Source organism: Episyrphus balteatus, chromosome 1 (assembly GCF_945859705.1).
Source record: "Episyrphus balteatus chromosome 1, idEpiBalt1.1, whole genome shotgun sequence".
Taxonomy (NCBI): Eukaryota; Metazoa; Arthropoda; class Insecta; order Diptera; family Syrphidae; genus Episyrphus; species Episyrphus balteatus.
In genome coordinates this window covers 147818972-148107329 of record NC_079134.1, presented here as the reverse complement: position 1 = coordinate 148107329, position 288358 = coordinate 147818972, and the positions used below count along the sequence as shown (strand labels likewise).

At 30.3% G+C, this 288358-nt stretch overlaps 5 protein-coding genes across 8 annotated transcripts; 3 read left to right on the top strand and 2 right to left on the bottom strand.

The window, feature by feature from the left end:
* Positions 1-53124: 53124 nt before the first annotated feature.
* Positions 53125-188335, top strand: LOC129906797 (uncharacterized). Its single transcript, XM_055982722.1, is given in 9 exon segments — positions 53125-53786; positions 87307-88142; positions 102926-103111; positions 106300-107426; positions 107637-107837; positions 107839-107977; positions 134645-134884; positions 179083-179207; positions 188200-188335. Coding segments are annotated over 8 exon segments (2910 nt in total). The 5' UTR covers positions 53125-53786; positions 87307-87385; the 3' UTR covers position 188335.
* Positions 188336-190752: 2417 nt separating this feature from the next.
* Positions 190753-211946, bottom strand: LOC129906774 (angiogenic factor with G patch and FHA domains 1). Of its 3 annotated transcripts, XM_055982685.1 has the most exons (11): positions 211664-211946; positions 211490-211598; positions 192690-192823; positions 192508-192624; positions 192388-192402; positions 192025-192262; positions 191750-191910; positions 191372-191693; positions 191197-191308; positions 191028-191130; positions 190755-190954 (listed from the first exon to the last, which is right to left on the bottom strand). In XM_055982685.1, the coding sequence occupies exons 1-11, from the start codon at positions 211868-211870 to the stop codon at positions 190772-190774; spliced, it is 1701 nt and encodes a 566-aa protein (XP_055838660.1). In that variant the 5' UTR covers positions 211871-211946; the 3' UTR covers positions 190755-190771. The 3 variants fall into 3 exon arrangements, with proteins under 3 accessions (XP_055838662.1, XP_055838660.1, XP_055838661.1); XM_055982687.1 differs by lacking the exon at positions 192025-192262 and having other exon boundaries at positions 190753-190954; positions 192321-192402; XM_055982686.1 differs by lacking the exon at positions 192388-192402.
* Positions 199146-200643, top strand: LOC129906780 (hexokinase type 2-like). The gene has a single exon (XM_055982698.1). It carries the CDS (start codon positions 199178-199180, stop codon positions 200516-200518), a length of 1341 nt encoding a protein of 446 aa, XP_055838673.1. The 5' UTR covers positions 199146-199177; the 3' UTR covers positions 200519-200643.
* On the bottom strand, positions 204393-206309 carry LOC129906779 (hexokinase type 2-like). The gene has a single exon (XM_055982697.1). It carries the CDS (start codon positions 206242-206244, stop codon positions 204895-204897), a length of 1350 nt encoding a protein of 449 aa, XP_055838672.1. The 5' UTR covers positions 206245-206309; the 3' UTR covers positions 204393-204894.
* Positions 211947-212956: 1010 nt separating the features above from the next.
* LOC129920063 (nuclear pore membrane glycoprotein 210) lies at positions 212957-274354 on the top strand. Of its 2 annotated transcripts, XM_056001225.1 has the most exons (24): positions 212957-213154; positions 213261-213753; positions 218130-218587; positions 220339-220495; positions 220564-221934; positions 221998-222240; positions 224164-224441; positions 224504-224600; positions 224660-224792; positions 224856-225173; positions 225424-225552; positions 225685-225887; positions 226118-226384; positions 230045-230170; positions 230673-230778; positions 237594-237709; positions 237803-237901; positions 238062-238301; positions 238371-238517; positions 246793-246945; positions 256674-256815; positions 261713-261778; positions 273648-273809; positions 274005-274354. In XM_056001225.1, the coding sequence occupies exons 1-24, from the start codon at positions 212994-212996 to the stop codon at positions 274112-274114; spliced, it is 5775 nt and encodes a 1924-aa protein (XP_055857200.1). In that variant the 5' UTR covers positions 212957-212993; the 3' UTR covers positions 274115-274354. The 2 variants fall into 2 exon arrangements, with proteins under 2 accessions (XP_055857200.1, XP_055857210.1); XM_056001235.1 differs by lacking the exon at positions 261713-261778.
* Positions 274355-288358: the final 14004 nt, after the last annotated feature.

Genomic DNA, 288358 nt, shown 5'->3' with positions numbered 1-288358 from the left:
AACTAACTAACTAACTAACTAACTAACTAACTAACTAACTAACTAACTAACTAACTAACTAACTAACTAACTAACTAACTAACTAACTAACTAACTAACTAACTAACTAACTAACTAACTAACTAACTAACTAACTAACTAACTAACTAACTAACTAACTAACTAACTAACTAACTAACTAACTAACTAACTAACTAACTAACTAACTAACTAACTAACTAACTAACTAACTAACTAACTAACTAACTAACTAACTAACTAACTAACTAACTAACTAACTAACTAACTAACTAACTAAATAACTAACTAAATAACTAACTAACTAACTAACCAATATTGTATTTGTTCAAAATTTAATTTTAGATCTATACTAAATCAATATAGATGGTTTTTGATAAAATTTAATTAGTCGTTTGAGAGAAATTTAGAATTGAAAATAATACCTAATGACTTTAAAAACAAATGTTTTTTATTAAAAGATACTCGTACATACCTTGTTCAAAAACTCACACTATAATTTTTAAAAAATTCATATCACTTTTTTGTCATTTTTCGATAAAGCCATAATTTTGATGATTATAGTCATTCTTTACGGTTTTTGTGATTTTTAAATCTACTCATGATAAGTACCTTTGAACCTTTGAAATTTCTAGCCTCATTGATATAGAAGTTAGAGGGAGGTCAAAAATGTCCTGAGTTAGATCCTGTAAATATGGGTGTAGTGTTGAAGTTGCTAGAAAGAAAAAGAAAAAAGAAAAACTAACTAACTAACTAACTAACTAACTAACTAACTAACTAACTAACTAACTAACTAACTAACTAACTAACTAACTAACTAACTAACTAACTAACTAACTAACTAACTAACTAACTAACTAACTAACTAACTAACTAACTAACTAACTAACTAACTAACTAACTAACTAACTAACTAACTAACTAACTAACTAACTAACTAACTAACTAACTAACTAACTAACTAACTAACTAACTAACTAACTAACTAACTAACTAACTAACTAACTAACTAACTAACTAACTAACTAACTAACTAACTAACTAACTAACTAACTAACTAACTAACTAACTAACTAACTAACTAACTAACTAACTAACTAACTAACTAACTAACTAACTAACTAACTAACTAACTAACTAACTAACTAACTAACTAACTAAGTAACTAACTAACTAACTAACTAACTAACTAACTTTTTAAGACCAAGATTAGTTAGGTTGGATAAGAGAATTTGTCTTTCAAAGATATAAATCTGCAAGACTTTTTTCATATTCATTTATTCAAGTTCAGATTTTTTTGTGGATTATTTTTGAAACGACCGACCACCGATGCAAACTTACCTAAATTTGACATTTAGGTGTTAAGACCCAGAGTAGTCGTTTGGTATGTCAAACTTGCCGCCCGCGGGCCGCATGCGGCCCACAACGCATAACTCTGCGGCCCAGTCCGAATTTTTAATAATTTTAAGTTTAAGTTAATAATTTAGATATATGCTCCCAGCTTTCGACAAACATGCACCTCCTTTTTTTCTAATCAACAAATAAAAAAGTATGGAACATGTACTTAAAAACAAAATTATAAATTTTATAAAATCTCGTGGCGTAAATCAGGGGAAGTTCTGTGATTTCTTAAAGTGAATTAGAAAGCGAATATTCTGATTTAACCTACCAAACTGCCAAAAAGCTTTTTTTAATTTTAAAATCTATACAAGGCTTCAACTAACCACAAACCCTGATCATTAATATTACTTTCTGTAGCAGTAAACTACATTTATGAATTTACAATTTCAAGATTTATGATGCTTTAAAATTTGATTAGTTTTACTAAGTGCAATAATTTTGTGGGATTTTAATTCTAAATGTAGGTAAGCCTTTTTCAATTTCAGTTGCATAGTGAAAAAATTACTAAAAACTAATAAAGAAATTAAAATTCTATCTGTGACTAAAACAATTATCTACAAAAAACCACAAACAAATAAAAGAGTTTCACCACAAGCCGTCACAAAAAATAAAAAATAAAAAATAAACAACATCTCACATCAAATCAATGAATGGCGTCTATGACCTTGATGCATTCAAGTTGACTGGCATTGTCATATATAATCATAATTAACTTTAATCTGCCTCTGCTGCTGCCTCTGTTTGCAAAAGGAAACAGATTGTTGATACTAAACTGACCTATCTTAATTCTTTAACACAACGCAGAAAACCCGGTTTCCATTTTGATGTCATATACTCTTACATATACAAGTCCAAAGATAATAATTATAAATTTTGTATTCATCCGCTACAAACAAAATAAAAAATAAAAAAAACCAAACAACTTCCAACTTCAACCCTTACATGGTTGAAAATTTACAGCACGTTAATAATAATAATTGAGCCTGATTGCAACTGAATGTGTAACCATTTGATCCCATTGATCATCATGATCATTTATGCCCAGAGGCAGAGTCCAAGCCTCAGAGAGACACAAGCAGAAGCTACCCGCAGGTTCATTGATTACATTTATGGTTTAATTAAATTGAATAATATGCGCCCGGTTTTTTATGAAACGTGCAACGAATTTATTATTATGAATTCATCCAATTTTGGTCAACCCACGAATTGACACGAGCAAATCGAGACGGGAAGACACCTGCGAGTCCGAAGACATGACAATTTTGACACTTTAAGAATGAATAATGTCAAACACAATACAAATCGTAATTAGTGCCAAGAAATACAAAAAATACCTAAAAAAAAAAAAAAACTTATTCATTATACAAAAGAGAAATTGGCAACAACTTCCAACACTTTTACTTTTTTCGAGACTTGCCACTTAGGTTTAGGTAGATTGGTTGTTGTAAAATGACTAATCTCGAGGAAGTACAGTGGGACAAGAATCCTTCAAGAATGGAAAAAAATAGATAAGACAAAAAAAATCCATTAAGATAGTCTAGAAGTCTAGATATTTGAAGACTTTGTTTCCAACTTTTTTTGTTTTTTTTTTTTACAAATTTTTTTTTGGAAACTTTTCTTTTGTTTTAATAGGTCACAGGTCTGGAATTGTCGAGCTTTACTTTTATGGCCTAAAGAAAGTCTCAAAACAATTTTATTATTTTTTTCTCTACATAAATATAATTTGTCCCACTGTTATACGACTTAAACTTTCAAATTTAATTCAATAAATCTTTTTGACTAGGTATACAAAAGGTGTGTTGTTTTTTTTTCAGTGAACGTATAAAAACAAGTTTAATTTAAATCCGACCCACATCAAAAAACAAAATTAGGTCACATCAAGCCCCTCCTCCGGTCTTAATTGCATGATGGTGAATTAAAAATTCGCAATTGTTTTTAAAATTTATTGTTATGTTCCAGAGAAAATTTTCTAAACATAAATGGCGTCATCCAATCAAAAATAAATTAAAATACGAAATTAAATGCGAATAGTATTTAAATGACTGAAGAATAATTAAACACTGATTAACATTTCACTAAAAAAAAGAAAACAAATATAAAAACATTATCAAAAATGATAATTGATAACCCACAGAAGATGACAAAGTCTAGAGAAAAAAAGTTGGTAGAAGTAAGAATTAAAATCTAGTAGATCATATTAATTTTGAGTTCCTTGAGAAATTAAACGAAAAATTTATTAATTGGAATGAGTTAAAAAAAAGTAATGCATAACAAAATGTGGTTAGTTAAAGTTTTTTTTTTATAAAAAAAATTATAAAATACAATTTTAATTAAAATTTCTTAAATATGTAAAATTAAAATTTAATTTTTAATACATATTACGAAAACATCTATTAGAATAGTTTTAATCTCGAAGCAAAGTATGCCATTCAATTTCTTTTACAAGAAAGATTTGTTGGAAAAAAATTTCAAAATTGTTGTATCCATTATTTAAAAAAATAATTTTTTTAAATATACCTACAATTTAAAAAAAACAAAACTTGACATGCCAATTTTTTATATTTAAATACAAAAATATTTTTTTTATAAAACTTCACTTATTTCAATTTTGTAAGTTGCTAAAACACTTTTTTATTAAAAATTTCATTCAAATTAGTTGAATCATTTACGATTACCAAAGTCAAAAATGTAGAAAATGGTTCTATGACAGGTACCGCTAGTAACGGTTCAAAAAATATTTTTATACCATCTTACTGAGATTTTATATGCATTATATTCAAAAATTTTAATCAAAATCTTTAGAGTCGTTTTTCGTTTTCGTTTTTTACTTGCGATATATGTAGGTACTATATATCAAGTTATTCACAAAAAAAAAGTTGAGATAGCATTTTTAAATGACATTACGATGATAGAGAATGCCAAAAAAGTGGGTCCCGGAAGTCCGTCTGTCTGTCAGTCTTTCTGTCTGTAAACGAAGCTACAGCCTAAACGGATGGACCGATTGATGTCAAACTTGGTATGTAGCATTATTTGGCGACTTTCCAGAGGGGTTTTTGGAATTATTTTTTTTGGACCAAAAATAACGGTACTTGTCACACACCGATTTTAGTAAAATTGAAATTGCTCAAAAACGGCTCCAACGATCTTGTTTAAAAAATTCAAATGTAAGTTTTAAGACAAGGTCTATCTTCTAATAAAATTTTTTTTTTAAATCATTATTAACGGTACCTGCCATAGAACCGTTTTTTTCAAATCCGATTATGTCCGAAAGTGATGGTTCGATTTTAACGAAACTTTTTTTTAAGAAACATTTGTATAATTTTAATATAAGCCAAAAACAAAATTTCAAAAAAAAAAAAATAATTTTTGGATTTTTAAAAAAATTTTGAAATTTTTTTTTGAAAAATCAAATTTTCGAAAAAGGGACATTGAATTTTTTTGAAATTTTGTTATTAGATGTTCATTAGTGATTTCTACAAAATGGCATACCAATTTTATTTAAAAGCTTTTTTTCCAAAAAATTATTTATAAAAAATTAGTTTTTTAAAAAACGGCTCTAACGATTTTGAAAGTTTTTTTCTAAAAATGCATGTTAATATATCAATCAAAACTGCATAGTTGTTTTGGAGGGCAATTTGATTTCAGATTTTATTTTTTTAAAAAACGAATTTTATTTTTTTTAATTTTTTTTTTTTTTTTTGTACCTATATAGTAGGTACACCTACATTTTCCAAATTTCTATATAAAAAGTCTTAAAAATTTAAGCAACTTGAACTGTAAGAGCAAGTTCGTGCGACCCAGTCGTGCATTTTATTTTTTTGTTGTATTTACTTAAAAAAAAAAAACTCCGACGAATAGAACTCAGGAATATACACTTTCAAAATTACGATTTTATAGTATTTTTGTGAGAGTTTTTCTTTTTTGTAAAGTTTTTTTTTTCTAATATTTGGAACTCGTTCTCAAAAGAAATTATTAAACCGATTTCAATGAAGTTTCAGTATAATAAAAATATTAATTTATGTTAATAGCTGTGTTTTATTTTCCTCGTGATCCAGATCAGATCATTGTTTTTATTAGTTTTACAACAAAAGTAGGATTACACGATTATAAAAACAATTGTTTAAGTAATTTGATCAGCGATATTTTTTTGTTGTTATTATTTTAACTTTTTAAGTAATCTAAAATAAAACAAAAATGTTACTTATACGTTACAGTGATCTGCAAATTTAACGATGTTACTTCAATGATCTGCCTGTGTAAATCTCCTTTTCTCAAATTAAAATATTTAAATGTTACCCTTAACAGTTTTTAATAAATAAAATATTTAAAAAAATAAAGGAGTTTAAAAGTTTATTTTTGGGAATAAGTTTTTTTTTATGGGACAGAGACCGTATTATGAAATATTTTTTTATTTAATTTGCAAAAAAAAAACGTCTCGTAAGCTACTATAACTATACACTATTAATCAGGTACATTATTTCTATTGAAAAAAAATAACATTTTCCTCATTTATTTTGTTTCCTTACAAAAAATTAATTTGGTACGAATACTTCTTCACAATTGCGACCGGAAAGTTAATCTTCCAACCATAATTTCATGTATCGTAGAATGCGGTTTGAAGATATGGTAATATCGTAATTCATGACATGTGGACATACGGTTCATGCATGAACTATGATTATTTTTTATGAAAATTCACCATTCGTTTTTGTGTAGAATTTTGGTTGAATTTTACTTTTATAATAAATGGTATATTTTTACCACAACAATGTAACGGAATAATTTGAAAAAAATTATAAAGGGCACGTAGATGTTGTTTTACATTAAAAAAGAGGTGGAATGCTTTGAATGCTTCAAATAAAAAAAAAAAAAGAGTGTGTGTACACATGTACACGCGACTGAAGTTATACTTCTCATTCAGTAAATGTAAATGAATTTCATTTGACATTTTTAATTTCTATGTATTATTAAATTAATTAATCCACACTTCGTTTTTTTACATTTTTATCAAGTGAACAATAAATTAATTCTTTCATCCTCCTTGCGTCCATGTAGTTTTCAATTTATTCTGTGAAATTTACTCATGTTGTGCGGTTCAGAACGTACGGTATATGCTTAACGAAAGTAAATGAATTGCGCATAAAATGTGCGATATGGTAATTTTATGAGAATTGTGTGTGCTTCAGCACTAGTAGTAGCAATATGGAACTTGCAGGGTTGCTACAAAGCTCAAAAGTGAGCTGAGCTCAGCTCACAGCTCAGCTCAAATTTTGAGCTATGTACCATAGCTCAGCTCATTTGAGCTGAGCTGAAAGTGAGCTGAGCTGAAGGTTGAGCTGAGCTGTTGGGTGAGCTGAGCTGTCGGTAAGGTGAGCTGAGCTGTTGGGTGAGCTAAGGTAAAGTGAGCTGAGCTGAGCTGTGATGAGTGAGAGGATACATTGATTTTTATTTGGAAAGTAGAATGAAATATGAAGATATTTTAAACTTTTATATAACACCATAGCTTAAGATGTTTGGTTCTAGTTATTAATGGAATTATTTTAACACATGGATATTTTTATAAATAAAACAGATAATTTTTCGTGATCTTTTCTCTTGGTTTTTTTAATAGTTAATATATTTCTATTTTTTTAGTAAAATATTTAATTTTTTATCATAAAAAAAAAATTCCGGTACAATCCGGTTTTTGACTTTTTTCAAAATTCCGAGAAAATCGCGTTTGCAAGTTGGGGCAAATTTTTTTTTTCGAAAAATCCCCCAATCTTTGAACGCTCCTGGAAGCTAAACCGCTTGAGAGCAATTTTTGGGAGTGATGCCAAATGATAGCTTGTGTCATGGGCCTACGCTTTGCACATTGTCAGATTTTTAAAAAATCGCCTTCCATGTTAAACCGCCACATCATGCTTATTTTTTCAGAATCGTGCCTACTTTTTTTGTACTTTTAAGTTCTCCCGGTTTGAGAACGCGTGGACCTACAGGGATGGGAGTTGTACCCAAATGTAGATTAGAGTCCCCGCTACCTTTTGGCATCAAAAGTTTTATTTTCATTTTCTTCAAAATTCCGCGATATAGGCGTTGGAAGTTGGGGGCGCGAAAAAACTTCTGGGAGCTGAACGCTTTGATCTAGAGACAGGGGAGTGGTGCCATATGAAAGCTTATATTCTCAGCTACCCGATAGTGGTATAATCCGGGTTTTCTATTTTTTCAAAATTCCGAGAAAATCGTGTTTGAAAGTTGGGGTAAAATTTTTTTTCGAAAAATCCCCGAATCTTTGAACGCTCCTGGAAGCTAAGCCGCTTAAGAGCAATTTTTGAGAGTGATGCCAAATGATAGCTTGTGTCATGGGCCTACGCTTTGCACATTGTCAGATTTTTGAAAAATCGCCTTCCATGTTAAACCGCCACATCATGCCTATTTTTTCAGAATCGTGCCTATTTTTTTTTTTACTTTTAAGTTCTCCCGGTTTGAGAACGCGTGGACCTTCAGGGATGGGAGTTGTACCCAAATGTAGGTTAGAGTCCCCGCTACCTTTTGGCATCAAAAATTTTATTTTCATTTTCTTCAAAATTGTGGTGCCATATGAAAGCTTATATTCTCAGCTACCCGATAGTGGTATAATCCGGTTTTTCGATTTTTTTCAAAATTCCGAGAAAATCGTGTTTGAAAGTTGGGGTAAATTTTTTTTTCGAAAAATCCCCGAATCCTTGAACGCTCCTGGAAGCTAAACCACTTGAGAGCAATTTTTGGGAGTGATGCCAAATGATAGCTTATGTCATGGGCCTACGCTTTGCACATTGTCAGATTTTTAAAAAATCGCCTTCCATGTTAAACCGCCACATCATGCCTATTTTTTCAGAATCGTGCCTATTTTTTTTTCACTTTTAAGTTCTCCCGGTTTGAGAACGCGTGGACCTACAGGCATGAGAGTTGTACTCAAATGTTGGTTAGAGTCCCCGCTACCTTTTGGCATCAAATTTTTTTTTTTCATTTTCTTCAAAATTCCGAGATATAGGCGTTGGAAGTTGGGGCGCTCACTTTCAGTTCAGCTCAAATGAGCTAAGCTATGGTACCTAGGGAGCTGAGCTAAAATGTGAGCTTTTTGCAACCCTGGCAACTTGCCACATGGAAATTACAACATGCAGCTTGCCACATGCAACTTGCCACACGCAACTTGCCACATACAACTTGCCACATGCAACTTGCCACATGCAACTTGAAACATACAACTTGCCACATGTAACTTGCCACATTACCCATGTAACTTGCAACGTGTTATGTATTTTATGTTTGCCGTACTGCGGCGTACTGCATTTTTAAATACTAAAGTACTGCCTACTATAAAGGTGAAACGACAGCCCTGCTACCCAGGGTGATCGCGTCATAATCCCTTTGACATTCTTGTCAAAAAGTAAATTTTCATACCCACCCTCGCATAAGAAGTATAACTTCAAAAATATATAAACATTTGGTAAATGTAGGTATATTGGAATAGAAATCTAAAGAAGAAATAAATTAGATTTTCAATAGAAAAACAACATCTTTAGTAAATTAAAGCTTTAAAAAGTATACAGTTTGATTTCTCTGATTAAGCCTAGTACACTCCTTTTTGATAAAAAAAATAAGTGGTGGAAACATTTTTTTTTTCTTGAAAAAAAAAAAAAATGTCTGTGGTATGACAATTGTTAGTGCATTGTTTTGCGAAAAAAAAAAATCGTCGTGAGTATAATTTTTTTTTTGATTTTGATTTTTAATATACATACATACAGGGTGTCCCAAAAGTAATGGATCAAACAAAATATGCTGATAGGCCTACTTAAGGGCTCTCAGAATTTGGTAACTTGTTCATCCCAAATCCTTACGGTTTTCGATTTAAAACAGGGTTTTTCAGAGCAAAAATACAAACAAAAATAGAGGCTTTTATTCAAAGAAAAATAAACAAATAACAGTTCGAGAAAATGTGTTTATTTTTGGTTGTTTTTTGCTCTGAAAAACCCTGTTTTGTTGAATTCAAATTCGCAAACTTTTATACTTTTTTAAAAACGACAATAACAGGGCAACTTTTTAAAATAATAAACCATCCACACACCGTACACATTTTTTTTGTGGTGCTGCTTTCAAATAAAAGTTAGAAATTGATTTTTTATAAAACTTGAAACTGTTAGTTAATTTGCACCGAAATGGCGTATGGAATAAAAAATATTTTGATTAATAAAATGTTCCTAATTATTTGGCAATTTTTTTGTAAAAGAATTTAAAAAACAAAAATCAATAGTGGGTGCAAGAAGCAAAATACTGTTGGAAAGTAGGGATTTTTCAAAATTTCACAAGAATTGCATTAAATCGAAAACCGTAATAATTTGGGATGAACAAGTTACCAAATTCTGAGAGCCCTTAAGTAGGCCTATCAGCATATTTTGTTTGATCCATTACTTTTGGGACACCCTGTATATTATTTAAAAAAATGCATTGTTGTTTTTTTTTCAGAAGAACTGTATACTTAGCTTTAAAATAGATACCTACATTTTTAGAAGAAAAATCTAATTCGCTATAGACTGTTTTTTTTTATAACTAATATTTTTTTTAAAAAAAGTGCTACATACCAAGCTTAAAGTAAATCAGTCCATCATTAATATCCTTACATTATACATAGAGACTGAGTGACAGACGGATTCTCGGGCCCACTTTTTTGCATTCTTTATCATCGTTAAATGTTGTTTGATGGTTGTTTCAACTTGATTTTTTTTACGTAGGTATATACATAACTTGATATACAGGGTGTTACAAAAGTAATGGTCGAAACGAAATTTGCTGAAAGACCAAGCAAAGACCAGAATTTATTGAATTCCTTATCGCACAAATCCATATACGATTTTCGATTGAATGAAGTTGTTGTTAGATTTATAAAAACTCCTACTTTAAACTATAGTCTATTTAATAGACCCGAGCTCCAGAGCAAAAATAGAACAAATTCGTTCAAGACTTTTTATTGGCGATTATGATTCCTTGGCATACAAGAATACTCCAGCCAAAAGTGCTACTAAATCCATTGGTGCATTTTTGAGAAAACGGCAACACTGGTCGGTTTTCAGTTTTTTTGATTTAACTCGAAAACCAAGCCTGACTTTGAAATGGTTCAAAGACACTTTTCATAGCAAATTAAATTTTCTGTCAAGTTAAGATGGTTAAAAAATTTTAAAAATTATTTTTGACTAAAATTCTAACCTAAAATCAAAGAAAAAAAAGTTAAAAAATTGACAATTTTATTTTTTTTTTACTAAATCAAGGGGCATTTTGTGTATGTAGCCGGGACGTCCAAACTTTGTACTAATGAAATAAAGTAGAGGTAAAATCCTTTGATAATATGCATTTTTTAATTTTTTTTTGTCAAGAAACAACTTAAATGTACCTATTCAAAAATTAGCACTTTTTCTAAATTTTTGACTTTTTTAGTTAAAAGCAAGTTTTTAAAACTCGATAAAATTGTATTAATTGGTAACTTTTAGACTTTTCAAGTAAACATACTTCGAGGGATTGATTTAATATAAACTAAATATGACAAACAAAAAAATTTATTTGCATCCTTATGGCCTTTTGTGCAATTTTGTGTATGTGCATTTTTATAAATTCGGGTCGAATAGATGGACGGAGAGCCATTAGCTTTGGTCTATTGCATAGAAGAACATTTAATACCAACTCTTTTACTGTTTTCAATGGCCTGAAAAACAATTCTTGTAAAATCCGCGACCAAAGAAAAGTTTCTCTTGAAAAACGAAAAAAATACTCTAATGAGTTTGAAACAAAATAGCTCAGGCAAATTAGTAAATCAAATTGCACTTTTCGCGGGACAAATTTTTTTCATGGAACGTGTTTAAGTGAATGTCCTTATCGTAAAAGTGAATTTTTTGGGATGATAAGATATCGGGAACAGCCGCCATCTTGGAAGAGAGGTCGGTGCCGTTTTTATTTTATAACTCCATTTTAACTCATTTAAACCAAAAATGTCCGAGGATAAACTTATTATCAATTAAATTATCTAAAAAATGATATACAAATGAATTCCGTGAGTTAGTTAAATTCAATTTTATAGTCGGTCAAAGTCAAGGTTCTTCTCGCAAGGTTAAGACAATATGACATTTTTTCAAATATCTGAAGAACTTTTGATTTGTTTGGGATTTTCTTTAAGAATGAATTATAGCACTTTTAATTATCTATGAAATGAGCCCTTTATCGTTACTGTAACCAACATAATGTATAAGCCATCTAACGTCGAAGTTCACATTCTACTATCCTAAAGTGAGAAAATAACAAGTTTTCTTCTATTAGACCGAGAAAATTTTTGAAGTGGAGGTATAACCAAAATAAAAGTAAACAGTTTTTTAACTATATTCGTCTAAATATTGAATTCAAAGTTTGAAATCTTTAATGTTAACCTTTATATGGTTTTCGAGGTTTTAAATGAAGTGAATTTTCCAATTAATGTGAATAAGCTAAAGTGACACTATTTAAAATTCTAAATATATGAACTGATGCCCTGTCATTTTTCCTAAACATGAACACCTCAATCTCAGCATTACGAAAAGTATAACTCAAGATATGAGGTGTGTAAGCCGTTATGTTTTCGAGACTATTGTGTTTAATTTTTGATTGTTTATTTGAACTATTGAAATCCCAAATATGTTCAGTTTAAAAATCGTATATCATGACTTCGACGTTTGGTTGCTTGTACAATGTGATGATTACAAAAGCAATAAAGGGTTCATTTCATAGATAATTAAAAGTGCATTAATTCATTCTTAAAGAAAATCCCAAACAAATCAAAAGTTCTTCAGATATTTGAAAAAATGTCATATTGTCTTAACCTTGCGAGAAGAACCTTGACTTTGACCGACTATAAAATTGAATTTAACTAACTCACGGAATTCATTTGTATATCATTTTTTAGATAATTTAATTGATAATAAGTTTATCCTCGGACATTTTTGGTTTAAATGAGTTAAAATGGAGTTATAAAATAAAAACGGCACCGACCTCTTTTCCAAGATGGCGGCTGTTCCCGATATCTTATCATCCCAAAAAATTCACTTTTACGATAAGGACATTCACTTAAACACGTTCCATGAAAAAAATTTGTCCCGCGAAAAGTGCAATTTGATTTACTAATTTGCCTGAGCTATTTTGTTTCAAACTCATTAGAGTATTTTTTTCGTTTTTCAAGAGAAACTTTTCTTTGGTCGCGGATTTTACAAGAATTGTTTTTCAGGCCATTGAAAACAGTAAAAGAGTTGGTATTAAATGTTCTTCTATGCAATAGACCAAAGCTAATGGCTCTCCGTCCATCTATTCGACCCGAATTTATAAAAATGCACATACACAAAATTGCACAAAAGGCCATAAGGATGCAAATAAATTTTTTTGTTTGTCATATTTAGTTTATATTAAATCAATCCCTCGAAGTATGTTTACTTGAAAAGTCTAAAAGTTACCAATTAATACGATTTTATCGAGTTTTAAAAACTTGCTTTTAACTAAAAAAGTCAAAAATTTAGAAAAAGTGCTAATTTTTGAATAGGTACATTTAAGTTGTTTCTTGACAAAAAAAATTAAAAAATGCATATTATCAAAGGATTTTACCTCTACTTTATTTCATTAGTACAAAGTTTGGACGTCCCGGCTACATACACAAAATGCCCCTTGATTTAGTAAAAAAAAAATAAAATTGTCAATTTTTTAACTTTTTTTTCTTTGATTCTAGGTTAGAATTTTAGTCAAAAATAATTTTTAAAATTTTTTAACCATCTTAACTTGACAGAAAATTTAATTTGCTATGAAAAGTGTCTTTGAACCATTTCAAAGTCAGGCTTGGTTTTCGAGTTAAATCAAAAAAACTGAAAACCGACCAGTGTTGCCGTTTTCTCAGAAATGCACCAATGGATTTAGTAGCACTTTTGGCTGGAGTATTCTTGTATGCCAAGGAATCATAATCGCCAATAAAAACTCTTGAACGAATTTGTTCCATCCAAAAGGGTCTATTCAATAGACTTAAAACAAGTTACTTAATTCTGAAAGCAGATAAGTTTGTCATTCCGTCTACCTATTTCGTTTGGCTAGTTGCTTTTGGGACACCCTGTATAGTCCCTATAACGCAAGTAAAAAGTCCGCAGAAAAGATCCTACTTTTGGAAAGAAAAAATTATTTTTTTTAGACCCTTTATTAACAGTATCTGCCATAGAACCGTTGTTGTCTTGATTGCGTAATTTTCAAAAGTTTTTAAGAACCGTACGAATACGGTAAAATTATGCAAAACTAAAAAAAAAAATATATTCTGGAAAAAATGGGAGCGGGTCATAATTCTGCTTGTCAAAATTCTGTACGACAAAATTCTGTGGGGTCAAAATACTGTAATACTATAATTCTGTACGTCATTATACTGTAAATACAAAATTCTGTACGTCAAAATACTGTATGAACAAAATACTGACATGCAAAATTCTGTTTTGTAAAATTCTGTACGGCAAAATACTGTATATCAAAATTCTGTAAAAATGCTGTAAAAAAATATCGTTTTGATAATGTAAAAAAGTGCGCGCGCACTTTTTTACATTATCAAAACGATATTTTTTTACAGCATTTTTACAGAATTTTGATTTACAGAATTTTGATGTACAGAATTTTGAAATACAGTATTTTGACCAACCAGAATTTTGCTATACAGAATTTTGACTTTCAGAATTTTGTTCCTACAGCATTTTGCACATACAGAATTTTGACATACAGTATTTTGGCATACAGTATTTTGAATACAGAATTTTACAACATACAGAATTTCGACCCCAACCCGGAAAAAATATGTTTATGATGATTTTTTTTTGTTTTGTTCTAATATATTTTATTTGTTTTCATATGTTAATTAATAAATTTCTTTAGAACGACCAAAAATGTATATTAAAATAACGATTTTAAAACTGTTTTTCTAAAAATTCTCTTATAAAAAAGAAATCAAATGACATAAGTTCTTTGTTTGGTTTAAGGAAATATATGTTTTCGAAATTAGAAAAAAAACAACTTGTTTTCATTTCTTATAATGAAATTAAATTAAAATTAGCCTTAACATTTCAAATAACTTTTATCATAAGAGCAAGTATGTGCGACTCCAACACCAAAAAGGCTTTATGGCAAGAAATTTAGCTTTTTTGTTTCATAAAAGTATAATTTTAATTCAATTTATTTTTAAAAGAAATGTATAAAAAGATACATAGTCCAGTCATTATATACATTTGGAAATGCAAAATGACCGAGAAAGATAAATTTTGGATATGTTGTAGGGGATGCTTAAAAAAGCTTAACTTGAAGTTTTCGACCAAGATTTCCTATGAGCTTTTTCCGCAATAACTTTTTTGACAATAACTCGGCTATCCTTCGAGATATGAAAATTTTACAAAGAGCTTTTTTGTAGCTTTTACCATGTTCTACAATTCATGTATACACATTTTTTGCGTAACATGAACCGTTTTCGAGATATCGATTCAAAAATTTACGATATGCGATTGGTTTTTCACATTATCTATTTTTTGGTGATAAATATCCAAAAAAATATTAAATCAAATACTCAAATATTTGTTTCCCTATCGTTCTAAGAAAATTAACAATTTTTACCATCTAAGTCTTTTCCGAGAACTTCGTAGTTTTCAAAGAAAATACCTATGTGAAGCCATGATTTTTTCTTTATGTTTTGCAGAAAATATTAATTTGTTAAGCAATATTTTTAGTCCAAGGATTTTGCCTTTCTTGTGATTTAGCTTCTCCCATAGGAAAATTAACGCCTTTTTGTTATCGTCTAAAGAACAAAAATAAAAAAGTTAAAACAAAGTTTTTGTAGAGGTAGGTCCGGAAACAGACAAGTTTTTTTTTTTATGTCCAATCCTTCGACCAGCCGACCAACACACAGACGGACTTAACAAACAATATGCCAAATACGGGGAGGAATAACCCTAAACAAATTGATTCCCACAAATCCAATTGATCCCTTAGTAGATTGTATAACTCCCTCTAGCTTTATGTCTGCGAGCGACCTTCCAGAGCCTTTTACTTTTGCTGGGATTTAGCCTTTGCCCGTTTGTTTTATTTTGTGTGTATTTTTTTTTCCTGTTCGTTCCTTTACTACCGTCATTGTCAGGAAAGTTTCAAATTTCGATGTCAACAGACGGGAAAGTGTCATTAGATAAGTTGACACGGGAAGACGGGTGCACACACAGGTTATAGTGTAATTGAGTTGAAGCAAGACTGGGGTGGGCCATACAAAAAAAAAAAAAAATATAGAGGAAAGGGTTTTCCCTTGAGGGATGCCGCCACAAAGTTGACAATCGCGTGGGTCGTTGACAACAAAAAAAACATTTATATTTGCAATGGGTTATTGTTTCTTTATGGGCTTTCAGCTTTTCTTTGACTTGATGTAAAACCTGTATGGCTGGATATTGGCTCTGGGCTCTGGGATATTAGACTATAGAGAAGACCCCTTTGAAGTCAAAAGAATTGGATTTGTTTGGTCATCTGTTTTATTTGATACCCGATCGAATTACACGTTAATCTCTTTGTTGATTCAGAATTAATACGCCCTTTTTCCATATACAGCTCCCTATGCTCTCTGTCCTGGTGTATTTGTATGCCTACCATCATGTGGGCACCTTTAGATGACATATCGGGTATAAAGTGGAAGTAAACGTCGTGTCAGTTGGTTGTAGAAAAGGGGGAGTACGGTTAAATGGTATTAAATAATGGAAAAAGCAAAGGCTATCTCGTAGGTATATTCGTAAACAAAGTAAGGGATTGTCTGCCGATATGATTAGGCAAAAGGTAAGTACTCTTCTATTGTGTAAATTAAGGATGTCTGGGGTTTTCAGACCATGAGATTAGGTGCATTGTATAAACATTTTTAAAAGCAGATACTTTACAAAGTTTTTCTTTGATCACCAGTTAGATGGGTCCGGATTGAACTCCTTCCCATCAACTGAAGCGCCACCTGGGTTAAGTTATATAGCCGACGAACGACGATTGGACGGTGAATGTTAAAAGAAATTGATTTTTATTGTGAAAAAAAAAAAAAATAAAATTAACCATTAAAATTCACTTTAGGTTTATTATTGACATAAAAATGTAAGGTTTATGGCAAAAAAATGAAACTAATTGATTTTAATGAGTACATAAAATTATATTTATAGTTTTTTTTTTTATTATTAATTTAAAATATTAAATTTTTTATTAATTTACACTTTGGTCTTTCGCGACTATAGTGAAAAATTTGCTTAATAACTTTTATTACAAATTATAACCAATTTAAAAAGAAACACATTTTGCTGAAATTTTGGAATAAATTTAATTGTTAGGTATGTGAAAGGTTTTCTTAACAAAAAAAAATTAAACAAAGCTACCAAGGGCAAGCAAAAATATCAACTTGAAAAAATTTCAGTATTTACATCTACTTACAGAAAAATGTACCTACCTATTTTTTTATAAAATGGCAAAAAAAATTCGAATAATTATACATTAAAAGTTTTAAAAAATAACATAAAGTTTGGTTTAATCATATTTTTGACTGAAATGTGTAGGTACTATTTTTTTGAAAAAAAAAAATTAAAATTTTTGGGCCGTTTCTATTTTTACTTGCGATATACAGGGTGTCCCAAAAGTAATGGATCAAACGAAATATGCTGATTGGGGAGCTTAAGGGCTCTCAGAATTTGGTAACTTGTTCATCCCAAATCCTTACAGTTTTCGATTTAATGCAATTCTTGTGCAATTTTGAAAAATTCATACTTGGCACCAGTATTTTGCTTCCTGCGCCCATTATTGATTTTTGTTTTTTTAAATTCTTTTACGAAAACATTGCCAAATAATTAGGAACCATTAATTTATCAAAAGCTCGCCGGAATCCAAGGTTCGTTCTGAGGAAAGCAATCTTAAAAACTCAGTTAGAGAGAAAACACCGAATTCTTTCCAATTAGTAATGTTCTTTATTCTTTTAATCAACTAACTACTTTCTTATTTACAATTATTTATTCTTTCTTTATTTTTCTTTATTTATTATATTTTTTTTTTATTTATTACATAATAATATATCCTAACATGCTCTGAATAGAAAAGCCCTGCCTTGAGTGGGAATTAGCCCAGGCCCAAGGTGATAGGGAATATTCCAAGCACACCTCCTAACGAGGGTGAATAGAGCGCTACCTATAACTCTCGGCGAAAGCCCAGGCTCAAAATGAGTGGGAAGTAATTAAGTCCCTAAAGCACAGCCTCCTAACGAGGGTGAAAGAGTTATTTATTAAAACTAAAAACTTTTATTGAAAATAGGAACAATTAATTAAAATTGAACCACGGTCACCATAACCAAGTTGCTATTCAACTCTAGTAGCGGCGGGAGAACTACTTCTGTTATTGAAGGTTGACGATTCTCGATCTTCTTCGGAAATTTCACCTCTACTTACATATATTTTTACTTAGACTGAATGTGAATTGTAAAAACTAAACATTAATTCTAGTACAAAATTACACATTATAATAATTCTTAAATATAAGATGTTGTTGTTGTTGCTATTGATAGTGTGGTGATGGTTGGTACGCTTATAGTCCGGGTGGTACGGTTGTTTGGATTTCATAGTCCGGGCGTACAGTTGCAGAATTCGATTTCGGTAATGAAGGTGATGGTAGTGGACTGAGTTTATAGTCCGAGCGGTAGGGTTGACTGGTGTGTATAGTCCGGGGGTGGGGGTTGTGGAGAGAATATGTAACGCTTCGTTACAGCATTAAATCGAAAACCGTAAGGATTTTCGATGAACAAGTTACCAAATTCTGAGAGCCCTTAAGTTCCCCAATCAGCATATTTCGTTTGATCCATTACTTTTGGGACACCCTGTAGGTAGGTACTATAGGGCAAGTTTAGGATTCGTAAAAAAAATCGAACTCGAGACAACAATTTTACATGACATTACGATGATGGAGAATGCCAAAAAAGTGGGTCCGGCAATTCTGTCTGTCTGTCTGTCTGTCTGTCTGTCCGTCTGTCTCTATCTGGAGCTGCAGCCTAAACAAGTGAAGTGATTTTCTTCAAACTTGGTAGTTAGCAGTTTTTGGTGATTCCCTAGAGGGGAAATTGAAATTTTTTTTTATGACCAAAACTAACGGTACCTGCCATATAACGGAAATAGAAAAGTTAATTTTTTTCAAAAACGGCTCTAACGATTTTGATTAAAATTTTTGTGTGTAGTACTGCACATAAGAGCCAACTTTTTAAATAAAAAAATATTTTTGTACCGTTATTAACGGTACCTGTCATAGAACGGTTTTTTTCGTTTCTGAATATCTCGTACAACATTAACCCGATTTAAATGAAAATTTTTATACAAACGTGTGTAAGTAAAGATAATATTAAAAATTTAGAAAATTTTCAAAAAACGCAATTTTGGATTTTTAAAAAATATTTCAAAATTTTTTTTTGAAAAATCAATTTTTTGAAAACGGATCAATGAAAAATTTTGAAATTTAGTTTTTATGTGTAAATTAATTATTTATTCAAAATGGCATACCAACTTTTTTTTTGAAAAATGTTAAAAAATTTTTATACATAAAAAATTATTTTTTTAAAAAACGGCTCCTACAATTTTCGAAAATTTTTTTCTAAAAATACCTTTTTATACAAGAAATAAAATGGCATATTTGTTTTTTTTTTTTAAGATAATTTAAAACGGAGTTTAATTAATTATAAAAACAGATTTAATTTTTTTATACTACTTATGAAATTTCTTCAAAATATCAAATTTTAAATTTCTTGAATAAAAAGCTTTAACATTATAGTTACTTTAAGCATAAGAGCAAGTACGTGCGACCCCAGTCGTGCAATTTATTTATATATAGTCGGCGGAAAGCAAAATAGTTCTAAATCCACTTTTTACCGAAAATGAGATAATAATGCAGTTTTACTATTTTGAGGGTGCTTTTTCTGAATTTGAAAAGCGTTTTTATCTAAAAAATTTCTTCAGCAAATAATATTATTTAATGGGACATCGAACCCGAGTATTCTTGATTGTTCTAACTCTCATCTTATTTTGTTCTAAGTCCACTTTTTATTTAAGGAAAGTTCGTACTTGTATAGGAATTGTTCTAAGTCCAATTTTGTATGGTTTATTCAAAAATATGTTTTTCGAAGAACTAATTGATTTTAAATTTTAAATTTATTAAAACGCTTTTTATAAAAGAATTCGTTGAAATCAAATGAATCGCTTACGAGTTAGTCAGAAATGAAGAAGAGGTCCGGTTTAAATTGTATTTTTTTTATTCAAAAATATCTTCGTACTTTTGAAGTAAGATATAAATATAATTGTCATGGATAGCTCAAAAATATAAAAAAAAAATAAATAAAAAGAGCTTTTTTTTGAGTAAGTACTTTTTTGGGTAAGTATTAAATTTTTTAACTAATTTTCATTTTAGGTTAGAATTTTAGTCCAAACGTATTTTTAAAAGTTAACTAAATAATTTTAATAGAAAATAATTATATTTTCTATGAAAAATGTACGTCTTTTACTTTCACGGAATAAATTTCGTCGGAAACAAAATTGATCTAATTAAATGCAAGTTTGTTGCGCAAACCAAAAATTTGTAGCTCGCATAATTTTTGAGTTAATGAATTTTGTGCCAAAAATTTTACAAACTTAGTTTTAATAGTCTCAACTGTTTTTTTTTTGTATTCCAAAATTACACCAAAATAAGACTGAAATTGAACGAAAATAGGAAAATGGTGATTTTTGTATGCCCATAATTGTAACGCTTCAGCACTAATAGTAGCAATATGGAACTTGCAGGGTTGAGCTGAGCTGATGGTTGAGCTGAGCTGTTGGGTGAGCTGAGCTGTGATGGGTGAGAGGATACATTGATTTTTATTTGGAAAGTATAATGAAATATGAAGATATTTTAAACTTTTATAAAACACCATAGCTTAAGATGTTTGGTTCTAGTTATTAATGGAATTATTTTAACACATGGATATTTTTATAAATAAAACAGAAATAATTTTTCGTGATCTTTTCTCTTGGTTTTTTTAATAGTAAATATATTTCTATTTTTTTAGTAAAATATTTCTTTTTTTATCATAAAAAAAAATTCCGGTACAATTCGGTTTTTCGACTTTTTTCAAAATTCCGGAATTTTTTTTTTCGAAAAATCCCGGACAAAAAAAACGCCTCGGGGCTTAACCTGAAATCTTGGCAGCACTGTATATTAAATGTTCCGAAAACCAGCAGACACAACAAAAATTTAGAGTTGTCATATTTTTCGCTTTCGTCCTTTTGTTGTATTTTTCATGTATGTTTTACAAAGAGATACAAAAATGTATGCTAGCAAAACTATTTTAATTCATTTTGTCCTTCCAAACTTCAGTTTTCTCGTTTTTAAACAAACTCTAAACAATTTATGTAAAAATTAGTTTGGTAGCACAGATTTAAAACTCTTCAAAAAGTTAAGCCCAGAGAAATCTCCGGGCTAAACAACTAAGCCCAAGGGGCTAAGATGTTGTTGTATTTAACATGTAAATTGCTTAGCCCAGACTGCGTTTTTTTTTGTCTAGTTAAGACCGGTTGTTATAAAAAACAAACCTATTATCAGATTTTTAAAAAATCGCCTTCCATGTTAAACCGCCACATCATGCCTTTTTTTCAGAATCGTGCCTATTTTTTTTTACTTTTAAGTTCTCCCGGTTTGAAAACGCGTGGACCTACGTGAATGGGAGTTGTACCTAAATGTAGGTTAGAGTCCCCGCTACCTTTTGGCATCAAAAATTTTATTTTCATTTTCTTCAAAATTTCGCGATATAGGCGTTTGAAGTTGGAGGCGCGAAAAAACTTCTGGGAGCTGAACGCTTTGATCTGGAGCCAGGGGAGTGGTGCCATATGGAAGCTTATATTCTCAGCTACCCGATAGTGGTATAATCCGGTTTTTCGATTTTTTTTTTTCAAAATTCCGAGAAAATCGCGTTTGAAAGTTGGGGTAAATTTTTTTTTTTCGAAAAATCCCCAAATCTTTGAACGCTCCTGGAAGCTAAACCGCTTGAGAGCAATTTTTGGGAGTGATGCCAAATGATAGCTTGTGTCATGGGCCTACGCTTTGCACATTATCAAATTAAAAAATCGCCTTCCATGTTAAACCGCCACATCATGCCTATTTTTTCAGAATCGTGCCTATTTTTTTTTACTTTTAAGTTCTCCCGGTTTGAGAACGCGTGGACCTACAGGGATGAGAGTTGTACCCAAATGTAGGTTAGAATCCCCGCTACCTTTTGGCATCAAAAATTTTATTTTCATTTTCTTTAAAATTCCGCGATATAGGCGTTGGAACGCTTTGATCTAGAGCCAGGGGAGTGGTGCCATATGAAAGCTTATATTCTCAGCAACCCGATAGTGGTATAATCCGGTTTTTCGATTTTTTTCAAAATTCCGAGAAAATCGCGTTTGAAAGTTGGGGTAACATTTTTTTTCCAAAAATCCCCGAATCTTTGAACGCTCCTGGAAGCTACACCGCTTGAGAGCAATTTTTGGGAGTGATGCCAAATGATAGCTTGTGTCATGGGCCTACGCTTTGCACATTGTCAGATTTTCAAAAAACCGCCTTCCATGTTAAACCGCCACATCATGCCTATTTTTTCAGAATCGTGCCTATTTTTTTTTACTTTTAAGTTCTCCCGGTTTGAGAACGCGTGGACCTACAGGGATGAGAGTTGTACCCAAATGTAGGTTAGAGTCCCCGCTACCTTTTGGCATCAAAATTTTTTTTTTTTTCATTTTCGTCAAAATTCCGAGATATAGGCGTTGGAAGTTGGGGGCGCTCACTTCCAGCTCAGCTCAAATGATCTGAGCTATGGTACCTGAAATGTGAGCTTTTTGCAACCCTGGCAACTTGCCACATGGAAATTACCACATGCAACTTGTCACATGCAACTTGCCACATGTAACTTGCTACATGCAACTTGCCACACGCAACTTGCCACACGCAACTTGCCACACGCAACTTGCCACATGCAGCTTGCCACATGCAACTTGCCAAACGCAACTTGCCACATACAACTTGCCACATACAACTTGCCACATGCAACTTGCCACATGCAACTTGCCACATACAACTTGCCACATGCAACTTGCCACATGAAACATGTAACTTGCAAAGTGTTGTGTGTTTTATGTTTGCCGTACTGCGGCGTACTGCATTTTTAAATACTAAAGTACTGCCTACTCTAAAGGTGAAACGACAGCCCTGCTACCCAGGGTGATCGCGTCATAATCCCTTTGACATTCTTGTCAAAAAGTAAATTTTCATACCCACCCTCCCCTCCCATAAGAAGTATAACTTCAAAAACTCAGATTTGGAGGTCAGCCTAACCTAGTCCTCTATCTTCAGACTTATTTTGGCGGAAAATTCAATAACTGAATACCAATGCGACCTGCAAATTTTTTGGTTTGCGCTACAATTACTGAGATTAATTTTGCTTTTATTCCACCACAAACTGTCCGACGAAGTAAGGGACGTGAAATAAGGTTTGATTTTCGTGTTAATTGAAAAAAAATAACAACTTTTGAACGAATTTGAAAAGAGTTTTGTTTTCAATATAGAAATTAAACAACTCGAGATTTCACAAAAATGGGCCTTATAACTGAGGGTTTGTAAAGTGTAGGAATTTTTACTTTTACCTACTATTCAAACCAATTTAATCACATTGCGAGTAATATTACTATAGATATGTACCTGATACCTTAGCCACATCTTATCAATCAAATCAATAAAAAAAATATAAAACAAACACAACGCAATTTTCATTTTCAATTTAATGTTGCCATTAGACCGAACAAGAGAGTGAAAACTTGTCTAATTAAATATCAAATAAATATATGTTTGGTGAGTCTGAATAGTGACGTGACGTTAACAATCATCAACTTCAGCACACGCAAAGGATAGTGTTTCATCCGAATACATTTCTAGATTAATTACTGCTCAACGACTAATAACCGCACATTGACTCGATTATACTCGAATGACACAAGTATTCTTGCACTCAGTTAGGCATCATCCATGCAAGCACTCACGGAGAGAGGAGAGCAGACAGAAGAGGTGGCTCCCTCTGTGGATGACTACCCTCTAATATCAGCTTACATTTCCTCTTAACCCCAATAATTCATGTTCCCATGTATCACTTACATGAAAACAAATTTACCTACGACTCGTTGAAATGATGGCTCGCCTCTCTTGCGCCTCCACCATTCGAATGAGTGTGGTTCTCCTATTTCTCGATTCTCGCAAATACAAAATCGAAAACATCTCCACTTAATTTCGGTTCGATTGGATTTTCTATTTTTGCATTCAAAGTGCATTCGGAAAGTGATTTAATGAATGCACTGCACCATAATCCATCACGGCATGGCAGCCAGCAGCGGTAACAGCGCACTCATCCACTCCCACATCATCATTTTTCAGTCAGCCATTCGGCCATATCATCTAAACCAAAACCAAAGCAAAAGCCATCAGCAGCCATTGCGTCACTGAGTTTTTGCTTCGTCACTTGAAATCGGAAACGGAATAATTAAATCATCTCTATTCTAATTTCCGGTGATTGTTGGAATATTTCCCACCGTTTCGTTATGCAGCCGGAAGGTGGAGGAGATTTTCTCTTGGCCAGTCATATCCATGTTCGAACTAAAAAAAAAAATATTTACCATAAGCTTCTGTATAGCTTCTACTTTATTCTGGGAATTTGGTTGATGAATCAAAAAAGTAAAAGAGCTCTCTATCTGTACTTGCAGTGATTTTTTGGTTAGAATTTTCTAAAATTCAGGTCCAAACGACACAGGCTGAATTTTTTGCTAATCAATCAGTCAGTGGGATAGGTAAGGAGAGAGAGAGAGATTGGAATAAATCCATAAAATTGTTTAACCCAGTTACAACGACGATATTAAAATTCGATTTAGAAAACTCAACTATTTTACATAGGGTGTACTGATTCGTTTATGCCAAAATGTCCCTCATTTAATGACAAAGTCATAAAGCTTAAAATTATCACAATCAGAATCTAATCAACAATCAGTCGTCATGTTTATTTTTTCCACAAGCAGTATTTTATGAGTTGTTTTAATTAACTTGTTCCAAGTGCTGTCTTAAAATATTATCATTATTTGGTCCAACACTAAAATTTTTTGTAAAAACATTGTAACCAAATTCTTCATTTTTCTATCCAAGAATTTTTTCGGCAAAAATGCAAATTTCTGTTCCTCGGTTTTATTTCTGTTAACGTTCTTATGGGAAAATTATAAGATAATTATAATTAAAAGTTCCAGAATTTGTTAGAAAAAAGTAATGTTAGAACACAAAAAAGTTCATGAAAAGGTCATTATTTTGTTCCAATAAGTGGAATTCAAAATTATTATTATTTACAGATTTTTAAAATTAATCACATCCAGTGAAAATGAAATGCACAATAGACCGTTTTCGTTGCTACATTTAACTGTTTTGCAAAATAACTTAGTTACCTATTATTTAAAGTATTGTATGATTGTAGCAGTATAATACTCAATTTCTAAACCAATAACAAGATGAGGTATAGTCTCCACTCTCCGTTCTCCATTAAATTGTCAAAACGCCAAATATTGAGATGTTTACACAACGCTTGACAAAGAATTGCTTCAGTGCTAATTTGCCGAGGATAGCGTTACATTTTTTTGTCGTTAGCCCACACTTAGTTTTAAAATTATAACGGAATTATAATTTTTTCTCATCGAAAATCACAAAAATTATTTTTTTTTATTCCCTGTAAAAATTGTTGGTTTTTCCCTGTGGTTCGTTTGCCGTTTTAAAAATAATTTTTTTTTTTAGTGTAAAAATTATCCTTCCTTCACGTTTTCTGAATTAACCATTGTTATTCCAACAAATTTCTTCACTGTTTTGGTTTTTCCTTTATGTGTTTGTTTTAGGTACATTTTATTTCAATTAGTCAAGGTAAAGCTTCGTAAAGCCAAAACTGCGACCTCAAAATTTTTGAATCAACTAGTTTTATTCGTTTGTCCACCTTTTGTTCATGTTTGTTCACCCTTCAAAAAAAAAATAATTAAAAAAAAATCATTTTTTTATATGTAGAAAGTCTGAAAAATGAAAAATCAGCTAAAACGGTTAAATTAGGTAATATGAGACAGACGTATACCTAAAACCAATTGCATTCGTTTGCCCAGCTCGATACATTCCTAAAATCATCGTTCAAAATACAAAATTTGCACTGAACTATATTCAAAAGTCCTCAAATTTCCCAAAAAAGTTACGCATACACCTCAGTGTACATATGTAAAAAAAATTTCAAAGTCTATTGAAATAAAAAAAAACTACTATACAAACTTCTGTCGTTTGTTCACCTCTATATCTACATAGTTACGGTGATCATCCCTCCCGGTTTACCCGGGACTGTCCCGTATTTCCAAATTCTTTGATTTTTTTATTCAAAATTTTAATTACTTTGTAAGGAAAACAAGAAAAGAGTGGTTGGAAAATAAAAGTTTTTCTAATTTTCCGAATAAGATTTAAGATTTTTCCTCAATTATTTAGTTCCAGCTGGAAAAGCTACCCCAGGAAAGTTTTTTTTTCGAATAATGAACAACATATAGAAGAGTTAAGAACCTAGCAAAATTTTAAAACTTTTAAGGGCATGTTAAAAGTTGAATTAAAGATTGCACAACTTCAAAATCGGTTTAAATTGAAATTAAAATGTTTGAAACCAGCTCCCACGATTTTTATTAAAAAAATATTTTTTAGAAGTGATTAACAGTATCTATTATAAAACCGTTTTCTTCATTTCTGACTTCCTTGTAAACGATTTAAATGATTTCAACGAAAATGTTCCATTAAAGAATTTGAAAAGTCATTTTAAAAATCAAGTTTTTTTTTTTTTTGAAAAATCGATATTTTCAAAACTATCCATTGAATTTTTATCTGTCCCGGGTTTTGCTCCTAGAAATATGGTCACCGTATAATATAGTACTAAAAATCGTCGTTGTCCACCCTACGGAGATATTCAAAATAAAAAAAATGCACTGAAAAATTCAAAATTTCCAAAAAAAAAAAATTCCAAACGTTTGACCACTTATATGCAAATTTAAGCAATACCTATGTTGTAAAAAACTCTAAATTTCGTATAACTTTCAGCCGATTTACTGCAAAAAAAGATCAGATGGTTTTACTATTCAGTTAGTGATTAAATTAGAGGAACTTTTGTGTATGTATTAATTTTAACGCAGATATTTTTATTTAATAATATTTATATGATGAAATTTTAATTGAGAAAAAGTGTACGAAGGGCAATTTTGAATTTAAAAAAAAAAAAAAATTTTTTGTCATAATTTTTGAACTTAAGGTGGGATTGATTTGTAATCTTCGTTGAATTTTTCATTTACTCGATGACATAACCTATAACATCAAAAAAACGCAACCCGAAGTAGCTACTTTGCCGTCAATAGGTCCAGGAAAAGTTTGTCCGACCACCGGTTTTGTAAACTTCTGATAATTTGCAACATTTTCCGGCTTCCAGACTATTTGGCCATTTTAAAATATGTATTGGTGAATGATTCTTTTCAGATCCTTTTAGCTGAGTTTGTAGTTCGTTACGTAACGTTTGCCGTCCGATACGGTCTCTTCGATTTTCTTCTTCATCTTTTCTCTTTCACCGAAACACCCTGTAGATTGTATTTCGTTTAATTCTTATCGGCAAAGCCAATATAAAGCATTAGAAGTTTTTTTTTTTTTATTTTTGTTGTTATTTGGTTGGCCGCGTGTTTTATTTTCTAACACATCAACCGCAACAAAACACGAATCAGCCGTCAACTCCAATCACTATAACATCAACGTGATGTATACAGACGAGACGGCAAGGAGTGGTTGGGAGCGGACGTAAGTAAGCCAGAGTATTTTTGCCCGGATACAACTGGATCTCTAATGGTTGGTCGAAACCAGAGTCGTAGCTATTTGAGGGTTAATTCACAGTAATTTTATATAAGACTTTCAAAAACGAAAGAAGCAGTAGCCTCAAATGTTAGCAACATAAAAGGGGTTTTAAACCCCCCCTCGCTACGCCTTTGAATGGTAATTTCGGTTACCTTCTGATGGCCGTATCTATGGCGTGCATTGCTTCTGCTGGTCGCCGCAATCATCGAAATATAAATCCAATTTCAGATTGGTAATTAGTGAACGTGGAATGGCGGCGTGGCATGGTCTCTCTACGATGTTGTTGGTTGTTACTGTTATTGGAATACTAGAGGTCCTATAAGTACTCTCAGGCTCTGGCTCTGATTCTCTGAGCCTGATTCATTTTTAATCAAACTGTAATAATCATTTTCAGTGCAACGTGCAATTACATCTGCGCTCTCTGCTATATAATCGCGTATAAGTTGGTTTTGGTTTCGCCATGACTTGCATTGCAGACAGCCTGACTGCAACAGCCAGAGCAGCGCAGCGTACCAGATGGAAGGGAGCACGGCCCACTTTTTGGCTTTTCGGTTAAGCGGCTTTGATAGATTGAAATTTTCTGTTTTGACGTGGGCTTACTAAAGTCTGGGTATACTTACTTACTTTTACAATATGAAATGAATAGCAAATTAAAATTTGTTATATAGGTTCCAGGTCCATTTTTGTTTGATAGCGGATTATACTATAGTTAATGGAATGGAATTTAGTTTTGTTGCCAGTATCTAATGAGAAGAAAGTTGAGAAATTATTTCATTTCAAATATAGAAGAGATTATATGTCAAATATTATTAAGCAAAAAGGGATATTGATGAGATGGAATAGGCATGAATATTGAAATATTTGCAAATCTTGGGAGAATAATGTTTAAAAAAATTAGATTGAGGTATATTAGTTGTTTAATGTGGTCACTAGAGTTTGACTGCATTAACAACTTTTCACTTAAATTTTAGCAACATTATCATCTAAGTTATAAAAGAAAACTGTTGCAACAACAAGTCATTTCATACAAATTTGATAAAATCGGGAAAAAAAATAAAAAATAAAAAAAAACTGAATATTGGGACAAAGGATCTTTAAAAGAGTTTTTGTGTACTAAATAACTAAATAATATCTACACCGTGCAAAGTTATTTCTGAGTTGGGAAACGTCACTGACAAAAATTCACAGTTGATGAAAAATATACATTTAAGAAAAAATCATGTTTTCATGTGATTGAAAATAGCAAAAAATTTCTGACACCTTCGATTTTGAAAAGATCAAGGCCAAAAGCAAGACTGTGTATATTGAAAAGCTACAAAGCCGGTTTTCAAAGGTAAAATAAAAATTTTGTAACATTTTTCAAAAAAAAAAAAAAAATGATGGTATGATATTTTGAAGCAATAAATTAATCAACAATTAGAATTTTTAAAATATTTCACTAACCTGTTTTCAATAAAAATTGATTTTTCAAATAAATTTCAAATATTTTTAAAAAATCAAAAAATATTTATTTATTTTTAATTTTCTAAAACTTTAATATTAAGATTAATTAAAGGCTTTTGGTTACCAATTTTCGTTGAAATCGGGTAAGTCGTGTACGAATATTCACGGTTTTATGACACGTAGCTACCGTACCCTTCCTATACGCAAAATTTTTAGTGGATGATTACCAACATTTATATATTTTACAGTGAAAACTCACTGTAAACTATATTATTTTAGGGGAATTTGATTAAATTCGTGCACCTAAAAAGAATATTGCCCGTGGTCTGGCTAATATTAAGAAGAAGAGGAAAACGTAAACAAGAATTTGTTTTTGTTTTATGGACTTTATGAAATGAATTCAATTTGATGTTTTGTTTTTGACCTTTAGTCCAAAATAATGCGTTTCGCCCAGGCACTGTAAAATATATAAACGTTGGTAATCATCAACTTAAAATTTTGCGTACCTATAAGAAGGGTACAACAGCATCTTACTGATGAGCCCAACTGTTGTGCCTGGGAGAAACGCATTATTTTGGACTAAAGGTCAAAAACAAAACATCAAATTTAATTTATTTCATAAAGTCCATTAAACAAAAACAAATTCTTGTTTACGTTTTCTTCTTCTTCTTACACGTAACATTACCTAATAACGGTTCCAAAAATATTTTAATATTAACTTCAAAAGTTTAATCTTATTTGTAACATTACACACAAAATTTTTATGACTTTTTTATTTCCGTTATTTATATGACAGTTAGAGTTAATTTTGGTCCTAAAAAATTTTTTTATTTCAAACTTGGTAGTTACAAATTTAAGGTGATTCCCTATCACCTAAAATTTGTAACTACCAAGTTAAAAAAAATCCAACAGCGAAAATTTTACCAAAACCCATGTGAAAAACATGATACACTGATGAAATACGGAACAAGGGTTTTAAATGAAACAGACACTAAGAATTTATGAAGTCCTTAAAAATATTTTTGATTAATCAGTGTTTTTTAGGAGTTGATTTCTATTATATATTTATTTTTCAAACTTTGGTGGAATAGACCAGGGTCGATAATTTTTGAAACCAAAAACAATCACAGTAGAATGAAACCCATTGGAAAAGGAGGTGAATATGATGAAAATTCCGAGTTCGGGAAGTGGGTGGGTTGAGTTTTTAATGGTAAAAAATGGTATATCTCGATTTCCGGCAAAACTACAAATCCTATAGAAAAAAGTTGTATGGCAAAGTTGTAGGTAATAAAAAGATCTACAACTTTTGTTTCAACAATTTTTTCACATAACCTCAAAATGTATGTGAAAAATTCCAAAAACACAGTTTTTAGTTTTTTATTTTTATCTTTTTGAAAAACAAAAATTTTTCTACGAAATCTGGTGAAAACATACCTTATTATGTCCCAAATACACTGTAATTTATTTGATTTAAAATATTAATTTGTTTACCTTATTTTGACTTAACACCAAAAAAACACCCTAATTTTCAATCGAAAATTCACGTGTCAAAATATCAGCTTTTTTCAAAAAGTCGGTGGGAATTTTGTTCGTTAAAATGTCTATTTTCTGATGGTGTAAAAAAATTTACATTAGTACCTATACTATAGAACATGTTCTCGTAAAATTCAAAAAATGAAAAAAGCTTGAATTCGAAAAAAAAATTTTATCATTGTTTACAATTTTGGCCTATTTATTCAAATTTACACTTTAATTACTCAAAAAACGTAAGATTTCATGTAACATTGATAAATCTAACGTTTTTTGAGTAATTAAAGCGTAAATTTGAAAATTGAAAAGATGCTTTATTTCATGTCATAAGATTGACAGAAACTAAGGCGTTGCTCTTTAAGGAATGTGTTAACCGATGGATTTTTCTTAAGCTTTAATGGCTTCAAGTGTTTAGCCATCGAAATCAGTCGTTTTACTATTGGAAAACTTGCTTTTACACCACTTTTATCGATTTTTTGGCGGCCGAGTCATGTAAATTTGACGCGAGTCGTAGAATCGGTCTTCTGTAAAGCTGCAGTAACGCCACTCACTGTTCACCCTTTCATATTTTTTTGACATTTGGACTTGTTCCGTAAAAATATTGAAATAATTTTTCGGGTTTGTTGCGTTTTTGTACCCTTTTTGCTGAAAAGACGGATGCACTCTTGATTTTCACTTTTTCTTCCTCTGCCAATAATTTCCCGTGATCCATTAAAGCTGAAATTAGCTAAAGATTCCTAAAAGACATCGGAGAACATTTTTGCATTTCCACCTTCTTTGATTTGCACACGAAAACCAATAAAAAAGGGGGTGTCCTCATCAAGTGACGCAAAATAGGAGCACTTTTTTCACAGTTATTCCGCAAAAAATTGCAAAATTTAATTTATTGAAAATGAATGATCTTGCTCACAGAGAGAGTGCATAAGGGGACATTCAAAATACTAAAATATTGAACTGTTACCTATTAAGAGACTGGAATTATATCCAATTATATTAAAAAAAAAGGGTGTCCTATTCTAAGTGGCGAGGAGTGTATATTATTTTTTTTATTTATCTATTTTAGTAAGAATAAAGAGATTTCATAAAATAAATTTGGATACAAAGGTGTTTTTTTTTTTTTACCGACTTCCAAAAAGGAGGAGGTATTCAATTCGTCTGTATTTTTTTTTTTTTTTTTTTTTTATGTTTGTTACCGCATAACTTTGGACTGAGTGAACCAATTTTGATAATTCTTTTTGTATTGGTGGCTGTGTGGTTCCATTTCAATTTCGTTCACTTTTTGCCATAGGAACTATTTTAAAAACCATAAAACCCAGTTTTGATCCATGGAAGTCGGTTTTGTTTTTTTGCTAAAAATGATTATTATAGAAGAGAGACTAAATTCTGAAATAAGTCCGGAAAAAAACACTTTCAGTATTAGCAGGTTTCCTTGAGCCAAATTCATATTAAAAGAGGTATGCATCTAGCTTATGTAGTCTTGGACAATTTCTAGTACTAAAATTGTACTGCTTTATGGCAATCCAGTTTAAAACTTATCATTGGAAGTTGTTGTCTATGTCAATTTAGGTATTCTGCAATATTGGCAAATTACTTTTTTCAACCTTTCTTTGTGGATGTCTACATCCAGATCCTATTTAAAGTTGTTTGTTACAACTCTAGTCTGAGTCGAAAGGAATTATATAATAATTTCTGATTACTGAAAAACATGAAGAAATTTGCATATTGCGAGAATGAAGTCTAAGGGTGGTTATATGTATCTGGAAAAAGTTAATTTGTTTTCTAATGGAAAGTCATCAAAAACAAATTCTTTCGTTTTGATGCTGAAAACCAAGTTTTTGTCACCTGTGTTTATAAATTAATTTCTTGATTGACATAAACATGTACCTACTAATTAAAAAAGTACATTATCTTACCCCACGTAAACGCAGTTTAAAAACTCGACGAAAGCTCAAGCAATCGCTCAAACATATTTTTTAATTGACATTCTTATGTCACAAGAAAACAGTTTAACATTCCATTTCAAGTCATATTAAAGCCCCACCTTTATTTATAAAACTTGTCGCCTGCAATTCTGCTATAATAGTAGATATTATAAACACCACCCTAATATTTGCATTTTTATAATACTCATTCTTATTCGATATGCAAATGATGTATTTAATTATTTTATCATCGCATCCATCCAAAGTATTAAGTGATTCTGATTGATTGTTTCTGGTGCGGCGGCGATAACTCTTATTAATTGGTTTCGCACAATCACACACGAACCACAGCAAGTTCACACAACCCATCAGTGGCGGCGGCGGTATGTTTGGTGGCTATAAGGCTACATCATTCGAGAGTGAACTCAACCCGATCGACCGGACGTCATTTTTGTGCTGTTGCGCTGATGTGCGAGCTAGCAAATTAATTCGAATGGTCAAAGCGTACAACTTAATAACAATTAGCAATGCCGTATCTCATATAGAGTTGCGATGATGGCGACGAGACGCGACGGCCAACGAATAGTAGCGGGCAGCAAACATGCATTATAAGCTGACCAGCAAGTTCCATCAACAGCACCCTGATGACTAGGTATAGATTGGTGTGTTTTTTTTTTTTTTTTTTTTGCAGCAAGTTTGACTGCAATGATTTATGTGTGCCCCAGCTCATAAGCACAGTGAAGAAGTCTGCCTCCAGTTTGCCATATGCGACCGCGACGTCTGAGAGGAGACTAGACTATGAATTTATAATAAACTAGCCATAATAGCAATCGCGCCAGTTGAGCCGCCAAACACCCTAGCCTGCGCTTTAGGTTAAAACTGAGATTGTTGGTATAATAGCGGCGCGGTGGCGGTAGTGGCGGTGTTTATATACCGCATGTATGTTGGTAGACCAGAATGCGCTTTTGGTATTTCTCTCATGATATATAGGCGAATTATTTATTAATTTGTCTGACTAAGTGAGACATTATACGAGTGTATTATGAAACAGTAGACTTAACGTCGTCATTAATTATTATCATGCAACAAAGTATGGTTAGAATTAATGCCTGTTTGAGGCTAACGATTCTAGAACACGCTCAAGCTAGATTTACAAAAATTTTTTTGTATTGGAGACTCAGAAAAACCTTTAAAACAATTTTTTTTTTTTATTTTTTTTAAATTAATTTATGAATAAACTTTGTTTTTAATAATTAGGAAGGTCGAAAACTGTTTGGTTTGAAGTTTTAAGTTGTTACTAATAAGGTTTATTAAGGTTAAGGTTTTCGTGATATCTGACTTTTTTCTAAAGTAGGTACTTAGCCGATTTCAATGAAAATTTGTATGCAAAAACGTTTTCATCATCAAATGTCAAAAACGTAATATTAAAATTTCTAAAAACTAACCATTTTTTGAAAAATCAGTTTTTGAAAATACAATGGTCGGAAAAAGTATTTTGACAAAATGAACATTTTTCTAACTGATGAGAATAATCTGTAACGGTTAAACATAGAATAAGGAAGTTCACGGTTATTTATTAAGTATATTATGGTGAATCTCATGATGGTCAATGTCAGTCATATAGTTGATATTATGCTTCGAGGCTGCATTTTTTGTATAAAAAGTACTAATTTTTGAGGGAAAAAAGTATTTTGACAAACGTTCTTTTTCAACGTTGGTAAGGTAAGGCAATGCATTTACGTGTTTCAAGCACGTATACAACTGACAGACTTGTTGAGGCTCCGGTTTGTAAAAAATTGGGCAAAACGGCGGAACTTAACATTGAAATTGGTGCATCTTCTGTTGCAAGTCATAATTTCTGTGTGTCTGTTAAAAAATCTGTAGAGAATTGAATTTATCGCGGGAAACTAAAAATTACCAAATATACAAACACAAAAATATAATTATACTATTAAAAATTTACCACAAATGGACAAAAAACGAAAAAAATGCACTTACAAAAATTGAAGCATTTTGAAGAATTCACTTTATCGCGAATTGACTCCAAAAAGTCTGAATTTGGAAATGCCATTCTTTCATCAAAAACTTTGTTAGCAAAAGTACCCTTTGCATTGAGCTCGAAGAAGACAATTTTACCATGTTTATGGGAAGATAATACAGCATTTATCTCATAAAACAAAAATTGAAAAAAACTGAATTCTCAAAGGAACATATTGGTATGCTTCTTTCATTCAAAAACAAAGTTTTATGGACCAAATTCTCACAAATTTCTATCTCAATGATCCGAGAAACGTAAAGGAACTGTTGAAGCTCCGTAAAATTTTGGTCAAGTTTGTTCCAGAAGCGAAAAGCACAACAACATATCCCTTTGAGAATTAAATTTTTTTCAATTTTTGTTTTATGAGATAAATGCTGTATTATCTTCCCATTAACATGGTAAAATTGTCTTCTTTGATCTCAATGCAAAGGGTACTTTTGCTAACAAAGTTTTTGATGAAAGAATGGCATTTCCAAATTCAGACTTTTTGGAGTCAATCCACGATAAAGTGAATTCTTCAAAATGCTTCAATTTTGCTTAGTGCATTTTTTTCATTTTTTGTCCATTTGTGGTAAATTTTTAATAGTATAATTATATTTTTGTGTTTGTATATTTGGTAATTTTTAATTTCCCGCGATAAATTCAGTTCTCCACAGATTTTCTAACAGACACACAGAAGTTATGACTTGCAACAGAAGATGCACTAATTTCAATGATAAGTTCCGCCGTTTTGCCCAATTTTTTACAAATCGGAGCCTTAACAAGTCTGTCAGTTGTATACGTGCTTGAAACACGTAAATGCATTGCCTTACCTTACCAACGTTGAAAAAGAACGTTTGTCAAAATACTTTTTTCCCTCAAAAATTAGTACTTTTTATACAAAAAATGCAGCCTCGAAGCATAATATCAACTATATGACTGACATTGACCATCATGAGATTCACCATAATATACTTAATAAATAACCGTGAACTTCCTTATTCTATGTTTAACCGTTACAGATTATTCTCATCAGTTAGAAAAATGTTCATTTTGTCAAAATACTTTTTCCGACCATTGTATATAGTTTTTTTTTCTAAATTTTGTTTTAATGTTTCGTCAATTTTCAAATTTGCAAGAAAAACCTAAACTTTTTTTGTGTGCTGTAAAATTCCGTAATTGTAAGGACAAGTTTTATTGTTTTCTTCCATTTCTTTTCAAATTTAATGAAAATTATTATATTATGAACTGTAATATTTTATATACTCGTACAAAGCTTTAGTCCTTTAATTTTAAGAGAAAGAAAGTTTTATCCAGTCGTGCATTTTATTTTTAAAAGGTATCTGGTGATCTGACCTTTTGTTTTTATTTCAAAAATCATTTGAATCATGTTTGTTTAGGAGATCCCACCTTTTTTTCGTTTCGTTTTTTTTTCCAATTACAAAATCCAAAAAATAAATTTTTCATTTGTTCAGTGTAAAAATAAGAGTTGTGGATATATTTTTTTTTGGCTTTAAAACTGCAAAGTAAAAGATTTTTTTTAGTGTGAAAATCATTGATTTTTAAAGTGTTTTATAAACTTAGAAAAGCTTTCTTTCTTTTTATGTATTAATCCATCCTGTATGTATTTATTGTTTAAAGACAAAAATCAGCCGTTTTGAACTCAGTTTTTGGGATGAATAAAAATTATTCCGTTATAATTTTTGAATTAAAGTTGGGCGTACAAAAAAATGTAGGCTATTCTAGGTTGGCCCTTTGCAAACGAACACATACTACCTTTGCAAAAAAATCGTATATGGAGGTCAACTTCACATATATGTTCATAGCTACGGTGACAATATTTCCAAAAACAAAACCCGGGACTAGAGATCAGAAATAAATCTCAACCTTTTGAAAGGTTCCTTAATAACTCTTATTTGTCGCCATTTTCAATAAAGGTCATAAAATAACCTTTATTTTTAAAAAAGAAAAATTTCGGTCAAGGTCTGAGAGAAACCTTTATTTTGTATTTTTTTATGTTTCGGTCAACCAGTGAGATTAATCGCTGAGAGAAAAAAAAAAGAGTGTGTGTACACATGTACACGCGACTGAAGTTATACTTCTCATTCAGTATTATGTAAATTAATTTTATTTGATATTTTAAATTTCTGTTATGAAGTAAATAATCCACACTTAGTTTTTTTTACATTTTTATCAAGTGAACAATAAATTAATTCTTTCATCCTCCTTGCGCCCATGTAGTTTTCAATTTATTCTGTGAAATTTACTCATGTTGTGCGGTTCAGAACGTACGGTTGATGGTTAACGAAAGTAAATGAATTGCGCATAAAATGTGCGATATGGTAATTTTATGAGAATTGTGTGTGCTTCAGTACAAGTAGTAGCAATATGGAACTTGCAGGGTTGCTACAAAGGTCAAAAGTTAGCTGAGCTCAGCTCACAGCTCAGCTCAAATTTTGAGCTAGCACACTTTTGAGCTATGTACCATAGCTCAGCTCATTTGAATTCCGGTATAATCCGGTTTTTCGACTTTTTTCAAAATTCCGAGAAAATCGCGTTTGAAAGTTGGGGTAATTTTTTTTTTTCGAAAAATCCCCGAATCTTTGAACGCTCCTGGAAGTTAAACCGCTTGAGAGCAATTTTTGGGAGTGATGCCAAATGATAGCTTGTGTCATGGGCCTACGCTTTGCACATTATCAGATTTTTAAAAAATCGCCTTCCATGTTAAACCACCACATCATGCCTTTTTTTCAGAATCGTGCCTATTTCTTTTTAATTTTAAGTTCTCCCGGTTTGGGAACGCTTGGACCTACAGGGATGGGAGCTGTACCCAAATGTAGGTTAGAGCCCCTGCTACCTTTTGGCATCAAAAATTTTATTTTCATTTTCTTCAAAATTCCGCGATATAGGCGTTGGAAGTTGAGGCGCGAAAAAACTTCTGGGAGCTGAACGCTTTGATCTAGAGACAGGGGAGTGGTGCCATATGAAAGCTTATATTCTCAGATACCCGATAGTGGTATAATCCGGTTTTTGTTTTTTTTTTCAAAATTCCGAGAAAATCGCGTTTGAAAGTTGGGGTAAATTTTTTTTCGAAAAATCCCCGAATCTTTGAACGCTCCTAGAAGCTAAACCGCTTGAGAGCAATTTTTTGGAGTGATGCCAAATGATAGCTTGTGTCATGAGCCTACGCTTTGCACATTATCAGATTTAAAAAAAATCGCCTTCCATGTTTAACAGCCACATCATGCCTATTTTATCAGAATCGTGCCTAATTTTTTTTTTACTTTTAAGTTCTCCCGGTTTGAGAACGCGTGGACCTACAGGGATGGGAGTTGTACCCAAATGTAGGTTAGAGTCCCCGCTAAATTTTGGCATCAAAAAATTTTTTTTCATTTTCTTCAAAATTCCGTGATATAGGCGTTCGAACGCTTTGATCTAGAGACAGGGGAGTGGTGCCATATGAAAGCTTATATTCTCAGCTACCCGATTGTGGTATAATCCGGTTTTTCGATTTTTTTTCAAAATTCCGAGAAAATCGCCTTTGAAAGTTGGGGTAAAATTTTGTTTCGAAAAATCCCCGAATCTTTGAACGCTCCTGGAAGCTAAACCGTTTAAGAGCAATTTTTGGGAGTGATGCCAAATGATAGCTTGTGTCATGGGCCTACGCTTTGCACATTATCAGATTTTTAAAAAATTGCCTTCCATGTTAAACCGCCACATCATGCCTATTTTATCAGAATCGTGCCTAATTTTTTTTTTACTTTTAAGTTCTCCAGGTTTGAGAACGAGTGGACCTACAGGGATGGGAGTTGTACCCAAAGGTAGGTTAGAGTCCCCGCTAAATTTTGGCATCAAAAATTTTTTTTTTCATTTTCTTCATAATTCCGCGATATAGGCGTTCGAACGCTTTGATCTAGAGACAGTGGAGTGGTGCCATATGAAAGCTTTTATTCTCAGCTACCCGATTGTGGTATAATCCGGTTTTTCGATTTTTTTCAAAATTCCGAGAAAATCGCCTTTGAAAGTTGGGGTAAAATTTTGTTTCGAAAAATCCCCGAATCTTTGAACGCTCCTGGAAGCTAAACCGTTTGAGAGCAATTTTTAGGAGTGATGCCAAATGATAGCTTGTGTCATGGGCCTACGCTTTGCACATTGTCAGACTTTTAAAAAATCGCCTTCCATGTTAAACCGCCACATCATGCCTATTTTTTCAGAATCGTGCGTATTTTTTTTTTTTACTTTTAAGTTCTCTCGGGTTGAGAACGCGTGGACCTACAGGGATGAGAGTTGTACCCAAATGTATGTTAGAGTCCCCGCTACCTTTTGGCATCAAAACATTTTTTCCATTTTCTTCAAAATTCCGAGATATAGGCGTTGGAAGTTGGGGCGCTCACTTTCAGCTCAGCTCAAATGAGCTGAGCTATGGTACCTAGCTCAAAAGTGACAGCTTGCCACATGCAACTTGCCACACGCAACTTGCCACATACAACTTGCCACATGCAACTTGCCACATACAACTTGCCACATGCAACTTGCCACATACAACTTGCCACATGCAACTTGCCACATGAAACATGTAACTTGCAACGTGTTGTGTGTTTTATGTTTGCCGTACTGCGGCGTACTGCATTTTTAAATACTAAAGTACTGCCTACTCTAAAGGTGAAACGACAGCCCTGCTACTCAGGGTGATCGCGTCATAATCCCTTTGACATTCTTGTCAAAAAGTAAATTTTCATACTCACCCTCCCATAAGAAGTATAACTTCAAAAATAAATCTCATCTGCAAATGTATCAATTCCTAGAGACATGGAACTGGTGCCATATGAACGCTTATATTCTCAGCTACCCGATAGTGGTATAATCCGGTTTCTAGATTTTTTTCAAAATTCCGAGAAAATCGCGTTTGAAAGTTGGGGTAAAATTTTTGTTCGTAAAATCCCCGAATCTTTGAACGCTCCTAGAAGCTAAACCGCTTGAGATCAATTTTTGGGAGTGATGCCAAATGATAGCTTGTGTAATGGGCCTACACACTTTGCACATTGTCAGATTTTTAAAAAATCATCTTCCATTTTAAACCGTCACATCATGCCTATTTTTTCAGAATCGGGCTTAACTTTTTTTTGACCTTAAAGTTCTCCCGGTTTGAGAATGCGTGCACCTACAGGGATGGTAGTTGTACCCAAATGTAGGTTAGAGTCCCCGCTACCTTTTGGCATCAAAAATTTTTCATTTTTTTTTTTCAAAATTCCAAGATATAGCCGTTTGAAGTTGGGCGGGTGAAAACGAAAAGAGATATAATCTTGGGTCTAAAGAACTTTGAGAGTCTATTTAGTTCATACATTATTTAATACATAAGCTTAGAAAAAACATCCTTTTCATATTTATTTTTGCAATATAAAGACGTTCTTGACATATTCGCCATTTTCCTTTGAATTGACCATTTTTTATTTATTTTCAGCGAAAACGGTTAAAGGTTGACCTTTTCCATTTATTTTTTTTGTAAAAATCTCAACCATTGAGAGATATTTAAAAAAATAAAAAATCAATCTCAACCGATAACGTTTATTTTTGATTTTTAAAAATAAATCTCAAACCTTAACCGAAACTATTTAAAGTAATGTGGTAACTCTCAGAGAGAAAACGATTTAAAATAAAGGTTGACTGTTATTCCTGGTCTCTGCCGGTACTCTAATAAGTTAGAGCTACTTTTTAACATTTTAGTTTTATTTTAAATGATTTTGAAATTGTATAATCTTTAATTAAACTTCTAACATGTCCTTAAAATTTTTAAAATTTAGCTGGGTTCTTTAATCTTCTATAGGTTGATTTTTTTTTGTCGAAAAAACTTTCCCTGATGTAGCTTTTAAACCTGACAAATACAAACTTGAAAAAAAAACTTTTAAAAAAACTAAAGCCAAGTCTAGAGGCGAAACGAAAATTATAAAACCAGCACAATGCTTTTGCTTTTCATTGCACATTATACGCAGCTTAACCAACGAAATCTTACTTGTGCTAGAATAATATTATTCTAGCACAAGTAAGATTGAAAAAGAGTTTTCAATCGTTTGTCACTCATATTTAACTGTCCAGGTAATTTTTCTTGCTCCAACAGAGTTTTTTTTATTTGTTAAACTAAGAAAATATTTTGTTTCGCTTCATCAGTGTTTTAGGCCTTGAGCTTTTATTCGAAAAAATTAGAAAAAACTTTTAATTTGCAACAACTGTTTTTCATGTTTTATTTCGTACAAAGTTTTTAAAATTTTGAAAAAAAAAAAAAATCAGAGAATATGCAAATACGGGACAATCACGGGTTTCTTAAATAAAAAAGCGGGACAAGCTGTAGAAATACGGGACAGTCCCGGGTAAACCGGCCAAAATTTGAGATAAATATATGGAAATCTGGAATCTTCCTCTATTTTCTCCTCTCTCTAAAAGAAAGAAAAAGATTTACAGTAGAGAGTTTTGCTTCGCAAAAACAGAAGAGACTTCTGAAAAGCGTTTTTGGTATAGTGAAGCCTCAATTGAACAGCAGATCGTACATTGAATTCAGTGATTCCGATTTTTGGCACAGTATTTAATACTTTATCGAACACTTTGTGCTAATTTGTTGGGCAAAAAAAGTTATATTGCTAAAAAAATTAATTTTTGCACAACAAATTTTGATTTGGAGGCTACAATTTTTAAAAAAGAAAAAAAAATTAGAATTCAACTTTTTTGAATACCATAAAATATAAGGTTTCGCGGAAAAACTAACTACAAAATCAAGGTTTTAGCTGTTTATCCGAGTCTAGGTTAGGAACCTACATACTTACTTCCAATTTTTGCAAAAACAAATTTGGAATTTTGAAAGCTTAATTTTCAGTTATGTAACTTTAATTAATAAAACCTTGAATATTTGGTCTTTAGGACATCAAAAACTAATAATAATTCGCCATCTACTACTAACTTAGCGGAATTTTGAAAAAAAAAACAAATACTTTTGAAGCAATAAAAATGAACTTTATAAAGTATAAAAGCATTTAAAAAGTTGCAAATTTAGAAGCCAGCTTAACCTATTGTTTTTAATAATTTCACATTTTGTCCACTTATTTGACTTATTTTAGGAAAAAATTTAATAACTCGAAAATCATGTGAGCTACAAATTTTTGCACGTTCCTAAAAATCTTTGTTTTCGGTGAGTCTCTTCTAATTTTGACTTTCACACAAAATAAACAATTTTCTTAACCAACAGACTTTGTTTTAAGAAATATGTTACACATACGCCATAGTGACCGTTTAGGTCTAATTCGAAGTGTTAGAGCTATAAATGTCAGTGATCACATAAGAAGCTCTAAGTTTTTTTGTATAGAATTTACCGTTAAACTCTTTCGGACACAGGAAGTGCAAAGAATTTAAAAAACTTTTATCAGGTCGATTTGACTAATTGGATGGAAAATATTATTTTTTTTTCAAAAATACTTGTAGAAACATTATCTTTAAGATCATTGGCATTTAAACTCTGTTAAGTTAAACAAAAAAAATATAAAAATTCCTAAACTTCAATGTCAAAATCCCACGGTCTCATTTTATTTACCTATAACAAGAGTTTTCTATAAGATCTCCTGTGTGTTAAAGAATCTCTCCATATTTGGTCAATACGCTGCGCACACATTCAATATCCAATACTTTATGACATTTGTGTGCCATGCAACATTAAACTATTTTATGATGATCAGCACAGCGTGCAACAAAGTATATTGCCACATAAATTGAATTCAATTACCTTTTGTTCTTCAGCGCTATTCCATAATTTTGCTTTTTTTTTTTTGTTTTATCTGACAAAAGTCTCCCTCTGTCTAACTGCAAAAGTTAGCAAGGCTAACTACTGTTGTTTGGTATAGCCAAAGACCCAACTAAGTTCTTAAGTATTTATTCTTCTAGCTCACGAATGAAGTAAAGAAGCCAGTCACACAAATCGTTCTGCTTGTCGAAACGTTTTGAAGAAGTTTAGAAGCAACTTGACCGAAACCGAAACGAACTAGAACCACAGCTGACATCATGCCATAGTTACTTAGTTTTATATTGATGCCCTGATGTATACTCACTTTTCAAGTGTGTGCGCGCTTCTTAGACCTAACTGACTCATAATTCAGATCTAATTATCCGATACAAAAAGGTATAGGCATGGTATTATAATATATCTTGGCATCCGTTGGAACGCACCGCTTCTCGTCTCCTCGACTGAATGCAACTTTGTATAGGTTGGTACCACCGCATGCAGCACCACAGCACCACAACGCGATGCAATAATTTCCAAAACTCTAAGAGTTTTATTGACCGTTTGCGTGCTGGTTGCTTGTTATACCTTCTCGGAGACTTCAAGAAAAGTCCGTCGTCGTCGTCAGTCGTCCTCCACTTCATCTAATGAGATTTTCAAATTTTCCAAAGAAAACCATTTATCTCGAAGTTGGAACTCTCGGCGGCGGCGGTGAAAATATCGCATGCCGCATGTTGGAAAAACGACAGAGTACTGCCCCATTCGTTTGCCATTGAATGATGTCATCCGGAATCATTGCCGCCTCAGCCGTTTGAAATCGCTGGACTCTCTTTTCTTGATCCAATCCTATATGAACTTATACAGCGTATAGTCATCGTCGTCATCGTTGGTCGTTCCAGCCGAAGTGTATTAAATTCACTTTTAATGAGAGCTCTTCCGACACAAGCCATATGTCAGCCCCGTGTTCTTCATCGTCGTCGTCGCTGGTTGTGGTATCGGTATTGGCCTTTGCTATATTAATGTCAGAAAAGTGCACCTTTGATCTTAAAACCTGCACCATCTCTGGCCCATCTCTGGCCCAAGGTATATTGTGTGTATATTGTATATGCCTCTAATCGACTTAGTGCACCTATCGTGCAATGCATAATGGCAATCGTCTTGAAACTCAGATGGTCACAATCCACACAATCGTTCGTCTTCGTCTTCATCGTAGTCGTCGTCGACCATTTGAGCAAAATTTTTTTGTTTTGTTTTTTATATTTTTTTGCATGAAATGTTGATGGCAATCTGGCTGGCTATTTCACCAGGTTGATATTTAATATTTCGATTTATAGTAATTATTGAGTAAATATTATATAATTTAAATAGTATTGGAAAAAAACGAATATAATACGGCACTTGAATTAGTAGTTAAAAAAAAAAAATGTTACGTATACGTCCCAGTGATCGCGCGATTTAATCGTATGATTCACTACTTGAACATATTTGTTTTAGACATAATAATTTTCTTTTTTGTTTTTGAATTGAAATGATAGCCTTATCTATTAATAAATAAGCTTTTTCCGTCTTTAGTTTGATCTTCGTACAAAAATTTCATCCATAGTAACTATTTTTATGAAAAACGACAGACACTTCCACTTGTTAGTATTCTTGATAAAGGAGAATGGGCATTTTGGACGTTGAGCGGCCATTAATAAAATTGGTATCAAATGAAGTGACTATAACTTAGGAAAAACTTTTACTATGGACGTTTCGCAGTATTGCGTTAAGAATGTAAGAAAATGCAGTATTAGTATCGTAAATGCATTATTCAATGTATGAACGACAAATTGGTTTATATTTTTATTTGGGGAATTTCGTAAGACTCCTCTAAAATGGGGGAATTGCGAATCTGTATTTTTGGACATTTTGACTTTAATGTGTCATTTTACTTGTTATCGGGCCCTCTATTCACTGCATCAATCCCAATCCTCCATCTGTTGCCTAGAAGCCTAAAATATCATTTTTTGTTGCACGAGTTTCCATAAGATTATATGTGTTTCCAAAACTTTGAAGCCATTTTTCTCAAAACTACAATTTTGCAGATTCGTGGTTTTTGGCTTTGTGCCCAAGATATGTCTGTCTCTGTCTTGTGCTGCAACATAAGCAACTGAAGGGAATTACTTCAAAACTTCTGTGTTTAGATGTTTGGTGATGACCTTGAGGAGAAATTAAAAACTTTTTGTGGGACCAAAATTAACGGTAGGTGTCATATGACCAAAATGGAAAAGGTTGTTTTTCTTAAAAACGGCTCTTATGATTTTGATTGAAAAAATACATACATACAAGACAAATAAGATCCAACTTTTGATATAAAAAAAAAAAAATAGATTTTGGACACTTTCTTTCAATTGAACAGTTTTTTTGATGCCTGATTTTTCCGTAATCTGAAATTTGGTTCAAAAAAGTTTAAGTAACTTAGTAATGTTAAGTTTATGAAAAAATAGTTAGTTTTTTTTTTTTTTTTTTTGAAAATCAAGTTTTTGAAAACGGGCTACTGAAATTTACCGAAACTTTGTTAATATTTCCTTTTAATTGGTATTTGAAAAAATAAAAAATTACTACACTAGCCCAAAAAATTAAGGGAACAAAAAAAAAATCGTGATTTTTTTAGTGATTTTTGATATGAAAGCTCTATTCTTCTAGTTTTAGGATTAAATGTTAGAATATTTTTTTCTAACCAAACAAAAACCAAAATTTTCCAATTTTTTTTTTTGTTTTTACTTTTCTCTTAAGAAAGTGGGAGCATTTTTTCTGATAAAATGATTATTATTTTTAGAAATCCTATTTATTTGGATTTAAGATTCATTTTGTTTCTAACTTCTACGATTTTTTTTAGACAATATCAGTCATCAAACCAAAAACCATACTTTTGACTTTGACTATCAATATCTCAACAAAGGATCACTGTACAGAATATTCAAGGACACATTGAGAAACTTCATTCAATTCTCTACAAAGAAATTAAGTTTGCTTTGTTAAACAAAATGTTTTCTTATTTTTGAGATTAATTTAGAAAAGCTATCAAAATAGGCATTTTTACGGTTTTTTAGAAAATGTACGACTTTTTTATTTCTATATGGGTGATAAGATTAAACTGAGGCTTAATTATTGAAGTATAAAATACTTGAAATTATTTTGCAAAGTTACAGATTTATTCATCGAACAGGTTTTCTGTTGTGAGCGTTTGAACTTTTCAGATGAAATAAAACATCATATTTCTGCAGGACTAAATGACTTACTTCATTGAACTTTTTTATGAGCAAAATCAAATTCTTTTGAGTTTATTTGAACATTTTATTGATAAATATCGTTTAAATTTAAGATAAACCAAGGAAAAATTAAAAGTTTTCAAAAAAAGTTAAATTCTGGAAAAAACTTTTTTTACCATTTTTGAATGTTTTTCCTAATTTTGAAAATTTTTTGTGTATTTTGATTCGTACAAGTTTATATAAAAATTTTAAAAATCTTATTTTGACCCCAATTTCAGTTCAATGTTCATACTTTAACTTTTTTTAAAGTTTTCTCAACAATTTTTACAATAGTTTTTACACTATTACGTGGTTGAACAAAAGACATTTTGTTGGTTCTTTTCTTTTGTTCTGTTGATTTAGAAATAATTTTTTTTCTGAATAAACTATCAAGCAAAATTAACAAAAATTTAATCTTGCTTTTATCACTTCTCGCTGAGAAATCAGAACCGCCTGTACCTACCAGTTTTCTTAATAAAAAAAAGGACGATTGAATTGTACGAACCTACTTGCTCTTATTGTTCAAAGTACATTAATATTAGCTCAGCGTTTCAAAGTTTATCGATTTGGTTAGATATCAGAAAAAAAAAGAAAAAAAAAAAAAAACATTTTCAAAAAAAAAAAAAATATTTGTTTTTTATTTTACTTTTTTTTTCTTGAAAATTGGAATACACCAAACCATTTAGAATGATAAGAAATAAAATTGTTCAAGCCATCAACGAAATATACGTAAATATACGTAAATATACCAAAATTTTAGTTTTCAAAAAAAAAACGGCAACGCCAAGTTTTCAGTATCCGATTTTTTTTTTGATAAAAACTAAAAATGCAGTTTTGTTCAAATAGCTTAGATCATTACACACACCAAAATGCAATCCAAATCAGTAGAGCCATTATTGAGAAAAATGTAATAACCCGAAATTTTTATGAGATGTATAAATTAATTTAATTATTTTTCGAAAAAGTACAGGTAAAATAGTACCTACATAAAATCAACAAATAAAAAAAAATTGTTACACTCATGAAACTTGGCAAAAAGTTTGCTTTTGGAATAAGAACCAAGGATAAAAAAAGTATAAAAAAAAAGGGTTAAAGGGTGTTTTTTTGCGGACAAAGGATTCATAAAATTTCTAAAAATATTTTTGGTGAGAGGGTGTTTTTTTTGATGGGTTGAGTTATGTGTGAGAAAGGTATCGTAACAGCTGACATAAATTTTATGAATTTTTTAAACTTTGTGAAAAAGTTTTGTTTCTTATAAGAGTTAAGAATCTAAAAAGTCTACAAAATTATCTTGAGTAAAAGGGTGTTTTTTTACTAAGAAATTACGAAACTCGCAATCAGTACCACAAAAACTGGAACAAAAATATTACTCTAATGAGAATTGTTGCAAATGTTTCATTTGTAACAGAAACCAAGAATCTTAGCAGTCTATAAAAAAATTTTAAGCGAAGTGAAAGGGTGTTTTTTTGTGAAATAAATGAAATCCGCTTATAAAATCAATGGTGTAAAGAGTACTCTTACGAAATTTATTAAAAATGTTGTCTTTGCCATGGGACTTACGAATAAAAAAACTCTTTAAATTTTTTTCATGTCAAAGGGTGTTTCTTTTTTGTGTAGAGAAAATGTGGGTACATTAGAAAAACTAAATACCTAAAAATATTGAGTTTTCTTGAGTGAAATCAATGTATTTTTGATAGAAAGCAAGAACAAAGAGTTTTCATAAAAAAAATTTGTATGAAAGGGTGTTTTTTTCGATGAGACAGTAAAATTTGTAATTGGTTCCAAAAAGTGAATGATTCGTGCATAACGTCTAAGAACTAAAATATAAACGAATAAAATAAATGAGTATTCCAAATGATGTTGTTTTTGTGTTGTAGTGTCTTTTAAGTTTCAAATTTTCTTAGAAAATCTGTTCACTATGTAGAAATTCACCTTTAATATAACTTGCAATCGCAGACACAATGGCTAAGCGGTTACAACAGGGAAGTGCATCCATCCATCGTGTGTGAATGTTTGTTTTATTTTTTTTTTTGTTGATGTTGCTCGCTTTGGAATTTCTATGAATGAATGCATTTCAAGGAAATACGGCTTCTTGTTCATATCGCGGCTTGCCCATAGTCCAACCCAACCCTCACACCGCCCAGCAGCGTGTAGTATTGTTTTCGCGCTTATTCTTTTTACAACAAGATTTGTTTTGTACACCAGACGCGCGTAAGTTTTAGCCATGATGACACTTTAACCTACAACGAGGTTTGTCACCCTGATTTTGTTGAGTTAATTTTTGGACTCGCCACCATCCACCAATACCCATCATAGTATTGTTTTGACGCTGGCGATATGTTATAGAAGATGTTAATGGCCATAATAATGTCTTTGGCAATCAACAAAGATTTAGTTCAAACAAGGCTTTGCCAAGCTAATCTGTCTGTGCGTTTCTACGTACCTACCTATATAAAAAAAAGCTTATAAGTCCCGCATAACACACAGCTTCATGGTGTTTTTTTTTTTGTCTTTGTCTCAAATAATATGAATAGCTGTGACTGGTAGTTCTTTGTGGCTTTATTGGTTGCATGTAATTGTACTTGGCTCGTAAGATAATTGGATTTGAATAGGCTTCGGCCGAATGCGAGTTTGTATTGATGGGTGTTTGCGGACTATTGACGGTTCCAATGGACATTTTTAGTTTTTTTGTGTGTAAGCTGGATTCAGTCTGTGTAAGATATTGTGTTTTACGTGTGTGATCTTATGTGCCATTTTAATTTAAAATGCATTTGGTTGAGTTGTGCTGGCTATGTTGTCTATTTAGGTAAGAACTTGAAGCTTATTTTATATATAAAAATACTGCACAGGCAGCTTAGAAATACAGCAGTCATGTATATTGACGAATAATTAAATTTTGTGTTGATGTTAACACTTAAGAAGGACAGCTTAAAAAAAACGGTCGATGAAGCGGTCATTGAGAAAAAATAAGGTACCTCTATTGCTAGTTTGAACATAGCCTTCAAAATTAATTCTTCGTTAGTAGAGTCCTAAGAGAAAAAATAAGGTGGCTTGGGGTTAAACAAAAAAAAAAAAAAAAATACCCTATATTAACAGTAATATCATTTGTTCTTTAAAATTGACAGTTAAAGAACTGATTTAATTGAAATATCGTTGAAAGATCTTCCTTTTAATTCTACATAACAAAAAACATAAAATTAAATTTTCTGCATCAATACTTGGAAGTGTAGGGGTCTTCACCTGCTTTTTATGCATACTACTACTATTTTTATCCAACCACAAGTTTAGTCTTCAAGAGTTAATTAATTATTATAGTTAATTAAAACATCGCGAAATACAAAGAATAAAAGTTTCTACATGAAAGGTTGTTCTTTTAAATGTAGGGCCCATTTAGCCGCTTAGACAGGTGACCGTGACATGAGGTCCTTTTCACTTGTGCACCACCTAAGACGTAGTTTTCCTCCATTGGACCGTCCCTCTGGGTTGGAGTCGAAAATATTCCGAGCCGGAGCACAGTTTGATGTAACAAAAACTCACGAAGAACAATCCAAGGTAAACAAAAATTTGTTTTAATGCATTTGTTGTCCATTATAAATGAAAAAAAAAAAAATATGTATTGAAAATAAAAAATTTTTGCATACAAAAATATTTATTGCAAAAAAATTGCGTTAAAAAATTTTTTATTGTAACTGAAAATATTTGCATAAAAAAAATATTTATTGCAAGTAAAAAAAATTTCCATTAAAAAAATGTTACCTATTGTAACTGATAAATATTTGCATTGAAAATAAAATTTTTATTGCAAATAAAAATATTTTGCATATAAAAAAATGTATTGCAAATAAAGAAGTTTCTGCATTGAACAAAAAAAAATTCAATGCAAAACGTGTGCATTAAATACATATGTTTTTGAAATATTCGTCGACTCTCCAAAATTGTAAGAAATTCGTAGAGTATTTAAAAAAAAAAAAATATTTAGTGCACACATTTTGCATTGCATTTTTTTTTTTTCAATGCAGAAACTTTTTTATTTGCAATACATTTTTTTTATATGCAAAATATTTTTATTTAGAATAAAAATTTTATTTTCAGTTGCAATAACATTTTTTTTAATACAAATTTTTTTTACTTCGTAAATCGTCATCAGTAAATCCGTCCGTATCCGAGGCCTTTCAGCGTCCCATCACATCCTCCTACTCTGGGCTAAGATTCAACTAGAAGTGTCTAAGTGGAAACACTTCTCCACCCTCTCTGGATTGCTGCCCCCGAAAATTTCTTAATATGGGGTTTTACCCAAACTTAGGTTGAGGTATCATTCACCCGATGTTTACCACAGGGAGGTGAGTGTAGAAGTTAGGTAGCTTGTGTCCACTTAAATGCACAAAATCTTTTCCTTGTGAACAAAGGTTGAATTATATTACTAAAATCGAAAAACATTTTTCTGCTTTTTTTTCAAAATCATAAATGGAAAAACAAACCTACTTTTTTTCTGACATTTTTTCCAATTTTTTTTCAGGCTTATTATTTGCAAAAAAAGAAATTTTTTGCAAAAAAAATCCAATTTTTTGAAAGATTTTCAGGAAAATTGCACTTTTTTCTTAAAAAAAAAGCCAGAATTTTGGATGATGTATTTTCGTTTTTTTTTTTTTTTTTTAAATTTAGCATAGTTTCCGACAGCTTTCCAATTAAATGTAAAAAGGGTGTTTTAAATTAAATATTTTGAAATGTTTTTTTTTTTTCTATAGAACTAATTTTATTTTTTTCTATACTTTTCTGTTTCGGCCAAGGTATTTTATTTGTGTAGAGAGGTGTTAAGACTTTACACAAAAGGATCATATATTTGAAAAAAAAAAAAAATCATGTGTGCAATTCACACGTGATAGAAGTGCAACCTTAAAAAATCATTTTTCTTGCAAAAAAAAATCGAATAAATCTACCTTTTTTTAATTCTAATATCATTTTTTATTGCAAACCTATAATCAATTTTATATCATCTGAAAGCTTATTGTTTCAGTTCAAAATGTTTATATCGACCATGTCTATAGAACATCTACAAAAAGAGCTAGAATTTTTTAAACTCATTCATCAAAAAAGCCAAAAAAAAATCAATCTTTTTTCTCTTCTAACACCATTAAATATATTTTTTTAAATGACAACCTGTGATACATTTTATATCATCTGAAAGCTTATTTCACCTTTTATGTGAAATCATATTTCTACCATGCCCAAAAAAAAATTTAAGAATTTTCTAAAGTCAACTATGTCAAAATTTCAAACTGAGATTGGTCATCGGCAACAGATCTCCACAGGTGTTTTTAGGTATTTTTCAAGTTTTTCAGTTTAAGATTGTGTAACTTTTAGAGCACTTACCGTTATGTGTGATATATCAATATGAAAGGTAATATTATTAGCATGCGTATTAAAGCCAAGTAATATGTTTAAGTGCTCTTGATCAAAATATATATAACGTGTTTAGAAAAAAAACATCTTTTTACCTTTATCTCAGGATACTGAATATGAAATTAATTGAAATTTTGCACAATTATAGTTTATTTAAATATCTATCTACAGTATTAATTTCATTCATATATCTATTTAAACAAAAAAGTTATTATCAATTGATTTTTTGTGTCGTGATACTAAAGAAGTCTTCACTTCAAAAATGAAAAAAATATTTGTCAAAAATCATCCAAGAACTTAAAACGCAAGTGCAATTCTGAGCAACATTAGAACATTTTTCTATCCATGCATAAATCCTCTCATTTCCGTTTTCATAAAAATAATAATATTTTTATAAGAAAATCTTAAAAATAGAGTTAAAAACAAAAATTAAAAGCACAATTCCAGCCCACATTATGTTCTTTTTTTACTTTTCTTCCTTAATCAATTATGAAAAACATTCAAACTTAATTTCATTCAAGCATGCAAATTTTATTCAAATATACATAAGTGTAATTGCACAAAAATAAAATAAAAAAATAAAAAACAAAAAAAAAGTCCATCACGGTTATAAAATCGTGTGTTATTTTCTTCCACAATTTTGCTGCCCACGACCATCCAACACAACGATAGAAACGGATATCCTGTGCACTCTAGCACACTTAATTTTTACTCGTACCTACTATTTTTTTTTTTTTCAAAATTATTATTCATTCATCGGATCTACATTTTTACCTTAGTTTCATGTCCCATTACTACAAGTGCTCTAGCTGACCTCATTTCCGTTGATCTAAATGTCATTCAAAAACAAATATAAAAAAAAAAACATCCTGAAAGAATACCATTCCAATTAAAAATAAATATTCCTCCAACCCAAACCAACGACAACCGACAACGACGACAACATTTCATCTAAAAACTACTTCTGCACTTAACATCTGACATTTCTTCTTCTTCTTCTTCTTCTTTTCGCGCCCAACCTAAACTAAACAACCCCACCAACTATAACTCCCCTAAGAATATATACTTCGTCCACCTTCCCTTTCCAAAAACAAAATAAAACACCCACTCAGACCTTCCCCAAGATGATGTATATTTACTTTAACCCGTCGTAGTAACGTGCAGTGTGCAAGCAACACACACACACATTCTCTAGCCACACTGTCGTGCTGCACTCGCCACTGCACACACAAATTAACCTCGTAAACATGTTGCCAATTGCATATCCACAACCCCATCAATATCATAAAACTGGGGGTGGATAATATTTGTTTCTGAAACATTTAACATTTACTGCTCAATGTTTATACACATTTTCAAAAATGTTGCAGATACACAAAAGAACAAAACAAAAAGACACTTTGTTGATGAAAATGCACTTTCTTACTCTGCATGTTGCTTATATTAATATAATTCTCCTCAGTGTGTAAAAATGTATCTGGGGCTCATGGATGGAGCAGTCGCCAGCAATAATGCCAGAGTGGTGTGCCTGTGCTGCTGAAAAAGTATCGTGCCGCCGCCGCCGAATGAAATTTATTCGTCTGTCCGTCGTCGAGTTTGGATTCAGTTCGTTTTCGATCATCAAATGTAGTGAACGCAATTGGCTCCTCTTAAAATAATATTTATTTTTTTTTTATTTTTCAAAAAAATAAAAAAATAAAAGAATATAAAACGATTTTTTAAGTGTGGCGCAAAAATATAATAAATATTTTAAACACTAAAAATAAATAAACTAATTTATTATTATTATTTTGTATCTATTGCATTTAAACAAAACAAAAAAACTAAAAAAAGATACTTCTTTGATGTTTTTGTATTTGTTTTTTTTTTTTGTAAATTTGTGTATTTTCTCAATTATTTGTCGTTCGTTTTGAAGTTTTTTTTTTTTTGAGAATATGACAGAGGAAATTCAAGTGTCTGCATAAATTTTCGGACGACGAATTTTTTTTTGCAAGTGCGGTTTTTTTTTTGGTAGTCGTGCGCTCGGTGCACTTCCATTGCACCTGCATTTTTACGGTACAAGAACGCGTGAAATTTCGTTTTTTTTTTGTTTTTATTTTTTTTTTTTTTTTTTCTTCGAAACGTGAATCAGAAAATTTAATGCATTTTTGCTAAAAAAAAAAAACAATAAAAAAAAGATATACTCGAACGATCTTTGAGATACTTTTGACGATCTTTCTCTCTCTGAAGTAAAAATTTGAAGTTTTTTCTTACTCATTTGGTGCATCTAAATTATTGCACCGATCAAAAAAAAAAACAGATAAAAAAAAATTTTTTTTTTGTTCGATATTTTAGATACCTACTCAGATACATTTTTATCGATAAAATTCTGCCGAGAGAGTATCTTGTGTCCGTCGTTATAACGTCCATTCATCATTTTTTCATCGTTTTCGTTTGTCGTTGTTGTATCGTTTGCTTGGTCGAGTGATGATGTGTAGTATGCGTGTGGAGAAACGCACTTCATAATAAAGTTGAACTTGCCGGTGTGGTGTTTTCAGACAGCATAGTGACGATTACGTGCAGTTTTTTTTTTTTTTGTTTAAAGAAGAAAAAAAAGGCACGCACTTTCTTGTGACGTTTTGGCGGCAATAATACAAGTGAACTCAAGAAGTTGAGGGGAAAAAGTATCTATAGAAAAAAATTGATGATGTTTTTATTCAAATTTTGAGTAAAAAAAATAAATAAAAAGTAACAATTTTAAGTCAAATTGTACAAATTTTTTTTGTCTGCAAACAAAAAAAGTATACAAAAAGTGAAACAAACAGAGTCGGGATCGTGGTTTGATTTTTTTTTTGTCGTCTTTAGTTCGGGATCGGGATTCAAAAAAAAAAAAAAAAAAAAAATATTTCACGTTGATTGATTTGTAAATCGTGCTGCACATTTTTAAATGGTTACGAGTTTTTGGAAATTTATTTGCATGGCTTATGTTATTTTGCTGCAATTCGACAGCTTAAAAGGTAAATAATACAAAAAAAAATTATTTTATATAGGTATTTTATTATTATGTTGCCGATTCTCTTTAAGACTGAATTTTTTTTATTTATTATTAAGTTAAGTTGCCAAAAAGAAAAAAAAAAAAGAATGAAAAATCGTGATTTAGATGAATAATTATTATTAAAGTTGATGTTCGCATGTCGTCTGCCTGGAAGACACGATGTAGATCAAAAACCAATTTTATAGAAGAAGAGTGATCTTCTTTTTTTTTAATTTTATGTTTTTGAAATGAAGAGTGGATAGGATAGTAATTTATTTGAAATGGTTTATGGGAAAATAATCCAAGACTAGCAGTGATATATTGCTGGTTTGTTTGGTTTCGAAATAAGATAGATTGAGTTGACATTTTATCTCAAGGACGTTAAGTTTTTCAGTGAATTTTGAAGAAAAAATAAATATTTTTGGTTTTTTTTAGTGAGTTGAGGTGTTTTTTTGATTTAGATAGTTCGATTCAAAAGTTGAAAGGCTCGTGGGTTTTCGGGTCTGGGAACTAAATTGAACTTGTCAAAATTTCACACACATTTTTTTTTTCTTGAGAAATCTTAAAACTTTGTAGGTACCTATATTTAGAAGGACTGTGATACATAACTGACTCAGTGGGTTATGTTCTGAGTTTTTTTTTTTTTATAATTTAAGTTTTGATTATTTCAAATTTAATGTTTTTTTATGATGAGAATTTAATTTTTTTTAAACGTGTTTTTAAGCCATTTTAATGACTTGTTTTGATTTAAACATAATGTAAATGACAAAAAAGCGATGATTTATCAGAATTATGTTATGTTTTCATATTTCGCGAATCATAGTGGGTTTCAATTAACTGAAGTTTATATAAAATTTTGAAAAAAAAACATAGTTTAAACTTATTTTAACAAGTTATTAGAAAGCTTCTAGCGCTGATTACATACCTATTTGAATCTTCTCATAAGAAAGCACTGATTTAATATCGAACTTTTATTTTCAGCTCAGTTTTGTGAAAATTCCTTACTATACGAGTACTTATTTTTGCTAATTTAAAATCTATCCTCTTTAAAATTTCAAAGCTCGAATTTTCAAAAAATCTAAATCTAAAATCTATTTTTTTTTTTTCGAACAACATTACATTGATTTTAATTTAATTGACTTATCACTATTTTTTGAATCCAGAACCAAAACTATTACCTTGAAGATTGTGTTTTCAAAAATATTTTAAAATTTATACTTTAATCTGAATATAGTAAAAAACTTCTGTTTTTTTATAGTTGTTTCAACTCGTTTTTACTAAAAAAAAAAGTTAGATTTCTACTGACAGGGCTTTGCAGTCTCCGTACGGAAAGACGGCTGAAATTTCAAAAATTTTGGCTGCTGCTTTAACAATTTTAAGAGAGTAAAAAATAATTTAAGAAAATAGTTAATCGAAAACTAGAGGCATTTTTCAAAACACTTACATTACATTTGAACTCCAGCAACACAAATGTAAAAAAAAATAAACACCCCAGACCAAGCTAGATCCCATAAAAGATTCTCTCAAAAATTTGACAGAGCTTAAATTTATTTAAGAATCTCAGCCGAGTTAGGCGCAGATTTAGCTAGAAAATAAGACATTTGTTACCAACTACCTTTACATTTTTTATCATTCACAATTTTGAAGACTACAAAAAATTAAAAAAAAAAACTGGGAAAAAAAATCAGATAAAGTTTAGCGCGATTCCAAATCTCACAAAATAAAACAAATATTTAATTACAATGCACTTGCCGTTAAATGCCGTTTTAAATGATCTTTTACAAAAAACTAAGTATGCCATTTTATTTCTAGTATAAAAAGGAATTTTTAGAAAAAAATTTTCGAAAATCGTTAGAGCGGTTTTTAAAAAAAAATAATTTTTCCTATATAAAAATTTTCTAATATTTTTCAAAAAAAAAGTTGAAATGCAATTTTGAATAAATAATTAATTTATACATAAAAACAAAATAACAAAATTTTTCACCAACTCATTTCTAAAAAATTGATTTAAAAAAAAAATTTTTGAAATATTTTTTAAAAATCCAAAAATGTGTTTTTTGAAAAATTAAATTTTATTTAAATAATGATTGTTTAAACGTTTCTGTATTAAAAATTTGGTCGAAATCTGTTTTGTCGTTTTTGAGAAATTCATAAATCCAAAAAACCGTTCTATGGCAGGTACCGTTAATAACGGTACAAAAAATATTTTTTTATTATCAAAGGAGGCTCTTAACTGTAACAGTAAGCAGAAAAATTTTAATCAAAATCGTTAGAGCCGTTTTTGAAATAAATCAACTTTTCTGTTTCCGTTATATGACAGGTACCGTTAGTTTTGGTCCTAAGAAAAAAACTTCAATTTTTCCTTTAGGGAATCACCCAAAACTGTTAACTACCAAGTTTGAAGAAAATCGCTTCAGTAGTTTAGGCTGTAGCTCGAGGTTCTTACAGACAGACAGACAGACAGAATTGCACTTTTTTGGCATTCTCCATCATTGTAATGTCATGTAAAATTGTTATCTCGTGTTCGATTTTTTGTACGAATCCTAAACTTGCCCTATAATACCTATATCGCAAGTAAAAATCATTTACAGAATCACGCAACAAAAATATGAATTGCAAAATTAATTTAATTCGAAGATTTTATACTAGAGTTTCTTTGTCGAGGATGCTTATCTTGCAATATAGATAGACTTTTTGTTCTTCTTAAATTGTATCATTTTTAGAAAGTTTATCTATGACGATGTCTCATCTGACAAACTTCAATGTAAATCTAAATTAAATATTTTCTACCAGATAAAATTTCAAAAAGATTAAAGATATCTGCCATACACACATACATATGGCATCGAATTGCATGTTTCAAACTTATTGTTAACACTTTTGTTTAAAAAGATTCTAACTGAATAGTTGTAATAGTTTCAATATTGAAAATTAAAGCAATTTTTCAATATTAGGTATTCAAAGATATAATAATGTTATTTTTTCAATTTTATAAATGAAAATAATAATACTCATAAACACGATGGTATATTTCTTTAAAAATGCTTACAAAAATTTAAGCACTGCACTAGATATTTAAAATTCATATAAATAAAAAATCTTTGATTTGGAAAAAAAATCCACTACCTATATAATGTAAAAATTAGGTGTGTTTTTTTGTTTATCTATATAGATTTAGTGCAAAAAAAAACGACATTGGGATTTTTGAAATCCCTCCAAATGTTTGGCACCACTGTACAAACAATTTGGAAGCTGTCTGTCAAAAATGTGACGTGCTCATGTCTTTTTTTTTAACTCCGTAGTGGTATGGTCATTATATCCATGTTGGTTTCAAAAAAAAATTTTTAACAAAAAACCAAAAACCATTTGTATATTCTTAGCTACATTTTAAGACCATGATTATTAACATAAGTTGCGTCGTTCTTGTGCTATTAGCGTTTGAAGGTAGCCATATTGAATTTTTTTCGATTTTTTAAAAATCAAACGTGATACATTTTTTATTTCTATTTCTAATTTTTCGAAAAAACTTTGGTAATTTTATATATATCGCACCCTCAGTGCAAAAGATCGAGAACTCAAAAAGGTTTATTTCGAGAAAACGCTTCTGCAAAATACATACTGACTCTAAACTTTCCCCTATAACTTTCCATGGGACAGCAATTTCCATAATGTCAAAGCTCTATTACAAGAACCATTATGTTTATTTTGTACTTTTAATAAATTTATTTTTTAAAATTGTTTAAATTAGGAAAGAGTTTGACTTTTAATATAGTAGGAATTGGACAGAAACAGTCATAATCTTTCGAATTTTTCGTTTACGTTAACAACAAGCCCTTCAAAAGAAATGTAATTTAAAAAGCAACATTTCCTCATCAACATTTCCTCAAAATCTTTACGGATAAAGTTTTTGTTTTTTTTTTAACACTTAAATTGTTTTGATTTCAAATATCTCGATGTCGTTTTTTTGCACAAAATCTATATACAGGGTGTCCCAAAAGTAATGGATCAAACGAAATATGCTGATAGGCCAACTTTAGGGCTCTCAGAATTTAGTAACTTGTTCATCCCAAATCCTTACGGTTTTCAATTTAATGCAGTTTTTGTGAATTATCGAAAAATCTCGACTTTGCAACAGTATTTTGCTTCCTCCGGTCATAATTGATTTTTGTTTTTTACAATTCTTTCACTAAAACATTGGCTAATAAGAATAAATAATTATTTAATCAAAATATTTTTTATAAAAACTCAATTACTTAATTTTTTTCAGAGCAACACACTGCAAAAAATTTGTATGGTGTGACACAGGTTAATTATTTTAAAAACTTGCCGTGTTATTGCACTTTTCAAAAATGTATAAAAGTTTCCAAACTTGAAGTTAGAACAAAAGATATTACAATTTTAATGCAACAAAACAGGCCTTTTCAGAGAAAAATAACAAAGAAAAATAAACACATTTCCTCGACTGTTGTTTGTTTATTTCTTTTTGAATAAAAGCCTCGATTTTTGTTTGTTATTTTGCTCTGAAAACCCCTGTTTTTTTGCATTAAAATTGTAATATCTTTCGTTCTAATTTGAACTTTGGAAATTTTTATACATTTTTGAAAAGTGCAATAACACGGCAAGTTTTTAAAATAATAAACCAGTATCACACCATACAATTTTTTTTCGGGATGTTCCTCTCAAATAAAAGTAAGAAATTGAGTTTTTATAAAACATGGAACTGTTACATAATTTGCAGCAAAATGGCGTATGAAATAAAAAATATTTTGATTAAATAATTATTTCTTATTAGTAGGCAATGTTATAGTGAAAGAATTGTAAAAAACAAAAATCAATTATGACCGGAGGAAGCAAAATACTGTTGCAAAGTCGAGATTTTTCGATAATTCACAAAAACTGCATTAAATTGAAAACCGTAAGGATTTGGGATGAACAAGTTACCAAATTCTGAGAGCCCTAAAGTTGGCCTATCTGCATATTTCGTTTGATCCATTACTTTTGGGACACCCTGTAGATAAACTAAAAAACACACCTATTGTAGCACGAGAAAATATAATTCGTAAAAACTTGTTGACGAATATGAAACAAGAGTGTTAAGATGAACAGTAATAATAACAATTTTTTAACATATTTGAACTCAAAAAAAAAAAGTATTGATTCGATTTTTTTATTTAGAGATGAACTTAACAAAATAAAAACACCAATAAGTTGATAGTTTACTTGTTCTTAAAATTCAATCTCTTCTAAGTTTTTCATTAATCAAAACAACAGTTTAAAATAAAATTCTATGTAAAAGAATTGATTTTTATTGATTTTTAAAAACAAAAATTCTATTTTTTTATTTTTTTTTTTTCAAATTTAATTTTTAATTTATGTTTAAGATATGTACCTTCCTAATAGCTTTAGAAAGGTTGTTGATATCGGTTAATTCATTTTATAGAACGTAAGAATTAGAAAGGAATACCTTCTTATTAAGTTATGTTGTAATAGTTTTGGGAAAAACGATTTTTAGAATAAGATAGACCTGGTGTGAACAAAATTCAGGAACATAATTTTCGTTTCAAATTTTAGGTTGTTAGGTTTTTGGGTAATTTTGTTTTTTTTTTTTTGGAAATTATGACAGGTCTCCTTATATTTGGTCTTAGTTAAAACAAAACCACAAAAAAACAACACATCATACCACGAACATGTGTGTGAATACCAAACACAGAAGTTAACAGAGTTCAATAGAAAAAGGCGACATTATATTGCTAATTTAATTGTCATCATTCATCCATTTTTACCGACTTCCAAAAAGGAGGAGCTATGCAATTCGTCTGTATTTTTTTTATGTTATAATTTTTTTTTGTATGTTACCACATAGGTAACTTTGGATTGAGTGAACCAATTTTGATAATTCTTTTTGTATTGGGAAGCTGGCTATTGCTATAGAAACTATGAGAAAAACCATAAAACCCAGTTTTGATCCATGGAAAACGGTTTTGTTTTTTTGATAAAAATGATTTATTGTATGTAAAAAGTTAGTTTCTAAAAAAAAACTAGTGCTCTTTATGCCTCAGTTTTTAAAGCTAAAAAATGAAGATTACTTTATTCCAATAACTTTTGCACTAATAACTCAAAATTAGTAATTTTTGAGTTATGACAATTTTCAAGTAAATGAGCAATGTGTATTTTGATACAATTTTTCACAATTAAACGAATCTTACAGATTTGCATAGTATTTTTTATTTTCTGAAAAATAAACCGGAAATTCCTCGGACAAACTTAAATAAGCTTAGAACGAACTCAAAGTCATCTTCGAAAAATGTCACTTGCAATAAATAAAATATCAAATCAGACAATTATTATATCCTCTTGATTCACCGAGGAATAACTTGAATCACATCCTAAAAGACTTAAAATTTAAAAATACTTCTGCGAATCAGGTAGTTTGCGGTAAAAATTTAATAAAATAATAAAAAAAAATATACCCAAAAATGTGAATAGGTCAAAAGGAGACTCATTCTCATTTCTAAAATTCCAAAAAAGTCAAAATTTCCAAAAATTCTCTTTGGCGCCGCATCCACCTTCAAAAGTCGTAAATCGTCTTGTCTCGTCGGTAGTTTAATAAAGACCCCAATTCAAAAATTCTCCATTCACAAAAACACAATATCAATGATTCACTTTTGAAGAATTCACACAACTTCCTAGGTGAGAGCCCAAACTTTTTTATATTGAAATTGAATACCGCCTCCAAAACAATGGAGGAGAGCTCAGCAACAACTTCTTCTCTTCTTACGGAATTTCGGTAGCAAAAACAAACACTTTTTTTTTTGTTCAAAAAAAAAAAAAAAAGGTTAGATGATCCGGAATCGGTCTCTTCGCAAAAACGATTACTAAGCCACAACAAAACAAAAAAATAACAACAACAAAAATTGAAAACTATTTTGATTCATCCCAAAGCAGGAAGTGAACACCAAAGTGTATAGAGCGAATCTTCATCTCCCCAGATGCTCTGTTTTTGTTGTTGACTGGTTAGTCTCTCTTGGTGTTACCTAACCGCACTCCTAAACAAGCCAGCCAGCATCACAACAGACAATCTTTGTAGGAAAAAGAATCAAGACAAACACACACAAAAAAAAAAAGAACACGACTTCTTCTATACTAAACAACTGACTATGAGATGGTGACTGCGAAGAGCTACGACGACGACGGAACGGAACGGAACGGGACGGACGCAGCAGCGTGCCAAGCCACCACCGACAACATCGAAGAGGAGGACTTGATTATGTCATTCTAAGCCGATGCCGATTCCTCCAGACTCGAGACTCCCGTGGTCTTTGTCGAGCGGTTTTGTTTTGTATTTTGTGTTTTGTTGTTTTTTTGGATACCTTATTATTATTTTATTATTCCTCGTCCATTAATGCGAAGCGAAGGTTGTCTATGTCTGGCGTCAAGGCAGCAAAGAAACATAAGAACACACTAAATAAAAAAAAAAGTAACGATACTATAAACCTGGTCCAGATGGAAGATACTCTATAGTCTCGCCCGTTTTAACGTTCCCCGAGCTTCCTTTACCTTAAAGTTGGTCGTGTGCATCCGCGATGATGAGACTTCCTTCCACCAACTGGCTGCAACCAGCTATTATCACTACAAATGGAATAAGAGAAGACCAAACAACAACAAAAAAACTGAAAAACATAACCGCGATATAAGGAACACAAGAAAGACCTTGATGGTCTGAGGAGAGACCTAGCCATTTAATAGTAAGTAAAGGCTAAAAAGGGATGTGGTTGTTGTTAAGAGTTAGTCGACGTCTTTGGAAAGCCCCTTCATCCCAAACCCAACCCAATCCGTTGCAATGTCGTTGTTGTATGATGGCCAGGCTATTAAAGAAGGAAACACTTTGTGGCAAAAGGCATAAGATGACTCACAACAAAAACGCAAAAAAAAAAGTGTCTTCTTTTTTTTCTTATAGTCAAGTTTGAGAGTTTGTAAAGATTTGCCATCAAGATTGGGATCGAAACAACAACAAAAAATAAGAAAAAATACGAAAGATTGTATTTGGCTACTTCTTCTACTCCAGCCGAATAGATTACTTCCTGGCGAATTGTAATAGCGATGGAGCATCTACTACATATTCTTGCCACTGTTAACTTATTTTTTTGTTTTTGTTTTTATTTTTTTATCACAATGTTGTTTTTTAAAAAAGAGAGACCCTATAAATATACACGACTTGGTATTAGTACCATGAAAATGTGAATGAAAGCTGAAGTTACTACTTCCTTTTGGACATGATAGACATGATAGGTACCTATCAATTGATAGGTTGACTGGCGCATAGAATGAACTAGTTAAATTAAGAGAATTAATTTCTAGAAATCTTTATTTTTAATATGGTGAGGTTTTGAGTTCTGTGTTGTGATGGGGAAAATGTATTAAATTATTTAGAGCTTAAGTCTGTTATTTTTACAAATGGTTAGTAAATTAATGCAAGGGTGAGAATTTCAAAGCGGTAAAATTTACATTTTATCAAAAAGTGAAGGTTTCGCGAGGACTTTGAAATTAATATAATCATTACCTATCTGAAACGCCATGTTCAATTTATCGAACAAAGTGAACATCTAATCTATTGTAAAACTGATCACTGAACCGACCCAATATTAGGATGAACCACAGTACAGTTTGTAATGCAATGGACAACCAGATATGAAATTTGTATTTCCTTTTGTACTCCCTTTTCACAAAAACTAAGGCTGTTTACTTTCCACCATACCAAAAAAATAAGTCCTGATTCCCGATCATACATTCGAATACTCGATAGTCGATACTGATTGATACCTGTAATTGAACCGTTTTCTAACTTTCTCGTAAGCAACTAAATCAACTTAACGTTTAAATATAAGTTTCAGCAACGTTAATGTTTAAACAAATACAAATAAAAAACAATATTTGTTTATTTTTTAAAAATAATAATTCTTTTTTAAACGGATCAATTTTATATTAATTGTACCCAACTACATAGGTTTTAAGGTCAATATGAAAAAAAAAACTTGAAACCGTAGGTACAAAATAACAATGTTCAAACAACATTTAATTTCTTGTTGAATCAAACAATATTTTTATAAAAGATTTTGATATTATATCGGAACCAAAGGCAAAAAAAATCTATGAGTCACGTTTTTGAGAAAAAAAAAAAAAAATCCAATCTGAAGTTAAAAGTTAAATAACAAATTAGACGAACGAAACATTTTTCTGACTTTAGATTCTGTTTCAGCATATCAAATCCTTTAGAAGTATATTTTGGGTAAACGAAAAATTTTACATTCAAAGTTTGTGAATATTTTAATTTTGAGTTTGTTTTTTAATATTTGTAGTTGGAAATAATACAATGTCGAAAGAGGCCAAACTTGTTATAAAAATTGATAGCAAATTTATCGGAATTTTGTTTTCCACAATTTCAAAATATTTCTTTGTCGAAAGTTTTTTTTTTGGATCCTATCAACTATTGGTTAGGTCACTCTAGGTGCTTGAAAAAAGTGCGATTTTTTAGGTTTTTTTTTGCCGACTTCCAAAAAGGAGGAGGTATTCAATTCGCCTGTATATTTTTTTTTATGTTACCTCATAACTTTGGACTGAGTGCAGCAATTTTGATAATTCTTTTTGTATTGAAAAGCTGGTGGTTGCAATGTAGTCCCATTTCAATTTCGTTCAGTTATAGCCATAGGAACTATTAGAAAAACTATAAAACCCAGTTTTGATCCATGGAAGTCGGTTTTGTTTTTTTTTTTGATAAAAAAGCTTATTTTTATTTGAAAAGAATAGTAAAAAAAAGTATTTTCGAAATTCATGAGTTTTTTAGGTTTAAGAATTTTTAAGATTGCTTAAGCTAAAAAAAAAAACGAAAGAAAGCTAGACTTCCAAAATTTGACATTAAATCTCCTAAAATCTTGAAATATTTTATATTTGTTCACAATAAATATTTTTATTCTAAGGAATTTGGAGGAGGTGAAGATAAAATATTTATTTATAAAGTGTTTCGCCCGTGTTTCATCAGTTAGATCTGTCGTACCCTTACTAAGACGCCTTATTTTGGTCGATGTTTACCGACACTTGAATTATATTCAATCACTCCACATAAAATATTTTTATTTTATCACAGCTAAGTTTTTCTAAATCATCTTTAAGTAAAGTTTGAACCAAAAATATTGCAAAATTTTCAAAACTCAAAAACATTTCATCAATTTTTTTCAATTGAAAATTATGTAATTTTTTTACACACAAAATTATTTTTTAATCATAAAATTAATATTCTGCTTTGAATAAAGTTTAAGCTTACTTAAAACATAAAAACTTCGAAATTGTGTCAAATTTCAACTTATTTTTTTTAAAGATAAAAGTTAAAAACACAAAAAATATTTTTATACATTTTATGATTTGATTTAAAGCTGCAGATCATAACTAATTTTCTGCATATAATTTTTTTAAAAATTTTATTATTTGGTCTGGTCTACAAGCTCAAACAAATTCTTATTAACAACTATAATAATAATATTGCAATATTGGTACGATATAAAAATATGGAAATTTCTATTGCTTAAATTTTTTAACATATAAAATGTGCAGATTTTGCTCTTTTTATTGATTATAGGCCAACACCCGAGATTTTCGCTTCTGCTGAAACCGTCAGTAAGCGTTCTGTGAAGTCGGTGGGGTTAGCAATCATTGTATGCTTTAACAAAAATATCCTCTTCCCATAACTTCATTACAGGTACTTCCTTATATGTACTAGAGAAGTTAAAGATCGATAAAATTAAGGCTTTTTATATTACCCATCCAATATGGTATGCATTTCAAACAAATAGACATGTTCGAAACACCGGAAGCACCAGCACAAAAAAGCAAAATGTTAAAGATGACAACTTATTCTACGTAGGACTTCTTGCCTCTTGGTCTTGAGTGTTCAAAGTTATCTTTTAACAAAAAACAGAACAAAATAGATTTTTTGAAAATTTAAGAAAATTTTCTTTTCTTTTTTTTTGGAAGCTGAACATCCTTTTTGAGTTATTCGCGTTTTCACTGCAAAACTTTTTGATTCATTTAAATATCACTTCTTTTGCTATTTTTCTAATATTATTGAGTAAAGATATTCTTGATATACAACAGTCGGAAAAAGTATTTTGACAAGATGAATATTTTTCTAACTGATGAGAATAATCTGTAACGGTTAAACATAAAATAAGGAAGTTGACGGTTATTTATTAAGTAGTATATTATGGTGAATCTCATGATGGTCAATGTCAGTCATATAGTTGGTATTATGCTTCGAGGCTGCATTTTTTGTATAAAAAGTACTAATTTTTGAGGGAAAAAAATATTTTGACAAACGTTTTCTTTTTCAACGTTGGTAAGGTAAGGTAATGCATTTTACGTGTTTCAAGTACGTATAAAACTTACAGACTTGTTAAGGCCTTGTCAAAATACTTTTTCCGACCATTGTAAGTTGCATATAAATTGTTGAGCTTTTTGTTTAATATGATTACTGACATGATTTGATCATAGCATAGCTATTTGTTGAAAATTGTTTGTTTTAGAACTCTTGCTGCTTTTATCGCTGTTTTATCTTCAAAAAATACATTACAGAATTTTAAGCAATACATCAGATAATAACAGATTTTATGTACTCTTTGTCAAATATTCGGCCAAGACAATATTTTCGTTCTTTCTAGAGATTGAGAACAATTGCTTATTTCGTCCTTGGTGCAGAGCTTTAATAATAATTTATTCACTAGTATTAAAAACATTACTTATCTCCTACCAATCAATTAATGCCATACAAATAATTACTTTAAAATACCTACCCAGTTTTCTAACAAGTTCAACTGAATAGTAAATCTCCTCTCTCCACAAAAACAACAAAATCAAAAAAAAACTGTTTGATTTTAAAATTGTATTTTATTTTTATCATCAAACACCCATACTATACTCGTAAGTCGTAACTATACTCGTATAGTCGTCAAAAGAATGCGGAGGCGAATCACCGTCTGTGAGGTTAACTTAAGCTGAGTGTGAACATTTTCCAAAAGGTCGTAATACCCCAGAGAAGTCACAGACGTTCATCACATCTATACACCAAAACACTATAACGAAAAATAACAAAATAAAAAACCCAAAACGTTGCACATATAATATTGTGCAACGTGTATACACAAACATACAACTCGCTACACTTGTTGAGCCAGAACTTGCAGCAGTAAGAACCTAGTTGTAGTAGAGTTATAGTAGATTATATAGAGGATGCATGGTTCTACTCTCTTGCAACAACAGGAAAACCTACATAAATACTAGGTTTCCTTCGGCGCGTTGCGACCGACTGGAGAGACTGGTGGAGAAAGAACTTTGACAACAAAAATAAATAATTCCAAAAAACGAAAACAAAAATAACTAAAAATAAATTAAAGGAAAAACTCGCTTATATCCCGACGACAAAAAAAAAAAAAAAGAAAATAAAAAATAACAAAAAAAAAAAAAATAGAAGTGAAAAAAGATTCTCAAAAATTCAGCAATGTCTAAGTCTTTCGAGACGTCTTCCCTTGCAGCGCCCATATATGCGCTTGTGTGTAGACACCAAACCCTCAAAACTTGCCCCACACACGGTCTCCTCTCTTTCGTTTAAAGACCAAAGCCAGATATGGCAATGGCACAAGACAAACTTCCGCCAAGAACTTACTTAGAAATTAATGGGTCTCTCCAAGCATTTATGAGAAGGGAGAATTTCACCGGGATTGTAGTTACATACAAAACTAAAAAAAAATGTTTATTTCAAGCGGTCTAACAAAAAAAAAAACGAGTAAAACTTATAAAATACGAGACTCGTAGGTCAATATTGTTCATAGAAAATACAAAAATATTTAAAAATACCTCATACATTTTTATGTTGATTTTAGGTTATGTATTTAAAATTATCTTTATCTGTTCAGTTATATTGCATGTTGCCCAGTAAATACCTTTTCCATTCTTATAATTTTGTTTGTTTAATAGAAACAAGCTTTTTCAAATAATGTGAAATATAATTAATAACAAAATTGTTGTTTTTTTGCATTTTCAAGCAATTTTTGAAATCATTTATGTGTTGAGTTGGCAGGTGACAATCATTAGCTTTTATCACTATTATCAGTAGCTAATTTCATAACTTTAAACTTTCTTCCTGAAACGGTAAGCTAATCAGCATTCCAAAAATTTCGTAACAATTCTCAGAGTAAAAATATTTTGTTGGTCACTGTGGCGTATGTGTAACATTCTTTTCCATTGAAAAACTTAAATGGTTTATCAAAAAAGCTATTGTTGACCAATAATAAAAATTAAAAAAATATATTTCATAAGCTTAATCTGAAATAAATAAAGTAGAAAAAATAATTACTATTATGTGTTTAAGTGGAATGTGAAAGTAGACGAGAAAAATACACTAGCCCAAAAAATTAAGGGAACAAAAAAAAATCGTGATTTTTTTAGTGTTTTTTGATAGGCTGTATCTCAGTGAAAAATGATCCCATCATGACAAAATAAAAAGCAGTTGAAAGCTCTATTCTTCTAGGAAAAATTAAAAGTTTTCAAAAAAGTTAAATTTTGAAAAAAAGCTTTTTACCATTTTTGGATATTTTTCCTAATTTTGATTTTTTTTTTGTTTTTTCTTGGTTTATCTAAAACTTAAACGATATTTATCAATAAAATGTTCAAATAAACTCAAAATAATTTGATTTTGCTCATAAAAAAGTTCAAAGAAGTAAGTCATTTAGACATGCAGAAATATGGTGTTTTATTTCATCTCAAAAATTCAAACCCTCACAACAGAAAAACTGATTGATGAATTAGTTTGAAAATTTGCATATTAATTTCAGGTATATTAAGCTTCAATAATTAAGCCTCAGTTTAATCTTATCACTCATGGAAATTAAATAGCGGTAAATTTTCTAAAAAACCGTAAAAAGGCCTATTTTGATAGCTTTTCTAAATTAATCTAAAAAATAAGAAAACAATTTGTTTAACAAAGCAAACTTAATTTCTTTGTAGAGAATTGAATGAAGTTTTTCAATGTGTCCTTGAATATTCTGTACACTGATCCGTTGTTGAGATATTGATAGTCAAAGTCAAAAGTATGGTTTTTGGTTTGATGACTGATATTGCAGTTAAAAAAAAAAATCGTAGATGTTTGAAACAAAATGATGCTTAAAGCCTAATAAATAGCTTTTCTAAAAATAATAATCATTTTATCAGAAAAAATTTTCCCACTTTCTTAAGAGAAAAGTAAAAACAAACAAAAATTGGAAAATTTTTGCTTTTTAACATTTCCAACGATTTAGCTATTTTACCGTTAAAAAGAAAATATTTTAACATTTAATCCTAAGACTAGAAGAATAGAGCTTTCAACTGCTTTTTATTTTGTCATGATGGGATCAATTTTTACTGAGATACAGCTTATCAAAAATCACTAAAAAAATCACGATTTTTTTTTGTTCCCTTAATTTTTTGGGCTAGTTCATATTTTTTGTATGATATTTTTTTATTACAAATTATAACAAAAAGACAAGCTTGATCAATTACACATAATCATTTTACTGAAAACTTAAATTTTAAAATTAATAATGTCAATGGACTTGTCTTTAACTATATAAAAACACGTATTTTTTTTTTAAATTCAATATCTTGATTTTTTACTTAGTTATTTTAAAATCTTTTATCTAGCTATTCGCTTTTGCGGGCATAGTTAGTAAAAAAAGGCGTACTTTTACGTACTATCAATCATGTTGAAGTTAATAACTTTGTTAATAATAACGGTAAAATTAAATAATGGCTCTATTTTTAGAAAAAATATGACACTTTTTAACTACGTTTCAATAAAATAGATATCATTCTTAAATCTTCAGATATTCAATTCTAAGTCCGTTCGTTAGTTCCGTATGTTAGTTTTCTGATCGATTGTGTGGTTCTTAGATGTCATTGTTGAGTCGTTAAAAAGTTAGTTTTGTAATAGCCTGGTTGTCTCACGGGTGCTGATTGGAAATCTTAAATATTGGCTTACTACATTTACAAATCTCGCAATTTTGTATATTTTATCTTGTGTATTCCTCATCCTGTTCTCAAAGTTTTTCAGTTAGGTTATAATTCAAAAATTTCTTACGTTGCTTGTATGAAAAGCACTGACTTTTTTTAACAACAAAAATATATTTTTTAAAGAAACAATTATCATTTTTGGTGTTGTAACAGAATCTCCTAAAAATTTAAGTGTTTCCAAAGATCGCACATAGGGGTATTTGGCAATTTTACGCGGACAAAATTATGTTTCCGGTTTATCTTCATCAACAAGGTAAAAGCTTGTATTTAGTACTGGAATAAAGTGTTTTAAGTGTTGATTTCAATGAAAAATTTTTCTTTCTAAACCACTTTTTGATCAACAAAAAAGTTTCAAGAATGGACCCCAATGGTTTGTTAAAACGCTTATAAATGGAGTTCTATTAATGGTATCGCCAACGTTAAGATCTTAAAATTTAGGAAAAATCATAAGGATTCAGGTTCTGTAATTCAAGAAGTTGAATCTTTAAAAAAACTTAAAATATGGATGCTGAATACAAGGTAACCATTTTTCAAAACCTAAAACCTTTAAGTAGGGCAAATGTGTCGAAGTTGCACTTAGTTGCACTTTTTTTTTACAGATTCAATTAGATAAGAATTTAACCTTTAGAAAACATTTAATTTAATCACACAATAATGTGAAATTGTATAACTTATCTCCTTACCAACACAGAAATTAACTTTTTTTACGATTAATTTGTATTAAGATTCAACATAACACTTTTTTATTTATAAAGTATTACAACATTTAGATACAACATCTAGTAGACAGTTTCGTATCTCCTTATCAATATTCCATAAAAACTTTTTTCTACATCCACTTAAAAAAAAAGCACAGTCGCTAAATTACAAAAAAAAAATTAATTTTATCTTTGGGCTGAAAACTTTGAACTTTAGACCGCTGCTGTTGGTCACCTGAAGTGATAATCAATTTTTAAACTATAAGAAAATGCTAAGACAGTTATCTACTTTTAGTAGGATGTTGATTTTTTACGTTTGGATCAGTTTAAAATTTCGTGTTTTGTCCGCCTAAATTGACTAAATACCCCTATTCTATTCTAATTTAATTTTTGCAACTGAGAGACTATTTTTTTTAAACTTACAAATAAATGATCGTTCTTGTTGATTCTCATGAATTAGTAAGACCGAATAAAATTTTGAAATAACATGAATGGATAATTAATTTGTAAAATAATAAAGAATATTTTTTTATAATGTGAGACTAAGACCGCTATCATTTGTACACTGAGGAAAAAAAAAAAGAAAACACAACTTAAAATCGATGAAAAACACTTTGATTTAACAATTTTTCGAAACAATTTTGCGTAGAGGATAATAGTTTTAAAATCAAAGTGAAACGACCTTAGTTTTAAATGGTTTTTAATAAAAAACAAAAATATGTGTGCAATTCACACGTGGTAGAAGCTAGAAGTGAAACCTTAAAAAATCATTGTTCTTGAAAAACAAAAATTACACCATAAAAAAGCTTACAAATTTTCCTAAGAAAAAGACATGCATGCCTATACCAAATCAAAAAAATAACTAGATTTTTTGAACCCAATCAGTTTTCAAAAAAAAAAAAAAGCAAAAATCTTTTTTCTCTTCTTACACCATTAAAACCATTTTTTAAATGACAACCTATAACAAATTTTAAAGCATCTGAAAGCTTATGATTTCACCTTTTATATGACGCTTCAATCAGATTTCTACAATGCCTACAAAAAAAGTAAGAATTTTTTTATACCAACCATGTAGAAATTATTCCTATCTTCGTGACCTTTTTTAAAGAATTTAAATTCAATCCTAAGTGGGCTTGAGGTCTTGTTTAATTTTTGACTATTTCTTACTCCGACGTTTCGACTGTGTTTACAGTCTTCTTCAGGGCTAATTATTTAGAAAATTAAAAAATCGTGATGAATGCTAAAAATCTAATTTTCTATACTTACAGAATATTTTGTCTTTTAATCTTAAGAATTCAATCTTAAGAACTTCTAACTTTGGTTGGTTTTTCTTTGCTTTTATTGATTATAGTTTTAAATATTTCAAAAATTCAAAAAATTCGAAGTCTTGAAAAAGACGTTTCAAATTATCAAAATTTCAAAATATAAAAATTTTCAATTGTTTGATAACAAATTCAAAATTTCTTATCAAATCTAGCCTACAGAATCAAGTTAAACATGAATTCAACCTAAAATATTTCTTTGAAGAAACTGACTATAAATGTTACTGAGCCCTTCACAATCTGTTCTTCTATTAACAGTATTGTCTGTGTCTAATATATGTAACATTTCTATTAACATTCTTTTGCTGTAATGTTTTTCTATCTGTAAAATATCTACGTCAATAAAATCTGGTCTATGGCCCTCATCAATACAATGCAAAGCTAAAGCCGTCTTTTGCGAGTGTCCGCCATTTATATCGGATCTATGGCCAGCTATACGATTCTTTAGTTTTTGCATCGATGTTCCTACATAAACTGAAGGACAATGGTTTGTCCCATCTCCTAAACATTTTATTTTATAGACTATGTTTGACTTCTCAATTTTAGAAAGTTTACCCTTCAAATTTGAAAACAATGTAGTTCTTAATATATTTGCCGACTGGAAAGCAATACGAACATTTTCTTTATTTCTAATAGGTGCATTTAAAATTCTATTTGCAAGATGGGGAACATATATAATGCTTCTATACGAAAATGGTGTAACATTTGTTACTAAATTTGTCTGAATCAATGGATTTAAATATTGATTCAATAATGTTCTTATTATATTCAAAGGAAAGGAATTTGAAAGTAACGTGTCCGTAATAATTTTAATATTTTTTTGACGAAAGACAATGTCACTTATATTCAATACTCTATTAATAAAATTTTTTGCTGTATTGGTTATAACATGCTTAGGCTGTTTGGAATTGTAATTAATGAGACGACCAGAAGATGTAGGTTTTTTATACCAATCAAAAATTAATCGATTATTTTTTCTTATTACCAGCACATCTAAGTATGGAAGTTGACCATTATTTTCAAACTCTACTGTAAATTGAATTTTCGGATGAAAAGAATTTAAAGCATTTAGAGTTGAATCAACATGACTAGATTTGAGAATCATAAAAATATCATCAACATACTTTGTAACTATTTTTGGTTTATTTGGACTTTTATCGAAAACATTATCCAATAAAGCTTCCATTACAATGTCTGCTAATAATGGAGAAGCAGGACTTCCCATAGGAACTCCTTGTTTTTGTTGATAAAATATTTTATCATATTCCAAATAATTATTATCTATTACACAAAAACGTAATATTTCTAGGAATTTCAACTTTGGAATTCTTGTATGGTTTTGAATGATATTCCAACTTTTTTCAACCAATTCTAATACTAATGGAATAGGAATATTAGTAAATAAAGATACAACATCAAACGATACAAGAATACTATCTTGTTCTAAAATAACTGGTGAAACAGTTGAAATAAACGATGAAGCGTTTTTTACGTTGTATTTTGAGTTAACAGTTAAATTATTTAAAATTTTAACCATGTATTTTGATAACTCATAACATGGCACATTCATTGAAGAACAAATTGGTCTCAGTGGAATATTTGGTTTATGTATTTTTGGTAGTCCATAAATTTTAGGACTATTAGAAGTATAAGTTGTCATGCACTTCTTTTCAGATTCATTTATAAGATTGTTACTGAACAAGTATTTAACAAGATTGTTATTTTTACATTGTACTTTATTTGTCGGGTCACTTCTCAGAATGGTATACGTATTCCTATCAGCCATCATAACTTCCATTTTTTCAATATAATTTATTTTTTCTATTGCTACCGTAACATTGCCTTTATCTGCATTAACAATATAAATTTCGGGGTGTCGTTTTAAAAATTTACTTGTATCATTAAATATTTTATTTAAATATTTATCAATATATGGAATTGATCCAAATCTCATAAAATTCTGTAAAATGTTAGTGAAACAGGACCGTGCAGGTTCTTGTTCATTCTGTTCTTTACTTTTTATCAAGACTTCGAATTTTTTGAATTTTTGAAATATTTAAAACTATAATCAATAAAAGCAAAGAAAAACCAACCAAAGTTAGAAGTTCTTAAGATTGAATTCTTAAGATTAAAAGACAAAATATTCTGTAAGTATAGAAAATTAGATTTTTAGCATTCATCACGATTTTTTAATTTTCTAAATAATTAGCCCTGAAGAAGACTGTAAACACAGTCGAAACGTCGGAGTAAGAAATAGTCAAAAATTAAACAAGACCTCAAGCCCACTTAGGATTGAATTTAAAAACCATGTAGAAATTTCAAACTTCCTACACTGGTGGCTGGTCATCGGCAACAGACCTCCACAGGTGTTTTGAGGTATTTTTCAAGTTTTTCAATTGTGTAACTTTTAGAGCACGTACCGTTATGTGTAATATGTATATCAAATAAAAGGTTATATTATCAGCATGCGTATTAAAGTTAAATCAAATTTTATGTGCTCTAGATCAAAAGAAATAACGAACATTTTTTCACCGTTATCTCAGAATTTTGAATATGAAACTAATTTAAATTTTGTATAACTATAGTTTATTCTATTATCTATCTACAGTATAAATTTCATTCATCTATCTACTAAAACAAAAAAGTTCGAATTAATTATTTTTCCTGTCGCTTTTTCCTTTCATCGTGTTTCAAATCACTACTATACTAAAGAAGTTTTCACTTAAAAACAAAAAAAAAACATCGTTAAATCAAAGTTGTTTCAACTTTACATAAAAGCATCAATTTAAATAACTTTAAGATGTTTCATGTGATTTTTTCAACATTAAAGCAACGTTGACCGTATTTTATTTTACGTTGCGTTTTTTTTTCTCATTGTAAAAATTTAAATCAGAGTTAATTTCAAATCTAAGAATTTCACTTGGGGTTTTGAAATTTTAAATGCGTTTTAAGTTTGGGCAAGTCATAGAAAATAAAGTTTTTTTGTATCTCTTCTTATTAAGTTAATTTTTTCAGACTTCCCCGCAGAACTAGGCCCTTCAACTCCCTAAAAACTAACTCAAACGAAAGAAAATTTCAAAAATTCACAAAGTTAAAGTTTTTTTTATGCAACCATACCTTGATTTTATGCGAGTATTTATCTGTTCATTGAAGAATTGAGCTATAAATAAAGGAACATAATAAGAAAAAAACTTCGTTCTTGTTGATTCTCATGATATCGAATGACCTTTCTCCATAAAAATGATCCTCATACAAAGTTGTTGATTAGATTATTCGATCAAACTAGCAAATTTTCAGCTATGGTCTTATGTTTCTTTTACAATTACTTGATTGGCGAAATCATTTTTTTACTTTGTGCGATGGGGATGACAAAGGGGATACGCTACGCAGTCGGTCACATGGTCTGCGCGTTTTGGCTCTTTTCGTGTTCCATTCGTTGCACGTTGCATTTTTCATGCGCTATTGCTGTTATTTTTGCAGAGGGCACAGAGGACAGGAGGAGGACTGTGTTTGTGGCAAGCTGGAATGCATCGCGTCAGAAGATGCAATTCAACCGTCCTCAGCCTTGCCACCACAACCACTATACCGTGGAGGACATATTGCGCAGTCAGTAAATAAAAATAAAAAAAACGAAAACAACAACAACATGTTGTTTTTTTTTTTACGTTTTGCTTTCAATTCGTTTCTCTTTGGGCGGTTTTTTGTTGTTTTTGTTTTGGTTTCGATGAATTTTTTTTTTATTTGTTTTTGTTTTGTTGGTCACATTTAGATGTTCTTTTTTGTGTGTTTTTTTGTTTTTGTTTTGTATTTTTGAAAAAAAAAGTTCAAAATACCTGTTTAGCATGTGCAACAAGTGCAACATGGAATTGGCATGGAATGGAATATATGGAAGGAAATGCAGTTGTGCCAGTTGTGGTTTTAGTTCAGATTCAGAATCAGAAACTTTGTTGGTCTGAGCAACTCTCGAGGTCTCGGGTCTTCGTCTCACCGAGTTGATGATTCTGATGATGATGATGACGACGACGCGACACGATGACCACGACGGACGATGCAAGTCTCTCAAGAGACATGGCAAAAATGTGCAAGTCGAGCCGGCTGCCCGCTTTGAGTGTGGCAGTGCGATAAAAATAGCCACGCGATCACCAGATTGACCAGAAAATAAATCGAACAGACTTTTTGCTTGGCCACATTGACGACGCACGGGGCAGGAAAGCTTCATCGTGCGTCGCGTCGACGTAGTCGTCGTTGTCTTCGTTTCTTGTCTTCATCCTCCAGCACTCCAGCCTCATCCACATCGTCTACGTCGTTGTCTTCTTTCGAGATCGTCATCGTCATATCGCTCGTTCGCCGCTGCATACATTAACAACAATTTTCGGTATTTTCCAGTATAGGTACCAACCATAGATCGTTAATTGTTTACGAGGAAATGTTTTAAGAAATTGTTGACGTGCGTCGTTTTTGGTCGATGTCGTCTTCTTCGTCGTTGGAGCTCTTCGTAGTCATCGTCGTTTTTGATTCTGTACAGCTCAGACTCCCTCTGGAAAGAAGTTTCTCTTGTTGTTTTTTTTTTTATTTTTTCGAGAGGAGAATGTCATTTATGAGGAATACCTACTTCGACAAGAGTAGGAGTGGGAATAGTTGGCTACCAAAAGGCTATTTGGATGAAGTTTACATTATTTTTTTTTTTTTTCATTTTGATTCAAAACTTGAGCAATGAAATTCACATTTCCTGAATTTACTGGCCTACAGGGCATTGACTGATTAATTTATAGCAATTTCAGATAGAAATTGAATAAGAACAAGAAAATTATATAAGTATTGGAATAATAGATGTTTTTGAAACCTTAAGGGTAAATTAGCATATTTTCAGTGTTAAAGGTAGTTATAAAATGATTAACTATAGAGTTTCCTTTAACAAGAATAGAATTTAAAAAGAAGGTAAAATAAAGCCTAGAGTTCTTATGATATGATTTAGATTTATAATTAAGAAAAAGCCTAAGCCAAAGGCTATCAATTTTCTAATCAAAGTTTGTTGAACATAAAATTACTCACAAAGGTAAATGATATTCCGTGACCGAGAGTAATCATATCAAAATAATATTTATTTTCTAATTACAAAATAATAAAAGTCTGATAAAATATAATTTTATTACAGTAGTAAGCAATTCTTTGTAAAAGAAATCTCGAAAGGAGTAAGAAAAAAACTTGATTTTTTACTCCTCAACAATAGTCAGTTACAAGTTGTTAGAATAAGGAAACATTTTTGTATTTAAATATTTCTTTTCGCTTTAAGGAAAAGCACTAAAAACGGCTGACATTTAATGTTTGTTTTCGGATATTGTTACGGGGAACGGGAAATTTTTGATAGAAGAAAACACCGTAATAAAGTTAGTATACGTATAAAAAGATTTTGTTCAAAGATTCAAATATCTACGTTGTATCATTTTAACATCGGTTTCTGTTAACTTTACAAAAAAAAGCAAAATCTTAAAGTGTGAGAAGGGATACTAGTAGGAATTTAAATTTAATAATCATTAAAGGTCAGAACAAAGCATACTCTTACAACCTTATTGTTCTAAATTATACTATCGTTTCCCTGAGCAACAGAGTCCTAGGTCAAATTTTAGGGGAAAAATGTTTGTTTTACTAGTGGTTTCTCAAAACACACTTCGGTTAAGAAAACTTCGAAATGAATGCTAAATGTTTTTGAGGTGAAAAGTGTTTTTTTTTTTAATTTTAGAAGTATATAATACTGCTCATTAGGGTGGGTCAAAAAAATCGAAATTCGTTTTTTTTTATTTTGTACTCCGAAAAATCGATTGCTAGACAAATCTAGGATATGCACACCAAATATGAGCTCTTTATATAATTGGGAAGGTCCTCCGCTTCGCAATTTTCCATTTCAAAATCAAGCTTCTACGAAAAAATTATCATTTTTTTATTAATTGACTTTTTAGCAAACATATTCTTGTAGAAAGTTGAACGCCCTACAAAAAAAGCTTTATACACCTTTTTAAATTATCAAACCGTTAAGTAGATATTTGAGGTCCAAAAATTGAGAAAATCTTTAAAAATTCGTTTTTTGTTCTTAATTTTGTAACAAATTGAAAAATTATGATAATAATTAAACGCGCATGACATATTCTTGTAGGAAACAGATTGCTCCACAAAAAAGGTCTCATTAACTTTTTTCATTAATCTAACCATTCTAAAAATATTCGAGGTCAAAGTTAAAAAAAATTATAAAAACAATTTTTACTTTTCAAAATTTTCAAGAATTAGCAAGATAAATTCTTGTAGGGGTTAAAACGCAGCAATTTTTTAAAATCTTGAATTATTTAAACAGCGTGTTTTTGTACTGTTGCACAAGATTTTTCTCCCAAAAAAATAACCCAAATTCACCTAAAATATTTCGATGCACTTTTTTGGTTTGCTCATTGCAAATGAAACGTTCACGCCAGATTTTGTCACTTTGGTCCCTAGATGAATTTGGTTAATTTACTATTATTTGTTTCAGACAATATGGTGTGAGGTTCCTGCAGGCAATATAGCCTAAGTTCTGTATTTCTCAGAGTCAGAGGTATCTCAACAATTAAAACCCGAAATGCAAGGCAACAAGCTGAAGTATGTGCTTTAATTCAAGATACTTGTATACCCCAGTACATATATTCCATATATTCTCCATATTTTTTGTATGGAGATATAGATGCTGCCACCAATATTTAAAAAGTGTAATTTCCATTCAGATTGGGCACTGGAAAATAAAAAACGTATGAGAATAATGATGATATGTGATATGCGTACTTAGCTTCTAAAAACCAGAACTTTTAATATCTTAAGTTTTTCGCTATTATTTAAGTTTTTATAAGTTAAAGTTATTATAAGTCCATGCAAAACAAAAAAAATATTAATCTATTAAAACCAAATAACTATAATTTAACGGTATCACATTATTCATGAAAACACTGAAATTAGCATGTGTGTTGATGTTTCCTCTCTTTTTTTTTTGTTGACCAAGAAATCTGTTAAATTTGTTGTTTAGAATTTGTTAAATTGATTTTCTCAAAAATAAAATCAAATATTAGTAGAGTAACTAAAGCAAATTATGAGGGAACCCGGCCGAACAGCTCAGATTTTGACGATTTTTATTTTCAAACGTAGGTAATTAAAAATACTTTAAAGTCTATAGATTAAAAATTGCCGATGTTGCCGTATTGTTTTTTAAAATTAAAATTAAAATTTTTTTTAACAAAACCATTTTTTTTGCTTAAATTTCATAAAATAAACTATACCAAAAGATTCTCTAGGTAATTTAAGGAAAAAATATATATTCCAATCTTCCTTCAAACACAAATAAAATATTTTGAACACAACGGCAACACCTACAATATTATAAAATACATTTTTAAAAAGCCAGAAGCTCATTTTTATCTCTTACACTTAAATCCACTAAATTTAATTATTAAAAAAAATTTAAAATGACTTTTTTCCAAACATTTTCTAATAAAATATGAATTTATTTTAAAACAAATTTTAACCATAAATATTATCAGTTGAATTCCGAAGCAGAAAAGGTAGTATATATCAGGCTTTTGAAAAAAAAATTAAAAATTTCAATGGATTTTTTTGATAAAAACTAAATTTTTGCATTGAAATAATTCATTTTCTCAAAGACTTTGGTAAATAAGAACTTTTAATTTTTGCTATTTAACTTTCAACAGTTAGGGTTATTAAATAAATAAAAAATAGATTTATATTTAGATGTTGAACTTAAAAAAAAAAAATAAGTACAATTTTTTTTCAAACCTTCTACTAAAAAAAGTTCTTCGAAATGAAATACTTTTTATTTTTTTTCATAAACCGGAATACATATTGACATTTCCTTTTATAATTTCAAATTATAATATATGTGTTCAAAAAATTTTGAAAATAAATGCATTTTATATTACGAAAAGGTTTTAAAAACGACATGTTCAAATTTTTTCATTATTTTTTTTTTTTTTTTTTCAAAATCTGAGTTTAATAACCATTCTTTCAAAAGCCCTTTATTCAATTAACTTAATTTTAATTTTACATATATGACTAAGCTTCTAGCTTTTTAAAAATGTATATTTAAATATTGTAGGTGTTGCCGTTGTGTTCAAATATTTTTTTTTCTGTGTTTGAAGTCAATTAATAAGAAAATTGCATCTATCGCTTGAACGATGGAAGATTGTCCCTCACTCCCATATATTTTTTTTCCTTGAATTTCCTAGACAATCTTTTGGCATCAATTTATTTATGAAATTTAAGAAAAATTTTTGTAAAAAAAAAATTTTTGTTCACAAAAATCTTCAATTAAATTTAAAAAATCAAAACGGCAACACCGACAATTTTTAATCGATAGACTTTAAAGTATTTTTAATTACCGACGTTTGAAAAAAGATCATCAAAATCTAAGCTGTTCAGCTTAGGGCCACACTAAATTTGAGAAAATTTGTAAGTCTTCATCAGAAAAAAAAAATAGAAAAATGCCAAATTTTGATTCGAACATACGGGTTTATCGGAAGTTTCTTTAATTCAAATTGAATCTGAGTTTAACCAATTTTAACCAATCTAAATTCTATTCAAAAAAGATAACATGAACAACATGTATACATTGAACAGAGGTACTGTCTCTTGTAAGAAAGATATATGAACATTGAACATACATCACACATTTCATGTGTCTAATTATCACAAAATTTTAAATGATTTATGTTCATATCTAGTGAATATCTATTTATTTTTTTTTATTTAGCTTTTTCTCTTTATTTGAACTAATAAATTATATAACTTAAAAAATAATTAATCACTTTTTAAAAAATATGTGTATGAAATTGGGTGGAAAACATTAAAAGATTTTTTTGAAATATTATGTCTAACTACAAAGGAGACAGTAATTTATTAAAAGTTCCTTTTAGTTTATCAATTTCCTGTCTTGATCTAGAAATCTAAAATATAAATTTAAAAAACAAACAACATCACAACATGCATCTGCTAAGATTTCTGTTGCCATCCTTTGAACAAACTATAAATTACTTTTTCTAAATATAAAATCTTTAAAATGTTTCATTCATAAAAGTGGTGATTTCCAAATAAAAATGTATGCCAAAAAAAATACAAACAAAATTGTAAGTAGGTAGTTCCGCTTTGTATTTAATTTTAGACAAAAAATGAAAATTACATAAAACAAATGTCTGTCACGTTTTATAATTTTTACTTAAATTTTAGGTAAATGAATTTCATTTAAAATTTATTTTTCTCTTTCACTTAAAATAAAGTAAAACCAAAAAAAAAAAACAAATTACCACTTCTAATATTTGTTTTTGTTTATGTGTTTCCAAAAAAAAAAAAAGAAATGATTGTTTTGCAAATATTTGGTTTCACACATGTGCATTTAACTTGAAAATATATTTTTTTGTTGATGTTTTTTGTGATTTGTTTATTTTAATGGAGGACAAGAATTTTGTGTTCTTGCGTGTGAAACTATTAAATTTGATTTTGTTTATATAACAGTTGATTGTTTTTGAAATTCTTTCAATTATTTAACATTTGCAATACAAAAATATTAAAATCGAAAAAACAAAAATAAATTCGCAGAAAGAAAACACAAAGAAGATACAAGAACTTCCTAAGCATACTCTATGTAACTTTTAATACTTTTTACTTAAAACTCATTTGATTGCATTGAAGTTTGGCATTAAGTTTTCGTTTTTTATGAAGATCAGGAATCAAAAGAGTCCATTTAAAATTTGATCATGTTAGCTTAAAATGTTTTTTTTTTTTTTTTAATAAAAAAGTGTTTTCGAAAAATTCAAAATGGGGGATATTGTTATAGTTTTTATTTTTTTTTTTTTAAACGAATCAATATGAATTTATTTAAAAACAAAAAATCTCTCTTGTTTTTTATTTGCCAATTATTTTCATTCAAAAATATTTTTAATTGAAAACAAATCAAAAAAAATTTGCCAAACGTGATCTCAAACAACCTTTCCCTTCAATCGAGGAAAAAAATGTTACATAGAATTTATTTGAAAAATCCAAGGTTTCCGACAATAAATAAATTTTAAAGCCTCTTTAAGCTCAATTAAATGCATTTTGGTACAAAAATTAAAACTTTTTACTTGCGATATAGGTACTATATATCAAGTTATGCATTCGTACAAAAAAAAAAAGTTGAGATAACATTTTTCCATGACATTACGATGGTAGACAATGCCAAAAAAGTGGGTCCCGGAAGTCCGTCTGTCTGTCTGTCTGTCTGTCTGTCAGTCTGTCTGTCTGTCTGTCAGTCTGTCTGTCTGTCTGTATAAGGAGCTACAGCCTAAACGGATGGACCGATTAATGTCAAACTTGGTATGTAGCGTTATTCTGCGACTCTCCAGAGGGGTTTTTGGAATTAATTTTTTTGGACCAAAAATAACGGTACTTGTCATATACCGATTTAAGTAAAATTGAAATATCTCGAAAACGGCTCTAACGATTTTGTTTAAAAAATTTAAATGTTAGTTTTAAGCTAAGGTCTATCTTTCAATGAAAAAATTTTTTTTTGAAAATCATTATTAACGGTACCTGCCATAGAACCGTTTTTTTCAAATCCGATTATCTCCGAAACTGCTTATTCGATTTCAACGAAACTTTTTGTGGAGAAGCATTTATATAATTTAAATATAAGCCAAAAATAAAATTTTGAAAAAAATAATTTTTGGATTTTTAAAAAAGTTTTGAAAATTTTTTTTTGAAAAATCAAATTTTCGAAAACGGGACATTGAACTTTTTTGAAATTTTGTTTTTAGATGTTGATTAGTGATTTCTACCAAATGGCATACCAATTTTATTTTAAAACTTTTTTTCCAAAAAAATATTTATAAAAAATTAGTCTTTTAAAAAACGGCTCTAACGATTTTGAAAATTTTTTTTCTAAAAATGCATGTTAATATATCAATCAAAACTGCATACTTGTTTTGGAGGGCAATTTAATTTCAGATTTTATTTTATTTTTTAAAAAAACGAATTTTGTTTTTTTTTTCCAAATTTCTATATAAAAAGTCTTAAAAATTTAAGCAACTTTAACTCTAAGAGCAAGTTCGTGCGACCCAGTCGTGCATTTTATTTTTCTTAGAACAATGTTTGGAAGCAGATATCTTTGGACCAAAGTCCACCAAATACATCGAGTGAGACATCAAAAGAAAGGACTCTTTGAGCCCTATTAAATGCATTTGTATTTATGTACAAAAATAACAAATCTATTCTTTTTAGAAAAGCTGATATTTTTTTGTTTTAGAAGACGATATCTTTGAAACAAAGTATTCGAAATAAATCGAGTGAGACATTAAAAGAAAGGACTCTTAAGGCTGTATTAAATGCATTTTGGTACAAAAATAACAAATTTATTTTTTATAGATTTGAAGTGAAAATCCAAAATGAACCCCTTATAGCCGAAAAAAATGCATTTTTGAAATTCCCTCCAATTCCATTAAGTGAGAAATCAAAAAAACAAAACTCTTTAAGCTCGATTAAATTCATTTTGGTACAAAAATTACAATTTTTTTCTTAGAATAATGTTTGGAAGCGGATATCTTTGGACCAAAGTCCTCTAAATACATTGAGTGAGACATCAAAAGAAAAGACTCTTTAAGCTCTATTAAACGCATTTTCGTACAAAAATTACAATTTTACTCTTTAAGATTTACGACAAAAATCCAACGATAACCTTTTTTGTTGACAAAAAAAAGCATTTAAAAAAAAAACATCCTTCAAGTCCAATTGCTTTATACAACTTCAATACCTACTCATTTAACAATCTTCTCTAGTAATAAAGGTTCTTCTTTACTATACTCGTGATGTTTTCCAAAATTGCAATTCTTAAGATTAAGCACGTTTTTAGTAGTAACTTGTTGTTAAAATAATTGATATTAGCTTCTTCAAGATGTCTTAAGTCCCCTTTACAAACTAACAACAGACAAATGAATTACAAAACAACTTGCATAAAGTAAATAACCTTTATGTATAATTCCGACCATGTTACTGACCTTTCCCATTAAAAATGATGTACCTAATATTCAAGAAATCCATTCCTCAAAATAATTTTACAACACTCAAAATCTCAATATGCCACCCATACCACACAGCTTCCATCACATTACCACCGCAACAGAAAGCGAGCGCCAACAAACATTGTAAAGGTCTGTGCAATATGTTTAATCCAAAAGGGATATAACAAGAATATGGAACTCTTGAGTCTTTATTGGTAATCAACTTCATTTGAGCAGACATAAGTTGCTGAAAGTATCTCTGAACACAGCCAGATAATGTACTTCAGATGCAAGCAGAACACATTTCACTTAAAAACCTACCCCATCGCATCATCATCAACAACTCCATCATGATGATGGTGGATGGAGTACCTACCTGTTGCATTGAAAAGTGTCTTCTTGAGAGTGATGTGCTTGCTGGTACTGATGAATTCTGGAATTCTGGATTCTGGGCCACTTCTCGATGTGATGGCTCTGGGCTGTGGCTCCATTTCAATAAAATGATTGTTTGTTATCTCTTGATGCTCTTCTTATAATACAAAAATACAACAACAACAAAGTAAGATCCACAACAACAAGAATATTAACCATCAGACATGAAGAAGGGTCGAGTCTGATGTAAAATGCTTTCGCCCCATTTGTACGTGACTCAAGATTCACCAGAAGAAGATTTTTCGTTATTCGCCCATTTTTGTTTCCTTCCCTCTCTGCAAGCAAGCAAGCAAGTATCTAAAATCCGTTTGCTTCACTTAACGACGGACGAATTCGACGTTCGTCGTCAGTCGCGCCGCATTCACGTTCTTCAATTTTTATAATTACCACTCTGATAGCATTTCATTTATTATTTTTTAATTTTTGTTTTTGTTTTTGTATTCCGTAAAATTAGTTCATCTGCTTTAAAAATTTATTGCAAGCTGCATGATGAAAAATACATTCCATAAATGTTTTGACTAAATTTAGACGAGACGACTGAGACCAGAGGCATGCGTTTTTATTTTTGAATTGTTTTTCAAATAAATTCTAACATTTTTTTTCGCCCGATTGAAGGGGAAGGCCGTTTGAGATTACGTTTATCAAATTTTTAATTATTTTTGTTTGTTTTTAGTTAAAAAATATTTTTGAATTTCATTCATTGGCAAGTTAAATACGAGATATTTTTAGTCCAAAGATATCGGTTTTCCAAATAATTTTTTTTTTTTGGCTTCTCTAAGAAAAAATAGATTTGTAAATTGTGAACCAAATTGCATTCAATAGATCTTAAAGAGTCCTTTCTTTTGATACCCCACTCGATGGATTTAGAGAGCCTTGTTTCAAAGATATTTGCTTCCAAACATTGTTCTAAAAAGGAAAGGAATGTACGAAAGTGCATTTAATATAGCTGAGATAATTCTTTCTTTTGATGTCTCACTCGATGCATTTGGGTGAAATTTTTAAAATTAATTTTGTCAGCAAAAGGGGTTAACCTTGAATTTGTGCCGAAATTTATAAAACAAAAACAAACAAAATTCTAAAAAAAAAGAGGTTGTCTGTGGTTTGGTTGGTTTACGGACGATGATTTTACGTGATACCGTCGTAAGAAAACAGGTTGTGTGCTTTTAAAATGAGCCATTTGAAGGGTTTATTTATTTCAAACAATCATAATTTACAAGAAAAAGCTAAAAAAAATACCTTTTTTCTTTTCTCATTATATTAATTTTTTTTTTATTTTAAAAGCTCACAAAAAAAATTATACCATTAAAAAGCCAAATATTTCTTCTTAATAATAAAACCATTTTTAAATTTTTACAATGAGCAAAAAGTATTAAAATAATTTATTTAAAACAATCATTTTCATAAAAAAAAAGAAAAGAAAACATGTAAATTTATCTTCTCACGCTATTAAATCCATTTTTTTTAACAATCTATAAAAATTTGTACACCATGTTTCACCTTTCAAAAGACGTAACAATCTCATTTCAAAGATGCCTACAAGAAAAGTTAGAATTTTTTAAAGTCAACCATTCCGAATTTCCAGACTGAGATTAAGGAACTTCCTACACTGGTGACTGTTCATGGGGCAACAGATCTCCACTGGTGTTTTGAGGTTTTTCGCAAGTTTCTTGATTTAACATTGTGTAGCTTGTAGTTAGTCTACCGTTATGTGTGATATACCAAATGAACAGGATGCTCATAAATGCTCAGGATGTTTAATAAAATTTCTATCTGCTCTTGGTCAAAAGTTATAACCTGTTGAATTCTAAAATTTTATTTTACCGTTATCTCAAAATTGTGTTTACAAAAATGATTGAAATTTCGGACACATATAGTCGTAGTCAGGGTCTATCATTACTCCATATATAATATTCCTCTATCTATTAAAGAAAAAAAGGTAAAAATAAAAAACCATGAAAATCGGTTAAAAACGGCCAAAAAACCTGTTTTTTAAAAACTTATTTTTCTCCGTATTCAGTCAAAACTCTTTTAACGATTAAAATTTTTTGCACATGTATGCGCATTTATCAACCCTACATGTCCCATATAAGATTTTTTGAACGCTCCAAAAAAAAGCTAATAATCAAAAACTAAAAAAAAGTAGGTATTTTTCAAAACTTCATATTTCGAAACCCAGAGTGTTGGAAAAAAATCCGTATCAGACGCCAAATTTTTTTTTTCTTCATCTTTCACCTGGTACCTTTAGAATTGTCAAAAAAAAAAAATTTCCCCTACCCATAATCAACATATTGTCATACCCACAACACCTGATCAACGTTCAAACAAAACGTTATAGCGGAGTTCCAGAATTTTTTAGAATTTTTCCTTAAATCAGTCTCCTCTATCTATAACAAAAAGAATGAACTCTCTACGACCACGCGTTTAGATTTCAGCCCAAATTTCATCTTTCCGTTTTAACCCTGTTTACCCTAATAAATGACGGAATTTTTAAAAATCCTTCATTTGGATTAGGCTTTAGATTATTACCTTTCAAATAAGCTTTAGGATATTTTTGTATCTCTAATAGTTTATTTTTAATTTTTAATTTAAATTTTTTGCCGCACTGCGAAAGTGCGAGAGTGTAACGTTAGAAAATGGCGTCACTTTTTTGTGGTGGCTGCCATGGTTCATCGATTTATAAGACGTTATCACGTCAAAAACCAAACCTGTAATTTTTTTTTACCAGCATTTAAAAGAGCTTACAGAGATCTTTCTTTTGATACCTTACTCGATGTATTTGGAAGACTTCGGTTCAAAGATATCTGCTTGTAAACATTGTTCAAAAAAGCAATTTTTGTTCCAAAATGCATTTAATAGAGCTTGAAGAGTCCTTGCTTTTGATTTCTCACTCGATGGATTTTGAGGAAATGTTTAAAATGCATTTTTTTTTCGACAAAAAGGGTTAACTTTGGATTTTCGTTGAAAATCGAAATAAAAATAGATTTGCATTTCTTGTACTAAAATGCATTTAGTAGAGCTTAAAAAGTCCTTTCTTTTGATACCCCACTCAATGGATTTGAAGAACATTGATCCAAAGATATTTCGTTCCAAACATAGTTCACATATAACTTTTTCTACCAAACTGATTAATTCATCTGTCAAAAAACTGTTCAATTCCTTCTTTCTCTTTCCTCCAGTTTGCAGTTGTTATATTACTGTCATAACAAATCACACTCTCATACATAAAAGTAGAACAGCAATCATTACCATAAATTATAAAATTAAAAAACGCATTGCGAATCCAAAATAGAAAATCCCACTTCTGAATAAAAAAACAAAAAAAAAAAAAATATTTATTCATTAATACATCGACGAGAATTTATTGTCAATTAAAATTCCCCAAAATTCCAGATCGCTTATCGAGCTTCACGTGTGCATCGTCTTCGTCGTCTGTGAGGCGAAAAAGCGGTTGCTGGCAGCCATTTGTATATACGCAAAAAATGACGATGAATCCCTCAACCCGGATGGAAGGCAAATTATGCGTTCGCCATTTGGCGCCTTCATTTCACTTTGCTATTTCACCCCGCTTCAGCCCGCTCTTGCACACGCTCTGCCTACCTCCAGGTTTTTAGATGCACTCTCCATAAACAAGTGCGGGTGCTTCATATTTTTGTTTTGATTTACTTCTTTTGATGACAGCTCTGGCGACGATTTGTGTTGCTTCTGGTAGCGGCGGCAGTGATCGGTGCAGTCTGGCTAACTGACGCCATTTTTTTTTTTTTTTTCTATTAATTTCGTGGTATTAAAAAGGAAATTTCTCCAGGTCGTTTAAGCGGTACTTATTTTAAGAAATCTCTACAAAAAATTTGATTGGCATTTTCACCTGGCGATAAAAATAAAAATTCCTTTACTCTTTTTCATTTCAGAATCTAGACGTTACAACTTTATGTCCATGATATAATATGCACCAACATATTTCACCGAAGAATTTCTCTAATCATAGACATGGACCTGCTACAGCTGATGTCCACCGATGATGTTAATAGTGACTGTGAATCGGAACAGCACGAACAACAACCGTTTGACACTACTACGTTACTTCTCGGTGACGATAGTAATGGTGACGATGGAATTAATACATCAAATCGGGTTGACATTCATGACAATCGAAACCGGAAGAACATGGTTCCGTTTCTTAAGTCAAATTACAAGTACAAAAGAAGAGTGCCGCGTGAGGTGTGTTGCGCTACGCGGACGACAGAACGCGCAATCGCACAAGTAATAACTCCGATGACAGCGCCACCACGTCATGAGACGGAGTATATCTCAGAGCAAGTGGAAGTGGAACGTTTTGGGCATCTAATGCCGCCGCCAAGTGATAGTTATTTTAAAGTTGTCGCAGTCGGGCTTATTGTGATGAGCGCCGTCGTTATTGTTTTTCGTGATATTTTGTTGAGTCTGTGTAGACGTGTTGTACGTGAGTGGCGGCGGGTACGGGTGTGGTGTAAAAATAGCAATAAATTGTTTTGTCGGCTAAGTGAGATGTTGTTTGTTGAGGTGAAAAGATTCACATCAACGGACTTGGTTGGTTGGAGCAGGAGAGGAGGTAACAGTGATGGCAGCAGATGGCGATATGGTGGTGGTATGACAGAGGTAGTGAGCTGGAGCAAGTCATTTGGCTTGGAATATGTCAGTGCGAGTTTGAAGTTAATTTACTTGACACTTTTTATTGCACTCTGGATGACAGCTTACGAAGTAGAAGGTAAGTAAGAGTGAGTGTGTTTTTGTTGATGTGATGAGTAATTTATTGATTTAATTGGCTTAATGCACTTTAAGTGATGAGAGGCGGTTGTGAAATTTGTTTTAAACAATTGTATGGGAGTTGAAATTAAAATTTTGTATTCCGGATTTTATGTGAATGTGTTTATTTATTTTCACATGAAATTTACATTTGTTTTTGGGATTTATTAAAGTTATTTTACTGTTGTTAAATTTTTTTTTCAAAACTTTTCAACTCTTTATGAAAAATTGATTGCAATAATCACAAATTTAATCATAACAAATCTTCTACAAATACAAATTTTTTGTTTGAAAAAATACAGCATTAAGAGCAGTAATATTATCGCCTCCTATTGTATCAATGTTTCATCTCATGTATTTTATTTTGATAAGTAACTTGTACAAAAGTAAAATCATCAAACAAATTATACCATTTGCATTAAGCTATTTTGTATTTCATAACATTTTACTTATCTTAGCTGAAAAAAAGTTACGTATACGTCACAGTGACCCAATGTCAAACTTTCTCCGTAAGAGAGATCTTTTGATTTATAAATATAAACGATGTTAGCAAATTCAATTACTATTACTGAGCCATTCACATGCGGTATGGTCGACAATAGGAAGTTCAAAATTTCTAGTTTTCTTTTACGCAAATATATGACCATCATTAGAAATTAAGAAATAAACTGATCTGTAATATTTTTTATCGTAATGAAAAATTATTTTTGAATATATATTAACCATATTTTCGTGAGAGTTATGTAAAGTGAAGCAATTATGTTTCACGAAAACGCATCAAAGTTCAAAGTCAATCTGATCTTAAAGTTCTTTTTGTATCGATGTTGTTAGTTTTAAACTGTTCCAAAAAAATTATCCTAGTGCATGTTTTTTAAATTAAAGGAAAATGCCCAAAGACCCAAGATAATTAATATACATAATATACATTTTTCAAAAAACCATTGTCGGGATTGTAATGTGTTTTTCAAATTCGTCATTTTTCTTAGAGCCCCCGCACACTACAAACTTTATATCGGCCGGCAGTTTAGTCGGTCTCTTAATCAGAATGACAATGTATGAGAGTGCGCACACTACAAAGATTAAGTATCGGCCGATCAAAAAGTTTGTTTGATCGAAAAAAAAGTTTGTTTTGCTACACAATTGCCTTCAAACTAAAATATTTCATACCCAGCCGACTATTTAGTCGCCTGCCTGTGCGCACACTAGGAGCGTAACCCGACTAAACTATCTGCCGATAGAAAGTCTGTAGTGTGCGGGGGCTCTTAGTTTTACTTCCATAAAGTCCAGTTTGGAAAAATACATACAAAAAATAAGGTTATTTTCCATGCGATACTGTTAACTTGTTTTCAGGGTATGTGATTTTGCATTCTTTCGAAAATGCAAAGTCATTTGTAGTTAAAATTCTATTCAAGGAAAATTTGACTCCTTAAAATTTCACGTCGCACAGTGTGGCCAATGGTATCAAAAGCTGGCAAAAATAGCTATTTTCAAATTGTGCCGAACTGCCAAACACAAATTTACTTTAATAAAGGGATTAATAAGCTACACAAAACCGGTTTTTATTCCACGGTTTAAGTGTAACGCGGTGAGTAACTACACTTTAAAATGTCGCCATTGACGAAATTATTCGTTATTTACCTTTTTCTAGCTCCCGTCTGTGTTTCAAGTTTTAAGTGCTATTTCGTTAAATCAAAAGATAAAAATTTGAAATAAATATGGAATTACAAGCAAAAGGGAAGCTTTCGATTCTCATTCCTCTTTTGAATTATGAGTGTCTAGTTTGTTTGAAAAAATTATTCGAATTCGGTGTCTTTAAAATCATTCGTTTTTTGTGTGCGTCATACAAACTCGTTAAGAAAAAGTTCACAAAGGTGTGAAGTGGCGCTTTGTTTTTGATGTCCTTTTATTGTTGAATGTGTCGTCTTTCGTGTCAATTAAAAAAGTGGTGCCCATGTTTGCCCCTTTTTGAGTAAACACTATGTGAAGTTATCTAAAAATAACGATTTTTTTGTATATATTTCTCAGATTCCGGAAGTACTGACAATACAGTTCAACAGAATTTTACTTTTCTGAAGGTGTTAGAAATTCTGAACTCGTATCCATTGTCAGAATTATTCTATTAGCCAAAACTGAAAGTGTGTACGGTTAGTATTGTGGCTAAAAATTGAAGGAAATAGTGTTGATCTACACAATGGAGACGCAGGCGCAGCTTGAGATATCTCATACATGAAAAAAGATCGGAAAATTTGAAACGGTTCTCTGAAGAAGATGTCCGCGTTAAACTATGCTTAAAGAAATTACAACACTTTTTTACCATAACCTCATAAACATTCAAAATAACGTGTTTTTTTGCATTTTATAACGGTAATATTTCAAAAAACGGAAGCTAATAGAATATTTCTTTCGTGGATTCGAGTTCAGCATCCCTAAATCTTTCAGAAAAGTATGTTTTGGTTCTTCGGACAAAAAAAGTTGAATTTTGTTGACCAGTGTATTTTTTCGCATGAAAATCGAATATTTATAGAAAATATTCCCTATGTTTCGCTACAAGTAGCAAAAGCAATTACCTACTTATAATTTTTTCAGTTTCCAAAAAATGATAAAAAAACGGTAAAAATTGTTTGAATAAATATAAAGGCCCATATGCATTAAACTAGGTTTGATATCGTCGGAACAAAGCCAAAACCACGAATCTGCAAAACTTTAGTTTTGAGAAAAACGGCTTCAAAGTTTTTGGAAACTCATGCATTCTTATGGAAACTCTTGCAACGGAAATTGATATTAAGGCTCTTATGCTCAGATGAAGGATTGGGAACGAGGCAGTGAATAGAGGGACCGATAACAAGTAAAGTGACGCATTAAAGTGAAAATGTCCAAAAATGCAGATTCGCGGTTTTGGCGTTGTGCCGACGATGTGGATAAAAAAGATTATACTTTACAAGTAAAAGCGTTTACTATTTTTTATGCATATCGCCCAAAGGCTTGCTTTTTTGTAGATTCCTATACATTTAACATAGGAATTTTAGTTTTTTATTTAAACTGAAATTACACCAATTTATTTTAATTTCTTAAAAATAACCATAACATAATATAAAATTTTAAAAATTTCTGCCCAAATCTAGATCACACTCTTAATAATCTTGATAAAATTTTATTCATAGTCCTATATTGTAAACTATTGATATTGGGCGAAATTGTGTTAAAAAGTTTGAATTTAAATTCACCTTATCTAAACTTAAAAAAAAAAAACACGTATACGCCCCAGTGACCCAAAATAATAATTGCACTATACTAGTTCAAAAAATCGACAGACTCATATCTATTCTAACTAAAAAAATACATTTCAGAATTTTAACCCTCTGTAGGCACACCTCTTTTTTGCGAATTTTGTTTATACTTTTTCATGTCGCTAGAACTTTTTTCGGTTTCAATATATTAAAGAGATTAATATGTATACGAAATTGATGTAGAATATTCCGAGGAATTCGAATATTGTATTCAAAATTCCAAAAAAAATTATTTTCTACCTCATAAAGACACTTTTTTGTGACCACTTTTTTTCGGCCAAATTCGCAGCCGTGTGCCGACAGATGGTTAATTTACAACCCAAATAGCTTGCCTTTTTTCATGTCTATATACATTCAGAGTATAGAATCGAAACGTTTTTTAAGAGATTTTACAATTTTAATAAAGGCTAGGGATAATACACATGCGATTTTTCAGTTTAAAAATGGATCACAAGGATTTCAATTCTTGTAAACACACATGCTTCTCGCGATTAAAAATTTGAAAACTGTCCCCTTAGTTATTGAAATAGTTATGATCTATTTTGCGATTGAATAGTCGCATAACCAAAATCGCAAGTGTGTCCCTAGCTTAAGACCGATTATACATTTTCATTTCATTCATTTTCAACATTTTTTTTCGTGCATAATAAAAATGTTGTCACAAAAAACGACCTTCGTTTTTTTTTTCAAAAACAATGTTGCTGCAACATTGTATCTTGTTGATTTATTAATTACTTTTCCTTTTTTTTCAAAAAGATTATTCAATAATATTCATTGTCTCTATTATTTTATCTGTTCATTACATAACTTTAACAATATCCCACATGTTGTGTATATCTCAAAGCTGATCGATGGGGTTAGCGGTTAGGTCACTTCACTTTCAAGATACATTCTTAAATTCGATGAGTAAACCTCATCTAAAAAAAAAATAATACGAAAAATAAATTAAAAACAAAACAAAAAAAAGAAAATACCCAAAAACCCAGACGGAATTTTAAAAATAACATTTTTATTTTTTGTTTCACAGAGATAAACAAAAAACTCCTAATGAGCACTAAACTGTCCTAACGTCTGAAAGTTAAGCGCACTTCATTAATCACGTCTAACCGTCTGTCTTGTTGCTTTGCTGTGTTGCTGCTGCACAGTGTATTTTATATGCGATGACAATTGGAATTCAATTTTTCTACCCAAAAAATTAGTCAGCCATGCCCAGACGATTGGGTCTTAAACATGTTGTTAGCCTGTTATTTCAATTGAATTACGCCCCGCATTGATCTATACCAAGCTAAATAAAATGTATGATGATTGTGTGTTGGATCAAAACAAATTAAAAATACAACAAAAAACAAAATGAACATAAAACGTTAAACAAGCGAGACGAATTCTCATTAAATGTCGATAAATTTATTAAATTACTGTGAAGATCGACTTTGTGGGGGCGGAAATGGTGCGATTCTAATCGAAAATGAGTGAAAAAAAAAAAAAAATAAAATACAACACCTCCACCCCCGCTAAACTGACTGACTGCAAGCACTTAATACTTGAATACGAGGGAATTTATGATCGGTTTTCATATAAGGTGAATTTCACTAATATTAAAGATTTTGTTATTGCAAAAAAAAAAGAAATTGGTCTTCAGTTGATAGAAATTGAATTTAACGACCCGAGTAAAAACAGAAATTGAATTAAAAAAAAATTCTTGGTGACTCACCCTTTCATTAAGATAAATAATTTTGAATTGAAAAATAAATAAAATGCACGACTGAGTCGCATGAACTTGCTCTTAAGGTTCAAGTTGCTAAAATTAAAAAAAAAAAAACACTTAAAATTCGTTTTTCAAAGGAAAAAAACAACATCTTAGATCAAATTGAGCCCCTAAACAAGTTTGTGATTTCATTCCTTTTACTAAGAAGCATTTCAAAAACAAAATTTTTCAAAATCGTTAGAGCCGTTTTTTTTTTTAACCAATTTTTTTTAAATCATTTTTTGAAAAAATAAATTTTAATAAAATTGGGATGTCATTTTGAAGAAATAACCAATCAACATTTAAAACCAAAATTTCAAAAAAAAAATTCAATATCCGGTTTTCGAAAATTTGATTTCCAAAAAACAATTTTCAAATTTTTTTAAAAATCCAAAAATTAATTTTTTCAAAATTTTATTTTTAGTTTAGATTGAAATTATATAAATGCTTTTTTACAAAAACAAAATTTGTTGAAATCGAATTAGTAGTTTTGGAGATAGTCGGTGTTGAAGAAAAACGTACCGTTAATAATGATTTTCAAAACAAAATTTCATTCGAAGACAAACCTTGTCTTAAAACTTACATTTGAATTCTGTAAACAAAATCGTTAAAGCAGAAACACAATCACGCTTTGCCGTCGATTTTGACAACTGCCAAAAGTTCAACCATACGAAATCTGTGTAACCTCACACAATGACGCTTTTTCTACGTACGCTTTTTTTGACAAACGTAAGGAAACGTAAGGAAGCGAGCAAAAGTTCAACCAGACTGAACTTTTGCTCGCTTTCTAACATTTATCAGACATATGTAGTTACAGTCACGAACATAATTATTGGGCCAAATGTGAATAAAAAAAATAAATTATTAGAAAACTAGGTGTGTTTTTTTTTGTTTCTCTATAAAGATTTTGCACAAAAAAACGACATCGAGATATTTTAAATAAAAACAATTTACGTTTAAAAACAACAATAATTTAATGATGTTGTAGACTGAGTTTTATTGTTTGTTCTGTTTAAAAAAACAATTTATTTTGATTGGTTTTGTTTTTACAACTATAGGATTAAAGAATAAATAAATTTTCTATGTATTTTTTAAACACATTAATATCCTTCTTCATTTTTCCACATTTAATAAGATAAACTCTTGGCCCAATAACTAACTAACTAACCAACTTTACTAAAATCGGTATATGACAAGTACCGTTATTTTTGGTCCAAAAAAATTGTTGCGCAAAAATTAATTTTGTAGAAAATGACTAAGAGGAGCTACAAAATTAATTTTTGCGCAACAAATTTGGTTTTGCAAAGCTACAATTTCTAGAAAAGAAAAAACTTTTTTGAAAATTTTGACCGTTATATATGAAATTTAGTCTTATTTTAGTGAAATATTGAATAAAAAAAAACTAATCGAGCTACAAAATCGAGATTTTTGGATTTCGTCTTAGTCTAGGTTACTTAAAATTCCTGCAGAACAAAAAATAAAATTTTGAATTTCGCTTTTTTTTTTGGATTTTGAAAGGTCACTTTTGAGCTATCTTTTTAAATAAAATCTTAAATATTTTAAAAATTAATGCAATTAATGTCAAAAGAAAAAGCTTAAAAAAGTGATTTTTTTTAAAAGGTCTCCTCTAGGCTGGTAAAAGGGAAGTGCAGTTCTGAAACTTTAAGTTGAAATAAAAAATGACTGGGTTGAGCTACAAAATAAATTTTTGCGCAACAAAAAATATTAATTTTCCTACTTTCGTCCGCTAACTTCAGTCTTATTTTAGCGGAATTTTGAATATCAAAAAAACTGTTGAGGCTACAAAAACCAAGTTTATGGAATTGAAAAGCATTAAAAAAAGCTACAAATTTGGAGGTCAACTTAACTCATTAATTTTAATCGTGTCAGATTTTGTCCGCTAACTTCAGACTGAGGGAAAAGTCACCATAAAACAACGTGAAATCAATGAAAACCACATTGATTTAACTATTTTTCGGAATGATTTTGCGTTGAAGATGAACATTTTAAAATCAACGTGGAAAATAGATTAATTTTTGATGGTTTCGTATCTTAAAGTCACATAAATCAAAGCAGTTCAACTTTGAATCAACGACGTTTCAACTTCAATTTATTTTTTCCCTCAGTGTATGCGAGCTAAGAATTTTCGGTTTTGCGCAACAAATAAGCATTAAATTAGCTTCAATTAATGAGATTAATTTTTTTTTGATTCAGCCTCAGTAAGGGAGGCCTTTTTTTAGGTCAGTAAGTGCTAGTGCTGGTGAAATTCACCTTCTTGCATTCATACTGGATGACGATCATTTTAGCTCTTTTTCTCAAAATAGCCCCAAAGCAAGTGGAAAAATAGTGCAGCGATCGATCTCGATATCGTGCCAGTATAAGTGCATTGGGCGCCAGTTAGCTATATTGCACTAGGGCTGGCTGGCTATATCCCAAGTCCGATATGAAACGTTGTTGTTGTTGTTGCAATTTGGAATCTTAAACGATCAACGACCCGTCAATATAAGTTTCTAGCGTTCACGCTAGTGAACGGATAATTTTGAGAGCCATATGCTAGTTGAGATCATAATCATCCAACCTATAAGACTCTTTTAGACATCCTACATGCATCCAAGATCGGAGGCAACATTGCACACAGTCAGTGTACTGACTGTACACAAGGGAAACTCAGCACAAGTGCAAGGCAAGAGTTCCTCTCTTGTAATTTAATGGACGATTATTTTTAAGCGGCACCTTGGCATTGATTGCCAACAGGTTCAATATTGATGCAGTCATCCTCTTGCGGTTATCTCTCAGTTTTTCAAGCAGGGGTGTGCGATGCAATGCGATTCCTTTTGGCAGTCTTCTTCAAGGTTCACTTAGATATTTCTATCTGCTTTTGCATCGTCATGTTGTCGGTCGACCATCGCACGCGTCGTTTTGACTTAAAATTTTTAAAGAAATTATAAAATTTTCGAACTCAACTTAATCCAAGGGAAATTGTTGCTGCAGACCCCTGTCAGCCATCATACAAAAAACACACACAAACAACAAATATGTGTGGCAGCCACTTGTATAAGCCATATCACATATGGAATAAGGCCAAGAAATATTTTTCATTTATGTCATCGTGCCTTGCCGCTGATGTTGTTTCTAATGGTTTATGAGGTAGCTCGTTGATTTATTGTTCATCATATACAAACTACTGGGTGGATTGGGATAGAGTGGATGGATGATCGCTGTGTGACACACGAAAGACGCTCCGCTCTTTGATGTAGCTTACTTTTTTCTTTTGCTTACTCACTCATGTGTCTGTTTTTTTAATTTAATTTATTTATTTGGCTGTGGCAGCCAAAATGTCTGAATTGGTTGACAAGTTGCCATTAGTTAGGTGGTTGGTTGCATTTTGGGTGGCGGACGGAGATAACTCAACAAATTTGATTACAATTTTCATTAAGCGTCAAAAAAGTTGTGTTTTCAAGGTTGTACATTTCTTTATGAGATATTAAGAGCAGTTTTTGTATGCCCCCCATCTCCCCTACAGGCAGTTTGTCCCTTCACTCTGTTTATTGTTTATACTTTGATCAGTTATTTCAAAACAAAATTCCATACAAAAATAAATACTTGATACCTTCTAATATTTATTTAACAGTTTAAGTCTCAGAGTCAGTCGCTATACGCTACTTTAGCGGTTAACTGAATTTCATTATGTGACTGCAAATGCATTTCAAATTTTCGCACGTCATTGCGCAGTCAAGCAAAGGCAAAATATAATTGTTTAGCAAATATTTTTTCTATCACATTTGCGACTATGGACTGTTGAGCGAGGAATTTGCTGCTTGAACACTTTTTACCTTTTTATTTCTGAGAAATTTTATTTATTTGTTTTACTTTTTGTTTCTGTTTTAAGAGTTCAGAAGTTTTACTTCTAAAAAAAAATCGAATCCTAAATAAAAAAAAAAAACAGAAAAGTACTAAACTTAAGGAAAAAGGTAGTAAGAAATAGAGAAGTAATTTCTAGCTAAACGTTGAAATTTTGTGGGTGATAAGTAAGCTTTAATAGCTACTTAAGGAAAAAAAACACTTTCAATATTTTCAAAATCAATATTATATTCACTACAAATCTAAGTGCCAAATGATTTTTTTTAAATATTTTTTTTGCGGGGTAAAGTCTCCATTAACAGTTTTCTCTTCTTACTACGTCTCGTTATCAAGCAAGGTACTACGATCCTTAAGTCTATCAAATAATATAATTTGTTATGTTTCTGTGGCTTCATAAATAGTTTTTTATAGATACATAAATAATTTTGACAAAAAAAAAAACAAAAAAATTAGGTAGACAAATCTTCGACAGTGTAGAACAGCTCCTTGACAATGAGGCTAAATATTGAAATGGGGCTTTTAATATTTCGAATTAAACAATTCTTATTCTGAGAACAATTACGCTTTATTTTTGTGAAATCATATGTTTGCCAGACTGCAAACAAAATTATTTGCTGTGAGAGGGGTTAAAATGTTTGATGTATTTTGTTCAGTTTCATCAATTTTTTCTATACCTATATAAAAAAAAAAGATTTTCCATTTGAAGGTTTAAAAAGTAATACAATGCCACCTGTTCAAACACCGAAATTTGGCCTAATGTCAGTTGGTCTCATGCAGAGGGTCTGATTTACACTGTTTGTACCTAAATACACTGAGGGAAAGAAAAAATTGAAGTTTAAACGTCTTTGTTTCAAAGATGAACTACTTTGAAATGTATGTTAATTTGAAATAGAAAACCACCAAAAATTAACCTTATTTCCACGTTGATTTTAAAATGTTCATCTTCAACGCAAAACCATGTCGAATAATAGAGTTAAATCAATGTGGTTTTCATTGATTTTATGTTGTTTTATGGTGGCTTTTTCCTCAGTGTAAGAAAAACATATTTTCATTTATTCGGATATACAATTTAATTAAATCCTTGAGCTGGATAAGATAAACACAACTACTCTGGACTCAGTTCAAGATTTAGAACCAATCATAGCCGTGACGTTTCAATTTGACATTCACTAGTTCTTTTTCTAAAAAAAATATAATTTTGTTCTCTTTTTTTGATTTGATCAAAAAGTTAAAGACCTTTTTAGGGATTCTCAAATGTTTCTTAAAAATCACAGAATACCTGTACAGAAAATCTGTACATTGAGCTGTACTGTTACGGTAGTGAGAATTGTATACAGAATAATTTTAATAAATTAAAATGTAATAATTAAAAATTAAGAAAAATCATAAATTTCTAAAACAATACGGTAACAGCGGTAATTTAAAATCCAAAGATTTAAGAATATTTTTAACTACAGAAGTTTGAAAAAAAAAAAAATCAAAATGGGATCTGGTATATTATAGATATTAGAAATTTAAGAAAACCTTAAAAAAAATTATTTTAAGAACCTGAAAACAAATCATGCCATTTTATAATTTTTACAAAAAAGAGTAAAAATTAAAAATATAAAGAAAACATTGATCGATAAGTGTAAAAACAATGTTTCAAAAAATTTCACTGTCCCGAAAAAAAAAAAATCAATGAGCACGGTTGTACACAGCCAAGTTCTCTAGCAACTTTGGCACTACACCCTTATTTACAGGAAATAACTCATGCCATTTTCGATCCCGCTTTAATTTCTATGCCAAATATTTGATCTACTTTGGATAAGCAGTTTCTGAAATATAGGACATCAAAAATCACAAAAACCGTAACTTACTGACTCACCACTCACTCACCAACTGTCCGATGATCAAAGTAGTAAAATAACAAAAATATATAAATGCAAAAAAAAGAGCCAAGTTTTCCTATTTTGATAATATGCTGGCACAAAAAGCACTAAGATATAAAAGTTCCAAGTTCTTAGGTTTATTTTAAATTTTTTATAAATTAAATTTTGATGATTTTCTTGGCAACTTTTCTTCTAACTACCAATTTTTAAAGTTGTTTGAAAACTTGCAAAGTAAACAATCAAAACTTAAATCATACAAATTTAAAACCAAATACTTAAATACTTTTTTTGTTTTTAATATCTAATTTAAAAATTCGAAATTTTAAAAAGGATTTTACAAACAACCCGATTTTTAGATAATAAATTTTGAAAAAAAAATATATGACTCGGTTTATCCGTAAGCATAGAAACTGTTAAAATGATGAACCTAAGTAACTTACACATTATATAGTTTAGACTGGGCCAAAAAAATAAAATATTTTTTTTTTTGAAAGTTACTTCGAAAATCTTGTTCAGGATGATGAAAAAAAAATTTGGTGAAAATTTGAGCCGTTAAAAAAAATTTTAAGAGGTCTATCATCGGTGTTTTTTATTTTTATACATGATATGATGTTTTACAACAGAACTGCTAGACGATCAAAGTAAAAAAAATGTCTGTTCATTTTTTCTTATATAAAATTAAATTTCCTACAAAAAAGATCTAAATGAAAATTTTCGTCAGACGAGCCGTATTCGAGTAATTAAGCTTTTTAAATCGAAGTGTTTTTTTCAATTTGCCTGTTTCACTTTGGAATTTTGTGATGAGCAAATAAGTGAATAGAAAAATAAAACAGATTCTTATAGGAAATTTAATTCTCTACAAAAAAGGTCTCCTAGTAATTTTCCCTAAATTGAGTTTTGAAGAAGTTATTCACGATTTAAATCGAGAAAAAAAATTAAAAAATCAATTTTCAATTTCAAAATTTTCTAATTCACTGAAAATTCAATATTTTCAAATTAGCAAGATGTTTTCTTGTAGGGAATTAAACGTTCTATAAAAAGTTCCTTGGCAGCAAATTAATTGCTTTAACCGTAGGTTTGCATTTCAAGTGGACGATGTTAATCACTTTAAAATGTCAATCAAATTACGTAGATCAGTATTTAAGAAAAGATAGCTTTCCTTATTTGTCAAATGGCAAGTAGGTACACGATAATTTTTTAATGGGTAAGAGGTAGTCAGGGATACAAAAAAAAAAGTATTTTATCAAGTGTTTTTTCTTTCATGAAAATTAATTTATTTGACCCAAGTTTCAAAAAAAAAAAAAAATAATAAATTATGTAAATTATCGTTATCGTCATATTTAAGTCGGTAACCACTAATAGTGAAAACCGCTTGATTTGAATGAATTTTTGTCGAATTTGTCCAAAAAAATAAAAAAAAACTCACCCCTGATTGAGCAGATTTTAGAATTAAGCCTTAACTATATTGAACACAATTCTAAAACTTTTCGGTTTTCAGGAAGTTGTTATCACAACAAAAACATTACTGTTAAAAAAAGAGCCAAGTTCTTCTATGTTGAAATTATGCTGGCACAAAAAGTATTGAGATGTAAAAGTGTACCAAGTTCTAAAGTTCGGGTTCAAATTCGTATCAATAAAATTTTGATTGTTCTCTTGACAATTTTTCTTTTAATTACCGATTTTTAAAGTTATTTTAAAAATTGCCAAGTAAACAATCAAAATTTTATTGATACGAATTTGAACCCGAACTTTAGAACTTGGTACACTTTTACATCTCAATACTTTTTGTGCCAGCATAATTTCAACATAGGAGAACTTGGCTCTTTTTTTAACAGTAATGTTTTTGTTGTGATTTCACTACTTTTTGCAAGGTATGGCTGTAGAATTGAAAATCTCTATACTTGATGAAAATTCAGTGAAAATGGGCGGTTGCCAAGCCCCCTGGCTGAAATTTTCAAACTTTAAATTTTTTCCTTTGTATAAACCAGCATCTCTAACATTCTACCAAATTTCAAGATTCTGCGATAATCAGAAGTGCTCTATAATATTTTATGAAAATTCAGTGGAAATGGACGGTTGCCACGCCCCCTGGCTGAAATTGTCAAATTTTAAATTTGTTCCTTTGTATAAACTACCAGCTCTACCGTTCTACCAAATTTCAAGATTCTACGATAATCAGAAGTGCTCAATAATATTTGATGAAAATTCAGCAAAAAAGGGCGGATGCCACGCCCCCTGAATTGAAAATCTCAAATTTTCCGTGTAAATCACCGTGTAAAATTTCAAGTTTCTACGATACCGGGAAGTTCTATATAATTTTGATGATCTGTCAGTGAGTCAGTGAATCAGTGAGTCAGTTACGGTTTTTGCGATTTTTGAAGCCCTATATCTCAGAAACTACTCATCGTAGGAGGCTGAAATTTTGTGAGGTGTTTGGTTTTGACCAGCAAGTTTGAAAATTCTAGCATCTTTGGTGTGTAAGTTAGAGGGGGGTCGAAAATGGCCTGAGTTGTTTCCTGTAAATAAGGGTGTAGTGCTAGAGTTGCTAGAGAACTTGGCTGGGCACTATCGTGCCCCTTGATTGGTTTTTTTTTTTTTTTTTTTTTTTTTTTTGAAAATCATATCAATCACAAATCGACATATCTTGCTTACCCGATTTTCACCATCAAAATTGAATTCTAAAGATTGTTATTTTATTGTACACTTTTTATTTTTTTTTTGCTTACAATCAAACTTTAATTTATTTATTATTGTATGTTTGAATAGTTAATATTTCGAAAACTGTGTTTTATTATTTCAACACTTTTTCTTGACGCTCAACAATTTATCACTCCAAGTACTTACGTTCAAGATATCAAAAGGTTATTTTTATTTAAAACATAGTTAAGAAGTTCTACCAACATTAGAATTGTTTTATAACTCAAGACTCTATTACCTTAGCCTGACCTTTCCCAAGAAACCATGCTCATGACTCATCGAACTTCCATATAGCTTTTGCGCAATTCCAAAGACAGATACTAACGGTAGCAAAAAGACATTAATTGCAAAACCGTCATTGTAGTGTAAAATGAAAATCATTCAAAAGATCACCTATCTATAAACTACGACTTGTATACTGCAGCATGTTGGACCTAGATTTTTTTTTTAATCACTCGAGTCTCAAAAACCAACCGACACAAAGCTGACAGACAGACAGAGAAACGATAATCGAAAAATAAATGAACAGTCCCTCAAGTCACAACACAGTAGCCGAGCCGAGATAAATTTATTGCATTGTCCGGACGACGTTTTTTATTCATGTTTGGTGTAATTATGGCCAAGCTCAGGCGCAGGCGCAGGCTCAGTAGACTCAGTAGAGACCTGCAACAAGACGCAAAAGGCGAAGGCGCGACCTTGTCTTCGATTCCGAACGCGTTCACGGGAGCGTAAAACCCATAAATTGCGCGGCATATTGTGTTTTTTCCTGTGTCGGTGTTGGTCGGGTAAGGTAGTTTTTTGTTGCAGTTGGCTTATAGATAGTTTGAGTTTCCGACGCAACACGTCGTTCACATTTGCTACCATAAAACAATTTGTCTTAAGAATGCCTCAGCTATCTGCCAGCAGAAGCCGGAGTACCTTTTTGTCTATAAAATGTACTTAACGTTGGTTGTTTCTTGTCGTTGTTGTTGTAGACATGGAGTTCCATGGCACTTGTGAATAAGACCAAGTGCAGCAACGACGATAAAAGATACAGCAAGCAAGGCCTTTCACTTTAAGTCGCGTGCGACTTGCTACTGCAATTATGTCACTCTTGAGCGTTTTTTTTTTCTCCTCTGTTCTTTTTGTTGTTACTTTTATTGTTGTTATTTTTATTCTCTTGTTGTGTTGTATAGTACCTTAAACCTACTTCAACTAATTGATTACTTTAATTATGCTGACCTGGATTTTAATCGAAGTATGTTTTTTTTTTTTATTTATTTTTTATCATTTGTCAATTCCACAGCCGGAACATGCTGGATGGAGCGCATGGATAATGGAAAGTGTGAAACCGTGTACTCGAAGAACATGACGAAGGCTCAGTGCTGTGGCAAGAATCAAATGTTCTCATACACCGAGAAGAATCTATCGAATGTGGAGTACTTTTTCGCATTGGCACTAGGTGGCGGTACAGAGTGTGTACCATGTTTGGGTAAGATTATGTTTTTTTTTTTTGTTTAATTAATACAAATATAACTGTTTTTCCTTTTTTAAATTAATGAGCACATTGCAAAAATAATTAATTTTTTTTTGTATAGGTAGTCAAGATTTAATTTTTTGTAGAGAGAGTTTAACTTGAGTGCATTTTGATTACTTTGAGGTTGAGTTAAGTGAAATCAATATTCATTGGAAGAGCCAATTTTCATACCAATTTTATAGGCATAAAAGTCTACAAATAAATGCATAAACTTAATTAAAATAGCAAAGGAACATTATTACAGAAATTTCATCTCTGTTTGTTAATTCCATAAATTCAATTACGGTAATAAACGGTGCCCATTTGACTGGAAACAACTGACTGCATGCAAACTTCATAACAATAACCAAAATCAGTTGCTTCATCGTTTTTTGTATAACTTTATCTTAAAAAAAAAACACTAAATTTAACGAGGAGATGGATGAATTTAATTTGTACACATGTATGAATGTTCTGACAAAAAAAAACCTGTTGCCTTTTCTATATTATCTACTGTTAAGCATTTTCGAAATCTTTTTTCCAACTCAAGTATTTAGAACTTTGTGGGGTTCTCAAAAAATTAGTTCCTAACAGAGTATTTCTATAATTCTGTAAAAAACTAGAAAACTGGAAGTCGGTTTTAATTTATAAATAAACAAATTTAATTTGTATTAAGGCCTAAAAGCTGTAGTGGACCAAATCAACAAAAATTTGTTTTCATTCCGAACTCTGAGCGAAAAAAGAGTTTAGTTTCAAAGATAAATAACTATAGTAATTAAAGGCATCGTTTTAAATTTAACTTTTTATTTTTGCCAGATCACTTTTTGTTACATGCTTCAGTATTGTACAGCTGTGGGCCCTCTAAATATTCTTCTAAATTTATTTCATCTGCTTAAAAGAAGTCCCCAAAATTTTTAAAGAAAAGTTAGTTTTTAAGAGAAACAGAAGGGTTTGAACTTTGAAACTAGTACGGAAAAACTCTGCGCATAAAATTCTTACTCTCTTTGATTAAAGTGTGGAATTTAGTGATATGAGAATTAAAAAAATTCTAAACGGGTGGACGCATTTTTGTTTTGTACAGATGATGTTCGTGGAAGGCTGGAAATTGTTTGTTTTCTTTAACATATATCTCGCTAAGATTGGATTTCTCCGATACAACAATTTCAAGATATTGCAATGTTCTCGAAAACCGTGATCTTATAAAAATAAAATGCACGAACTTGCTCTTAGAGTTAAAGTTGCTTAAATTTTTAAGACTTTTTATATGTATAGAAATTTGGAGAAAAAATAAAATTCGTTTTTTAAAAAACATAAAATAAAATCAGATTGCCCTTCAAAACAAGTATGCAGTTTTGATTGATATATTAAGATGCATTTTTCAAAAAAAAATTTTCAAATTTTTTTTTAAAATCCTAAAATTATTTTTTTCGATATTTTATTTTTGGCTTATACTTGAATCATATAAATGCTTCTTTACAAAAAGTTTCGTTGAAATCAAATAAGCACTTTCGAAGATAATCGGATTTGAAAAAAAAAAAAAACGGTTGTATTGTATTAATAATGATTTTCAAAAAAAAAAATTTTTATTTAAAGATAGACCTTGTCTTTAAACTTAAATTTGAATTTTTTAAACAAAATCGTTGAAGCCGTTTTTGAGAAATTTCAATTTTACTAAAATCGGTATATGACAAGTACCGTTATTTTTGGTCAAAAAAAAATAATTCCAAAAACTCCTCTGTAGAGTCGCCAAATAATGCTACATAGACATACCAAGTTTGACATCAATCGGTCCATCCGTTTAGGCTGTAGCTTCGTTTACAGACATACAGACTGACAGACGGACAGACAGACGGACTTCCGGGACCCACTTTTTTATTCGTTTTCTTTTTTGTTTATGTACAAACGATTTTATATAAAATGTCCCAAAATTTTCAATTGATTAAAAAAAAAAATTCAAATTTACTTTTTAGGTTTTTTCAGTTTTTTGAGTTTTTGAAATATTACTGTCATAAAAAAATTAAATTATATAAGAGTGATATTTCAAAAAATGGAGGATAAAAGAATATTTATGACTTCGGATAGGAGTTCACCATTCCTTAAACCTTAGAAAAAGTATACTTGAGTTCTTGCGTTAAAAATCTTGTTGACCAGTGTAATTATCACAAAATATCATAACATAATAACAACTCTAAATACAAAACTAAAAGAGTTCCAGGTATATTTTCAAAACGTTTTTGAACACAAATAAATGAGTTTTTTTTTTTTGAAAGATACTCAAACGATAGTGATACTGACTGGTAACCAACAATTATTGAATTTTTCCATTGTTTTTAATTTTTTTTTTTTTAATGAGGAGAGAATAAACAAGATACAATGTTTCCATCGAAACAATTATTAAGAAATCGCAAAGAACATGTCGTCGGCGGAAAGTCACAAAAAGCTAATTTTACATGGGACGATTTTTAAGTTTCAAATTGGTTGAAAGCGATATTTTTTTGCTCGTCGGTGATTCAAATTATGTTTTTTTATAAAGTTTGTTCTTTCCTTTTGAAGAAACCATACAAACTTACTTTATTAGTAAATACATACTACATATTTTTACATATTTTTAAAAACTAAAAACCCAGGAAACAATTCCTATACAAGTACGCCCTTTCCTTAAATAAAAAGAGAACAAGATATGATGGGTCTCATTTAAAGAAGGCTATTCCCTGTTTTTATTGTTCTATGTCCCATTAAATTATATTATCTGCTGAAGAAATATTTTACACAAAAAGGCTTTTCAAATTCGGAAAGATCACCCTCAAATTAGTTAAACTGCATCATTATCTCATTTTTGGTAAAAAATGGATTTAGAACAATTTTTTCCTATAACGAATGCATTTCATTTTCTCCTGGAGTCCATATGAAATTAAAGAAAGCGATTGGTCAGGAGCCGTGAAATGCATCTAATGAAAAAAAAAAAGAATATTTAATTCTGAAACCATTGATGACTGAATTAATTTTCTGTGTTGTAAAATAGATAGGTTTTTTTTGGTTTCTATTATAGACCCAATAACTTTTATCTTTTGTAAAATTTTTCTTAATTATTAATTTTGTTGAATTTAATTACAAAAAATCTTTTTCCCTTCCTATTTTTTTTTTTTTTTTTTTTTTTTTTTCAGAAAGTTGCAAAGACGTCAACTGTGGTCCAAATAAACGTTGCGTCAAACGCAAAGGCCGACCCAAATGTGTCTGTTCACCGCAATGTGGTTCCGGTAAAAAGCAGCACAAAAAATCCCATCACAAGCGCAAACAACAGCAATTAAACCAACAGAATGGCTCCTTAAAGCCACCGCATGTTATCGATGTGAGTCGCAGCAAGGAGCAGCACGTTTCATTAGTTAATTTTCATAGTCCAATAACCATAAGAGATATACGTAGTTTAAGTAGTGAAATTAATAATAGCAATCCGTCCTTATCCTCTTTATCATCATCCTTCCCATCCATGGAATTAACAAGTCCAGGAGATCACATCTCACAATTGAATAGCCGAAGAAAAAACCAAAGAATACCAATCCTATCGACAAATCCAATCACAACAACAACCAAAAAACATCATCATCGACTTCATCATCATCATCATAATAAACATCATAAAGAGCAGCAAGAAGATGATGATGATCAAGAGAACGAACATCACACAGCAAAGCTGCCCCAACGCCGTCATGCCAAAACCGATCGCACCAAAGGCGATCAACTGATTATAACAGCCGACGATTTGGTCCGTCCCAGTACCGAGCGCGATAATGATTTGGCCGCCGAAAGCAATTCATTAAGAATTCGAACTAGTTCTAGCGTTGGTGTGGCTTCGGTGGACACCCATCATCAGGATGGCAACAGGCATCATTTCAAAAAACACGCCAAACCAAAACGCAAAATCAGCGATAAAAATGGATCAACGCATAACTCCTTCCACAATGGAACAGCCATTAGGGCGACCACAATGATGACAACAGCCTCCACAACAGGAAGGTACCGTAACGAAATGAAAATAGCTGATCGGCTCCGGCATCGTCCACCGCCGCCGCCACCGCTGCCATCATCTTACGCTTCATCAGCGCTCGATCAGGGATTTAAGCACAGGAAGGCCGTACCTCAGCCATCGAATAACTACAACAACAACAAAAACACAGATCTACATCACCTTGGGCATCAGGATAACGCTGCTGCTGATGATCTGACATTCGATGATAAAATCCACAATGGATTCTTTAGCAATGGCTTCCCGTATCCGCATCAGGAGCTGTCGGTAAGTTCTAGATTAGAAGAAGTTTTTTTTATAGTTGGCACGTTAGTTGGGGCAATGCATGCGCTCTGACTGTGACTCGAACGAGACTCGAACTCGTTATTTATGTCCGTCAAAATGCTCGTGGTCACAAAAGCGCATCCAATGCCTATAACTAGCTCATTTATCCATTTGATTAGAGAGACCGTGCGCGCATGCGCATCTAACTTGCAGGCTTTCCCTCTTTATCTAATTTGCATGTGCTGTGTGCATCCTGCTGAACGAAACTACACCCGCCCTTTTGGATTTGCCAAACCAATCTTTGACTTTTTCTTCGACAAAAACGATCCATCTCTTCCATCTTCGAAATTGGAATTTATGGTCATTGCAATGTGCGTTTTTGTTGTCATGGTGGCGGGGGGGGAGATTTGTATAATAGACAGACGAAGGTCGTTATACTCATCCGGTATGTGGCAGCGATGGACGAACTTACAACACCGAGTGTCAGTTGAAGAAACGTGCCTGCCGGACAGATAATTCAGCTCTAGTCGTTGCCTATCGTGGACATTGCCAAAGTAAGTACCTTTTCATACCATTTTGTATTTTGAAAGAATACAAAAATTTGCATTTTTTGCTGGATGACCTGTTCAAAAGTCTAAGAATATACCTACTCAATACTTTGATTGGTAGAAAGAAGTCTTTATGGGTTGTGACACTCGAAATGTCATTGCTTCGTTAGAGAAAGATGCCTTCGTTAGATAAATATTTGTTTAAGAATGTGCTTCCGCTTCATGGTTTGGATAAATTGAAGAATCTATGACTAGTGTTTGGATTTGGTATTTTTTGTTCTTTGTTGGGTTATGGAAATTATTGGATTTTGTGTGTTAGACCAGTTTATACCAATCAGGAAATAATGGCAAAAGAATATGCTTGGAATAATTATCGGTAAATTTTGTAGCCCAAAAGAAAAGAGCGGTTTTTTTATACCTACTAAAAAAGTCATTAATTCACAATTTGACCACCGTTATAGGGCAATTCAACGTTACCAATACGCAACATAGTCAATTATTTAATTTGTGTGTTTTAATAAAACGTAAATTGAAAAATATTTTCTATATATTGTAATGGGTTAAGAAAGCGAAAAAAAAACGAAAATTTTAACAAAATAATGAAATCATTTTGGGTGTAAATGTGTTTTTTCGACAAAATATAAATTCTGCAATTTGTGCAAAGAAGTCAATGATTCATTTTATTTTTTGTTTTTTTTTTTGACAACTTAAACTTTTATACTTAAGCTCTTAGACTTAATACACGAATTATTGGCTTTTTGGGCCGAAATACAGAATTTACTGTTTTTTTTTTTTTTTTTTTAAAAATGTCCTTTCACCCAAGCCAAAAACTCTTTGTTCTTGCTTTCTATCCCAAATGAAACGTTTTTACCAAATCAATTTTTATAGAAATTTTAGATTCTTGCTTCCAATCTCAAAAGTAACATAATTGCTGAATTATAATAGTTACCATTATAATTACTTAGTTTTTTTTCAATAGACCCACATTTTCAATACTCTTAAAAAAAAAAAAAATCATGTGTGCAATTCACACGTGGTTGAAGTGAAACCTTAAAAAATCATTTTTCTTGCAAAAAAAAATAAAATAGAAAAAATCTACCTATTTTTATTCTATCACCTTCAAATCCATGTTTTTTATATGAGAACCTATATAAATTTTATATCATCTGAAAGCTTGTTGTCTTAGCTCAAAATATACAGGGTGTCCCACAGTCACCGCCCCAAATGAAAACCATGGATTCCTGGGGTCATTTTAAGTCGAAAAACTTAAGTGGTAATTTTCTCGTTTTCGTCCCGTTTTCGAGTTACCACGGATTTTATGATTTTTGCTCTCTTGTCCTTTAACTGGCCTTTTGAATTAAAAAAAAAAATAATTTTTAAATACAAAATTAATTTAAATGAATTTAAACTCTTTCTAAGCTTTATCTATTTGTTCTTTTCTTAACCACAACAGCTCAGAAAAAGTTTTTAATTCATTTAAATTAATTTTTTATTTAAAAATTATTTTTTTTTTTAATTCACTCAGTTTGTTTATTTTTTTTAATTACTTTCAGTAGCCTTTTTTATGAAATGAAACTTATTTTTTTTATGAAAATTAACTGGGCTTTAATAGAAAGCACAAAAAAACAATACTCATTAACGTGTTTTTTTGACTTAAATGATATGAAAGTGTAAAAAACAACTTAAAAAACGAAGAAAATTGTGTTCGATGCGAAATTGTGGAGAAACGGTTGTCCGCAGAAAAAAAAGTTTTGAGACAAACTTAAACTGTAATAAATTCTTGATTGGTTGTAAAAAAAATCTTTCAAATCAAACGTAGTTTGGCAAAGATAAGGCCAGTTAAAGGACAAGAGAGCAAAAATCATAAAAACCGTGGTAACTCGAAAACGGGACGAAAACGAGAAAATTACCACTTAAGTTTTTCGACTTAAAATGACCCCAGGAATCCATGGTTTTCATTTGGGGCGGTGACTGTGGGACACCCTGTATATATCGATCAGGTCTATGAGACATCTACAAAAAGAGCTTAATACAGTCAAATAAGGAGAAAAAAGGGGTAAATCTCGGAATGAATGTTAGTAGAAATTTTTTTTGCTCAATATTTTCCTTTTGCCATTCTATAACATATCTCAAAAGTCTAGAAAAATCTCATGTCCGCTTGTCGCGATTTCAAGGTCAAATCCGGAAATGGAGATTTTCAAAATTAGTAAAAATAGGCTATGGTATTATATACACATATGATACATTATTTCAAGGTATTTTTTAATGCTGATTCCAAAAAATCTAAAATCAAGACAATCTGACGTCTCTGAAAAAAGTTATACCTGTTTTTCATCTGTCAACTCATATTATTATAACAGTTGCAAACTTACTGCCGAAAAACCCTTAAAAGTTATGGTAGATGAACCAAATTTTGCATGAAGATTTTAGAATCCATAATTATTAAAAATCAAAACTATCCATTACAAAAAATATATATACCTACGAAATAATGGTATTTTTTTATGAAGGGGCAAATTTTAGGATATGCACTAAAGAAGATTCTTGTTCATCTTAGGAATAAGTGCTAATAGGCTAATTTTTTCATTTTAATCTTTGTTTGGATATTCTTTAACTACCCTCAAAAATCTAAAAAAAATCTCATGTCCGCAAGTCCTAATTTTCTTGGTTTAAAGATAAGGTGCAGATTTTAAAAAATTGAAAAACTGCACTTCAGATATTTGTGTCAGATCAACATGAATAAGGTGCATTACTTTTCAGGGATGGTCAGACTGACTTGTTTGTGAGTTTTGTTGGAATAAGTGTTAAAAAATACCTTTAAATCATGTCGCTTATGTTGGTATACATATAAAAATTTAAACTTTTCTTATTAAATTTTTAAAATCTGCATCTTATTTTCAACCAAGATTAGGACTTGCGGACATGAGATTTTTTTTAGATTTTTGAGGGTAGTTAAAGAATATCCAAACAAAGATTAAAATGAAAAAATTAGCCTATTAGCACTTATTCCTAAGATGAACAAGAATCTTCTTTAGTGCATATCCTAAAATTTGCCCCTTCATAAAAAAATACCATTATTTCGTAGGTATATATATTTTTTGTAATGGATAGTTTTGATTTTTAATAATTATGGATTCTAAAATCTTCATGCAAAATTTGGTTCATCTACCATAACTTTTAAGGGTTTTTCGGCAGTAAGTTTGCAACTGTTATAATAATATGAGTTGACAGATGAAAAACAGGTATAACTTTTTTCAGAGACGTCAGATTGTCTTGATTTTAGATTTTTTGGAATCAGCATTAAAAAATACCTTGAAATAATGTATCATATGTGTATATAATACCATAGCCTATTTTTGCTAATTTTGAAAATCTCCATTTCGCGATTTGGCCTTGAAATCGCGACAAGCGGACATGAGATTTTTCTAGACTTTTGAGATATGTTATAGAATGACAAAAGGAAGATATTGAGCAAAAAAAATTTCTACTAACATTCATTCCGAGGTTAAACCCTTATTTGACTGGATTAGCTAGAATTTTTTGAACTCGATCAATTTCCATAAAAAAAAAGCGAAAAAACACGTATTTTTATCTTCTCACGCTATTGAATGCATTTTTTACCTAACAACCTATAAAAAATTTTACACCATCTGAAAGCTTATTGTCTTAGCTCAAAATATATATATCAATCAAGTCTATGAGACATCTAAAAAAAGAGCTAGAATTTTTTAAACTCGATGAAATTTCATCCAAAAAGCAAAAAAAAACATTTATTTTTATGTTCTCATGCTATTAAATCAATTTTTTTGTTTGACAACCTATACGAAATTTTATACCATGTGAAAGCTTATTGTTTCACCTTGTATAATGATGCATAAATCTTATTTCAAAGATGTCTACAAGAGAAGTTAGAATTTTTTAAAGTCAACCATGTCGAATTTCCAGACTGAGATTACGGTATTTCCTAAACTGGTAGCTGGTCATCGCCAACAATTCTCCACAGGTGTTTTGAGGTATTTTTAAATTTTTTTTCAATTTAAGATTGGGCACGTTCAAACACCTATCGGATAGGCTATCTGGGATACCCGTATCTGGAATATCTTTTTGAACAAAGAGGTATCCAGATAGCTTGCCCAAGCAGCTACTAAAAAAATATGTAAATATTGAGAAGAGGAAACTTTTTCTTTTGAGCAAATTACATTTTTTTTATTGTTGAATAGTACTTGCACAATCGCTTTGACTTTATTTCTTGCAATTTTTTTTATTTTGAAGCTGAATAATCGCCCGAAAAGTAATCAAAATAAAAAAAAAGCCAAATGTATATCAGCTGATCACTCGGATACCTGAGGTATACCATAAATTCTGGGATACCTTCAGATTATTTTTTGACAGAAAATGGTTCGTTTCCTTGCTAATTTTTAACATTGTTTACAACAACAAAAAGCTATCCGATAGCTTTATGTTAGCTCTTTGAACGTACCCATTGTGTAACTTGTTGAGCACGTAACGTTAATTATCAGCATGCGTATTAAAGTTAAATCAAATTTGTGTGTGCACTAGATCAAAAGATATAACGTGTGTTGGAAAAGAACATCTTTTTACCGTTATCTCCGAATTTTGAATATGAAATTAATTGAAATTTTGTACAATTATAATTTATTTAATTACCTATCTACAGTACAAATTTCATTCATCTATCTATTAAAACAAAAAAGTTATAACAAGTTGAAGTCGTATCGCGTTTTCGTTTCATCTTGTTTCAAATCACTACGATACTAAAGAAGTTTTCACTTCAAAAACACCCTTTCTCATGAAAATAATGTCAATTTTATAGACTCCTTAGACTCTTGGTGCCTGTAGTAAATGAAACATTTCTACCAATTTTCACTGGGATAACATTTTTGTCCCAGTTTTTAAGGAATTAGTTCTGAATTTCACCATTTCTTAAAAAAACACCCTTTCACTGAGGATAATTTTGTAAATTAACAAAAGTTATGTTACATTAGTACATAAAAAAAAAACTATGACAAAAATGGTATACATTTGGTAAAAATGTTTCATTTACTACAGGCACCAAGAATCTAAAGAGCCTATAAAATTGATTTAGGTATAAAGATGTTTTTTTTTTTGTTAGAAATTTAAATTATCCGCGATTATTAAAATGTTGTCCTTGTAATGGGAATTTTTTCATGTAAAAGGCCGGTTTTTCCTTTTCATTTTCTTAATAAAAAAATTTGTTTTTTTGTCAATGCACAAAATAAATGAAGCAAAATTTTTTCCGTTGATGTTATTTACCTTGAACTAATTTTAAGGCAACATCACCGTTTAGAACCGGCAAAAAATCTCACCAATTATATTGAATAGCTACAAAAAGATTTGTTTATATGGAAATATGTACATTTCCTGTTTGCTCAGTCCAGTGTAGACATTTTGAAAGAATAACTCCTTTAATTTTTTTCGTTTTCCAGTATATAGAGCTTTTGAAGGTCCGTCAAGATAGCACCCACACCCCCAAATTTCCTAAATCTGAGTATGCAATAATTTGTTGCTAATTTGTTGCTAATTAGTTGCTCTAATCTCGAATTTGTTGCTCCACCCCTTCCCCCTCAAAATTGATGGAAAGGGTGTGGGTGCTATCTGGACGTCAAGATAGCACCCACACCCTTTTTTATAGTTTTTATAGGCGAGAGTTGACTAGTTTTTGGACTCTAAAGCTGGAATGGAAAGCGATGGAAAATTTGTATGTTACTTTTTGCAGAGCATGAAATCATGTTTTTAATTTGGCATTTTTAGTTTTTTGAAAAAAATCATAGATAAAAAGTCTCCAAAAAAAATGCATCTGTTGCAGCCGATTTTATGGTCAAATCAAGGAGCAACAAATTCAAGATTAGAGCAACTAATTAGCAACAAATTAGCAACAAATTACACTGTGCAAGTTTTAAAAAAAAAATTTTGAGACAGGTGCGCGAGTAACTTTTTCGCCCTATTTCGGACCCTAGAAATCGATTGGCGTCATTAGTTTTTCGATTTATCGGTACGACTTCGAACAAAATTTTTTTCAATTATTTTGAGAATTTTCCACTGTTTTTACTCATTTTTCAACCAAAAAAAAATGTATATTGCTAATAATTCTGCTCAGACGTTATTTGCTACCAGTAGAAAGACATTACAAACAATTTTGAACAATTTATTTGAAAGTTTAGTGATTTTTTTTGAAAATTTTTTAAAAAAATCAAATATTTTTACATTTTTATCGTTTTTTTTTCGCTGTTTTTGTTCTCTTTTGAACAAATATATTGCATGTTTTCCATTAAAAATTAATTTAACTGATAATTTAGTGTTGGTTAAACTTAGACAGTCTGTCGATAGCATCGGTAACAAAAAAATATCGAGTATATCGATACTTCACAAAACTATCAATAGTTTCAATACTTCCAAGTTATTTTACCACAAGGCTACCGATATTATCGATAGTTTTTTCTTTAAACTATCGATACAATCGATAATGGAAACTATCGATATCTACCAAACACTATGTTAATTCGTTGTTTACATCCAATGTCTCGACGTCTAAACACGGGAATCTTATGTAGCTCAAAAAATCGAATATAGCACACATTTTTGGTACTTTTATCTTTTTATATTATATAACCTGTTTGTGCGAAAAAAACTCACTTTTCAAATGATAACTAACAATAATTAGAAAATAAAATGCATTGCTCTTGAAGTTCAAAACAATTAAGTTTACTTGTAGATTTTAAGAGCTGTTTTTATATGTTTTAATAAAAAAAAATGTTGATGTTGGGGAAGAGCCGACTTTTAGGGCAAAATGTTGGTAAATAAAAAAATTTGTTTGGTATTTGACTTTTTTGAGAAAAACTAAAAATGGAGTTTCATTGCAATAATTGCTTTCTGCGAATCAAACTGGTAAATTAAAATCGTTAGAGCCATTTTTGAGGAATTTGCTATAAGGTTTTTTTTAAGCGAGATAAAAAAAAAAACAACTTTCAGAATTCTATAAAAATCATCTGTACTAAATTTGAAAAAAATCCGTCCACAAGTTTACGCTGTGGAAATTTTTTCAGATGGACGCAAAAATGCACGGACGGAATTGCAAGACCCACTTTTTCAGAATTCCCCATCATCGTAATGTTGGTTTTTAAAACCTCAAATTTTATTTTCGCAAGTAAAAAACTCTTTCACTAAGAATAGTTAAGTGTCGTATAGTATTAATAGCACATGCTACAATATTAACACTTATTTGTGAAATTGGATTGCTAAGATTTACTTTAAATAAAAAAAAGGTCACTGTGGTGTATACGTAATTTTTTTTTATATTTTATTTAAAATTTTATTTTAATGCATTTTAAATATGAAATATTACTAATATGAATGTGTACTGTTAGACAGAGGATTTAATAGGTTTTTTCCGTTAAAAAAACACTTAAATAACAGATGAGAGTAATGTTTTCTTCAAAATATCAACTTTTTAGACTCTACTAATTTTATCAAACAAACACATTTTCAGAAATCCAGTCTTTACTTTTCACTTTGGTTTAAAATTGACCAAAAACACCTCCTTCATATATTTCTTCCAAATTATTAATAGAATATATTAAAATGCATTTATCACAGACATACCAAAACCCACCCACCCATCAAAAACAACAGCCCAAACTATTTTCTGATCTTCAATTGAAATATAGTGCGATTTTGCATTCAAAAAAAAAAAAAGATTTGCCAATTCACTTGCTGCATTCGCATTCGCATCTCGCTGAGGCATCATTCAGCTCCATATTAATACAAGTTACGAGTGCATATAAGTGAAAAAAGATCTTTTAGTGGCTGTGTTCAACATCGGTCGGATCTTGTTGTGATCTTGTTCTCGGCTAATTAATTGCCAGGATGAAAATGTTCACGCTGCTCCTCATTTAAATGAGATGTGATTTGCATGATAAATACCACAACATGTGAGCCAACATGCTCCCGACTGATATTTTTTTTTTTTGATATAGAACTTTGCAAACTGATGTTGAATGCAGATGTGTGTGGGGGGAATATAAAAAAAAACGGTATCTTCATTATAAACCATTACGACTTACGAGCACACAGAAATGCCGGAGTAGGTTATGTTAGGTACAACACTATTATAGTGTCAAGATAGACTCTGGGATATTTTGGCACTTATGTCATTGTTGCGTGGGAACATAAAAATGCACTTTTGTGTGCTGCCGTCAAGTGACATCTAACGAGAGTGTTAGAAGAGAACTTTTCTGCTAAACGGTTAAACGAGCAAAAATTCCCATCATCCAGATAGAAGACAGAAGATATAACAAAGTCATTCCCTAGGATGAAGTCTAACATGCACCGGGCTACACAGCAGCTATAAAAATGGAGTCTTGATATTTGCATTGCAAAGCTGACAAAATCATTTTTGATTTCCCCGGAGTGGCGCCGCCGCCGCCAAAGTCCGCAGCCAGCCAGCGCCACTCTCTGGAATCTGAAATCAGGTTTTCTATTTTCAGCGTTTCTGGTTAGGAGATAGAGGGAGTGTCTCATCGGGGGAGCATATTTCAATGATCCGGGAACGAGATAACTGTCAGTTGTTCCGTAGCTTCTTGTATTCGTTCGCAAAAAGTTATAAACAAGTTTTTTGTGTTGGTTTGTCTTGAACTCGAAACCAAGTCTATTTCGTCTCGTCTATTCGATGATATAGCTTCAAGACTTAAATCCTAGGTCAAGACTTGTCGAGCCCGCAGTCAACCAACGAAAAAAAAAAATGAATCGAATGTGTTAGTGATTTTGACAGAAACCCACGCTGCTGCCGCAATGTGTTCGATGTGTGTTCAAGGTGTAAATTAATAAAAAATGTTATATTATTGCGGCACAGCAGCCGAATCGAGTCGTTTAATGCCGCGAATGCGCCATGTGTCCCCGTCGTCCATTAGCCATCGCCATGCCATGCCCCACGACTATGCGGCCAATACCTACTTAATAAAGCTGATGAAAATATTTTGACAGAACATACCTGCGAATGGTTGCGGTGTTAATTTGTGTAATGGCAGCGCCAAAGATATTGACACTTAGGCGCCATAGTAAATTAATTTCCAGTAATATGCGTAAATTTAACATTTTCAAATCGATAAAATGATGATGAAGTTTATTTTTCAAATTTCTTGTTTGTCTTTTTTTTTTTAATTTTTTTTTTTTTATTTTTGCATCATAACCATGACATGCAGTTAGAGAAGAGGAAAAAAAAAAGGTGGAGTTGTAATAAAGATTCATTAAAGCAGGATTGGAAATTGAAATGAAGGTGGGACATTTTTATTCAAGATGTCAAATTGTGATTCTAATGCATTATATGCGAACAAGCTCAAGCTGCGCACATTGGAATGAATATACCTGTTTGGTTGGTTAGTAATTTTGCACTTGAGTGCATTTGAAATGACAGGAAGTGAAGGCCAGTTAGAAAGATTATACATATCCGTTATTTTTAGTTTTGAAATAATAATATTACAGGTACAATAATATGAGGTTGCTTTTAGGTATAGCTATCAAAAAAGATTCAGGAAAACTTTAACTGATAATTTTAGTTTAATCAGTAAGATATTTAATGACGATTTGACGTAAAAATAACAAAATTAAGTAAATTTTTTTCAAAACTCCTGATTTTCCTTTACATCTATCTTTTTATGCATACGTTTAGTTTTAAGTTTTCAAATGAAAAAAATAATGTTTGTCTTTCAAAGTGATGCTTTTAATGAAGTTTGATAATGGCTTTCTTGTCTTGATGCCAATCTAAGAATAATCACTACTTTTGGAGTGGAACCATATTAAATTAATTGTAATGTTGCATAAATTGCACAAAGGACATACTAACAAGAAAGTTTACTTACTTGTCAAATTTTAAACTTATTTGCTATAAGGTTATGTGTCAATAGAGTTAAAATAGGTATGAGTTTAAATTTTTAAATTGGTTAACATTTTTCACCTGCTGTACCTATAGCAAAATATTTTAGGTAAATCTATTTTATTCTATACGCATTAGGGTGTGTCACTTTTTTATGGCCGAAAAAAAGTACCTACTCTAATTTTGCAATGTAATAGTGGTCAAAAGTTTTATTACTGTCTAAGGTTTCATAATACCTATGTAAAAAAAAAATTATAATATCGCTCGTCTTTGGCTCGCTCAAATCGGTTGGAGTTGTTAAGAAAAAAAAAACGATTTTATATGAAAAAATTATTTTTTTCCTTCGCTTATTTTTCGCAGCTTCTTAACTAAGTGTTCAATTGCAACAAATATAAGCTTAAAAGTTTTTTCTTGGAGTAATCTTTCACGTGAAAGCCTAAAAATATTTAATATATTTGTTTTTGTATCCAAACATATATTTTAAAAATCTCTAAAAATCCCTCAAATTTCCTCGATTTTATTAACTAAAATGAAAATTGTTAACGCAGGATTTAATTTTGATAAGCAATGCAACTTTTAAAAGCTATTACATTTGAAAATTCCATACTTTAGCATTTTGACATACCCTATTACGCATATTAGGTACAAAATTTAAACAAGATGAAAATTTAAACCCAAAATTTTATCGCGTTTTTATTATGGCCTAAATATTAAAAAATTATTAGGTACAAAAAAAATAACGTTCTCGAAAGGAAAAAAATACAATTTAGAGTTAACAAATACGCCTTTGATTTCATCTTTCAAGACATTTCAATTAAAAAAACTTATTACGCTTTATTAAAGTAATTATTTATTATAATGAAAAAAAATCATTGATATATTATATATTGACAGTCGTATTTATTAGATTTTTGTCTACTTATACACTACATAACTTTTTTCAAATTGTTGGAAATATGCTTTATTTAATAAAATTAATAATCACATTATTAGCGTTTAAGACAATCTTCTTCTTCTTCCTTTTTCTCGGCGCTGTTATGATCTCGATGTCGAGGGGATCATAACTATCCCACGTAACTGCTTCACACTAGTGATCTGCCTGTGGGGTTCGCCGGGTTGACCTCAGAAATCGGCGGCAAGCCTCCCGGTTTTGTATTGTTCCATTTCTAAGGCCAACTGAATGCTGGTGGTTTTGCATTTGCTTGTACCAGGAGTTTTTAGGCCTACCTTTCTTTACGTCCCTTATCTTGGCGGACACTTTGTGGCGGAATAAAACCAAATTAGTCTCATTAATTGTAGCTAATTAAATGCTAATTTGTTGCGCAAACCAAAAATTTGTAGCTCGTTTAGTTTTTGAGTTATTGAATTTTCCGCTAAAATAAGACTGAAGTTAGCGGACGAAAGTAGGAAATTAAATATTTTTTTGATGCCCAAAATTGTAGCTAATTAAATGCTAATTTGTTGCGCAAAAATTAATTTTGTAGCTCCACCCAGTCATTTTTTATTTAAACTTAAAGATTCAGAAGTGCACTTCCGGTTTGACGAGGCCAGTGGAGACTTTTTGAAAAAATCACTTTTTTAAATTTTTTCTTTTGCCATTAATTGTAGCTTTTGAATACATTATTTTTGATACAAACCCCAATTTTGTAGCTCAAACCGTTTTTGAAATATTCAGGATTTTGTTTTAAAAATACACCTCAAAAGTACCCTTTCAAAATCCAAAAAAATGCCAAATTCCAAAATTTTTTCTTCCAGAAATTTGAAGTAACCTAGACTAAGACGAAATCCAAAAACCTCGATTTTGTAGCTAGATTAGTTTTTTTGTTATTCAATATTCCGCTAAAATAAGACTCAATTTCATATGTAACGGTCAAAATTTTCAAAAAAGTTGAATTTTCAAATTTTTTTCTTTTCTAGAAATTGTAGCTTTGCAAAACAAAATTTGTTGCGCAAAAATTAATTTTGTAGCTCCACCCAGTCATTTTCAATTCAAATTTGAAGTTTAAAAAGTGCTCCTCTCAATCATTTTTTTTTTTTGTTTTTTTTTTTGAAAAAAAGAAGTTTAACTAACTATTAAATAAATATTTAAAATAAAAATTGTCATTCCAAACATCAGTTTTGAACATTGGTGAACAAATTAATTTTGTAGCACTGTTTTCAGAAAGTTAAACAACTTACCCGGAAGCGCTAAGGCGTTGTTGCATTCCACATCGCAACTAACAATTTTTCTTCTATAATGATCTTGGGGAACACCTGAAAAACTCATATAAGACTCGTAAGAATCAAAAAGGCGACCTTTTTTCACTTTTACTAAGCCTTAAAGGAGTACACATTAAGAATCCTGTCAACATTCTCATCAACAGCCGAAAGTGATATGTATTCGATCCTATAAGTATGCAAAGAAGGTCTTGGTAAATATGTATGGTATGAATATATGAACTATTATCATTATTGTGGGATACTGTTTCACGTAACGGTAACGGTAATGGTAGTTGTATGAAAAAATTCCACATCTGACTTTTATATGTCAGATTGGAATTGTTTTCATACAAGTACCGTTACCGCTATCCGTACCGCGTACCTTCCGGTGTGGGCCAGCCTTTAAGGCATGGCCACACCGGAGGGTACATGCGGTAGCGGTACGGGTAATTGTATGAAAAAAATTCCACATCTGAACGTTGATGTGTCAGTTTACTCCTTTAAGGCTTAGTAAAAGTGAAAAAAGGTCGCCTTTTTGATTCTTACGAGTCTTATATGAGTTTTTCAGGTGTTCCCCAAGATCATTATAGAAGAAAAATTGTTAGTTGCGATGTGGAATGCAACAACGCCTTAGCGCTTCCGGGTAAGTTGTTTAACTTTCTGAAAACAGTGCTACAAAATTAATTTGTTCGCCAATGTTCAAAACTGATGTTTGGAATGACAATTTTTATTTTAAATATTTATTTAATAGTTAGTTAAACTTCTTTTTTTCAAAAAAAAAAAACAAAAAAAAAATGATTGAGAGGAGCACTTTTTAAACTTCAAATTTGAATTGAAAATGACTGGGTGGAGCTACAAAATTAATTTTTGCGCAACAAATTTTGTTTTGCAAAGCTACAATTTCTAGAAAAGAAAAAAATTTGAAAATTCAACTTTTTTGAAAATTTTGACCGTTACATATGAAATTGAGTCTTATTTTAGCGGAATATTGAATAACAAAAAAACTAATCGAGCTACAAAATCGAGGTTTTTGGATTTCGTCTTAGTCTAGGTTACTTCAAATTTCTGAAAAAAAAAATTTTGGAATTTGGCATTTTTTTGGATTTTGAAAGGGTACTTTTGAGGTGTATTTTTAAAACAAAATCCTGAATATTTCAAAAACGGTTTGAGCTACAAAATTGGGTTTTGTATCAAAAATAATGTATTCAAAAGCTACAATTAATGGCAAAAGAAAAAATTTAAAAAAGTGATTTTTTCAAAAAGTCTCCACTGGCCTCGTCAAACCGGAAGTGCACTTCTGAATCTTTAAGTTTAAATAAAAAATGACTGGGTGGAGCTACAAAATTAATTTTTGCGCAACAAATTAGCATTTAATTAGCTACAATTTTGGGCATCAAAAAAATATTAAATTTCCTACTTTCGTCCGCTAACTTCAGTCTTATTTTAGCGGAAAATTCAATAACTCAAAAACTAAACGAGCTACAAATTTTTGGTTTGCGCAACAAATTAGCATTTAATTAGCTACAATTAATGAGACTAATTTGGTTTTATTCCGCCACAAAGTGTCCGCCAAGATAAGGGACGTCCTTTCTTTCTATTTCGTGTTGGAACGTTGTATGATATTGCTTTTTTGACGGGGTTCTCAGGATCTCTCCTTTGAACATGGCAATACCAACTGAGTCGGTCGTGTTCAATTTTTTGGGAGATGGTGTTTTTAACATGAAGGCTTCCTCGGATCTTCGTACTTCTAATTCTATCAAGCTTTGTTACTCCTGCTGTCATACGAAGCATCTTCATCTCAGCTGCCGTTAACTTACTCTCATACTTTTTGTACATTGTCCAACATTGTGAACCGTATGTGAGTGCTGGACGCACAACTGCGGTGTAGAGTCTTCCTTTCAGCTTAGGGGGCATTTTTCGATCACAAAAGATGGCAGAATTTTCCCGCCACTTCATCCACCCTACGCTTACGCGATGATTGATATCGTCATCACAAGTACCTTCGTTATTTATCATAGACCCCAGATATTTAAACTTTTCACACTTGGGAAGCACTACACCATTCAAATAAATGTCAGGAATAGGCCTGTGTGGATCAGAAAATGGGCAGCATAGGTATTCTGTCTTTTTCGCGCTTATGCGGTACCCACTACCTTCTAGAACATCCACCCATACATCAAGTGCTCGTTGCAGGGATATCGGGTCTTCACTTATGATGGCTCCATCGTCAGCAAAGAATAACTGATGCACTTTTGGGTCCGTCACTTTGCCTTCAAGCAGGTAATCAAGAACGGTAATAAAGAGCAGAGGACTCAAGACGCTTCCCTGGTGTACACCTACTGTGATTTCGAATTCTTCGGTGACTCCAGCTGCACATCTTACTTTAGTTACTGCTCCATCATACATGTCCATAATTATCCGCACATAGGTTTCCGGAACTCCTCGTTGTCTGAGGGCCACCCATATCAGATCTCGTGGTTGTCGATCGAATGCTTTTTCAAAATCAACCAATACCACATGCAAATCCTCCAAGGAATCTCGATGTTTTTCCATAATGATTCTTATACTCTGGATTGCATCTGTGGTTGATTTACCCGCAACAAACCCGCACTGGTCATCAGATAGCCTTATTATTTTTCGCAGTCGGCTACCCAAGACTCGCTCAACGATCTTCATGGTGTGTGACATCAGCTTAATCGAACGGTAATTATCACAGCTTCGAGTATCACCCTTTCCTTTGTATATTGGAAGAAGGTAACTTTCCCTCCATTGATTAGGCATTCGATCACCTCGTATAAGCTTGGAAACAAGAACCATGAGCCATCTAGACCCGATGTCTCCCATCTTTTTCCAAAACTCTGAGGGTATTTCGTCTGGCCCAACAGCTTTTCCCTTTTTGGAGTATTTTACAGCCTCACTAACTTCTTCGACTGTGACATCGGATACTTCGCTTAAGTTAGGTGAAGCTATTGGAAAGTGTAGCCTTGGAAATTGTTCATTTAGAAGTTCGTCACAGTACTGTCGCCACCTGTGGAGGATTTCGTCGTTTTCCACAAGTAGTTAGCCTTGAGCATTGTTAATAAACTTCGGCGAACAGATCTCCTGAGCATTTCTTCTTCTTTGAGCGGCTATTTTGAAAATGCTTGCGCCCTTATTCACGTTTTGTCGTAGCTCTTGAATAGCACCAGCAGTCGGGGTAGAAATTTCATCTAGCTCCCGATATAGGTCTTCCGTATTCTTGGCTTGAATTTGGGCACATATCTTCTTCGCTTCTTTCTTGCAGTTTCTGTATTCCACTTCGAGGCGTGACTTTTGCTCTGTATTATTAGAGGGGCACTTCGACCAAGCTTTGAAAGCCATTTTCTTTTTACTTACAACTGCTTTAGCTTCATCATTCCACCACCATGTTTCTTTGCCTTGTTGGTTGTGTCCTTTTGAAACCCCTAACAGTGTTTTGGCTTTTTCTATGCAAGTTCGCTGTAGGAGGTCCCACATACTTTGTGCTGTACTCTCTTCATTTCGAAAAATGTTGGTGTTGTTATACAGATAGTTTTGCATATTCGAAATAAAAGCTTCGCCTTTTTCCTTATCCAGATTATACCATTTAATCTTCCCAAAAGTCTTTGTCTGTTTGTTGTCGTTCACTGTCTCCATAAAAAATTCTGTCAGTAGGAGACGGTGTTGGTGGGCGATCGCTTCTCCCAGTATCACTTTACAATCCTTGACCCGAGGTTTCATGAAACTAGATACCAAATGGTAATCAATCTGGGTCTCATTTCCACCACTGCTGTAAGTGACCAGGTGTCGGCTTTGTTTGATGAACATGGTATTTAGTACGATAAGACCATATGTTTTGCACGAGCTCAGGATGTCTTCACCAGGAGAGTTCCTAGTGCCGTATCCGAGGCCTCCATGGCAATCTTCATAGTCTTCGTTTGTTTTCCCGACATGTCCATTTAAATCTCCGCCCACGAACAAAAACTCTTCCTTTGGGATGTCCTTAAGTAGGTTGTGAAAATCAAGCCAAAATGCATCTTTTTCCACCTGCTCACATCCAATTTGGGGAGCATATGCAGTGACAATATTCCACAACTTTCCTTTAATCACCAATTTAAGGGACATCAAACGGTCACTGGATTTCGAAATGGATAATATGCTGCCTAAGAGGTCTTTTGTAAGGATGATTCCGATTCCGTTCTTACCCTTTTCCGTTCCATAGCGTTTAAGACAATCTACTCTTTTGTATAAGTTTGACAGCTATAAGACAACAATAAACAAGGTTTTTGATCACATTTTCCAAATTTAAACAGTTGTATAAAGTTATACAAAGTTTATATATAAGGGGGTTAATATAAAACGTTTTTTTGTTTTTGATTTATATAAGGGTTACTTACAAACTTTTTTTAAGAAAAAAAAAAATGTGTTGTTATCGGTTTAGTTTTTTGGAGGAAAAGCAGAAACTTAAAACAAATTGTTTTATGGAAAGCAGATATGTATGGTCAATAATGATTTTTGAAAAAAAAAAAAAAAAAAATGGTAAATTAATATTAAAGTTTTGTAAAATGTAAAAATGTAAAATATTAAAGTTTTGTTAATGCATTATGTAAATTTTATAAAAAAAAAAATGTAGAAAAACTTTAAATTTGATTTTAAAATTACTGAAAAATTCTTTGAAATCGTTTTTAGCTGCATTTCTAAAGTAAGGAAGAATTTTTAAAATATTTTTTTTTAAGAAAAAATGATCTTTCATGCATAAAAATGTTTGAGCATTTTTCATAAATTACTTCTGAAAGCGAAATTTTAAAAATATCAACTCTTTAAAAAATTGATTTTGGAAATAAAAATGTTGGCTAATTCTTTTTTAATTTGTATTGAATTTTAAAATTTCATATACATGCCTACTGCATCCGCACAAAAAAAAAAAAACGTTGAAATTCGTCGATTCTTAAAGGACACCTAAGGTCCAAAATCCATCAATTTTTGTCTTAAAAATAAAATTTTAAATTGCCCTCTAAGGAATCCCTAAAAACTCATTGCTTCAAATTTGAAGAAAATCATCTCAGTAGTTTAGGCTGAAGACCACCATACAACCAGGCAGACAGAATAGCGGTTTGATTGTATTGTAACGATCTTTTGTATCTCAAGATAGATCTTTTTAACAAATAAATAGGTATCTACAAGTTAAGAAAAGTCTTATTGACAAAAGAGGAAACAGATACAGAGAGCATTCTTTTAATTAATTAATTAACCTATTGCTTTCCCTCCAAATTCTTACCATAGTTATAGACACTTACATTGGCTTTTTTGTATCCCTTATTGTAACCCATATTGTATCACCAATTCCGGCTGAGAATTTTTTCACAGTGTTACTAATTAGAACACTGGTCTGCACTGAAAATAACTAAATTAAAATAAAAAATAGTTTAATAAGTATTTTTGTGTGTTCATTGCGAAGTAATTGCATGGGCACGTAACTTTTTGAAATATTTTAATATGAACCAGGCCAAAATCGCAGTAATTGGGTATTTTGACATCCAATTACATGACTGTTATAATTTTTTTTGCAAGACTTCTTATGTAAGGTCTAAAAGCCATGGTTTATCTTCTAAATTACATATCTTTCTTTTAAAAATAAGTTTTGTTATCTCGTTCTCGTAGTATTCTTATTCTTTCATTGAGCTCATCCTTGTACCTTAGTACCTACTATAAAAGCCAGAACACATTTTATATTGTGATTTTTTCTTTAATTTTTAAAGTTTTTGCAAGTCAAACCATCAAACAGAGTTTTAAAAATATAGTTTTAAAAATGTAAATCAATTAGATTGTCTGATGCACTGAAAAAATTATTATTCTTAAAAACTATGAATCTCGTTCATAAACTCAAATTTATAAATTTTTAAGAAATATTCATTAAAGTTAAGCACGAATTCTCAAAAAAAAAAATTTATTTTAAGAAAAACTCATAAAATTTAAGAATAAGTTTTCATAAAAAATGTCCCATGGAAAATATTCACTATTATTTTCCATTCAGTTGTATTTTGAGTTAAAATAATTTTTAAAATTGACTTTTTTCCCTTCTAAAATTGAAAAAAAATCTATTTTTAAAATTGTAAAATGAATGTAAGGTATCCTGTATTCGGTATTAAGAACTTATTCTTAAAATTTAAGAATCTGTTCATACTTTTTAAGTTCGAAATTCATATTTTTCCAAAATTTAAGAATTAATTCATTAACTTTTTTCTATCTTCCCAGATGATGCATCCATTAAAAAAGTTAAATTAAATTAAAAATTAAATTTATAATGAATTTTATAACGTTTAAACTTAATAATTTTTTTTATTTTTAAAAACAATTTTCATTTTTTTGTTTTAGATTTTGGGTTGTTTTCTTTAGCTGTTTGTTTGTTTGGAATACAATTTTTTTTAGAAACAAATTAAAGGAATGGTAGTGTATTATATGCATTTATATAAATAAATGCTCAAATTTTAATGAAAAGTGTATTACATTTTAAGAAAACAATCATACAACTTTAAGAAAAAATTCATAGTTTTTATGATTTTTTTCACAAAATTTAAGCAACATTTCATTTAAATTTTTACGAAATTTATGAAAAAAATCATAAAATTTAAGAAATAATCTTAAAAGGTAAGAAACTTTTCTTAAACTTTATTCTTAAATTATAGAAAAAAAAAAAAAAATATATTTAAGAAATAATTCTTAAATTGTATGAATTTTTCCATAAATCTAAGAAACTTTTCTTAAACATGTTCAAAAATTTTCGAATTCGAATTATGAACAGAATAGAATTCTTAAAATTTAAGAACTTATTCTTAAATTTTAAGAAAGATTCATTCCCTTATGAATTTGTTCATAAAAAGATTCTTAAATTTAATGAATTTGTACATTGGCTCATTTCCCATGAATTTTTACATTAATTTAATGTACAAATTCATTAATTTTATGTAACTTTTTGGTTTTTTTCTTGAGGCGCGGGATTTGGTAGATAGTGCGAAATGCCTAACCTTATTTACAATATCCAGGAACCCGTCTTTTTTTAAATTCATTCAATTCTAGTATTATTTTTGTATTCACTTAGAAATTGCGTATATTTAGTTTTTTTTTTTTATATTAATTTTAACCTCTGATATTTTGTCTAAAACGCGAAGAAAATTTTGCAAAATAAATCAATCATCAAAATCAAAGTCATCATCATCAGTCATCACCTTCCTCAACATCAGCATCACTATCAACGTCATTAAGCAGCGCCAGGGTGCTGCATATAACATCATCGCTCACACTAATCCCATTTGAATTCTATCAAATTTATCATATAAAAACTTAAATGCCAAAACACTAATCGGCAATTTGCCAAATGCAACAATTTTCACAGGAAATGCCTTCTTACACAGTGCAAATGGATTAGACAAGGATATTTTTCTATTTTTCACTTTATTCTTTGTATATTAAAACGATTAAATAAAAATCTTATTCAATATAATTTATGAGCAACGAAAATGAGTGTCTTTGAAAAGTTTAATAGTTTTTTTTTTTTTTTTTAATTTTTTTGAAAGCCATTAATTTTACCTTCAAGAGCTTACATTGTAAAGATAAAGTGGCAGATATTTCAGAGTATCCAATATGCATTTGTAAATGGTGATTCTTAAAGCTCAAGAACTATCTAAGCTAAGGGTATAAAGTTTATTAAATTAGAAAGGTTAAATTCCAACTTAAAACATAAGGTCATTAATTTTACCCACAAAGAAATTGCTTGCTCTCAAAATATTTACAGTACACTCTTAAGTCTACCCTTGAAGCTAATGAGCTAGCTACAAGCTTTAACCATCCCTCTAACAAGCTGCGTATAAGTTCAGACAAAATAATTGGATTATATTTTTCCTTGCAATTACTTACAATATTGGAACAAGTCAAAAGTACAAGTCACAATAGTGTGGCAACAAATCGCTTACAATTTTTTAACAAACTTATCATAGAAGCTAGTTAGAGTGCGGTATACACGCCTTTTATATGTCTATCGACCGGTCAAGCCGACAAGAGAGAGAAGCAAACTAAACAACACAACTATAAACTCAACACTAAAATATGCGAAATCAGTGAAGCGTCAACTTTTGTATGTTGATTGGATTTTACCGGCGGCCGCGGCAGTGACTATAGCAAACCTTACATTTATAATATTCAAACTTACAACAAATTTTAACTGCGGGGCTTACACGTGGTTCTATATAATAGAAAAAGCAAAAAAAAAAAAAACAGACTGTCTGCTACCAATGATAGCATTTTTATTCGTATACATAATTAAGTGTGTACCTAATGTCTGTCAAGCAGTCTGGCAGTTGTTTTGCTTGAAACAACAACAACAACAAGAAAAAAAGTTTGTAGCCTTTTTTGCATAATTTTATGGTCAGAATGTTACCAAATATAGAAAAAACATTGTAACAGAATCAGATTTATCGATTAACGATAATAATCAAAAAGCTTGTTGCTTTTAGACTTTTTTTTTGTATTTTTTTGTGTAACCCTGTTAAGCCTAGAGGGATTGAATCTAGTAAATTGTCTATTTCGAATCGAAGGTGTGGCGATAGAGTTTTCAATTAAAATTTGCAATTAGCCAAGAAAAATGTCAACAAGTTATTTTGATTACCTACAATTTTTTTTGTCTTGTCCGCGACTATCTGTTGCAGAACATTCACTTTGGACTGGAATTCAAGTATTATACACATTTTGGATCATGGGGACTTTCATTTGATCACTTCATTTGGACATAATAAACATTCTTCCTTTTTTGTTAAGAAAAGAATTTTGTGTTAGCCAGGCTAAAATAGAAGTCTTCCCAACATAGGTTTGAGAATAGGTTGAGTTAAACAAATAAAAGATTCTAAAATCAATACTGGCTATTATTATAGGGTCAAAATAAAATTCCTAACTTAAAGCTTTTGTTCAAATAGCAATTAGAGCTTAAAGTTTGAAACTTAAAGTTGTAAGCGATCTTAAAGAATACCATTGATTTTGATTTTTTTTTTTTGCTAACTCACTGCACAAAGAATTTCACATAAATCTTTACGATGGTTTATTGTTTTTGATTCAAAATATACATTTAAGACTCTAAGACCCGTTTGCTGAATCGAAACTTAAGCATTTAAGTTCTACATAAATCCTTATGTGACAGTTTACGCAGAGGAAAAAGTAGGGAATAAGAGTTTATGTTCAACATAAATTATTTAAGTTTCTATTCAGCAAATGGCCCTAAAAGATTTACCTTTTTTTCGTAAAATGAGCTTGTACAATGGTTTGATCAAAACATTTTTGTGCATTGAAAAAAAAAGTGTATCAATATCGACGATTTTTAAAAAGCAATATCTTGTAAACCATATAAGAACTACCGAAAATTGTACACTCAATACCACTATTTTTTTTAAACTTTTCTTTTGACTCGGAAATCACCTATAAGGTTAACAGCCTTAACGATTAAAAAATATGTGCGCTTTCATAAATTTGGTCATGCTTTTGCAATAATTAAAATGCAGTACTGGGTTGCACGTATATCCTCTTCTGGCAAAATTGCTTAGTATCGTAAAGCTTTTCATGTAGAAAAATGACAAAATATTAATTTTAATTCAATGTTATAAAAAACTAGCTGACCCGGCGGACTTCGTTCCGCATTTTTCTTGTATTTATTTTCAATTTTTGGCTTTGTAATGTGTTAACCTTTTCAAATACAAAAAAATCGGGCCACAACTTAATATATGGAACACAAACATAAAATTGTATAAAGTATTAAAAAAAGCAAACCATTTGTCTGATAGCTATCGCTACTAAAATTTGATAATCCAGTCAAATAAGGGTTTCACCTCGGAATGAATGCTAATAGAATTTTTTTTTACTCAATACCTTCGTTTTGGCATTCTATAACATACCTCAAAAGTCTAGAAAGTCGCGATTTTCAAGCTAAAATCGCGAAATGGAGATTTTCAAAATTTCAAGAATTACATAACTTCGAGGCATTTTTTAATGCTGATTACAAACATTTTTTTTTTTTTTGATTTTTGACATAAGTTATAGAATATCCGAACAAAGATACAAATAAAAAAATTAGCCTATCAGCACTAATTATAAGATTGTACCAGGATGTTTTTTAGTGCATATCCCAAAATTGTCCCTTTTCTCAAAAAATACCAATTTTTCATAGGTATGAATGTTTTTTTCATTGTATTGTTTTGATTCTTAATGATAATGAATATGAAAACCTTCATGAAAAATTTTGTCCCTCTACCATAACTTTTAAGGGTTTTTCGGTAGTAAGTTTGCAACTGTTATAATAATATGGGTTGACAATTAAAAAACAGGTATAACTTTTTTTAGAGACGTCAGATTGTCTTGATCTTGTCTAGATTTTTTGGCATCAGCATTAAAAAATACCTCGAAGTATTGTATCATATGTGAATATAATACCATTGTCTTTTATTGCTTATTTTGAAAATCTCCATTTCAAGCTTTGACCTTGAAAATCGCGACTTGCGGACATGGGATTTTTCTATACTTTTGAAGTATGTTATATAATGCCAAACCGAAGGTATTGAACAAAAAAAAATTTCTATTAGCATTCATTCCGAGGTTTACTCCTTTTTTTCACCTTATTTGACTATGTATCATGATATTTTTTGGCTATTTAAGAAATTCAAAAAGTAGCAATCTTTTTTTGGAAATTGTAAAGAAACCGACTTAAAATGAAAAGATTCCGTCTTAATTCTATAAATACGTCTAAATATTAAAATATTTTCTTAAGAAGATTAAATCATTTTAAATTAATGCGGAAATTGTATTAATAAATTGGTAGCTGAAACAACTTAAACAAATTTTAAGTTTCAGTTTATCATACCAATTTTCAACTGTGAGATATAGCTTAGTGGTAAACAATTTTAATTGAGGAAATAACATTTTAAAGAGTTAAATCGTGTTTGTTTTTATTAGCCTTGAATATGAGCTCTTTGAACCCCATCAAATATTGCATTTGGTCATATCTTGACAGCAGCGCCACGTACCAGATCTAACAGGGGCGTACACACCATTGGGGCAAGTGGGGTGGTGCCCCGGGGCCCCCAACACGCCAGGGCCCCGTAAGGAGACAATTTAGAGAAGGCAACTGGTTATAAAAGTATCGAAGCAAAAAGATAAGATACTTGACATGAATCACTTCGGACACAAGAGAGACACATTATATTTTTCAGTGAATTGGTAGCCAGTCACATAATATTTCATCTAAAAAAAAAGTATTACCTTAGGGGTCCCAAAAAAAATTGCTTTTTTGAAAGAAAAATTAAATATTATCTTGGGGCCCCAAAAAATATTACTTACATAATTTTAGCGCCCAACAAATGATAGGTACATCAGGGGCCCCAAAAAAAATAAGTGGGCGTATACGTCCTTTTTTATTTGTTCTTATTTTCTATATCAAAGGGGCCCCAAAAATGTAGTCTTGCCCCGGGGCCCCGACAACTCAACGTACGCCCCTCGGTCCAACTATAAAACAAAGCCTGTCTCGAATCAACCTTATCAAACGCAAAAAAATTCATAAAAGTCTATACAGCCGTTCGGACTCCAAATATAGAATTTAACTATAACTTGACAACAGCGTCAAGTCTTTCTATATATAATTTGACAACAGCACCACCTACCGAATACAGTTATAATTTACAAAACATGGATGGAACTTATCACACAAACGAACTTTCACAAAAATCTGTCAAGTCTTTCGGACTCCAAATATGAAATTTGTCTATAACTACTTCGGCACAAGCGCCACCTACCGGGTCCAATTTATGAAACAAAACATGTTTCGATTAAATTATATCAGAAACAAAAAGTTTCACAAAAATCAAAATATGCAATTTTCCTAAAACTTGACAACAGTGCCAACTACTGGGTCCAATCATGAAACAAAACTTGTCTCGAATGAACCTTGTCATAACACAAAATTTCACAAAAATCTGTCCAGTCATTCGACCCCACCTATAGAATTTGCCTATAACTTGAAAACAGCGCCACCTATTGGATCAAATTATAAAACAAAACCTGTAACGGATAGACCTTATCAAATAAACAAAATTTCACAAAAATCTGTTCAGTTATTCGACCCCAAATATGGAATTTGCCTATAACTTGACAGCAGCGTTTCGGATGGACCTTTTCACATATATTTCACACAAAATTTCAGAAAAATCTGTCTAGTCGTTTAGGAGTAGGGTCACAAACAAACGCACAGGAGAAATATTATAATAGTTATGTAGATACAAACCATAACTCTGATTGATGTGCCAATGCTTTACTTATTTGTCCTCAATGAAAATCAGAGATATACATTTTATTTGTGCAGTCCATATGTGGATTTAATATCACAAGACGAATAGTTATTTGTTTCACTCAAAATCAGACTTTTTTAATTATTTTGAAAGCTTTACAAATTTAGCTTAGTTAAAATTTTTAAAAAGCGAGAGTGGTTTTTTACTCGTACATATTGACAGCTATGTAAAGATGCGAGAAAAGGTATTATTTTTTTTGATACAAACCATCTACATATTAATACCTTTCAAACAAAAAAAAAATTACCAAAATCGGACCAGCCAAACGCGAGTTTATCGGCCACACACACTAAACGAACTCATTTTTATATATAAGATGTTAAAAAAAAATAAAAAAAGTTTCTCAAAATAAAAACAAGGTCTATTTAATTTAAATGACATTGCATTTATTTATTATGCAAAAAATGATTTTTAGAAAAAAAAATTTTAAATTAGTAGAGAATTTTATATCTAATATGTTTATGTATGCTTAAAATTTTCAATATTTTTCAAAAACAAAAACAAATTAGTGTGCTATTCAAATACAATAATTTATTGACAGTTAAAAATAAAGTTTCAAAAAGATTCATAGCCCCGTTTTCAAAAAAACAGATTAAAAAAAAAAAAAATAATTTTTCTAAAAAAAAATCCAAATTTTTGTTTTTAATTCTTTAGTTACTAAAACGCTTTCTTGTAAAAAAAATCGTTTAAATAGGTTATATAGCTTACGAGTAGGTCAGAAACGAAGAAAATGGTTCTATGACAGGTTAAAAATTAACAAAATCGTGTGGCCCATTTTTGAGGAAAATAAGTTTTTTTTGGCACAGAAACGTTTAAGTGTTCTTAACATTTATATTATGTAACTATTAAAAAAAAGTTATCTGATGAGCCCAAGTGAGCTCCATCAGCTCGAGAGGTTTAAAAAAAATTTTACTTTTTCGATTTAAAAAATTTATTTTTCCACATATTTGAAATTTTTGTAAAAACCTACATTTTTTTTTTAATTCGAATTCAAGTGACAAAACGCCAAATTTTTTTTGTGTTGTCTGAAGGCTGTTAAAACCTATACTAAACCAATAATTTATCCAATAACCAATCTGATTTATTTCAGCAGTCATAGAATTTAAATGTACTTATATAAAAACAATTTTCATTAAATTTATGTTCTTTTAAATGGCATACAAATTTTTTTTTCCAACATAAAAAAAAAAAAACTTTTAAAAAAATACTTCTTTTGAAAAACAGCTGTTAAGATTTAATTTTTGCCTATAAAAATTCTAAACTAAATTTTACACTAATTTTTAAGTTTTTATTTAATTCCTTATAAAATCATTAGTTTTAAGTTAATCAAAAAAATAATTAAATCAAAACAGCAAAATGATATAACACTAATGTTAAGAATGCTATTTTTGTTTTTTTTTTTTCTTTTCTTCAATTTATCCAAGTCATTAATTTCAGTAGACCTAGGCCCAATTTATTCAGACTCTATTAAATTCAAAATCTTTATTAAAAATGAGAAATTTTAAAATTATTTTTAATTTTTAATTAAGACTTTAAATATAATGGACAGTGAATAAACTGGGGTTTTATCAAATTAAAAATCAGTGTAACAATATTGTGGTATACATATTTTGTTTTAAATCAAACATCCAACTTTTATGGTGCTAAAAAATTATGTTACTATCATAGAGACTGAGAAAAATTTAAAAAAATAAAACGACATAACCTAAAAATTGTTATCCTCGCTGAAAAACAGTGAATGCACAAGAAAAGATATTTAGGTATATTACCTGAAACTTTGATTAAGAAATTTTTTCGGTCAGGCCAATACTTTAGTAGATATAGACCAATACGCGTTTTTCAAAATGGGGGATTTCGCCACAAGGTTGGCATCCCAAAAACCAGATTTCAGATTTGAAAAAATCAGCGTTCCTATATTTCGTTTTTTCCTAACTTTCCTGTACTAATTTAATCTAACTTAATAATTTGAATATATTCTAGACTTTATCAAATTAAAAAAAACACCGTAACAGAGAAATTGTTAAAGATCAATAACATAACTTATTAAATACCGAATGTCTTAAAGAATCGCTATGAATGACTGAAACTGTATTCACTTTATTACTACAAATTGCTACTCATCTACACTCTACAATGTAATTCTACAAGTCATATATTAATACTTATCGTATATTTGTATTTTATTTTTAGCGTCCTGTAAAAAGGTCAACTGCATGAATGGATTGCAATGCGTCGAAGATCATTACGCAATACCGCACTGCATTGTTTGTGCAATCCAATGTCCAGCTGACGACAATACCAAGAAGATTGACCCGACACGAGCCGTCTGCGGCGTCGATGGCAATACATACAAAAGCACATGCGATATAAATCGCATGGTCTGCAAGATCGGACGTTCGATTGCCGTTGCATACCCGGGGCCATGCCGCGGTAAGTTATACTTTTTACATTCTTTCAGCATCAAATTGGCTATGAATATTATATTATTATGATTGTTATTGTGATTGTTATTGCTTTCTGGCATTAAGTGGAGTTCATTGGGCAGTAAAGTGATCTGCTGCTGTTGCTGCTGTGTGGTGTGGAATAGTGGCAGAGGCATCAATTCGTGTATAATATCCACACAACAACACGCAGCATAACCGCAGCGGTATTTCCATTGTAATCATGTCGTCTTGATTAGCTGCCCGGGTTGCGTACAAATCAATCTTGTTAATTGAAACAAACTTACATGTATCATGTATGTTGTATGCACAATGCACATGCATGCAACAGACAAATAGACAGACTGAGATACAGAGAGTATAGATTCTGGATGGCGCAGGCCATCAGAGCGATGTGCGCATTGATTGCAACTCATGCACGTAAGGAGATGAAACCGCAATTACACTGATTGATCTGCAAATTAGATCGAATTACCGCATGCACTCTCTCAGAAAAGCAAAGGGAACGGATAGTTGATCGGTAGATTGTGTAGATCGTCATCGTCATCGTAGATAGAATATTTATTTTATTACAATGCAATTGACTTATAAAACTGTGCTTGGCAACAAAGTCTCTTTTAGCCACAGCCCTCCAGCGCTAGCAGCTTAAAAGGGGACTTAATACTCTAACCAAAGTTACAAGCTTCGAGAATACATTGTATCGAACAACAAACTGTGGGGGTTTGTCTTTGTGGTTTGGTTCAATCAAACGTGAGGAATTGAGACGAGCAATCCTCAGTTTAATATAAATATTTATTTATATATCATTTATTAATGGAACTTGGATAGTATTCAATTCCACCGGTAAAAGAATTCAGTTGCTGCAGTGTCTTTTGGTTTCTTTCGTCTGGGTTTGGAAGTTGTTAATTATGTCTTTGAATAATAATTTCCTTATTACTGGTTTGAAATTAAAGAAATCAAGCTAAGTTACAATGTAACATTGAGTTAATTAAACGAAGAAGAAGAAGGAGCTTCTTAGTGATGAAAGGTTTTGTAATAGAAATTCATACTTATACTAACAGATGTTGAAATTAAATTTTTTAAAAATCTAGATACCTATTTTTAAATTCAATTTTTAAAATATAATTAATATATTCTTACTAAAGGAAGCTTCAAGAAAATTTTAAAATATCTTAAAAACAAAACAAAAAAAAAAATAAAACACAGAATAGGTAAACTACACTACTATACTACGACTATACTAATTCATCCACTAAAATATATCAATGAAACCAAGCTGATTTCGTATTTTGATTTTGAATAAGATAGGCATTTGTCATTCTTGTGACAAATAGAACGATTAACTGGTCACTGTGGCGTATACGTAATATTTTCTTTTTATGAAAACTTAAATATAAATAGTTATTATTAAGTTTCTATCGCTGACCAAATAATCTAAACATTTCATTTTTTGAGTGATAATTTTTCATATCTCTTGCTTTATTACTTACACTTGTGACTCAAATAACCTTTTTATTAGCTACGCATTAAAAAAAAAACCCTTCTGGCTTGAAGATATCAAAAAAATGAGAAAAAAATTAATTTTGTTTGTTAACAAATAAAAGCTTTTCTTAAAATTTTTTTTTTTTTCAAAATTGTTGGAGCAGTTTTAAAAAAAACCTAATTTTGTATAAATAATTCATAATACAAACCAAAATTGAAAAACAAAAATCAATGTCCGGTTTTTGAAAATTTGTTTTTCAAAAAAAAAATTTCATAAATTTTATTTTTGGCTTATATATTAAATTTATATAACTGCTTTTTCACAAAAAGTTTAGTTTAAATGGAATTAGCAGTTTCGGAGAAAAAAAAAAACGGTTCTATGTACCGTTAACAATAATTTTCAAAAAAAGTTTTTTTTTATTAAAAGATAAATCTTGTCTTAAAACTTACATTTAAATATTTAACACATTCGTTTTTAAGAAATTTCAACTTTACATAGCACATTTTAGACGAATCTTTGTCGTAAAGGTTAATAAAAAAAACTGATGTATCAGGGATTTGCCTAGACAAAGTGTTTTCGATGTATTGAATTTTTTTTTCAAAAACAACTCTAACGATTTTGTTTTTAAATTTTTATTACACATAAGAGCTTTAAAATGAAAAAAAAAAAAAAACAGTTTTTTACCTCCATTAACATGCCATAGAACAGTTTTTTTGATCAATGAATTTTTCGTAAACAAAATTGCCGATTTCTAGAACCTAGAATTAAAAAAAAAAAAAAATTCAAAAGACACATTTTTAGATTTTTAATTAATATTTCAAAAATCAATTTATTGAAAAAGGGTTGGCGAAGACGAGTTTTATGTGTTAAGTAATATTTTCTTCAAAATGATTTTAAAGTAATTACATTATGGAATTTCTTAAAAAAAAAAAAAAAACTATGAATGATTCGTAATTTTGTACAATAAAAACCCTTAACATTAGAGTTACTTTTACTATAGCAACCCATTAGTGCATTTTTTTACTGTAGGCAGATCCAAAATTAAAAAAAAAATCGCAGTAATTACAAATACCTAATTTTTATTTAACCCCTTGTAACCCAACATCGTAAATTTTAAAATTAATAATGTCAATCGAAAGGGCTTTAGCTATAATAAAACACGTATTTTTTAAAAATTCAATAAATTCATTATTTGCTTAGTTATTTCGAAATTTACGCAGTAAAAAAAAAGTTTAAATAGTTTATTTTTGTATATAAATGCAAAAATTCAAACAAGAAGCTATCTAATATTTATTTTTAGGCGCATTCCTAAAATCCAAAAATAAAACCCCGTTAGTTTATTTACGAAAAATATTTTTTCTGAATTTCGTAGTTTTTACATAAATTTGCTTGTTTTTCAAAAAAGCCAAACTTTCAACATTAACTGCGAATTAAAAACTATTGGTGCTATTTATTAGAAATATGGCGCACTATTTCGATAAAGCAATTCTTAAAGATTATGTAAGAAGCTTTAAAAGAATAAAAATATGTTTTTCACAGCTTTTGGGCGATCTTTTTCGGTTTGTTACAGAAATGTCACATGGGGCTACAAGGGGTTAACCTAAAACATGGTAAGCAAAAATGTGAAGACATGCTATTTTTTTTTATCAAATTTTTGGTCAATTTCAAAAATGTAGTAGTAGCTTCGAAACTTTATTTGGTTTTGCTTTAATTAAAAAAATGGAGCTCCATAGAGTTTGAAATAATATCCTCAATTAAAAGATCCAGATCTAAAATTATTGTATCAAATGCAAAACTCGCCTCTAGAGAACAGAAGTTTCGTTACTTAATTGATCTGTTTCAATGTTCATGATTTTCTTATTTCACTTCTCTTAATAAATCGTGTTTTTTTTTTTTTTTTTTTTTGGAGTTGTGACACTATCCGTCTCAGCTTGCAATATCCTTAATTAGCATTATTTTGATTTTTAAAACAAATAAAGAATAACTTGGTTTAATTTTGGTTCAAAAAAAAAAAAAAAAAATGCCAACAAATATTGTTAGTTTTAATCTAAAAATTATTTTCAGTCTACATGTGTGTTGCTTGTGATTCAACCGATTTGTTAAGAGATATTCAATAAACGAAAAAAAAATTCAATTCAACTAACTTTTTATTCTGTTTTATTATTTTCGCATAGAAATATAATAATTGACAATTCTTGGTTGTTTGTCTATGTAATTTACAAAAAAAAGTACGTATACACCCCAGTGTACTATTTCAAGAATCCAGTTTGTTTTTGAATTTTTCGAAATTGTACTTTGATTGAATGTAAATAAGAATGAATTTAATACTATGCTAGCAGAAAAAGGTCAATAAAATGTCATAATAAATATTTTTTAATAAAATCATAACTTAAATATGCGACAAAGCTACCTGCACTTCTCTTATAGTTATGATTAATCTTCCAATTTCCACTTGACCTTTTCATAGGTATTATAACTACTCATATTTCACCCTATCAAACACTTTGTTCGTGAGTGTCCTACTTAATAATAAGATGCTAAAGATCACACCTCTTTTCTATTCCCACGTCGGCATCGTCGTCATTCCACCACATTCCAAGGTAAGTCTAGTCTCTGGTGTGAAGTCTGTATCATAAGTCGCATCGTTATTTTGCCATAACAAAAGTGTATGACATTTCCGCCATAATAACACTATCACGACTACTATTTTCCCTGCCGATTTCATATGACACCATATTGCGTCCTAAATTCCAAAGTTATATATAGTCTCTCGAGTCATAGGTCAAGAATGGATATGTTTTTGAATGATACAAAAGTCATTTAACTTTTGCATTCGACGAAAAAAAGTGATTTGATATCAAGACATTGACGCCACCACAAACACTTTGACAAGACATCACTTGCTGTTATGATGGCTGTATAATGGAGCCCATAACAGACGACCGATAACATAACCATAACATCCAGACAGCTCTAAAAAGAAACCCTATACACAGAGGAGGTTATATTGGTTAGTCTAGAAGTTAGCCAGATCACAATAGTACAGGAAAGATAGACTTTTTTGTGGAACGAAATACAGGACGGCTGAATTTTTCAAATCTGAAAAAAGGGTATTAGAAAAGCTTAAGTCCTGGTTTTCGGGACGCCACCCCCCTGGCGAAATCCGCCATTTTGGAAAACGCGAATCACTCTATATCTCCAAAACTATGGATCCTATAGAAATGGTTGTCAGACCAAAGTTCTTGGAAATTTAATTATCTTTTTCTTTGTAGTACATTATTTTTCTCAGCGGGCAATAGTTTTGAGGTTATGTTGTTTTAATTTATTTTTTTTCGGTTTTCTTAAGATTATAACAATCCCAGTACTAGTTACATAATTTTTTAAACAGTAAAAGTTATAGACCATCAAATTTCCAATAATTTGGTATATTTTCAAAAGTCATGCGATGTATGAGTCGAAAGTTATTGAATTGAAAACTATAGTCTAAGTACAGGGAAATTAGTAAAGAAATCAGGCATTTTGTGGAACGAATTAAAGGGAGGCTGATTTTTTCAAACCTGAAAGAAGGGTATTAGAAAAGCTTAAGTCCTGGTTTTCGGGACACCAACCCCCTGGCAAAATCCGCCATTTTTTAAAACGTGAATTGGTCTATATCTCCCAAACTATTGGCTTGATCGAATAAGTTACTGAACCAAAATTGTAGGTAATATAAATATCTTTTCTTGTGCATGCACTGTTTTTCAGCGAGGACAACACTTTTTAGGTTATGTTGTTTTATTTTTTATTTTTTCTGTTTTTTTAATTTTTCTCAGTCTCTATATTAGAAACATAATTTTGTAGCATCATTAAAGTTGTAGAATATCAAATTTACATTAATTTGGGATACTTTTGAAGATTATATGACTTTTCAAACCAAAGATACGGAACTTAAAGAGCAATCCCTCTCAATATTTTCAAAAAATATACTAATATGTTTTTGCATAAGGTATGAAAAAAAGGCTAAATCGGGTACCTAATGTAAAACAAGAAAAATATGATATGAGGGGGAGTTATTAAGGTGGGTAATGGTAAAACTTACAATATTGAGGTACACAAATTTTGTTTTAAGTCAAACATCATACTTTTATGATGCTAAAAAATTATGTTTCTATCTTCTACTGAGAAAAATTAAAGAAAAAAAAAACAGAAAAAAATAAAAAATTAAACAACATAACCTAAAAAGTGATATCCTCGCTGAAAAACAGTGCATGCACAAGAAAAGATATTTATATTACGAATAATATTACCTACAATTTTGGTTCAGTAACTTATTCGATCAAGCCAATAGTTTGGGAGATATAGACCAATTCGCGTTTTAAAAAATGGCGGATTTTGCCAGGGGGTTGGTGTCCCGAAAACCAGGACTTAAGCTTTTCTAATACCCTTCTTTCAGGTTTGAAAAAATCAGCCTCCCTTTAATTCGTTCCACAAAATGCCTGATTTCTTTACTAATTTCCCTGTACTTAGACTATAGTTTTCAATTCAATAACTTTCGACTCATACATCGCATGACTTTTGAAAATATACCAAATTATTGGAAATTTGATGGTCTATAACTTTTACTGTTTAAAAAATTATGTAACTAGTACTGGGATTGTTATAATCTTAAGAAAACCGAAAAAAAATAAATCAAAACAACATAACCTCAAAACTATTGCCCGCTGAGAAAAATAATGTACTACAAAGAAAAAGATAATTGAATTTCCAAGAACTTTGGTCTGACAACCATTTCTATAGGATCCATAGTTTTGGAGATATAGAGTGATTCGCGTTTTCCAAAATGGCGGATTTCGCCAGGGGGGTGGCGTCCCGAAAACCAGGCCTTAAGCTTTTCTAATACCCCTTTTTCAGATTTGAAAAATTCAGCCGTCCTGTATTTCGTTCCACAAAATGCCTGTTTTTTTACTAACTTTCCTGTACTACAAGACAGAAAAAAAAACAGAACTCGTGTCAGAATGAACTTGCACACATTCATGTTAATTACTTTGTTAGCCAAAGTTGCGTAATCGAGATGAAATCTGGCTAAAAATTGGCAGACCTTAACGAATGCAACCGCAATGTACGAGTAGAAGTTGCATTGAGACTAGTGTCAAGATGCATTTGTTGAGCATAAGTGAATTAGTGGAATTACTACCAACTCGCACCATAGACAGACACCATCATCAGCCAGCCAAGCTAGCAGCGGCTAGATTTTTTACATCTAAATGTGGCTTTGTCAAGGAAATCTATTTTTTTTTGCAGAACTTAAGAATAATCAGACATTGTTTTTTATCTTATCTCTCTTTTTGTAACTTGATTTTAAACCACAGAGTATACTGGATTAAGAGAGACTGATTGATATAAAATTACTTGTTACTCGTCAATCGTCATGTTAGTGTGGTATTGTTTTTTTTTATATGTGTTATTGTTTTAATGATAAAAGATTAAATTACATTTTGTTGTTTAAATCTGTTAACATTATTTTTATTGATGATTTAGTCTATATTTAATAAGTTAGCAATACAATGTTCTAGTGTGGTAAACAATATGCATGTCAGGGCATTTGATTTGTAATTGAACATGTGAAATAATATTGACAGTTATATTTTATTCTAATTTTTCACACAATAATTACGATATTGTTCAAGGGAAACCAATAATTATTGAGATGTTTAATGAATAGATTCTTGTGATAAAATGTATTTTCAAGGTAAAAGGAGCAGGTTAGAAAGCACATTATAAGAATATTCATTAATTTCTAATAAACTTGTAAAATACTAAAATGCTACACAGAGAAAAATAGACCACATAAAATAGAACAAAAACAATAAGATTTCTCTATGGTTTTCATCCAAGAAGGAAACCTTATTAAAACAATCGGGTTTTCCTTATTGTTTTAAAATCTGCAAAAAAATAAAAAAAAACGATGACCAGGCTGGGAATCGAACTGGAGACTTCAAATCATTAGTCGCCCACCTTACCACCTGAACCAACCTGCCATGAAAATAATGATCGCGATTTTTGTTCTAGTGCTAAGTTGCAAAAAAAATCAACTTTTCAGTCAAATTTTAATAAGATTTTCTCTATTAAAAATAATAAGAAATCTCCTTAAAAAAACCTTATTAATCGTTGATTTTAATAAGATTTCCTTATGACATTTCATACATGGACATGGACGGTAAAACAATATGGCAATCTGTTAGTTTTTAGGGGGTCATATTTTTCTCTGTGTAACAACATTAACAAAATATCTTAAGGACTTATGTTTCCCATCCTGCCTTGACTAGTCTTGTACAGATTCGATTTATTAGAATTTTGTTAACCTCTGAGGCTAAAAGATTCTCACTACAAGATGATCTGTTAATAAAAACACACTATGTTATGGTAAAATGTAGGTACAATATTCATTCTATAAGTGGAGGGAATCAAGGCTACTCAAATGGTGAGAAAAATGTGAAATCAATGCCCACACAAATTTGAGCTTATCCCATTTTATTCTTATACAGAGAGAAAATAACTTTACTTCTGGTATATTTAACTTTATTTCTGGCATAACTAATTACCTATAGTGTTATAAAATATCAGGCTTGTAAAAGAATGCAATCTTTTGTGAATGCAGTCATTGCCATTCAGCTACACAATTTCAACAAAAGATTGCATTCATTGACTTACACTTGAGACTTAGACTTCAAATTTTGCAATCACCAATCATTTTCCATGAAATGATTGCAATCTTTTTTTTTCCCCAATCAATTGGCTGCATTCAAATGATTGCAGTCTTTTGGGACTGCATGCAGTCTTTGCATTCTTTTTGCAATCTTTCCATTCCTTGGCAGTCTTTGCATTCCTTGGCAGTCTTTTGCATTCATTTGCATTCCTTGGCAGTCTTTTGCATTCATTTGCAGTCTTTTGCATTCATTTGCATTCTTTTGAATTCTTTTGAATTCTTTTGCATTCTTTTGCATTCTTTTTGCATTCTTTTGAATTCGTTTGCATTCTTTTGCATTCTTTTGAATTCTTTTGCATTCTTTTGCATTCTTTTGCATTCTTTTGAATTCTTTTGCATTCTTTTGCATTCTTTTTGCATTCTTTTTGCATTCTTTTGCCACACCCACACCAAACGTATGGATTTCACAAAAATTTTAACATTTTTTTAGTTGAAGGATGAATTTGGTAGTTTTAAGAATCAAGTTCAACTATAGTATCATTGTCTGTGCAGGAGTAATAGTACAGTCAAATACAGTGAAAAAGGGGTATGCCTCGGAATAAATTCTAATAATAATATTTTTTTTGCTTAATATCTTCGTTTTGGCATTCTATAACTTACCTCAAAAATCTCATGTTCGGAGGTCGTGATTTTTAAGGCCAAACCACAATGGTATTATATAAACTAAACATATGATACATGATTTCAGAGATATGTTTTTGTTATGATTGTTAATGATTAATGGATATAAAAGCCTTCATGAAAAATTTGGTTACTCTACCATAATTTTTAAAGGTTTTTTGGTAGTAAGTTTGCAAGTGTTTTGATAATATAGGTTGAAAGATGAAAAAGAGTTAAAACTTTTTTTTAGAGACGTCAGATTTCCTGGATTTTAGTTTTTTTTTCATCATTTAATAATAATACCTTTGTCTATTATTGCTTATTTCCAAAATCTTAATTTTGTGGTTTGGCCTTAAAAATCACGACCTCCGAACATGAGATTTTTGAGGTAAGTTATAGAATGCCAAAACGAAGATATTAACCCTCTACTGCATACGAAGCCAAATATGGTTTTGTCTGTTTGTATGCACTTTTCTCTTCTCTGTCACAAAAAAATGTTAAAGATTCAATACAATCCCCTTCTTTGTGTTTCTGAGCACCCATAGAGATAGTTTTTTCGTGTGTCTTGCCCAAAATAAAGGTGTATTTTATGATCACAGGTGAGTCGATCAGTCGTGTGCATTGAAATCGAAAGTGTAGAATATATTCATACTTTAAGTGTTAATTACTGCGTTTGTTTGGTAAGTAAAGTGGAATTAAAAATTTATTTTTGATGGATTGTCTAATTGTGTATGATATGAACCAATTTTGAATGAAAAAAAATTATTGGCCTGGTCTTGGGAGGGCAAAAAGTACGGAAGCCATATTTGGCTTCGTATGCATTAAGGGGTTGTAAATCTACACAATTTGTTAAATTTTTTTTTGGAAAATTTTGTTCCTTTACATTATTATTTTGCTTGGATGCTATGTTTTACTTCAGAAATGGAACCCCTTCGCTTTTAGAGACATTTTTCTCATGTTAACCCCATTTTCAGCGGCGTAACCACAAAAATTTTAGGGGGAGGGGTGCTCACCTATAATATTTTTCAATCATTGTATTACCTTTTAGCTTTTGTAAGATCTGGGAGTGGGTGAAAATGTTTGAGCAAGACTTACTTCGACAGTGAAAAGAATGTGAACCAGAAAAAATGTATATAACGGCAAAAACAAATAGCTTTTCTCGGTTCTATGGCTTAAAATGAGCCAAATTTGAATTAATTCTTAACCTTTTGTAATGCAATGTATTTATTTTACTTTATTTTGTTTTTAAATGATAAATATTTATCTTTTGATAATTTAAATTGTATTCTTTACATAATCTGAACAAATAAAATTAGTAACTTTTCTTACCCCTTAATGCACACGAAGCCAAATTTGGCTTATAAACAAATTTTTTAAACAAATTAATTTAAACAAATTTTTTTAATGAAAACCGTTTTGAAACAACCCAAAGAACCCATGTAAAGCATTTTTTAATTTTTTCGTCCGCTAATATTAATTCATGCAGTAGAGGGTTAAGCAAAAAAAATATTATTATTAGAATTCATTCCGAGGCATACCCCTTTTTCACTGTATTTGACTGTACTATTACTCCTGCACAGACAATGATACTATAGTTGAACTTGATTCTTAAAACTACCAAATTCATCCTTCAACTAAAAAAATGTTAAAATTTTTGTGAAATCCATACGTTTGGTGTGGGTGTGGCAAAAGAATGCAAAAAGAATGCAAAAAGAATGCAAAAGAATGCAAAAGAATTCAAAAGAATTCAAAAGAATGCAAATGAATGCAAAAGACTGCAAATGAATGCAAAAGACTGCCAAGGAATGCAAAGACTGCCAAGGAATGGAAAGATTGCAAAAAGAATGCAAAGACTGCATGCAGTCCCAAAAGACTGCAATCATTTGAATGCAGCCAATTGATTGGGGAAAAAAAAAGATTGCAATCATTTCATGGAAAATGATTGGTGATTGCAAAATTTGAAGTCTAAGTCTCAAATGTAAGTCAATGAATGCAATCTTTTGATTGAAGTCATTAAAGATTGCATTCAAAAAAGATTGCAATCTTTTACAACTCTGTAAAATATACTAGAAGAAAAGTTATCCCTTTGGTTAATTTCTCTCTGTATAGCAGATATACATAATTTTTGTTATTAAAACTTTTTTTTTTTTAATGAAAATAATATTCACTCTCATTTTAACACAGTTTAACGGACTCCAAAATCTGCAAAATTTATATTTTTTTTCTCCCTCAAATAATTTTTTAAAATTATGAAAGATTTGACTTTCGTGAATCTAAATCTGATTTCAGAAAAAATTCTAGCACGTAACAATTTTTTTAAACGATTTTTTAAAAATATGAGTAGTTTGTAGAAAATAACCCTTTTAGATTCGGTTGACCTTGTACAAAAATACAAATATTGTAAAGCTTCAGATTTGTTTCTCCTAGGATCAAAAGTATACTTTTCTAATAGTTTTTGATTTGCAGAGTTAGAATCTGAAGTCAAAAAAATTCTATCACGCCAGGATTTTGAGATAAACGCATTAAAAGATCACAAAAACAAGTTTTTTTTAGCAAAATCTCAACAAAAAAAAAAAAAACAAATATATCTAAAAAATCAGAGCTGACCGAAATTTGCCAAACCTACTAAACTTACTTAACCCTTTCGAACCCAAGCTATGAAAATCAATATTAAAAAATGTTTTTTCGGTATTATCGGGTCAAAAACATCACAACTAAGAAATATGAATAGCAAAAAGTTATTTTCCAAAATAATAAATAGCAAAACTAATGTGTTTTTCTCATGTTACATGTAAGTAACATGCACTGCCTATGACCACCAAAAAAAGTCGGAGAAGTGAGAAAATAACTTTTTATGAAACTATAATGTATGCTTCTTCTTCTAAGCAAAAAAACAAAACACTTTCTGCATTAACATTTTTTATATCTTTTTTTCAAAATTATGACCATATATAAAAAATTTTTTTTTTGCAAAAAAAAAAAAATATGAATTTCAGTCCCTTTCTCGATAAAAAAGAATTAAAGGTATGATATGTGACTAACTTTTTGTAGTAATCCAGTAACTAGGCATTATTATCTTTCAATTAAGCCATCGTAACCTAAAAAATTGTTTAATTTAATATTTTTTACGAATTTTTAAAAAAATGTTACATGAGAGTAATCTTGGTTTCGAAAGGGTTAAATTACGATATCTCGGAGAAGAAAAGAGATATTGAGATATTGATATTGAGATACTGATTTTAAAATTTGAAAGATAAAAATAAGTTCTTTCATAAACCGTTACGAATTTAGTTGAAAAAGATAACATTATGCCAAAATATTGCTACGAAAACAGAGATTTTCTAACGAGAATATCTAACAAATGTTACGTGCTAGGCCAATTCTGTTTTCGGATTCAGAATCAGCGCACAAAAATAATTTAGAAAAGTATAGTTTTATTAAAAGGAGGATTTCCTTGCAGACCAGTGTTATATTAAGAAGTTAAACACTGCTTTATGCAGGGAAGAATACAATTTTTGGATCAAGAACAATAGTACCTGTTTCTGAAAGACGGCTCCTGCGATATTGATTTAAAAGAGTTTTTGAATGCCAAAGCACTTATATTTTCTAAGCTCAAGATTTCAAAACCTTCGTAATTTGACCCCTGATCTTTGAAAACATTTATTGAAATTTCGACTTTTGATGTTAATGTTTTTCAAAGTTTTTTATGATATTATCATTTATTTTCCAAATTTGTATACCTACAAAAAGTTTTGAAAATTTAAGCAACTTGAGCTCTATAAGAGTAAGTTTGTGCAACCCAGTCGCGCATTTTATTTAACTTTGAAATCATTTTATTAAAAAAAAAAGCGTTATTGAGTACAATTTTTTTTTTCTTCTAAATTTGAAAGATCTATCAGAATATTGGCTCATCCAAGCTTTACACAGCTTGGGCTGCAATGTTATTCAAAATTTCTTAATTACTAATACGAGTATAGTGTATAGCTATAAATGTCAAGAGTTTTTCCGGGTGAATTTTGAGATTGAGTGACAAAAGTCAATTCAATTTTTTTTTTTAATTCTGACTAAAATATTTAAACCACTCTTCAAAAAACCGTAGACTCGTATTTTTAGATTAGGGGCCTGTTTCAGAGCTAACTATATTTTTTTACTAAGCTCTGGAGTCGAATTACAGCATACGATTACCATCATTCCACATTATTGGAAAATCCGATAAAATTGAAAAGTTACATTTCGGACATTAGTTTCGAATCATGAAGAATCAAGAATGAGACACATATTGATCAATTTTAATAGCTTGCCAAAATAAAGCAATTTGGTTGAGTAACATAGATTGATACCGAAAGTTTTTAAATACGAGAATAATTGTTATGGAAATCGCTATGGAATCATAGAAAAAAGATAATTTTCACAAATCTCAACATAAGAATAGAGTTATTATATTTAATAGGTTGCCAATCTTCAACAACCAGTTCACAACCCTTAAATTAAGTTATATCGTACATCTTATGTTACATAGTTATTAGATAATTTTTTTTCCATTTCATAGTCATGTTCCCTCACATTAATCACACTTTTACATCGACAATTAATTAGTAATTATAGATTGAAACATGAGAACCAGTTCTAAGTTAATTTTAAAAGACAAGTTAAAATGAAAAATTAAAAATTAAAAAAAAAAAAAAAGAAATCCAGGTGGGAGACAAATAGGGCAATTATTCCAGACAACACGCGAAATGCAAAAATATAATAACAACTGACACAACACGCGCCAGTTCGTTGTTATTATTGCGCTGTTACTCAGAGTCAGGTGTGGAGAAATCTTGTTGCAACAACGATTTTTTTTAGATTTTACATAGTTTTTAACTTTTAAGTGCAATGATGGAGCGGCGGTAAATGAAGACAGAGAGAGACACGGAGACGTATTATAGACGTTAGATGATTTGATGTTTGTTGGCAATGTCAGCTGATTGCTAACTATCGGTGCATAGCATTTTTGCATTCGAGTTGTAGGGTATTTTGAAGAGCAGATGTCCATGTCCAATGTCCGTATATAGACAGTTCTTCAGAGACTGCGTGTGTGCATAATTAAAGATGACATTTTTGCATTTGAGGTATGTTTCTTGCAAATTAGAGAGAAAAAACACTACTAAGCCAGGTGATATAAATCGGTCAATGAGAGTTAAAAGTGATTGAAAAGGCATTTGCACTAATTGGAAATAACTTTTTTTCTACATACATAAATAAGCTTGTAATAGGATTAAAAAAAAAGGTACTAATAATTGAATCAATTATTTTCAAAACATGAAAAGTTCATTTAGAAATTTTCATACACACGTGACAAGTTTTGAAAATAATCGATTTAACATACACACTTGTTCAACTGTCAACTCTGACAGCTCTTTTAATAAATAAAAGTATTTCTTAGAGAGATTATAACTTTTTTTTTAATTTGTAACTACGCTTTTATTTGACATGGTTGCGTTGAAATTCTTGCTATTTACAAACTACTCTATACTTTTGAAGCTAATAGTTTGTTAATTTTGCCATTGAATAAGAAGACATTTGCCATAATCTGTTTTATAGAATAAAAAAGTGAGAAAAAATAGTGATAACGATTCGTCGTTAAATTGAAAACAAGCTTGAAAATGTTAAATAAATTAAACGATTCTAATACATATTATAAAGATTTATGTACGTTCAAGACTTAAAAACCTTTTAATACGTATACCTTTCAAAAGTTTACTGGTAAAAAACTTAAAAAAAACAGAAGTTGAAGAAGTGAAATTTACAAAAATTTAGAAAACAAGTTGTAATTATTCGAAGCTAATCGTATTTCAATTTAAGATTGTGTAACTTGCAGAGCATTTACCGCAAATGAATGGTAATATTATCAGCATGCGCATAAAAGAGAAATAAAATGTTTATGTGCTCTACATCAAAAGATATAACGTGTTTAGAAAAAGACTATCTTTTTACCTTTATCTCAGGATATTGAATATGAAATTAATTAAAATTTTGAAAAATTATAGTTTATTTAATTAACTATCTACAATATAAATTTCATTCATCTATCTATTAAAACAAAAAAGTTTTAACCAATTGATTTTTCGTGTCGCTTTTTCGTTTCATCTTGTTTCAAATCACTACGATACTAAAGAAGTTTTCACTTCAAAAACATAACAACATTACCCTTTTTTTTCATTATATCAATTTTTGATATGAAATGCTTATAAAACAAATCTATATTTAAGTCTTTACGTTGCTTAAAAGTATAAAAATGATTTATTGAAAACAATAATTTTTCTTAAAAAAAGAGCGAAAAAATTGTTTCTTCCACCATTTTTTAATCCATTATTTTATAAAACAGTTTAAAGTACAATTTATATCATAGATTTATGAAAGCTTATTATATTAGCTTAAAATATTCACCTCAATCATCTACAAAAAGAGTTGAAATTTTTTTGAACGCAATCAATTTTCATTGAAAAAAGGAAACAAATCAAACTGTTTTTTCTTCCATCACCTTAAAGTCCATTTTTATATGACAACCTTCAATGAATTTTATATCATTGAAAAGCTTATGATTTCAGCTTAAATAATTTTTCTCAATTATATCCGTACGACGCCGTTAAAAGTTACAATTTTTTAAAACCCATGTCGACATTTCAAACTGAGATTACGATACTTTCTACACTGGTGGTTGGTCAACGGCAACAGAACTGTTTTATGGTAATTTTGAAGTTTTTCAATTTTTGTATAGCTGGTTTTGATTTTTTTTAAATTTTTTTCAGGACCCTTTTCACTATAACAACAAAATTATCTACAGTTTAGAAAATAGCCATTTTTACTTGCGATATAGGTACTATATATCAAGTTATGCATTCGTACAATAAAAAAAAGTTGAGATAACATTTTTCCATGACATTACGATGATAGACAATGCGAAAAAAGTGGGTCCCGGAAGTCCGTCTGTCAGTCTGTCAGTCTGTATGTCTGTCTGTCTGTATAAGGAGCTACAGCCTAAACGGATGGACCGAATAATGTCAAACTTGGTATGTAGCGCTATTTGGTGACTCTCCAGAGGGGTTTTTGGAATTATTTTTTTTTAACCAAAAATAACGGTACTTTTCATATACCGATTTTAGTTAAGTTAAAATTGCTCAAAAACGGCTTTAACGATTTTGTTTAAAAAATTCAAATGTTAGTTTTAAGATAAGATCTATCTTCTAATGAAATTTTTTTTTTTGAAAATCATTATTAACGGTATAGTGGAGTAACTAAAGCTCAAAAATTGGCTATATTAGGGAACCCGGCCGAACAGCTTAGATTTTGATGATCTTTTTTTCAAACGTCGGTAATTAAAAATACTTTAAGGTCTATAGATTAAAAATTGCCGGTGTTGCCGTTTTGATTTTTTAAATTTAATTGAAGATTTTTGTGAATAAAAACAAATTTTTTTCAAAAATTTTTCTTAAATTTCATAAATTAATTGTCTAGGAAATTCAAGGAAAAAAAATATGTGGGAGTGAGGGACCATCTTCCATAGTTCAAGCGCTACACAGAGAAAAATATGACCCCCTAAAAACTAACAGATTGCCATATTGTTTTACCGTCCATACATTTCATAAGGAAATCTTATTAAAATCAACGATTAATAAGGTTTTTTTAAGGAGATTTCTTATTATTTTTAATAGAGAAAATCTTGGCCTGGTCATCGTTTTTTTTTATTTTTTTGCAGATTTTAAAACAATAATTAAAACCCGATTGTTTTAATAAGGTTTCCTTCTTGGATGAAAACCATAGAGAAATCTTATTGTTTTTGTTCTATTTTATGTGGTCTATTTTTCTCTGTGTAGATGCAATTTTCTTATTAATTGATTTCAAACACAAAAAAAAATATTTGAACACAACGGCAACACCTACAATATTCAAATATACATTTTTTAAAAGCTAGAAGCATAGTCATATATGTAAAATTTAAATTAAGTTAATTGAATGAACGGCTTTTGAAAGAATGGTAATTGAACTCAGATTTTTGAAAAAAAAAAAATTATTGAAAAAATTTTAACATGTCGTTTTTCAAACTTGGTAGTAATATAAAATGCATTTATTTTCAAATTTTTCTGGCCGCATTTATTATGATTTCAAATTATTAAAGGAAACGTCAATATGTATTACGTTTTATGAAAAAAATTAAAAAGTATTTCATTTTCGAAGAACTTTTTTTAATAAAAGTTTTGAAAAAAAATGTAACTTATTTTTTTTTTAAAGTTCAACATCTGAACATAAAATTATTTTTTATTCATTTAATAACCCTTACTGTTGAAAGTTAAATAGCAAAAATTTAAAGTTCCTATTTACCACAGTCTTTGAGAAAATTAATTATTTCAATGCAAAAATTCAGTTTTAATAAAAAAAAACCATTGAAATTGAAGTAATATTTCATTTTTTTTTCAAAAGTGTGATATATTTTACCTTTTTTGCTTTGAAATTCAACTGATAATATTTATGGCCAAAAATTTTTTTTAAATAAATTCATATTTTATAAGAAAAAGTTTGAAAAAAGTCATTTTAAATTTTTCTAATAACATTTTTTTTTTGAATTCTGAGTTTGAGGACCATTTTTTCAAAAAGTCTTTCAAAATTTAGTGGATTTCAATTTAAGAGATAAGATAAGCTTCTGGCTTTTTAAAAATGTATTTTAAAATATTGTAGGTGTTGCCGTTGTTTTCAAAATATTTTTTTTGTGTTTGAGGTCAGAATGTTAGAAATTGCATTTATCGCTTAAACGATGGAAGATTGTCCCTTACTGCCTTATATATATTTTTCTTAAATTACCTAGAGAATCTTTTGCTATCATTTGTTTTATGAAATTTAAGCAAAAAAAATGGTTTTGTTAAAAAAAAATTAATTTTAATTTTAAAAAACAATACGGCAACACCGGCAATTTTTAATCTATAGACTTTAAAGTATTTTTAATTACCTACGTTTGAAAAAAAAAATCGTCAAAATCAGAGCTGTTCGGCCGGGTTCCCTAATAATTTGCTTTAGTTACTCTACTAGTACTTTTTGTGAAGAAGCATGTATTTAATTTAAATAAAAGCCAAAAATATAATTTTGAAAAAAATAATTTTTGGATTTTCAAAAAAATTTTGAAAATTTTTTTTTGAAAAATCAAATTTTCGAAAACGGGACATTTAATTTTTTTGAAATTTTGTGTGTAGATGTTGATTAGTGACTTCTACAAAATGGCATACCAATTTTGTTTTAAAACTTTTTTTTTCAAAAAATTATTTATAAAAAATTAGTTTTTTAAAAAACGGTTGCAACGATTTTGAAAATTTTTTTCTAAAAATGCATCTTAATATATCAATCAAAACTGCATACTCGTTTTGGGGGGCAATTTGATTTCGGATTTAATATTATTTTTTTTTTTTTAAACTAATTTTATTTTTTTAAATTTTTTTTTCTGTACCCATATAGTAGGTACCTACATTTTCGAAATTTCTATATAAAAGGTCTTAAAAATTTAAGCAACTTGAACTCTAAGAGCAAGTTCGTGCGACCCAGTCGTGCATTTTATTTACTATGACGTTTTACCCCTATTTACCCTATTAACTTTTTGAATTTCGAAAAAATCCCTTCTTAGAGCTCCTTTCAAGTTTATACCTATCAAATAAGATATCAACGATTTTTATATCTGCTTTTTGATTAAAAATTATCAATTATAGTGTCGCTTTTTCGTTTCATCGAGCTGCAAATCACAACGATACTAAAGAAGTGTTCACTTAAAAAATAAAACTTTACTAACGATTTAAAAAAGCAACGCGAAATTTTTCTGTTTTTTTTTTTTTTTTTCTTTAATTAACGAATTGATCTTCAACATCTTGTAATTGGTTCATTATTCTCACTGATACACAATATAATTCCATATCATTACAATCAATAGCTTCCTGCCAGTGAAATATCTGCTCCTAAATTTCAAATCCATCGGATATTGTAATGATCGGTTTTCGTATTGCCACTGCAATGCCGTAGCCAGCCTCTATAGATTAATTGCCCCAAAATTACCATTTTCATATATCATTCAATCCATTTGTATAATGATAAACTACAAATCTATATATAGCTCAAGAGTCCAGTGTGGTATTTGCCCCCGAAGAACTCATTTGCGAGAAGATCAACGATGATGATCCGAGAAAAACTCCAGGCTCTGGCGATAGTCTTGAATATATGCGATCTATCCTCGTCCTCATCCCCATCTACAACATCCGAGTGTCTATTTAAAATTTATCGATTTGCAACACAGAATATCTGCATTTGTAAAAATCGTAATAAGTATGTAGGTTTGTTTGGATCTTGTATTTGCATTTGCCAGCGTTAACTTTATGGGTAGTAGAAGTTGGCTTGGTGGTACAACTGCGGCAGCTCCTGCTGCAAGCGTGTTTTATGTATATTTGCTGCGCGCGCGATTATTAATGCTAAATTAATGCGTGATGGCAGTAATAGGATATCAGTTTATGACCAGCAATAAACTAAAGTGCTTCCACAGATCGTGTATATGTATGCCCTGCACTATGATTAATTACAAACGGTCCGGTTTGGTACGATTCGAGAGTGGTATTAATTGCAGGGGGAGATATAGATGAATCCTGGATAGAGATGAATATTGGTTGCAATCTGTATATCTTGATAATAATATATTACTTCGGATGCATCTTTCAAAAGCGGAAATATAATTTTTATATAGGTTCTGATTTATGGAATTGAGAAAAATTGTTGGACTGATGTATTAACAGTTGTATTGCTAATTTTACGTTATGTTTTCAAATTAGTAGCTAAAAGATATTGCTAAAAAACAATTTATATTAAAAAAAAACAAAGAATTTTGTAGGCGAATATTTATAAATCCCAAAGTAATATTTCATGTGCTCAATACCATATGAGTTAATAATAGCTTTTAAGTTATCACTTTTCTTGAAATTATTTTAAAAGAAACTTTAAGCTAAAACTTCTCTTAAAATTTATTTATTTAAAACTCCATTTTGTGTATAAAGATTTACCGTACAAACATTATTTTTTGGGTGTTTATTCATTCATACCTCCAATATCTTCTATTTATTAACTTTACGGTTTAAGTATGGAGGGTTGCTCACGAATTAAGAATTTTATATAAAGCAGTACCTAGTTAAAGTTTTTCTTCATAAAAAAATATTACTCATACGCCACAGTGAACCACAATTCTTTACGCTTATTATTTAAATGATTTGTTATCATTAAAATATCACCCATGCAGGAAATTTAAATTAATTTCAACATACGTTTTTGTATTGGTGTGTCAGTGCTCAGATTTTGTTATCCGACGAAAATCTATTTCGGACAAAAAACTGAGGTTCTATATAGGTATTAGAAGGATTACTTAAAGTTTTTTTTTATGAAATAGATGTCACGTATACACCACAGTGATCGCATATCGTTCAAAATCTCATGACCTGAATAGCCTGCTTTGAAACATTTTCTACGATAAATTTAAATTCATTTTTAGTCTAGAAAATAGCGGATAGAAAAAAAACACACCCATGATATTTTGAAAAACTCTTTTGACTCTTGATTTTGATATTCAAATAAATGTACCTACACACACAAAATTCGATATAACTGCTACACTTAAAATAAACGTTCTTCCTCTTATGATAGCATTTGCCGAAGGGCTTTGAGGTAAAAACCCATTAAATAAGAATTGCATTTAAACAAATGTAAACAAGTTTAAAACTTGTTTAAAAAATTGCAAGAGCATCTTTGTAAATATTTTCGACCTCTAAATGAAGTATGCCATTCAATTTCTTTTACATTAAGTATATAATAAAAGTACAAAAAAAAAGTTTGTATTATTATTCGTTTATGTGTTTTTTTTTTTTTTTGAAAATTGAAAAAATTTGCGAACAAATTAGACATCTACCCTCTAGCGTTGCTACAAAGTTCCCGGTTGGGCTTTTTGGACCCCAATTTTATGTTTTGGCACGGGTTTTTCATAGATTCTGCTTCTTTAAAGCTTTGCAGAAGCAACTGTACCATCTGTAAGGTTTTATATGAGTGATAGTGAAAATGGTGCAGAATCCACTATATCGATTTCGCTCATGGTACAGCTTCTCGATTGTCTTCGCAATATTTTTCTCTGTTCTAAAAATTATGTAACATTTAAAATTTGGCAGAAAAAATTTAAGCACTTGTTTTTTAGAAATCGCACATGAATGCAAAAATACATAATTTTTTCTCATAAAAGATGGATAGGCAGATTTTCCTTCGAGATTCGGATTTTGCAAATACTAATACCGTCAACACCATCAAAGACGAATTTTCATAGTACATGAAAATTGGTTCGAGTTAGAGGAAAATTCGAGTTAGAGGGATTATAATTTTATCGATTTTCTTCAAATTTTCCATTAAAATGGTGAAAAAGTTGGAATTAGAGGAAAATTCGACTTAGAGGGAGCTCAACTTAGAAGGAGTTGACTGTACTCAATTAAAAAAAGAAACAAACGATGGACAAATTTTTGTATGCAAAATATTTGTGTGGTTTGTGTTTTGTCAAATCACCCCAAAAATATTCGAAAAGCCTTCCTTTTTTTTTTAAATTTTAAAAGAAGGTACGACCTTATTTGCAACACTAAATACAAAAAACAATTGTCAAAACTTTTGGAAAACAATAGGATTTTCCAATTCAAAAAATCACTTTTATCAAATCTTTTTTAGTACACATGTGAGCATGAGCATGTCTTTTAAAACTTAGTCGGTTCACACCACAACAAATACAATTGTTTTACAATTATGAGAATTAGATGATGCTAAGATCTATTATTGTTAATCTTTTTGAGATCATTTATCAAAAAGTAAATTTTTTCTTCTCCAGGAAGAAGAATTAGGCTCATTTGAAAAGTCCCATTTTCTATGATAAATATTCTTCTGTTAGACTGTCTTTGAAATATACATGTCGAAGCACTTAATGTGTATTTTGTTTTGACTTGCTGATGAAATAAGACGTCATCCATTACCCCGGAAATGAACCCATTTGGCCACTATTGGTTCCAATCAATTTGCACCCATCATGGAACAATAAAAGGGTTTCTTGTTTCTTCGTTATTCTAATATGAATTCATTTTTCTGCTCTTTGACGCCATTTCAATCCCAAGCAACTTCTGCAATCAATTAATTTGCAAATGATGGTATAAAACTTTAGCAATAATAATTGCTGTGGGATGGATGACAAAAAAGTAATAACAACAACATTATGATGACGACGACGACAAGCCCATCAAGTGCGCGTGAGCTCCATTGCAGACCCTTGGGTTCGCCTGCCATCTTCGATCTTTTGTTATCATAATAAATTGTTGTCCCCGGCAATTTGTGCGGCCGTAAGATTGCCGCTCACTAGACGATAACATGTTTGTTGTCAGTTCGCGCGTCCTGAGTTGCAGGAATTCAACATAAATTCTGGTGGCGATAATGATTTGCAACTTATCATCGGGATCGTCATCAACCCAACGTTCGTCGTTATGCCATCTGTTGCTTCAGCAGCACAGAAGCCATTCTTCCAGAGTGACACAGAAGCCAGCTAGGATATCAAAGTGTCTGCCCATAAGATTGACTATAGCAGACAAAGACTTAAACAAAAAAGAAGAAAACAAACTTTGTTTATGTTGCAAAGTGATTTGCGTGGCGGACGATTTATTCATTCAGAATTATTGCGCTCCCACTTTTTTTGTTGTTTTTCTTATTTTCTGGCTGTGGACTGCTGCGGTGAAGACCTTCCTTGACTCTCCTCCTCGTCAACATCACTCGTGTCATCGTCTTCGTCTTGATCGTCGAAGGGATCTTATTCTGTCTGAATCTCTCTGGGGACTCTCGTCTCGCGTCCTGGGGGAATGCCATGCCGCGTGAGTAGTAAGAATGGTATTTTGTTGTTTTTGTTTTTATACTCTCTGCCACCAGAGACGGAAGAATAACAATGTATCGCCATCAGTCGGATTCGAAGCTACTGTTCAGTGGCTTGAATCTGTTCAGTGGCTTGAATCTCTCTGTGATATTGCGGATGGATACCATGGATAGAATCTATGTGCGTATCTGATCTTTGGGCTAAGTTTTTTTTTTGCCTTTGGTATGAGTAAGTGCCCCTCTTAACGAAGGGAGAAGACGAACAAAAAGTGGAAATACATTATTGTTGTGTTTGGAAGAGATGGCTGCAATGCGCATGTGCAGCATGACAATATTTTTTTAGTTGGCATGTCTGCGGATGTAAATTAACCATATAGAAGGCAGGTCATAAAAAATCAGCTATGGCTGCAACAATGTTGCAGATTTCGATTAAAAGATTTGAATAATTTAAATTTTTTGGGAATTGAGAAAGTTGAACTTGTCGCGAGTTGTTGTTTTTTATTTTTTTTTATTGTGAAAAATTGAAATACGTACCGTTTGATGAGAAATCAATGATCATATTTTTGATTTTGGGAACATCATGTTAACCACATAAATATTCACTTAATTTAAATCAAACATTGTTTGTAAACATTGATCATTACCATATATTAATAATTCTACTAACTGAAAATTATGGTTCTAACTTAAGATTGTCTAAGGGTAAACACAAAATTCATTATAATATAATGAATTTTGTGTTTATATATGTAGGGTAGAGTTGCCTAATTCCGGCCCTCTCCAGTAGCCGGCCACCTTTCAGAAAAATTGTTATAACCAGTGATTTCGTAGGATTTATTCCAAATTTTTGCTCTTATGTTGTTCTTTTAAATGTCTCTCCTAAAATTAAAATATTCTCATCATTCTTGTTATTTAGTTTTCTTAGAAAAAATAACTTTTTGTGAAGTGATCCAATCGGGTATGGTTTTTTTTGTAATTTTACTGCCAAACCTACTATCGTAATTAGTGTTTTGTGGAAACAATTTCACAGCTAATGCTTTGAAATGTTGTTTTTCTTATTAAATATATATTATTCTTCAAATAAAATAGGTTTTAAATAGGAAAAAGATGTGAATTTTGGTAATTTTAAAGGGGGTCCGGAAATAGAACACAAAAAAAGCTTTGAAATTAAAGAGTTTCCTGTATTAGGCCCCCTTTTATTGATAAAAGTTTAAAAAATTGGGAAAAATAAATAAATTTTTAAATCTTTTGATGTTATAACTTATTAACAATCAAAATTGTTTCTAAATTCTTAAAACACAAAAATTTAAATAAAAAACATTCAATTTATTTAAGCTTGACCTAATAAAGTCAGTGGCCGGAAATGGGACACTAGATGGCTGAAAATAGGAAACAAAGGCCGGATTTGGGAGAATCGGACTTTTTTATACAAAAACATAAATAAAATATTTTTGGGAACTATTATTAACTTTTTTTTAACCATATCGAAAAATTAATAAATAAAGTACTATTTATTTCAAGAATTATTCGAAAATGTTGATATTTGACGTTTCTGTGCTTTATTTTATGAGACAGAATCCTTACTACTAGCTACTAGCAACTAGCAACTCTACCTTATATGTATAATATACATTGTATATACACTTCTGCTCAAATTTAACGCACATCCTATTTATTTTAAAGTAAAGTCCTGCAATTATTTTATGCTACAGTATCATGGTTATTTTCTCAAATAAGACAATAGTGATCTTAAATTCAAGGTATAAAATAAAATGTTTGTCGGGAAGATTTGGGGAGAGATTTTCTGAACTCTGTCTGTTAACCCGCGAACCTTTTAGAGAAGAGTCATAAAATTTCATGGAGTTAAATCTGCTTTACAACACCTACGGAGTTAGCGAGCCTTTCTAGACCTAAGTTAAGTACCCAAAAATACTTGCATCCGGATCCAATCACCCCTAGATTTGGTCAACAGTTTAGTCTGATGCACGATAATGAATGCTAGAGTAGTTTGAGAATATCTTCAAGATTTTAATATTCCAGCTTCGGATTAACCACACAGAAATCTGGATTTGAATTCAATAGAACATATGTAGGAAATATTGAAAAGATGCATTCGCGACCGAAATCCACCTCCAAGCAGTCTTGATCAACTGAAAACTTCAGTGAAAGAAGTGTTACAACAAAACCTTCAAAAGTTAATTAGTGGAATGAACAAACGACTCCAGGTTGCCATATGCTCTAGAGGAGACTATACCAAGTATTGCATACAATTATGGGAAAGAACCGTCACCCACTTCCATTTTTTCTTAAATTTTTCTTCTTAAAAACAAAAATTATTTTATAATCAGTTTTCAGACCTTGAATTGTTAAATTTGGTTTATCTTTTTTTTTTGGTTGATAATACTGTTGCAGTTTAGCATTTTTTCGACTTCCTAAACAATAAGAAAACACAAAAAAATGCACCAAAAAAATTTTAAAGCCTTTTAAAATAAGATGCAGGGGTATAACTTCAGAAAAAAAAATGTGTGCGTTAATTTTGAGCAGGAGTTTATTATATAAAAACAAAGGAAACAAAATAATGAAAATTATTTTTATTTTTAAGCGCAGTGATTGAATATAATTCAATTAGTTTGAGTGACCTCAACTCCATATGCGTTTCGCCCAGGTATGACAGTGGGCTCATCAGTTAGATACATTTTTTTATTAAAACAAGCATATGAATAGCATGAAAAATAAAATAGGACCCAAAAATTTACATGCATGTTTTGACTAAACCCCTTGCCCTAGGTTTATACCTTTTTGAAAAAGGTGTTTAATATTGTTATGAAAGTCATCAAAAATTTGTACACTAAGGCCTTATCTAAAAAAATTGGCCTTATAAGTCAACATATACCTTTTTAAAATGAGAAAAAACTTTAACCTTCTTGGGGCGCCATCTAGCGTCAAAATAAAAATCTGAAAAAATTAGGGGATTTTTTTTTTATTATTTAGAAACAATTTTTCCACTTAGGAACGTGATTCCCAAAAAAAACCTAAATAACGAACGCCCTACTGTATATACATATGTATTAGATGTATATTATACAGTGAACTAATATAATTCAATTCCGGTGAAAGACGTTGTTTAACGTTTTTCAGTGCGTTATCATTGATGACAGTTATTTCGACCGAAAATTGGATTAAACGTTTCAAAGTTGCCACCGACCGACTCGAAATTACAGCACACACATGGGAAGTAGCAGAAATCTTTTAGTTATGTTCTCCTTTTTTAGTCCAAACAAATTAATGGATCTGTTACAGAAAAAGTTAGAACTTCTAAAAGTTCTATTATTTTTAGTTCAATTTTTATGGTATATCTGTTATATATATGTCTGTTATATTTGTACATGACCTATTTCCTTCCCGAAATAAATCTTAGGTTAGGTAAATTGAGTACAGATTCCAGCTCAGGGTTTTTATCTTGTTTAAAGCTGTTTATATAGCAGTTGTGCAAGGGGAACTTGCCTTAAACCTTGCCTCAAACGCGTAGGCCATAACATTAAAATCTCCTAACTCTAGGTTAGGTCTAATAGCAGCTACATTCTTTGATATTTTAAGAATGAAGAGTGATAGACTTTTAGGTCTTAAATTTTGTGGAATATTACATAGGAGAATTTTTCAGCTTTTGGTACATATAAAAAGAAACCTTTAGCTTCAGTCCAGTTCTTTGGAATATCGGAGAAGATGCTTTTACAGCTAATCATAATTATTTCCAGCTTTCGCAAGATCATTTATGGGACATGTTGGAGTTTGGCAGGTATTACAATCTTCCCTAGATGATTGTATTGCCCTTATAGTCTATTTAATAGACCCGAGCTCCAGAGCAAAAATAGAACAAATTCGTTCAAGACTTTTTATTGGCGATTATGATTCCTTGGCATACAAGAATACTCCAGCCAAAAATGCTACTAAATCCATTGGTGCATTTCTGAGAAAACGGCAACACTGGTCGGTTTTCAGTTTTTTTGATTTAACTCGAAAACCAAGCCTGACTTTGAGATGATTCAAAGACACTTTTCATAGCAAATTAAATTTGCTGTCAAGTTAAGATGGTTAAAAAATTTTAAAAATTATTTTTGACTAAAATTCTAACCTAAAATCAAAGAAAAAAAAGTTAAAAAATTGACAATTTTATTTTTTTTACTAAATCAAGGGGCACTTTGTGTTTGTAGCCGGGACGTCCAAACTTTGTACTAATGAAATAAAGTAGAGGTAAAAACCTTTGATAATATGTAATTTTCAATTTTTTTTGTCAAGAAACAACTTAAATGTACCTATTCAAAAATTAGCACTTTTTCTAAATTTTTGACTTTGTTAGTTAAAAGCAAGTTTTTAAAACTCGATAAAATCGTATTAATTGGTAACTTTTAGACTTTTAAAGTAAACATACTTCGAGGGATTGATTTAATATAAACTAAATATGACAAACAAAAAAATTTATTTCCATCCTTATGGCCTTTTGTGCAATTTTGTGTATGTGCATTTTTATAAATACGGGTCGAATGGATGGACGGAGAGCCATTAGCTTTGGTCTATTGCATAGAAGAACATTTAATACCAACTCTTTTACTGTTTTCAATGGCCTGAAAAACAATTCTTGTAAAATCCGCGACCAACGAAAAGTTTCTCTTGAAAAACGAAAAAAATACTCTAATGAGTTTGAAACAAAATAGCTCAGGCAAATAAGTAAATCAAATTGCATTTTTCGCGGGACAAATTTTTTCCATGGAACGTGTTAAGGTGAATGTCCTTATCGTAAAAGTGAATTTTTTGGGATGATAAGATATCGAGAACAGCCGCCATCTTGGAAAAGAGGTCGGTGCCGTTTTTATTTTATAACTCCATTTTTACTCATTTAAACCAAAAATGTCCGAGGATAGACTTATTATCAATTAAATTATCTAAAAAATGATATACAAATGAATTCCGTGAGTTAGTTAAATTCAATTTTATAGTCGGTCAAAGTCCGGGTTCTTCTCGCAAGGTTAAGACAATATGACATTTTTTCAAATATCTGAAGAACTTTTTATTTGTTTGAGATTTTCTTAAAGAATGAATTATAGCACTTTTAATTATATATGAAATGAACCCTTTATTGTTTTTGTAACCATCACATTGTAGAAGCAACCAACCGTCGAAGTCATGATATACGATTTTTTAACTGAACATATTTGGGATTTCAATAGTTCAAATAAACAATCAAAAATTAAACACAATAGTCTCGAAAACATAACGGCTTACACACCTCATATCTTGAGTTATACTTATCGTAATGCTGAGATTGAGGTGTTCATGTTTAGGAAAAATGACAGGGTATCAGTTCTTATATCTAGAATTTTAAATAGTGTCACTTTAGCTTATTCACATTAATTGGAAAATTCACTTCATTTAAAACCTCGAAAACCATATAAAGGTTAACATTAAAGATTTCAAACTTTGAATTCAATATTTAAACGAATATAGTTAAAAAACTGTTTACTTATATTTTGGTTATACCTCCACTTCAAAAATTTGCTCGGTCTAATAGAAGAAAACTTGTTATTTTCTCACTTTTGACTAGTAGAATGTGAACTTCGACGTTAGATGGCTTATACATTATGTTGGTTACAGTTACGATAAAGGGCTCTTTTTATAGATAATTAAAAGTGCTATAATTCATTTTTTAAGACAATCCCAAACAAATAAAAAGTTCTTATCATCCCAAAAAAATTCACTTTTACGATAAGGACATCCACCTAAACACGTTCCATGGAAAAAATTTGTCCCGCGAAAAATGCAATTTGATTTACTAATTTGCCTGAGCTATTTTGTTTCAAACTCATTAGAGTATTTTTTTCGTTTTTCAAGAGAAACTTTTCGTTGGTCGCGGATTTTACAAGAATTGTTTTTCAGGCCATTGAAAACAGTAAAAGAGTTGGTATTAAATGTTCTTCTATGCAATAGACCAAAGCTAATGGCTCTCCGTCCATCCATTCGACCCGTATTTATAAAAATGCACATACACAAAATTGCACAAAAGGCCATAAGGATGGAAATAAATTTTTTTGTTTGTCATATTTAGTTTATATTAAATCAATCCCTCGAAGTATGTTTACTTTAAAAGTCTAAAAGTTACCAATTAATACGATTTTATCGAGTTTTAAAAACTTGCTTTTAACTAACAAAGTCAAAAATTTAGAAAAAGTGCTAATTTTTGAATAGGTACATTTAAGTTGTTTCTTGACAAAAAAAATTGAAAATTACATATTATCAAAGGTTTTTACCTCTACTTTATTTCATTAGTACAAAGTTTGGACGTCCCGGCTACAAACACAAAGTGCCCCTTGATTTAGTAAAAAAAATAAAATTGTCAATTTTTTAACTTTTTTTTCTTTGATTTTAGGTTAGAATTTTAGTCAAAAATAATTTTTAAAATTTTTTAACCATCTTAACTTGACAGCAAATTTAATTTGCTATGAAAAGTGTCTTTGAATCATCTCAAAGTCAGGCTTGGTTTTCGAGTTAAATCAAAAAAACTGAAAACCGACCAGTGTTGCCGTTTGCTCAGAAATGCACCAACGGATTTAGTAGCACTTTTGGCTGGAGTATTCTTGTATGCCAAGGAATCATAATCAGCAATAAAAACTCTTGAACGAATTTGTTCCATCCAAAAGGGTCTATTCAATAGACTATTAGTAGCCATACTACAAACTCATGTTTCAAACCATACAAAACTTGTTTCGAGACTTGTTTGTTTTTTTTTTTCGAGGATTAACAAAAAAAGATTTATAATTTTCGTATTTTCTAGAGTATGCATGCATGGTGCTAATCCTGAATTAATTACAAATGATTGCATCAGTGAGGTTAGTGTTCCATTGCTTTGGAAACTAATGCAAGCATTAATTGGAAGTGATGCAAAAGCTCATCACACAGTTTGGTGAGAGTTGAGAGAATATTCAATTTTTGGATTTTATTCTTATCTCTTTATATGGAATACCAGCTGACCCGGCGGACTTCGTTACGCCTCTTCGGCTATTTACTTCCAATTTTGGAGTGTGTCAATCTTTTCAAAAAAAAAAAAATCGGGTCACAACATCAAATATAGTATAAAGGGGTCGAACTACGGCATACGTTCGTTAACGTATTGACGCCTTCTGTCTCTATCATTTTCTTCTGATTAATTAGAGAGAGAGCAATAGTCAAAACGTTAACGAACGTTTGCCGTAGTTCGACCCCAGGTCTTTATAAATAAAAGAATGTGTTTTTTTGAGTTCTATTGATCGCATTATCAAGATTGATGTTTGTAGGCTTAAAGTTCCTATATTTAGAACATAAAATATTACCAATTTAATCTATTCATATGATTTGGATACTAACTTTTTTGAACCCCTTGAAAACAACATAAAGCCAGAATTTGAAAAAATCGTTCAAAAAAAAATTTGAAGTGGACCACACTAACCATTTATGGTATGGAAATAGATTTTGACCGATTCTTAGACTTACCCGATGCACCCACAAAATTTCATAAAAATCGTTCCAAAAATATATAAAAAAAAATTTTTGATAGGACCACCCTAAATATTTAGTGGTATAAAAATAGATGTTGGCCGATTTTAGACTTACCCGATGTACCTACAAAATTTCATAAAAATCATTTCAATAAAATAGGTATAGAAATTTTTTTATTGGACCACCCTAACGATTTAATGATATGAAATTTCATGTTGGTCGAATGGCCGATTCTCAGACTTCCCGACATACACAAAAAATTTCGAAAAAATCGTTCCAAGAAGATATAAAAAAAAACTTGGCTGGACTACCCTAACAATTTAGATGCATGGCAACGAATTATGTATACGAATCAGGAGATTTCCTTTAAAATGGCATTCAATCGTTAGTGCATATTTTGCATTTATTTCCATTTTTTTTTTGTATATTTTGGCATATTTTGGAAATAAATGCATGTTATTCGTGCATATTTTCGCAAAAATTGGCTAAAATAACGATATTACAAAAAATATTTGTAATATCGTTATTTCGATATTTTTTTTAATCGAAAGAGGTATGAAAAGAAAAGTCTTTTTACACTATTTACCCACGAAACCCAAACATATCTTGATATTCGACTGTAGAGTAATTTAAATCCAACCATTTTTTCTTATTAGCATGGAATAGAATTTTAATTTCTTTTAAACAATGTAAGTAGGTATCCCTCTATTCTCCAAGAAAAATATTAATATGTAAAATAATGATATTTCATTTTCTACTTTAAACATCCTGTGGCCCTCCAACATACCCTTTCCCAGCTTGAAATCCATGTTCCTCATAAAAAGAAAAAAAATACACGTAAAAAAAAAAAACTATATCCCAGACAACAAACGGTGTCCAAACGAAGATCCAGAATAAATGATCCATTCAATTGGCAAACAAAAATCCATTTCTCTTCGAGTGGAAAACAAATTATCATCGTTCCTATCACGAAACGCAATCGCACTACCTGAAGTGCTCTGCACTAGCTCCTTGCCAGTCCTCACCAGACCAGAGCGATCCAGACCCCAGACGATCATTTTCCCCTCCAACATCACAGATCACAGAGTTAACTGTGAAATATACTTTAACCAATGCAACCAAGCAAAAAAACAGCACAACAAAAAAAAAAGGAGCCCTGCCAAGCCCCAAATAAATTCAATTTAATTCAAGAATCGTGTTTTGCATTCCGGTAAAATCCCAAGAAAAACTACTTTGCCCAGCATCACGAAAGGGAACCATGCACTTCTGCAACACATCATCATGCAATGCTGCACCAAAAGAGTCAACTCCTAAACAACATTTGAAGCTTCATAATGAAAGGGGCTTGAGAGAGGAAAAGAGTCCAAAATTTGTTTCCATGTTTACGTAATATTGCGCCTGCTGACGTACAAAGTAACAAAGTCATAGAGATGCCAGGTGCATTTTTTAGTTGAAAAAAGTTCTTTCTAGCAAAATGGCAACAATGGCAGGTGAGACAGACGTTAAAATCCAGCCTGCAAGTGGATAACCGGACTTCAATGTCTGATCGAACCGGACGCCAGCCGCGTCGCGTACGGAAAGAAAATAAACGGGTTGTGCCACAAAATATATGCGCCCTACAATTCACTGTTTGGAAGACGATAAAACAAGTTCAATCCTCGTGCGGATGGAGTGGAGTGGACTCTGGCGACTGCTGGGGTGTCTTTTTGCCTTCGACTTCACCTTCGCCTTGGCCATGGTAATGTTCCTTTTTGGAATTTTATTGCACATATTAATCCAATTGAACAGGAGACGACACCTCATTGTGGAGTATAATTGTGATTGCAACATCGACCCCGTTGTCGTGTACAAGAAGAAGGGCATCGTATGTTACACACAAGACCAGCAACAGACCTTAAGCACGCTGGCTACTGGCTACTGGCTCCTCTGGCTGACCAAAAGACAGGAGGCCCTCTATTGCGCGATGGCTTTCACGCGTCTGTCGGGTCTTAAAACCTTGTCTCTTGTCGTTGTCGTTACAGGAGGCCATTCCAACTAAGCTAAAAGATGCTTTGGCATTTTATTTTTATTATTTTTATCGTCTGCTCTAAAGTCGACGTCACCTCTTAACACCAGTAGCTGATGGCTGGCTACCACAGTAAAAAAAGGAATTTCGTTTTAGTCTACCTTTTTCGTTTTGTGAAAAAGGTGCTTCGGTTTGCTACCACTCTAGAGACTTCTTCGTCTTCAGGTAAAGATATATCGAGGAAGTTGCAAATAAAAACTGCAAATGAAATAAAATGTAGGTATAATCTCTTAGCCCCTCTTAGCAAGAAGGAAGATTTGAAAAACTGAAAATTAACTGCAAACAAAAAACAAAAAATTGAAGAAGAAGTTTGTCGAAATACTGCTTCCGCAGACATCTGGTGGAACAGTTTTATTTTTTTTTTTTATTTTTTTTTTTAATGAGCCAAAGAACATTTATTACTTTTGGAAATGTAGTGGCAGAGTTAAATTGAAGAGGATGATGTTCAATTTTTGACTTAAAAAAAAAAAAGTTAATGGGAAAAACATGATTGTTTTGGAGAAATGATTGCTTTGTCAGTGGTTGAGATGCTCTGCCTTGATTGATTTTACAAATGTAGGAAGGTTGATATATTACACAATATGTACATAGTTGATTTCGGGCAAAAACTTAATTGTAGTAAAAAAGTTATAAAAACACATATACCTATTATTTTTGACTTCTAAAAGAGGAATTGAAGTAGTTAGATGACCTAATAGTTCATCTTCTAAACAAGAGTGGTTTCTGTTCATGAAAAGGAATATCTACCTTATCTTATTTCGTTTTCGATTGGTTTCACTCATTCTGAAATCCAATAAAACAGTTTGAATCGCTGTCACTCAATTCTGAAATTTTATATCTGTATTTGTTACACTGAAAATAATAAATTTCGTAAAATTACGAAAATCGTTTCATACACTACATTTTCGTTGGCCCAACGAAACTTTCGTTGGCTCAACGAAAATATGTAATTTTTCGTAATACGAAAACTTTCATCAATTAATGAAAACGTTTCATACACTTTTTCTCCCTTTTTGGTGCCAAAAAATCCAATTCAATGAAAAGATTCATCAATTAACAAAAAAATTCATACTCATTTTACAGAATAAAAATAAGAATTTTTTCCTTACTTTATCAAAGTTTTAATTAAGTAACTAAAAAATTCATTAACTTATGAAATTCAACATTAACTAACGAAAATCTTCATAAGCTTATGAAAATTCTTCATATACTAATGAAATATTACATCGGCTTATGAAAAAATACATCAGTTAACGAAAAAAAATCGTTGCCTTACAAAAAACAACGTAGACTTGGGTGCATTTCTGTTTTAAGCATTAAAAATTTAATCTTGCTGGATATAGTTCACATTAGGTTTTTGTTTAAAAATCTATGTAAGTTGAGCTGAATATAAAAAATATTTGCGTATTGACAAGGTGTCTCACGATAAGTCAGTCAACTGATGAGTCCAAGTGAGTTCCACCGGGACAAACGCCAATTTTTTGTTTGGACTAAAGGCCATAAAAAGCTATATTAAATCAATGATTTAACAAGTATAATTAAATATAAAAAGAAAAATGAATGAAAAAATTCGTAGGTTAACGAAAAAATTCGTAATTCTAAGAAAAGAATGTAAGAATAATCTACTAAAAAAATAATTAATACAACGAAAAGTTTCGTTAGCTAACGAATATTTTTTCGTAATTTAATTAAAATATTCATAAAATTTACGAAAAACTTCGTTAACTTACGAAAGCTTTAATTAAATTTTACGTTAATTGATGAAAAAAATTCGTAAAGTGATGTACAAATTCATTAATTCTCGATCAAAATTTTTATGAAAAATTTCATTAAAATACGAAAGTTTTCGTAAATTGATGAAGTTCTTAATTAACGTATGAAAGCCATTTCGTTGAGCCAATTAAATTTTTCATCGGCTGAAAATTAATTAATTTTTCGTTGGCTCAACGAATTTTTTCGTTGTATTTACGTAAGGATTTGGTTCAGTGTAATAAGCAAATAAAATTGTGAACTTTCAAACGTCAAACATTAAATAATTTTTTTTTCCTTCAAACGAAATAATATAAATTAATATTCAAAAACGGTAATATTCAACAAATTAATAGGATAGGGTCAATGTGGGTAAATGTAAACAGGGGTAAATGAGAACATGGCTCATAACAAGCTTCAGTTAAATCTCTTTGACGCATACATAAGTACAAATCGCGGACGCATGTATCTTTTAACTTATACGTCAAACTCATTGCTGTCAAGAGAGAATTCATTCGACGAGCGTATTTTCCGTGAAAGATAATTTTTTAAAGTGTCAAACAAGTCTTTCAGAAATATTAAAAATTTTTGCAGATTCAATTAAGTCAGTACAATTTGCAAATACTTTTTACTTTCGAATTTTGATGTAGATTCTATGTGAAACAAACAAATTTTAAAATACAGGACATTTATGTCGATTTGCATGTGTTTACATTTACCCCAGAATATTTTTCATGATGGGAAAATGTAAACAACGTATTCTGGGGGTAAATGTGAACATATATTTTTGCTGAAATTATTGGTTTTAATAAAAATAAAGTAGTTTTAGTCAATTACTATTGCTAAAGTGCCACGGAGTCACACTTTAAAGTAGCCAACACATCGTTTTCAATGAATGATGTTGCAAAATCGGTCATTGACGTAAAAAAAAAAATAAAAATATGACGTTCAGAGCTGCTCAGGCTGCATATTGGGTGCCTATATAAAGAATCAAAGGAAGAAAACAAAAACTTTTATTGGAATTTGAAAAAGTTTTTTTTCAAATACCTTCTTGAACGTTTTTCAAGTCGTTATCCATATGATAAAGAGGAAATTCTAAATTTTAAACCACTGTTTACATTTACCCCGAATTTGTAAAAAAACACAAACATGGTGGGGTATTTGTAAACATGCCATATTTGACAGCAATTTAAACAATTTGGTTAATATTTGTTTATATTTATAAAAAAGAATTGCCATCATTTCATATTTACATTTGAAGATACCTGTCAAGTTGTTCCGTAAAATCATATTAAAATCTAAAGTCAAAAGAAAAAAAAGACATGAAATTTTTTACATTTAACCACATTGACCCTAGATGGGTGGTAAAATATTTTAAATAAATATAATAATGCTTTTATTTGTTTGAAAGTAAATTAAAAAAAATAATTTCAGAAAACAAAACAAAATAAACTGATTGAGTGATTATTTTGACTTTTTAATATTGATGTATTAGTGCTTCTTGACTGGATTCTGATTTTGAATCGAGAAGAGAATTTCTCTTCTGAGAAGAGTTTTTTTCTGTCATTTTCGTGCGAATAAAACAGTTTCAGAAGGCTTCTGAATGATTCCGGACGCTTCCGGAGAGCCAATCGAAAACGACATTACTAAGCTTTGATGTTATGTTTTTATACGTGTTTTTTATCTCTTTTATTGCCCGAGATATTTTTACTTGGCACAAAAACAGCACTGGTCAACCTACAAAAACTTATTTCAGGCAGGCCTCCTCAAACATCAGCTTGACTTAAAAAAAACTAAACTCGAATTTCGAGACACTCCTTCACCAAATTTATAATTTTAAAATAATACAGTAAAATAAGGAGAAAAAAGGGGTAAATCTCGGAATGAATGTTAGTAGAAATTTTTTTTGCTCAATATCTTCCTTTTACCATTCTATAACATATCTCAAAAGTCTAGAAAAATCTCATGGCCGCTTGTCGCGATTTCAAGGTCAAATCGCGAAATGGAGATTTTCAAAATTAGCGAAAATAGGCTATGGTATTATATACACATATGATACATGATTTCAAGGTATTTTTTAATACTGATTCCAAAAAATCTAAAATCAAGACAATCTGACGTCTCTGGAAAAAGTTATACCTGTTTTTCATCTGTCAACTCATATTATTATAACAATTGCAAACTTACTGCCGAAAAACCCTTAAATGTTATGGTAGATGAACCAAATTTTGCATAAAGATTTAAGAATCCATCATTATTAAAAATCAAAACAATCCATTACAAAAAATATATATACCTACGAAATAATGGTATTTTTTAATGGAGGGGCAAATTTTAGGATATGCACTAAAGAAGATTCTTGTTCATCTTAGGAATAAGTGCTAATAGGCTAATTTTTTCATTTTAATCTTTGTTTGGATATTCTTTAACTACCCTCAAAAATCTTAAAAAAATCTCATGTCCGCAAGTCCTAATTTTCTTGGTTTGAAGATAAGGTGCAGATTTGAAAAAATTGAAAAACTACTCTTCAGATATTTGTGTCAGATCAACATGAATAAGGTACATTACTTTTCAGGGATGGTCATATTGATTTGTTTGTGGGTTTTGTTGGAATCAGCGTTAAAAAATACCTTGAAATGATATGGGTAATGTTGGTATACATATAAGAATCTAAAATTTTCTTATTATTTTTTTTTAAATCTGCACCTAACTTAGTTTAACCTGGAAAGTAAGAACTTGCGGTCATGAGATTTTTTTAGATTTTTGACATAAGTTATAGAATATCCAAACAAAGATAGAAACAAAAAAATTAGCCTATTAGCACTAATTCCAAGATTGTACCAGGATGTTTTTTAGTGCATATCCCAAAATTTCCCCTTTTCTCAAAAAATACCAATTTTTCATAGATATAAATGTTTTTTTGCATTGCATTGTTTTGATTCTTAATTATAATGGATATGAAAACCCTCATGCAAAATATGATTCCGCTACCATTACTTTTAAGGGTTTTTCGGTAGTAAGTTAGCAACTGTTATAATAATATGGATTGAAAGATGAAAAACTGGTATAACTTTTTTCAGAGACGTCAGATTGCCTTGATTTTAGATTTTTTGGAATCAGCATTAAAAAATACCTTGAAATAATGTATCATATGTGTATATAATACCATAGCCTATTTTTGCTAATTTTGAAAATCTCCATTTCGCGATTTGACCTTGAAATCGCGACAAGCGGACATGAGATTTTTCTAGACTTTTGAGTTATGTTATAGAATGGCAAAAGGAAGATATTGAGCAAAAAAAAATTTCTACTAACATTCATTCCGAGGTTAAATCCTTATTTGACTGGATTAAAATCCTGAAGAGTTCACACAGAGTTCCAAACTGGTTAAAAACGTTTTTTTCTTGCCGGAATTTTATTTTTTTTCGTCCCTAAGACGATAAATGCTGTTAAAAAATGTTGTATGGAAAGTTTAAATAAATATTATGTACATTTTACGTTTAGTTTTTCCCTCATGTAATTTTAAAATGTCGATAATAACGGTTTGTTGCATATTACTCTTAAAGTAGTGCTATAATCTGATAAAAAAAAATTATTTTTGTGGTTCTCTACAAAATAGCATTTTTCTTATAGCTTTTCTTGCACAACCAAGTTTTATTTTCAAATAAATATTTAAAAATAGTAAAATTTTACAATTTTTATCATTTTTCTCTTAAAAATAAAGATTTTGCAAATTGTTTTGAAAAAAATAAACTCTAAAATAATAATTATTTCCAAACAAACGAGGTACCTATTTACTGCAGTTCACTTGAATAAAGGCACTTATATTACAAAAGATAAAAGCAATTGGTGCTGTGGTTTGGTAACTTAACAGATTTTCGGTTTTGGGTTTTCAAAGAGTAACTTATTACAAACAATATTGTAAAAACAAAAAACCAAAAACAGAAACCGTTTGGCTACTAGTTGCATTTTTTCGCATTTCCTGACAAAACACTGTGTTTTGTTTGGTTCACTAGAATAAAGTCAGGCTGTTAAATCTTGTAAAAACGATGAAAAAGCGTGGATAAAATTAGTTTTAGTATAGAAAAGTGCAACTTTTTAATAATTTGTGTATTTTATCAAAATTTGGGCTAAAAACTACCATTAGGGTACCACAGGAAATGCAAAAATAAAAGCTAACATTAAAAATGCACTTCTATTATGCACAGTCGTGAATGCTGTTGGTAAATATGCTAAATTTGTATGAGAATATTTTGAAATTAACGTTAACTAGTGATTTAATGTAAAAGTAAATCATGAGGCATCTAGACAAAGAGCCAAGAGAAAAATAATTCAAAAACTAGCTGCACGTTCCGTAAACGTTGGCTCTAAAATCAAACGAAAAGTGGTGTTTATTTGATGTTAGTGTGATGGTTTGTACCTTCACTGAAGTTAAAAATGTGTACAATATTTAAAAAGCCTCAAAATGGAGAATAAGGCCACTATGAATGTCAAATAAGGCAAAATAAAAAGTTCATTATTTACGGTTGCTTTTGAAGAAAACAAAAATGGGGTGGTGAGTGGTTTTTGGATGGAAAAGAAAGCATCTAAAATGTTCCAGAACGATATTAGTCCTATTTCTAAGATTTAGAAAGGAGGTACATTTTTTGCATCACCAACAAAGGTCGCTCAAAAGTGTAATAGGAAACAATACTTTTTTATAATATGCAACAATTGACTTTTAGTTACATGGTTCGAAAATAATTGCAAATTTTGACAAACAAATAACAGTGGAAGCTTTCGTTGTGGTTAACACTATCGGTAAACAAACGTCATGAGCATTCCATTAGGTAAATGCCCGAAATCACATCGCAATAGAAATAAAATTGATGCATATTCGATCAAGATGAAGGTTCCCTGGACTAGCCTTCATATTAATCGAATGTAAATGTTATGGTTTATGGAAAACTATAATTTCTTACTTTTTAAGATGTTACCAAGCATTTTATGTAATTTTTCCACTTTAGTTCGTGATTGTGCACTGTGAAAATGCATTTCCAGTGCAAACTTTGATTTTCTTCTTTTTCGTGGTTAATAATAAAAGCTCTTGGTCCATATTTGGTTAAAATGCACAAATAATATCAACGCTTCACTTTTCTATACTAAAACCAGTTTGATCCAATGTTTTTCATCATCTTTACTCGATTTGATAGCCTGCCTTTATTCTAGTGAACCACTGTGTTTTGTGAAAAGTTGCGAAAAAACGCAACTTGAAGCCATAGGGTTTCTATTTTGGCTTTTTGTTTTTGCAATATTGTTTGTTATAAATTTTTAGTTTCCCACAATAATATTAGTCGAGTCAAATTAGACATAAAATTTGTCAAATCTCGGAATCCAGGGAAAGTCGATGCATCTGAAAAATGAGTATAGGACTGCATTATAAAAGGGTCAAATAAGAAAGTTAAAAAAAAAAAATTTCACCGCTCTCGATTACAACAGTTTTTATGGACCGTTTACTGTCATTCCGTATGCAAGCGTCAATCGGAATTGCTGTCTCATTTTAGATTTTGCTCAAACTTTGTAGGGATGTTCTCTAGGACTGTAAGGAAGCAAATCCATGATGATTTAATTTTAAGTTGCGTGGTTTCCCCGCTACCCGCATTCGAACTTTTTGAGAAGGTCATTTTTATGTTATTATAACTTTGCGTCTACTAAAGATATCTTTTTGTTTGAAACGCCATTTTAAAGCTTAAGAATAGTAATTTTTGAATATATATTAAAAAATTACGTAATAATTATCCCTGAATTAAAAATAATTTTTGAAAAACTGGTAATTTTGCTGATTTCTCATGGTTTTTGACTGGCTCCAGAACCTTGGCTATTATATGTAGGAAGCTTATACTTACCAAATATTAAATAAAGATATTTTTCAACAAATTACATCTAAAATGAATGATGATGGCTGTACTCCTTATGCAAAAATTTTAAGTTCAAAGTTTTGAGTTTTTTGAAAAAATATTTTTTTATAGTATGATTTTTTACGATTTGACTAAAGATAGAAACATGAAACTTACAGTGTGTTAAGTTGAAACTTTTAACTTTAAGTCCTCTAAATAAAATTGTGTTATTTTCATATCTTCTTAGTGTACCGCTTGTTTGAAAATTCGCAAAAATGCTAAAAAGCCAAAATAACCCCTACTTAAGGCTATGATTGCACTATGTTTGACATAAGATAGAAGCATGAAATTAATAGTATATTTAGTTCGTACTCTTAACTTAACACACTGTAAGTTTCACATTTCTTCGTTTAGTCAAATCGTGGAAAATGACAGTATAAAAATTAGCTTTTTTAAAATACTCAATACTTTGAACTTAAAATTTTTGCATAAGGAGTACAGCCATCGAGTTCATTTTAGATTTATTTTGTTGAAAAATATCTATATTTAATATTTGGTAAGTATAAGCTTCCTACATATAATAGCGAAGGTTCTGGAGCCAGTCAAAAACCATGAGAAATCAGCAAAATTACCAGTTTTTCAAAAATTATTTTTAATTCAGGGATAATTATTACGTAATTTTTTAATATATATTCAAAAATTACTATTCTTAAGCTTTAAAATGGCGTTTCAAACAAAAAGATATCTTTAGTAGACGCAAAGTTATAATAACATAAAAATGACCTTCTCAAAAAGTTCGAATGCGGGTAGCGGGGAAACCACGCAACTTAAAATTAAATCATCATGGATTTGCTTCCTTACAGTCCTAGAGAACATCCCTACAAAGTTTGAGCAAAATCTAAAATGAGACAGCAATTCCGATTGACGCTTGCATACGGAATGACAGTAAACGGTCCATAAAAACTGTTGTAATCGAGAGCGGTGAAATTTTTTTTTTTTAACTTTCTTATTTGACCCTTTTATACTCCTATACTCATTTTTCAGATGCATCGACTTTCCCTGGATTCCGAGGTATAAAGCTAATTTGACTCCACTATATCGTATCATTATAAAAAAAAAAGATATTTTGCAAAGCTTAAAAAAACTAACTTTTTTCTTATGAATTGCACTACAATTTTCTTTCCGATGATCAATATGAATCAAATATAAGAAAAAAATTTTTCCTCTACATACCCATGAAGTTAATAAAAATATTCAATTGTTTATTGTAAAATCAATTTTGTATAAATAATTCGTTGTTTTTTTTTTGAAAATTTTGTTAGTAAATTGTTGTGTGTATATCTGGTAAATGAGTACGAAATTTTATTAATTTTAATTTTTCCATTTCGGAGATATAAGTCATTTTAACAAAAAAAATATAGTTGCTAAGCAATACCTACCATTAGACCTGTTAAGATGATTATAAACACAAAATGTGCTTTTAAATCTTGATTAAGGCTGTGATAGATTATTTCTCTGAAAAATAAATCTTTAAATTTTTAAAATAATTTTTAATAATGTCACGTCTGACGTTATTATAAATAACTGTCCCAAAAACTCAAACGTACGGATTTCTGTTACAGAATTAGGTAACAAGGTTATTAAGCTTAAAAACGTGTAGTTCTCCAAAATAAATAAATTTTCTAGGGAATCATCTATAAACCTTAACTAAAATCGTTGAGAAATTTTTTTATACAAATTCTTAAAACATGTTTCAAAAGAAAATTGGTATGCCAGGAAAAATGAAATTGGTACTAGCAGAAACTCAGAATTTTTTTAAAAATAAAAATCATTGCTCCATTTCAAAAAATTTGATTTTCAAAAAAAAAAATTTAACTTTTTTTAAGAATCAAAAATTAATTTATTTGTAACTTTTTTCAAACTAAGAAGTTTGAGGTTTTGAGCCTCACCTTTTTCGTAATCGTCATATCATGTCTTGATTGTTCACGAGTTGATTTTTTTTTCCGAATCTTATACTTGCTTTTGAGTTATGTACTTGTTAATTTGATGAAACTATTTTTCCTTATAAAAATCACCAAAGATTTAATTTTTTGTCAGTGTATTTTTTTTCTTCGAAAAACTTTTCCCATGGTCTGATTTCAAGTGCAATGAAATTATTAAATCATCATTCTTCATGCTGTGTGCAATGTGCATGTTTCTGTGTTGTATACAATACAAACATAAGATCATATCAATTTTATTCTCTAACCAAAAAAGAAGAAGAATTAAATTACCAAATCTTGTTGCATTTTTATTATTTTGTTATAGTCTTCCATTTTTTTTTTCTCAAACCACGATCTAAAAAGGTATATAATAAAACTTTAAAACGAAAAAATTCAAGGCCAAAGTGATCAAACCAAAATTTATGCCTGAATGTTTTTTGCTTGCATGTTGGTTTCACTTTTATATACGAGTAGGTATTTTTAACCTTTCACCTGCTCACAAATTGTAACATTTTATTTGAACGAAAAACATCCTGCTGCACCTGCTAAAATTCTCACGCAAATCTTATAACAAAAAAAAAGAAAACATCATCCTCTTTGCCACAACTGCGCCACCATCACCAGCCTCTCTCCTCCAGGACGTGGTTAGGGTTTTTAACATTTTTTCAAGACATGCCATCATCAAACTAACACTAATACCCCCAAAAAAATGCAGGTGCATCAATGGACTTATTCCCTAAAAATATATAAAAAAAAAAAATTAAGATGCAGTGATGCAATATAAACCTATACTAACGTTGCCTAAAAGACGTAATATTTTACAGTATTTTAATTTATCTCATAAGGGCAACAATTTTGCATCAAATGATACACGTATGCGCCTGTGCAACAATAAAATAACAATCGAGATTCGGGAGGATACTTATTATTTGGGTTTCAACATTTTTATTTGATTTAAAGACAGCACTGCCAGGTAAAAAATTTTGATATACAAAACCTGAAACATTTTGTATATAAACATTAATCTCTTGTGTCGATTTAGGCAATTTTACACGAATTTATTAAAATTAATTGGCGCCCGGGTAAAGACCATTTAATAGAAATCGGCATAGTTCGTAAACCTTTTAGAATTTTTTCAATTTTCAAAATGAATCAAATTCTTAGAACATATGGTAACACTCTCAAAAACCAGAGAAGCTCATTAAAAATGCATTTGATTTCCTTTAGCCTCATGAAATGGCCAAACCATTAAATTAGGTTGGTAGGTATACAAGAGCAACATATATTTTTTTTATACCTCCGAAAAAAAGGCATCCAAAACGTGTGCAACGTGTGTTCAAATTTCACAGATCAAGGCTCAAATATGCATCCAAAGAGCGAGGCAAAGCCAACCAAAGTTGCATTGCAATATAAACGAACACATTGACGAAAGGACGAAATAAATAACTCTGGGGAAGACGAAATCATACCTCGTTTCAAGCCCCCCTCTTTCTATCCAGACAGAGCAACCAGCATCCTGTCTGTGTTTGTATGTATATAGTCTGTCGTGTGTCGTCCGTCTGATGGTGCTCCTACTGCATGTACACGTCTTCGTTCTCCTATTAACGAAAGTAATCGAAAACAATAAAATTAGAGAGAGAGGAAGACTGAATGAAGCTGAAGGAATGGCAACTTTATCCCTGTCCTGTGATGCCTTGTTGTCGTCCTCCATGAGTTCATCTTCCTTGGACGGAGGAGTGCTGCACAGGTTTTATGAGATGCATTTTTTCTTATCTGTGTGTCTGCGGTTAGTTTTTTGGTAGAGATGACGCGCGAGTGAGTGCATATAACAAACAACATAGGTATCCCAATTTTAAAAAACCTGAGGTCTTAAAGTTCTCAAAATAAGTTTCCTGTGTTTGTCTTTTTTTTTTTTTTGGTTGTTGTTGAATTTTTTTTTCTTTTTCTTTTTGTTGTTCTTGTTTTAACTTTTTTTGGGTTTTGATGCATATTTTTTGCAGCCCGCTGCGCAATTTTGCATCCATCCATCCTCTGTTATAAGGTTGTTTTTTTTGGTGAGAAACTGAGAATGCATTTTTCTTTAGTATTAAATTCTTGTTTCTGGTGCATTCTTATTTTGAATGCAATTTTTTGACAAAACTACACTTTTCAACTTTACTTTCTGTATTTTATTTTTTTAAATCAAATTAGTAATTGATTTATTTATTTTTTTTTTTTAATTGCAGAAGAACGATCGAGTTGTAGTGATATAAGCTGTGGACCCAAAATGACATGCTTGGCGGATTTGCTAACTCATCGGCCGAGATGTGTTTCGTGTAAATTCAAGTGTTCACGGAAACGTCGACCAGCGGTAAGTTGAACATATTTTTAGTATTTTAAAAAAGAATGTTGTCTTAATGATGATCAAACGAAAAAAAAAGAGTTTTTTTTCTGCATTTGTAAAGGAACGATCAATGGGATTGATAACCAAGAGTATTAATAATTTTCATAGCAGTTTACCGAAAACATTGGGTGTTGAAACATTAAGCATTCACAACTGTTATTCGACACATAAAAATTGGATCAATCATTTTTGTCCAAATCTTTTTTGCCTTCAAATCAGTTGTTTGAATAGTCAGAGAAAACAGATCTCTCTTCGGGATTTCAGGTCACATTTCAATTTATTGTTATTGCACAAAAGTAATATTTTAAAAAGTATTTGTAAGCAAAAAAAAAACAATAAAACTAAAATAAAGTATTGAACTGTCTTGGGATTCGAACCCTAGACTTAGGGTGCAAAACAAAAAAAATCATGTGTGAAATTCACACGTGGTAGAAGTGAAACCTCAAAAAATCATTTTTCTTGAAACAATCATCATTTTTCTTAAAACAATCATTTTTCATGAAAAAAGAAAAAAAATTTTTGTTTTCTTCTAGCACCGTTTAATCCATTTTTTTATGACAACTTTCTTGTTATCGACCATGTCTATAAAACATCTACAAAAAGAGCTAGAATTTTTTGAACCCAATCAGTTTTCATCAAAAAAAGCAGAAAAAAAATCAATAATTTTTTCTTCTTACACCATTAAATCTGTGGCGATTCATGAAATTCATAAAATCCACTTAGTTTTAAAATCATTTTCAAATATTAATTTACTTTAAGAACAAATTTTATATTAATCACCTATTCTGTGCAAAGTTTGTTTATCGAATGTAAACAAACTTTTTGATATAAATAGTGCTTAAAAAATAAAATTAAATCAGTTCTATTAAAGAATTCAAAGAAGTAGTTTCTATTCATCCGAAGCTACTACATTGGTGACCCCGAGTAAACACTCTAATAGGTAAAGACTCCAGACCCTTCTCAGTGGCATTACTCTCGATGGAAGACGACCAACTCAGCTGCTTTCTAAGATGAGAGAGCTTGCGTCATCTACTATTTCTGAAGACATCCTCAGAACCTTATGGATGAAGCAGCTGCCGAACACCACCCAGTCCATCCTGTCGTGTAGTGCCAACCAAGAACTCAAGACTTTGGCAGAAATGGCAGATAAAATTTCTGACGTTTATTCCAATTCAGATGTTGCTTCTGTCTCAAAGCCCTCCAATGTTTCTGAAATTTCTGAGTTAAAAAATCAGATTGCTTCTCTTCAAAAGGATATTGAGCAACTTAAAGTGTCCAGAAGCCGAAGCAATTCACGTTCCAAAAATTTTATCCGGAATAAATCAAAGTCAAGAAATCAAAAAATGTGCTACTACCACCGTCGATTTGGCAAACAAGCAAGAAAGTGCCAAGAACCTTGCCAGTTTCAGACGGGAAACTAATTTGCGGACAGCAATCAGCGACTAGCCAGCCCGCAGACACCATAAGTCGCCTTTATGTCATGTTTGATGTCCCTCAACCTTGGTCTTCGAAGAAACTTCACCTGGCCTTTCATCATTGCCCAAGTCACCGAGCCAATCATTGGTTCCGATTTCCTGTCCTTTTTCGATCTTTTAGTGGATGTTAAAAACAAGAAACTAATTGATCGAAAAACAAGTCTTCAAACACATGGCTTTGGCGCAACAACATCTTCAAGTGCCTTAAACATCCAAACAATAAATCCTTCGTCATTCATTTACGATTTATTGAATGAATTTCAAGACATCACCAAGACGAATCTGTTGGCTAAAACCAAGCACAATGTGACACCCCACATCCAAACAAAAGGACCTCCTGTGTTTTCAAAAGCAAGGCGTCTATCTCCGGAACAGCTAAAGACAGCCAAACAAGAATTTGAGTTCATGATCAACCAAGGGATTTGTCGACCATCAAAGAGCAGCTGGGCGAGTCCTCTTCACATGGTCAAGAAAAAAAATGGTGACTGGCGTCCATGTGGCGACTATAGAAGACTCAATGCGATAACCATCTCAGATCGCTATCCCATGCCTCCCATTGGAGATTTTGCTCATCATCTGAAGAGTAAGAAAGTCTTCAGCGTCATAGATCTGACTCGTGCCTACCATCAGATCCCTGTGGAACCAGAAGATATCCCAAAAACAGCTATCATCACTCCTTTTGGACTGTTCGAGTTCATGGTGATGACTTTTGGTCTGTGCAACGCTGCACAAACTTTTAAACGATTCGTTCATGAAGTGACCAGGGGCCTTGATTTCTGTTTTCCTTACATTGATGACTTCCTAATCGCATCAAACTCATCTGAAGAGCACCAAAATCATCTCAAACAGCTTTTCCAACGTTTTCGAGAATTTGGTCTTACCATCAATCCTTCCAAATGCACTTTCCAGTCATCATCCGTAAGCTTCTTGGGTTATCTTGTCACTGAAGAAGGACTCAAACCATTGCCATCCAAAGTTAAAACAATCATTTCATACAAGAAACCATCAACAGTCCAAGAGCTCCGAAGATTTTTGGGCATGCTTAACTTCTACAGACGTTTTATTCCAAATGCTGCTCAAATCCAAGCTCCACTTCATGCATATCCATGTGGCAACAAGAAAAATGATAACACACCTATCAATTGGACGGCCGAACTAGAAAATGCTTTTCAAGCCTGTAAAGAAGCTCTAGCTAACTCAACTCTCCTAGCACATCCAGATACTGACGCTCCATTGTCAATCATGACAGATGCATCCGATACTGCTGCAGGTGCAGTTGTTCAACAGCTTGTCTCTAACCATTGGCAACCTCTTGGCTTCTTCTCAAAAAAGTTTTCACCTACACAAAGGAAATATAGTGCCTATGACCGAGAGCTGCTAAGTGCTTACATGGCAATCAAGCATTTCCAGCATATGGTGGAAGGAAGAAAGTTCGTTCTCTACACTGACCACAAACCTCTTACTTTCGCTTTTCAACAAAAGCCAGAGAAATCAAGCCCTCGTCAACTCAGACATTTGGACTTCATCGGACAGTTTACAACTGATATAGTTCACATCAGCGGCAAAGACAACGTAGTCGCTGATGCTTTATCCAGACTTAACGCCATTTCTTCACCATCCTCAATCGATTACAATGATGTGTCTCATAAGCAACAAACCGATGAAGAACTCAAGAACCTCCTCAACTCTACTTCTTCGTCTCTTCAGTTGAAGCAAATCACTCTACCAGATACAAATCACCAAATCTTTTGTGATATTTCAACAGGCAAAGCACGACCATACATTCCATCAGATCTACGACGTCAAGTTTTCAATACAATCCACAACATGTCACATCCCAGTGTTAAGAAAACTACCCAGATGATTAAAGAACGATACATATGGCCTGACTTGAAGAAGGATTGTCGCAAATGGTCTCAAACGTGCCTAAGCTGCCAAAAAAGCAAGATTCAACATCATATCCGATCTCCAATTGCAATTTTTTCACCTCCCGAAGAAAGATTTCATCATGTTCATCTTGATCTTATTGGACCCTTACCATACTCAGCCGGATACTCGTATGCCCTAACCTGTATTGATCGTTTCACAAGATGGCCAGAAGTTATTCCAATACCAGACATCACCGCCGAAACAGTGGCAACAGCTTTTCTTTCTGGATGGATTTCCAGGTTTGGAATCCCTAAAGAAATCGTGACGGACCAAGGAAGACAGTTTGAATCCTCTCTTTTCAATGAGCTGTCAAAACTTCTGGGCATCAAGAGACACCGTTCATCGCCTTATCATCCCCAGGCAAATGGAATGATAGAACGATTCCACCGGACTCTGAAGGCAGCAATCAAATGCCATGAAACAGAAGATTGGGTTGCCAAACTCCCAATTGTTCTGCTCGGCCTAAGATCATCCCTACAAGAAGACTTTAAAGCAACTTTAGCTGAACTTGTCTATGGAACAACATTGAGACTCCCAGGCGATATGTTTATTGCACCTAACTCTTCATCAAGCCATGATTTTCTCAACAAATTTCGAGATATTATGCAAAAGATTAAGCCTATTCAACCGGAACGTCATGGTTCAACCAAAATTTTCATCGATAAGAACCTTCAACATTCAACTCATGTTTTTGTTCGTAACGATGCAGTCAAAAAACCACTACAACAACCTTATGATGGCCCATATCTAGTGAAATCAAAAACAAACAAATACTTCACACTAGAAATCAAAGGACATCAGAAAAACATCTCCATTGATCGCCTTAAACCAGCATTTCTTTTAAATGATCAACACCAAATCGAAGAAAGAAATCTAACACCTACTCCACTTTAGATACCAACCACTCAGACTACAAGAAGCGGTAGACGTGTCCATATTCCAGACAGATATCGTTGTCACTAGAGGGCGAGTACTGTGGCGATTCATGAAATTCATAAAATTCACTTAGTTTTAAAATCATTTTCAAATATTAATTTACTTTAAGAACAAATTTTATATTAATCACCTATTCTGTGCAAAGTTTGTTTATCGAATGTAAACAAACTTTTTGATATAAATAGTGCTTAAAAAATAAAATTAAATCAGTTCTATTAAAGAATTCAAAGAAGTAGTTTCTATTCATCCGAAGCTACTACAAATCCATTTTTTTAAATGACAACCTATAATAAATTTTATATTATGTGAAAGCTTATTATTTCACCTTTAATAAGAGGCTTCAATTATATTTCTACGATGCCTACAAAAAAATGAAGAATTTCTTAAAGCCAACCATGTCAAAATTTTAAACTGAGATTAAGGTACATCCTACACTTGTGGGCAAGTCAACTGTAACAGATCTCCACAGGTGTTTTGAGATATTTTTCAAGATTTTCATTAAATTTCCTGCGAGCCTTTAATTTTTGTATTTAATATTGAAAATGCATGTATTAAAAAAATCAAAAAGCATAAAATGCATTAAATTAAATTCTGCAACATTTATTTGAAAAAAGACTGTGCAAAAATTATGCAACTTTTTTGTATTCTTAATTTTAGTGGATATTAAAAGGGGAATATGAAATGGTATGTGGGAAAAAGATGGAATTTGGACACTGATTAAAAGAATTTCTTTCAAAAATGCCCTCCATTAGAGTTATTTAAAAAAAAATTTATAGCAAAAACAAATTTTTAGCATTTAACTATGTATATATTTTTTATTTCAATAATTGAAAATGAATTGTAATTTAAAGCGTTGAGTTTTTTTTATTGTTTTACTTATAAAAAAGGATTGGTTTTTTCTACTTTTATAAAAAGCTATAAATAAAAAAAGCTAAAAGTCTGCAAGCAAATCCATCAAATAGTAACTTCTTGGAGGGTTAAGTATGTCAAGTTTTCGGTTTAACTTTTTACAAGACAAGGCAACACTCAACAAATTCCAAATCGTAAAATTTTTTGTAACAGCGGTGATAAATTGTGTGATAACATTGAAAGTTAGCTGGTCACTGTGGCGTATGCGTACTATTTTTTTTAAATAATTTTTTTTTGTCAAACAACATTTTTCTTTAGCTAAATAAATCCTGAACATAACGAAATGCTAGCTTTTGAACCAGAATATGCTCCCCCAAAAAAATGTATTACGTTACAAGCTTTCGTTAGCTGAGAAAATATTTTAAAAAATACATTTCTTTTATTATTTTGTTTAGCTTCCTAGGGAATACCATTTGAACTTTTGCAAAACGTCATTTTCATGTTAATATAGTTTTGCGTCTATTGAAGATATCTTTTTGTTTGAAACGGCATTTTAAAGCGTAAGAATAGTAATTTTTGAATAAATATTGAAAAATTACTTTTTAATTATCCTTGAATTAAAAACAATTTTTGAAAAACTGGTAATTTTGCTGATTTTTCATGGTTTTTGACTGGCTCCAGAACATTGGCTATTATATGTGGGAGGCTTATACTTACCAAATATTAAATATAGATATTTTTCAACAAAATAAATCTTAAATCAACTCGATATCTTCAATTGACGCAAAACTATAGTAACATGAAAATGCGTGTAACGGGGAAACCACGCAAATTAAAATTAAATCATACAGGATTTGCTTCCTTACATTCCTAGAGAACATTCCTACAAAGTTTGAGCAAAATCTAAAATGAGACAGCAATTCCGATTGAACGCTTTCATACGGAATGACAGTAAACGGTCCTAAAAAAACTGTTGTAACCGAGAGGGGTACATTTTTTTTTTTTAACTTTTTTATTTGACCTTTTAATAATGCAGCCATATCAGTGGCGGATCTAGGGGGGGGGTCGTGGGGGTCATGACCCCCCCCCAAAACTCCAAGCATACATTCTCAAAAAATAAAATAAAACTAAATTAAATATAAAAAAGATACAAATATGTATTCTTAATAATTTTGCTAATTTTTGTTCAGTTGTAAAGGTTGGTTTCATAAATTCAATATAAAGCATGACCCCCCCCCCCCCCCCCCCAAAAACTCCAAGCAAACATTCTCAAAAAATAAAATAAAACTAAATTAAATAGGTACATATAAAAAAATAAAAAAGATACAAATATGTATTCTTAATAATTTTGCTAATTTTTTTTCAGTTGTAAAGGTTGGTTTCATAAAGTCAATATAAAGCATGACCCCCCTCCCCCCCCAAAAACTCCAAGCATACATTCTCAAAAAATAAAATAAAACTAAATAAAATATAAAAAAGATACAAATATGTATTCTTAATAATTTTGCTAATTTTTGTTCAGTTGTAAAGGTTGGTTTCATAAAGTCAATATAAAGCATGACCCCCCCCCCCCCCCAAAACTCCAAGCATACATTCTCAAAATATAAAATAAAACTAAATTAAATACATATAAAAAAGATACAAATATGTATTCTTAATAATTTTGCTAATTTATAATTTAATAGTTTTCTTAAGTTTTTTAGAATTACTCCAGTCAAAGCGTCATTTGACCTTGCGCTGAGAGGCACTGTCTGTTTTTATTTCATGGATCGATAGGGGTATATTTAAAAGGCGTAAACCCAATTTCTCACTACCTGATCATTCTTTTTAGCGGAGTTATTCACAAAAATGCATTTTTTGGGATATTTTACTTCTAAGCTAATATCTTTGCTCCAGATTGTCGTAGACCAAAAAATAAACATACATTCTCTTCCTTATAATATTTTCTATCGTTGTATGTAATTTCATTGTATTTGAGTGAGTAAATATAAAATGGCAGCCATTTAAAGTCAAATTCTTGTTGTTAAAAAACACATTTTTGTCATTATTTCGAAAAAAGCTTATATCATGATTGACATTTTTCTGGCCTATTTTGTAGCCCTGTTCATGTCCTACATTTTAAAGAAAAAATGAAAGGAATGAATTGTTCGTTACAACATTTTCTATCAATTTAGTGCACAATCTTTTTTTTGAAACAAATAAAAAATAAGTAATATTAAATCAAAGTCGTTTTTTTGTTTAGCAAACTCTTGCATTATTATTTTGCAAACGCTGCAAGTATTGGCTATTAAAATAAAATATTATTGTAGTCCTTTAAATTATCTACAATTAAAAAAAAAAATTAGCTCTCTACGACCCACACGAGCCGAGAAAATTTATTATTTTTAAATTAGCAAGTTGTATTTTTGTAGGAGCTTAACGTTCTACAAGAAATTCCTTAGCATCAAATTGATTGCTTTAACCGTTTAGAAGATATTCGTATCCAAATCATCCAAATATCTTCTAAACGGTTAAAACAATCAATTTGATGTTAAGGAATTTTTTGTAGAACGTTGAATCGTCTACAAGAATACATCTTGGTAATTTGAAAATAATAAATTTTTAGTGAACTGGAAAATTTTTAAAAGTAAAAAATGTTTTTATAATTTATTTTAACTTTGACCTCGAACATCTTTAGAATGGTTAGATAAATGAAAAAAGTTACCAAGACCTTTTTTGTGGAGCAATCTGTTTCTTACAAGAATATGTCTTCAATTTGTTAAAAAATTAAGCACAAAATACGAATTTTTAAAGATTTTCTCGATATTTGGACCTCAAATATATATTAAACGGTTAGATAAACAAAAAATTGTTCAAGGCGCCTTTTTTAGAGCGTTCAATTTCCTTCAAGAATTTGTAAAGAAATTTGCTAAAAAGTCATTAATGATAATGATAAAAATGATTTTTTTTAGTAAAAGCTTGATGTAAAAATGGAAAATTGCGAAGCAGAGGACCTTCCCATTAATATAAAGAGTTCATATTTGGTGTGCATATTCTAGAGGTGTCTAGCAATCGATTTTTTGGAGTACAAAATAAAAAAAAAATAATTTCGATTTATTTGAATGCATATGCATATGCAGATAAAAATCATAACTTTCCTAACATCAATCATATTGTCACTTTTTTGCCTTAGCCACGTAACAAACACATCACATTTGTTTAGTTTATCTCTCTTTAATTTATTTATTTTTTTTTAAGAAAATTTAAAGCTATGTTATGTCTTCTAATTACCTTTACCTATCATATTTTAAAATAAATATAGAATACCTACATTTTTTTTAAAATACCAAAAAATATCTTTCGAAGCCAAAAGTGAAGGTTTATTCAAATGTAAAAACAATACCAACTCTAGTGACCTTTTAATGGTAAACAATTCCAGCCCAATACACAATCTCAACTAAGTTTTTTGTTTTTTTTTGTTAAGTTTTCATAATTTATATGTACATAAATAATTTATATGTAAATGATTTATATGTAAATGATTTTGTTCAAATTAAAAACATATTTATAAAAATTTGAATTTGGTTGTCTTTTTTTTTCATCTCGGTCAGTGAGATTAAAGAGTGTTATGACCCCCCCCAAACAAAATTTCTGGATCCGCGCCTGAGCCATATACTCGTTTTACAGATTCATCGACTTTCCCTGGATTTCGAGATTTTACCAATTTTAATGCTTAATTTTACTCGACTATTAACTTCATGTAGTTGAATAAATGTTTTCTTTATTTTCAGAATATTCGCTATGAAGAAGGAAAACTTTGCGGAAATAATAATCGTACTTATAACTCATGGTGTGAAATGAAAAAGGATTCATGTCAAACTGGTCTCTTTATTGATATAAAATCAATTGGTGAATGTAAACCATAAATTAACAAAAAAAAAATGATAACTTAAATTTATTGAATCCATTTAAAAACAATCGCACTCTCTATGCCAAGTGAAGTCTCTATAATTCTACATTATATAATAATTATTATTAAAAAAATATATTATTTTATTATAATTTATTTTCATTAAATTAACGTTCCTCTTAACTAATCAGTAAACAAAGTTAAAAAAAAAAAACAACCAACCCGAATTAATAATTTGTAAAATATAAACAAAATAATTATTTATTTAAATTTAGGAATCTTTTATAAGTTGTGTAGTAAAAATAAAATATTTATTTGACTAGAGGCTTATCCTTATCCTTAAAACAAACCCCTCCATTGGATATAAATGTACTTAAAAATGCTTAAGATACTTAATTTTATTTTATTTGCTTTTATTTTATTTTTAATTTCTCAAATTTTATCTTCATATTTATTTTTTTCGGTGATAGCTTGGTAAAATAATAATAAATGGCACCAAATTAACTTAAAAATGTCCAAGTATAAAACAATTTCAAAAGTATTAAAAAAATACAATTCTTTTCAAATAATAAGAAAATCACATAATCATTAAATGTAATTTAGTGAGTAGTTCAATAAAAAAAATAATATATCATGTCCGATTCTTGCTTAAATAAATAATAATTAAATTAATAAAAAAAAAAAAGAAATATGAATTTATTTAAATAGTTTTTAATAATAAACAATTTTTGATGTTTCATTGTCTTTGTATTTATCTAACTTATATAAAATCAGACAGAATATTGGTGATAACATAAAATCTCTATTATTATTATATTATATTATTATTATTATTATTATTTTTTGAATCTAATTATAATTGTTATAAAAAAATGTAATTAATTTATGTATACATCTTAATATTAATAGTGTTTTATTGACTGATAGATTAACAACTTAGTAAACTCTGTTATTCGTATTTAAATAGAATTGAATTTGATTGAAAATTTTAAAATTAAATAAAAACAAAAAAAAAAAAAAACAAATGAATTATTAATATAAATTGTGTAGTGATATACAAATTAATTATGCAAATAAAACTTGAAAAAGAAGAGAATTTGGTTTTTATTTCACAGGAAAAAAAAATTCCAGGTACAAAGAAATGCAAAATGGAAGGAGACAAAACTAAACAATAATGCTTTTGGAAAGCATTTTATTCAAAAGAGAGGTTTAAGGCTGAAATTAAAGGAAATTTTATATCGCAACCAATATACCTGTGATATATCGAATCTGTTAAAACAAACACAAACCCAAAATCACGAAAATGCATTTTTGGACATTTTCATTTTAATTTTTTAATTATCCTTTTTTCACTTCAACGACCCCAATCTTCCATACATATGTTGCCTAGGAGATTAAATTATCAATATCCGTTGCACGAGTTTGCAAAACATGGAAGAAGTTTTCCTCAAAACTACAATTTTGCAGATTCGTGGTTTTGGCTTTGTGTCCACGATATTATTATCGAACTTCTAATCAACTTTTTTTTTCAGGTGGCCAAAAGTCAAAAATTGCTGATTTTCGGGTCAAACTCTTACAAAATAAGATTATTTTTTTGTCAACTAAATTGAATTAAAAAATATTCAATTTATACACTAAAAAATTGGTCAAATTTTACAAATAAAATTGAAAACATTTTTTAAAAAACACCAAACCTAAAATTGCTGTACCACTTTTCGAAATTACATGTCATTTCTGAGTAATATTTGAAAAACCGTTATTTTCTTCTACTACTGAAGTGGTGTATACGAAAACACCATATTTTCGACAGATAAATTTAAATTTAGACGTCCATGGGCAAATATGGTTTTACTTAGGGCTGATGATGTGAATTTGTTTGTATCCTTAGTGAAGCCATTGAATAGTAACAAAACTGCATTGTGTATGCACTTCATTTATTGATCGGAATTGGGCAGCTAACCACGTCCCCCTGAATAAAAAGAATTCAAATTTTTGATTTTTGTCTTGAAACAATCACCGCAGAATTTCAAGTTAGAGAACTTGGCCCTTGATTTCATTTCGAAGATCAAACTTTCAAATATAGTTAAACCCGCGAACCAATTTAATTTTATGGCGCGGTCTCAAAATTTCAACTTCATCTTTTAGCCTGGCAAGACGAAGCTCAATTTAACTACCAAGCACAAATGAAAATCTAGTACTACCATCTACGTAATTAATGAGAATTGGATTGATTTCTTTACAAGTGTGTTTTTATTGAAAATATTTTTTTCTTATTTTAGTTTTTGATGTTTTCCTTCCAGTACCAATATAAAACACTTTTTAAATACATATGTGGGCAGGCAGCCCTTCTGGTGGCATCTTACCTCAGACCAAAAAGAAAAAAACACTCAATATTTTGTTCACGCATACGTTTATAATTCATTGAATGCGACTTTATTAAAAAAAAAAATAAATTAACTAAGTAGATCTTCATCATCACTACTACTGAACACATTAACTTCTGATACTTTATTGTAACGTTCTTGAGTTTTCTTCCATGTTTCCAATTTTTTCTTGCTCATCTTTGTGGAAACTAAAGTTGGTACATAATCTTCGCATCCTAATCCTTTGTGACCTTCATTCGAATTCACAGAAATCTTAAAAAAAAAAAATAATAATAATTACTTTGTATTACTTTCTTTAATTAATTAGACAAAAAAAAAAACTTACAGGTTCTAAAAGACCACCAGAATCAGCTTTCCCTAAAGCTGTACCTTTATTCCAACCAAGTTTCGAAAGCATTTTAAAACCTTTATTTTCACTCGATATTTCACTGTAAAAGATGGAGATGTTATGTATATAAAAATCATGTTTTGAAAAAACTATTCAAGTCACTTACGTGTCAACAGAGGCCATTTCAGTCTTTTCTTTGTCGTTAGAACTACCAACTTTAACACGCCTGGTCGCAGCTCGATCATTATAACCAGCTGCTTTACGATTCTCTACAAATTCTTCAAATAAAAAGAGAGTTTCATTAAAAACCTTGAGACAAAAGATAATCAATTCAAACTCACTTTCATTTTCAAGTCCATATTTCTGTTGCAACTTCTTGAGTTGTTGCTTATGTGACAATGTGACAATTTTTGAAGCTTCTTCTTTGGATTCCATCAACAAACCCGGTTCACATTGCCCGCATGTACTATTACCAGGATGAACATGACACAAAAGCTTTGTCTGAGACAACTGGACTACACTCCCATGAACCAAGTCCATAGGATCACTTTCTTGTTTCGAACTTGACATTCGTTTGCCATTTAAAAGAGTTCCATTTCTCGAACCAAGATCAATACAGGTGTAGACCTCTCGTTTTTCGTCATAAGTAAATTTTAAATGAAACTAAGAACAGAGAAGTGAATTAATTGGTAATCATTAGAAATGAAGATGAAAATTACCTTTGAGACGTTAAGATCAGGAATAATCACATCATGGTCACCTTCTCTACCAAGAGTTCCGCCTTTGAATGTAATCAGATTAAGAGCTCCTTCCTGAAGTTTGTCCAAATTGGTTTCTTGAACAATAATCCTAAGGGACGGTGGGTATTTTCGTGCAATATCTAAAATAAAACATATTCATTGTTCATTAAATGAGTTTGGAATATAGAAAGATTTAATAATCGTGGAGTAAAAACGCGGATTTCTTTTATTCTGAATCCGAAACCTAAACCTACCTTGATACTGGCCATTTTCTTTAAGTTCTTCCACAGAATCATCACTATCACTACTTGCACTCGAATTCAATTCACCATCTTCACGTTCTTTAGAGTCTTTGGATCCTTCATCTTCATCTTGTGAGGTTTTCTTCTTCTCCTCTTTCTCTTCTAGACGTCTTCTCTTTTTTGCCTTTCTCTTTGATTCCTTTTGACGACTTTCATGACTGTCACGACTCTCTCCATTTAAATCATCAGCCTGTAAGGTAAAAAAAGAAATCCGCGTTTTCATCCTTAATTCTGGCCAGAGTTCTTACCTGATGCGAGTGAACGCATCTGGTCAATTTTTAGATTTGAGAAATTATCTAAGAGTTTACTAATTACGTAATTGTCATAAACCTAGAAAAAGAAAGAAATTTATTTTAAAAATGGTTTGTGATAGTAGTTTTTTTTAAATCATGAAATGGAATTGGAGGAGGGGATAGATGCTTGATAGTATTATACCTTCTCAGCTTCTTCGGATTGTTGAACTTCTACTTGAGAATGAAATTCAAATTTGTTATTTTCTTGGTCGTATTTGTAATAGCATCCATTGCTGCCATCGTAGTAGAGGCCGTATTCCTGTGGAGACAAAATACATATGTTTGAAAAGGTTTTAATTCGTGATTTGAATATTTTTAACTTACTGCATTGTAGTAGTAGCCCGTTCGTTGATCGTAATAAAGGCCTGATGTGGGCTCATAAACAAATCCGTTATCATTTTGAGCAGCTTCAGCTGCCTCACGAATTTCTTCTGCTAACGTTAAAGGCGGTTTTGGTTCTAAAATTAAATAAGAAATGAAAAAAATAATAAATATTCTTTTTTATGGCAATATGAAGGACTTCATTGAATATTATATTAAATTTAAATTTGTGATTCTTGTAAGAAAATAAAAAAAAGAAAACCTTCGACCTTCGAGATAAAAAAGCAATCACAGACAATCCTTTTCATAAGAAATGAATGAATGAAACAATGAAAGGATGGATGGAACAAGTTGCTCCGGAATTTGGAGCTCAATAGAAAAAAAAATAATGGAAAATAATCGAGAAATGTTGGAAATAATACCAGGCAAGTTTAGAAAAAATCAGGAATCAAAATGGAATGCGACTTAACTTCGCTTTGAAATAAAAAACAGAAAAGTTTCCTAAATTTCCAAAAAATCCATTTTTAGGCAATCTTCTTACTATCTGCGCCGAGTAATTTTTTATTAATCACGACTTAAGTCTTCTTTGACTAACCTACGCAAATATGAAGACGCAATTGTCCTTTTACGTCATTTATGTATTTGAATAGCATTGCTGAGAGTTAAGTTCAGTTCAGAATTAAAGGAACATCTGAACAATGCGATCGTATCTCACAAGACAAATGCAGTGGTAATCATTTACGCTGATAAGAGTGTATTTAACGGCGCACAGCGACTTATTTTGACTTTTCGGTTTGAAAAAATTATAACTCTTAAACAAATAAAGACATCACCAAAATGTCTAAGGCTTTGAAAAAAACTAAAGGGGGTTTCAAGAATGTCTGTACACACTTGATTAACCCTCTGTAGGCACACCTCTTTTTTTGCGAATTTGGTTTATACTTCTTCATGTCGCTAGAACTTTTTTCGGTCTCACTATTTTATAGAGAATCATACATGAAATTGATGTAGAATTTTCCGAGGAATTCGAATATTGTATTCACAATATTTTCACCCTTATAAAGACACTTTTTTGTGACCACTTTCTATTTTTGTCCTGCCAAATTTGCACCCGTGTGCCGACAGAGGGTTAAGATGATTTGTTTTAACTTATAAAAGTAACATTTTCATGCATAATATAGAGAATTTCATTTAGATATTATTTATTGCTTAATAATAATGCCTATTTAAATGGAAAAAAAGCCATAATTTCAATATCGTACTTGTTTCAAAAAGCTATTTAAAAAAAAACATCACAGTGTAGGTAAGTATAAGGAAATTAAAAAAAAAAATCATAGAAATAACTCAATTTTTAAGACGTAAGTACGAAAAAGTGCAATTTTTTACTTTTGACAAATAAAAAAAAACATTTTTTATTAAACAAATAAGTACCTACTTCTAAAGGAGCATATAAGATGAAAATTTTAATGAAAACATTTTGAAGCATCTTATTTTAGAAAAGGTAGTAAAGACACTTGAAATTCGTTCCCAAAATGACAAAAAACAAATACATAATCTTGAAAATGATTTCTTTCTAAAACACAAATTCATATTATGTATTTTTTATAAAATTAGTTTTAACCCTTTGACCAACTTCTTATTAACAAGCTATCACGAAATCTAATTTTTTGTCGAAAATCTGTTACCTACAAATTGTTATTCATTACAAAAGAGTTCAGTGTTAGTTTTTTTTTTTATTCATAAAAATTTACCGATTACTGCAAGGAAATTCGTGATAAGGCTATACCAGTAATTTCCAGCTTTGATTGTTATCTAAATTTCAATTCTTTTTATGAATGCCTTACTTGAAGGAATTAAAAAACGAAAGAAATATTATCGAAAAGAAATCGATATAAAAAAAAAAATGTCGGTTTATGGAATTAAAATATTGTCTACTTTGGACTTTCACCATTTAACTTTTGAGATATCATTTTTATAGTCTTTTATCAAAATTGGATAAAATATTCCAAAAATTAAAATTTAATTTTTTAACCTTGATTTGACTTTGTTAAGTAGAGGATGTTTTGATAAAAAATGAGCCAACAAAGACTGCAAAATATTAGGAAAAAAATGCGTTTTAATTAAAAGAACTTAAATGACACAAAATAGATAAAATGTTAAAAAAAAAAGATTTATGCATATCAAAAAACATAATGTTTACATGTTTTATTTATCTTTGGCAAGTGTTATTTTTGATAAAAACTTAATCTTTAACATAACGCGTGTTTCGAATTATATTATCACTTAAATAAGGTGGTTTCTATTATTAGAATACACACACCTTCTGCAGGCCCTCCTATAAAAAAAAATGATATAAAAACTTGATACTGCGAGCGATAAGGTAAACAAGTTCACGTCACACGAGATACAAAAGGGTGTTTTTTTGTCTGTTATGAATGAAAATTAACTGTGTTAGAGATATTGGTTTGATAAGAGAGTCAATCTTATTTATTTTTTACTGAAAACCTTATTTGGCCTAATGCAAAATTTATCTTAAGGTCATGGTCATGACTAAGCTTATCTCTGCAATTAATTGTTATTGAACCTCAAAAAAAAAATTGTTAATCCCTTCTGACAACTGTATCAGCATTTGACAAAGTTTTATCTTTGGTTTAATTGTTCTTGTTTAAAATCAATATAATAAATCATTTTTTTTTAATTTATTTTTTATACTTTGAGAACTTTTACCGATATTTAGTTCAGACACTGCTTTTAATATTTTAAAATTAATATTTACGTATTTTTTTAACTGTCTAACAATATATTGTTAATTTTTAAAAGTAAGAAATAAATAATTTTTTTTTTTTTTTTTCAATTTTAAAATAAAAAAAATACATATTTTTTTTAACTTTCTCGCAAACGACTCATTTTTATTGGAAAAAATTCTTTAAAATTTTTTGAGTTACTGAGACAATAAAAATAAAAATTGCATACCAATTTTTTAAGTTTGAAAAGAAAACTTTTTTAAAACTTTTACAAAATTACGTTAATACAAAAGTATGAGTTTATGTCTATTCGACACTAATTTTACTTCAAATCAAATTTCTTAATTATAAATTATGTTTTGAGTAGGTCAAGTCAAAAATTTGGTTAAAAATTTGGTTTTCTGCAGAGAAATTCGGCCCAAATGGGTTATTTAAACCGTTCAGTTAAGTAAGAATTTTTTGACGTAGGTAACTACATATATTAGACAAGCAGCTTTATTAACTATCTATTAAACCTTAAGCAGATAGAAACCGTCGTAACAACACACCGTAGCCACTCAAGTTTACATGATTTTACAACTCTTCCTCAATTGCATAACAAAAGCTAATCCATAACAACTTAACTCTTATCCCTGACATGCATGTTTGTTTATACTGCATTTTATTTACAATTAGTTTTAACAAATATTTGTCTCTGTTAACACGAATTATGAATTATAACCAAGATAACAGGTGAGAAATTTAACAAAATAGAATTATATAGCACCACAAGTGAATGGGTTAACTTTTCACCTGACAATAATTATAAACCGCCACAACAGCGATTAGATTATAATCTTGAAAAAAAAACTCAAGTTTGCGTATCCGTTTTTAATTTTTTTATAGTATTTGTTTTATGTTGTGGAAGAATGTCAAAACGGTTTTTAATTAGTATTTTTTAGATATAATAAGGAAATTCACCATTATTTGGCGGCAATTAAATGATTTTCCCAATTTAGTCAGAATTGTCATAATCTTATATAATTTTTTGTAGACAATATTGTAGCTAATAGTTTAATTTAGTTAAAATATTTTGAGAATGATAATAAAACTGGCCAATAAAGGTGTTTTTGAGACTGAACTTTACTTTTTCAAAGGTTTTTTTGTGTGCTTAACTCGAAACCGAAGTCAGAAATATTTTATCGTTTATTCGTTTTTGAATTATTATCGTTAGAAGAAAGCTAACAGAATTTTTTTTAATTAATTTTTCAGGTCCTAGTTTTCCCCACACAACAAATATGAGAGTCACAAAAATAAAATATCAATCCAGCATGACATTACGACGATAGAGAATTCCAAAAAAGTGAGTCCGCAAGTCGGAAAGTCTGTATGAGGAGCTACAGCCGAAACGGATGGATCGCTTAACATCAAAGTTGATACATATTTAGCGTTTTTTGGTCACTCTTCAGAGGGGTTTTTTGAATTAATTTTTTTTTTTTTTACCAAAATACGGTACCTGCCATATATCAATTTTTGAAAATTTTAATGTTCTCAAAAACGGATCCAACGATTTTGTTAAAATAATTCAAATCTTAGTTTTTATACAGCGTCTATTTTTTAATGAAAAAAATTTTTTCAAAATCATTATTAATGGTACCATTTTTTTTTTTAATCAGATTTTATTTCAAACTACTAATTTTATTTCAACGAATTGTTTGTATATATAATCATTTATATAATTTATATAAATATACATATATGTATATATTATTTTTTTTTTTTTTTGAAAACTACCTTTCCAAGAAATTAGCTTTCATTTAAATAAATAAGGAATAATAACTGGCATATAAAGAAGGCTGAATTTTAAAATGTATAAAGGCTCAAAAGTTTCTAAATAATTTAAAAAAAATATTCCCATAGTTTCAAATTAACTTCAATGTTTCCATACAAAATATCGATAAATTATAGCTACTTAGTTTTGAAGTGTTTTACTTTAAAAAAATTGTAAATGTCTTAAGTACTAAAAGAGTGCATTAAAAAAATTGTTTTTATTTTGAAAATTTTTTACTTCAAAACTTCCTGTAATATATCGATATTTTGTATGGAAACATTGAAAATTAATTAGCACAGGTAAATATAATGATTGAGATTTGAAACTTTGGGAATATTTCTTTTTTAATTATTTAGATATTTTTGAACCTGTGTACATGAAAATTCACCCTTGTTCGAAATAAGGGACGCCCTAATGAATGTAGGTGTAATAGAGAAAGGAGAAGGAGAGAATGCGATGAGTTGATACAAACAACAAAAAAAGAATGGTACAAAGGACGGATCCTTGAGATCATTGAGTTACTCAAAACGTTATTTACTTATTGCCTTCGAATAATAATCAAGTATGATTCTAGCCAACTGCAAATGAATCCTCGAAAATTTTTTTTAAAGACAAACGCATGTTTAAGTTTGCCAAGGAAAATTGAAAATACAAGCCAAAATATCTTCTATATTTAACGTAGTTTTTTTCTGCACCCCCTATTTTTGAAATACCATCCATCCAAACAGAGTTTGTGTTTTTTTAAGGAATATTTTCATTTTCAAAACCAGAAATTACAACTTCTTAAGACATTCTTTGAAAAAGTATAACTGTAGCATTCACAAGAAATGAACAGATTAAAAATATGTAGTTTAATCCAACAGTAACAAAATAATTATAATAATAATGATAATGATGATTATCAAACATACGAACAATATTTTCATGTTAGTTTTCATGAAGTCGAGAAATTACGACGAAACGTATTTGCTTATAGAAGGAAGTAGCCAAAAAAGCACTATTCAACAAAAACAATAGAATGTAGTTCAAATATTATCATTAATTCAAATTTTGTTAAAGTTTTCTTCTTCTTTTAAAAAAGATTTATTATTTCTGAAGGTTGTTTGAATCTTTTATTAATCAATCCCTTAAAGATAGCCCCCGTAGCATACGTAACAACAGGGAACGAAACTGCGAGACTGACCCCGAAGCTGGTTACATCCAAGTGTCGAAATAAGATCATAACTAGATAGTAATATTTTACAAACCTAATTTAAAGCTTTCATTATTTTCAGAGAATCAAAGTACTTCATATTAATTGCTTAAAAATTATGCCCCACAATTGAGTGTCAAGATAAAACAAACAAAAAGTGCATCACTCCGTTTTCCCACTCAAAGTCGATTACCTTGTGAAGCAGTTTCTTATAGATACTAGATACATACTTTAATTTTTACTTTTAAATTCATTAATAAAATATCGATAATAAAAAATCGGAAATGTCTCACAAAAGGGGAATTACCAAAGCCTATATAAAGTAGTGTCATACCAATTATTCTGAAAAATACTTTGATTAACAAAAAACCCACTGTAAGCCCAGGTAGAATACCAACAATTTGCTGCTATCTTACAAGTCGTTTCTAAAGACTACTTGATATTATTTATTTTTCTTGAAATTTACTACAAATCCAGTTCCACAACCACCACCGCCGCCGATCCTATCCGGTACTTGTCCGTTCAGTGCGATAAGCAGACTTAATCAAACAACAATTAAAACCCCTTAACTCTTAACAAAAATCTAATAAATCTATAAAAGATAGAAAGAAAAGAAAAAAATTAAAGTATCGTTATTTGTTATCTAGATACTTTCGAGGAGTAATTAGCAAAGTGATTGTGTGTACTAGGCACTTGAGCTCATTGAGCTGAACGACAGTTGTCTTTTAGAATTTCACATATCAACATGTCTGCTAAAACACCTAGAGTTCGTACTTTGATGGAAGAGTTTACTCTAAATAATTCTCAGCTAGCTGAGGTTAGTCGGAGGTTCTTAAATGAAATCAATCGTGGTTTGTGTGCTCAGACCCATGATAACGCCGACGTTAAGTGCTTTCCAACGTACGTTCAAGATCTTCCAACTGGAGAAGAAGTCGGAAAATACTTGGCATTAGATCTTGGTGGAACGAATTTTCGGGTATTGCTGGTGACCTTGAAGGCTCATCACGAAGTCGACATGGAATCAAAGATATTTGCCATACCCAAGGAAATCATGACTGGTCCTGGGGTCCAGCTTTTCGATCATATTGCTGAATGCCTTTACACCTTTATGAAGGAGCAAAATTTGGTAGATGAACATCTTCATCTGGGATTCACATTTTCGTTTCCCTGTCAACAGTTGGGTTTGACTAAGGGAATTCTTGTCCGTTGGACAAAAGGTTTCAATTGTGCGGGAGTAGAAAACGAAGATGTTGTGCTGCTGCTGAAAGATGCACTTAAACGTCGTCAAGTTGATATATCTGTCGTTGCCATACTCAACGATACCACAGGAACACTCATGTCATGTGCTCATAGAAATAAACATTGCAAGATCGGTGTAATCATTGGAACCGGTTGCAATGCATGTTATCTGGAACGTGTGGAAAACGTTGACCTCTATGACGGGCCTTCGGACAAGTCTCACGTCATCATTAACACAGAATTCGGAGCTTTTGGTGAGAGTGGAATGTTGGACTTTGTCCGTTCGGAGTATGATCGTTTTGTTGATCAAGCCTCAATGAATCCCGGAAGGCAAATCTATGAAAAAATGATCTCAGGCATGTACATGGGTGAGATTGTTAGATTAGCTTTATTAAAGGCGATCGATAAAAAGCTTATTTTCACTGATTCTGGACGGAAACCACAACGTCTTCAGATTGTTGGAAGTTTTGAGACTAAATTCGTTTCGGATATTGAATCTGATCCCAATGGTGATTTTACAAATTGCAGAGCAATTCTAGCTGGATTGGGTATTCGTAATGCAACAGATGATGACTGTTCCGATGTAAGGTATATCTGTGAGTGTGTTTCGAAGCGAGCTGCCCATCTTGTAGCATGTGGGTTAGCTATGTTGATAAATAAGATCGATGAACCGTTTGTGACGGTGGGTGTTGATGGCACAGTATATAGACTGCATCCTAAATTCAAGGGTTACATGTTTGAGAAAATGAGGCAACTAGTCAAGCCGGGTATCGAATTTGATTTGATGCTATCGGAGGATGGATCGGGACGTGGAGCTGCGCTGGTCGCCGCCACTGTTGCTGTATAAAATTTGATATTCTCGATAAAATTAGTTTAAGAATTCTTGTTAACTAAATTGTTATCTATATGAAGAAAAATAAAAATAATTTAAATTAGTTAATTTAAATAAAGATTAGAAAATTGTGTCAAAAAGTTTTTTTTTGATGGAAGGAAAAATACTACATATACATGAAGATATTTACTTGGTATAAAATATAGACCAAGATCAGAGGGCTACCAAGTGAATGTATTTTATAGCAAGTAAGAAAGAATGTATGCTAAGGACTCAAGTTATTTCTTTTTTGATACAAGAAGAAGGAGAAAAAATTTAACCTTTTCAATAAAAGAAAAGTATTCACAAGAAGGCACTGTTATTTTTTGTAATTTGGTTGAGGTTCAAAAATCTGTATTTGAAATTATTTAATTTATTTTAATGGAAGCTACAAAGTTTATACGTTTTCGTACTCAAAATGTCATAAATATGAACTTTTTGGGACATTTTTGAACCAGGTTGGTATTTTAAACTTTTTCTGAAAAGTGCTTATCGACGATTGAATTGTTAACACAGACAATATCAATATTTCATTTTCAAAAAAAAAAAAACTTGTTTGACAATTCGATTTATTGTTTTATATTTTTTTGTTTTTGCAATTTAAACTTATTCTTTAACATACTGATATCTTATGATAGGTTTTAATCATAACTGAAAGAATGTTTTTTATTTTTTCTTAAATTGGCACCCAAAATTGCAAAAAATATAAATAACTTTCAGAACGAACTGCATTTCAAAAAGTTTTTTTTTTTAATTTTATTTCAGGGCTATAATAAAACAATTTAAAGGGTTTCAAGTTTTTTTGTTTGCAAAAAATTTTATGAATTATTAGCAATTTTTAAATGGCATACATTTTTGAATGAATGTTTTATCTTTTGTGGTGAAATAGGATAAATGTTTTATTACACATTGATTAAATCTAATAAACTATGCGAGTCACTTAAGAAAAAAATCGGCTTTGGGTCGCACAAAAATTTAAACCAAACCGATTTTTTGGAAATTGATAAAGTGTAATTACTTAATTCAAATAATGTATTTCAAGCCTCAGTATCGATTGTTTTTTGCTGAAGATGAGCTGCAGATAAAACTAACTTAAAATTAAATCGATTTGTCAAGTCAATTTCTGAATGAATGAAAAAAAAATCTTTGTCTTACAGGTTTTGGGTTTTTAAAAAGGTTTTTATTGACCATTCATTCATTAAGTTCAGACAAACAGATTAGACTCTCTTATATCTTTTCAACAAAAATGATCATAAAAGTTAACTTTTTGGGAATTTTAAAATTATTTATGACTTCCTTTAAAAATATGTACCTTATCGACGATTGAACTGTTAACACAGACAATACCAATAAATTGATAATTAATTTTTTTGGTCAAAATGTATTTTAAGCATGTTCGACATATCTTTTATTTTTTCATTTTTATATTATTCTTTTACAACTCGTACGTGTATCATATGATCGGTTTTTATCAAAATTAAAAGAATGTTTTTATATGTATGATTTGAATTTGACAACCAATATTAATTCTTCAATGAATTGCTTTTGTTAAGCGAAAAAAAGAACAAAATAAATAGTTTATTGATTAAAATGTTTGATATTGATATTTAAAAATCAATCAATTTGAATAAAATAAGCCACGTCCAATTAACCAGTATAAGTTGGTTAAACCGAAAACGCAAATTTTTAATTCAGTTATAAATGTTTTATGAATCGTTTTAGTTTTTTCCAAATTGTTCAATAAATCGATTTCTTATTTTGGCAATATTTTATGAGATTCATAATTAGTTTTTGAATGAATATTACTTTTTAAGAAATTTGATAGGTACTGTTAGGGGAAGTACGATATCATAAATTAATTATAAAATCCGATAAACTATATTTAACCAATTTGATCGTGAATGTTAAAGATATTAACTCAAAAAATTCTGACAAGCAACTTAATAAAATATATATAAAAGAAAAATAAGAGTTTTATTTTATCTAGTTTTAGTTTTTTTCTTTTAATACTTTACAAAGAAAAATTGGTGGGGTATGAAATAAATGTGGTAAAATATTAATTTAGTGTTTCACCAATTCTAAAACAAAATAAAAATAAGAATAAAAATAATTATATATTTATGTAGGTTCAATGAAAAAAAACACAAAAAATCTTCTTTATACAGTTAGTATCTGCTGTCTACTGGTAGTTAATTTTGATTGGAAAAAAATATGCAATTCCCTAAATTATCTGATTAAATCATTGATTTCAATGGTTGAACTGCATATTGTAGAACAAAAAACAAAACAAAATTATTGTATTTTTTTTTGTATGATACATTTTACTTTACAATAAGAGTATTAAGCGGTAATAACACCTTGTAGGAAAGAAATCGAGTGTCATTCTCATCAACGTATAAAACAAAGGAGAAACATTATTTTCTTTTGGAGTTTGTATAGTTTTATTAATACTATCCGATTTTTAAGTCTCCTAATAAACAGTCAGTTAACTGTCTGACGAATAAAGATATTAGGCTCATTAACAATCAGATAACAATATTGAATTTTTCCATCACCCACTTAGCTATTCATTTCATTCATTTTTATTCATATAATTGTTTTTGTTTTCTTGTGTTCTTTAAAAAACCTTTAACACACTATTTTTGTTGAGAATATTCCTTAGGATGATTTCAATCTGGGAAATAAGTACTAACTGATTGTTTAACTGATTACTGACAAATTGGCCTTAAGTAGATCAATAGGTAACAGAATAGGCGTATGTGAAATTTTTTAATGATAAAATGGCGGCGTAGTTCAGGATGATTGCAAACTCCTGTTTCTTCATCGGGCTAAATAACTCTTACATTTTTTCAACCGATAAAATAAATTTTACTCAAACTAATGCCATTTCTTTAAAAATCTGTAAATCAAACAAACCTTCTTTATGGACTGACAATCACAAATCAGCTTTCTGATGTCAATAAATTTTCTTAAATATTAAGGCATGAGAAACGTTGAACTCATCCGATTTCAAGCTTAAAGCAGTCATAATATTCAACGTGATCAAGGACGTCAGAATGTTTTGTTTATTGGTTTTTGCACTATTCAGTCCAAAAAACATGTTAATGATTTACATACTTATTTATAAATAAATCAAATTTTGTTCAGCAAAAAAACTATCTTCTGTCTATTTATATTTCTAAGCTTTCTAGCCTTATCTTATCAGTTATAGGAACTAAATTTGCAGCAAGCTTTTTTTTTATATTTTTATTTTATTACTTTTTTTTACGTTCAATTTACAATTGATTTGTTGTATAGTATTTGTTTAAATATTTAGCTTTTTCTAAATCGTTATCACCCAGCACGTTTAAAACATTATTTCTTGTTTGCTGGACCAATAAATAAATGAAGTATACCAAAACATATTTGATAACACGACCTATCTATAAAGTGTAAAAATTAAGACGTGATTGGTTTTATTTAAATTTTATAAAATGATGAATGACTTTCAAATTTCTTCAAAACAAATTTTAAATTAGCTTCAATTTTTAACATTTCTAATATCAAAGCAAAGATAGCAAATATCTTTATGCTTTTTTTGGTGTAAAAAACTATCGGTAAAAAGTATCAGTAACACAAATATTTTTCCAAAATAATGACACGAGAATCTTTTTTAATTACATTGCCTGTAACACCTTACTTTGTGACCTAAGCCCTCTTTAGCAAACGTCATAGCAATATTCTTTATCACTTAAGCTTTATACTAAATCAATTAAATGTAAAATTGTAAAACAAATCGATTATATAGTTGAAGAAACCTCTTAAAATGTTGTTTATTTTTTATTGACTTCCATAGCACTATTATATAATACAAGTTAGTGTTAATAAAATTTTTTGATAAGCTTAATTGTTATGCAATTTTTTTATATATTCACTTTGGGATCATCATTTAACCTTAACTTCTTATCAACAAAACAATAAATCCATCTTATCAATTCGTTTCAAAAAAATTCTTTTTTTAAGGTACACACACGATCTTGATCGAAAGTAATTCACAGCTTTCAAAAAATAGAAACAATGATATAGAAATTTTGTGTAATTGAACTTGTTATACAACTGAATTTTGTGATTAAATTTGATTGATAATCGAGATTTTTCCAGACAAACTGACTCTCTACTGTTCTAAAGAATTACATAACCATTTTTGAATGTAACGAAGCAATTTAAAACACAAAAACAATCCTTTTTCAATAAAAAAGAAATCAAATTTTGTAATAATTTCTTTATATTTTTCTTCAAAACACATGCAAGTACTTTTTAGCTAAACAACTACGAACAAAAATTTATAATCTACTCAAAACAATCTCAAAAAGTCAATCAGTAACAGTGGCTGCGACTAAAGCAGCACCACGTCCCGATCCATCTTCAGAGAGCATCAAATTAAATCCAATATTTGGATTAACCAATTCCTTCATTTTCTCTTCCATGTATTCATTGAATCTTGGATGAAGTCTGTATACTGTTCCATCAACACCCACAGTCGTGTGACCTTCATCGATTTTATTTATCATTGTTGCCTGGCTGCAAGCAACTAAATGGGCCGCTCTCTGCGATACGCACTCACAAATGTATCTCACTTCGGCGCAATCCTCATTGGTGGGTTTGGAGAAGCCAAAATCGGTGAGAATTTTTTTACAATTCGTATACTCTCCTTCATTGTCTGCTTCAATTTCCGACACGAATCTGGTTTCGAAGCTTTCTGGTTTGGCAAGGTTTTTGATTTGTTTTCCACCCTTGGGTAAGAGAATTTTTTGCTCGATAGCTTTTAGGAGTACCAATCGTACAATCTCACCCATGTACATGCCGGATATCATTTTTTCATAGATTTGCTTGCCAGGATTCATCGAATTTCTGTCGATAATTCGATCGTATTCCGTTCGGACAAAGTCCAAGGCACCACTTTCTCCAAATGCTCCCATTTCGGCATTGACAATTACGTAAGGTTTACCTGGTGGACTGTCGAAGAGTTCAACATTTTCCACACGCTCCAGATAGCAGGCATTGCATCCGGTACCGATGATCGTTCCAATGTGACAGTTTTTATTTCTGTGGGCACAGGACATCAAAGTTCCTGTTGTGTCATTGAGAATGGCTACAACTGATATGTTAATATCTCCTCGACGTTTAATAGCTTCTCTCAGCAGTTGCACAACATCTTCATTCTCCACACCAGGACAGTTGAATCCCTTAGTCCAGCGAATCAAATATCCTTTAGTGAGTCCAACTTGTTTACATGGAAATGAAAATGTAAATCCAAGATGAAGATGCTCATCTATCAAATCCTGTTCCTTCATAAACACGGCCAAACATTCAGCTATATGATCGAAAAGATCGACTCCTGGACCTGTCATAATTTCCTGGGATATGGCATAGGTCTTTGATTCTATATCAGCTTCGTGATGTGCCTTCAAGGTCACCAGCAGCACTCGGAAATTGGTGCCACCCAAATCCAATGCCATATATCTGCCAATTTCTTCTCCTGTTGGCAGATCCTGAACGTAAGTTACAAAACACTTAACATCAGCTTGGTCGTGTGTCTTTTTACATAAGCCACGATTCAATTCATTTAGGAATCTTCGATTAATTTCAAGTAATTGGGTATTGTCGAGTATGAACTCTTCCATAAGAGCCCGACATTTGCGCTTAATATTATTATTAGACATGTTGGCTTGTCCGATTCTTAAAAACAACTGTCGTTTAATTCGAAACACTGAAGCACAGCTAAGCACTAATTATGAAACTATCTTATAGAGACAATGATTTTAGCTTAGTGTAGGATTTAGTATAATCTAAATTTTTAGTAGCTGGATTGATAATAATCGAATTTGTGTCTTAGCGTGTGCTGAGAAAGTGGCATAACATTTTTTTTTGTGTGTTTATGAATTGTTTTCACAAATGCACTATGTGTGTTTAAGTGTTATAAGCCCTGGACATCAATTCGAAGCTATAAATTGATAAGAGCTTTGGCGTATCTCTGCATTTATGATATTTGTTGTTATTACATGGGTGGTTATGGTTAAGGTTATATTATATCGGAGTGGTATATTGATGGTCATGGTGCCGAAATAAAAAAAAAAACAAAAATATTCTAAAAACTTTGTCAACTTGAGGATTAGAGGTGAAGGTTAAAGAGATTATATTCAATATTTTTGTTGGGTGAGGTTATCTAACAAAGAGATAAGATCGAAAGTTAACAAATGAAATTTGTTAAATTGATTTAGTTTTTGTCTTGTATTCTCAGAGAGTTGAATGCGTCTTGATTTATTTTGACAAATTAGTCAAATTTAATATCTTGCATAAGAGCTTTTTTGTTTTTTAAATTGTTTCTTTTATTTGCGCCTTATTAATGAGAGAATTGAACAAAAATGAAATTGTACCTTAATGAAATTTTTTTTTCAACTAGCAAGAGATTTGCAAAAAAGGGGTTTAATTTTATGATAATAACTGCATTAGTTGCGAAATAGTATTCAATGTATTCAATGTTATTCAGTGCAGGTACTTGAATTTGGAAGGCAGTATTGAAAGAAAAGAAATAATTTTTTTTAGTGAATACATAAATAAAAGAAACATAGTAATGCAGTTCGTAAATCGTAACTTATTTAAAAGTCAAAAATCTAATTAATGTTAGATCAGATTGGTAAACTATGTTTTCAGCTACAAGTAAAAAGGAGTCTGTCTATGAGCCTTGGTAATGGTTATAAAATACATATTTCTTTCCAATGAAATTACAACCGTTTCAGGAAAATGGAAGGGATGTGAAATTTGCAGACCTTCGTGTGGGAGTTCTAAATTAAAGTTATTTTAATTTAAATATGTAAATAAATTTCTGTGAAATAAATTTAATCGTTGCTATTCATCCGCAATATGCAATATTACATTAGTACTTTGTACTGACAATTTTTATCCGGAATTTTTTATTAAAGATTTAGATTTCTAATATTCTGTGTTTTTGAAATTCGAGATTACGTTTTTCAAAATTATAGAACATGGAAACACCTTTATCAATATTTAATTTTAGATCATTAAGGTTACACCACCAACAAAATTCATCTAAGTCATTTGGAAAGAGTAAGCAATCATGGACACTAGAAATAACAGCAAAAAACTTTATGTCGTCTGCAAAATTTGCAGACACTTATTTTATTTAATAAGAGACATTTGCAAAATTTAAGAATGTTAAACACATCACTTATAAATAAAAGGAAGATAGGAGAACTCAGATGGCTTGCTTTAGAAACACTAGACGTAACGTGAATCAATTTGGAACATATGTCATCAATGACTACAAATAGGTTACGACTTATATAGGATTTTTAAATTGCCTCTTGTGTATACTGTATGAATTTGTTTATTTTCTTATAAAGAGTTTATAGATAAGTTCGTTAATTCAGACAGGGATAAAAGCCTAAAATATCAAGTTATGACTGGGTTCTAATTCCTTAAGGGACTGGCCACCCTGGAATTTGTTTTCGTTTATTTATTTTTCATTTATTTTAAAATAACCGCTTAATTGTAATGAATATTTTAAGACCTATTACGAATAGAAACATTCAAAATAGGCCAAGTTACAGGCAATTGTCAATTGGAAGATTAAGCTACTGCGGGCGGCCGATTTTCTTTCCTTGGCGATTATCTTGAAACTAAATTTTTTGACCTGGTACCATCGAGACCTCGGAAACTACTCATCCGATTACTTTCAAATTTTAACTGGATATTTTTGAATACAATATCTTAATTGTGGCGTCGAATTTTTTTGATAACTGCATTAGTTTTTTTTTTTTTTTTTATTAATGTCTTTGCTTGAAAAATGTTGGTAAAAAATGAAAAAAAAAAAAAAAAAAATTGTCAGCTCACCATAATTTTTCTAAGAAAACGGCTACGCTACATTGTAGCCATACTACTTAAGAATAACTTGATTTTGTGATTTTCTTGTTCAGATGTACCATAACCAAGTACCAGGTGGAACAAGGACCATGCGTTTCGAGTGTGGGCCATCCACGGCAACCATTATACCAGCGCCATTTTTCAATATTTTGAAACAAAATTTTACCATGTTATTCTTGAAACCCTTAAGAATTATTCTGGCCCATAATTTTGGTTTTATTAACTAAAAACAGTGCATTTTTCAGTTTTCCAGGGTGGCCAGACCCTTTAAGTAGTTTTAGTACATCAGCTCCATCAATTTTTAAGGCTGAATGTTCAATAATGGATGGCATAGATTTAAGATAGTCATCATTTACCTAACCAGTATAGGTAGAATTATATATACTTTGAAAGTAATCAGCAAGCATATAAGCGATTTTATCAGATTCACAGGAAAAGCTCTGATTAAAATGCATTGTCCCAGGGAAACCTACACTTTTGCGCTTTGTGTTAATAAAATTCCAAAACTGATTTCGATTAAATTTTACTTTAGATTCAATTGATTGAATATACTTGCAATATAGAAACTTAGAAAGGGATACAAACTCTTTCATTAAACGACAGAAAACTACATAGTCATTCATACAATTAAATTGTTAATAACTTTTATGAGCCGAATTTTTTACATTTAAAAGTTTTTTAAGGCGGTAATTGTACCACTTGTACTAGATGTCGACTTTTGATCTAAAGGAACAGAACTATAAAAGTCTGCGCTTAAAAATCTTTTTAATTTACCTACAAAAATTTATATATAGCTAATTGCTTTTAAATTTAGAAAGCCAATTTATACAATTTGAATAAATAATTGAAGTTCCTGTACTTGGTTTTTGAGTCTATCAAAAGATCAAAATTTGATGAGCTCTTGGCTTTTTACAAAAAACGAAATTAATATGAAAACCTTATAGATTTGTTCCAGATATTGCTTCAGACTACCATCAAATCCATTACTCCCAAAGTCGCATTGCAATTAGTTGTAACCCAGCAAACATTTCAGAAATGAATCATAAATGATTCATAAAAGTGAAGAAAACATCCATGAATGAACTCATTTATGATTCCATTTGGATCAGAAACATTGGGTAACATGACTTCGAATATGAATTTTTTTATGACTTATTTATGATTCAAAAATCTTCAATTAAAATGAATGTAAATAAGGCTCTTATATATTCAGTTTGGTGGCCAATAAATGAACCTTTTCGGAATCATTTAAACAAACAAAACATGATTCATTTGAATGAATGTACATATATAGGGTTTCAATTATCATAATTTTAACTTTTTTTCAATTTGTCTTCATTCAGTATTGATTCAGATGTACAAGGTGTCCTACAGTCACCGCCCCAAACGAAAACCATGGATTCCTGAGGTCATTTTAAGTCGAAAAACTTAAGAGGTAATTTTCTCGTTTTCGTCCCGTTTTCGAGTTAGGACGGTTTTTATAATTTTTGCTCCCTTTTCCTTTAACTGGCTTTATCTTCCCCAAACTACGTCTGATTTGAAAGATTTTTTTTTACAACCAATCAAGAATTTATTACAGTTTATGTTTGTTCCAAAACTTTTTTTTTCTGTGAACAACCGTTTCTCCGCAATTTTGCATCGAACCCAATTTTCTTTGTTTTTTCAGTTGTTTTTTTTTTTTTCACTTTCATATCATTTTATTAAAAAAAAAAACACATAAATAAGTATTAATTTTGTTTACTTATTATTAAAGCCCAGTTTATTTTCTTAAAAAAAATTAACTTTTTTTTTTCATGAAAGTAATTTAAAAATATAAACAAACTAAGTAAATTAAAAAATAAATAATTTTTAAATAAACAATTAATTTAAATGAACTAAAACTTTTTCTGAGCTTTATCTATGTATTTGTTCTTTTCTTAACCACAATAGCTCAGAAGGAGCATTCCATGAAAAATGGTAACTTTTTATAATTAGGAAAAAGAGTAATAGATGGGATTTATTGCAATGAAAAACTTCTTTAGAGGCAGAAAACTCTTTATCAAGAGTTAACAAGTGTTTGCGGACTTAACTCCTAAATCGATATTCACCTAGCCAAACGTTTCATCAAGTTTTAAGTCAAAATAAACGCTTAAACGTGGTGGACCTAATGTCGCATACGTTACGCAACATATGTATCTAATTTATGGTAACTTTATTTGTTAAATTGCGACTTGTGGACGCTTCATTACATAGAAGAGATAATATAAAATTATTTCTAAGTTTTCAAATCGATCTAAAAACTGTTACGGCACTTAAAATCTATTTCAAACACCAAAAAACATGCCAAAATTTCATATACGTTACAATGGAAAGCTCCAGAAAAGGTTTTTAATTCATTTGAATTAATTTTTTATTTAAAAATTATTTTCTTTTAATTCACTCAGTTTGTTTATTTTTTTAAATTACTTTCAGTAGGCTTTTTATGAAAAAAAAGTTATTTTTTTTAAGAAAATAAACTGGGCTTTAATAATAAGTAATCAAAGTATTCTTTAGATTTACTGAAGGAAATCTGAACCTTCACCAAAATGTTTGCTGGGAAGCTAACATTTTGGAAATATTTTTTTTTTTTAGCTGGTAATGTTTTCAACTGCATTGACTAAAACGAAATTAAATAGTACCAGTCAATACTTGGAGAGTGAAGAAAATAAATGGCATTTTCCATTCACCCGGAGTCTTTACTTAAAAAGTGGGAAGCAAATATGGAAAAGCTTAAGAACGTTTGCAGGGTAGAAAATATACTTTTTAGAATAATGGGATGTATACCTACTATCAGGGCAAAAGGAATTTCGATTGATAAGTTTTTTCAGAACTCTTGCAATTATACGAGTACCAATCGATGTTTTTTCCAATTAAATCATGTACAAGAGCTAAACGTATTTATCGGCGTTTTTTTTGTCGAAAAGATCCTCTTGGGAACCAAACACTTTCGTGGTCTTGACTTTCATAAATATAATGCATCTAAAAAATATCATTTTAATCACTTACCTGCGTCTTCCTTTTTTTCAACTATTGTTTCAACCACAGACTCGGACGTTTTCTTCTCATTTGGGGGAGAATCTTTTTTCTCAATTTTCAAATTGTGTATTTTCTTTGTCTGTAAATATTAATTTTCAAAAATTTCAAATCTTATTTAAAATTATTAAATTTATAATTCCATACCAATTTCTTAATTTTATCTTTATATTTTTTAATTTTCTTTTGTTGTTTTTTAAGTTGATCATGCAAACCATCAATGTATGAATAAATTTCGCCATGAGTGCAATTATTTCGTAGAAATTTTACTGTTTTCAAAACAAATTTCGATGATTTCTTTGATTTATGTTTTGATGATTTGATACTTTTGTTATCTTCGGTTTCACTAGACATTATTTTATTATATATTTTATATTTTATTTAACAAAATTGATTTGCAAATTGATATTTTTTCAGCTTTCTTCAAGAATATTTTTTTTTTCGATAAATGACAGCTGTCAAAAATATTGGAAAGTAAAACATTCCAGATGTCATTTAAAAGAACTTTGATCTAGATGGGTGAAAATCATAAGCAATATCATGCAAATTCTATCATGACATTTTTTTTGTTTGAAAAAGCTAATTCTTTTTTCGAGATAGGTGATTTATATATAAAAAATTGTAACTAATTAAAGAAAACGTAAAAAAAAGTGAGAGATTTTACTGCCATTTTGATTCTTATTCCTTTTTCTTGATACGAGAAATAAAAAAAGCCTGTACAACTACAACGTACAACTGTCAAGATACAAATCTGAGTTAATCGGCCTCAACACGAGTTCGTTTCGTATCAGAAATTTTGTACGATTCCCGAAAAAGCAATAAGAAAATCCGATCGTAGTGACGATTTGTATCAAATTTTCCATTTCGATTAGATTCCGTGATTGTTTTTTCGGAAATCTTAGTAAATTTCCGATACGAATGGAATTCGTGATTAGGCCGAATCATTGAATTCCAAATCCTAGGTTCAAAAAATTAAACAATTGGATAATATTTATAGAAAGAAGAAGAAAGATATAACGGCAGATAATATTCCACTTTCCAACCAAAAATAGCGCAGACAAGATTATGAATTGAAAACAAAAAAAAAATCATTTTCATTATTTTTTGTGGCAACAAGAATCAGGGGTCGAATTACGGCACACGATTACGATCATACGATAACGTTTTGACTATTTCGGTCTCTATTTAATTATTAGAAAACGATAGGGACACATAGCAACCATTCGTTAACGAACGTATGCCGTAATTCGACCCCAGATAAAAATCTTGTACCCAAAGGAAAATTATAATAAATGTTTTTATCGTACATCAACAAACAAGCTCATCTAAAACTTTAGTTAACATTCCAGTCATAACTACCAACATAACAACACCAAAAAATAAAAAATAAACGCTTGTTTTGTAGCAGCTGTTTGTAAAAAAAAAAAACTGTCACTTTTTTTTTGGCATTTGCACATTGTAGTGTAAAGTTCGCGCCATGGATAAATTTAAAATATTTTTATTAATTTTTTGCTTATTTAACATCACATCAACAATAAATGCAACAAAATTAAATTATCCACGTGTTCTTTTACCAATATTTGACAAAATATCTATAAATTTTACATTAGAAGTTATTGAAAAAGGTTGTTTTAAATGGTAAGCAAATGATGAGGCATTTATCTAATTTAACCTCACTTTTTACCGGAGTTTTTTTTTCAAGTTCAATTTTTTTATAATTTATTCAATATAATTCTTTTAAAAGGATGTCATCAAGACAAGATCTTATTCTTATCACACCGCAATATGATGATTTTGAAAGTGAATGCTCTTCCAAAGCTGTTGTCACAGTTTTGTCACGAGAGAGACGCCGAAATACCGCCATTGTATTGGCTGAAGATACAGCTACTACAGAAGTTTTACGTTGCGATGTTATTTTGGATGTAATTGATCAACTGAGAGTGTTGACAACAACTAGAGAATTGTATCTGGAGGAAGCTCCAGAAACTTTTGAATTATGGGCTCAAGATTCTCAGGGCAATGCCTTTACAACTCTTGAAGGGGTTGAGTTTGATTGGAAGATATCTCCAGTTGGACAAGATGCTGTCGTTAGCAACGATTGGCAGGCAGCTTTAAGGTTTTTAACATTCACAGAGAGTAGTTATCATGAAGTGCCAAAGTCTTTGGAGAAGTTTGAAGCCCTTCATATGAAAGGTTACATGGTTCTTCTTGAAGGTATTAACACAGGAACTGCAAAGGTAAGTGAATGGCATTCTTTTAGCACACTTTCCAAATTACCACATATTTGTTATTATTATGAATTTATTTTCATTATTTTAGTTTTTTGTTTTCTTTCTTAAATATTTGTAAGTTTAATGTTTAGTTGCAGCCATATTCAATTTTCAAAATAGGTATTATTCACAAATATTGTCACATCTAAAACCAGGGGGCGTATACAGGTTTTCGTCTTGGAGGGGCCATGCAAATTTTTTTTTTACAAAAGTTTTGATAATAGGTTGAAAATGTGCTCTCTAAATGACAAAAATTAAAATTTGTTCATTTTGCATTTCGAATCGAATAGTTCCCAAGATTTCTAGGAATAACCAAACAAAAACGGTATGTGTGTGTGTGTTTAAGTCTTCACCAATTAAGACCATCCTGTACTAAAAATACACTATACTGTACAAGTACTTCGATTGAATAATTTGCCTCAAAACAAATCTGCATTATTTTACGCTAGCCCATAATTATTTTAAAAGTTAAAATAAAAATCTTTTTTATTTACTAGAAATAGTAACTTTTGAATTTAAAGTCTTTCTAACCTCAGGCAAACGAATCCCAAAGTTTTGTAAAAAAAAATTGCATTTGAAAATACAATCTTTTTAAATTTTGTTTTAAAATTGTATGCGAATTTTATTATTTTATTAAAACCCAACATCGCCACATCGCTGGCTGAGAATTATAAGGGTGTATTTCATACAAAATACAAAAAATGAGTTTTATACACCAACATTTTCGTAATTTCATCGGTTTTCAGATAAAATTAAAAAATGGCGACGGTACAGGTAAAAAAGACATACAACTTTCATGATTTCACATAAATGTATTAATATAATAAGGTTCTATGTTATTCAAAATGCAACATAGAACCCTTTTACTGATTTTTTTCAAACAAAAAAATGCATTGATTTAAGTTACATAGAACTTTTTTACGCAAATTTTTCAAAATGAAATCTTATGGAAATGATCTTTTTTTTAACTAACGTAAAAATAAAAGATCTTTTGATGTTTCGCTGGTATTGAAAAACAGGGGTGGAGTCGGCTAACTTGATAGTCAATAATTGACAGTAAAAAACGACGATTTTGCTCCATAATTCGTCGTTTTTGACTATCAACTATCAAGTTAGCGGATTTCACTCCAGGGCATTTGCTAAACAGCGAAGAATTTTTACATCTCGTTCTGTAGGTACTCTTTAAACCAAAATATGTACTATCCAACCTTAACTTTTGCAATAATTCATTCGGATTACCTAACCTAGATATTCTTACATTATAATTAAATTAGAGTAATATTTTTCGTGTGCCAAGAGCTGGAAGTGATTTTTTGAAAACTTCTTTTTCATAATCGAGGTTGGGAATTTCATAGTTCGTATTAATAAACCAAAAGTTAAAGAAACACTTAGATTCCTTAACTCAAAACAAAAGGAGTCAAAACTCAAAAAGTACCTTCGGACAAACCTAAAACCGATGGCAAGATATACTAGGATAAAGAAACTGCAAACGAGATTCAGCTTTCACGTTAGTACCAAAAAAAAAAAAAAAAAAAATATAAAACAAAAAATTAACTAATTTTTAGTTGTATTTAGTCAAGATTTTACTCTACTAACCGAAGTGAACTCTTCGTTATTCATCATTACAATTATATATTAGTTTATTTCTATTAATAGTTTCATCGAATAAAACTTTTTTTTTAACTTGAAGCAAATTTACTTACGTTATACATGGAGACAAATAAAGCACTTAGAATCAAGATTATACTCCTCTAAAATCCAATCCTCTTAAATTAATAAGATTTCTAATAAAAATATGTAAAATTTCTATAAATGCAACAACGTGATTTGTGGTATTTTTTTTTCTGTTATTTAAAATAGAATTTGACTGTTTTGTGCAAAACTTGAATAAATCAAAGCCTATTTCACGATGAAGTCACTTTTTTCATATAAAATCAATTTATTACATGTAAACTCTTTATAACTATAAGGTTCTATGTTGAACATAGGACCTTTTTCAATTTTTTTTACAAACTTTTTCATAAAAAGGTTCTATGTCATTTTTCAAAAATGCTCATAGAATCCTTTTTTGTGATGAAATTAATGTTTTTTTCATGGTTTTATGATTTGTTTAGGGTCCTTTATAAGATTGCATCAATACTTTACTGCTATGTAACTATTTTATCCAAAAACCAGCCTTAAAAAAAATTGAGATCAATTTTCTCAAAACTAAGGTGAGTTGACATACAACCCTATAATTCTCAGCCAGCGACATGTTAAGGATAATTTCTGATTCAAATACCTCTGTCAAAATAGTAAAGGCAAAAAAAAAAAAAAAGTTTGGCTTAACAGAAAATATTAAACAAAATTATACAAAATACCTACTTTTAGTTTTTCTTTGATTTATGTAAAATTCAAACGAAAATTAAAAAATGTTCAAATAAACTCAAAAGAATTTGATATTTCTCATAAAAAAGTGATAAGAAGTAAGTTATTTACAACTGCAGAAATATGATGTTTTATTTTATCTCAAAAGTTTAAACCCTCACAACAGAAAAACTGCTTGATGAATAAGTCTGAAAGTCATATTAAGTCATAATAATTTCATGTATATTAAACTTCAGTAATTAAGCTTCAGTTTAATCTTATCACCCATAGCTATAAAATAGCAACATATTTTCTAGAAAACCGTAAAGATGCCTATTTTGATAGCTTTTCTAAATTGATCTTAAATGTAAGAAATCATTTTTTTTTTTCAAACAAAGTAAGCTTAATTTTTCTGTAGAGAATTAAATGAAGTTTATGAATGTTTCCTTGAATTTTTTGTTACGTGATCCGTTGTTAAGATATTGATAGTCAAAGTCAATAGTATGAATTTTGGTTTGATGACTGATATTGTAGTCTAAAAAAATCGTAAAAGTTTGAAACAAAAAAAATCTTGAAGCCAAATAAATAACTTTTTTTAAAATAATAATCATTTCATCACAAAAAATTGTCCCACTTTTTTAATAGAAAAGTAAAAACAAAACAAAATTTAAAAATTCTGGAATATGAACAGTTCCAACTATTAAGCTATTTTACCGTTAGAAATAAAATATTTTGTCATAAAAACCTAAAACAAGAAAAATTTAGCTTTCACATGCATTTTGTTTTTTCATGATGCGATCATTTTTTACTGAGGTACAGACTATCGAAAATCACTAAAAGAAATCGAGATTTTTTCTTGTTCCCTTAATTTTTTGGGATAGTGTAATTATCAATGGTTTACAATAACACATTTACACGGCTAACATTCGTTCGAATTTGAAAACGGAAACTAAAATTGAATCCGTACGGATTGAAAATGGTTGTTCTGCATTTTAGGAATTTTAGGAATTAGGAGCAGCTAAAATTCGAAAACGGGAGAAAATAGAATTCGAATGGAAATCAGAACAGCCCTGTTAGTTATATTTACTAGATTTTCTTAAATTGGTTCTCGAAGGTTATTTTAAGTTACCTAAGCTTGCTTAAATATTTAATTTGTCCCCAGAAAAGGTTGCTTATATTCTTATCTGTAATTGGTTTACCATTGATGATTTATCAAATCGATAGTTGTTTCAAAAAATGTAAGATACTTAACTTGTATAGTACAAAATACTATTATATTTTGTAAGCAACCAAATTCACAAATTATAATTATTATTATTATACTTTATTAGTATATAATTAAAATTACATGATAATATAAACAAAATTTGACGAACCTAGCTGCGGACACTATTGGTTCTATGGTTATGCATTAATTAAATCAAAATATTAGTAGAAGCTAACAGTTCAGCGATTAGCTCAATATTTGTACAGATAGGGTCTTTTAATATCTCATAGGAGTTTTTTTTTTTTTATAAATTTTGTTTGATAGGGGTTGTTAAAGAGCAGTTTTCTTAGATGTGTTTTAAATCAGACGAATGTATTGAAATTAAAAAAAAAAGGTTTGAGAAATGATATTCTCAATTATTAAAAAACATGTTTTGAATAAAACAAGATTTTCATAAAATAGGAAAAAGTTTGTTTTTGTGAATAGCAAAACAAGTTTTTTGAGACTTTTTCATTTAAGTGATCAGCGCAGAATTTTGTCAAAAGTTCAAATAATTTTAACACGATGGCACTTAATGCAGTAAAATCTTTCCAATAATTAAAAAAAAAAATCATAAAACCAATGACATGCATGTAATGCAATATCTCTTGAAAAGGATTTGCATTTCATGATTCAATAATAAATTATTTACATATATATTGAGTCAAAAAAGACATCGAAGCATTGCAAAACGAATATTTTAAAGGGTAATGAAAAACAATATACATATTTATCTTTTAACATTTCACAGGTCACCGTCAGAATTCCATATCCAGAATACTCACACGTACCAATAAACGAAGTTTACATTAATGTCTTGGCCAATATTATTCTTGATCCCTCAGATGTACACATCTTAGCTGGGGACACTGTCAAGTTCCGCATATTGCAATTGAAGTTGGGAAAATTGCAAGAAATCTCACTTAACAATCAGTACTTCCTACAGATTGAGGATACAGATGTTGCCACTATAAGTGGGAGTCAAGCAACTGGTTCAAAATTGGGTAGGACATTTGTTGTGTTGCGTGATAGAAATGTACCATCTGAAGGTAGTTACACGGCCGATAGTAATGCACCGAAATCGCCAGTTCCTAGAGCAACACTCACAGTTAGTGAGCCAAAGAAATTGACGGTGAACTTGTTGCCACATTACAATTGGATGACGGTTGAGGGAGAAAAACATGAAATCGCCGTCGATGTCTACACAAAGTAAGTTCAAGTTCATTATTGTTTTATTGATTTGGATTAGTTTATATTCTAATTTTACTTGTGGGTTAGTAGTTTCATTTAACTACCGATAAATTAATTAATAATCCTTGGACTGTTGAATCGATAAGTCCCAATTTTACTTCCAGGAGGTATCCTTTTTTTTTAGTTCGCTCTCAGTGTTTAATGGGCCTTACCAATAATAAAATTTAAAGTTCCTTTAAAAATTTAACTGAATTCTACATACTTCACCCAATAACCAATAACTAATTTAATAGATAGGGAAACTGAACTATAAAATTTTACCGAGAGTTAGCCTTTAACCTGACTATTAAATTAGTTATTGGTAACGTGAAATATGTAGAATTCAGTTTAGTGAGCTTTTTTAATAATCATTTGTTGTTGAAGAAAAAAAAATTTCTCTGTGAACCACAACAAACGAATATTTTTTTATCCTTAGCAATCATTTTTTATTTTTTACCGTAAAAAATTTTACTGAGATACTAATAAAACACGACTAATGTGATCTTCAGCACTATGTAATATAGTCTTTAGTCAGATATCAGGTTCTCATAGTTAATTTCGAAATTTTGTTCTGCACATTTACCTGTTTTGCTGGATTCGCTTTATTCAAGACCCTTTGAACTTTTTCGTTCCATTGCTTTACGAAAGATCACTTTCGTTTCTTTTTTTTTATAGAATCTGCCCCCTGGTTTCGATTGAGACTTACCTATACTCTGCCACTAGCCTTTTATAACCTAATTAACATTTTGTATCTTCTGTTCAGCAATTTAATTCCTCAGGAAAAACTGTAGAAGTCTTTACAATCGACCTTTAAATAAATAAGAGATATTCTCTTATAAAGTAAAAACTAATTCTTAAGCTTTATCTCTGGGTTGTCAACTTTGAACATCGATTCTACGACAGCTGAAGCCATATCAGTTTTTGCGAAAACTGTTAAAATAAATAAATAACTGTTATTTCCCCAAACTATATCCGCGATTTCTTCTGCGATTGAAATGGAGATTTCTTCCAATATCCTTATATTAACTGATTTTTACACAACAACGAAAAGTAATACATATTTACATAAAGACTATAATACCTCTTATGTAACTTTTCCCAAAGATGACTCATTTTTAAAAAAACAAAAAGTATTTATTATAGATTTCTCGATTTCCAATAGCAGCGTCAATATATGGTCAAAAATATCTGGTTCACCTGATATTTGTTTCTTGAAAGAAATATTTTTGGAATTCTGTGGACTTCTTCATCGAGGCCGAAATCGTTGCTGTTGAAAATAATGCCTTCCTATCCATTGGTGCCATCTTAAGCTCTAATCCATCCTTTGCCATTGCCCGGGATATATCATAATATGTATATTTGCAAGTGAAAGAGATTATTTGATTAGCATCTTTTATTTAAATACTTTTGAACCTTCTTCTCCGTAGTGTAAGATCCTAGGAGTCATCTTCTCCAAATCGATAACTTCATCTTAGTACCGAATCAACGTTATCAACTCTTTTCTCTTTTCACTCGCGGTAGCAATGCGCGAAATTTAGCTTTAAAAAAGTAATACATTTTTTCCCAACTGGGTCTTATAGAAAGCAAGGTGACAGTTCTTAGTTTTAATTTTCATAATCGTTACCAATTTTGAGTGTCTAACCTAGTACCTCAAATAAATTCTTACATTTCCAGTATTATTGTGTCTGTCTCATTTTTACTTATTCTTATTATTCTTAATTTTTGTACAGTGGTAACCAAAAAATTACTCTTGGACCAAAATATGCTGTCACTTCTCAACTTGACGAATCACTTTTTTACGTATTGAAAAAGTCCCAGAACGGCAGCAGAATTTACGGAGAAGCTGTTAAAGAAGGAACAACTCCTGTACAAGCTGCCTTTAAAGATGTAAGACCATCTTTTTATAATTGAAAGAAGAACCATTTACTTATTTAATTTTACTATTCCTTTTTTAGCTAACTGCCAAAGCAGAATTACAGATTTTCAAAGAGCTCCTTTTGGCTCCTTCCAAAGTCATTCTTCCATTCGATCCAAATGCACCAAAGTCACAAAAATTACAATTTCGCGCTACTGGTGGGGATGGTTCTTACATATGGACATCCCAGCATCCTTCGCTATTGCAAATTTCACAAACTGGCTTAGCAACAACTCGCATTGACAGTGATTTAAAATTGCCATCGGATACATTCGATGAACGTAGTAAAGCGATTCTGACTAATCACGCATATGTTCGCGTTGCTCTCGCAAGAAATATCAAAATCTCACGAACAGCAGAGGTATATTTCCTTCCACCGGTCAAACTGGAGATTGTTCAGTATAACTTTGAAACAGCGCTGCGTGATTATGTGAAACTTCACTTGGCTGTTTATGCCTTTGTCAATAATTCATATGTTCCATTCACAAAATGTGAGAATCTCAATTTCAATCTTGAGTTCACCAATCAAATCTTCCAAATTGATTCGATTAGAGAAGAGCTAGATCCTCTAGCACCAAATGCTTGTCATATAATTTATTTACGCAGTACTAGCGTTGGAACTACTCACTTTAGTGTGTCGTACAAATTCATGGATAAACTTCTGAAAGATGAAGCCACATTAATGGTTTTTGAAAAGCTCAACATTCTTAACCCGATTGAGAATGAAATAATTCTGCCAATTGGATCTTCTCGGAATCTTTTGTATGCAAATGGTCCACAGAAGATCTTCACTTTAGCAGCAGAACTGACAAAGAATCTGCAATATGACAAAGAAATAGCTGAAGTATCGGCCATTGAATTTGACTCTCCCAGAGATATAACTGCCTTTACTGTGCTTTGTCGCAAAGTGGGACAAACAACTTTGAAATTTGATGTCTTCAATCAAATGCAGGCTAAGAATTTCCAACCTTACATCTCCAACTACATAACAACCATCTACTGTGTTAAGCCAAGATTTTTAAATCTTTATGCAACAGAAAAGCTTAGACAAAGCTGTCCCATGGAAATGAAGAACTCTCTGATGCATTTGAAGGACAAGGAAGATAAGTTTGAGATTGAAATTGAAATCCAAGATGCTAAGAATAGGAGATTGATGAATATTTCGTCTTTGCTGATTGAATGGCAATTTGCACAAGAAGGCGAAAACTATCACAAGGACATATTTTACTTCCGTGAAAGTGATGAAGAAATTGTGGAAGGTGTAAGACTTCCAGGCAAAGAAGTTCTCATAAGTACAATCAAAGAAGTTACCAGTAGTTTTAAAGTCAAAGGAATAGTAACTAATTATGATGGAGCTGTGTTGGCTAAACACGGAATTACACCTGAAAGTCCAGCTTTTGGAATTAAAAGGGTATGTTTTAGTTTTTTTTTTACCTCTGTTTCAAGAAATTTATATTTTTTTGTTTTATTTTAGGCAAAATCAGAGAAACTTACAACACCAATTATTGAAAATGAAATCAAATTTATGGCTGTTAATAGTACAATGTTCCCATCGGAACATATTTCCATATTTATATCAAAGAATCGACCACATAAAGTGCCAATTCAACAAGGAAGTGGTCATTATGATTTTCAGGTTTCTGAAAATGGAATTGTTTCAATTGATTTTGATGCCAAGAAAAGGGAATTGATTATTACACCACATCGTATCGGACATGTAAGTAAAACATTTGCTATGCATGGTAACTCCTAGAACAGTTAAATAATTTGTTTCATATGAAGTCGAAGAATTGTTTAGGCAAAAAGAACGTAAGTTGGTTTCGCAGGAAGTCCATCGCTAATTGTTTTCGATTTCATAATTCAAACTCTTGTGAATCACATTCAAGCTGACAGCTTAATCAGAAAAGAAGTGGATATTCGATACAGATTGTACGTACAAATTTACGTACAAGCTCACAAATATCCGCAGAATAAATAAGTTCTTCGATGATCTTGAAGAGTTGAGCTTCGATTCAAGAACAGATACGGAATTAACAAAATCTAATTTGCCAAGCTGAGGTTTTTCAATTTGTTTTTGCTTAAATTTCCAATCTCCCACCATTTACAGTTGATAAAGAATAGGGGCAAAAAAAAAAATTTTTTTTTACAAAAGCTATTTTTGTATTATTTTATTCCAATCCGGAGTTTGTTTTGCGCCTTACAGCTCATGATTCGAGAATGAGGAAACGCTAAAAATTATTGAAAATCCGGAAATATTTTGTCTTTTTAGCAATCTAGTCGAAATTTAAAAATAAGTATTGGGAATTTTGCCAAATACCAAATTCTAAATTCTGGAAGCTTTTTTTGGCGCCAGTCGTGATGATGGTTCGCATTCTCTGCCGTTTGTCTGTATTTTACTGTCCGCAATCTATATTACATATTTTTATTCAGGGTTAGTATTTTTTTCTTGAAAGATTTAGAATTAATATTTATTTCCCCCGAAGAGTCGAATTCTATCTTTAAAAAAGGGACAGGGAGAGTACGATAATTCGGCGCCGAAAAAAATATGTTTCAAATGTGAATGTGAAAAATTGAAAACTTAGTAAGGTCGGGTTTCAAAGCTAATCTCTGTCGTAAATTGTGACCAAATCCAACATTTACCGATTGGAAAGATTAATATATTATTGTTCTGACTAAAATTTTGGATTTTATTTAAAGATTGGCATAGTAAAAAAAAATTAATTCCTGGTTATGGCTTAAGAGGGACAATGGCTCATATTGCAAAAAGAATGAGCATAATTTCTATCTCACTTTTTTGTACATTTTATTGAGATCTACCTCAAGAAAATGAGATACATCTCAAGAAAATGTACTGAAAAATGAGATAAGAGCTTAAGCTCATATTTATTACATACGACCTAATATATTGGAAATTGGTAGAGGAACTAAATGTAAATTTTGTTAACTTAACATTTGCTGAATTATTTTAGCAAAGTCAAAAATGAAACATGACCCAAAGTATACTAAATTGAAAAGTATTACAAAATAATTGAGGTCTCCATCAATTGCAATAATTAAAGCAATTTTTTTAGATTCCCGGCGGCCTAACAGCTGCGATTTGATGTTTTTTCAAACGTTCGTAATTCAAATTGCCGCTGTTTTTTTTAATTAAAAAATTTTTTTTTTCAAAAACTTTGTTTAAACATACAAAATATAAGTAAGAGATCGATCGTTTAAGCGTTTATTGTTTTTGTTAAAAAAATCTTATTTTAAATCAATTTTTAAATCATACAGCAATTTGAAGCTTCAGGCACCTAGTTTTAAATACTTGATTAAAATGCTTTTCAACGTTATTCGATGCACATAGCTTGGAACTTTTTGTCTTAAGTTAAAAAACAATATGGCTTTATAAAAAATCGGTAAACATGTGTAATTTCATTTCGTTCCTTTACTGTTTTCTAGTAGTAAGTCTTTTTTCTAAAAACCTTATACATATTTTTTTTTTTTTATAATTAACGCGCACTAAAGGGAGTTAAATACCCTTAATATGTTAAACACAGTGCGAGCTTCAGGAAAATAGGGAGGGATTGGTATTAACTACATATTAAGTTTTTTAGTAAACTATAATTAGAATTTTTATTTTTACTATAAATTTTTACAGGTTCGCATCGAATTAACTGATCTATGCTTAATGACAGAACCAGCTCATTTATCAGTTTCTGTTGTTTCAATTGGTTCAATTAAAGTCGAAGTTCCTGATCGCGTTGAAAGAACAAAATCTATTGATGCCATTGTTAAATTATACGATTCAAATGATAATTTACTTCTCATTGATCCATATAATTTACAAATCTATGAGCTAACTGAAGACATTTTCAATCCTAACATTTTGAGTGTTAAACTTGGTGATCAATTAGATCTTGAATTAGGTGAAATAAGGTAAGAAGTTAAATGTTGATTTTCAAAAGGTGTTTTATTCAAAATTTTCTCTCTCTGTTTAGATATACTGTTACAGGACTTTCACTTGGTGAATCAAAAATAGTTTTCAATAGTGGACATGGAGAATTATTGGTATCAAGCATTGCAATGAATATTCAGGTGAGTGAATCACAAAGAAAATATTTAAAATCAAAATCTTATGAAAAAGTTATTTAAAGGTTTTCCCACCATTGAGGCTATATCCAAGAAACTCAACTATGGTCATTGGTTCCAGTGTCCAAATATATTATCTTGGAGGCCCACAACCGGATATTAATATTATTTATTCTGTTCATGATACAAATGTCATATGTGAGTAAATCCTACATTTAGCTGAATTTAGTCTTAAAAGTATCATATATTCTATTCGAATAGCAATGGAATCGGCTCTAGTCATAGCAAGAAAGCTTGGTCGTACCAAAATCACAGGAAAATGCATCAGCCAGAACCCAAGCAATGGCAAAGATGTAATAATTTCCGAAGACACTGTTGAGATTCATGTTGTGCCGTTGATGAATATTCAAATTAGAACTCCTCTTATTCGAATTAAGAGCGGCTCAGTTATGCCTGCTTTTATTTGGGGACTTCCTGATCTATCGCCAATGGTTTTGGGAACGTTAGAAAACATGCGTGTTATTTGGTCCAGCAATCAACCTGATGTCCTCGATATTTACAACATTTTCTCAGAAGCTGGTAAGTAATACAATCTCTTTCAAATACAAAGTGGATATTCGATACAGACTGTTACGTACAAATCTACGTACAAGCTCACAAATATCCGCAAAATAAATAAGTTCTTCGATGATCTTGAGTAGTTGAGCTTCGACTCAAGAACAGATACGGAACTAACAAAAAATTAAATTTGCCATTCTAAGATTTTTCAATTAATTTTTTTTCTTCTTCATTTTCCAATCTCCCAACCAACACCACCGACCGTTCACAGGAATTGAATATTCTGAAAAAGATTTAATCTCGGTACGCATCAAAGCCCTTAACCCGGGTAAAGCCAAAGTGCAAGCAACAGTCATTTTACCATCTGGACAAAGGCTCATTGCTAGCGTCGAAGTTGTGGGTAAGTCGTCTCATCTGATTCAAAAATAATAAAAATGTTTAACCTAACCCACCACTCCTTCCTTCCTTCGTCCTTTGTCGTTCTTGTTCTCTCGTACCAATTCACATTGATTCGTTTTCATTTCTATTAAAGTTTTTAAAATGCTTGAACTGGATTCACCCAAACGGATAACGATGGACTCGATCCTCATTGCGCCACGTAGCACAATACAATTGAAGGCTAATCTCGATGACGTTGTCTACAAACCGGATTCGGATGCTGCCAATGGAATTGTCCGAGTATCATCGGATGGCATTGTCCGTAGTGGTGATACCCTAGGACGAGATTTGATAATTGTATGTTATTCACTCTACTCTACAAACTCTACTGTCTGTGTGCTGCACTGTGCAGAGTAGGAACGAGTATACTGTGCATCCATTTATCTCTGGAGGAACATCTTTCTATTACTGCACAGTATAGCACAAAATTACTTTTTCAGTTTTTTTTTTGTATTTATTTTTTTTTATGTTTAATCGGAGATGGTGTTTTTCTCATCTTTTTCTTCTTCTTTTACTACTTCTTTCAGGCCCGCACCTATGAACAAACTTTGCCAATTGGCATCGAAGTGAAAAACGTTCAATACATTCTAGCCTCACTGCAATATCCTTCGATTAAATTGAAACAAACGGAAGAGAAAATCCCTCGTGGAATGAATTTTGTGCTGAAGGTTTCGCTTCACGATAATCTGGGCAATGAATTCTCTCACAATATCGAAGATGTCAATGGAATTAAATACGATTTGTCGCACAAGGATATTGTTGATGTACAGATTGGAAATAATTTGACAGTTGCGGTAAGTAGTGTGTTGTGTATAGGAAATGTATTTTTTTTCCTCTTGTTTTTATTATTTTATTGTAAATGACTTTTTAAAAAGTGATTGGTGGGAAACACACAAGTAGCTAGTGTGTTAAGAAACATGATTAATTCATTTTGAAATGAGGTGAAAACAGAAGAAGAAAGATAAATAATGATGGCGAGTCGAGTAGTAGATTGACTAGGGACGCAATATAGAAGAAAAGTTTTCAGGTCAATTGTAGAAAATAAAGTTTTTCAGATGTGAGTTAGTGAAATGGAAAATTGCATTTCAATTGAGTTTTTTTTTTGTTTTTTTTTTTTTTATTTTGATGAAACTTTATGCTTTTGATTTTAACTTTTTTGAAAAGTTAAGTTTTTTGTGAATTTTATGTTGAAGAGAATATTTTGCAGTGTTCTTTGCTTTGTGCTGAGGAATGTATTTATTGCAATAAGTTTTGTTATTTACGATGTTAAGTTATTTATAGAGTTGTATCTTTTTTGGAAGTTAGTAGTTATTTATGTATGAAAAATAATAGGTAAAATGAATTAAGTTGTACTCTTGTACTATTTTTGTTTTAACTTTAGTTTTTATTTTCTGTTTGACCCTCGTAGAGGCATTAGAATTATTATTTTTTTATTTAATAAATTTTATGGGATGTATGAAGGAAGAATAACAAAATAAAAATAGAAAAATGATTGGACTTTTTGTGAAATTCCTTTAACTCCTTTAGAGTTCTGTTAGACGATTGGATGCTTGCATTGCGAACATCGTTGAGAGTTGAAAGATTGTCGGAACAAATGACAGTGTTTTTCTTTTTTTACTCCTACTTTTAACTCCTAGCTGTAGCTTTTAGAATTGCCTAGGCCTCGGCCGAAAATATCAGAAAAATATTCAAAGATGTTTTTAGCATGTGTTCCGCTGCCATTTTGGTTTAAAATAGCAGATCCGATACCCTCGGCATTTTTTGAGCACATCTCTTGTTTCTTTTTGCGTGATGTCATTTCAAAATAAAATGCACGACTGGGTCGCACGTACCTACTTGCTCTTGCAGTTCAAATTATCTTTATCTTAAATTTAATATGTATTGGAATTTAAAGATTTCGTTAAGTTTCGAAAGAAAAAAATAAAAACAAAAAAAAACAAAAATCGAAATTTAAAAATATTAAATTTTTCAAAATTTTGTTTTCATAAACTTTTTTTTTGAGAAAAACTAAAAATGCAGTTTTGTTAGAATCAATAAGACTATTACGTACAGCAAATTAAATCGAAATCGTTAGAGCCGTTTTTTGAGAAAATTGCAATACCTCGAAAACGGTATTTGGGAAATATGCGTTAAAAAGAAGATACATAATTCAGCAACCAGACCTCCTGGAATTTTTTGGTTTTCAGTTATGAATAGAGCTTAAAGAGACCTTTTTTTTATGTATCACTCGATGGAATTGGAAGAAATTTTTAAAAATGTATTTTTTTTTTGCCAAGGGGTTAGCCTTGATTTTTTCTCGAAAATCTTAAAAAAATAGATTTGTAATTTTTTTACCTGAATGTATAGACCTGTCCACTGTAAACTTATATCTGTTAACAAAAACCTTTTTTGAGACTTTGATCCCAAAATATCTGCTTCAGAATGTAAGAAAAAAAAAAAAAAATATTTCGATTGCAAATAATTCAGCAACCAGACCTCCTGGAATTGCTTAGTTTTCAGTTATGAATAGAGCGTAAAGAGACCTTTCATTCAATATTTCTTAAGATATGTCCAGACAAATAACAGTTATCCACTATCCAGGTCTATAAAATAAATTGCTTGCACGAACAAGAAAAACATGCAAACTTTTACAAAAGAAATTCACATTACAGAGTCTAAAAATCCTCGAAGTTCACATCATAGAGATGACAATGAAAATTTTTAGCGATTCACATTTTACAAAAATTCGCATTATCGGTAATTCACATTATCGAGGGACTACTGTATTAAAAAAACGGGTCTAGGAAATATTATGCAAAAATCATCTGTACCCAAGTTTCAAGCAAATTCGTCCATCCGTTTAGCCCCGATATACATTATAAAGTCACAGACCGACGGACGGCATGACGAAAACCACATTTTTGTTTTCCATCATCGTAATGTTGGTTTTGATTAAAACCTCGATTTTTTTTCTACACGAAACCAATACTTGCCCTATAGAGCAAGTAAAAATAAGAAACTTAAATCTCATTTAAAAAGAGTCAGAAACTATATTTTCGACAGACAAAGATTCCGAGGCTCGAATACATATATACTATATTGTGTTCTTTTTCGTCGTGGATGGATACTTTAAATTTTTTTGAGGTTTAAGATGTGACCAGGTTTTTGATTTGTGAATTGTCTTAAGCTTCTTTTAAGGGCTTCATAGTCTGTAAAGTTAATTTTGTTATCTTGCCGTGTACTGTTATGCCGTAGTTGATAATAGAAATATTACATTTTCTCATTTGAACTAATGTTTTAGGAACTGAACAGTTTTCAAAAGATTAGAAGGTATATAATTATGTTAACTCTGGAAGCCGATTTTCTGAAAGAAAAAATTTCGATGAAAATGACAATATTTAAAAAGCAATATCTAAGAAACCTTGAAATTCAGTTGAATGATTTAAAATTTTAATTGGTTTCGATTTGCCGCCATACATTTTGCTTGCCAAATTGAAAAGTTCGGGTACTTTTTAACATATTTAAAACTTTTACCAATATTATTATTGTTTTTTTCTTTTTTTGCCAAAGCTATTCTTTACTTAATATTGGATTAAAAAAAAAACAAACCCTCTTTTAAAAGCCGTATCCTCCCGTCAAATTGAAAAATGATTCACAGCAGCATTATCCTTTGACTGACCTGTGTTGATAAAAAACACTGCGTAAAAACCACCTAAAATCTAATTGTTTTCTCTTTAAATATTTCACAACACTCTACACTTTGACCTCGTAATCTATCGCATTATACCGCGTCGTGTCGTTGGTCCGTCGCCATCATCATCACCTCGGCACATGATATCGTTGTGAAAGAGGTAAAGTACATCTTAAATTACCACTCTAAGGTGTACCCAACTAGATAACGGATGATGTCAATTTCAACACGTCCTCGACGAACATAATTCGTCCTAGATTAATATTCCATGGTATTTTATCTTGTTCCCCAGAGAATATTCTATACTAACACCATCGCGGTATTACACGGGAAAGCAAAAGAAAAAGAAAAAAGAAGAGCTGTATACAAAATAATAAAAAAAGAATAAGGTCCTTTTTCCAATTACTTTGCAGCTAGTTGCACCTTATTTCTCTCGGTCACTACCGCTGCTGTATACATGTAATCTGCTTAGTGTGTACCAGAAACACCAATGTCCGCCCTTAGTGTGAACTAATCCTCCACCCCCTTACGTGTTTTCACTGCAGTTTTGTTAGTTTTTATTTTATTTTTTTTTGTTCACCAAAAGAAATCTAAGTTACTGTGAAAAGTCTTTCCCTAAGCGGATATATGTCCGCTATGAACTCTCTCTTCCCAAGGTATATTGCACTTCTTATTTTTAGTTGACTTCAAAAAAATAAAAAAATAAAAAAAAAATTGTTTGTAAGTTTATTTATTTTTTTTTGAATTTTTTTTAAATTTTTTTTTGTTTATTTTACTTTTGTAGATAAATCTTCCAAGAGAAACAAGCAACATGATTGCCATTAGTCTGAAGGACACAACCGGAGTTAAGCATGCTGAGGATTACATCAAACTGTCGGTTTTAGAATCGGGAAATATCTTCCCAACTAAGGTAAGCGTTATACCAAACTTTTCTATATTCCAAAAAAAAAAGGATAAGAAAAGTAGGTTATATAGGAAAGGGAGGTGTTCTTGTATCTCTTTGAAAACAGCAACAGAAATAAAATGAAAAAAAAAATCTTAGAATCAAATATCCTTTATATAGTTTTTTGTTTGTGTTGTCGAAGGTAAGGAACCTTGGAAAAGTTCTGGAATTCCTGATAGTGTCAAATCAAAGTGTATTTTTTGCACCTGGCTTTTATTAGCTTGTGGTTCTCATTTGCTCCTGTTTATTTAGTTTTTTTTAATAATTTTTTTTCTTTGCTGTTCAATGAGATAGAAACGCTGAACTACAAACATGAACATATTTTTTTTTTTTTTTCATTTTGTAATTTATTTCTTTTTTTTTTATTATTATTTATCGGTTTGGTGCTTTTGCTGTTACTGTTGCTGTTGCTAATGTTACTGTTGTTGTCATCATCGTCATGGTATGGTTGCTATTTCATCTGAAATAGACAATCTTCTCTGTTGGTGACATTATCTGCTTCGATTCACCTCTAACTGTGTCCTCGCATTGGTCCAGTTCTGATGAACGAATCGTTTCGATTGACAGGAATACTGGTAAGTTTTTGTTGCATGCTACTACTGGCTTTCTATTTTGTACAACATATTTCTCTAATTTATTTTCCTCTCTATACTTCCTTTGCTTGTGACGGAAATATTTTTCAAAACTGTTGTCGATTTAGCGGAAATCAAATTGTCTTGCAAAACTAAATACAGGGTGGGTTCGACAAATAGACACAAATATTTTCAAAATAGAATAATTCAGTCATGTGAGAATGAAAAAGTATTTTTTAAGAAGGAAATTATGCAAATGTCATTTTCAGTAAAATTTTATAAGAAGTCAAATATTATTAATTAATTTCGTTTTCGATTGGATTCACTCAAAGATTAACTCATTTTGAAATCCAATAAAACAGTTTGAATCATTTCCACTCAATTCTGAAATTTTTTATCGGTGTTAGTGAATAATCAAATAAAAATTATTTAATTTTGAACTAGAAAATTTTGTTTGACATTAAATTTCTATGTATTAGTGATTTTGAGTCGATTCTGATTTGAAATCGAGAAGAGAATTTTTCTTGTGAGAAGCATTTTAGCTGTCATTTTTTTGTGAATAAAACACTTTCAGAAGTCTTCTGAATGCTTCCGGATGCTTCCGGACGCTTCCGGACGCTTCCGGACTGCCAATCGAAAACGACATAAGTTGAATATCAGTTTCAGAAAAAAATTTAATATCAAAATGGTTTTTTTTTGAAAAGGGTAACAAGGACGAGTTTTGATTTCGTTAAAAAAATAAGTCTACAATTTAGCAAAATTCGGGATAATTAATTTTTTTTTTATTTTTTTAGCGTTCACTGTGATCTCATATCTACTCACCAAAACTTGTTTCGCTTGAAAAAAGAAAAAAAAAAAAATATTTCGATTGCAAATAATTCAACAACCCTAACTCCTACAAATTTTTGATTTTCAGTTACGAATAGAAACTAAAAAGTCCTTTCTTTTGATATCTCATTCGATCGATTAGGAGAAAATTTCTGAAAACTCATTTTTTTAGAAAAGGGGTACCCGAAATCCTACAAACTTTTGAATTTCAGTTATGAATAGAGTCTAAAGAGTCCTTTCTTTTGATATCTCATTCGATCGATTTGGAGAACATTTTTGAAAACTCATTTTTTTCAGACAAGGGTAATTATAATTTTCGAAAATCTTAAAAAAAATATTTTTTTTAATTTTTTGCGCTGAATGCATAGGCCGGTTTACTGTGATCTAATATCTGTAATCAAAAACTTGTTTCGGGACTTTGATCCAAAAATATCAGCTTTCGAATAAAAAAAAATTTTTCGTTTGCAAATAATTCAGCAACCCGAACTCCTACAAACTTTTGGTTTTCAGTTACGAATAGAAACTAAAGAGTCCTTTCTTTTGATATCTCATTTGATCGATTTGGAGAAAATTTCTGAAAACTAATTTTTTTTAGAAAGGGGTACCCCTTGGATAATTTTCGAAAATCTTAAAAAAATAAATTTGTAATTTTTTGTGCTGATTGCATAGGCCTGTTCCCTGTGATCTAATATCTGTAATCCAAAACTTGTTTCTGGACTTTGATCCGAAAAAATCAGCTTTCGAATAAAAAAAAAATTTTTCGTTTGCAAATAATTCAGCAACCCTAACTCCTACAAACTTTTGGTTTTCAGTTACGAATAGAAACTAAAGAGTCCTTTCTTTTGATATCACATTTGATCGATTTAGAGAAAATTTCTGAAAACTAATTTTTTTTAGAAAGGGGTACCCCTTGGATAATTTTCGAAAACCTTAAAAAAATAAATTTGTAACTTTTTGCGCTGATTGCATAGGCCTGTTCCCTGTGATCTAATATCTGTAATCCAAAACTTGTTTCTGGACTTTGATCCGAAAAAATCAGCTTTCGAATAAAAAAAAAATTTTTCGTTTGCAAATAATTCAGCAACCCTAACTCCTACAAACTTTTGGTTTTCAGTTACGAATAGAAACTAAAGAGTCCTTTCTTTAGATATCTCATTCGATCGATTTGGAGAAAATTTTTGAAAATTTATTTTTTTTTTCGAGAAGGAGTACCCCTTGGATAATTTTGAAAATCTTAAAAAAATAATTTTTAAATATTTTGTGCTGAATGCATAGGCCTGCTCACTGTGATCATACATTTTGTCTTAAAAAAATTTCTGCACTGAAAAAAAAAAATAAAATATGTTCATTAAATATTTTATTTTTTAATATTCCTCGATTTTTTTTTATAATTTTGACTATTTGGCCTTACATTAGTCTCAATATTATAGTTGAAATAGCAAATGTATGGTCAAATAGCCAACAAGTAACAAGTCTTGTTACAGGCCACTCTTCGAAAAGAGTGATTGACATAGCAATATAGTTTAGTCGAAATATTTTTAACGGTCACTGTGGTGTATGCGTAACTTTGTTTTTTTTTTTTGATTTGTTAAATTTAAGTGGTACCTAGAATTTTAGTTCTTTACAAATAATAATAAAAGGAATAAATAATTCACTAACATCTAAAGTTTCGAAATTTTGCATATGAGGTGCTTTAAGCTCGAATAACAAGGTCTTAAAAAATGATTTCGTAAAAACGATACTTTTGAAGACACCCTGTATTTCCCAAAGCCAAACGAAGACCATTGCCGCATGTCGTGGACCAAAAAAAAAAAAAAAATCTTCTGTTGCGACGTATTTTATGTAATTGCTTGAAGTTGAATTTAAGTGCCCATTGATGTGAACGGGTAGAAGTAGAAGTAGTAGGAGGTGGGTTATATGGTTGATGGCTGGAAGGGTGGGTGAATGGATGGGTTGTTTTGCTGTGTGTCAATTGATTTGGAATTTACTTCTTGTCTATTGGTGTGAAATGAAATTCGATAAAATTCTGCATTTAGTCATGAATGACAAAGTGTCAAGTTATGCTTTGACGGAACTTAAGGTTTTTGTCTTTTTTTTTTATTTTGTTAAATATTTTATAAGCCAATAACACGCACATCTTTTTTTGTTTGTTTGTTATTTGCTTTGTTCGAGAGAAAAAGAGTTTTTTTTTATGTTTCACATAACATTGGAAATATGCATAAGTACCTACTCTTTGAAAATTTATTTCGAATTGAAGTGTCTGCAGAGCGTTAAGTGCCACAAATATTTAATTTGAGTGATGGATCATATAGTATTTTAAAACGCCACGAGGATGTTTTTTTTTTTTTTTTGTTTTATCTTTGACTGAAATACTTGGAATTTGAATTTGATTTCTAAAGAGAATGATTTTGTTCGTGTAAAAATGGGTTGGAACATTAAACAAAGAAAAAAACTTTATATTTTCACTATATTTCAAATGAAAATTCCTCGGAAAAAGTTGTAGTGGTAGAAGATCTGAATTGAAAAATTCTCGCAGTTTGTTCTCTAATTGGTTGAGTCTTGTTTATTTTTCATTTAGAATAATGAAAAGTGGACGAAATTTCTAGGAAACTTTTCAAATGGAAGCACTTTTTCCAAAACCATATTCCCGGAAGTTTTTCTTCAGAATACGGATGTATCTATGCTTTAATGGTATTTGAACTTGAAATTATTTTTGTTGTGTGAGATTCGGTTCGAAACTTCTAACTGTTTGGAGTGCGTTAGGGAATGCGCTGCAAAATGATTGCACTTCAAAAGGCCATTTTCAATTTTTTGATTTTGTAACCTTTGATGGATTTATTTCTAAATTTGCAATTTTCTAATTAAAAGAAAGAATGCCTGGAGCAAAAAAGGACATTTGGGATTTTTTTTTCGATGCTCCTTTTGTAAATTTTTCTCTGGCGATAAACATTTTTGAATTGTTGTAAAATAAAATGGATTTCATTTCAAAAGTAAATCAGATGCGAATCAGAGGTCTGTTTTGTCCCAACAAGTCCTCGTTTTGAGTAAAGTGCAAAATACCATTAAAAATTGCAAATTTTGCACTTCACTCCAAACCTGGATATTTATTGGTCAAACGGACCTTGGATTCAGATTCAGCGCCTATAAATACATAAACCTAGGCAGGTTAAGCTCGTTGTACACTCCAGTCAAAAGTTTGGGACCACATTTTTAAATAAACCACCGTTTTCTTGATGTCTTACCTTCTCCTAAGTGTCACGCGATTTAAAGGAATATTTTTATACAAAAGCGTCTGAGTGCCGTAATATTAAACTGTCTACAAATTTTAAAAACCCTGAATTTTGAATTAAAAAAAAAATATTTCAAATTTTTACTTTTTTTTGAAAAAGGGGTTAATAAATTTTTTGGAAATTTTGGTTTTGTGTCTCGAAGAATTTTTTAAGAATTGCATAACATTTTTTTTTTAAATTTGAAACATTTTTATTTAAAAAAAAAATACTAAAACATCATACAATTTTCAAAAAAAATCCTGAAAATATTTTATTATACAAGAAATTAAATTTCATACTTAATTTAAAGGTTAAGACCATTTAAAAAAAGTTGTTTTGGTAATTTCAAAGCGTTTTTTAAAACTTTTTATTACATTTCTTACAAAATTAATGATAAAGTTCCAAATTTTAAGAGCGTCCCTTTATTTTTACAGCTTTGATATTATCATTGATATAACTAATGTGATTGCCAAATGATCGAAATTGTAAGAAATTCGAACTAAAATAGGGAAAAAACAAACTTTTTGCAATTTTTTCAATACAGAAAATTTTTAATTTGTAATAACATATTTTTAATGCAAAATATTTTTATTTCCAATAACGTTTTATTTTAAATGGACTTTTTTTATTAGCGAAAAAAATATTTTTTTTCAAACTTGTATTGCATTTAAACAGAAATATTTTTTTACAACACTTGCCTGGGTCAGATTACATAAACATATACTTTTAAACTTGGTCTATCGTCATCGTGCAATTTAATTGCGGTTTAAAAAAAGAGGATTCTGCTAGACTTTTAAAATTTTACGTGGACACCAATCATAAAAATTCATCGATTTAATTTTTTACCCATCTTATCGTGTGTCGGTTAAAAGGAAAAACTCTAAAAATTTCTATTGAAATCGTATGTAGTTAGTGGGTTTTTACTTTAGACCGACGATATCTTTCCCTGACTATGTTGTGCAAAGAAAATTTTCAATTAAATATTAATTCTTTTATAAAATGCATTTCTTTATTTTTCTCATTAAAATTTCTCTTGATTATTCACTTTTTTTTACAAACGAAAATTTCTTTTTCGATTTTAAAATTATCTTTTTCTGATAACTACCGATTTTCCTTTATTTTTTTTCCAGATTCCTATATTTTTAGTTTTTTTTTTAATTTCCAAAACGTGATTTTTGGTTATCTCTTTTAAAACAAATATATATTAATTTTCGACATCATAATTTTGTACCACTTCCAACCAACCGAAAAGGGTTCAGTTTTTGAAGAATAACGAAGAAAAAATAACAAAACATAATAAAAAATTATTTAAATTATTTTTATTTTAAGTGGATAGCGATTGAATATAATTCAATTTTAAATTCAAGTGACCTCAACTCCAAATTTATAAGGCGTCTTAGTAAGGGTACGACAGATCTAACTGATAAGCCCACTGTCGTACCTGGGCGAAACGCTTTATAAATTTGGAGTTGAGGTCACTTGAACTTTAAAATTGAGTTATATCAAATCTTTCGAATTTGACTTTATTCATTTGGCCTTATTTATAGTCACCAATTTTCCCACGGCCTTCTTGCATAATTTCCTTGATGCAGAGCTCCTCCTCATTATTTTAAGACTTCAAACCAACTTTGATTTGCACTCGAAGAAACTGTTCCATGTCTTCGATGAAAGTATTTATTAGTTATGTCGTTTTTCGCTTACTTTCGTTGATGCAAGAAGTGTGTATTTACAATTTTGTTTTACTTAATTTTATCTTTAGAATCACCATCTGCTGTGGTTTTAAAAATAATTACCAATTTGCCCTTGAATCAGTATCTCAAAAAAAAAATCTTCGTAAATCAATTAGTTAATTAATTCTCAGATTACTCTTACCACCTTAAATTTTCTATAGAAATTCAATGAAAAAACACATAAAAGTTATTGCCGGGATCCCACTTTTATCACTAAAAGCCACCTAATAACTCAAAAATATTCCTCTCAATCTAAAACCTAGTTCCGATACTGTTTTTATTTCTATTTTGTTTTGCCTTCCTCAATTTTCAATAAAAATCTATCCTTTTTTTCTCTTTCTCTCTCTCAATTTCTCAAAGTCAAATCCGTTTTTATTGACCAAATTATGTCATCAATATTTCATTTGTTGATGAATGTCACTAAATCCAATATATACCAAAACAAAATATAAAAAAAAAAAAAACTTTTGCAATACAAAGAACCAAAACCCCATCATCATTGAAACCCATAACCAAACCGAACCGCACCGTTAAAGGCACACTGCTGCTGCTCTTGTTGAATCAGCAACAGCAGCAAAAGGAAATGACTCAAAGGATAATAATACTAATCGATTTTTATGATGGCGTTGTTACACATAAACATAAACATTCACAAACGACGAACGAAACCAACAGACTCACAAACAAGCACACGCTTCACAACAACGATTCCAATATTTATGGATGCGGATTTAATGCAATGAATTATGTGTCCCTGATTTGCCATTCTATTTATTTTGCATAAATCTTGTTTTTTTTTTTCTAACCCCCACACCCCGACTTTATAGATAATAAAGTACATGGCTCGTTGTTCATGCAATCTGCACAAGAGTACAATTCCTCTCTCTTTAACCTAAACCTCTATTTCGAAATACCAAAACCTACTTTTTTGTATTTAAACTTAATTCCCCCCTCTTCTAACTCAAACAATTTTTTTATTTATTTTTTACAGGAGTCGGAAAAGTCTTGGGAAATCGATTCAAAATGGGCGAAAAGGTCGTTGTCACAAATGGCGATAAAACTGGTAGCTTCCTGAAGTTCGATGTTGAAGTTCGTGATGCCGATAAGGTAAGAGAATGTGTGCATTTGTTAACAAAATAAAAAAAAACCAAAAAAAAAAAGAAAATAGATAAATCACTTTCTTAACAACTTTACCCACAGATTGAGTTCTTCAAGTCTTTCGACATATTTAGTGGCACTTCGTATCGAGGACATCTAATCGTACGCAATCATCTTCAAGTGGATAAGTTCGCCAATTTGGTAAGTTTCAACTAGAAATTGATTTCAATCTCTCTCCCTCTCTTCTTTTTTTCTGGATTCCTTTTTTTTTTTGGTACAAAAACTCAACGACGAGAAAAGAGAGATGACATTGTAAACAACAGAAACTAACATAACTCTTCTTCTTCCTTCATTTCTATAGATTGCCAAAAATATATCTAAATGTTCAAACTTAATTGATAAAGTTCCCATAAAGTTCTTCACGTGTCATCTAACATCGAAGCAACAACAACAATTGGGCGCCTTGTTGTTGGACCATTACAAGGTAATGCCCTATTTTGATGCCGAATTGGGAACATATGCATGCCAAGTTGACTTGACGACAACTTTTAATGATGTTCTCAACATTGTTAAAACGAATGAAGTTAACTTTGAGCTTGAGGTGAGTAGATGGAGATATATGTTAGTCTATTGTTATTATACAACTGCAACCATATATTCTTTCTTTCAGGCTCGATTGCCAAACGGCCTGACAGATGCGATAACGTTAAAGTTTGTTCCTGGCATTCGAGTTACTCCAGGACAAATGTACGTTTCTGATATTGGCCAACAAGACATTATAATCACAGGACTGGATAAAGTTCTGCAAAAGATTGAGGTAAAAAGAATATAAAGTTGGGTGGTGATGGTGGTTGTAATAGTTTCTAGAGTAGAATTGAAAATAGTATAGGGAAACAGGAAGTGTAAGTGGGAATTTTTTCTAATTACAACAATTCGTCGTTGTCGTGTCTTCCATTCACTCTTTTGCTCTGCTCTGATAGATAGATAGACACTTCAGACAGATGGATTCCTTTTGCTATTTGTCGTTTGACTCAATGACGGACGACATGACGCATCGCATTCGTTGTTAGATGACATTCTATTCTATACGAATGAGTGTGGTGGTGTACACAACGACAACGAAAACGAGGACAACGAGTAAATGCCATGTAAGAAATTGATTTAACTATCAGTTTAAATTGAATGGAGACGTGGACGACGACAAATGTTGAAAACATGATTCTCTTTTATGTTTTTTTTTTTTCTTACGACATTCGAGAATAGATTTCCATTGAAAATATAGAAGGAGTAAGTAGATGTTGTTGTTGTACGAGTAGTGCGATTGAAGTATTCTCTCCTTAGTCTCTGTTTGAATTAAAATAGAAACGTTTATCATTTCGTTGAAAAGAAGAAGGATCTCTAAGAAAAACTATCACATAGAAAAGGACTTGAAAAAACTGTAAAGACGATAAAGAATTTTAATTTTACTTTTGAACCAAAAAGAGAAGGGTGTTTTTTTTTTGTGTTCCTGTTTAAAAAGTAATAGTTTAGGAATTGAAAACAAAGTCATTGAATGTAAATACTTATCATATTTTTTTTTTTCCTATCAATGTGATGGAAAATAGATTTTAACTGTCAATTTTCTGTTTTTTACAAAAAGAAATGAATAATTTATTGTTTTGTTCAAACTATTTGTTAGCCAGCAATGAATGCAGTTGGGTTTTAAAAAGTATTTTTTAATGACAGTTATTATTTGAATATTCATTTCGAATTTATGTGCATTTGATATCGTCCCCTCGTGCAAAATTTCGAATTTCGAGTTTATTGGTTGGTTGGATTACCCCTTAGGTGATTTATGATTTGCAAAAATTTAGAATACGCAAACAGCAAGGAAACCGCATTATTTTATTATGCCAATCACATGAATGTAGTTAATCTTACGACAGCTTGTTGAAGCCAAATTTTAAGAATTGACAGTGAAATTGAAGATTGCTAAACAGAATTATTAAGATTCTCTCAAAATTGACGCTTGATTTGAACTAAAAAGATTTTGATTGTATTACCCATACAATTTTTTTTATTAAACCATAAACAAGCTAGAATAAATTTATAGAAAAAACTTCCGGAAATGATGAACAAATTTTGGGAATGAGGGTGTCATTCGTTTGACTTTTTGCATTGCAACGCAATAATTTTTTTTTTGTTCATTTCAAAGAGCAGAGAACACACAACGTGATTTACATGCTTCTTTTTTTATACAGCAGGAACATATTTTGTTTAAATATAAAATTTATTTTTTTTTTTTTCGAAAACGTCTTTAAAGATTTTGATTCAATTTTTTTTGTGTAGTATTTACTCATAAGATCCAACTTTTGAAATTAAAAAAAAAATATTTTGTAACGTTATTAACGAAACCTGTCATAGAACGTTTTTTTTGATTTATGAATTTCTCGTAAACGACTTAGATCTTAGACGATCAAAATTTTTATACAGAAACGTTAAAATAAACGTTATATAAAATTTAGAATAAGTTGATGAATTTTATCGAAATTTCGGTTAGGTACTTCTTTTTTTGAAAAATGTTCGAAAATTTTTATATATAAAAAAATGTTTAAAAAAACGGCTCTGACGAATTTCGAATTTTTTTTGTTCTAAAATTTTTTTTTGCAAGAAATCATGTTGCATACTTGGTTTTGTGTAAAAGTTCATTTAAATCGGTGTTTAATTAATTATAAAAACAGATTTTATTTTTTTACAATACTTATGAAGTTTCTTAAAAATAACAAAATTTAAATTTTTTCTAATTTATTTTCGGTGAAAGTGAAAAGCTTTAACATAAGAGCTACTTTTACCATAAGAGCAAGTACATGCGACCCCAGTCGTGCATTTTATTTTAAAATTCTATGTACTTGTAACATAAAACAAAAGAACAATATTAACCACGTAATTAGTGATCAGTTGTAGTTATCAAATTGTTAACATGATAATATTCTGCATTAAAAACAAATTACACATACGCCACAGTGACCCGTTAAGTTAAACCGAATTAATTGAATTAAACAAAATTATCGTAGATTACCTTTATTGACGCTTTATTGACTCGCAAAGTCACTTTATACAAAGTAATATTAATTGCATACTCTGCAAGAAAATCAATAGTATTTTTAAAAATTATCATGCAAATAGAATCTTCAAGAGAATAAAGGGAAAAACCTTGAAATCATATCCTCTATCTTTGCCCATTATTCTTCAACAATACACAATGAAAATGTTCCACCAAATTAACAAAATTTTAACTAATCATTCAGAAACGAAACGTAAACCATATTCAAAGCCAGCCATATGGCCAATTGTATTCCAAAAACCACACTATGCGTCCATTATGTTCGATTTATCGTTCGACACTCAACTATATCTATCCATATACCCCCTAAAACCCATTGTCCCTTCACTTTCTCTCGTCGTTGTTGTATTTATAACCAGAGACCCATTGAAATTGGCAAAGGCCTTGAGCGAGAGTATAGAGTGTATCCTCATTCTACTCGTATATTCTTCAATCTTCACATATTTACTAGCAACCCCATAGCAGAGCTGAATATTGTGAAACTTCAAGACCATTATGCTTAAACACAATGGGAGCGTTTAAGTGATTATCCACTCTTAAAGGGAACTCTTTTGCTGGGTTCTATTGAATGAAGGAAACCCCCTATTGTGTGAGTGAAACTGCAATGCACACTCTATAGGAAGAACGATGTGTTATTGTTGTTGTTGTTGGTCGGGTTGGATCTGCTTGCGCTGCTGGATATGGCAATGGCAATGGTTTGATTTTGTTCGGTCTGGTCCTTTGGTCAGTTTCAATATAATATGTATCCCATTCTTCGTTTCTTTCAATGCATCCACAGTTAAAAAGTTACCTAATGGAATTTCCTCGAGTGGTTTCTCTCCTTGCACCCTCTTGTCATTTCTATGTCTCTCTCTCTCTTTATCTCTATATCGCTCTTAATAGCACTTAAGTGTGAATATTATCGATTTTGATGTGCATTCGATGGCTTCCTGGCTTGAAAATAAGGAGTCAAGTCGATGCGGTGGTGCAATGCAAAAGCAATACATGCCGCTGCCGGCCGCCTACTCAATCCCTTTAAATCTCACTCATTCTCTCAAGGACTTTCCACAATGTTGCCTTCTGGTCCCCAAGTCCTTCGTTTTCCCAAGTTATGGTGTACATGGAATTATTGTTTCCGATTATAACTGTTAACTTTATTTTTTATTTTCATTTTTAAATTGAACGTAGCATAGCTTTTTCCGGTCGAGTGTAAGTTGAGTGTTTTTTTTTTTTATTTTTTATATAAAAAAAAAATCTCTATAGACGTTTTAATGTTGCAAGGACATGTTCAAAGCTCCATATATATAGATATAGATTGTATAAAAGGGACACGAGACTACACACATTTCAGATGAAACGCATTGACATAGTTTTTTTTTTTTTAATTTATTTTTTTGTATTTAATTTTTTATAATGAAATTGGTTAATGGATGGATATGCGGAAACTAAAATGAATCAAATTTTATTGAACAAACAAAATGGCAAACATGCATGCATAAATTAATAATTAAATTTGTCGAGTTTGTTGTTATTTTTTATTATATTTTTTAATTTTAATGTGCAATCCAAACCCTCCCTCAACATATTTAGCAAAAAGTGCTACACTAGTTGTTTTCCCTTGTCGATGATGATAAAAATGTGACACATTTTTTAATTGAAATAACAACAAACAAAAAAAAAAAAACAAAAAAAAGAGGATCAGAAATGAAATAATGATAAAATGCTATTATACGTAATTTTTAAATAAGTTTCTGTGAAACGAAGTGAAAAGTATTGCATTATATTTAAAATTTAACAATTTCCTATTTAAAAATGTTTGTGTTTTTTTATGCATGAACAAATTTTACGAATAGTATACCAATATGTCTATTAAGTGAAACTGACTGTGCAAACAGGATTGATGATGATTATTATTATTATTATTTTTTTTTTTTTTTTGTTAAACATGGGAATTAAAGAAGAAGGGATTTTTTTTTCCAAGCACTTAGGTAAATTGAATTGCTTTAATCACGGAAGGAAGAGCCTTAATAATAAAATTAAAAAAAAAATTATATAATTTTAATTAAATTGATCAACAAAATCTATAATAATTTTTTTTTTGAAATTTAAATATTTAGATGCTCTGAATTCGATATTTAAGGTTTTGAAACTTTTTGTTACAATTTTGTGGAATATAATGGCACAAATGTTCAAAGTTATTTTTTGATACTGATTTTAATTACATGAAAATCAATACGAAAACTCTAAGAAATAAAGTTATTGATGATTTTACGCAAATGTGCTTCTTATTTCACTAAAATAAAATAGAACATAAACTAATGAAATTCGATATATGTATAAAGATCTAAGATGAAACAGAAAAAAAGAATTCATTAAGTTCTTAAAAAACTAAAGCTTGTCTGGAAAGGCATTGTTAGATACACCAGTTAAAATGAAGAAAGACTATTGGAATTGGAATTATGACCACAAGCGGTACTACTAAATCAAGAACTTATAAAAAAAGTAGCTGATTAATCAAACTGCTTATGGAAAACAAAAATTTAAAAAATGATTATTGATTTGAAAAAAGAAGAATGAACATCAATTTAATCTATTTCTCAGAAAAATATTTAAAAAGAATTAATCTTTGAAAGGGGCCATTGAGATTCATTACTATAACGCCGTTTCTAATAGTGTAATAACATCTTACATAATTTTTGTTAATTTTTTAAACTGAGTGAACATTGTTTTGAGTAAAAGGATGTTTTTTTTTTTAAATCAGAATTAGTATTAAAAAAAACTATGACAACAATGACACACCAATGAAAATTGGTACAAGTACTTTTTTAATACCAAAGAAGCTGAAAATCTTAGCAAAATTTTTAGGTGAAATGAAATTTTGTTGAAAAAAGTGGAAATGGGAAAAAGTGACAAATAGTATTTGCCAGGGAAATTGCGAATAAAATAAGCCTCTATTTTTTTTATGATGAAAAGATTTATAAAGAGAAAATGTGGGCACGCTTTTTGCAAGAACTTAGTAAGATCAATTAAATCTAGAATACCTACTAGATTTTAAATGATATAAGAATACATATAATAAATGAAAAAAAAAAACGTTTTTTTTTCGGGTACTCCGAATGAATATTGATGGTAAAGTAACGTTTGTGATAAGCATCAAGAATTTGAAGACTTGATAGGAATAAAATAACGTAATCCGTTCCAAAAAGTAACTGATTCATAGTTCGTTTTATAAAACATCTGATCAAAAAATAAAGTCATTCTTTGGGTTAAAGGGTGTCTATTTCCTTATTAGTACTCTAAGTCAAATAATGCATTCGATAAATAAATAATATAAATAAATAATATAAATAAATAATATAAATAAATAAATAAATAAAATGAGTTCCGCAAGTCCGTCAGTCAGTCTGTCTGCGTTAAAATCTTTGTATGTACCATTACAAATAAGACATACTAACTTCATTTTTTTTTTTTCAAAAAATTAGTTTTTTTTTTATATAAAAGCATCTTAGTTTAAAAGATGAAATGGAAATAAGTGTATTTTTTGAGGCTCAAATTCATTAAGATTCGGATTTTACTACTAAATTTTTTACTTACTACATTTTTTATAAAGTTTTTATTAATTGGCAAAAAACTGGCAAAAATCAGTTTCATAAATTGTATCCATTAAATTCTAGTAATAATGCTTTATTAGAATAGAAGCTTAAAATTTAACGGGGCCATTAGAGTGGTCCACACTTGTATGGGAAAAATAAAATTTTCAAATAAACGTTGGGCCATCCCCTGATTTGGTTCCACATACTATTGTTATCATACTGTTGAATTTTCAGCCTAGAATTTATAAGCTGTCAAAGTTCAAAAATTCCATTTTTTTCGTCATTTACCGAACTTCGACATCAAATTAAAGTATATATTTTCACAACAACATGCTGTTTAAAAAATATATTCTAAAATAATATTTATTTCCAAATCAAACGAGGTATTTTTTATGAAAAAAAATTACGATTTAAACTCAGATACAGAAATTCGAACTTTTAGGTATAGAACAAAAATGTTGTTTTGGCACGTAGTAGGATAACTTGGGCGCCAGGATTTGATAACGGGTTTTTGTAGAAGAGTTCAATACAAACAATTTTTTCTTTGAGAGGGGGGTCTATCTCCCCCCCGTTTAGGTGGGAGGGGCAGTTTTCTAAAAAAAAATTATCAAAATAAAATTTTTTTTTAAAAAACAACGGCAACACTTACAGTAATAAATGGTACCATTTCCGAAAGGCAAAATTATATATTTCATTCTAATTTTTAAATCAATGTATTATAGCCAATAGTTTTTAAAATAATCGATTTCAAAGTTAAAAATAGGTGAAATTTTTTTTTTTTTTAACTCATTTTATACTATTTTTGTTCAGACTATGAATTTTAATAAAAAAAATACTCACACAGAAAACTGCCTCAATTGATTCCTTATCGAACAGTGAAAACTATATGATTCTACGTCTTTAAGTTTTTGAGAAAATTGGTAAAAATTTGACTATTTTTTTCAATGGGTGAAGGTAAAAAAAACCTGTTTTGCCCCTAACTCCAGATTTTGGGGGTGTTAGGGACTTTTTAAATACCGTTTCGTAATCAGTGCGACTAGCTCTACAAAACGTGATAGGTCTCCGCCCGCGTATATTTTGAGTGTTACACCGTGTAATTGAACGATATCATATCTAAGTTCTGCGTTTAACGTTTTTCGAAATTCACGTTTGGCGAAATCACATGTTAAATTAAGTGTTCTGCATTTCAGTGACTTCAGTTCACTTGTTTCACTGAAATTCGTCAAACATGGAAATAAGGGGTTAAAGCTGAAACTATTGTATTATAATTAGTTTCTTAAAATTTGAAAGACATTTTTGAAATAATTTCAAAACAGTTACTGTGCTCTCCTCACTTTAGAAAAGCTGTGTCAACAATTCTCGGAAATGCCCTCCGTTATAAAAAAAATTATATCCCCCTTCAAAAATTAGGTCAAACTAGTTGAATGTTGAAAAAAGATTTTAACAGACAAACCACCAAACCGATCGCTTAAAAAAAAATTAATAACTCAAAACTCTTTCAATTCATGTTACCAACCTACCAATCCACAGAATATGCTAATAAATACAACTCCATATGGTGCTTTTGTGCATTGGCAGCAAAAAAAAAAAAAAAATATATAATGTCAATTTTTTGTAGTACTTAAAGTTGAATAAGTCAGCAAAGGGACATTCAATGCATATATATGCAAAACCAAACAGAATATACTCGTATGTCAATGCTGTCATATTGATAGGGATTTCTTCTTTTTTTTTTGTCATCATTCCATGAGTACGAAAAATCATCAGATAAAAGTCAAAAACTAACCAAAAAAACCGCAAAAACATTTAGTTTTGTGTGCTTTTAAGGGCTTAAAAAAGTCATTTATTTTAAATCGTTTCATCAAAAAAAAAAAAATAATTCAGTCAAATATAACGCCAAAAGCTTAACTTTTTGGTTGCTGTGGTTTTAATTTATGTTTCAAAATGTATAAGGACGGTACAAATGACGATATAAAATATCTTTTTTTTAATCAGACCTTTCAAAGCTTCTGTGGACAAAAATGTAGAATTAAAAATATTAAACAAAGTTTCTTGTTTGTCTTATAATAAGCTTTCCATCAACATAATAATTAAATCCGATAACAGGCAATTTTAAGTCCACTTCGTTATATAAAACTTGAATAAGTAAAGTTGTCAGCAAAGTGCATAATTATTATCTACTTGTATATCTTTCATATAGATACAAAAAAAAAACCTACTTTTTCTATATCATCTTTAAGTTTTTTTTTTTCTCCTCTATCCATTCATCCATTTATCTTTCTCGTTATGCATTCTCCTTTATTTCACTTTTCTATATTTTATGTGTGAAGAAGAAGAAATACTATCTTGTTGAGATACTAACAAAAAAATTCAATTTAAACTTCAACTTTTTTTTCCACTTTTTTTCTGTCTTTCAGGTAAAACCATCAGATACATCTATTTTAGAAGTGATTCCTCAAGCAAAAGTACACGGCTCATTGCAATACAAGGTGAAACAGTTGAACCAACTACCAACAGAGGAGCAATTGTTTATCTATGTGCACTCACCATTAACCCTGGAAGACATTGAGGTGAGTACAACTTATTTTTAAAATGTAGGTATATAATGGATATGAGAGAGAGTGTGTGTGTGTACTTTACTTACTCGCATATGTAGATTGTGTGTGAGTTTTTCTATAAATACTTTGATAGATATTTACTTATATTAAATGTTTGTAAATATACTATATCCGTTCTAGGAAGGAAGTGTCCTTTTCCTATTATACACCTCAAAACTTTACAGTAGGGTGTTGTTGAATGAAAAAATATTTATGCAAGAATTTTTAATTTTCTCAAAAAAGTATAAATTTAGGGTGGCTTTTGACAAGTACATGTACTTTGTTAAGTACCTAAGTAGTTTCTTTACATATGAAAATAATATTAACATAAAACTTATTAAAAGAAATATTATCAGTTACAGTTTTGACAGAGATTTGCTCTTAAAAGCTTAAAGTTTTGATTTGTGTCAGAGCACATCATACAAAAAAAAAAAAGTTGGACCCAAAATTTAACCCTGTGGAACTCTATGTTTTTCGAATAAGAGGGAGTGCCACCATTTTTTATTTGCTCACTTCGGAGTTTCTGGTAGTCTTCAATAAAGTATATCGACTCTAAGTGAATTCATTTGTAAATTGAATTTTTCATCATGATTCATTCCATAAAAAAGTCATCTGCCTTATTGATCTGTTAATATTCAAGTATTTCAGAAACGTGACGTACCAGTAAAATTTCGACTTCGGATTCAGCACACAAAAAACTTTTCGAAAACTATGGTTTTTCGATGCTCTATTTGCGTTGCAGACCATTGTTATTAACCTTCTGTAAGAACTCCCCTTTCTAGTGACTTAAAAGGTAAACGAAAGGGCTTTCACTTTCAACTCCATATTTATTATTTTTAAAACTTCTAATATAGTATAATTTAGTTCATTATAATCAGTTTATACCTTTATTAAAAAGATTCATCATATTTTAAAGTAACACTTCCCTGAAAAAAAAAAAAAAAACACAGTAAAGCTTTCAATGCTTGACGCATTTATGGAGGCATAATATTGAATCGGTACTTTTCTTTTTAAAAATTCAAAACCTTATCATTTTTATTCCAAGGTTTGATGACTTATTTATTAAAAACTGACAATGAAATGTGTCCACCTAGGTTTTCCTATGCAAAACACTGTGCAATATTTTGAGCAAATTTTTGAGAAAAGTAAAGTTTTCCAAAATTAGTATGTGGGAGGTGCAGTAGCGGTTTTTGGTCCTAAAATATTAATCTAAAAAAACTGCTTATGATTACTAATGGCAGACAGAAGGACTTGCGGGAGCCAGATTTTCCCTAATATTCGTAAAATTTGTTACGATTAGCTTATTTAAAGTGAATATTAAACAGCCAAATAGTTTAAATTGTTAGAAATTCGGCAAAGATTAAAGAAAATCATTTAATTTCTTTAAATGCAGATATTTTTTTATTTGCATTAACTTTTTAATTTAAAATATTTTTTTACTGCGTTAATATTTTATTTTCAAGGCAATTTTTTAATGCAAACAAATGTTCTAGACCTATTAGGGTGCTTCTTAAAAATCAATTTTCGAAATTTTAATGGGACACCCTTTCATTTTGTTCTTAAATTTGGTAAAGTTTAAACACGTTTTAGGGGTCGCTACCACAATTCAAAGTTTTGAAAAAAAACAGCAAATTTTGTTTTTTTTTTTTTTTTTAATTTGTAATCAGAATTAAATACGTATTAAATCTTTAGCTGTTTGGAAAGATATTTTGATAAAAATACAGCGGAATAAAAATGACGTTTATTTTTGAATATTTTTGAGTTTGGCATTTTTTTTTTGTTTTGTTATTCCGTAGAATAGCTATCTGAGTGATCTTTCCTGATTGAAAAATTCAATGTTTTTATCTGATTGCTTGTGAGCTTAATATCTTTATTCGTCAGACAGTTAACTAACTGTTTATTAGAAGATTGAAAAATCGGGTTTTAAGCATACTTTGTACTGTTCCCTACTATAAATCATTGAAAAAAATTTTTGTTCAAATTGATAATTTTTTTTTTTTTCACTTAAATCTTTAGTGAATGGTAGCGACCCACTGTGGGCTAGAACGCTATTTTAGCTGGAATTAATTATAGAAATTCTCGCAATCGTCTAAAATTGCAATTAAAGGCATTAAAATGGTGTCGAATGATATAATAATGATAATTTTATGGCACAACCGATTCTAATGGTAAGAACAACACCAAAAATAAACGAGTTATTATGTAAAATGAGGTTTTCAAATTTTCAACACATATAAAATTGGTCTAAAAAACAAAAAATGGGTTCTTTTAAGTTTGAACGCATCAAATTCGAAAATGGTATCATTGAAGCGAACAAAAGTTGTTTTTACTTATTATGGAATATAAAATGTCAATGCAAATAAAAAAATCGTTATTTGAAAACATTCAACTCGTTTTATTTTCATTGTAAGTGGTTTTTCTGAATATTTTGCTCCCTATACTTTCGGAGTTACAGCGAAAAAAGTTTGCTCTTGTAGGACATAGTTTTATATAAAACATAAAGCCATATAGGCTAGCTACTTTTTAAAATTATTTCTAGAGTGTGCCTACGCGTGCCTTTTTTTTTAAAGCTTAGGAACATTCGTTTTATATAAAATTGGTGCTAGTAACATACTTTACTTTAAAATTTATACACAAAAGTTCAATATAATAACAATTTATTAGCAAATACTAGATTAGGATACATCACTCATTGATAAACTAGCAACATTTTCACAATCAATCCGTTAAAACAAACACAGTAAACGAATATCTGGATAGAGGAAAAAGTGGCCTTTTTTGTTTTTATTTTCGAAAAATTGCTTTCGACTGTGTTTTTTAGGTACCCAATGAATGCTTTGACCTCAACTTTGAATGAGAAATTATAACTAGTCCATTTATCTATCGAATGAGACCAAAATTATCAATTTTGGAAGAAGTTGCCATTTTTAATTAATTCCAGCTAAAATAGCGTTCTAGCCCACAGTGATCGGTCCAAAAAGTAAATGCCAAACGATATTCTGTAGCTAGGTAAAAGTTCTACAAAATATATTTTTTATACCTTTAGCTACACTTAAAAAAAGAAAATAGAACGTTTTTTTCTTCTCCTGAAAAATTTGAAATCATGGACTTATCATGTTTTGAAAATAAATGATTCAATTCATATGAAGAAAAAAATGAAAAAAAGCGACTTAAAATGCGAAATAAAACGCTGCTCTTTGTTTTCAATGTATGAAAGCACTTGATGATCTAACAATTTAAAAAGTTCAAAAGCTATGTCGGAGCTGACCCACAATTATCAGTGTTAATTGTGACAAGTTAGAAGTGAATTGGCATGAGTGGCTCTTCCTAATCGGCAGAAATCTGCAAATTAGTTAAAAGCCAGGAATAAAAATCTATTTCTTTTTCCAGCAAACACCTCCTTCGGATGATTTATTGAAATAGATAATTCAAAACCCAATTCACGTCTTGTATTGTTGAAAAAAATCCTTTGGAATAATTTAATTAAATAACGACACTCACCTCTAAAAGAAGGCATCTTATGTACACTGTGGCGTATACGTACTTTTTTCTTTATTTTAAACATGACAAATTACTACTAAAACGTTTGTGAAGTATAGTAAAGCAATGCTAAGGCGCCTTTAGGATTAAAAAAGTGACAACCTTGTGTTTAAATTTGAACACAAATTAGACTGGTTTTTTTAAGCCAGTAAAATTTTCTATGATTTAAATTATTGTTAGCGTGTTTGTAAAATCTCTGTTAAAATACTGACTCTGAAGGTAAACTTTTTTTTGAAAAAAACCCACTGATATTGAGATAGTTGTTGCAAAATGTGAATAGAACTAAAAATGAACCCCTCATTGTCTTATCTGATAAAAATTGGCATGTTTATAAAAACTCTTTAAAGCATCTTTAAAATAGTGATGGGAACTATCGAATGATTTGAACTATCAATAGTTAGTTACTGAATGATTTGAACTATCGAATAGTTCATTCATTCACTCATTTATTTATTCGAATAAAAACTATGGAATACAACTATCGAATACAATTATCGATTAAAAACTATCGGATAAAAAATATCTAATAAACTATCGAATAAAAAGTATCGAATAAAAAAAAACTTTACGAAAGAAAAAACTATCTTTCAAAAAAACTATTCCAATGGGAATACTATCGAATAAAAAACTATCGAATGAAAAAACTATTCGAATGAAAATAGTAACTAAATGAATGAATCAATGAATGATTTAAAACTATCGAATGAATGAATATTTTACAACTATCGATAGTTTTTATTCGATAGTTCCCATCACTACATTAAAACCACTCCTCTTACTCTTTTCAATAATATTAAACTGATCACATTTGAGTGTTTTCTTTAAACTTGCATTTTCGTCTTCAAATTCACACACATGTTAACTTGTCATTATTTGAAGTTTTCAAAAAAAAAAAAAAAAAAAAAAACCCACATGACGAGAGTATCTTAGACTGAGATTAATTTTACAAAAAATAATTGCATAACCAGATTAAGATGTTTCGAAATACTCGTATCTGGTATCTTTTTTTTAGCTCCTTTTAAGTATAGTTATCCATTCCATTGAATTTTGTGTTTTTCGTTTTTCTTATGTCGACGAGAGAAAGGAGTAGTTGCATGTTCCTATAACATCCTTGTACTTGGCTTTCCTCAAATTGGTTCTATGTATAATGTCTCGGATAGTAAAGCTTCTCTGTTTCCATCTCCAGGCGGTCGTTTGACAAAATCAAAAAAAAAAAAAAAAAAAAAAAACTTACACAATCCAATGTATCTTTTTTGTGTGCATTATAGAAACAACATATATTGGAGTATTATAAAGTTTCTCTTAGCTTTCTTAACATCGTTCGTTTATTTTTTGTTTTTTTTTTTTCATTTTGTCCCCTTTTTTTTTTAAAGATAAGAAACATTTTCACATGCGACGATGTGTGTGTGCAGTGAATATGTGTGTATACTTTACTAAAGTGAATGAATGGTTGGTTCTCTTTTACATGAAACTTTAGAAAAAAGTTTCTCAGTTTTCCAAAAGAAAATTAGTATTTTCTTAGTTTTTTTTTTTTTTTTCTTACTTTTTCTCATGATGGTGTGTATATTTTTTGTTTTTCCAAAAATAAAATATTTCGAGGTATGTAGTTGTGTATAGTTTTTGTTTATGTTTTCCTTAAGAAAGTGCATCGACTTTGGTTAAATGAAGAAGCAGTTAACGTGTTTGACTTGTAGATAGAGTTTTTTAATTTGTTTTTTTTTTTTTTTTTTTTTTTTGCTTTAATTTTTGATTAAATTTTAATATTATAAAAGGAGAAAGTTTAAATAAAAAGTTTCTATTTCTATAGACTCTCTTAGTGTTATAACGATTTAATTTAAACTTGTTTGATGGTTCAGTTTCTTAAAAAAAAAAAAAAAAGATTGAAGAAAAGGTCAAAGGTGCTTTGGAGAAGCAGTTTGTTTGTATTTTATATTTGTTTTTCTTTATTGAATTAAATTGAAAGTTTTTAAGTTATTTATTTGTAAAGAAGAATTTAATATTAGATAGCTATCAAATTTTTTATTAAAAACATAAAGAATGCAAATCAATTGATCCATCAATAGTTCATCATACCTCTACAATTTTGAACTTGTTATTTTTGTATTCAAATTGCTTTATCTTGGTACATTTTTTAGAACATATTGTTCTTTCAATATTTGATACAAAAGCAAGCTACTAACATCCTCGTGGTTTAGATAAGGGGTATTTACGAGTGGAAACATTTGAATTTACAGCATCCCTTTCAAATTTTACTAATAATAGTATACAAAAAAGTGTAGAACTTAGCCCAAGAAAAGTGTGTCAATTTGTTTACTAAACAAGAAAAAAAAACAACAACAAGGTATTTTTTACTGTCACAGAAAATTAATATGAAAAATATTGTGTTAACAGAAAAAAAATTATTTACAAATGTCACGCATGGGGAAACTTATTTTTTCGCGACTTACTTTCTGATAGAAGGGCCCATAAATGTGTTGATACATGACATGAAGTCATATTCAAGCGGGTTTGACTGTATTATTTTTTTTTTTAAACAGACACAAAAAAATGTAATGGTTATTTGTTTTGGTTTTTGCAAATGGCATACATTGTCAAAATTATACACTGAGGAAAAAAAAAACTTAAAATCAACGAAAATCACGTTGATTTAACTATTATTCAGTATGATTTTGCATTGAAGACGAAAATTTTAAAATCAAAGTAGAACATCGTTAGTTTAAAGTGGTTTGCTGTTATAAAACATCTTTAAATCAAGGTTGTTTCAACTTTGAAAAAAAAAAATCATCAATTTATTAAAAAAAAAAGAAAAAATTGGCAACCACTGGGAATCGAACCTACAACTCTTATATCTCTAGGGGAATGCTTTAAAATAAAAAAAATTCTTACGTTGCTTCAATTTTAATTTAAAGATGTTTCATGTTAGTTTTTTCAACGTTAAATCAACGTCGAACATAGTAATTTTGTGTAGTAATTTTTTGACGTGCTGTTTTTGATGTTTTTTGATCTGACACAAATATCTGAAGTGTAAGTTTTAAATTTTTTAAAATCTGCACCAGGAAAATTAGGAATTGCGGATATGAGATTTTTTTTTAGATTTTTGACATAAGTTGTAGAATATCCAAACAAAAATAGAAACAAAAAAATTAGCCTATTAGCACTAATTCCAAGATTGTACCAGGATGTTTTTTTAGTGCATATCCCAAAATTTCCTCTTTTCTCAAAAAATACCAAATTTTCATAGATATGAATAATTTTTTCAGTGCATTGTTTTTGATTCTTAATGATAATGGATATGAAAACCCGCATGCAAAATTTGGTTCCTCTACCATAACTTTTAAGGGTTTTTCGGTAGTAAGTTAGCAACTGTTAATATGGGTTGATAAATGAAAAACAGGTATAACTTTTTTCAGAGACGTCAGATTGCCTTGATTTTAGATTTTTTGTAATCAGCATTTAATAAATATACCTTGAAATCATGTACCATATGTGTATATAACACCATTGTCTATTATTGCTAATTTTGAAAATCTCCATTTCGCGCTTTGACCTTGAAATTTTGGCATGAGATTTTTCTAGACTTTTGAGGTATGTTATATAAAGTTGTATCTTATGTTTAATACTATACACACAAATTTTAATCGAGATCGTTAGATAGAGACATTTTCAAAAAAAAAGTAACTTTTTTATATCCGTTTATGACAGGTGCCGTTAGTTTTGTCCTAAAAAATCCGTACAAAACGTTGGAAGTATTTTTTTAGTGTTATACAATGTAATTATATAAAATCTGTATTGCTGTTTTACTTCATCCTCGAAATTACTTCAAAGGAACCTCTTGGATTTGCCCTTAATCGATTAAGAATTTAAGCCGATAATTATGGGTATTCAACGCGATCTCAAGCACAAAATGTATAACATTAACGTTTGGAAATCACTGAAAGAATGTGTTTTGCAAGCAATATTTTCAATTGAATAACTATTTTTTGTCAGGAAATATAATATAAAAATTCATATATTTCACAATAAATATTATTCAGTTACAAAAGTTTCTTTGAAAATAATTTTTTTTTAACGGTTTCCTAGCGATTCGTATGAATTATAGCTGATCGCTATAACTGGGACCTAACATTCTTTTCGTGTAACGGAACAGCTCAAACTTTAAAATAAAATAAAATGTACACTGTATAATAAGGTGGGTCAAAAAAATTGATTGATTTATTTTGTACTCCAAAAAATCGATTGCTAGACACCTCTAGAATATACACACCAAATATGAGCTCTTCATATTAATGGGAAGGTCCTCCGCTTTGCAATTTTCCATTTTTACATCAAGCTTCTACTAAAAAAAAAATCATTTTTTTATTAATTGACTGTTTAGCAAATTTCTTTACATATTCTTGTAGTAAACTGAACGCTCTAAAAAAAGGCCTTTTAAACTTTTTTCGTTTATCTAACCGTTTAATATTTGAGGTCCAAAAATCGAGAAAATCTTTAAAAATTCGTTTTTTGTTCTTAATTTTGTAACAAATTGAAAAATTATAATAATCAAACGCGCATGACATATTCTTGTAGGAAATAGATTGCTCCACAAAAAATGTCTTAATTACTTTTTTCATTAATCTAACCATTCTAATGATATTTGAGGTCAAATTTAAAAAAAAATTATAAAAACATTTTTTACTTTTCAAAATTTTCTTATTCACTGAAAATTCCCATTAATATAAAGAGTTCATATTTGGTGTGTATATTCTAGAGGTGTCTAGCAATCGATTTTTCGGAGTACCAAATCAAAAAAAAGAAGAATTTCGATTTTTTTGACCCACCCTAGTATAAACCTATCATTTATTGCATCCATTCAATATCTCAAAAACTATTTGCATCTCACTCAAAATGGTCCACAAGATTTTTTTTTTTCAAAATGCAAGATAACTTCAAGAACTTTCAAATTTCTCTTTTTAAATGGAGACTTTAAATTTAATGGAGTGTGAATAGATTTTGCCTAAATCACCTTACTGATCACATTAAGAATTTTCAAATTTTTTTTAAACTTCTCGTTAAAAAATCGCCAAAAATTTGGTTTTTGGGATGTTTTGCCAAATAATTTTTCTATTAAATATACCTAATGTTGAAAATTCACATTAGGTAAAGCTCCCGCTCAACAAGTAGGTACCTTTTTAGTAGATTATTTCTTTAGAATTCCACTATCTGAAACAGTTTTGGGTCATCTTATTCACTCAAATTGGTCAATTAAACCGAAATTGAAACTTATTTTTTTTTTTTTAGAAATCAGGTCGATGTATCTAATAGTTTCCCCCCCTTATACAAACCTTTTTTCAAATCTTGTGTCTGAAGTTCTTTTATGTTTCATAAATTTCCTCTATTTCACTCTTATAATGTCAACTTTCAAAAGAACAAATACGACAATTAGGTATACTTGAAAAACGCTAAATTTTGTAGTGTTTAACACAATTTCTATACAAATTTTGTTGTAAAACTTGTATCGCTTTGATTTATTCCTTTTATATTTCCTATTTTTTTTTTTAGAATTTTCATCTTTTAGTACTACTGACAATACTTCTTCGACACCATTAAAAATGTTATCTTGCTCTCTCTTTTGTTATCATATTTAAGCCGCAACATTCAATCTTATCATTTGTATAAGGCGCTGGATGGATGTCGGTGCGGCGGCGGCGGATAGCACTCAACCTCTTTTAAAACTTTTCAAAAGGGTCTTCAGGTCCTTCAAATGCCGGAAAATTAATTAAATTCTTTCCCGAAATCTATACTTGGTACTTACGTACATTATTTCCCCCCCAAAGACCATTATATATATTTTTTTTTTTTACTTTTTGGTTATTCTGTCGAGTCAGTTTGGATTTCATTAAATCGCGTGCTGATCATTGTTCGCGTTGTGGGTTTTTCATTTCCTCATCCGCATATCTCTCCTTGAACTGAAACCTTCTTATATATCTACCGAAAAACGAAAACCATCATTTTAATGCAAAAGTCAAAAACCTAAGTGCTTTGTAAATGCCACTCGAAATAAGTGGGCAAGTCCAATTTCAACTCACACAATCGACCAAAACAATTTTAAATTTTATATATCTTTTTTTCTCCATCTCTTTCACACACACAAACATATTCTCAATTTTATATTTTCACAGATACCAATACTTGGAATAAATGCTCTTGAACAAAAATGCTCCAATCAGCCCTTCAGTAATTCATCAACGTTCCTAATTAAGATGGTATCAAATGTGGGACTTATTATCTCCGCATTGATTATCCTTGCAGCAACAATTTGGGGTAAGCTTTTTTTTTCATTTTTTTTTTTCATTTTTCCTTGAAGCAATTGCATTTAATACAGAATTATATCAACTTACTACAACGAGAGAGTATACCAAAAACCACACACACGTGAATGGTTGAAGTGATGGAAAGAGGGTTTATAATGTACCTACGAGTATAGTATATTGCAGCAAGCATTCAACCATTTTTCAAGAACCCTCCATCCCTACCCGGATGCAATAATAATAATAAGGAATGTCACTTCGTTCTGCTCGAATGCTGAAGCATGTAACATTCCAGAAATTATTATCCTCTTAAGCCAAACCATGCCAAATATTATTTTACAAAAAAAGATGAATTTCACTAGACAAATGGATTTCATATTTTTGTAAAAACTGAAGAATATTGTTTTATAAATTTTAAATGGTCACTGTGGTGTATGTGTAACATTTTTTTTTATTTTTATTTTTTTTGTATGAAAGTTTAAATCAGACAAACAGGAATGCTCATACACTTCGGAGAACTTAAATAAAATTAAAATAGTTTACAACATTTTTCTTAACAATAAAACAAAGACCTTAAAATAATTTTAATCTTAGAAAAAGTATTAAAAGGGGTTTTCTTTTCATTTTATTGTTTTTCAAAACTAAAAAAAAAATAAAAAAAAAAAAAACAAAATGGTGAAATTATTACAAAAAAATTTTTAAGGAGCAGAAAAGCAAACGAGAATGAGCTTTAAAATTATAAAAATTATCTTGCTTGTGTGTGTGTCTGTAAAACATTGCATTTAAACTTTAATGCTTTTAAATTGCGCCATTTTTTAACGATTTTTTTTTAATGAACAAAATATCAATACTATCGACATTGGATTCATTCATATCCATAAAAATGTTGAAAAATAATTGGTAAAACATTGAAATAGCAATTTAAATTTTTTTAAATTCCATTTAACCTCATTTTGTGTCACCCGAAATGAGGTTTCATAAAATCTAATATGATTCAGGGTAGGATATATGAGAATAGATTTTCTTGAATATAAATAACATGGGAAAAAAATTATTATTTTTGTAGTTTTACAAAAAAGCATTGTAAAAACTAACTGAAATATGATTCTTATAGTAAATTAAACGTTCTACAAAAAGGTTTCAAGACATTTTTTCATAAAGTGATACCCACTGAAGTTATTCAAACTTAAAGTTCAAAATATATGAAATTATGACTTTTATTTCGTATATTTCGTAGTTATTTAAAAAAAAAATTAAATTTTTTTGCTCGCAATTGCTTTTATAGTTGGATATAAATACAAAAAAATACTCCCAAAGTTTAAAGTCTCTTACATTATTCTAAGCCATGCCTCTAAGCGGTTGAGGTTTCTTATGGGAAAAACAAGGGATTTCGGACCTTGTTCGATCAGTTTTAAATTCCAGCCAAATTATTTGTTCGAAAAAAACTCGAAACTTTACAGAGTTAAACATTATAGTTGTAGCTATCATTCGGATTTTTTTTTTGTTGATATTTCTAACTGTTATAATTTCGAAGATTCAGCTCGGGAAAGAAAACCATTTTTTTCAGACTTTTTTAAAAAGTTATTCTTTAAATAAATAAAAAAAAAAAAAACAAACAACGGCTACATATATAGCTACAACTATAACTTTTAAGTCTGTAAAGTTTCGAGTTTTTGAGAAATTACACAAATATCTCTTTAAGATGTTTTCACCTCCAAAAGATTTATGCCATAAAATTTCTTGTGTAACAAAACATTTTAAGAATTTTTGTTTTGAAATTTTTTTTAAAGTCGTTTTTTTTTATTGTTTATAAGTATATATAAATCTTTTTCAAAAATGAGTCTAGGGTGCTGATAAAAAAAAAATATGAACCGACACATAAATAAAAGTTACCTAAAATTCATTGATCCGTTTTCACAAAATTGGTTTCTGAAAAAAATGTTTTCTGAATTTAAAAAAAAAAACAAAATCTAGAAATATTTTGTTTTGAAATTTTTTTATACGTTTTTGCGAACAAACTTTTTCTTTAAGATCGTAAACGCAAAATAATGTCAATAAAGAAAAAAAAAAAACGTCATAATCTTTGAAGTGCTGTGACCATGAGAGTATTCAATACTTTTACCACTGCTTTTTGAATCTGAACCCAAAATGTGCAATCAGTGATTTTTAAAAGACCAAAAAAAAGAGGTTGTCTGTAAAGCCGGTTTACGGACGATTATTTTACGTGATAACGTCGTAAGAAAACAGGTTCTGTGCTTTTAAAATGAGCCAATTGAAGCGTTTATTTATTTCAAATAATCATAATTTACAAGAAAAAGCTTAAAAAAATACCTTCATTCTTTTCTCATTATATTAATTTTTTATTTTAAAAGCTTACAAAAAAACTTATACCATTAAAAAGCCAAATATTTCTCACTCTATTGAACCAATTTTTTTCTAGACAACCAATAAAAAATTTTATATCATGCAAAAGCTCATTATGTTACCTTTCATATGACGTTTCAATCTTATTACTGCGATGCCTAGAAAAAAAGTTAGAATTTTTTAAAAGCCAACCATGTCCAAATTTCAAACTGAGATTACGGTACTTCCCATACTGGTGGCTGTTCATTATCAACAGATCTCCACAGGTGTTTTGAGGTATTTCGCAAGTTTTTTAATTTAAAATTGTGTAGCTTGTAGTGAATGTACAGTCATGTGTGATATACCAAATGAAAGGTAACATCATCAGGATGCTCAAAAAAGTCAAAATCAAATTTGTATTTGCTTTAGATCAAAAGATAGAACCTGTTGAATAATAAAACTTTATTTTACCTTTATCTCAAAATTGTGACTACAAAATATATACAGATATAGTCCTGTCTATTATCTATCTACAATACAAATTTCATTTATTTATCTGTTAAAGAAAAAAAGATAAAAATAAAAAACGGTTAAAAAAGGTCAAAAATCTTGGGACAAAAGAACTTGTTTTCCCGTTATTCGGTCAAAAACCATTTTGAAATATACCAATTTTTTGCACATGTATGCGCACAGTCTCATATACTACACGTTCTATAAGCTTGAGATTTTTTGAATGCTACAAAAAATTTTAAAAAAATCAAAACTCACCCAAGAATACCCCAAAATAAGTAGGTATGTTTTTCAAAAATTCATATTTCGAAACGCAGATACTTCAAAAAAAAATCCGTATCAGACTCCTAACGGTTTTTTGTATTATCTTTCGAATGACGTTTTTCAAATTGTCAAAAAAAAAATTCCCCTACCTATAATCACTACTTTGTCAAAGGTCTACCTCATGTTTTAGTTTTAGAAAACCATTAATAACGTGGTTTTGAAATTTTTTAGAATTTTTTAAATACCATTGTCAGTCTTGCAATAAATATATCTATTGATTAAAAAAAAATTCAACTCTTTACATTGCCGCGTTTAGAAAATAGCCAATTTTTTGAAATTTTGTTTTACCCCTATTTACCCTATTAAAAGATGAAATTTTTTTAAATCCTTCGAATGTATTTAACTTAAGGTTGTTATTTTTCAAAGATTTTTGTATCTCTAATTGTCTATTTTTAATTGAAATTTTTGCCGCACTGCGAAAGTGCAACGAGAGAAAATGGCGTCACTTTTTTGTGTTGGTTGCCATGGTTCATCGATTTATAAGACGTTATCAAGTCAAAAAGCCAATCTTATAATAGAAAAACTTAACCCATCTACTTTAGTCTGAAATAAAAACGTTGCCAAGCATAAAGATCAAATTTTTTCCACAAAGTTTGTCCTTTGAAGATTGCTTTCATCCGAATCAGTCTTCGGATGAAAATAAATCAATATTTTTTAACAGTAATTTCTGCCTTCGAAACAAGAGTTTCTACGAATGTCATACAACATGTTTTTTTCAAAATTCACCATAATCAATAATAGCCCAATAATAAGAATTTTTTGAGAAACCATGTAATAAACAGTTTGCACTTATCTTTCCAGCTAAAATTGATTAAACCGAACAACCGAACTTATGGCCAATATTCTACAATATTCCTGTTCTCCAAAAATAATTTCTGGGAACTCCTATATTTCCTGCTATCCTGCACAACGAAACGGTCAAATACATTCCAGAAATTTACGTGAAACTTTATTTTCCTTGGGTTTTCACAAAATTTCATATTCAAATTGTGCAATGATGCTTAGTATTCCACTTCGACGAAAGATTAACTCTAATTTATTCAAAGAAAATAATTATTCAAAAATATAGCCCAAGGACACGACCGAAATACAGACTGATTTTATAAACCAGAACGAAAGCAAGGAAAAAAAAAAAACAATTTAAAATGCGAAATTCACCGATATTTATAGTAGTAGTTGCTTTTGGTTTGTCCGTCGTCGTTCGTCGTGTCGTCGGTCTTGAGTGTCGGTTCATCTAAATAATATCAAATGTTCTATACTACAACACACATGTTTGCCCTATTATTGCGCTGCAAGCGTGTTAGCTTTTATGTAGTTCAAGAACATAAACAAATAACAAAATATATCTCCGTATAACACCGACATTGTAGATCGTATTATACCGAAGAGAGAGAGAGAGAGAGAGTTCCTGTTTCACTTTAAAACCTCCCCTTTTCACAACCCTTTGAGTCTTCTAGGCAAAATTCAAGAAGAAGAAGAAAAGATATATTTAGGACGACGAAGAACACTATGAGAAATAGAAACAATGTTTGGCTTAATTTTGGTATATTCTCGTATCGTCGTTGTCGGCGTGGGTATAGATCTCCCCCCCCCCCCCCCACCCTTCCCCTAAAATGCATTTTCAGGCTGGCAAAATAACCTCCTCCTTTTTCTTCTTCTTCTTCTTCATTCATTTTCGTTCGTTCCGTTGAGTTATAAGGTTGATTAATTGCATTTTGTATTCTATTTTACAGTGCTTATAGTTTGTACCCCGCAACGGAAGAACAGCACCAGCTACAGAACGGATATCAACTCTGAAGGTGAGTTTAATTAACAATTTCCATATCACATCCCAAGATATTCGCCTCAAAGTTTTGGCCACGGCTGGTTGGTTTTTCTTTGCTTATATACCGACGACGACGACGACCTCCATTCTCTTCTTCTATTTATTCATTATTGGTTGGCTGGTGATGGTGGGTCGCACTATGGTCTGAGTGCGGAAAAAAAGGCCTTTGGAAAATATCTAGCCTTTTTAGAAACATTTTTAGAGTTTTAAAAATTTGCGTCACTAAACGTCAAATAATTAAGTATACCAAAGTATGCTCCATATTTCAAGAGAACAGCATAAAAAAAATCATTTGCAGATACTTGTAGACCTGGAAGTTATGAATACGACCAAAATTGTCTCGCTGCATCGGGTTTCAAAAAAACTCGGTTTTGACGGTGGTATATATCAAAAAGTTATAGTTTCTTTGGTACTTATTGTCAGAATGAACTAGTAAAGGTCATTATTTTTTAGAAACAAAATGTATCTTTATTTTTAATAAGAAAATAAAATTGATTCATTATTCCAGATCAGAGATATTCGATTTTATGCGAAACCATTAAATCGTGTCCGTAACATATTTCAATTTTCAAAAATTGTTAGATCACAATGCAACAAGGTATTTGAAAGGAAAGTTATCAGAAGAGATGACTTAAATTGAAGGAGATTCTTTTATTCTATACACTTAGGTCCAATTTATTCACACTCCATTAAATTTAAAGTCGCCATTTAAAAAGGGAAATTTTAAAATTTGAATGCGATTTGACAGATTTTTCATTTTTAATGGAGACTTGAAATTTAATGGAGAGTGAATAAATGGGGACTTAATGCTAAAAACAGTTTTTTGAACAGCCCTGATAGCAGAGCAGCTATAAATATCTGCTATTTTATCATTCTTTCAATAGCAGGTAACGCCGCAAACTACTCTTCTGATTTGAAATATGATATGAAAATATAAAATTCAATATAAATACAGTACATTCTCGATTAACACAACTAATTAAAACAAGAGTGGTGGTTCAATGATCGAGTAAATAATTTTTAGGCTCAATCTGAGATGAAAAGCGAAAATATCAGAAAAGTAATATACTAACAAATATATTTTATGCAACAAATTTTTGTTCAATAAAATATAATTATTGATATGAAACGAAACAAATGGAAGTTAATTCATTACGATAAGTACGTAATTACGTATGTTTAATTCTTTATACAAATCTAATTATTTTATTTCGAAAAAATGGGATATTTTTGTTTGGATTTTTTAAGTTTGTTAGATTTTAAAAATTGACATATCTCGCAATTTTTTGAACAATCAACATTTTTTCAATAAGGGTTAAATTTTGGTCAGTTCATCGTATTTTTGTATTGAAAGTTGCACATATCGAGTCAATTTTTGTAGAAGAGTTGCGATTGCTGCGTCAACAATGATAAAAATTGGGATGTTGCGAAAATCGCGGAGTTGCTTGCGTTTTAAGTCCACTACAATCGGGATTCAGAGCTGGCCATAGTTGTTCCACCGCTATGGTACACATTCTGGACGAAATTAGACGAGAATTTGACCAAAAATGTATAACCTTACTTTGCCTTCTTGACTTCTCAAAAGCCTTTGATAGAGTTAATCATTCCATTCTTTGTTGGAAAATGCGACATTACTTTGGCTTTAGTGTAAGGGCTGTACAACTTATTGCCAGTTTTCTGATGGATAGGTTTCAAAGAGTTGTGGTAGGGGACAATTGCTCTAATGTTAGGGCACTGGTTCAAGGTGTTCCTCAAGGCTCAATCCTTGGCCCAATTCTTTTCTGCCTGTATATTAATGACCTACCATCAGTTTGCAACTATGCATCTACCACCTCTATGCTGACGATGTCCAACTGTACTATTCGAAACCTTTTTCTGAATTAGATGAGCTTGTTGCCAATCTGAATAAAGACTTATCATCTATTAACAAATGGGCTTTAATCAATGGGCTTACCTTAAACCCTACTAAATGCCAGGCAATCCCTATTTCCAACCGAACTTTTGAACTTTCTTCTGTACCTAACATTATTCTGTATGATTCAAGGATAGAGCTGGTTGAAACTGTAAAAAGTCTTGGCTTTGTCATAAATCGTAATTTATCTTGTTAAACCCATATTAACACGGTGGTTGGGAGAATTTATGCTTGTCTTCGGAGATTATGGATTTCCGCTAGTTTCACACCATTTGAAACCCGAAAAAGACTCGTTGTAATGCTTATCATGCCCCATTATTAATTATGCTGAGGTAGTTTATAGCGATCTAGATTCACTTTCAAGCCATAAGCTACAAGTTGCTTTCAATGATTCAGTTAGATACATTTATCAAGTACGTAGATACGACAGAATTTCCTTGATGGCGAGAAATATTTTAGGTTGCACATTAGAACAGCATAGAATTATTAAAACTGTTTATTTCTATTTAAACTAATCAATACAAAAACGCCTGACTATTTGTACTCCAAGCTTCAATTTACGCGGTCTGTTAGAACTTTCAATATTGTAACCTTAAGATACAACTACCTTAATTCATCTCGGCTATTTTTCATAAATGCGGTCAAAATTTGGAATTCCTTGCCTCAAAACATGAAGCGGATATCAAACTCTGGAAAATTTAAAAATGAGCTGTTGAATTTTTATGCATCTCAATGAAAACAAAAAAAAACAAAAAAAAAAAAAAAAAAACTTTCGATTTATCTTTCATTCTCCTGATTCTTCTCCTATCTTCTTTTTTCCCCCCTTCACTTTCTTTTTCTTTTTTTATATAATTGTAATTGATTGAGTAAGATTATTATTAATTAATTTTTTTTTCGTTTTCTATGATTTCTTTTTAATAATACTGTACTATAAAAGACTTTGTCTTAATGTATACCACTTCAAATTTAATAAACTTAAACTTAAACTTAATCGAAAACGTACTACCTAAAAAGAAATTGACTGTTTCCAAATTTTTTAATTAGAGAAAACTCCTTGAAAGCCTGCACGAAAACAATGGTATTTCAAATTAAACTTCTCCGTTTCGTCATCATCATAGTAAACTTTGAATTACATCTTTGCTATGAATAACAGAATGCTCACAAAAAAGCAGTGAAAATTTCAAAGAGCCGAGAATATTTTCTGAAAAAAAGCAGTGAAGTTACAAAGAACATAGAGCCGTTTTACTTATAAAAGCAGTGAATCTTAAAGATCATAGAACATTTTTGCTGAAAAAAAAAAGAACATAATATTGAAGAGCAATCGCAACTGTTCTCTGCTCAGTCGAAGAACAAAGTGATTCATAGCAGTTTTTGCAACTGCTAAATTTTTTTTTTTTTTTTTTGAATATTATAAATGGCATAACATGCCACAGCAGCTGTACGCAAACGGTTTTGGTTCATGGAGAAAAAAATTATTAAAAACTGTACATTTCCTGTTGGATCAGTGTCCGAGGAAGCCCAACCCTACCTCTAGGTTCAATTCCAGAAAATTCAATCGAACTACGATAAATGAAGATGCAAGGCATCGTCTTCTCAGATAAAATAATAAAAGGTTTAAGGCCATAGAAAAAAACAAAAAAAAAATCTACCACTGACAGTAGACCTCATGACAAAACCTCATTTGTGAATAACTAAATTGCTACAACAAAGGTCTTAATAATATTTTTTAACTATTTTTTTTTTTTATTAGGCCCCAAGAAAAATATGAAATAAGGCCCAAAAAAAACAAAAAAAATACTAAGAAAACAACAACAATCAAAATTTTCAAATTGTTTTATTGCCTATATATGTTTTATAAGAAAATCTTATTAAAATCAACGATTAAGAAGATTTTTTTAATCAGATTTCTTATTATTTTTATAGAGAAAAGTTAATTTTTTTTTAAATTGGCACTAGAACAAAAATCGCGATCAATATTGGTATTGCAGGTTGGTTCGGGCGGTAAGGTGTGCCACTAATGATTTAAAGTCTTCAGATCGATTCCCGGTCGTCGTTTTTTTTTTTTTTTTTTCTTTGCAAAACCCTACAAGTGCAGATTTTAAAACAATAAGGAAAACCCGATTGTTTTAATAAGGTTTCTTTCTTAGATGAAAACCATAGAGAAATCTTATTGTTTTTGTCAATTAAAAAAATATCCCAATTTTAGGCCTAATTCCATTTTTTTTTTCTTTTGGAGCCTTATTTCCTTGGGCCTAATTTCGCCGAGCCTATATGTACATAATATGACAGTGAATTTCGACGAGAAAATTACCGATCCAGTTTTGATGATTTCTGTTCGGTAATTAAAAATACTTTAACCTCTATGGTTTTAAAATTGCCGGCGTTGCCCTTTTGTTTTTTAATACTATAGAAAAAATCAAAAAAATTTGTTTAATTTTCGTGAATTATATGAAATAAGAAGATTATTTAGATTATTTAGGAGCTAGAAGCAATTTTCTCAGAAATCGACTTTAAACGTAAAAAAAATGTATAACAACACAACGGCAACACATACATTATTAATATATGTATACATTTTTAAAAACTCTTCTGGAAAAATTCAAATTTCTTTCACTAAATCACTAAATTGTTATAAATTGTCTTTCTGCTGGTAGTAAATAACGTTTGAGCAGAATAGCAATATAAACAAGAAAAATGACTTAAAACCTAAAAAAAAAAAAAAATGTGTTCGAATTTGTTCCGCTAAATCGAATGATAACAATCGATTTCTCAGGTCTGAAATAGGGGAAAACAGTCAATTGTGCAGATTTTTGAAAAAACTTGCAGTGTATTATTTTATCAGATTTTACTAAAAAAAAACTTTTATTTATGTTCAACATAAAAACCGCTTAATTTTAGAAAATTGTCAATATCTTTTTTTATAATTATATTTTTTCTTACCAAATTTTGACCAAAAATCCAATTTTTATATGTGTATCAAATTTCCTTCAAATCCGTAAAATAGTTCAGATTTTACAGAATTTTTTCCGCTCTCCCATAGAAACCAAACCACTGTGGGGCGTGGAGGTGGGTGGTGGTGGTTGGTTGCTGATGGTAACGGTAACATTGTGGAGGCCAAGAGGTTCATCATGGAAGCCAAATTTCGTAAAACTGTGTCACTTATCTCTGTGATTAATTTCCTTCGGCGACACTCGCTTTATACAAGCTACATTGTATATAGCTAGCTTCTGGGAGTATGAGTGTGTCCCAGTCGTCGTCGTGGTTCTAGGATCCTCCTTTTTGATGGTTGCAGGAGGAGATTAAATTTAAGTTCATTTAATATTTTTGGACTTGCTTGGTGTAGCTGGTAGGTTGGTTGGTTGGTTTGGTAGAGGTAACAGCACCCGGGGAATGCTATTAGAGACAACTTGAAAGGAGTATGAAGTGTGTTTTTGCCCCAACAGCAGCACCATCAACCTTATACCAAATGACACCTCTCCTGCACCAAACATGAGAAGATTTTCTGTGTAAATTTGTCGGCGAGTCAGGAGTTAAGTTTTTGGTGAATAGGTTTTATAGGAGACTGCTTTGGGGTAAGATGGGGCAGGGGGTAAACTCCCTATTTGCATTGTTCCTACTATCTCTTCTTGTAGAATGCGTTGGTATGGTGTTTTTTGCGGGCAAGTTGTACCTCTACTTTTGATATGCTGAAACTCAAAATGAATACTAATTGGTACGGAGACAGATGAGAATGATTGATGAAGTTTTAAGCAAGAAGCGAGAGGTGTTTACTTACAGGAGTTTGTCTTTTCTTTTAACTTTTTTTTTTATTTCTTCATCGTCTTGTTGAAGTTTAAGGTTTTAAGAAGAGTTGTGGGATAAGTCCGATAAGGAATCTTAATCCATCCAGGTTTTCGGATGGATAAACTTTTAACTCAGCAAAAATATAGCAAAGAGAGATACTATTATACCTTCAAAACTCAAAAAACATTTATATTTGAATAAAATTGTGGGTGTAGTTGTAGTTTCCTCATTCTCCTATACAAAACTTACCAAAAAAGGTTATAGGGTTACATTTTGTTGATTTATAGAGATGAAAATTGTGACTTTTTGGCTGGGGTTTGGGGAATCGAGAGAGGTTTGGAATTGATTTCAGGCTTCGTTTGTTTCGGAAATTGCTTTCGATACATCTTCTATTTGAATATTGGCAATATTGAAATTTTAAATTAATTTAAGTTCAAGTGGAAATGTTTTTTTTTTTGTATATCAATCTTCTATGGATTTTGAATTGTTGATGATATGTATTTTAATGCTTTGTGATCGATTTGTATAATGTTTTTGTTATTTGTTTGATTTATTCCGAATTAATTCAACTTTTTGAAAAGGTACACGAGTGGAAGTAAATAAATAGTTTATTATGCAGAAATTGGTGCATTGCATAATGCAAAATGTATAAATTTATGTCAAAATATCAGTTAAGAGTTATAAACTATTCAACTTTATTATTATTCTTGCGAATTAAGAGCAAAACTTTGAAATAATGCAGTTTTTTTTTGCAGTTTTATCCAAAATCGTATGTGGTTTTGACAGCATTTTTAAAAATCATGTTAAAAGCATTTTGTGAGAGAGGTAATACATATTTGGAATATTTATCAGTAAATTGACGAAGATAACTTGCAGCTATTAGTACTAACAAAAGTGTTGTTCGAATAGGTTAGGTGAACTGTTTTTTTTTCTTAGAAACCAAGTCTTGATATTATGACTGTTGAAAACATATTTAAAAATTGGAACTACATCACCATTTTAGGAGAAATATTCCATTTTGTTCCACATACCACACTCATTGAGACCTTTTTAATGATATAGGTGTTAATTTAATAAAAAAAATTTGCCTAAAATGAAGCTGTTTAAAAATTAACTTTTAAAAACTTAAAACCGTTATAAATTGAGAACGAAGCGAAAATAAGAAAATTACATATCCCAAAATTTTTGACTTAGAATTACCTCAGGAACCCATGGTTTTCGTCTATGGCGACGACTGTAGCACATCTTGTAGGGTTCTTTAGAGAGTATAATATAAGACCAAAGTGTCAGTAGTGTTTTTTAGCTTGAATTTTTATATTTTGAATTTCCATATTAATAAAAAGTTCAGCCTAAGTTCTACTATTAGGTCTCCGTTTCGAACATGGTTTTTGTCAAAGAAACAATGATCTGGACCATAGGTACTTCAATTTAAAAGTTGAGATGAACTCAACTCCAAATTCTATTCGCTCAGGCATGATAGTGCGCTTATCAGTTAGATGCTGTCATACCTTTACTAAGCCGCAACATTTTTTGGTCCATGAATACAGACTCTTATTAATATCAAATCCCGAATAGACTGTGAATTTTAATATTTTAGGATTTAGGGAAACACGGTTACTAGACTGATTCAAAAAAAAATTTTTTTTTTTTTGTTCGAAAATATTATTGGAAATTACAAAAAAAAAAAAACACTGTAAAGGTTACAGCCCTTAATATTAATATTAAGTACTGCCGCATCGGAAATTTCTATTTCCCATATGATATACATTAGACTGATTCAAAAAAAAATTTTTTTTTTTTGTTCAAAGCATTGTTGAAAATATTATTGGAAATGACGAAAAAAAAATACTGTAAAAGTTTCAGCCCTTAATGTTAACATTTAGTACCGCCGCATCGCAAATTTCTATTTCCCATACGATTTGTATGGGAAAGATTGTGTATTTGTGTTTAGAATTTTTTATCTTTTTAATGGTTCATCTAAAAGGCTTGGCAAAATCATTTTCTTTTATAAAATTGTCCGCTCTACAAAAAAGCTCTTAATAATTTTTTCGATTAACCCCCGCGTTTCGAAGTTATTCAACTTTAAAATATAAAAAGTAATTTTTTCTCATTTTTTTCCGATTTTTTGACGAAATTATTAGGTTTTTCAAAAAATTTGGCAAAATTTTCGAATATTTGTATTCTATGTTGTGTTTTGGTTTCACAGATCCTTTTATATAACTCTCAAACCCCTAATACTACCATTTTAGATTTCTTCAATAAATTCGAATTATTCATTTTTTCAACTAAAAATTATTTTAATTAATTTTTCGCGTCCGTTTTTTTTAAATTTCATAAATGCAATTTTGTAGAGCGTTCAATTTTATACAAGAAAATGATTTAATCTAGCCTTTTTGATGACCCATTAAAAAGATAAAAAATTCTAAACACAAATTCACAATCTTTCCCATACAAATCGTATGGGAAATAGAAATTTGCGATGCGGCGGTACTAAATGTTAACATTAAGGGCTGAAACTTTTACAGTATTTTTTTTTCGTCATTTCCAACAATATTTTCAACAATGCTTTGAACAAAAGAAAAAAAATTTTTTTTTGAATCAGTCTAATATACATACATGGGAAAGATTGTGTTTTTACCGACTCCCAAAAAGGAGGAGGTATTCAATTCGTCTATATTTTTTTTTTTTTTTATCTTTGTTACCTCATATCTTTGGACTGAGTGAACCAATTTTGATAATTCTTTTTGTATTGGAAAGCTAGTAGCTGCAATGTCCCATTTCAATTTCGTTCAGTTGTAGTCATAGGCACTATTAGAAAAACCATAAAACCCAGTTTTGATCCATGGAAGGGTTTTGTTTTTTGATAAAAAAAATTATTGAGTTTGGAATTTTATAACTTTTTAATGGCTGGACTAAATCATTTTCTTGTATAAAATTGAACGCTCTACAAAAATGCATTTATAAAATTTTGAGAAAACTGATGCGAAAAATTAATACAAATAATTTTTACTTGGAAAAATGAATAATTCGAATTTATTGAAAAATTCTAATTTACAGTATTAGGAGTTTGACAGTTAAATAAAAATATTTTTGAAACCAAAAAACAACATAGAATACAAAAAATTCGAAAATTTTGCCAAATTTTTGGAAAAACCCTAATAATTTCGTCAACAAAATTGAAAAAAAAAAATGAAAAAAAAATTACATTTTATATTTTAAAGTTGAATAACATCGAAACGGGGCGGTTTATCAAAAATATTAACAAAAGCTTTTTTGTAAAGCGTTCAATTTTATACAAGAAAATGATGAAGTCCAGCCTTATTGATGAACTATTAAAAAATTATAAAATTTCAAACTCAAAAACACAATCTTTCCCATGTAAATCATATGGGAAATAGAAATTAGCGATGCGGCAGTACTTAATATTAATATTAAGGGCTGTAACTTTTAGAGGATTTTTTTTTCATCATTTCCAACAATATTTTTGATATAACTATGAACAAAAAACAATATTTTTTTTGAATCAGTCTAATGGTAACATTCTGGCATCTAAAAACAAATGCCAGTGGTCTGGCTATTATATGTATATGTATTGTATAAACAAAAAAAAAAAATAATTAAAAATTACTTTTATTTTAAGTGGAGTGACACCTAAGATACTAAACACCTACAATACTCAAAATTAGTATTTTTGAGAAGTCAGGAGCTTTTTTTATTGTACATACATAGTAGGGTGGGTCAAAAAAATCGAAATTAATTTTTTTGATTTTGTACTCCGAAAAATCGATTGCTAGACACCTCATTTTTACACCGAGCTTTTACTAAAAAAATTAATTTTTTTATTAATTGACTTTTTAGCAAATTTCTTTACATATTCTTGTAGGAAATTGAACGCTCTACAAAAAAGGCCTTATACACTTTTTTTTTATCTAACCGTTTGATAGATATTTAAGGTCCAAAAATCGAGAAAATCTTTAAAAATTCGTTTTTTGTTCTTAATTTTGTAACAAATTGAAAAATTATAATAATCAAACGCTCAAGACATATTCTTGTAGGAAACAGATTGCACCACAAAAAAGGTCTTATTAACTTTTTTCATTAACCTAACCATTCTAAAAATATTCGAGGTCAAAGTTAAAAAAAAAATTTAAAAACAATTTTTACTTTTAAAAATTTTCCAATTTATTGAAAATTTATTATTTTTAAATTAGCAAGATGTATTCTTGTAGGCGGTAAAACGTTCTAAAAAAACTTCCTTCTCATCAAATTGATTGCTTTAACCGTTTAGAAGATATTCGTATCCAATCCAAACCAATGCCCACTGATGTCAATAGTTTTCTTATGACCTGTATGCATTGTGATTTGGATGATTTGGTTTGCCTCTTACCTTGATAGAATAAAATAATGCAGGTGAAAACCTGGAATCCTATATGAATATTACAATTTCGCTTCTCGATTTTTCTTAAAATTTTTGGAAAAAGTACAAAACGTGTTTTTTTTTTCAATTGTAAAATCCACTTCTCATCCGACATATCTTTGATTCTTTATAAAATAATATTTTAAAGTCTGCTCAATATTTCTTGGAAATAACACAAAGAATTTATTTCAAAAGTGCTACAAATATTACGCAAAATTTTTAAATGGAAATTAATTCCCTCAATATTTTTTTTTCAGATTAAGTCTTGTCTTGAGATATTCAAAGAATTCGAAAATATTTTTTTTAATTCAAGTATCTTCTAGTTACCTAAATGACCTCCCTTGAGAAGAATCTTTATGTAACATACCCTCATCTCTTTTTCTGCTTAGAGATCTCCCTTCGAAGTATATAAATAAGCGAGCAATAAAATTGTTTTATTGCCAACTATAGACCGACAAAAAAAAAACTTGTGTAGTAAAAATATTTACAACCTGTAAATGCAGTTGCATTAAAAAAAAGATTCAAAATCTCTGTGTTAATCGCAAAGTAATTGATAGGGCGATATCGGTGCATTAAATAAACATAAATGTCAGCAAATAAAATGAAGATTGAAAAATATAAAGCATTAGATTGAAGTTCCACTAAAAAACCTAAGAAATTGTAACTCTTCGATAAATTTGGAAAATCGGAACTTTTTCAAATTAATATAAAAAAAAACATACATAAATATTTTGCATACCATTACTGATGGATCAAAAGTAGATACCTCCTTAATAAATTATCTCCATTTTAAAGGTTTTCGATAAAATGCGGAATAATAATTAATAATTTCGTTTATAATTTATCAAAAGTAAATTTCCATTCAATAAATGTGCATAAGTACAAACCAGAGAATATGAAAATTTTTCCCTTCGACCAAACGACTCATCCAAAAAAAAAGGACTCCATTGAAATTTCACAAAAATAGTGCTATGCAAGCACGATTCCATCAATATGTGACCGCATCACTGATTTTTGCATTCTGCCACTGCCAACGACCGACCGCCTTCTATATAAAGAGAGTAATTTAACCTCATTTATGTTGATTCGTTGATTCTTTTGCAAATATAAATGCAATGCTTTTGCATTAAGAGCTTTTCCTTGTTTCTTTTCAATATTTTTTTACTATAAAATTATTCTCTCTACCTCGGGTGTTATCCTTTTGTGGCAACAATAAATATCTTACGTTTAAGTTTGTTAATCCTTTGCAAAAAAAAAAAAAAAAAAAAATGAGGAAAAAAAGGACCCACCGAAAAGTGATGATATTGACTCAGCCATTTGCTATCCTTTTATTATTTATTTGAGTGTATAAATAATTTATTAATGCAATTTTCTCCTTTCTCTTTTTTTTTTGTGTTGTGTTTTACTAACCACCACCGCACTTAACTGTTATTCTTTAGCCACCCCCAACCCCTCTCTTTCATCGTTCAAGTCTTATCTGTAAATTCCAGAATTTTAATCTTGATAACTACCAACCAGGACCCAGGACCATAACCAGCGCCCAAAAGCCCACGGATAATTTTGAAAACTGTTAACAATACCAAAAAAAAAAAAATATATATATATCCTTCTTCTTGTTGGTATCCTCGCTCGCGCATCGTGCTTATTAATTGTCGACCATTTAAAATAATTGAATGAAATTAATTTCGCCTGAATAATTTAATAAAATTAACTTTGGTGTTTCATTTTCAGTGTTTTCAACTTCTGCAAAGAATAAATCTCTGAATAGTAGCAGCAGTCCAATGATGACCGGCGGCAGTGGCGCAGGAGCAGGAAACAGTCCAGGAGGATCCTTCACTCACAGGACAGCACAAGCAACCGACCAGATTTATCCCAATTTGTCCTCGTACTATGGTAAATAAATTTCATGCTCATGTAATTAACGTAAGGTAATCGTTGTTGTTAATTTTGTACATTTTTGTACACATTAAAAAAAAAAAAAATTATGTCTGTCCTCTTTTTAATTTTCTTATGTCGTAGTTTTTTTTTTTTTTATTATTTTTATGTTGTCAATTTATTTTCATTCTGTTTTTTTTTTTTTGCTTTCAGGTGATTCTCGAAATATCCCTCATGGTTTATCGCCTGGTAATGAATCACCAGTTTATGGAGATACAACATTGATATCACCGCAAAAAAGAATAAATCGACGTTATATTTAGTATATCCCAACAACTTATACATGGACTGTTCTTACAATAAGACTATATAAATGAGCATCTAAATAATTATATTTATGTTCTCCTGGTTGAAAGGGGTGGATTTTGGTGGAGGGTTTGGTTTTTTTTGGGGACCACTTTAAAACTCTTTTAAAAAAACCCTTCAAAGAAGGAGAGCATATTTTTTGTAAATAATTATGATATTAATTTTTTTTCGTCCTAATTTAATTTTTTTGTTTCTTTAATTGATACTCTTTGTGTATTTTCATTTGAATATTAGTTTTTTTTTTTGTTTTTTTTTTTTCTTGACGAACTGTTCATCTCGCCTATATTTTTGTAGATTGAATAATTTTAAGTTATTAAACTAATTAATTTCGTTTCATGTTTCTTTAAGCTAAGTTTAGTGACATTTTTTGTTTAGTGATTAATAAAATAATAAATAAAAAGAAAAAAAATAATAAAATTTAAATTTATAAGAATCAATATTGTTTTAGTTTATTTATTTAAAACATTTTTTTCCATAGAACAGGTTAATTTCTTTTTTTTTTTTGTTTTTTTTGTCAGAAGGTGTAAACTTTTCCACTTTTTTTTTTTTGCAAACATCTTTAATTTTTGATTAAATACGATTTTGAAAATTGTTGTTCTAAAATTCAATTCAATTCAATTGATATGAAAAAGAAGAAAATTAAGTATACAACTTAAATTTCTGACAGGTATGCTTTCAAAACAAATGTTCCTAATTTTCAAATATATTTGAAACTGAACAGGACACGAAATAACTGTTTCGTGAACAAAGTCTGAAAAAGTTAGATCAGTCAGTTGAACGTCAGATGTCAAAATTAAAAAAAAAAAATTGTAAATTTCTAATTAACGAGAAAATCCTTAAACGTAGTTTTGATAAAATCACTTTGAGTATAACGTATTGCAAATTTAATGGAAATCGTTATATCTCCAAATTGATAATAATGGAAATTTTTTTTTTAAGGATGTATTCAAAACCGAAAAAAAAACTAAACTTGGAAATTACAAGAATATGTAGGGGAGAGGTGCGGACAGTGAGACACCCTTTTTTTTAAATTGGTATATCTTAGAATGTTTTCAAGATAGCTTAACAAAACTTTGAAGACAGTTTAAGACACATTTTATCTTAATGTTGCAAAAAAACTTGTAGTTAAAGAATGAATGAGAGCATCACATTGGACTTAAATGTAGAAAAAGTCAAAACGTCTCACTGTTTGCAAGGGGTGCGATCAGTGAGACATTCTTAGGTGAAACAAAAAATTTACGAAAACGTCAAATAATTAGGTAATTGACAAGTATATAAATAATTAATTTATGTTACAGTAGGTGGCCACATGATTATGACCGATGAAAAAATTCACAAATTTTTTACGCTAAAAACTAATTTTATTTCATTTTTTCTGTACAGTAATTATTATTACGGCTTTCTACTGTAACGCTAGAGTGTCACGTACTACCTAAGTAAGAAAAATTAAAGAATAATTAGGCTTGGTAATTTTCCAGGGATGAATTCCACAAATAACGCTCTTTGGGGGTTCTTAGCGAAATGCTGCAGAAAACCTCATACCAACTGGTGGAAAAGCTTAGAGGTGAGTGGCTGAATCATTACAAGCACGGAACAACAACTCATTCAGGTAAAAATAGAGTTCCCGAAAGAATACAGGCAGTTTTGCAACAAAAGAAAAACACACGAAATACTGAAAAAAATGGTGGTCTCCTCTATCGTCATAAATTTTTTTGACTTTGCTTCTTTAAACAAAAAATTTGTATTGGCATAATGTTTTATACAACTGTACATTATGCCAATACAAATTTTTTGTTTAAAGAAGCAAAGTCAAAAAAATTTATGACGATAGAGGAGACCACCATTTTTTTCAGTATTTCGTGTGTTTTTCTTTTGTTGCAAAACTGCCTGTATTCTTTCGGGAACTCTATTTTTACCTGAATAAGTTGTTGTTCCGTGCTTGTAATGATTCAGCCACTCACCTCTAAGCTTTTCCACCAGTTGGTATGAGGTTTTCTGCAGCATTTCGCTAAGAACCACCAAAAAGCGTTATTTGTGGAATTCATCCCTGGAAAATTACCAAGCCTGTTTATTCTTTAATTTTTCTTACTTAGGAAGTACGTGACACTCTAGCGTTACAGTAGAAAGCCGTAATAATAATCACTGTACAGAAAAAATAAAATAAAATTAGTTTTTAGCGTAAAAAATTTGTGATAATTTTCATCGGTCATAATCATGTGGCCACCTACTGTACTTTACCCCATTTTTTCAAATAAAAATAACAAAAAGCCCAAAAAAAAACCAAAGAAAAACACTTCGAAATCATATTAAACATTCTAAAATAATAGATTTTTTAAAAACTATATGTCTCACTATTTGCTTTTTAAAAATGTCTCACTGTTTACTTTTTGTCATTTTTCGGAAAAATATAAAATTATAAAAAACGAGAAGGAATTCTAATTACATGATCTTTTTTTATGAAAGAACATATAAATATAATACATATGTAAAAAAAGTTCTCTCCACTAACCAGATTTTTTTGTGTTATACACTCTTTTTATAACACTTAAAAAACTACTTTCACCTGATTTTGTGTGATATTTTACGGTATAGGGAAATGGACAGCTTTAATTAAGTCGGGACAAAATTAAAAGACGCAGACGGGGAAATAAACGTTTTGACCCAAACTAGCGTTACTGTGCTTATTTTCAGAAAAGAGAAAAATGGATTGTCTCACTGTTTGCACTGTCTCACTGTCCGCACCTTTCCCCTATGTATATCTGTTCCCAATTATTCCCTCGATTTTTGGTACACAAAACCAAATACTCGCTCTTTATTATGGAATTGAGAGTTATCTGATGATAGCCACTATGCTACATCAATGGTAGAAAAACCGCTCGTTTTTTCTTGGTTATTTTTTCTATTTTATTTTATTTTGGCTTTTTGTCGAAACAAATGTAACTCGCAAAAATTTCATACTTTTGCAAAATTGACATTTATATTTTATATTAACAATAAACATATTTTCAATAAATAAACAATTTTCATTATCTGGTCAGGCTTCAGGGGCTTACAATTTGCTATCAACTTTTAAATCTTAATTTTGCGCGCGGTCACTGTGGCGTATGTTCAACATTTTTTTTTCTTGTTTAAATTTATTTTTAATTTCACTGACCGAATATTGAAACTAGTTACCTAACCTTTCTTGCTTCTATTGTTAAATATTATATATATTTTTTTTCAAAGTTTCACATATAAGATGCTTCCGTTAGTCAGCGGCAGATCAGAGGTAAAATTTAAAATCTTTTGAATAGGTCCAGACAATTGAACTTTACTGCGTGGTAAATTTTGTCACAACATCATCATCAAGTGTCAGTTACAAAATTGAATATCTCTTTTTTAATAGATTCAAAAATTACAATTGAAGTAATCGTTTAAATGTAACAATTTAACAAGAAGAAGAAAATTCCCTATAACAAAAGTAAAATATTCTATTGTCTTATCCCTCTACAATTAACTTTTTAATTTCAACACACAATTTTACTACCAACTTAAAATACCAAACGAGTATAACTTCATTCTTTTTCCAAAAGAGCAAAAGGTTGAAAGTTGAATGTAGAATAAATATACAACAATTCACTCGACTGGAAAGATAATTTAACGCTTGCGAACAGAAAATGTACATTTTCATTAATTCCAATATTCTGCACTCGGAAGTGTGTTCTCGAGTTGAGTTAATGTTTTTTTTTTTTTTTTTGTTGCTGTTTGTTTCCGAGATATTATTTATGACATCCAAAGTGTTCGAAACAGTAATTTTCTAGACTAAAATGGAACGCGGGAGTTGTAAAATGGGAGAGGTTAAAAAAGGGAACGCGTTCTCCTTGTCTGTACTAAAAAGTAGGATTTTTGTTGTTTTAAATTTTTGATTTATTGCAATTAAAACTCAATCAGAAGAATTTTTTTTTCTTTTCTTTTCTTCTGTTTTGTTTTGATTTTTTTTTTTGTTTTTGTTTATTTAAGAAGGAAACAAATAGACAAACTGATAAGTTATCATTTTTGTTTCTCGACAGCATTTGGATTATGGTTATGGAAGACGAAGAAGACGATGAGCAGTCATTTCGAATGATGTCAATTACAACGGTCACTGAGTTTTTTGTTTTCCTCTTCTCAACAAAAAAAAAAAAAATACAAAAATCCTAGATCCTTCCATCTTTCTTCATCCTTATTCCATTTAACTTCAATTTCTTACTTCTAATTCTTATGATTTTCTTCTTATTTTTGCTTATATTCATTTTTATATATATATATATAATTGCGTAGGTATACAGTTTTTTCGTAGTAATTGTTAGATTTTATGTGTCACTTGAGAGAATTACAGTGATTGGGGATAAATTATTCGGGCGAATACTGCGAATCGGATGAATCTATTGCTTCAAATGCTGCTCCAAAAACTCATCCACTGGAAAATAATCGTATTGTTATGTGAGTTATTTATGTTTTCAGGGATTACCAGGACGAATGAAATGAAATGAAATGAAGAAAAAAAAATAAGAAGTAGAAGAGTGTACTAGTCCAGGATTTAACTGTATATAATATTTAGTCCTGAAATTGCTATCTGTGTTACATTGTGTGTGTTTGTGTATATTTTATAAAAGTAAATTTGCTGAATGTAATAGGACAAGTCGACTGAAATGGGATCATATCCATTGATGGCAATAGGATGTGAAAAGTATTTTTAATTAAGTCAATCCTGTGGACCAGTCAGCAGAAGCAAGGACTATCCAGCAAATCCAGACTATACAAAAAGAATTATCAATGAGATATTATAATGTTTATGTGCGAATGTGGGTCCTTCGAGAGAGCTTCTTCAGAGAAGATATTGTTAATTTAAATTGATGTCTCGTCGATTGTTTTCTTTGTGTTGTTTTGTAACAAGGAGCTTGTTTTTTTTTCTTTGTCTATGGGTTGAAGACAGTCGTGCCTTTTAACTAGAATTATTTAAGTTAACAAAAGGACAAAAAGTCTCGAAACAAGTTTTGAATTCAAGACAGGATTTCATAGTAAGCCAGTACTTTGCGTTTGAGGACAAAAAATTAGAAATCTGTTTTTTTTTTTAGGTTTTCGAAAAATCTTGCCGAAAAAATGCATATTAAAAAATTTCTTAAAAATTCATCGAGTGAGACATCGAAAGAAAAATTTTTTTAAATGCTATTAATAAATGAAATGTTGAGTTATTTGCACTTTTAGTGGATCAGATAGAATTAAAAAAAAATAATAATAATAAAAAAAAAAAAAAACAATGAAAAAATGTTCCACATATACGCCAAAGTGACCCTGTCATATACCAGTTTTGAAAAAGTTTATTTTCTCAAAAAATGTTCTGCGATTTTGAAAAAATTAAGTAATAGCTTTTAGACAAGGTCTATCTTAAAATGCAAAAAAGATTTAGGTACTCAAAAACCGTTATTAACGGTACCTCCAATTGAAACGTTTTAAGATTTCCGACTATCAACTATCTCATATAGATAATACTATGTAATTCAATTAGTATTATCCCATTAGACATGTACCCCATGAGACATATATCCCATGAGACATTTATCCCATGAGATTACCGATGCCAGGAGCTGACTTCCGATGTTAACTCGTCGACGACCACAGCCAAACTGAACAATGTGAGTGTTGTGTGGTCCTATTTATGGCAAAATATGATCCTCCCGCGGAAATATTTAAGTTTATATACATTTTTGTTTTTGTTTAGTAGTGGGTACACTCCGCCCCTGGGTGTGGTGTTTTAAGTTTTTTTTTTTTTTTTCTTGATAGACAAAGTAAAGTCAGATTGGAAGGGTAGGGTTTTCAGAGCCAACCTTTGCTAGTATCTTGTTGCATGATTCTGGAGGGTGGAGCGAGATAGCATGGAATTATTAATATTTTTTTATATAACTTGTTTTATTTATAAAAATAATTACGATTAAATAAAACTTTAAACTGTTATAATAATATATGGGTTGACAGATGAAAAACAGGTATAACTTTTTTCAGAGACGTTAGATTGTCTTGATTTTAGATTTTTTGGCATCAGCATTAAAAAAATACCTCGAAGTCATGTATCATACATATGTGTTATATAATACCATTGTCTATCATTGCTAATTTTGAAAATCTCCATTTCGCGCTTTGACCTTGAAAATCGCTACTTTCGGACATGAGATATTTTTAGACTTTTGAGGTACCTATGTTATAGAATGCCAAAACGAAGATATTGAGCAAAAAAAAATTTCTATTAGCATTCATTCCGAGGTGAAACCCTTATTTGACTGGATTTTAACAAACAAACAAACATTTTTATATTTTAAATAACCTCAACAAACAAAAATTGATTAGTTTCAATATTCTGTGAGTTATGGAAAACATATTTTGAATATAAAGTAGCTCTAACGATTTGCATTACTTACGAGTAATAGTCTTTAACAGTAAGTGATTATAACGAAACTGATGCGCCATCGCATCAGTTTCGTTATAAAGGAAATATTGTTGCCGTTGCCCAACAAGTGTTTCACGTACTTTTATGGAAACTTTCATAATAGTCGGAAGAAAACGGAATCTAAAACCTACCATTTTTAAAATAAGAAATGTTATTATTATTACCTTTGACCTTATATAATGGGACTAGCGCACAGAGGATACTTCAGGACTTTTAATAGATAGTAAACCACCGTTACACCAAGCTGTACCTACACCAAAAATCAGTCTGTTACAAATTTTTTCCTTTCTTTGACAATTTTTCGTCTTTTCTTACTGAACCATAAAGCTTTTAATAGAAACGCTTAAGTGTTTATTTAATATTGCTAAACAATTTAAAAAAAAAATATAATAAATTTGTCTTTTAAACAACTAAAACATATTTTTAAATGTTTTTGGTCTCCATTTAATTTTCAAAATTCCAAAACCGTTAGAACCCTTTTTTTTTGTAACTATATTTTATATTAAAATAATTAAGGATTTTCAAAAAATTTCAATTTCAATTTTCAAAAATTTTTCAAGTAAAAGTTGCTTATGTCGAATTCCTTTCCATTGAAAAATCGAATTTTCGGTGATCTCGAAGCGAATTTTTTCTGAAAATCATGTTTCATAGAAAAAAAATTCGCCTCAAACGAAGCAGAATTCGAATTTTTTTGAGAGATTTACACGGATTTGCACACACACTTGGAACATTTGACATTTCTCAAACGTCAAGCTGAAAGTTTTCTTCGTGTTGTTTGTTTATTTGAGAACACCAACTTCAAATAAAGAGAAAATTTTAATTGAATATCGTATTTTTATTGCGGAATAATGTGAAATAAATAAAAAAAAACAATGTGCGATCAAAATATATTTTTTCCTGGCATAGTTCTTGTGAAAAAGTCAAATTACTGTGACTTTTCTTCTCGTAATTGTCGTCAGAAAATTTTTTCTCTGTAAAACCACAGCATACGGCCAAAATAATAACCTTCTACTTCATCTTCACTCAGATCTTAATAATAACTGCAATTTCCCTTTGATTCTGATTAAGATAAATCTATATTACCTAAGAAAATAAATAAAATTATTGATCAAAGGAATCTCTGGTTTTATTATGCAGAAATTGTTTTGGTTTCAGCTTGACGTTTGTGTAAAAATTGTTGTCAAATGACACACATACAATCGCAAAAAGAATTCGGTCTGTTTTCTTGTTGCTTTTTAACACCAAAAATTCGATTTTTTTGAGGCGATTCAAAAAATTGAAAGGAATTCGACATTAGAATATTGATAGCCAAGTCAAATAAGGGTTTCACCTCGGAATGAATGCTAATAGAAATTTTTTTTGCTCAATATTTTCGGTTTGGCATTCTAAAACTTACCTCAAAAGCCTAGAAAAATCTCAAGTGCGCAAGTAGGTCAAACCGCGAGATGGAGATTTATACCTACCAAAGACGAACTCGTGATTTTTATACCTACGAAAATAGTCTATTTTTGTATCCATGAAAAAAAATTTTAATAATGTTGAGAATAAATTAAAATTAAAATTTGATAAATTATATTTAACAAGTCAAAAATTCAATTAACAATAAAAGCGTTAAATTAAATATTACTTTTATACGCTTCCCACACAAATTCATATAAATTATTCTCATTTAATGAAGCTCTAAATATTCAACGAATCGTTCATATCAGGCCAACAACATCCGTGCATCGTTCCCCAATTATGATAATTCGCTGGGTGTTTATCATTATTCCAAGTGAGCAACATAATCAGATTCTGTTTAACAAGTTCCGAGAGCAATTCTGCCGCATCGTATCGCATCAAATTCAATAACATACATTCACTTCACATGATGATAATAATTTTTTTTTTTTGCCTCCATTTTTTTTTTTAATATTGTATTTGGAATCCACACGCATTTGAGAGAGATCCAACCAACCAAACATGTCATTAAAATCGGAACCAGACACAGAAATACCAGCAACAACCAAAAAAAAAAAAACACAAAAACAGAAACAATCCTGTCGACATAAAAGCACAACAGAAGTGAGAGAGAGAGAGAAAAAATTACAATTCCTGCCTGCCTGCTGTCCTGTCAAAGGTCAGAAACACTGTTTACGAGTGCTCACTTGTCAACCATTTCAACAGCACATCGACCTGAATACGCAATTAAATGTCAAATCAGCACAATGATTGCGCTTTCCTGCCAATAGATGTCGATTATGTCTACTTGCTGTTGCTGTCTTCTCTCTTGTGTTTCCATTTTCATTTTCCATTTCCATTCTATGAAGTGAATCTTGAATAAATGAATGAACGGACACGAACGGACAAACAGGATATACCGACTTCTATAGAGAGATACAAAACAGATACCTGTTGTGTATGTGTCGAAAGGCGAAGCCTCAGCATATTATAATGAGACCCGCCTGTCCCGGTCTATTATTTTGAAATTATTTCCCTCTTCACTTGTCTTTTGTGTTCCTATGTAAAACAACAAATTACTATTGGTAACGTAAATTATATCAATAAATTCAATTTGCTGGAAATAACCTAACCCAACCTACCCCAACCAACCCCAACCTCCCCTATTAAAGCCCCACTCTGGGCACTCTCAACAAAATCCAATAGAAAAACATTAGATATATTTAAAATGCAGGATATTGTATATATTTTGTATCTCATAGATACGCAACGCCAGTGGCCTGAAATTGGGTTGAAGTTTAGAATATTTCGACCATAAAAGAGCTGGAAAATTGAAATTATTCACATGGTTTCACGAGATCTATTGTCTACTTTTGGTCGTATTTTTGTATCTGTTTATATGTGTGAGTGTGTATAAGGGCAGACATAAAGTTGTTATAACTGTTTAAAGGATGTTCGCCGCCGCCGCCGCTTATTGTATAAAATATTATATCCACCATTCACACACACACACACACATATTGATATTTTAGGACACATTTTTCACCAGATCCTGATGATGTTTAAGGACGAAAAATTCCAAGCGAAATCCGGTAACAGATGTTTCCGAGCTGAATTATTCCCAAATGATTAATTATATGCTGACCAAGTAGAAGAGTAGGAGAGAGAAAGAGAGGGTAAAATTTATGTATATTTCCATGCACTGCTGCATAATTGTGTTTTTTTTTGTTTTTGTGTAGAATTTAACTGTAAAATTGCTGTCACTTTTAGTTTTTCATAATTGAAAGTTTTTTTTTTAACTTTTTTTTGGTTTGCTGTAAAGTTAAGTCAGACAGAAAAAAAAGGAGTTTTGTACTTTTACAGACAAAATATAAATTTTAATGTACAAGTAGACAAAACCGCAAGGAAAGTTCATATCAGAGAGAGAGATTGTTGTGACTTTTTTTTTGGGTTTTGTCTGGCGGATCAACCTAATATTACGGCCAAGAAAAAAAGAACATACATAAGCCACAAATTTTTAAATTGCGGCAAAATTTTACTGGCCATACGTAAGGATATCAGTAAGGATTGACCCCACCAACTGAATACAGATTGCGGCTTCTCAAAATGAAATAGCTTCGTTAATACCAAGAGCTTCTATAAAGCTTGTATATTACAGTAGTCCCTCGATAATGTGAACTAATTAAAACAAGGCGTTTTCGGATTTTAGAGGGATTCACATTACTGGAACTTTTTCCAATTCTAACTAAACTGATTAAAACAATATTTATAAGCAGTGAATGTAGCACAAAATATTTTTTTTAAGCTCAGTTTAAAAATTTATTAAAAAAAATTTCAAAGATAAATAAAAAATCAAAAAATAAAATTAATTACGAGTACACTCCATTTCAAAACTTCAAAAAAAAGTCATCGCATTCAATAATTCACATTAGAGAGTCTAAAAACTTTCAAAATTCACATTATAGAGATGACAATGAAAATTTTTGGCAATTCACATTTTAGAGAAATTCGCATTATCGGTAATTCACATTATCGAGGGACTACTGTATAACGTTTTTAATAAAAACTTTGAAGTGCTTTAGAATTTCGGTTAGTTTTATTATATAGAATTATATATATAATTCGAAAAGACTTCTTAAACATCCTTCTAATAGTTTTAGAGTGAAATTAGGTAAGGTTTTATTGTATAAGATCTCGCCATGCAACGACCTTTCCTCATCGAGTGCCGAGTAAATTTTTTTTGACGTGATAACGTCTTATAAATCGATGAACCTGGCAGTCACCACAAAAAAGTGACGCCATTTTCTCCCGTTCCACTCTCGCACTTTCGCAGTGAGGCAAAAATTTCAATTCAAAAATTAAATATAAACTATTAGAGATACAAAAATCTTCTATAGTTTATTTGAAAGATAGTAACCTAAAATTGAATACATTTGAAGGACATTAAAAAATTCCATCTTTTAATAGGGTAAATAGGGGTAAAACAAAATTTCAAAAAATTGGCTATTTTCTAAGCGCGACAATGTAAAGAGTTGAATTTTTTTTTAATCGATAGATAAATTTCTTGCAAGACTGAATTCTTAAAAATTTCAAAACCAAGTTATTAATGGTTTTCTAAAACTAAAACATAAGGTAGACCTTTGACAAAGTAGTGATTATAGGTAGAGGAAATTTTTTTTGACAATTTGAAAAATGTCATTCGAAAGATAATAAAAAAAAAAGTTATGGGTCTGATACAGATTTTTTTTTTAAGTAACTGCGTTTTGAAATATGAATTTTTGAAAAGCACCTACTTATTTTGGGGTATTTTTGGGTGAGTTTTTATTTTTTTTAAATTTTTGTAGCATTCAAAAAATCTCAAGCTTATAGAACATGTAGTCTATGACTGTGCCCATATATGTGCAAAAAATTGGTATTTCAAAATGATTTTTGACCGAATAACGGGAAAAACAAGTTTTTTTGTCTCAAGTTTTTTGACCGTTTTTTATTTTTATCTTTTTTTCTTCAACAGATAAATAAATGAAATTTATATTGCAGATAGATAATAGACAGGACTATATCTGTGCAATTTTGTAGTCACAATTTTGAGATAAAGGTAAAATAAAGTTTTATTATTCAACAGGTTCTATCTTTTGATCTAAAGCAAATACAAAATTCATTTAACTTTATTGAGCATCACTATTATGTAACCTTTCATTTGGTATATCACACATAACTGTACATTCACTACAAGCTACATAATGTTAAATTAAAAAACTTGCGAAATACCTCAAAACACCTGTGGAGATCTGTTGATCATGAGCAGCCACCAGTGTGGGAAGTACCGTAATCTCAGTTTGGAATTTCGACATGGTTGGCTTTAAAAAATTCTAACTTTTTTTGTAGGCATCGCAGAAATAAGATTGAAACGTCATATGAAAGGTGAAATTATAAAGTTTTACATGATATACAATTTTGTATAGGTTGTCTAAAAAAATAGATTCAATAGCGTGAGAAGATAAAATTATATGTTTTTTTTGTTTTTTTTTTTTTGATCAAAATTGATCGAGTTCAAAAAATTCTAGCTCTTTTTTGTAGATGGCTAATAGACATGATTGATATATATATTTTGAGCTGAAGCAATAAGCTTTCAGGTGATATAAAATTTATTATAAAAATGAATTATATATATTTTAAAATATAAAAAAAATGAATTTTTGGGTGATGGAAATGATTTTTTCACTTTTTTCATAAGAAATGATTGTTTTTAATAAATTATTTTAATTCTTCTTGCTCATTATAAAATTTAAAAATGGTTTTATTATTTAGATGAAATATTTGGCTTTTTAGTGGTATAATTTTTTTTGTAAACTTTTAAAATAAAAAAATTAATATAATGAGAAAAGAAAAAATGTAATTTTTTTTAGCTTTTTCTTGTAAATTATGATTGTTTGAAATAAATAAACGCTTCAATTGACTTGGTGTTTTCTTACGACGTTATCACGTAAGATCATAGACCGTAAACCGGCCTTACAGACAACCTCTATTTTTGTAACAACCTATTGGCCAGTGAATCTAAAAGTGTTAAGGTTGCCACCTAGCTATTGTAAATAGTTATAGCAATCCTATAAACAATAGTTTTATTGATAAATATTGATATTTTAACACTAAGGGAAAAAATAAATTGAAGTTGAAACGTGTCGTTGTTTCAAAGATGAACTACTTTGATTTATGTGACTTTATGATACGAAACCATCACAAAGTAACCTTTTTTCCACGTTGATTTTAAAATGTTCATCTTCAACGCAAAATCATTTCGAATAATAGTTAAATCAATGTGGTTTTCATTGATTTTACGTTGTTTTAATGTGGCTTTTCCCTCAGTGAACGTCACTGGTAAATAGCTTCTTCTAAAAGTTTTAGAAATGTTTTCTTGTAAACCTCTGTAAAACTGCGGTAAGTTAGCTTATAGAAATGATCAAGAAGCATCTGTATAAAGAAATTTTGTAAGATCTTATAGTGCTTGTCAACGAGCCAGGCAATGCTGAGTTCGAATTCTTGTATGGCAGTTTTTTTTGTTTAATTTGCATTGCTATGTCAACTTTTTTTCTTTTTCAGAAGTCATAAGCAACAACTTCGGTAAAGCTTCTTTTAAACTTACTCTTGACCTTATAGTAACTTAATATAAGGAACAAAAATTGTATAACATTGTCATTGTGTACAATGTAGAGTTTAACCTTACTCAATTGGTTACCGAAGTTAAAATGTAGTTTTTACTTGCTCTATAGGGCAAGTATTGGTTTCGTGTAGAAAAAAAAATTTGAGATTTTAATCAAAACCAACATTACGATGATGGAGAAGATAAAAATAGTTTTTTTCGTCATGCCGTCCGTCGGTCTGTGCGTCTGTGCGTCCATCTGTACATCGAGCTAGGGCCTAAACGGATGGATGGATTTGCTTGAAACTTGGTACAGATGCTTTTTACGTTATTCCCTAGACCCATTTTTTTTTTATTTTTTTAATATCTCCTTTTTAACGCATATCTCCCATATAACGTTTTCGAGGTATTGCAATTTTCTCGAAAACGGCTTTAACGATTTTGATTAAATTTTGTATACGTAATAGAATTACAGATTCTAACAGAGCTGCGTTTTTAGTTTTTCGCAAAAAATGCCGAGAACGGAAATATGGCGTTGCCGTTTTTCCAAAAATTTACATATTTTTTAAGTTCATATATTTCATCAAAGCATAATTCATTAAAAAAAAAAATGAAAACATGAAAAGTGTCAATACGGTCTTTTGTTTATTCATTGTTCATGTATCTTAAATGTCAAAACCCTATTACTGCATAGATTGACTCGAAGAACTACTAAAAGATAAAGCAAAGCATAGTTCGAATGGAAAATCTTAAATAATCTCTGATTAAACGTAGAATCTACTTATTTTTTCGAATCTATTTTTATACTTTTTTTCAAAAAGCTAGACAAATTTAATTTATATTGATTTCTCATCTAACGTCTATGCGAATGACTGAAAATGAAAACGAATTCAACACAAAGTTTGAAGAAGTTGCGAATATCTACTTATGAAGGAGACATCATCATCATGCTATTGACATTATCATCTTCGTCAAAATACCATATCATAGATCTAATCTCTCAAGTTCAACTTTTAATTGAAGCATACAACATGTTTGGAAAATTGAATTTGTTAGCTGATTCTAGAGGGAGGGAGAGATTTTGTGTTCACAGGATGAGTCGCGAGCTGCACTGTGAAAGACATTTACTTTTATTTTTGAAAAAATGATAAATATTCTTAC

Bases quoted from the DNA above. Each gene is read 5' to 3' on its own strand.
- LOC129920063 (XM_056001225.1), top strand. From the start codon at position 212,994: ATGGATAAATTTAAAATATTTTTATTAATTTTTTGCTTATTTAACATC. The intron at 224,442-224,503 runs GTAAGAAGTTAA...CTCTCTGTTTAG, and splicing joins CTTGAATTAGGTGAAATAAG to ATATACTGTTACAGGACTTT. The intron at 238,302-238,370 runs GTGAGTAGATGG...TCTTTCTTTCAG, and splicing joins AAGTTAACTTTGAGCTTGAG to GCTCGATTGCCAAACGGCCT.
- LOC129906780 (XM_055982698.1), top strand. From the start codon at position 199,178: ATGTCTGCTAAAACACCTAGAGTTCGTACTTTGATGGAAGAGTTTACT.
- LOC129906779 (XM_055982697.1), bottom strand. From the start codon at position 206,244: ATGTCTAATAATAATATTAAGCGCAAATGTCGGGCTCTTATGGAAGAG.
- LOC129906774 (XM_055982685.1), bottom strand. From the start codon at position 211,870: ATGTCTAGTGAAACCGAAGATAACAAAAGTATCAAATCATCAAAACAT. The intron at 211,599-211,663 runs GTATGGAATTAT...TAATATTTACAG, and splicing joins AAGATAAAATTAAGAAATTG to ACAAAGAAAATACACAATTT. The intron at 192,824-211,489 runs GTAAGTGATTAA...ATTTAATTTTAG, and splicing joins TGAAAAAAAGGAAGACGCAG to AACCAAAACCGCCTTTAACG.